Here is a 288358-nt window from a genome sequence, read left to right on the forward strand (position 1 = left end):
AGAAGACAGTTATGTCAGGAGCAGTATAATAACGCTATTTTGATGCAGTAAGACAATCTGTTGATGCATTTGCTAAGAGAGAGTGAGAGAGAGAACTTCCTCAGTGCCTCATCATCAACATCTCTCTCTCTCTCTCTCTCTCACACACACACACACACACACACACACACACACACACACACACTTATTCCCAGGCTGCTTCTCACCATGTCACTCTCCTCTGCTCCTCACTGCTCCAGCCTTTCCTCCTTCTACTCTCACCCCTGCTTTACTCCCTTTAAGTCCTTTCCACTCTGTTAATTTCCCACCCGCAGTCCTTCCCTCGCTCCCCCTCCGTCTCCACCAACCAGTGTTGTGGCAGCTGTCATGTCACCTCGTCTCACTAAACGAGTGACTCTCCATAATTACCAGGTGGACTAAGTCATAAATCTTACATGTGCTGACACCACAGCTGATGAGGAGCGACGTTTGTTCAAAGCGTGCAGCCTACAAATCAGTCAGTCGGCCTGCCATCCGAAGAAGCTGTCGATTCGGCCAGTGAGCCAGCCAGTCGTACTCGTTTTGATACAAATCATGGAAAATGGCGTTTTACCCTTTATCCAGTTAGCCAGGCACTCCACAAGTCAGACATTTGTCAACAAGCCGGCAATTCACACAGGAAATACGCAACACAATACATCCATTTTCACAGAAGATGGGCAGCATGCCATTCAGAAGAAGTGCCACAGCCATTTTCTTCATAAGTCAGTCAATGCCATTATAGTGCGGGAAGAAAATAATTAAAATCACAATGAAATGATGAGTCACTTTTTCCTCCATGCTGCTGGTTAATCCTCAATATCATAATTCATACCTACAGGGGGTGGACACAATAATAGCAGCAAGTTTTTGAGCTGATTAACTTATTTAATGAATAGAATATCTGCTGCTATTTTATGCAAAACCTGCAACTTCCCAATTAAAACAAGTGACGTGAGAGGCAATGGATCTTTCTTTCAAACTTTGCTTCCTTTATTCATTCTGAGGAAGCAGTGGCTTCATTTCGGGGTCTGTTACCACAGAGGATTAAACATTACGCATTTGTAAACAGTCCCTTTATATATTTCCTGCTGTAGCATCCTGTTTCAACCAGAAACTGATTAAATTATGAAAGCAAGACACCACTGAAATACTTTATCCACCAGTCGCACTGAATTATTTTTTTACTCAGACACTCAGCCATCCAGTAGTAGCCAGTCAGCCAGCAGGCCGGGCAAACATCATCCTGCCATCCAGTCGTCATCCCCGTTGCCTACCCATTAAATTGGGTCAGTATTAACAAGACCCATGTTGCTGCTGTGGAAGCTTCAGCCCCTGAAGCTGACTCCCTGTGACAGGACCTACGTTACATAAGGAAGAAGGGGAGACTGTGGAGCCAGCGAGGCATCTCTGATGGATTTGTTTGTTTTCAGAATGTCTGTGGTTTAAGATGCCTCTGCAGTTTAGGCTGTTCACCAGCACGTACAAGAGGGCACATGCAGACAAAACATGCACAGAGATGAATGCTGAATACTGTCTTTGTGTGAACATTAAATAGCTTCTTTGGAAATGGTGTGAGTAATAGCGTGTGTGGAAACAAGAGGCATGCAGTGAAGCGAAATAGTTTCAATGGGTGTTTTTTGAGATTAAATTTTGTGCATCCATGCTCCCCAAAGACTGAATCTTACCGACGTCAGTGGCTTGGCATTTGTGGTTTTGAGTGAAATGTTTCAGCAACTATGGATCAACCCGTTCTCACCAAGCTGCAACCTCTAGGGCTGAAAAATGAAGCCAAGGCACACGTTCCAAAAACTGCAGTCCCTCGAGTGGAGGCTGGCTCCAAAGGCGAGCCAATCCCCATAGACCCCCACACAAAAATGGCCAACTTTACAGCAGAAATAAACATGTTTATGAAATAGAAAACTCACACATTTAAATTATATTAAGGCTTAAATTTATGCATAATTAAGGGCACGTCCACGTTGATTAACAGCTAGCCGCTAGATTTCAGAAACCAGGCTTCATAAGGTCTGCCTCACCTCCACCCATGCTCCACCTCTTTGCTCAGGCCCCAAGTTTGGCAGAGTAAGACATTGCCAAGATATCAGAGTCTGAGGACTCTGTGAATTAAGGCTTCATTTTAACCAAACCACAGTTGGTGGTGATTGTTGGAATACATGGAAAGATGAGTTTTATTTTGTTTCTGTCAAGTTTGAGTGAAGTGTGTTTTACGATGATAAAATAGTTGTTTTTGTAAATGGAGTCTGGTGGTTTTGGCGAGAGCGGTGTAGCAGCTTTTTTCTGCTTAAAAGGATCGTACTCTTTAACAAAAAGGCCTTTCTCTGTAGGGATTCTTTACATAATGTTGTCACACACTAGCAATCTGAGCCTGCCAGTGGCAAAAACAAACACTTTAAGTGGATGTACTTTGACGGCACGCCAACACCGACGTGATAATCTGTCTGCTGCAGAGCTCTCACTTAGTACTGGTCCAACTTCAAAAACCATAGTCTCCATAAGTCACTTAGACACAAAAACATGACAAAATATTGACCATATACACATAATATTGGACCAGAATTTGTCCAATTTATCCAAATTTCTTCTAATAGAAACTCTGTAGTAATCTGTTTGACTGAAAATGGCAAATTACTTCCTTTAATGAATTTTGCTCATGCAATGAAGAAGATCACCTGAATGAGGCTGTTCTAAGCAGGCAGATCACAGGTAGGAAATGCTCATATTCCTCACAGTTAGAGAGAAGTTCAAGCTGCAAGGCAAGTTTATGTTATGTTAATTATAATGTTGATTTAGATAAATGGAGTTCTGTCACCTTAATAATTATTCATGTCACATGCTGAAGTGGTCCGGTAGGGAACCCACAGGTTTAAGGATATTTTTTTCTTGTTGCCTGTAGTGTTCCTTGAAATATGACCAGTGCATTTTGGCTGCAGCTGAAGTTCCTGGGATAGCGTGCTTCTGTGTGAGGCATAAATGTTTGAACACTGACAATAACTGTGATCATCCTTTTACGCTTATGCTGCTCTGGCTGCACAAGATGATGAATCAAACAAATAGAAAATCTTTTTGAGAACTATTGACACCCATGCATGTGCTGTAAGAGCATTGAGGCCAAACTGCCACCTCAGTATTCACCACCAGTAGAGGGATGTAAAATTCATGGCAGCCTGACACAAAAGTTGAGTTTTTAAGTCTCTTGAGTGTATGATACTCGACATCCACTGTATGTTAAAAATTAAAATCTACGAGAAATCCTTCAGAGGATAACCCTATATATGAGAAATCGTTAATGATGCATGGTCTCAGAGTCTAGAATTTTCTATATCTTATAGTCTGCATTGAGCGTCTCTCCAAATGGACGACATCTTGAAAAATAAGAGCACAGGATGTCAGATCTTGATGAAGTCTGAGCCTAACATCTGTCCTACTGTCATGTCCTGACTCTTAGAGATATTTTTGAACTGATCTTGTCAATCATTTGAAAAATGACCCACATGTTTTGCCCTTGGCCGTTACTGGACATGTTTTTGGGAGGTGTTTGATATTTGTTTCTGCACATGGTTCTGAGCTTGCCGCTGATGCAGCACCTGAAAAAATATCCCCATCACTATTACCTGTCAGCAGCACTTGTAATAGCCTCTGTCAGCCATCACAGAGGCACACAGTGAAGACCATCTAAGAACATACTATCACAGCATTCACTAAGAAATAGCGTCAGTCGTTTATCTCGACAACTTCAGAAATTGGAATATAAAGAAGCTGTCTGCTTTACAGAATTGAAGTTGTCACAGCATAGGCCCTATTGCTGCTGCTATTGTTTGGACAACAGAGACAGATTGTTAGAACAAGATGTGAGGTAAACATGGTGCGACAGTTTGGACGGAGAGTGAGAAAAGCAGAAATAAACACTGAGAGACAGAGAAGCTATGAAAAAGGTGGGGGAGATGCATTCAGATGGCGAGACGGAGATGTTCTCCCTTTGGTCTGGGAATTTAAAACGTGACTGGAAAGTGGCTGCAAAAGGCCGAGACCTGTGAGGGAAAATCAAACCCGTCCTAAATATAGCTCCTCTGATCTGCGATGATGATGCCTGTGCTGCTGTGGCAGAGCCTAAGGCCTCTCTGCCTCCGCGGACTCTCTCGCTGGTCCTGAGACCTCTTCCCAGACACACTCAGACTCAAGTGATTTTGCTGAAAAACGTGGACCGAAATCAAACACACACACACACACACACACACACACACACACACACACACACACACAAACACAGCTGCACATGTTTAGTACTGATTAAGTCACCAATTGCTGTTGAGGAAGCTTCACACATCTTTTCAGACTTCAGATATGATTCATTTTAATGTACGAATTGTGACTGAAACACAGTATATTATTTGGACATAATTATATAATATGTAGCTATAATATATAATTTGGATATATAAAAAAAAAACTTTTGCAGTAATGTTCATACAAAAGGAGAAAAACAAGCCAGAGTTCGCAAGTTTCATCTGCTGTCCTTGATCAAACATTAATAAGACACCTCACCAATGGAACAAAACAATTTACCTTATACAATTAATATAAAAAATGAAGCATGATAACAAATGCATATGACAGCATATTGCAGTACACATACACACACAAATATTGTCACTACACACGCACAGTATATTTTAATACAATGCACTTTTCAGCCAGAAGAAACGAAAAGAAGATTAGATAAATAAATATATAATTATAAGGAAGAGCATAGCAGAAACCAGATCAAGACAGACCACTAAACTACACAACTAAAAAACTAAAAAAAAAAACAAAAGACATAGCCATGAATTTGCCGTGCAGGTGAAGCCGTGTTTCATTTCATGTTCGCTGGAGGATTTGAGCAGCAGGAAGCAGGGTGGAAGGAACATCCGATAGTACTTCCCTCGTAGTTTAATTAATAAAGTATATAGAGGGAAATCACTTTGGGTGTCTTACAAAGGGATGCTGGCAGGCTGCTCCCCAACATGAATGAATATTCACAGTATGGATAGTAAACCTGACACCTCGCCAGGTAATTTCACAGATCAATGTGCTCAGGCTGAAGTCGTGTAAATCGATGAGACCACATGCTGCAGATTTTAATCAGACAGAAAAAACTCATGCTTGCCAATCTCTGCAACAAAGGAAACACTGGGGTCATAGTAGTGTGCACTAATTATACTGTAATACTTTATCTTCATTAGTAATTATGAACGTCTGTGTGCTACATGTCTTGTATTGATTGTAGCATCCTACAGCAGTTAAGTTCTCATTTTACAAGTAAAATCTACAACAACTATTTAAATATAGTGCGCTATGGTGACATATTGATGGTTTCATAACAAACCATCTTACCTGTATGGCCTCTATATCTGATGCAGGTGCATATTTCCACACAGGTGCTGTCACACCTTCAGCACTTCAGGTATAACTGACTCAATTTTACTTCTGGTCATTGAAGCTCAACTTTCAAACCTCCATCCTTTAAAAAAGGAAGCCCATAAGCCGCTAAGCCCATTGTTCACTCTCATAAACACACACACACACAAAGAGACACACACTTTCACATGTGGAAAACTTATTTTTTCTAATCCACAACCAAAGCCTCTGTACTCTCAGAGGGTTTGCTGGGGTTATAATCCTGTTCTGTTTTTGCCAATCTGCCGCAGAGGAGAAACACTGCTAAATCCTGCAAGGTCATCCAATAGTTGCACATATAGATAATTCACTGTCTTCAAACATATGTAATGTAAACTCATTGTTTCATTGGCAAAGCACTTCTTCATTTCAAGAACACGTGATTATCAGTCATTGCCTTTAAACACCTGTAAGCACTGGAGATCGTTACATGTCATGCGATCACTGTGCTGTAGAGCTAAAACATGTTTTCCCAGGAACAATGAGAAGTGATGAGGAGAATAATCATTAACAGCCGTGAGATCCTCTTTGCTCAGTGTGGACCACATGAGTGAGTTGGTTTTCTGCAGGGATTTAAATACATTTGCGTTACGGGTCGTTTAATCGTGTGTACGTTTATGAGGTAAAAGCCCTGATGATACTAATTCTGTGCAAATGAACTTCTCCAATCTTTCAAGTATAATTAGTAATTTCCCAGTGAATGACTTCTCTCTTTATTACTGTATGCGTGTAATGAGTATGCAGTGTATTTCAGTAATAAAATAAGGATCCCTCTTAATACAAATGACATAAACTTCTGTGAAGCGTTTTGGGGACAGGATGGAAGGTGACACAGACACCATTTAAATAACCACCTGTTGATGACTATTTATTGTAACCCACTAATGCTGATAAGCACTGTTCTATAGTTATTAGTACAGTATCAAGTCCAACATTAGTTGTCTTGGCGAGAAGACATTTCACAGAAGAGTAAGTGCAGCTATTCTCATGGCAAGTCCATATTATTTCCTCCAGATTCCTCCAGTTTTTGTTTTTTTAATCAGACTTTAACCACAGACTTAGGGTCAAACGCACATCAAAAAACTGAAACTCTGAAATATTCTACACACATACTGACTGATTTCCACACATAAATACAATGAATAACTTTTCTAGGAGGTCAAATGAGTCTGTGTCTCAAAGAGGTGAAAAAGAAAAATCTCTCAGTTGGACTGCCGTGCTGGAGACCCAGTGGGCTGTTTCCCTTGAATGGTTTTGATGTGTTTCGGTGGTTGACTGCCAGGGCGAAAGGTAACCGCTGTGGAACCGAACAAGCTCCTGCTCATGTGTGACAGGGGAGGCCGAGTGGAAACAAACAATGCATCCAGCGCAAACCTCTGATTTAAAATTGGACTTATTATATGTATTATTATTATTATTTCTATTCCAGCCATTTAAAAGGAAAAGCCAGCCTTTGTACAACAGATAGCAACTGTGTGCAAGAGGTCCAGAGATTACTGGCAGGCCTTCACAGTCAAGAGGAAAACTGGAGACAAAAGAAAGAGAAATAACTTTTTCATCTCAGGTGGGCTACATCTGCAAACACCTTTGTAACAGGTAGATACCACATTAACTGCTGTGTATTCACCACAACCACAGTCGCCACCACACTTTCACTTGCTGCGTACGCCCGGAGTGCGTGTTGTGCTCCCCCCGACTCCCTCCCTTCCACCAAATAAATGTCAACACACATCTCTGTCAGAAGCGAGGGAAAAAAAGCTAGATACAATGCATCCCCGCCCTGCGCTGCTATGGATAGCGGAGAGACAATGACGGCCCGTCACTTCGGGGGGGCAATCAGCCAATCCGATTCCAACCTGAGTGATCCTGTTATGGTGTGTGCATCTGCTTGTGTGCATGAGCAGCTGGGGCGTAACCCTGTGTGCACTGCGCGCTGACCTTGGAGTCTCCCTATGCCAGCACTCAGGATGTGACTCCACAAATAACTAACCAAACATTGATTACCGCTAGCACACAACGGCGCGCAGTGCAGAGCAGAAGAGGGACAGGGACAGAGATATTGGCTGCACAGTTAACAGTTATTCCCCGGCTCTCTCTGCCTCTCACTGACTGTCTTTCTATCTCTGGCCATGCGCGTTGTTGCACTTTCCATTACTCCCAGGCATGGCAAATACAATATTGGTTGGTCAGTCAGTCGTACACTATCCGGCTGTTTCAACAGCCCTGTCATAAGGTCTTTAAAAGCCACGCTCGGACCTGTGAATTCGAACAAAAGAAGTCAGGAGGTCCAGTGAGCTTCTTTTTTTTTTTTTCCTTTGCAGTTATCTGCCCTTCTCCAACCAGTAAAGATGGAGGGTAACAGCATCGAGTACATGCAGATACGGGTATGAACCCTCTGTGTTGAGCTAATCTCATTAGTGTCCGAGATCTGAACATAATGGCTCTTTGTCGCCATGTGAGGTCAGGTAAATAAATAGGGAGCAACCAACCAAACATTTAGTGCCTCCTCCTTAATTTGATTTATCCTTTCCTCTTCCCACTCCCAATCTGAAATCCTTATAGTCATATTTAAGCTCCTGCTGGCAGTCATTCCAAGGTCCCCTACAATGTTTACAGAGGCGTCCTCTCTAATTTTAGGAAGGCAGGCATGGCGGTAATGGAAAGTGACACTATCTAGCCAGCACTCTTCTTCGCTGGAGGGCATTTCAAAGCTGTGGCTGTAGCAGTAGCCACCCAGATGAAAGTCCTGCGACCAAAATGTCCGATTATTTCCACATGTGGACAAGACGCAGCATGATCACCAGCATACTTGAGTCTTCTTTTTGTTTTCACGGAGCAGTGGCACAACAGCAGCGGAGGGTATGGTGGCTGTGGGCGCTGTTAGCACTTCAGGGAGGAGGTCTGATGCCATGTTAGCACCACCAGTAGCAGTGTCACTACAGGTTCGGGAAGGACTCCGAGGTCACAGCTCTGCGGTCAGCGCGGTCTGCTGGGATTTCCACACATCGATCAGCGAGTGGGAAGACAAAGTAATGAGTTATGTAGAGGCATACATAACTCGATGAAACTAAACATACTCCCTTTGTGCTACATTATTGATTTAACTGTGATTTAATGTTCATGTTTATTTAGTTAAGAGGGATCTTCGCCTTTTCCACTCTCTGACTGTATATCCATTTGTCTGACTGAATTATTGTATGTCCGGTCAGACATGAGTGACACAGAGTGGGAATGGTGCTCCCTGTTATTTTTCAGTGGGATCCGTGTACCTGCAAAATGTCACTTCTGTGCCAGTAATCACCAACACATATTTAGAAAGTCCAGGATGCAGCATTTTTTTTATTGCATTACATGGTTAGCAATTGCTAGCAAATACGAGGTGCTGTGGGATATTTGGTTCTGAACTTTGTTCATAGACTTAATTTAATTAAAAAGTCAAAGAACTTAAGTAATCAGTTAGGTACAATTCACATACCCAGCAACACAGCACAACACAATATACCACACACACACAACATACAACAGTAAGTCAAGTTAGCAAAGCACATTACATGACTAAGCAACAAACATTAAAAAAAAGTTACGAAATTAAAATAAATCATTCATACAGAATCAAGTAAAAGGATGATGTTAAAATGTGTATAATATATTTGGGTGAATAAATATGTAAATAGATCTTGGAGTGAATTTACCTTTATAAAAATGCCTTCACCCTGACGAATCTCCATAAATTCGAAACAAACTGTATTTTGATGGGCTCATTCCTTTCAATGAAATCATTGTATAGGTGCAGCGGGGGTCCTGATACACAGGGCTGCAGCAAAGGAGGGGAAACAAGTCATCTGGAACATAATCTGGCAATGATGGCCAAGTGCATGTGCACAAGTCCAAAGTTCTTGTAGAATAGAAATGTAGAAATGCAGTTAAACAGACCATAATTGTTCTGCCAGACTGCAAAACACAACCATAAAGTTGAATAATGCTTTTTGGGGACCAGGTTATTTCTATTCAGGGTCATAGTGGGGGCTGCAGCCTACCAATGCCATGAACAAGTGCATCCACTGGAAACCCACTGAAACATAAAGAAAAAGCAGGTGATGTGTCCTCAGTTTGGCACAGGTTAATGGATTATGAAGAAAATTATGAAAATAAGTGCAAAACTCAATTGCTCTATCCAAAACAGGTTGAGGTCTGTTATGGTGTATTTTATATCTGAATGCTATGAATTAACCAATGAAAATCATGCAAACCTTAAGTCACCTTGCTGTGCAGCAACAGCTCTAACCTCTGAGTCACTGTACTGCCTTATGACAGTTCCCTCTGTTTTGTTGGACATTCATCTTTTCTTTATTTCCAGTAAGGGGACTGGGGTGGTGAGCCTGTGGGCAAGAAGACCTGGCCCCTGTCCAAGCATAGACAAACATATCAAAATTGATGATGTGATCATTCATTCCCCTGAATGGCTCAGGGCCAATAGCACAGCTCACTTTTAATAACATCTACATACATCTATTTAGTCTAAACAAATTTTCTCATTAGCTATTTTCTCATCATCCCATGAGACAAAACAACATCCCGTTCCCATGGAGGATATTAAAAGCAATCCAAGAGGGGTCAGAGAGAAAACTGATTCGATCCCTGAAAGCTGTGGAAAGACAGAAAAAAATTCAGAGGATGGGTTGAGGAAATCAACATGGAAAAGGTCCCAACAACCATGACGGAGGCAGATAGAAAGGCAAAGTGTTCATTTGTGAATTACTACCATTTTCAAAATTAGACACATTTTCACTATGAGATGTGTTATTAGGATGTAATTCTCAGCAGAGGCAGAATGGAGAGACAGATTGTCTGACCCTGCATGCTGAAAGGCCCTCGAGAAAGGACAGAAACAGACAAAAAAAAAAAAAAAAAGGTTTTAAGTTGTGTAACATTTTACCCCCATAGCGCTCATCTTGCCCTGTCCTTATGCTCAACTTAACCGCTACCCTCAGGTCAACTCCACCAAATGACCAACCTTTTTTCAAAGACAGACTTCTAAAATTTCCTTTTCAACCACAATGTTCCACTTAATTATTCCTGCAATGTATCCTGGTGACTGTTTCATGTCTGTTTCTTCTTGCTGCTGCAGCCAGAAGAAACAGAAGCTCTTGAGGGACGACGACAACCTGCGAGTGGACACAGGCGAAGGCCTCAGTCACCTGTTTTTCTGTGGCCTTGCTTGTCTACTTGCACTATAAAAAAAATAATCAGCAGTGACAAAAAAAAGTGTAAAAGTGACGAAACAAAGACTCGTAGCGAGCCAGCCTACATTCAAACATGACAACCTTCATGTATATCCTTCATGAATATTTGTGGTAACATAAGTGTTACCTAAGAGCACAAACAGTACAAAAATCCTCCTCATTTATTTGTTTGTTCTTGGTTTATTTAGCAGGGACATGCACAAATAAATAATGAATATACAATGCTGTATATGCACCAGAATTAACCAAGAAGCTTAATGTATGAAATGCTTTCAAATTTCTCCATGCAGTTTTTACCCTGGTTCACCTTCATGCTGACAGTCCTGAGGGGAAGAAACTGAGGCAATGAGGCTATACTGGCGTCTAGAGGACTGCTGATATAAAGCAGTAACACCACCCTGTGATGGTTCCTGCAGAAACAAACGAAATAGACACATCTGTAACCCTCCGGTTGCACAGATAATTGAGATGTCACTCCACAGCCACCATATGTCCGTGGGCAAGGCATGTGAAACGCCAGGAACTCCTGATAAGAGTACAAACAACCAGTTCCATATTCCACAGGAATAACAAAGCTTTGTTCCACTGTCCTGCAGTGCATTAACCACCTACACAAGATTCTACTTTTACTGTAATAACATCACTTAATATAAATGTAATAGGCCACCACGCCAACATAATAACAACACAACACATTTCTGCTGTAAATTAAGAATACTGAAATAGTCAGCAATGAAACAAGCTCACAATTCATCATATGGAGAAACCCCTTTAGCTCCACTGTGCTATTTTAAAACAAGCTCTCCTCGGGGACAAGAGGTGCGAATAAAAGGAGAACTGCACTACAGAAACTACTACAGATGATGAAAAGCCCAATCTGACCGGGGAAGACACCTTGCAGGCATTTATGATGTATGAAAGAAGACCGCAGGTCACGCCAACAAGCGCCACTCCTCTGATTTTCTCCAAAGATCCTGGAGGAGATGTAGCGGAGGCGGAGGGAGGGACAGTGACGTGAGAGGGGTGAAGAGTAGAAACGGTAGTAAGGAGAAAAGGTCAAAATGAATGAGAAAGTATGTGAAAACAAGGACGAACAATGAGAGGTAATGAGAATTTGTAGGCTCCTCGGTGCTTTCATGGAGGAAGGGGCGCGTGAAATTCACCCCACGGACGAAACAAAGCTCCTCTTGAAATGTTTATATAGACCTCTATCTACATAAAGTACAGCTGAGGCAAAGTGTGGATGAGGTGTTGCAACTTCAATGTCTCTTCAATGGTGATAACATCTTCTCATCTACTGTACATATAGATAGATAGATAGATAGATAGATAGATAGATAGATAGATAGATAGATAGGTTAAATAATCTGTATGAATTGGAATGTATTGATAGTATATTTTGATATTTGCATGTGCATGTGTACAACACACTGTAAATCAAATGCTCATTGTGCGGTGCTACATGTTCAGGTCCAGCAGACACAGCGATTAAACTCCACACGACTGTAAACTGAGTTTCTCACCTTTCTAACAGAAACTTTAAGTTTTGAAACAATTAAGCTTGAAAATTACTTGAAAAATACTTTCTGCATGTGAAGCGCTCTCAATATATTCTTCTAAATAATACAAAAGTATGCCACACCTAACTTGCATAATGCAAACTGCCACTTCTTCACCCCACATGCTTCCTCCAAACCAAAGAATTCCTACAGAACAGCCTCTGACCCAGGATGCAGTATACTGGATCTGTTAATAGGCAAACATGGGAGTAACACATCTGGACAAAACCAATACAAGACAAATCATTGCACTTTTTATATTATGACAACACTTCTTCGACATATAGTACTGAAGAGAAAAGAGAAACATGCAGAGGCAAGAATCATGTAACAACTTTAAGCTGATGTTGTCATGGAAATAGGTATTAATACACTGAAAAAGAAAGTTGGTGTGTTGCCATGGAGTCCTGATTCAAAAAACGTTGCAGCAGAAACTGTTAATCACCGATCTCCCCTCAAGAGGAAGATCATGCACCGTGTTATTCTTGCAGCCCAGACGAATCGTCATGGATCTCAGCTTTAATCCTGTCAGCAATGATGTAATGACAAGGATTTCACTCCGTGCATGCTTCGTCTAGTCGGCCTTACTCTATGATCCATAACTCTGTTCACGCTGCAGCTCATTATGACTAGCTCGTAGATCATTCCCATTTTGTGGCGTGTTTGTGTGACTTGTACTAAGAATCTATACAATCATTGGCTTATTTAGCTCTTGACAGGGAAGTGATGTGCAGCCACACGGTTCATTCCCCTCAGGTGAAATGTAACGCTCTTACAAAAGCAACTTACTTATCTCCTGTAGAAATAACATGGGCAGTTGTGTGTAGTGGCCCGTCACAAAAACATTCTTTTATAGGTGTTTCATGAGTTTTATGGTAGTCGAGAGCAAGACGCCAGTGCAACGTCTGCTTGAGCTCTGTATCCCAGACTGCCTCATTACCAGGTGTGAATAGGTAAGATGGTAAGATGGTCCACTTGATCCACATCTGCCAAATGCGCCAGCCCTCATATCCTGCAGATGTTTCGGATTCTTGAGTCGGGTATTGCTGAAGCGCTCTTGCTGCGAAACTGTATATATTGCGTGCCACTTCCTTCATGCATTACTCTAATTGGCTGTGTGTTTCAGTACCACCTGGAGTGACTGCTTGAACAAAAAGAAAGCCCTTGGACTCATTATCTAGATTAAGTGTATCTCAGCCGCACCCTAATGAACCTACGCAAGCACATTTATCTACCTGAGTTTTGTTTATATTCCGTTACGTCAGATGTTGCTTTTGCTGTCAGTGCATCACCATGAACAGACTTACACCAATTTAAAGTCACAGTGTGATGAAAAACGATTTCAAATGCTGCATTATACGGTGCAAAAAAATGCATTATTTTTCTCAACATCTCATGATTTTCACTTGCTTAAAAACTGGATCTCTTCAGTTATTTTCCTTTGTTGTACCACTGGACATTCCAACTACCAGTAGACTAATGAGTATATAATTAGGTATAGATTTTTGAACAATATTCTCTTAAAAAGTTCTCTTTTTCTTAAATAGTTTAATCCTCAATTGGGAAGGTTGAAGAGGCTTTGTGTGCAGAATTGATTCTGTCTCTCAAACTTTGTCTCTCTGTCAAACTTGACCTCCTTAAGCCTACGGAGGCTGATGGAGGGAGCAGCCTGTGTGAAATAAATCAAGGGTTACACACTGTGGCCCTGCTTGTACAATTACAAGAGTTACAACATCTGACCTTGCGAAGCCACTGATTCACAAGTCACTGACTTGGTGGATGCTAAGTGGGGTCATTGTCTCTCCTGCACGAGATTCAGATGATTTGCCACAGGCAACATGCATAGTTCATCAGTGCTCTAGTGTGAGCACTGAACAATATTGAAATCAAGGATCTTACATAATTAGAGCAGAGAGGAAAAGTCATTTTGAATAGTGGCTATTACAGCAGCTGCATTAAAGCGCAATATAATTTGCCCTGTATGGACCTTACGCCACATGCTTTTATCTTAATGTACTGGCTCTTTATAATATGTTTCTTTTTTCCTTAGTGACCATAGATCAACTTGAGTTGCCCATCTTGAGGAAAATAATGTTAATGATAGTTCTATTTTTCGGTTGTGGCTGCATAAATATGAGTAACGTTGAGCTCTCTCAGCCACTCTAGATATTCCTGATCAACTGGTTGGCTGTTCAATATGTGTCTCCATTCACATCAACACACAAATAAATGCTCTGGATTACACTAAATACCATGTAGTGCCCCAAATGTGGATCTCTCATCTTCATTTTTATTATTCTCTGCATAAAGGAAAGCACAAGAAGATTACAAAAAAAAAAACATATACTGACTTTGCCTCTCTGGCAAGTTTAATTTGATTCTGCATATATTTCAGAGAGGCTCTCTTCATCTTCTTGACTGGCCTGCGTGTGTGTGTGTGTGCATGTGAGAGTGTGTGTGTGTGTGTACATGTGAGAGTGTGTGTATGTGTGCGTCTGCCAATGTGTGCACAGTGTGTGTACATGTGTGTGTGTGTCTATGTGGAGCACAGCAAATTCAGCTCATTCATCATCCCTGTTACCTGTTCCGCTAATGAACCTAATCCTGGCTAGAGCTAAGGGACAAGAGATACGGTCAGAGGTTGCACCTCCAAGATCCAAAAAAAAAAAAAACCCCGTCAGAGGCCGCACATGTAGCAAACCGCAGTCTCACAGCAGATTACCGCTAATTGGCCGCAAACATCCTGCAGCAAATTCAGATCTCTCACGGTGTGTTTTCACCATGAATTTTGGAGTGTGTGCTTCGGCTAATAGACAGATTTTAATAGTCTTTCCCTTCTCGTACTTGACATTAAATTCTGAGACTGCATTCGGCAGTTTGAACAGGAGGTTAACACTGCGGTCCAGCGATAAGAGCAAACCTAGGTTGCCCTGTTCGCTCTCGCCCATCCTCTCACCTCTCCTCATCAAATTTATCCCCCCTTTCCAATCCCTCCCTTGCTCATCTGAAAGACACAGAATCACTACACTGAGTCCCACATTCCCAAATCACTTTAAGTCACGCTGATCTACCCCCCACTGTTAGCTTGTTTCAGTTTCTCAGCGTAACAGAATCAGTTGGATAAACACCCATGTGCTCCACACAGTTGAATTTTTGGGGGCCATTAAATGAACGAAATGAGTCCAGGAGAATCCACCACGAACACGTTCTGTTGCAACTCTTCAGCCACTTTCATTCTGAGATGCCTGACACTGCGTTCACTCGTACAGATGTGAAGCAGTCGGCAGACTCTGGTGAAGCTTCAATGTGTGTGTTGCACTGAGTGCGTAATTAACATGCTCTTCTATGACTGGACAGCTGTGTTCTGATGTACCTGCCGTACTGCACCAGAGGAGGCTGTTGTACAGTTTGTTTCCCTGCGGACAGCATACCTTTCTTTGCTGTCTTTTTTCAACACCGTGCACATTGCTGAACCTCATTTGGTACAGCAATGGTGCCCGAGCTGGCAGGAATAATTGGCATTGAAATTCTGTATCTACACTGGAAGCGATCCCGACTCCATCGGTGAAACGGAGTCGAAAGCAACTTTGTGATTTTGTTTTTGCAGCCGTTAAGTTAATTTAAACACAAGATACTTGTGCTCAAAAAGAGGATTCATTCTCAGTGAAGAACCTTGGAGCTCTAATCTGCCTCTATACCTGCCAAAGAGCAGTGATTCCTAACACGTCTCTGGGGGTCGTCAGGTGGAAACCTCCCTTCAACAGTGTTTCGCCTACTTAGTCCCACTACACCTCCAGGAGGTTAGGCGGTGAACTCCGGCGTCCCAGAGTCACCCCCCCTAGTTCAGTTAAAAACCAGCATGATTGGCCCTTGTTGCAGCCAATGTGAGTTAAAGGATATAAATGAAGGCTGGTTGCTGAAACCTAGTGGCTAGGTGTCATTCAAAATGGCCATGCCCATGAGCATGCGGAATTTGAATGAGGGAGTTCTGTACAATCCCCCCCCAGTACAGTTGTCACGAACAGGTCAATTAGCTATAGAGGCCAAAGCTGTTTTTTTGTACCAGGCTGTAAACATTTGTATTATAAAGTTTGGTGTTTTAATTTGCGGGTCTATGGGGACTGACTTACTTTTGGAGCCAGCCTCAAATAGGTCATTCAAGGAACTGCAGTTTTTGGCAATTCCGTGTTTCAGTCTGAGATGTTGCTGCTTGTCTTCAATGCAACACAAACACAGGAGCAGTGGAGGATATTAGTTGGCTTGTAGTCTTCCTCTTTGTCGATGATTTCTTGTAATCATCACTCACTTGGAGATGTTACCCAAAACTGGTCAGGTGCTTCAACTAGATGGGTCTTTTCAAATTCGTCGCAGATGCAGCTGAGATTCTGACTAGTTTTTTTTTCACACACGACAGGAACTTTTTGCATAAACATTTGAGATTTTTTTCCACTTAAATCTGGACTGATTTGTTCAGAAAACTCTCCAGATATTCATAGCTGTGTCTGAATTGTCAGTTGCACTAGTCATGTTGGCATATTTGTTGCTTCTGTTGGTTGGGGTTGGTTAGATTTAGGTATAAGAAGTACTAATTAATGATACACTGTATATACTGAGAAAATCCATTATGTTAACAATGTGCAACGTGCATGCAGGTTGACTTCAGTCGATGGAACTGTGCACATCCACCTAACCACTTCGTCCTCATCCTTCCCTTGACCTACTTCTTGCTTCTGAGCACCACCTCCCAACAAGGACCTCACCACTATAATGAGAGAGGTCATACACCAGGTGGTTGAAGGTGACACATGACAAATTGATTGCATGTACTTTTACCTAAAATAGGTTTGAATGGAATGGTAAAAAGCTTGTGGGATTCATTCCTCCGGGACTTGCTGGACCTCTCATGTTTCTCCCATCTGTTGTCTATGATACAGGCCAGTGCCATGCTGCAGCGCTCGCCAAATAGCCATCCAGTTTCCTGCATGTTAATTAGGTCTGTGTGACTGGGCAACAGCATGAGATTGGTGTGGAAATGTCTTGGATAGCTGCTGAAAATGAGTCACTATGTGGTTTTGCTCGGAAATATGAAGAATGACATTCAACTCATCATCAGCTAGTGGTTTTATGAAGGAGTATTTCTTGCATGGATGAATGAATTTTGCGTATTGAGTTAATTGCCTGCAAAGATTATTTTCTAGACAGAAACAGCATCATCATCAGTGTATAGCACAGACGTTAAAAGCTTAATAAACAGACATTTTCCAGAGTGTTTGGACACCACGCCTCGGAGAAATCCCCACTTCTTCAGTCTCTGCATGGTCTTCCAGTCAATATTATAAAGTAGTTCTTACCTAATAAATAATTCTGCCTTTGGAGTTTTGGTTTATATCAGGTTGAAGTCACCTTCACCTTCCGCATTCATCATTTTTAAGTTAAGGTCAGTGGTGTATATTTTTAGGGGTAGGTAGCTGCAAAAAAAACTTGATATCTAACTGGGATCCTGTCTGGAGAAAAGAGGCCCAAGCCAGGTGATGGATGGGGCAGTGGGGGCGTAGAGTAGACAGTGTTAGCAGAGAGGGCACAAACAGCGTCAATCTGTCAGAAAAAGTCGTTCATAAATACTTTTTGGCTCAATAAGGATCATTTAGCGTAATTTTCTCAGTCAAATGATGTACGAGAAACATGTGGAGAAAAACAATTTGATTTGCCATTTGAAAAGGGCAATTTGGCAGCCAGCACAGAAAGGGCAGGAACAGCTGGCCACACTGCCACCGTCCTGTGGACGCAACAGGAATGAGCCGGCTTCTCATACTTCCCCGAGCAGTGCAGTGCTATCGTTCCGACACACAGACCTCACTCTTTGAATCCTAACTAGAAAGCATAGCAAGTTAGTCAGCGATATGTAGATGGGACCGAACAAGAGGGCAAAGAGGAAAGAAAGGGAGATGAGAAAGTGATGAAGGGACTTAATGAACCTTTCTGTAAAAGATGGAATGTCTGCGCTTCAAATAGAAGCAGCAAGAGAATGACGAGAAGGTCATGTTTCCTAATGGGAAGACCTTTAACTATATGCAAATGGTTTATGCCTGAACAAAAAGGAGGAGGAAATCCTTTCTGTCTTCCCATTAGCAGATGTGGATTGTAACTGTAGCTCCGCTGGCTTTAGGATGTATTCAAAACCCTTATCAAATTAAACCAGGGCTCAAATTTGCAGTAAAGCACATTTGGCTTCCATATGCAGTTCCCCTTGATATTCCTCTCATTTTGGCACATTTGTAGTTCCTAATTTCCTTTGCAGATTTGCCGAAGCCCAGTCAAACTGGATGAGCAATATCTGTGAACAGCTATCATTCTAATAATTTTCAATGATCGTCAAAGGGAAGTCTGAATTCCACTCAAGGGCTTTAATATTCTGTTGTTGTTGTTGTTGTTGTTGTCAAAGCTTTTTTTTTTAACTGAACTGTGTTCTTCAGGGCCATTGTTCTGGCATATCATAAATATTTGCATCATTCCCCCTGCCTGTATAATAAATCCTCCTGCCCTGCTGCTGGAAAACCCTGTATGATGCTGCATCACCATGCTCCACAGAGGGGATTGCTTTAGACCAGCAATAAACTGTGCCCACTTCCTGCATTGCTCTGCACTAATGCCTTTGAACATGGTACAGCAGGAAAAGCACAGGTGTTAATAATAAAATCAATTATGGCTGAATTCCATTTAGCTGCTTCAGTTAATCGCAGGAGCCCTATCTCCTGGAAAATATGTTTATGTACAATTAATTAGCATCAGCAAATATGTTCTTTAGGAAACATAATGTCGGCCGAATTCTGATTTCTATTAACAGAATGAGGAAATGTTGTTTATTCATCACAAAAATGTTAATATTAAACATATGTTTACTGACAACATTTCACATCTGTATCCATCTTCTGCCAAAATAGGCAATCTTGCAAAGCACCCACAGTGGCCACAGCATCGTTCAAGTTTTTTATGGTTATTTTTAGGCAATGACAGCACTTATTATTATTAGGGGAAGATCTTGATCTATTTTAATACAGAAACAGTCAGCAGCAATCACAGGTTTGTTGCAGCTGTTGCATGTTTGATCTTAACTCAGTTAATTCCATGGGCGAGTGTTAAAGTAGTGTCTTTAAGAGATTCAAAGGAGCTTTTGTGCCCTGCTGGTTTGACTGCAAATGGTTTGAACAGGCACTGAAAAATGTCTCAGCTTGATTTGAAACATGTAACCCACTTTTGTTTTTAGCCAGTCAGTCTACCACTTGGGTCCAGATTGAAACATCTCAACAGCTATTTGATGGATTGCTAGGAGATTTTGCACTTTCATTGTTTCCATAGTACAAAGCCCACTAACTTCAGTGATCCCCTAGTTCCCTCCAGCGACTTCAACAGGTTGTCATTTGTGTTTCAGAGTGAAATACATCAACCGCTGTTGGGTGAATTGCTGTGCAATTTTGGTCTGTGTGAACTTCAGTGATCCCACCAATACTTCAGCTTATCTAAGTAACAGTCTGTTTTTTTTTACAATGAGCATTTCAGCTTCACAGAGCTATGGTCCTGCGGTATGGTGCATCTTTGTGTTTGTGTTGGGACCACAAAAAGTGAACAGTTTATTTACCTTGCAAAGTGGTTGGTAGAGCTGCTGTAGAAATATGAGAAAATAAATGATTTTCTACTGTAAACTTTTGTATGATATTGCAACCCATTATTTTACATGTATTTAAGCTTTTTTTTTCTTTCATATCAATGAATGATGTGGTTTGTGATGACACTGATGAAGGCCACAAACTGAAGCACATTGGTCTGACATTTAAGGTGTTCTTTATACTGCAAGTGTTGGAATTTTGATGTCTTCTGACATTGCAATCCACCCAACTCTAAAAGTCCTATAATGAAATGCTGAAGCAGCCACCACTAAGGTCTCTGTTGTCGGGAAAGAAATAAAAACACGGTTCTGTAAAATGTCATCTGTGTCACTAGAGGAGATGTACTGGTGCACCTCACCTCAGCCCAAGCAAGAGAGCAAGTGAGCAAGGTAGACCGAGGGGACTGGGAGAGAAAGGCTTCAGAAACACAGAGATAGAGCCGGTCTAAGAACATCTAAGCAGGGCTTAATTTCCCCGGGGGCCCTGCTGGGATCTTGTGGTCCCCAGTACACCAGTCTCGGCTGAAGAGAACTTAGTTTGACCAAATGAAACCAAATGGAAACCCGCGGTGACAAGCAGGCCAATTAAAGCTCAGCCGATTCCCACGGTCTCAGATGACCTCTGACAGGTCAGAGGGAGGGGAACCATGTTGGATGCTGCCACTGGGCCCCGCTATGTAGAACCATACAGAACTACATCCATGAGTTTGTTAAGAGGTGGGTTTGCTGTCCTAGGTATGATTCCAGTTTCAGAAATTCCTATTTTCATATAACACTGTCCCTCTTAGGCCATAGGCTGTTTTTAATTAAAACATTTTGTCAAGAGTCTGAAGCTGGGCGATGAGTATTTAGATGGACTTTTAAATCTCCAAGCTGTACTTCAGCTTATGAAATGCTATAATGCAAGGAGTCTTATCTGTATATAAGCTTCAGTGCTCTGGAACTGTGTGCAAAGGATCCACTTCACATTCAGGGTTCAACTCTATTCATAAAATCTATGAGAACATCCACACAAAGAGAGTCTCACAGTGCAGAGCAGCAATTAGTTTTCCTCAGCCTCTCAATAAACTGGATAGATGGCCGGAGAAGCATCACAGAGTATAAATTAGCTCCAAAATAGGGTTCCTGCTTATCTGTCTTCATTTTTTATGCCTGGTTGGCAGGATTAATGAAAGGGTTTTGAGCAGATGCTATTGTTGCCTTCGTTTAGAAAACAAAAACATCCGGATGAATCGCTGAGTAACAAAACTAATAAAGGTTCAGAAAAAGCAGCGATCACCACATGCGAGTCAAAGCAACATTTCTTTTCCTCAGAGAAATTCACTGAATTCAATCTTTACAACAGTACTCAGCTGTGCTAATGCGATCTTGATAAGCCATGTCTGAGTTTTCACCTTCAACAAAAGTAAAAGCTAAGAACAATTTAAGGGATCTAATCATTTCAGTCTTTTCTTAACAGACATCTACGGTACAGTTAAAGTAATATTACAAACCAGTGCACTTGTTTTATGTCAGTTTGTTTGTATGTCCATGTGACATCCAAATCATCTTCTGTAAATTTAAAAGCCTTCCTCATTTACAGATTCTTAAAAAGGAGCTGTTTAGATATTTGATTAGATTTGTGGCTTTGAAATGTTGACTGTTGGATTGGTACAGCCACGCAGACATGAGCATTTAACCAAAAGCAATGTTGTGGATTACTGCTAGCATGGCAGCAAATGCGGACACGGACACTCGGAGGGTATCCCAGAATGAGAGCTGGCTGGCGGGCTTGCCAAACCTGGCAGTGGGCAGGCTGATAGTCCTGCAGACAGGGAGAACAGGAGTGAAAGTTAGCGGCAGGCAGGCAAATAAACAATAAAGCTTGACACAGAAACACACTGTGAATAGCACAATGATCCAGCTGTTGGTGCAGGGTTTGTGTCGTAAGACGGTGATTGCTTGATGCGTCAATTGTGGACAGGTGTGCAGAAAGAGAGAACGAGAGGGCAACGGGGGAGCGGAACAAACATACAGACAGAGAAAACCAAAACACCCCAGGCACCCACAGAACATGGCTCGTGATAAAGATTATATTTATTAATTTCAAATTAAAATGTTTGTCATCTAAATCCCACTGTTTAACCTGTTACCTTCAATAAATGCAGGCCCATCAGATTAAGGACATTATACCTGTTTGCAGTCAAGAAGCTGCTCGGCAGTGAGACCTGCAAGACTGATGAATGACACATTCAGAGTGATATACAACCTCGAAAGCCAAAGCCAGTTGTCTGGCTGATCAGCATCAATCAGACGATTGGATTGTCGAACTTGGGAATGACATTGATTTATTTGTGCCTCATGTCTGATTAGAACTTGTCATCTGGAATCATTAAAGCTGTTAAAGCAGCTGTCATAATGAAAAGCACTGGCAGAGAGGTAAAAAAAAAAAAAAAAAAAATCAAGAAACACAAGCCTTGTGTTGCTTGTAGTGCAAATGCGGCGTTCAGCCGTCACGAGGGGGACATCGTTAGCAGATCCAAAGGGAAACCCATGAGTCACAACATGTTTGTCATCCAAGACATCCTCGATCACATTCCCGAGATTCTATCATCAACACGAATCAGGTTCAATCATGTTCAATATCTGCACTCAGGGAATATGACACACGGCTTCAGGAGACCACAGAGGCGATGCTCAGCAAGCAGCACACGCTTTTTCACATTTTCCGTTAAATGTTGCGCCAAAACAACTACGGATTGATATTAATAACTTGTCTAACATGTAGCTGAAAGTAATCTGTTACCGTGAGAGCGGCGTCATTCATTAATCTGATCCATCGTACCACCAGACTCTGGCCGACTTGTGCTGATTTTGGCTTCTTTCCAAATCACAGACGAATGACAAGCATCGAGCCTCTAAATTAAAATGAGTGGCAACATGAATTCAAATGGAAATCAATGAGCAATGCCAGTTCGCTTAAGCGGTTTTCCAAGGAGACTTAAATGACTGTTGACGTGCAAATTGACAGCTGATCAGAGGTACGTTTTTGTTTGTTTTCCGACAGTATGAGACCTCGATCCCTAATATGCTATTCATACAATGTGAAGGAGATAAAGCATCATCTGAGCTGCTGTTCACAACAAAAGTAGTAGCAATAGTAAATATTAAAATTAGTAACTGATCACAGCCTAGATTTATGTCAAAGGGCAAAAATGGGAGACACCCCACCAAGTCTTTGAATTTTTAAAAGGGTTCAACCATGTGACCTGAGCTTTTTAGTATCACATTTTAAAATCCTAGTTTCCATCAAATTAGCTTACGAGTCTGACACTCACCACAGTTTTGTTGTTCTCTAAATTTAACCACAAGAGAGACCGTGAGATTATCAGATTAACTGGGGCAAAATGACCTGCTTTACAACAAGCATTTTTTGCTTTAGAGAGATATTTATAGCTTAAAGGATGTGCACTGACCAACCAATGTTCTTGTGTCGTGTCTCTATTCAAATTCCCCCAGTATCTAAACCAGATGACTCAAATCAGTGTGCTCTTCCTGCCTAAACCTCACAGTCCACTGATGCACTATAATTTATTTAGCAGCTTGAATGTTACAATTATAAATATACACTGTACATACCAAGAATCAATGAAGCCCTGTGACAGTACTGTTCAAGCACTGAAATATATTTCGAGTGTAGTAAAAGGCCAACCAATTTCAACATGTATAAACCTGGAACATCATCTTTCAGTTAGAAATAGGTCACGGGAGCCTGCTGACATGACATGCTGCAGTTATGCTTTCTACTTCGGTCCACCTCAGGAGGACAATAACTAATATTTCAGCAGATATACGTAGGCTGATGGCTGAAACTGGCTATTCCAGGTCACGCGTGAGGAATGCGTGTTTAATTTGTTTTGGGTTGGTTAAGTGTTTCATTTTTTCTGAGGAGAAACACTCTTATTGCCAGATTCTATAGTGTCAGCACTGCAGATGAGTTCAACCCATTTCTCGTACTCATTATGAATTAATATATTGAAAATAAAATCATCATATTATTAATACATATCACAAACTATAAGATCTGGTTCATCTGACCCAATTTCTGCCAATATGTGAGTAAAAAAAAGGGTGATTTGGTTACTGATCATCTTCGCAGCATAAACATACAGTGAGTAGATTTCTATCGTTGAGCGTTGACCCCCTGTGGTGAGAGCTTGAAGATATTCATGAGCAGCACATTCATATTAAGTTGCCACAATGGCCAAGTAGGTTAAGCTCGGTATGCGTTTAACACATTGCCACATGAAAAATGCATGTATTGAAACACATTTGCATTAACCTCAGTGGAAAGCGTGTAAAATGTCATTTATTATGCATGTAGTTTATTTCTATCAGCCTCATAAAAGGATTCACCACGGACATGTGTGTTATTTTCAAGTGGCTCACCGGGATAAAAAAAAAAGGCTATTACTGATATTATATGTGAATGTTTCACAACAGCACTCCATACCATTACAGTTAGAGTAATGGGAAAGCCAGAGGGTGGTGAAAGGTTGTGGTAATTCTGTGTGCTTGTATGTGTGGATAGACAGAGAGCAGATAAGAGAGAGGAAATGAAGGGACTGTGTGGAAGGTGTAGGGGGGGAAGTTAAAAGCCTGAGGCGTCACACAGAGCGCACAGATGCTAGCTGACATTAGAAACAAACTTCTGATCCATCCTCTCTTCCTTGTTGAATGGGACTCACGTTGCTTATGGATTTGCATGCCAGTTCACAAGAGGGGCTAGATAAGAAAATGACTGACCTGAATAAAGGAATAATTAATTTAAAAAAAGGGATAATTGGAAATGCCATTATAAGCAGTTTTTCACAAAGCTGAAGATGAATGAGCAGGAAAAAAAAAAGTTTGTGTCTACCTCCACGCGCGCACACAAACACACACACACACACACACAGTCATGCTGACGACCCATGAGTATTTGTGCGATGACTTCCCAAATCAAAAACCGAGAGAGGCAGCAAGCCTGCAAGAGCTCATCTCTTCAACAAACTCTCAGAAGTGCAACATCACCGGCAGATTTCGATGAAGACTTTGTAGCTGCACAGTCAGATATTCAGAAAAAGCTACGTCCATTTCCAGCTTCCGTCAGAGTGTTCAAGCTGCATATGGAGGAAAATTTGTGTGATTTGTGTTACTTGAAACTAACTGATGCTCATAAAATTCTGAATATTTTCTCGTTAAATTTAAATTTTATTCATCCACCACATGATTAGAAACTCTTTCTGATGACAAACTATCAAGAATTCAGAAACAATGAAGGAACAGTAAAATGGATTTCATATGGGCTTATCTATGGCTGGTTCTTGTGTGCAGAGTGTGAAGTTTAACAAGTTGTATTATGCTATGGACGGGATATGATATAGTCTACTTTATCTTTGTTGGTTATTTTGTTTTAACCACACACTTTTTCAAACACGAGCTACTAGATCTACGTACGGCTTAGACTGCTAATATGCAACATATGTGTGTCAATAGACTTTCATCTTTTAGGTCATTTCCAAAGAAGACGTCCCATCGTGCAGATAATCAAGGTGCAATTTATGACAGAATACCGCTGGAACTGTAAAAATATGGCATCTCCATAACTTCCGAGCAGTCTTGTAGCTCAAGGTTGTAATAAAATCAAATTTAAGTTATTACAGCTATGCTTCTGTATGTAGTCCTAGAAAATAGAAATAAAGGAATACTATAGGCAGCAGCGTGTCTATATGATCCTCTCGCTATTAAAACACTTCACGATGCTACTTGTCACTTTAATCATGAAGGTGACACTATTCTATAGACTATATAGGCTACAATTTTGTATAGAATTGGTATTTATGAGTAAGTATAGGTATGTACAGTATATAGTTTAGAGAATATTATAGATCCAAGGTGAAACTGATCTGTCTACTACTTCAGCACCACGGACAGCACCATGGATTTATCAATACACAGCATCGTTAGGCTGCTGGTATTTCAGAGCCGTGGTCGCGGCCATAGATTCTAACCTGCACAAACCTCAGTCAGATAAAGGATCAATGAGTCAGGCGGAGTGGATTGACATATTCAGCTAAACAATGCCTCTGCCCCTGCACTCTCTCTGCTAATGGCCAGGTCCTTCAGCGGCACGCTGATTCACCCACGGTGCATGAAGAGAGAAATACCGCAGGTATAAGTATCAGCTTTATAACTTCCAAAATAAAAGGAGTTGGACACAAGTAAAACATGCCTTTGATTACCAACTGCTTTGTATGATATATAATCATGTGTCAGATCTCTTACAAGCATGCTTCTGTGATGGGTTTAAAAGAAATTTCGCTGATGAATTTATACTAAAATCACATATTTACTATCATAAAATCCTGTGATTGGTCTGTTTTGCTTTAACGCCACAAACAAACTGTCTCCTGTGAACGTAACTACTACTGAAGTACTTTTCGTCACTTACTGAACTTAAGTATCATTTTGAGGTCCTTATACTTTACTTGATTGTTTCCATTTAGCGATGCTTGATATTTTCTACATTTTGGAGGCAAATATTTTACTTTTTACTGTTGATAACTTTAGATACAAGTTATTAATACAAAATCTAATGATCTAATAAATTATGTATTCTTATGGATTAAGACACCCAGCAGTATATACAGTAATTGAAATGAGGTCCACCTTTACCAGCTGCAACATTAAAGTCATCAGAATGTATATATATTATATAATATAAAGTATGTACTTTTACTTTTGGTATTTCAAGGCACATGTACAGGTGTGGATTGAGGAAAACAACACGCACATTTCTACACACACACAGAGACTAAAAATACAGGAGGAGACAGAGCCAGAGAAGGCAGAATGGCGCACAAATCTACTGCAGCTGACTGAGAACTATCTTCACGACAATTTGTCGATATTTTAATGATAAAATCATGACAAGGATACTTAACATGCATAAGACGATTAACAACAAGGAGCCTGACACGGTAATTATGTGAAGTTATGTGCAAACATGATCTGCTGATTGGAGTGATTGACAGGGAATAAGCTTCACAGCCTCTCTCACCCAGTCACACAGCAAACGAGACTATTAACATAAACAGGGATAATGATGGATTTGGAAGTCGTAACTTGTTCAGTGCTTCGCAAATACCAAGAAAATCAGTTAGTTTGACTGCATGTAGCACTAATTTGTAAAGGACTGAATTAGGGGTATTTTACTCAGCAAAACACTTTGCAGGGACCAAACTACTATTGATACACAAAAATATCAGTTATCGACTTTAAATGATAAAACTTGTCCCTTGTGTCTTGCTCTGCTGACTACATATTTTCTCTGGGCTTGCTGTGACCTAAAATTATAAAACCTTTCCAACTTTGAAATACCAACCACCCCACCCGCCTTTAGGGGTCACTAACGCCAGTGTCAATAAAACTATCTGAGCTCTTTTAATAAAGCATGCAGCGCTGAAAGGAAATGTAACTCGGCTGAACCTTTACTGCTGGATAATCTCTCACAGCTCATGCGCTGTGGGGATAGAATCAAACACAGCAAGAGCACCGCTGGCATAGTTCAACCCCCTCCTCCGCCAGACTTTCCCAGTATCATCAATCAGGATTAATCACTTCCACTTAAACAAGGCTCTCCTTTATCCCCATGCTTGGTAGCTCTATAAAGCAGGGAGTAAAAGACATTACACTGATGTTGGTATACTTAGCGGTGCTTTTTTCACCCCCGTCTGGTTGATATCTGTAGGGCTTAGCCGCAAGTTTGATCTGTTATCAATAGGCTGGGATTGGCCAGGCTGGTGCAGGAAATCCATAAAGTGATAGGAAGTGCATTAGTGGTCTTAACAGGCATGAAACGGAGACAAAAATAACCAGTCAGATCTTATCTTTTAGTCATTCCTTCTTCAGTGAGGACAGCACGTGAATGAGTGTGGCTTTCTCATTAACAATCGAACCAACAAACAGTCAATAAGTTAATAAAATAACGACTCTGTGAACTCAATAACGACAGCACAATACACAAGTGGCTTGTAATAGATGCTAAGGGATGCATGTTTGGAGGCAATAGCTCATCACAAATTGCAGCAAACAACCGGCATCACACTTAAGTATCATAAACCATCTGCCTGAAGAACCTGTCCGAAATGCTCGGGTTTTCCTTTTCCTCAATTAGCAAGACGAAAATGACTTTTTCCCATCTGGACTGCACAGTTCAAACATTTGGGATGCAGGATTGCGTAATGGTATGTTCATGAGTCATAAAAGGTCCTAAAATTCCCACAGTCATTGAGAAGCTTCCATTCAGCAAATCTTTATCTCTTCAAGTCAGGATAAGACAAGGAAATTGAAGACCTGCAAACAAAGACAAATCATTATTACATAATATATTTAATGTGAACTTGTTTATTTGCCAAGCCACTTGACTTAGAGAGCAATCAGTGACTGAACCACCTTGCATATGAGGCGGAGAATTACAATGGATTGCTGAACGTACAGTGCGAACAATTTGTGTGGTAATAACGAGGCAAACTATGACTGTGGAGGGAATGTTTTTACTGGGAGAAAACCCTGAACTTTACATCTGCATAAATGGATAAATGGTACCTCGGTGACAAACCTTCCAGTCTTTCAGTTGGCTGCAAATCGCTGTGTTGTGATGGAAGCAGAACTTGGTTAAGCTCCACCACACAGTCTCATATATGATCAATTTAGACAATAAAATCGGGTTGAGGGAGAACAGCCTGGTGGAGCAGTTGGGTTAGAGGTTGATATTTCGACAGGAGAGACGGATAGTGAGGGCGCCGTGGGGCTACCCCCGAGAAGAGCCTGGCATGATGTCAATACAGCTCAGGTTTCATTAAATGCTATGTTTGTCATTAGCTCGGCCTACGTCTACTTCTTCTACCTGTTATTCCACTGTAAACTCTGTCACATCTGTCATCCTGACACATGTCTACCGGCATCTCGTTTCTTATTCTATCCTATGACCCTCTGGACATCTCTCTCTCAGCTTATATTGCTCTCAGAACATGAGATTTTACCGCCTTTTAACAGTGATACTTTAAGCGTCTAGGGTAGCAAGAAAAGTGTTTACAGCTGTTTAAAAGGGTGAGGCCATCCCAGCACATGTGATGCTGCAGGTGAGGAGACTTGCCAGCTGTGGCAGACTCACCACCGTTCATTGTATGAGGAACAGCCACGTAGAGCTGGCGGTAAGCGCTAGCCACCCATAAGCAGCTGCTGTCAGACTGTCCGTGTGCATGCTGACAGTCACTTGGAGAGCATTCATGGCCCGTTGTGGAAGCTTCTGTGCATTATCTGTGTTGTTGCGGCACAGAGAGGCTCTCTGAGCGCTGTTGTTTATCATGGGATCATCGTCGAGGGAAAGAATGCCGTGCAGTGGCGCTTCTACCGCCATCTGAAGCACAGGTCTGAAACACTGTGGAGGGTTCGCAAAAAGTAGCATAAACTCCTGTTTACAATGCTTCAGGAAAATGTTTCACTACAGTGTGGTCACGTGATTTAGTTTGTAGCTAAAAAAAATGCTCAACTGTGCGGCACCTCTTTAAATGGCCATCGTGTCCTGCCCTCTTCATTCCAACAGCTGAAAAACCAACTGATCACAGTGACGATCCTTTACGTCTTTTAGGTTGTGGCCAGGTGTGAAGCTGGTAACCTGAAATCAAAAATCATGACACTTTTGTAGACCATGAAGCACCTTCAGTAATGGACTTCTACATCTGCTGTGTTCTGAGGAGGACTTCAGGAAGTCTGTGGCTGTAAAACTGAATAATGCCTCTAATAGCCAGTTACAGTTCTCACAGATCTCTGGCACAGAACATGTGTCATAAATAAATTCATGATGGCATTGTTGTGAAGCCTTTTAAAGGTGTGAATCTGCTTTGCATCAGATTTTTTGAGGCAGTTTTATAGTCTTTGGAGGACAGGAGTGAAATCAGCTTCGGGAGTTAAGTTGTTGTAGGATAGAATAAATAAAAAAATAAAATATATAACGCAGGTCTCAGCATTTTAAGACATTTTGATGTAGAAATGCTACATATCATACCTTCAAGGAAACGCTGTATTTGTTTTCCATTGAGGCTTTTTAAATCTATCTCTCCATCCACCATCTGTCTTTTCACCTTGCTGTCATCCTGCCGCGCCACCTCTCCATCTTTTTTTCTTCTCTGTCCATGGTTGTTCTTGCTTTGCTTTGACTCTCTTATCTCCTCCCCATCTGCTCTGCTAGTTTCATGGATTAATATAAAGATTAAAAGTCTTCACATTATGAATCAAAGGAACATTGGTGAGATTGATGAATTAAGCTTGACTGAGTAAAGATCTGCTGCAAAGTACTTTAAACACATCAGCATCAGACTGTCTCTGCATCATAGTTTCAATCAAAGTCCAAAAGGTGTGTGTTATAGCCAATACCATGCCACAATAAGTTTTTATTGAGATTCAAGTAAAGCATAATAACCACACTGAGGACATCGCCTCATATACCTTTGTGTTGCTTGTGTGTGTGATTACTGAACCAAGAAATAGCTTGCCATTGAATATTTCTTTCACTGCGATGCTCAAGGTAATGGCTTTTTGTCATTCAATCAGTCTATTCGCTGCAAAACAGTCTTTGCCCGGGCACCTAACAATTGTCCCTGCATGGCCAAAAGAAGTGCTCCCAAAACTTGCGAGGTGATTCATCACGACTTCGGCTTTCGACTGTGAACTTTTGACTCAAACGCAGGTGTGCTGCATAAAGCAAAAGCAGGAGAGATTGCAGCATGAATGAGCGATGATGGCTTTGTGTGCACGCGTATGATGGAGGGAGAGCCGGTGTGCAACGGTCAAAAAGTCAACGCAGCATGCAACTGAGAATAAAAAGGCCCCTTAAATTCTTCTTTTGATCCCTCTTCTGTTGTTAATTCCCCCCTTCTTTTATGCGTCCTTTCAACCCTGTTTCTGTTCCTTTAATCAACGCCTCTCTCGGTCCACCTATGTGCTTGCTTTCTTTGTTCCTTCAATCCCTTAATATTCTTCCTTCCTCCTAATTGCCTCCCATTCCCCTCCCTCCGCAGCGGTCAGCCGCTGAGTGATTCACGTCTCCCCGATGACTCCGGCCACTCCTCGACCACGTCTGCATGTTGAATTAGTCTTTCAAGCTCACGTACGCACACACATAAACACACACACACACACACACGCAGCAAAACACAGAAGAGACCAAACAGAAAGGAGAGAGACAGATGACAAGATAGACAAACACGGCATTAGTCATTCACATATGTCCTTGTGGGCTTTCGTGCCCTTTTTAAGAGTCGAGTCTTGCTCTGATTAACATTCCAAACCCGCCCTTTTTTTTTTTTTCCTTTGTGGAAAATGGGCAATCTGCACTCATCAAGAATTATTTATTTCTTTATTGAAATAGTATGGGGCATGCACAGGAGAGAGAGTCCTGGCTGGATTTTTGGCCGGCACATCTTTCTCATCTGTCACACTTTCTGGCCAGTTCCCCATTTCTAAATTACAGCTCTTGGTGTTTTGTCTGATACACAGCATTCACCTCAGTTTTCACATATTTTATGTCTTATGTCTTGCACACTACTAGTTTACCTGCTGTAAAGACATCACCATGTCACCATGAGTGATGATTTTGCTAATCGCGTTCTGACCCTCACTTATCCATCTCCCACAGCTATTGTCCACAGAGTCAGCATTCACAGAGCACATACTGAATCCTCTGTCGCTTCTTAACGATTGCCATTCTTTAGGCGCGTGTTGGTTTCCAATGAGCCGTCTGCACTGTCAATATCAGTACAGCCGGCACTTGAGCCGGGACGAAAATCCCATGATAGGGTTGATGTATTGGCTCACATCACTGACCAAAGCTACAAATCAGCAAAGGCTTGGGCAGCTCCATTGTATCTTGGGATTGAAAGGTCCACTGCACAGATGAAGCCATAGTAAGCGGGTTGGCAAGGGGGAAAAAAAACAGTTTTAATCCCAAAATATTACAAATATTAAAGTGTTAACCTAACCCTAACCTTACCTTAACTATAGTTTGTTTGCCATAAACTTGATCTTTGCCATGTGTGGATACAGAGAACTGAGATTTTTCAAGACAATGGCATTGGGTGGAAAAAAACATTTTTATTGAACACAATGAAGGGTTTTGCAGAATTGTCCAATATCACCAAAGCCTGTGAAGATTTACATCAATATTCTTGTCTGGCAACAGAGTTATTCTTCCTCCCTGGATGTGTTGCAGCCTGGGCTCCTTGACGTGTTTGTTTATAATGATATATTGAGAAGGAAGGAATTAAACACAGTTTAAATCAAGTTTGAGCTAAACAACCACCTGGACAACATTATTGATTTACAAGACAAATTACGAGTTAGAGTGAATTCCAGCAGGCTGAGAGTGCATTTGGACGTCCTCATTCACCTGATGCACATTTCAGTGCAGTCCTGCTCTACCTGGCTTCACAAACAAAGCACAAAAATGGCTATCTGAGCTAAGTGGTCTCACAAAGCTTGGGAGCTGTTCAAGCTAATGTTTTAAAATGTTTGTACTGCAATGTGGCTAATAAAATGTGTCTGAATTGGATCTGTAAGTAAGTTAATCATTACCAAATTATTAAGTCGCACTTGGCACTAATTTCTGTTCATTAAGGCAGCTGTAACTATATCCACCCAGAGGTAATGAGGTAATAAAGCACCTGCTATGCAAATGCAGGGTAAGTATTTCACACAGGGGAAGAATGGTTTTAGGAAGCCACATTAGCGATGAAGACCCTGGAAGCTTGCAAATAGGCCAATCCCTCTGCAGAGGATATACTCGTACTCTGAGATAATAAATCATCAAGCAAAGAAAAGGCGCTCTGACAGTAGTGTGAAGAGCGCTCTTGTGTGTCCATTTAAGTACAAAAAAAAAAGTCCTCGGTGAAGTTGTTTTTTGTGTGGCCGGTGTCATGTAGAAACTCTGTCCTCTGGAGACCAGGCCTAAAAATAGTGCAAATGATACGTATAGGAGCCACAAGGCTGGTAGTGGTGGGAAAGGAGCATGAATTAAATATACGCCTATATGTAAATACAAACTGATTCTCAGAAAGAAAATTTGAGTTATTATTATTAATGCATAGCATGTCTGAACAGTCAAACTCTCCATTGTGGCTTGTGTTCATTAAGCTAAATTATCTTTCCTTGATATACCTTGAAATGGCGCTCCTCACATTTTAAATGTGTGTTTAGCAGCATTTTACCTTAACATCTGAGCCGCCGGACGTGCTGCTCCTTTCTCCGTCTATCTAAACTGTGGTAAAAAAAAAAGAGATCTCATTTAAGTCACGCGGGCCCTCTCAGTTTCGCTTTTGCTTTACGCTTGCTCGAGTTTTCCAGGAACCTTTCAAAGCACTGTTGTTTGCAAATGCTTCGGAGCACGAGAGCAAAGGTCAAGTGTGCGTTACAAAGAGCAAAGGCTCTTCAAGCGTCTTCTATTATTCATGTAAGTCATGTTCATCACCTTGTGAAGCAGAGTGCAGTGAGTGAGGAGCAAGGACCGCTCACTGTTAAGCTTTTTGCCTTTCACACTAGAGGTCTGCACAAGGTCAGCAGGTCACATTCTGTATATTGTAGATATAATATCTATCTAATATCGAGACTGTGAGCTTGTCAGGCTAATACTGATGGTGATATCTGCAGTATTTAACTTTGCAAGTATCATCTTGATCATATCATGTAAGGTGCACAATGTTTATATACTGGACTTTCTGCTGCTGCTATGAATCAAACCATCGTTACTTCTCAGTTTTTTTTTATCTTTAATTGCTCTAGTTTCTATTTTCACTTCTATTCTTGTTGTAGTTTATATGTTATATATAATCAGATTCTATCTGTTCTGTGCGTGTGCGGCTTCGACAACCACATTTGACCTCTGGGGATCAATAAAGCCTTATCTTCTTAATTAATCACTATTCAGTTTAAGTGAAAACAGGAAGAAACAGGATTGCTGGGAAGTGTGTTCTCCAGATGCTTCTAGATGTGAAGGTACAACCCTGATCATAACTCTTTCCTCTCTCGGACCACATTTGAAGAAACAGCTCTCATAGGACCAACCAGCTGTCAGCCACCACCTTCTGAGCCCATTAAGAAACCAACACAAGATACTTTCACCAACTTTAGCTCGATTTTAGAAAGTTACAGCTTAAACTTTGCACCCTTTTCTTTAATGAGACTCCCATGAAACACATAGACGGTGATTATTTAGAACACTTACAGTGAAAAATGAGTTGAGGAACAAATATAAAATGTTTTTTGATGTATGATAGAAGCACGGAGAAGCAGATTTCAAAAGAAGAAAAGCTGCAGTGGCTGTGGAATGGTGGAACACGAGGCTTGTTTTATTTCCTCTCTGCTGAGTGCTGCGCTCGAGGGTCTCTGTAAAGGAAGCTGACACAATAGATGCTGTGCGAGATTTACTCGCAATGAGAAAAGTATCCTGTCACAGCAATTAAGCTCTGCCAAGATGTTTAAATGACACGAACGTTTGTCACAACAGCAGAGCAAAAATGATGCAGTGAAGACAGCAAACCCTGCAAGTCCAGCGACTCTTCATGGATGGCAGCAACCAATTAAAACTGCAGAGTGCTTTATTTACAATTCATCGCTATCAGCACAGTGGCATTATGATGCATTATACCAAGCTACTACACATTAGCTTTATCTTAGTTTATTGCAATGCTGCTTAGTTTGACAAGTTGCGATTTCAGACTATTACAGTAAAGCAATTGGGCTTTGACAAAACGACTGCCTGCCTGGATGCATAAGCCCACTCAGCATATGCATCCATATGCATGGTGCCTCGGCAGATGTTTTCTTCTGAAAAGGGAAAACAGGTTCCTTACTTAAGTGGTGAATTAACCAGCCAATTAGTCGCGACTAACCATATATCAAATACAACTGTCCATCAGCAGGGAAGGACCGATCATCTGGAACTGCTGCAGTTTTCCCTGTTGGCCCGGTGACCCTCTAGGCCAGCAGCTAGTTAAGCAACATCGATATGATATTATCAACAAGTCTCAGTCATCAGATCAATATTACTTTTCCTCATCAGGCCGGCCAGTCGGCTTCTTCCTGATATGTGACTACAGGTCACATTCGTGCATTTCTCTTTTTCCTATGGAGGCCGAGTTATCTTGAGATAACACTCGTTTTCTTGTGGTAATTAATTTATCTTATTATCTCTAGAATTCAAAAGGCAGATCTATTGATAACACTAACTAAATAATAATCTAACTAAATAATCTAACTAAATAATTTATCGCGAGAAAACAACTTCAAGAGTCGACTATGACACACACACACACACACACACACACACACACACACACACACACACACACACAGACAGACACTGCTCTGTAGGTTTTTAACTCAGCTGCCATTTAATGTAGGAATGTTCTCCATAGATTTGATATGAGGATATTTATAGCTTATTATTGGTGGTGATTAGGCTTATATACGGAGGTCAAATTAAAGCAGATGTGCAACCAAAAGGATTCTCATTGGCGTAGTAGAACTGGAAAAGAAATTACCCACACTGGTGGATGTTTGAATGGTATAATAAATACTATAATATGATAAAAGAAGTACAGTCTGATGCAATGATGAAAAATGGGTAATCCTTCATCTGGCATCTTCATCTTCAATCAGTTGTCAAGGCGCCGTCTCCGCATGCTGGCACGGCACGCTGATTTCTGATGAACATGATGTGTGAAAAGAGGAAACAACCTCTTGTTTTCTTGTGATGGCGGGTCGATTATGTCATTATCTCGAGATTACAAAGCTTGTTTCTCCAGATAGCAAAATAATTAACTTGCCAGCTCGCGATAAGAGCGTTAGAAAATAATTTAAGCAAGGCTGTTCCCCGCTTCCGAATATTCTTAGCGTCATCTTCATACATCCCTGCCTTTTCTACTTCCAGCTGTGTTGACCTCACACCATGCTGCCTTAACAGCAGGTGCCTGCTGCAAATACCAGAATTACAATGAGAAAACACCTACGCTTTCGGAAACTGATTTAATCCAACATAGGTAATACACTGTGCGAGGTAAGCAAGCAATGGAGATAAATTCAACAGTAAGAAAGTGGGATTTGAAGTCCTTATTTACAAAAAGAGCAATTGTCTTTGGATTTACTGATGAAGACTACGACAGGGATATGCTGGAAAACTCACGGCAGGCGAAGTTGAGGATGTTGCTTAAGACCTTGCCAAAAGGCATCAACAACAACAACAACAAGCTGAGTGGAACATAAGGAAAAACTCCATCCATCTTTCCAGATGTCCATGTAATTTATATATATATATATAAATATTATATATATATACATATATATGGTGTTGAATTTCCATTGAAGGGGAATTTAGAAAAGAGATTTATAAAACATTTAAGACTATATAGCTGACACGGCACAGTTTATCCTGATTGTGCAGATGACATGGGGATTTTGTTTAAAGCGTGACAGAAGCATGAAAGCATGGGTATTATGTGTGCTGGAGAGTTTTAAATGAATATCGGTAGGTACCTGCTGTGCAAGCAGTGCATAATTTCACAGGAAATGTGTAAAAAAAAACACCTGGAGACTGCAGATATCACTGCTGCTGGCTACAGATGTTTATCTGAATAATAGCTTGTTTCGAATCTGCCATTTTACCTCCAGCTCTGTCCAAATTAATTCAGTGAATTAAACTTAAATTAACTTTCATAGGGCAATAGGATATATTCAGGTTAAAACAAAGGCTCAGATTAATTTCCAGTCTGCTAACATATCTACCACAGGCTTTAACACACATAGTGGTCATTAAAACAAAGTGCTGGTCTGAGTGATTCCTCACAAACCTGAATGGAACGTCTCAGTGGGATATTTCTGATGAATTATAGATGATAGATAATTAGTCAGAAAATAATTATAGACCTTAACCTCAGGGAGAAACAGTGTATGTATGTAATAAGATATATAAGATGCTGCCAAGGGGAAAGGCTGGTCAGTAGAGCAATTTATTTGAGGGAGTGAGTACTGCTATGAATTATTATTTAATTCCTTCTGACATCTTTGCTCAGTCTAAAGTAGGACACACCGGCTATGCCTCAGGAGGTTTGGGCATAAATCATTACATTACAAATGAATGGAAGCAAGGAGGAGACAGGTGCTTTCAGTGCAGCACAGAACATAGCGAACACAGCACTGGTCAGGGGCAGACAAATGGCAGCAGCTGCACCGAGCCCCACATGCACACACACTGACAAAAGTAGATAGATGGGTGCAGTGCAGACGATTCACAGGTTCGTTCAGATCTCTTGATGAAGGTAATGTTCGTGACAGCAGGCCATATGCCTAAACAAGGAGAGTTTTGGACTCAACATACGAAGCCACATTCATTAATTCAGAGCGAGGCAGACCTCATCTTTAATTCAATCAGCGCAGACTTCACCACACATGAATATGAGATCGTGAGAACCTGACAGAGCGCTCCGCGGGAGGACGTCTGAGTCTTCCCCCGGGCAAGGAGTCCTGAGCCCTCTGGCGGAGGGTGGAGAGCGGGTGGCGAAGTGGGATGACGAGCGAGAGAAGAGCCGAGCACAGGAAGCGATTAGACGTTGTGAACAGTCACAACATCATCACAGCAGCAGTTTTTCCAAGATTCAGGCACCAAAACTACTTGGTTAGCTTTAGAAGGTCATGGCTTAAGTAGGTATGTTACTGTCACTTGCATGATGTAACATAAGTATATTACCTAACTTGAAAACTTCTGGTTTCAGACGGGACATGAACGGCGCCCTCTTGGGTGAAAGTCCTCCATTTGTTTGACCCAACCTTCATCCAAATGTGGACTTTCCTGGTCTTTATACTACGTCGCCTGACTACCTCCTTTGCTCCCGTCATCATTACTATGACCACTAGAGGTCGCAGCCGAACAATAAACATAAATATGGGTCATAATAACCTATTGACCTACACGGTTGTTTTTCTGGTGAGGTCAAGCTCTGCTGATGGAAACATGTTGCTCTTGAGTTGATCAAATATTTTTGCATGTTTTTTGATGCTGTGCAGTTAGCATACAGTCAGTTTTTAGAGGGTTTTTTTTTTTTTTTTTGCTGAAAACTGCTGCCTACTGCAGCCAAAATCAACACAATGAGAATGCTGCAATTTGGGCCAGGAAACAAAAACAATGAGCTTGAAGATGGCGTAGAGCTCCATAGAGCTGAGAGGAACTTCGTGCCACTTCATGCACAGTTTTCTATGCTGTCATTCTTTTTGCAATGACTTTATGGTCCACTGGCAGGCTGCAACCTAAACTTGTCAGTCACTGGATGCATCAGTGCTCTAAAGCCTGTTTGCAAGTGAAATGTTACACAAACAACTTTGCTTGAGCACTGTTTACGAAAGTTTTATAGTTGTGCAGGGTTGATGTAGGCTACAGAGTGGGAAAATACACACACACTCGCTTTTACACACATTGCAAAAAGCTGAGACCAAATATCCTTTTTCAGTGACGAAGCAATAAATATTCCGCCAAAACAAAGGTTGGAAGGAAGTAGGAGTTAGAATGTGAGCTGATGTGACTTGAAAGACCATATTAGCATTGTCACAGTATGATAATGAGGAACAGAAAGGAACCTGGGCTCACTACGCACACCAGGTTTAGAGAGGGTGTACAGCCTAGACATGGCAGAGAAAGGCACCAGAGCGCATGAATAAAACATAGCCTCATAACAAGAGAGTAAAACTTTGCTCCTTAAAACCTGAGTTTACAGAAACAGAGTGTTTCCTTCTGCCCTCCGTTTTCCAAGACCTGGAAAGTTTAACATCTTTGTTTTGTCCTTGTCTTTTCATGGGATTCAGTAGATTTTACTGTGATGAACTTGTTTCTCTTCTTTAAGAAAATAAGATTTATTTATATCCTTTCAGCTTGTTACTTGTTTCGATCGCTGTAACTCTATGTGATAGTCAGTCAGTCTCCAAAATGCAACAGAAACTCACTCGCCCCAGTCTAGAATTTGTTTATTTGGTCATATGATACATTTTATTATTGTTTCAGTGTAGCTTAATGACATGAATAGACTTTTAATTTGAAAGAGTTCTATTTTTAGTTTAGATTATTAACCTTCTTTTCAAGAAATAGGCAACTTAATGTTTTACCACTTTATTGCTTGAGTGAAGCAGTCATACTGAGGTAATGAAAATTCCCGGCTTGATCCATTTCTTGATGAGATAAAGCATTCACACCAGGGGGAGTGTGAGTCACTCCACTGCTGGGGGAAATGGAGAGGAGAGGAGAGTTGGGGAGGAACGGTGAAGAGGATGGAGAGGGGAAGTCAAGGGTATGTTCGAGAGAGAAGGAGATGAGAGGGGAAGCTGTGTTAGTGTTTTAGGTTTTAAACATTAGCGGGAAGCCATCAAATGTAATTTAGCCTATAAATGTGATGCCACTGACACATTTTTCAAACTCTGAACAAGAATAGAGACAATTTTCTTCATCTTCATAGAGTTGAGTGGGTGTATAAGGAAGAACATGTGTGAGCTATTTTTTACAGACATACCTGTTAACTTTTCCTATTACCTTGACAGCGTAGGCGCGGCATAACAAGGTTCTAATTAGCTAATTTTACAGTTTAGCGAGTTTTACAAATAACCTGTTCAAATCTGAGGAAAACAAATGAGATCAAGCTGCATGACATGCCAGCTCTGTAGAACAAAACAACAGTCAGCTTCTTGAGACTTTGGATAAAGATGATAGAAGATAATGTGACCCAGGAAAAGAAGGAGGGGAAAAAACAGGACACGACGATGTTTGGAGGTGAAATGCATGCAGGTGTGACTCTCTGCAGAAACAATATGCAGGGGACAGATGGAGGGCTTCATGCAAGACACCCCTGAACTAATGGCTTCAAAACAGCCCTTCACAGCAGACTGTTAACAATGTCAGAGACAGTCATACCTGAATCAATAATGTTGAAGTGATTTGGGTAACCAATTGATTGTGGTTACTCAAAATAAGGTCAGAGTCATTCTCACATCCTTAGGACTTAATGGTATTTGAACGTCACAGCTTTTACAGCATTTTAATGGTGTCATCTAACTGTAGCAGGGCTGTATTTCTTCAATTTCTTTCCTTTTTTTTTTTTTTTTTTGTTCCCGCGAGGGAGCAGAGTCAAGCAGACGCTATAAAAGTGATCAAAAGCCCCAGCCCCTCAGTGCTGAGCGGTGGCATTTGAGTAATGTTGGAAGTAGCTGTCAAAAACGCCTCTGAGAATTTGTTGGCAGAGACAGAGGTGAAGACGCAGCTCAAGGACACGTTCCTTTAAATGGATGCTCCACTACATTGAATTAAATGAAAAGATGCAGTAAGGTGAATAAAATCAAATCCAGGTCCCACAGGCGACAGCTGGTAGACAAGGCTGTTACAAACATTGTGAATCTTTAGCATGACCGAGATCAACAGTTCCGAGGAGTCTTGGGTGTCTCTAAAGGAACGCAGAGGAAAAACGTATCTCCATCGGGGAACTGAAAAGTTAAAGTGCATGTGAGAGGATTTGAGATTAGTTCTGTGGATTATAATTACTCCACCAATGCAGACCTTAAAATTTTTTATATATTTTTTTGTCTTTTACATTGTTTAAGCGACAAGGAGCTTTCATTTTGTGTTGACTTTGGCGGCCCCTGTGGACAAAAGCGGTAGTGTTTCCCATAGTGAACAGTGCATCCCCATGAGCGCCGCCTCATGTCATAAAGTTCTTGATCTTGATCACAAGAAAAACGGACATATAGGTCGACTTCGCGTGTAGGTTATTAATACCGATATTTATTTTTATTATGAGACGGCGACATCTAGTGGCAGTTGTAATTATGACGTTTCCTAAACCAACCAAGTAGTTTTGGTAAACCTAAGCAAATTGTGACCATTTCATTTTCATGTTGTGAGGACGAAGGTCTGGTACGACGAAGGTCCACCTTTTGTCATACCGACCTGTTGCTAGTACCCTGCAACAGTCATGTATGCAGTTTTGGGAGTCGTTGGCAATTGACCTGTTTGTTAGGATGCCATTTATTTGTGGACATGTAAGATAAATAACTGTGATATGATGATGGGGAAACAACATAAACTTTATTTTAGTACCTTCATACACTTAAGTTACAAGTTTTCCTACAACTAGCACATTCGGTTCCTCAATAATAACAATTTTTTTTGAGAAAGTTATCAACATTCCCCAAATTACATGCGTGTCCAGGAGGAAGAGGGACAAATCAGGATCAGTTTTGAATCCTTTCAAATCCCACAATTCTCTCCATCTGTTTAATGAGCGACCAAGGTGACTCGTGTTTTCACCCACGCCCTCTCACTGTCGCTTTTAGTTTGTTTTTTTCATTCTTCACTCAATTCTTTCCTTTTTCTCTTTGCTGATCCTGCCTCAGTCTCAGCGATAACCACAAAATATAACGTCAAGAATGAAATTCCCTAAAGAAAACTGTCCTCCTGCTTCCTTTCAACAGACTAACGTACTACTGACTGTCAGAAACCAGTGGAGCCCAACAGATATCAGACATGAATGGTTTGGTATGTGTTTAGCAGCACCAGCTTGAAATATGCCCCATATCAAACTGCATTAAATCCAAATGGCCATAGATTGTACATGACCTGATAACCTTCACTGTTTAATTTGCACCACGTGCAGCAGCACGTGTACATCCAGCAAATAAGATATGTAATTTACAAAGTAGCTTCAGAGCGTTGAGGGGGAAAGGACAGATAGAAATGACTGCATTTAGCTGCTATCCTGCTGCTAATGCTCTGGGTGCTCTTCACTAACTGACCAAAGCAACAGCAGCTGGTAACATCAACTACCTCGAGTAAAGTAGCTTGAAATAATTAATTTGAGGCAAATAATTTTTCAGGTTCAGGAGAATGAGAGTAGGAATCATTAATTTGTGTAAACAACTTATCAAATTTTCAAACCTTGATACTTGCTGGACTTTGATTAGAGTTCACTGTACCCTACAGTTCAAAAGAAATGTAAATGATCTCAGTTTAGACTCGAGCCCTTTGGTCCGTCCCTAAAAAAAAAAGTCAGCAAGATATAGCAGGCTCTGGATTTTGGAAAGGATGCTTCCTGCTGCTTCTGTTAAGTTGGGAGTGAGCAAAGGAGCCGAATGAGTGCTGGTGTAGTTACATAAGCGCATTACAACGGTGTGCATGCATGCGCGCACACACACACACACACACACGCACATAGACACACACACACACCCATGAGAACAACACTTTGTTGCATTTTGCTGCCTGCAGTCTATCATTAACCTTGACTGTATTTCCACTGTGACCCCACTCTCTCTCAGGCTGGATGCGGATAGGTTAAATATCAATACGTAGGGCTGCTATGGGATGTGCCAGTATGTCAGAAATACCAGGATTTAAAGGACTCTTTTTTTAGTTGTTGTTTGTTTGTTTGTTGATCAATATGTTGTTTCCCACCATTTGTGAATAGCACAACATCATTGTTAGCTTTACTTCTAATGAACTTACCACTCTGCTGCAGCCTCTCACATTGGGAAACCAATCGTAAGCTCACGGGACAGTAAGGCATGCTTCTGCTGATTTCAATGATCACAAACCTTTTTTAAGGTTTAGGGTTTGGCTGAATGACTCTCTGTTGTTACATCTTCACCAGAAGTTGATCATGACACAATCTTTCAGCTTGCAATCTAAACAATTGTGCCACAGGTCTGTGTTTAAGCCCAGTGAGAAACTGCAGCAGGATAAATATGAAGTGGCACTTCACTGTGAAATCGCTCTTCCAAATTTACACTGTATTTCAATGAGCTATTCAAATCCTTGTATTGTCTGAGAAAATTTCAGCTGTGTAGCCTTTCTCCGTCCTTCCTTCAACTACTACTTCAGCAGCTGCGTTTAATGCCTCTTTTCGTGAATAGATCGGTGACTAACATTATTTTGTACATAACTGCTGCAAGTGGAAACAAGAACAAAACGAATGACTGAAAGAATTCAGGTTACTAAGCATGACGAATCTGAATCTGAATCAGTCGTGAAGCTTCTGAACACCAGGGCTGCGTTTGGAGGCTGGGAGAGAGCTTCACCTTGAAAGCCTGCAGGAATTACTGTCCGGCTCTTCTCGTTGGTTTGTGCAAACATATCGTATGTCTTGAACTGTCATTGCTCCTTAAACCACTATACATCACTGCCATTGAGACTGTGCTCCTGGTAAGGTGGGATTCCAAATGAAGAGCACTGGATGAACTGCAGTGCAGTACTATCCAAAAACCACCAATCTGGTCCAAGCATGTGTAAATATTGACATTTTCATCCATACAGAGATGGACAACTTTAATTTCTTTATATAGATTAGAATACTGACAGTGGCAGTTAAAATAGTTTGTTCTTTTCTAAGCTGCTACTGATTTATTTGAACATGTTCTAAAACTTTTGGTGTGTGTGTGTGTGTGTGTGTGTGTGTATGTGTGTGTGTGTGAAAGAGAGACAAAATCAAACAGATGTTAGTTAAAGCAGCACTGGCAGCTACAGAGCGCTCAGCCAATGGAACGCTGCAGTTTTACTTTTGTACTTTTTCTGCAGACCTGATCAGCCCACACTGCAGACTGCCAGAAATAAATTCCGCAGGTGAGACTAATCTTGAGCTACATTTTCCAATTTCGACATATTGACCCTAACTCATGTAGACCCAATACAAACGAAAAGCACAAATGTGTGAAATCAGATTAGGCACTGGACTAATCTGCTCACCTGTGAATCTTACCTCGCTGAATTCACCAGGGGCATGTAAAGCAGTTCTTTCAAGCATAACTCAACGATCAGACAGTCGGATGAGTGGTCGTGCTGATTTATATGTATTTTTGCCTTCAATTAAAAAAAAAAAAGAAAGATGAATCAAGTTCCCGCTGAGCTGAAAAGAGATTACTGATCATCAACCCAATCTCTACAAAGGCAAAATAGAAATGTGAGGATCAGGTAGCTGTGGGCTAAATCCAATACAGACATTTGAACGCACCGCAAGTACAAAGAGATTGATAATTAAAGAAAAATCAGCAAATTGCACATCTGAAAGGAACAAGCATTAGCTGTTGTTTGGGGATCACTTTTATATGAACATTCCTTTAATCGTGTGCAGCTTTAACTAACAACAAATGTGTTGTCATGTGATAAAAATGTCTATTTTTTCCTTTACCGTAGTGGATTTTAGCGCTTAAAATGTTCCTGTGTGTGCAGTTGAGTCTGTGTGCCCACGTTTAAGTTAACAAATGAGGCGAGCGAGAGAGCAGAGGAAGAGGACGTGTCAACTGTCAAGTGGCTGTCCGGTTATGTAAATGCGGGGCGAAGGCAGGAACACAGCGAGGACACCGCGCTCAGGGAGCTGGAAAAAAAAATATGCGTCACTGTTCAAAATCAATCTCCATCGATCCTCTGCAGCGACATGATCTTCCGATACCCACCCAGTGTCAAAGGCACAACACCACTCACCCACCATCCAAACACCCCTCGCCAATAACCGCAACTCAGTGAGCACAGATGAAAAAAAAAAGAAATACATACATGTTTATTTTACAAGAAGGGCACATTTTTTTGTACAAACTGTAAACTAAATACTGTAATTGTTCTGAGGGCTATAATCTTTGACATCACTTTCATGAATGAACACCAGAAACATGTAAATAAATAAATATATAAATAGTCAGTGACTGCTGCATCTTACTGTAAATTATAATCCCACACTGGAGAAAACATACAGCATGTAAGTTTCGCTACACACATTAAGGAGTTTTGAAGATAAAAAGCACTTGTGTTCATCACGACTACATTTTGAACATCATTGTACAATACTCTATCCCTGCACCCCCCAACCCTAATTACTGCTTTTTTTTTTTTTTTCATGAAGCTTTATCACTGAATCGATGTCGAGGTAGGGGCTCCGTCATCATCCTAGTCAGTTTAAGTAAGATGAAGCGTCAGCATTAAAATGCCTCCACATTCCCGGGGGCCTGGGAGTGCTGTTCGGCCCGACGTGTGCCGCGTCCCTCGGCCCGCCGTCGGAGGAAGAAGGGGGGATTCTGTCAGATTTGCTCAGGTTGTCATACGTCATGTAACTACACTGATTGAGAGTGCGTGTACTGTCACCACGGCTCCCCAAAGCAACTTGTAGGGCAGCCTGGAGGAGATGCGCCGGATCAAACAAAACATTTTGCTTCTGGGATTGTTGCCTGACATGGCCCTTCTCCATGTGTGCATGTGTGCATCTGGAAGGATGACTCACTGAGCTGACAAGGTGAGGGCTCGGGAGAGGGGGGGGGGGGGGTTTACATGGAGCCACAATACTGCAGAGATCGTTTCAACTCTCAGCTGGAGGTATGTTTCTATAAATGTGTACATACAGCATATACGAAAAACATCTGGTAAACCTGTAAATGCCAATGATGTCACAACAAATGGCAGATTCATCTCTATGTCAGTACGAGTACCCATAACCCCACCCGTCCCAAATTTTCAGCTTATAAAACTCTGGTTAAATCACAGCATAAGCTACAGTACAGCCACATTCAGCCAAAAAATTGAATTTTGGCAACAGCAATACTAAAAATATAATAATAATCATAATAACAAAACAGCCAGGTGGGGCTTTGATTCAGTGCCTTGACTCAAACTGCAGAAGGGGAACAGTAGGCCCTGTCTGTTTAATAATAAATTCAATGTGTGTTAACATCGGGAACACTCATCAAGTCGACAGAGGCAGCCAAGAGAAAACAGAAAGAGATAGAGAAAAAGGAGGGTAGAGGGTGGGGGTGGAGGAGGACGGAGGAGGGGGTGGAGCGTGGGCCAAACCTTCCCCAAGGCAGTTCCCTTCCATGTCCAATCCTGACAGATTACGTGCACTTCATGTTTTTATCGCATGTTTGAGCTGGCTTGTGTTTGGAAATAATTAGGGAGCAAATTAAGAGGAAATGATGAAGAGAGAAAAGGGCGGGAGGACGGATATGGTTAGATTTTTACAAGGGGGGAGGTCAAAGTGTATCGTGGCACTTCGAATAGAATCTCAGCACCTGGAAAATGTGATTGATTTATATTAAGAGAGGGCAAATCAGATTTCCAGTTCATGAATGTTCATTTTAAACTGATGGAGCAGCGACCAGCAGGAGCTGAGGACAGGCAGGCGGAGAGGACAGTGAGTTGCTTTTGTGTCACGAGCCAAGCCACATATTGAGCTAAAAGCTTTGCCCCCGCCCTCCCTTTGTCGCCATCTAGATAGCATTGGATTTTCCAGAGCAGGAAAATCAAATGCTTCGTTCAAGACCAATTGCTTTCTATTGGATCAGCTCTTCCTTTCCCTGATGTGCAACAGTTTCACGCCTTCATGGACACACACAGCACGCGGCGGTCGCTCAGATTACGATGTCGGGAAGCATGCTGTCGAGCATTCTCTCCCCAGCAACACTGAACACAAACACAAAACTCGCTGCGTAGGCTTCGACAAGAGAGCTAATTATGTCTGGCTCTGTAATTATGTGAGCCAGAAGAGAATATATACAATTTAACTTAAGTCAATCAATGTAAAATAAGAGTGAACTACATTTATCTTTGACATTATGAATTCTCTTTAAATTATTTTGAAATTACTTAGATAGAAATAATGAATAGGCCATTCTGGATTATTCTCCCACTCCCTAGGTACTACATAAAACTCAAACATAAAGCAAGACTATGTAGCGTTTTGCAAAGGAGACCTAACACAACTGTCCACTTACATATGAAAAGTTCAATTTATAACCAATAAAATACACCACTGATCAGTTCATTACATTCAGGAGTAATGCTGCAACCGCCTTACTTGGTCTGGTGTGAGCAGTGGCTTATGGTGGCTATGTTAGCTGATGTTAGCTCTAAAATGAACATTACAGAGTCTGTTAGTTCACTCGATGCCTCTACTACCTGCTGCTGCTGCTACACCATAGTGATGCAAATGTTAGTCTTACAAAGTTTTTAAACTCAAACACTATTGTAAACTCTTATCTTTTGTAAACTAATTGTGAAGCATCAATGCAATCAGTGCAAAGAGGGGGGTAAACATGGACATGGCAATTTGTAAAAGACTGTCTTGCCGCATCTTTATGTATTTATTTTTATGCTGCAGAGCAAAAACAAATCACTGGGGCAGGAGAGGCAATAAAAATATGTCCAATGTCTTGAAGGTAATCCTCTTGGTGGTGGTTTGTTTTGGACTCCACCCCTGCAAACACAGCGACTGTCACACCACATGCTCCACATCACCACTACAGCACAGCACGGCTCCCAGCAAGAGCAATTTACAAAATCAGATATCTGCAAGTTTGCAAAAGGTCACTAAGTGTCACTTGCATTACGGCTGAGTGAACTGCTGCTGCCGCTGCCGCCTCCTCTGTCCAAGTGCGGGAATTTCAGTTTACACATTTACATTCTTTTTTAATTACGGTCTGACGCTGTTTGCCAAAAATAGAAGCATTAGTGCCACTTTAAGCGGGCAGAGTAAGGACTTAAAATGGAGGGCTGCCAACAGAGACGTGAAGAGGAGGCAGACAGGAAGAGAAAAACATGAAAGGAAGGTACGGAGCAGGTGCAAGGGACTGTGCTGACTGGAGGAGAGAGGAGGGAAGAGGTTGACAACGCAGAAGGAATAGGGGCAGCGTGAGCAAGGAAGGGACTTTGCTGACTGAGGAAACAAGACAGGAAAATGGAAAAGAAAGGAAACCGCAGGGCCCTAGAGAGGGTTTGCTCCAGAGCAGCAGAGAGGGGAGACAAAGCTAATGAAAACAAGGAGTGAGGAGTAGAAATGGAGGAAACTTCAGGTAAGCCAGCGGATCGGTCCCCGGTGGGCACGACTGAGGCTGGATCATTACAGGATACTAGGGAAGGACGGTAGACCACAGGAGGGATTTTTTTCCTCTTCTTTTTCCCTCTCTCTCTCTCTCTCTCTCTCTCTCTCTCACACACACACACACACACATCAGTTAGACCTCTGAGCACATCAGGTTTTATAAGAATCTGGAGATACAGCAAGATATTTCCAAATATACTGTATGACAACTTGGATTCCAGTGTTCAACTCCATCTGCCTCCTGCCTGTTTAGTATGAATCATAATATTGTTACTTTGGTGTCTGGAGCAGTTTCAACTCATATAAATTACCACTGCAATACAGGTGTTTTTTGATTTTGCAATAAAATTAGCATCAGAAATGCACTGAAGAGAAACAACTGCAATAAACTAATCATATTGTACCAAAACCAATTCACCCACGTCGCTCTCTCTTCCATGAAACACATACAAAGCACCTACCTACAAGACATTTTGCTAATAGTTACTACATCGTCCTCCACTGTATATACTGTGTTTAAGTCCTTGCAGGATTGTGTCAGTACTGTACAGTATACAAATGCAGATGTACACATTTTTGGAAAGATTTTAAAAAAATGTATACATGTGCACATAGCTAGTGTTCTGCTTTAATATTCACATCATCAACATTTATCATCAAATGTGTCAATTTCATCAATAAATGCTGACAGTATTTTGCAGATAGTTAAATCCAGGATAAAGTGCCTTTACTTTAAAACATTCTGTAGGTTTTTCCATGTAGGTTTTTTGTTGACAGTCTTAAGGTCCTGTTCCCCTGCCAGGCATGTTCTTAAAGACGTCCGTCTGTTTTTGATGTCCTTCTGGGTAAGCTTTTCTTCCCTTTGTGCGCACATATGTGCCTCAGCGTACTCCCATCCGCCTTTGCCTCCTCTCAACACGACACGGCTTTGTGCTGTCCGTTCTGTGTTATGGGGTTGATCTTTTCCAGCGTGACCTCGGTATCGCTGTCTAAATTCCCAGAGATGGCTGGGGAGAGTTTCTCCAGGGCGTTGTTGACCATCCCCACCTCGATCTCCCCTCCACATCCGTCCTTCTTCTGTAACTCCTCCTCCTGGCACAGGATGCTGTGGGGGATCACGTAGCTGGCAGAATGGTTGCCCTCCTTTGGGATGTGACTCTTGGGCTGATACTGGCTGTTGGGGTTCGAGGTAGGGGCGCCCATGTTGTTGTTAATGCTGACGATCTCGATGGCGTTGCTCCCCGGGCAGAGCCGGTGGCAGCCCAGGAGGATGGAGAAGGCCTTGCGGAAATCGGCGTTGAAGGCATAGATGATGGGGTTGAGCGAGGAGTTTGCCCAGCCAAACCACACGAACACGTCGAAGGTGGTGGAGCTGATGCAGGGGAAATCCGCGGCACCGTCCGGCATGTTGGGCTCACAGAACGGAACCATGCAGTTCAGGATGAAGAAGGGCAACCAGCAGCACACAAACACTCCCATGATGACTGAGAGCGTCTTTAAGACTTTGGTTTCTCGTTTGAATGACATTTTGAATGAGCTCTCGCTCTCCATGTTCGAACTATTCCCCATGCTGCTGTGGCGGTTTTTGGCACTCTCTGCCGCCCGCTCCAGGGCAGATATCCTCCGTATCTGCTTCTGGGCGATGCGGTAGATCCGTGTGTAGGTGACGATCATAATAGCCACGGGTATGTAGAAGCTGATAAGGGAGGAGGAGATGGCGTAGGTCCTGTTAAGGCTGGAGTCGCAGTTGTCCGGGGGCAGGTCACCGGGGTATGTTCCGTTTAGCTCGGCGTAGCTGGTGGTCTGAGCTTTGTGCCAGTTAAGCTGGACTGGAATGAAGGAGATGAGCACGGACAGGGTCCACGCCACACTGATCATCAGGCATGCCACTTTAGGGGTCATCTTGCGTTCATAGCGGAATGGGCTCGAGATGGCCCAGTAGCGGTCAACACTAATCACACACAGGTTCAAGATGGAGGCGGTGGAGCACATGATGTCAAACGCTACCCACACGTTGCAGAAGGCGCCAAACGGCCAAAACCCCACAATCTCGGTCGCCGCCTTCCATGGCATTACCAGAATAGCCACCAGGAGGTCAGAGATGGCCAGCGAGATGACGAAGAAGTTGGTGACCTTCGACCTCAGGTGTCGGAACTTGGTGACGGCGGCGCACACGAGCGTGTTGCCTAGCAGCGTGGTGAAGATGAGGAGGGAGAGGAAGCATCCTGTCAGCACGCGTTTGGACGAGTCTCTCTCTGGGAGCAGCTGCTTGCCATCTCGAACCGTTGAGAAATTCTGATCCATTGTTTATAATACACTGCTAATAAAGCGAGAGAGGGGGTGGGTGAGGGGGGTGTCAGCAGTCACCCCATCACATCCCCAGCCTGCAGCAGCTGTGCCTCTCCGGGGGGGACTTTCAGACGGACGGAGCGGCTGGTGGAGAGGTCAACTGTCTCGGCACCAGCTCTCCCACCGATTGGGTCATCCATAGGCTCCTTGTCGCAACCACCATCCTTGCGCAAAGAGCTGCTATAAATATTTCAAAAAGACCTCTTCGGAAATTTGCCGCCCAATAATGCCTGGTTCAGAAACTCCTGCAGCAGCAGTACAGGCAGCAGACATTCTAGTTTGAAGAGGAGGAGGAGGAATATTCCAGCTGTTGTTTGCAATTATTTTTTCCAATCAGCACTGTGGTCATGAAAAAGCAGCGGTAAAAAACGTAATTAAACGTCCCCTTTTCTCCTCTCACTGCGCGCCTCTGCTGCCTGGCCAAAGTTTCACACAATATTGTTGCCGAGCCGTTGAGTAAACAGAGGCTGGGCCAATCATTAGGCTTATATACCACCTCATCAATAACTTCTATTGATGGTTTTCGCGCTGCGTTTATCTGATTTGTTTAGTGATCCTCGAGGCGTGTCCGTTTGATTATATTCTCGCGTGTATCGACGCTGAACCACCCCTGCTGCGAGGTGTTTTTCATTTCATTTAATCTTTTTTTGAAATTATTATTTCTTTGAATGCAGCTCCCCGTTAGTGCGTGACACAGCCTGCAGCCAACATTTCCACCTGAGTGGTGAGCCAAAAAAAAAGGAAAAGAAAAGAAAAAAAGGCAGAAAACTATATTCAGCAACAGTCCATTTTGATATCAGGGAGATGTATCTTAATTCACCACATGTAGGAAACATCAATATCGCAGCTGTTTTTTTATGATGACATGTCGCTGTAATCCAGATGAGAGGTCTTTTTTTCCGTTTGGTTTGGTTCGCGTGTCCATTCGTGTGGACGCAGCAAAAACGACCGCTCGGCTTTCAGAAAACATTCAAGAGTTATTTTGGCCACCCACCTAAATCATCTCTGGCAGTGCACTCGCTGGGTTGACGTCTTTGAAACAGAAGTGCAGATTATTTTCTCCTTTTCTTTTTTCTTTTTTGTTTGTTCCTTTTAGTCGGCGTGCGCTCCGCTCTGTGGATGTGGAGACAGCTCGGGACCCGCAGCAGCCTCTTGGGTTGCCTTGGAAATAATTCAATCCAAAATCAACTCGTGAAAGAATATTCAGTCCCCCAAAATCCACATCTGTCCGGCATACATCCAACTTGTATCTTGGTACGAAGAGAAGGAAAAGGCGCTCACCCTCTCTGCGCTCTCCTCCATGGGAAGCCGGTCACGCTCTCTTGTTGCGACGGTCCTCAGGTGTTTTATCGGTCCTTATGCTTTTCTTTTTAGGGTCAGCCTTTGCTGCGAAACATTCACTTACCCTGTGATGTGTCTGCGGTCTGACTGGCCGGCGGAGAGTGATGGGAATGACTCTGGTCTCTCCAAGACCATTTTCATGCGCGCTCCTCTCTCTCCGCTCAGCTGCTGCTGTGCGCCACGGTCTTTGCTACAACTGCTCCATCTATCCAGGGAGGCTGCGGAGGGTAAAGCCACCTAAATTCCCAGTGCACGGCACACCTTCTGTTTGCCAAAGAGTTTAGCCACATGATTTATGATGACAAAAACCTTTACGACCTGAATTTATGACGAAGTGTCGAACTGGTGGTTTATTATGGGAAATTCCTTACAGATAGGGAAGAACATTTGCTTTGTTTCTCAGATTATGCAATCAATCACATTTTGGTGACTTCCTTATTTGCAAATATCATAGGCTAAGTCATAAACTCACTGTTGATTTTTACAGTAATAATGATGATATTCCCTTTATCTGGATGCACTTCATTTTAAACATGACCTGCACTGACAACAACTCAAATGGCATCACTGCTGTAAAGTCAAAAAACAGAAAAAGATGATCTTAAAAAAATGAAGGTGCCTAGATGTCCTGGGATGAACTTGTAGCCAGCAGGCATGCACGCAGAGGCACAATGAGGCCATCTACTGGATGCAAAATTGTGGGAGATTATGTGAGAGCGGGAGCAGAGAGACTGAGCTGCAGCGCTGTTGCATTAACGTCACCTCAATAAACATGACTGAACAACTCTGAATTAGATTAGAGTCCCATGAGCCACGCTGCAGCAGCAAGACCCATGAAGTGAGGGAGATACTGAGGGTTGAGATGTGTGTGTGTGTGCATGTGTGTGCATTTGTGTGTGTGCGTTTATGTGCATATATTACTCATGTTGTCTGTTTACACAGTCACATTGCAGGGACTTACCTTCCTTATGGGGACAAAAAGCAAATCCCCGTAACGTAATTCACTAAATTTTAGGGTGAAGACTTGGATTAAGGTCAGGGTGAGGATTAGGGTTAGGGTCAGTCTCCAGGAAATGAATGTAAGTCAATGTAATGTCTGCATCACTGTGGGTGTGCATGTGTACGGGTGTGCGTGTGTGTGAATTACAAAAGCTAATGTTATCATGCCGCTAGCTGCCTGGCAGGCCTGGCCAGTTTGCATATTAACTATTTAGCGAGATGAAATCCTCAATGGACTCTGTCCCTTTGCGTGTGTGTGTGTCTGTGGCTTGTTCTGCATGTGTGTCTGACTTTGTATGTGTGCATCTATGACTGTGCATGTGTGTTTTTGTGGTAAATATGTGTGTTTGTAGATGTGTACACACATATCTGTGTGTGTATAAGAATGTGTGTGTATGTGTGTGTGTGTGTGTGTGTGTGTGTGTGTGTGAGTAATGCATGTAGACAAGCCAAGTGTAAGAGGCCTGGCAGACACAACGCCCACATTTCCCTGTAGCACAGAGCCAGGGTGTGCGTGCAGCCGACAAAGTTCAAACCAAGACCACGTCACACACACACAAATGCAGACACAGACTCGCTCACTCACTCACACACGCACACACAACCAGCCATGCAGGGTAATTTATGTCTGCTCCAAAAAGCAAACAAAATAGAATAGAATAGAACAAAATAGAATACAATAGAATAGAATATAGAGAAATGTCTTTTTGGGGTGACTTTTTGCCACGTATGTATATGGGTCAGATGCTTAATTTGTACTCCATCTTGCTGAACAAGACTTTATAGTTGTGTTAGTGTTCCACTGTCTTTCTGTGTGCTTTGCTATGAGGTAGTCTACATTTAAAAAAGACAAAAATAAAAACGAAAGCATACCCATTAGATGTTATACTTTCTAATTGAATGTGCTTTATTTCAAGATGTATTTGAAGTGAGAGGTAAGAATCTGACACGTCTGCCCTTTCAATTGAGCTTAGTGCAGTAAGTTTGCCAAGAAACCGGTCTCAACGTGTAACTGCACGGTGTGAGGGTGCAGCAGTTCACCTGCTGACCGGGAGTTAATCAGGTTACTCTTATTTGCCATTCTGTTGACCCTCAGTTATCCCTACAAGCAATGAATTGGAGGATAACCTGAAAACTCCCTGGAAAGGTTTCTGACCATGCCTGTTTGGTACATGCTGATCTCTTTGCGGGAGAAAGTGCCATCCTTTAATTCTTCAGGATTCAGCCTCAACCAGGTTCAATCTTAAAATATTACCACAAGCAAAGACTCTGCCGTTCAAGCCGATATGGAAATGGCAAAGATTTAAGGATGTTGGGGAGCCAAATCTGCAGGGGACAGCTCAAAGATTAATTTTTGGCACTCACCACAAGTTTCATAATACACTTGGATACCGAATAAAGTTCAGACAGCAATGATCTAAGAGCATATACATTTATATTAGTGTCACCATAAAGGATAACTGCTGCCAGAAGGGATGTTTGAAGCCAAGCTGCATCAATCAGCAGCACAAAGAATATATATGAAAATTTGTATTCATGCTCCAAAGAGAGTTCCTAAAATTTAAACAAAGCCGGTTTTGGATTAAAACTTATTTAAGGGACATTCCCAACCAAATGTTTGGGTGCCTTCATTTGAAATTCAAATCTGGTGCGGTAAATTTACAGCAGTTAATGCAGAAACCAATTAAAATTATGGCTTTTTAATGACATTTACCAGAGGCAGCATTCATTTCTCATTAGCTGGAGCCTAGTTATTTTCCTCTACAATAAGTGGGGCAATTACCTCAAAACAACAGTGTTTACTTCCTGTGATACAGATCTGGATAAAAAAATTCTAACTAAAGTCAGTGTGTGAAATGCTGTGGCCTTTAAATTCATTCAACCTTTTAATGCAAATATAATCTTAGAGTGGAATCAGGAATTACACAGTTGTTTGGAGTCAATGTTTACATCCAGTCCGCTGCATCAATGATATGGTTATTGAGTGTTGGTAGGGTAAAATAGCACCATCAGGATGGTTTGCATGTCTAACCAAAGTAAAATAACCAAAACTACAGTCAAAAGCTTTTTGGTATCGGTCAACAAAGTTAACAACGTTAGCTCCTCTTCTTAGACTTTATGTTTACTGTCTGCAGAGATTGCTTTTTAAAGGCATATCGGTTTGTCTGTGTAGAACAAGAAATCTCATTCACAGTAAACAGCGATGATAAATTATAAGGGGAAATTGATGAGATTTCTGTCCAGGTGATTGCTGCAAGATGACGCCGCTTTCTCAAGCCTGTCAACAGTATTCGATTGTTGTCTGTGAAAAACCACATGAAAATAGTATTAAAAAACAACAAGGGTCTGACATCGCTGTTAAAGGGCATGGAGCAGCATCTGTGTGCTTATCTGTGAGAGGTGAGAGAGAAAAACGGGCCAGGGATGAAGAGGAGACTAATCCGCACATACACACACACACACACACACACACACACACACACACACACACAAAGTCATGTCTCTGTCACTTTTGAGGACATTGCATAGACTTACATTCATTTCCTGGAGACTTAACCAACTACAGCCATAACCTCTATTTGACTAACTCTAACACTGACCTTAACCTGAGTCTTCACACTAACAATTAATGATTTACGTTATGAGGTCTTGTGTTTTGTCCCCATAAGGATGGCAAGTCCCCACAATGTGACTTTGTAAACAGATATATGTTCCCCGCAACGTGAGTAATACATGTCCAAACACACACACACACTCAATCTCGTCTCCTCCCTCTTCCAAATCCTCTCTCTCAGTGTGACATCCATCAGGTCCCAGGTCGCTCTAGTGTGGCCTCTCACTACCAGATACCCAGCATGAAGGAAATGTTGTGTGCTATATAATCGCATACACGTACACACACACACACACAGCTTTCACGACATTCAACAACATAACGTAACATAATTGCCCTCACTGTGGTAATCTGAGGCAGCGTAATCGAAACCTACGACCCGCGTGCACACATGCTCTTTGCAGTGTGTGACAGCTTTTTATGTGATCGAAATTTATTGTGGCTTCCAAAAGGACCCCGAACTGATCTCATTGAGGCCCTTAATTGGTGCTATGCTTCAATTCCCTCAGAGCTAAAGGGATATTTATTTACACTGTGCGGGATAATGGGAACAGACGTGAAAGTGACCAGGATGAACAGGCCTTTTTGGCACTAGCTGGAGCAATAAAATGGCCCAGTCAGGTCAGACCCTCAGGAATTTAAACGACTATTTATAAAATATACATTTAGAGACACACATTACTGGAGGGCTCATGGCAATGCAGCTTAAGAGTTTCACATCCTTTTAAAAATGTCTTTACTTTGGTGGAACCATCTATCGTTTGTTACCTTTGTAAAATGTGTTTAATCTCTGCAGGGCATGTATTGCAGGGCATTTCCATTTACGCACATACACACATAAGCGCTTATGGTTTTTGTTCCCTTTCTTCTTCTCTTCCTACCTCGTCTCTTCCTTTGTATCAGAGGATAAAAGACTCAGTGCAGTTGATGATATTTGGACCATCTGTCGACAGTTTGATTCGATAAAGTAGGTTTATAAAGAAGTGGGGGCACCAGTCACGCAAAAGGTTAATCTCTAAATATATTGCACGCACACATGCACGCACACACACAACTGTCTATCTATCTGCTTTCATAGCTACCTGTAAACACTGCCTCCCAAGACTGTATATTGCCTTTTAACAGAATTATAATTGCATATTTGTATTTATATATTTGAGTTATCCAACCAAATTTCAGATCAAATAACCTGTGGAGTTTATCCTGTCATATCCACAAATCAGAAGTCATCTCTTTTCACCTCTTTTCATGCAGCGGCAGGATTGACACATAACGTTTTCAGTGATGCAATGAGATTATTCACTGCGAGGGGATTTAGTGACAGTAAGTTTGCTTGTTTTATTTATGAAATTGCATGCAGCTTTTGTCAGTATAAACAGTGCCTGCTCAGCCTCTGATTGGCTCTGACTCTGTCTTTTTTTTTTTTCTAACCCTAACCACCCAACCCTAACCCATACCTGTAAACACTGGGATTTGAAAATATGGGAAATTTTCCAGTGCCCCACACGGGGAATCCTAAACTCACCAGGAGGCAACCATTTGCTTTAAAATATCAGATCAACAAGGATTGGCTGAACTAGTTCCTACATTAATTGAATACAATCAGATGGTCAGAATCAGATATCTGGTTGAAAGTGAAATGTTGTGATCATCCCTGCATTATATAAATGAAAACACAAAAGCACTTAGTCTAAAAATGTATCACTTGAAGGATTTGTACACATAATTTACACTTTTCACTTGAATTGTATTTTTAAGAGAGGATACTAGCAAGACAGACAATTGGTAGGAGAGGGTGTCTGAGGAAATAGATGGGAGAGAGTGTATAAATGCAGTCATTGGCAGAGCATGTTTCTGGGCCTCTTTGGTGCACTTATGCTTGACAGATTTGTCACTTTTCCCTCTGTGTGATACAGAAAATTGATACACAAAACATGACTTTGACCGACGTACGGGTAAGTTTTAGTGTTTTTAGCAGGTATTCCATCCCTTTCACGTTCATCCTTCTTTCTCTTCTTCTCGTTTTACTGACGGTGCTGTTTGAGTGAATGACTCCTTGTCAATAGATGTTGACATAATGTAAAAGGAAAAGCAGCAAACACACTGAATATGTAATTATGCCTCCCATCAGCATCACAGGGGTAAATTACAGGCGAATCAGCAGGAGGATTCACAGGTCTGCCTTCACCTAAACCAAGCAACGAACACTAGCCAATCAGAGGGACACTGGGCAGGGTTTTTTTTTTTCTGACTATTGGGGTTTCAGAATAATTGGATTTGACTGGAATATACTTTGATGCTAAAATGTGACAGTGTCTGAATTGTAGTTTCAAGCTTTGTATCTTTAATAAGAGTCTCCAGCCAGTTTGTCTCAGAGATGTCCTAAGGCATACCATATGCTGGTAGATTTTACCGAAGGATCAGACAACGAAGGAAAAGCTTTGCTGTCTTGATCTTGCTGGGGCTGCCTGGCAGGACATCACCACCTGTTTTGAATTTTTGTTCGAGAATTTCATGACCTTCTCCATTCCTTTTAATTGCCAACGGGAATTAATTAATTTTCTGTCTGCCACCTTTTATCCGCTGTTTCTCTGCTCTCGCATCCACACCATACAGTGGCATTGCCTCCCACCATGCACTTCATAAAGTATTGCAATCTTCTTATCATGAAGGCTTTCCATCTCAGCTTCAGTGCGCACAGCTTTGAATCCAAGCCAATGCAGCTTACAACACAAATGAACAGAATGAACACAAAAGTTTGACCTCGCTGAAATCCAAACTCGGGATGTTCAGCTTTAGGTGGTGTATGTCTTATTTGTTATAGCAGCATGCAGTGGTGTGAAACAAGGTATTACAGAGAAAAGGATGATGCATACTAACACCATATTCTAAACCTTCTTGACAAGCTTAATATGTGTCTTTCTAATAAGGTTCTTGCAGTATGGCCCCTTTCCTGTAGAAATGCACAGTCTGTGCCTCTCAGCGAGGGAGTCTGGGGAGAAGCAGCCACTGGGTATAATCAGCAATGAGCAATGGAAGGAGAAAAGGCAACATTGGGCAGTCAGTTCGTGGAAAAATGCTGAATTGGAAATGACACAGAATGAGAATAACTTCTACAAAGATGATTATCCCGGATGATAGTTTATCACGATCATAAAATGGAAGTGACTTGTGCCGTTAGGAGCTGGAAGTGTATCAGAGAGAGAATAATTGCTCCATTTGAGAGTTTGGGCTGGTAGCTGGATGCGCAAATCGGCTTTAGAAACAAGCCATGATCTGCTGCTGCAGGACCGCAGCACACATCCGCGAGCCGTCAAACACACACAGACATACACAGTTTGACAGATACAGATACAGAAACACCACAGAGGCACCAACATCGAGTGCATTCAACAAAATAAAAAAATAAATGGGACACAGGAAATAAGTTGTATAAGTTTGGCTGAGTTCAATCCAATAATATAGACTTCTTGCAATTCTAAAGCCAGACTGAATATTTCTAATACTTAGAATTCTATTGTTTAATAACATGAGATAAACTTATTTGAGAATTATCTCATCCAGTTTTTTTTTTGTTTGTTTGTTTTTTTGTATTAGCAGCTGTTGAGACCTGACAACATTTAAGCGAGCTGAGCATCATTCCTATGCATTCATCCATCACAGTCTCTCAATGACAGTATTGTTGTTGACTCGAGGGGAGCGAACCTGGCCGGGCTCTGAAGATCAAAACATCACTCAGAAAGACATCAATACGACTGTTTTCATCCACTGCGGTGAAAGCCAGACTTTCATCAATGCTGTTGTCACCCTGATACCGGCAATCACAGTATGTCCTGGAGTATCGTCTTTAATAAAGCTTCAGAGGAACTGTCAACACCTGTATGCTCAGTAAGATTGATGTGAAGAGCAAACAAATACGTTTGCAAAATCCTAGAAAAAATGGCAGCAATTTCAAATGCATGTGGGATGATGACACGTACAAAGAGTGACATCATACCCAGATGAATAGCACTAGACCTTAGCAGGTTTACTGCCCAGTCTAACCATTTCCACATATTTTTGTAATCACTTGAGTATGTGTACATATGTGCAGTGAAATGCCTGAAACATGACACAAATGTGTTTCCTCACCATGGAGTCATGAATACATGCAAGAGAAATGATGAGAACAGATGGTAATTTAATGCTGCAGAGGAGCATGAGGCATGTAAGGAAGCCGATGAACATATAATCTTCAATTCCACATTGTGAGTAGTGTGCTGCAGAAAATTATTTATTGCTTCTGTTCGTCTCAGATGTAAAATCCGGTTAAAAACCGTATGCTCATATACTCTGTATCTATGATTGGTGTTGATGTTGTGCAACTTACTGAAAATTAGAATTTAGTTATAGTTGCTAGTCACTTCTCTACCAATTACTACATATGAAAGTAATTTGTTATTTGGGAAAGTAAATTTAAATGTCCGCTCAATTTCTCTTATTAATGCAAACATAGCTATTTTCTTCAGTTTATATTAGAAACATTACAGCCACCATGGTGAAAAGCAAGCTCACATTGCCTGAATTATCTTTCACCACCATACAGTCAGGTGGTGTTGGATCACAAGCCAGAAAATCTGAACAGGACGTGTTTGTCTGCTCTCCTCTGCAGCTGTCCGCTGTTTTCATAAGGCAAAAGCAACGAGTTACAGTCCCATTTAAATGCATTTAAATGGGGTAATTGTAATTGTGTTATTTATTTTGAAAAAGTAACTAGTTACATAGCACCAAAAGTAATGGAATTACAGTAACAGGTTACTCCCAACACACCAGGCTGGAATCAGTTAATCAGTTGATCTCAGTCTTAAACTGATCGCTAAGTGATCCCTTGATGTTGATTGGTTGGCCTGGTGTGCTCCTCCTTGGTTGGAACAAAAACCTGTAGCCACATGGCCCTGTCATGTGTCAGATCTGTTAAGCGTTTTGTTCAAGAGCGTCATGTCATGTCATACACTTCCTGTTTTATTGTGAAATCTAACTCTCCTCTCGTTTCAGGCCCCTTGACTTCCCGGTGTGTTTCCCGCCTGTCTGATTGTCTACCCCGCCCTAATTGTCTCCACCTGTTCATTGTTACCTCGTGCATATATAGTCCGCGTCTCCCTTTGTCCTGTGCCAGATTGTCTTGTGCCATGTCTTTGTGCCAAGCTGTGATTTATCCAGCATTCCTTGATTCTTGTCTCCTTGTTGTGCATAGTCTGTTTTTGAAAGTAAGTTCTAGTTGATTAATAGTATTTTTCTAGCTTTGTTCTTGATTTTGTTTGATACTTTATTCTAGCCGATTGAGCCTTTTTGAGTTAAGATTATTCGACCAAATTATTCCTTAGCGTCTTTTGTTGATCTTTACTGCCATACATTGTATGAGCTGTTGTTATCCTGAGCGCCTTTTGTTAAATAAATTCCTCCTTTATATTGAAACCTTGCTGTGGTGTCTGTGGTGAGTCTGCATTTGAGTCCAGAAACCTCGTGCCTCCGGGCTTGTCAGGCCCTTTATGGTATCGGTTTGATATATGTGCCTTATGTGATGCACTACCATAGTTTGTTGCCTTCATTAAATTTGGCATGTTCAGTTTGTTTAAAGTTTTCTACACACTGAGCTAATCAGAAGAAAAGAAAAAAAATGTTTTTGCAATTATTATTTCCACACCTAAAGCAATGGGGTGTGTGCAACCATGTCTCCTGCGAATTAGTTGTATACTCGTGGCTTTTCTGATCCTGCAAAGGAATTAATAGTTAATGCATATACAAACATATCATTTCATACAATGAATGAAATCATAAGGAACAAACGGGAGCCAGACAGCAAATAGTCACATTCCTTGTCCATAATAATTGCTCACTTTCTAGCAGGCTGTTTTGGGTGAACTCACTTGGCGACTCTGCTGATTTCATGCACCAGCTCATGTTCCATCATACAAGTTCCATCAAAATGGGACATAGAGCTTCGCGGATGAGTTAAGGTGGAAGGAACAGACAATACGACAAAGGGATTCCAGCAAGGGGCCCTGAAGCATCTGCCTCAGTTGAAATTCAAAACAATATCCAGAAACCTCAGCAGTTTAAGCTCAGCTGTCATTCTGTTTCATGCTGCGGTAGAAATGCTGTTTTTCAAAAGTACAAAAACTGGAAGTGATTTACAGTAGGTTTCAAACAAGCCTCTGTGATCTACGGTATCGTTTGATCTGAGCGGGCATTTGTGATCATTTGACACATGCATGATTAATAGCAGTAGAACAATGTATTTAACAGACAAATGCATGCTTGATTCAAGGTTTATCCACAAGGCTGACAAGTTCTGATGAAGGCCGTAACCATTATCAAGTGGATATGACATTTACAGTCAGAGATTACTTTGCTCACATATATTTCAAGTCTTTGTGAGTCCATTTTGACAGTGCATTCAAACAAATGCAGGCCCACAGCTGCCTGAAAGCTAGGTAGATCTTTCATAAATATTAAATCCACGAGAAGCTCATGGTTTGTTAAGTGTTGGACAATTTGTAGTAAAAACTGTACAGATGCTGTAAAACTCGGTTGAAGTTTCCGAGGAGATTAATTTAAAGATCCCCTGTTGTGGTGGCGTGGTTGCTCACTGTTGTTGTGCAATTGATGCTGTAAATCTCCTGACACCACCACTACACCTCAGCAGAGGGAGGCTAATTACCAGGTCCAGCACACGGTCCCCCTCCCCCCCTCAGTGGCTCTGTGTGCTCGCGCCTGCTTCGTCCACTCTATCTCTGTCTGCAGTGGTCTTTCTCTCTATGCAGCACTTGGTGCCATAAAGGCTGAAAGAGCAGCGTGTTTGTTTGCCTGTGTATTACGTGTCTGTATCTGTTGTCCTCCTCTGTTTGTCTTATTCAACAAGTTATGCGTATATTATCATAATTATAGTGGTAAATTTTAAATTTGGCAGAACGATAATTCAGCCAGGTGCCTCCAAAATCCCTGCAACAGGCCTTTCTTATGGAGGACTCGGGCATAACTAATAACATTAATAATGGCTGCATTCCATTTAGCTGTGCCACTTGTCTCAGAGGACAGTTTGAAAAACAATGTAAATAATAAAATAAATGGTGGCTGACGTCCATTTAGCTGCTTCAGTTTCAGGGCCTGCTGGCTCATTGTCACACTGCCATGACATACTGGGACACTTGAGTAGAACTGAGACCTTGCTAATGTTACTAGCAACACTTGTGTTGTTGTGAAAAAGCAGCTCTTGTGCAGGGTGGACGCTCACTTCAATGAAACAGAGCTTCCCTTTCTGTCATTAGTTACACCTCTGCTACGCTTCATGCTCCTGGGTTTGGTGATAGTGTGCTGAGGCTGTCATTCAGTATCGTTTTCTTTCCCTGCAGACACTCCTGTCACCTCCACCTTTCCTGTTATTAGAGGAGGAGAGGAGGGAAGGTATGTGGTGGTTCTGCTCTCTCTGTTTCTGTCTCTGTCATGACTGTTTTCTTTCCCTCTCAGACCTAATGCATGTTTTTGTATTTTTAGATGCTGAAATTATCTTTTAGAATATCATTTGTTTGGTACCTTCATCACAGGTTCGTTCAAGATGCTTGATCAGCTTCGCCTCCATCATCTGAAGTGATGACGCCTCATGGATGAACGTCTTCAACTTGAATGTTACATTCAGTGCATTGAATTGAGCGAGGTATCCAGAAGCTTGTTTAGCCTACCATTTAACACCAAGCTGTCCAAATCAAATTTAGACAGGTTCTAAAGGTCAGCTCCGGCCTGCTGGGCCGTTCCTTCCTTGAGTCATCTTTGTGTTTATTCTAAATGTATTTGTCGTCATTGACTGTAAGTTTTCCAACTGAATATGTAATGTGCACCTGTTTCATTTACAGTATTCACAGACAAAAACAGCTTTTACATCATTTTGTTATTTGAAAAATAGCTATTGTAACATTTTTTTTGTCTGTTCCCCAGTAACTACATTACTGTCAGCATGAGCTCTGAGTTTAAAACAACAACAACAGTGAATCCAGACCCACTAAGCAAATCCACAGGAGGATGTAGCTTTACCAGCTAATAGGTGTGTGTAGTGATAAGACGGACATCAAATCTAGCTCTAATAATGATAACTAGTACTATTGTTCTGGCGGTTGTCATAATTCAGAGGTATTCTTGTTGCATGGAGCCCTGATACACTCATATGTATACAGCTACCCTGGACTGAGATACATGTTCATCATCACTTAGCTTTAGAGGTTCTGATAAACGTAAGTTTTTTACCTTTGGGCCAAACCAGGCAAACTTTACGCCCCTGCTTCCAGTCTTATGCTAAGCTAAGCTACAGCAAGTGTCACCTGGCTCAAGCTTTATATGCAGCAAACAGACGTGTGGTATGGAGCTTCTCCGCTAACTTTTGGCAAAAAAAAAAGTCAATAAGAAAAAAATAAAGAAATAAAATTTAATAAAACTGTCTCATGGCTTATGAAAGTTTCAAAGAAGTCTTGTTGAAGCTGTTAATTCAGGCCAAAATCAAAATGAGACTGCTGGCTTGTGTATCCAACACATAGCTCATGTTACGAAGTTGGAATAAAATCCGAGAGTTTATGCACACAAAGCAAACAAGAGCGACAGCAACACGACAGTAATAGCTTTGGCGTCACGGTCCATATTCAAAATGTACTGTGTGACCACGGAATGGTTTATAGACAAACCCTTTTCACACAGTGCCATAGTGGGATGAGCACAGCTGCAGCTAATAAGATAAATAATGGGCCCATGTGATTCAGGTGTGCCAATATGCAACAGTCAGTCGTATTGTCAAGCAAATATTGATAATTGGCTCTCCTAAATCAAGCATAAGCATTTTTAATTTTATTAGTTGCAGCTGCCCATTATACAGTTTGTGCGGATTTTTGATTACATTGTTATGTAGCACACAAACACAGAGTGGAAGAAAGACCGGCAATTGGACATACAGGGACACAAACAGAGAGGACACATCAGTGACCTCATTACCGCCATTCACAACCAGGACCTGTGGATTCATTATTTCCCTCCACCTCTTTACCCATTTCACTTGCTTATATCCCCCAAACCAAATCCTCCGTCTCTCCGCCGTCTCATAATTGCCTGGTTCAAAATCAATAGCATCCACTTGTCTTGGTGATTACAAAGTCACCAGGAGTGGAAGCACACCCAAGGGCATAGAAGCGATCATGCTGGCTTTTCTCTCTGATAAGCAGTTGCTTGGTAAGAAGTGTGTAATTGCTATTCGGAGCAAAACAAATGCTCCAACAAGAGCCCGTCCTTGTTGATTTATTATCTGGATCTTTGAAGTACACAGGTGGAATATGTTGGATATGATAAGTGGGTAGGAATTGACATGTATGACATCATTTGATGCAAATACAGTCTATCTCAGGCAGGGGTGTAGCACATAATTCTGGACCGTGTGCATTCTTAATGTCCCCCTCCCCTCACCTAAGGTTTTCATTCTAGTATCTTTGTGGGCCCTCCTCACATGAGGGCCTGTATACTCCCCATTTTTCCCCTAGTCCTAAGCCCCTGCACCAAAGTGTAGCCCGACCACGTCCAAGCCTGCAGCTTCAGAGAGGGTCAAGGTGTGATAACTGCTTAAATACAGAGATAACTGTGCATGCTTTTTGGATGATGCAAAGGTGGAAAGCTGCAGAAAAGTTATGGGGCGGGGGTTCGGATTTTAATAACATTACATTATAATCACATTAGCCGGCGACTTGCACTGTCTGCGTTGACGAAGGCATATTCAGCTAAGGGCAGTCTAGATGTATCCTGCCTTTATCTTACATAATTGCCATCAGTCATGTCCTTGGCTGCCTTTTTGACCCAAACTGAGTGAATAAATGTGTAGCCATGCATGAAGACAAAGAGCAGGGTCTCTGTTGAAGTTTTTAGGGGCAAAAAAAAAACAACAACAACTGCAATTTAATATTATGAGGCCCCATTAATGTAAAAGAGGTAATTTGATGAAGAGCAGCTTGTTCCTGTTCCGCTTTTATTTCTTATTGTCCTAAACTGAAACCCATCAAGTACTTTCTGGAGCTATCTGGAGCCTCCTCCAATGAAAGTCAAACTCATTTTGACAAATCCTGACTGTATGGGAGGTGCTGCACTAGATATGCACAAGCAGCAGGACTTTCAAATCAGAAAGAAGGGGGAAAAATGTTTGAGACATTCCACCTTGAAGCACAACACCACGCCTCATGAAAGCACTAGAATGTGCTGTAGATAACTTGCTGGGTGATGATTCATAACACAGATATATGTGAAGTTATTTGACATGCATTGCACCGGAGAGGTTCACTTGAAATGTTATAGTTCTTGTCTCTTTTTTTTTTTTTTTTTGAGTTCTTGTGTTGTGAAAATGACTTCCTTTCATTTCCCTATTTTCCTGCATTGTAATTTAGGAAATGCATGTACAAAGAAACAGCAGAGACAGCTGGGCTGATGGTAGAGGATAAGAGGATAAGTCACTGTTCATTGGAAGCAGGGGAGATGAGGGGAAAATGTTGCTTTTCAGAGCTCAGTCTGTCTCTATTTTCAGCTCAGAACCATCTTAAGGCCACTGGCCAAAACTGGCCCTCCTCACAGCACTCAGTGGGGTAGAAACTAAGTCCAGCAATTTGCTGAATAAGAAAAGACTGTTTTGAAAAACGGCTGCTTGCTGCTTGACAAAAAAAAAGCCCCTTTGAAGGATTATTGTTGGTTTCTTTGCTGTGAAATGTATAATTTGCCATGAAATGTATAATTTCAACCCATCACAGAGAGCACATAGAACCGATGAGCTTTTCTTCTTCTTTCATATCAGCTCTCTTTCTTTCAACATGTTTTCCAGCAAGTGGGCACCACAACGCTATTTGCCATCCAAACCATCCCTCTGGATTTAATGAAATATCGGTGCTGCAGTTTTTCTGAACGGGGTTTTATAAAATGTCAAAAAACAGACAGTTCAGTGAAAGGTAGGTCTGTCAGTTCTGCTTCTGTAACATCTCATTTATTTAGAAGAAAATACAGCTTTTTTTTAAACAACCAAGCTTCCTGCTGTTTCTACATGATTTTATATACATTGTTTACCCTCTAATTTCTTCCCCTTCCTTCTTTGTGCCGCCTCTCTTTTCCACAGTTTCTTTTCTTCTATCCTTACTTGCTCTCCTGCCATATTTTGATGGTAAGCAGGCGAGAGCCAGCTGGTTCCCCTTCGTCCGTGTGATTATCAAACAACGACAAGGAAACCAATTCCATTAGCCATTTAGACATGGAGGGTGACCGTGGGCATGCAGGATTAGGCTTTCACACTCAAACACATATACATAATAACATGCACATACACATATACCTCCATTGGTCCAACACAAGACACAAGGTCATGGCATTTTCATGTCAGGATGGGATGAAAATAGAAAGAGGGCCATGAGCTGGACAGACTGAGGCACAATGAGTCAGTCGGCTGATAACACAGACAGACTGAATCAGTGGGCTGAAAGCAGAAGACGGGTTGTGGGAGTGTGTGTGTGTGTGTTTGTGTGTTTTCTCTTCCAAGGGGGAGAGGAGAGGAAGTCAGAGAGATGATGTTCTCAGGTTTTTAGGGGGTTAGCTGCAGGTGGTGAACACCAGTCCTGCAGGTCCCCGTGGACGTCCGCAAACTGTTCTTCAACTCCAAACACAGGCTGAAAATAACTCATGTCCCTTTATTCCAATTAGATTTACTCTCTCCTTCTCCACCTGACACACAAATACACACACGGTTGCTCTGCTGTCTTTCAAGTTTTATGTTCCCACTCACACCATCTGTTTTTTTATTCAGCTTTGTTTAAATACTGGAATGTGGAAGAAGAGCTCAGGGAAAATATTTATTTAAAAGATGTTTTTTTTTCTTTGCAAATTTAAGGGTTTAAAGAAAATTGATTTTTCTTCTGTAACAAATTATTATTCATTATTATCATTATTATTAATTATTGTACAGTTTTAACATTTGGGCTTGCAGTCTATCTTAATTCATCATGGAAATTATGGAAATGTGTGTTAAACATATTCTGTTTACTGCTGAAGTAAACAGAAACCTGGCTTTTAATAATTGAGGCCATCAGCCTCACTACAACTGTCACAGCAATACTCTAACAAATAGAGGAGAGGAGAGAGGCAGTGGTGCGAACCTGAGGCTTGGATGTAATGGCTTTTCCACAGGGAAACACTGTCCTCTTGTGGTAAGTGTTTTGAGACCTTCAAGAACATAAAAGAAGAGGCCTCCTGGAATGATAATAGATGTTTAACTAGGAGTACAGTCCTGGACTACGGGAGCATATTCATTATGCATAAGTCACATTAAAAACAGACAAAGCTAGATATAATTCAAGCACAAGCAGTAACGATTTGTTATGTGGCTTAAAACAACACAAGCATCGTGACAGGGACTTAAATGTTTTAATGCAGTAAAGGAACAAGCAGCTTAGACAAGCAAAGTTTCAACTGTTGTGAAATGTTTAAAGGAAATGGCTGGTGCCATTATTTATTTTTCATTTTGCCAACGTGTCCCACAAAAAGACCAAAACCAACAATAAATGTACCTAAACTGATGTGGCTTGTTTTTCTGCGCTATAAACTTCAACTGTTGTCCAAAAACTGCTAAAAACACAAATAAATAAGCCAAACTAATGCACTAGCTGACATGTTCTTTCATGGTAAACATGGGCACATTTTAAAATATTCCCCAACAAAATCCATTAGATAGCTGTTCTAGGAAATTACTTTCAAAAAATAAAACTACATATTTAAAGATCTGCATCCTCATGAGAAACCAATGGGAAGTGCAAAAAGTGTGTGGAAGTTGTAGCCAAAAGTATTGAGAATGCATTGACTGATGCATTGTTAGTTTTGGTGTTTTTGTAGGATTTTTTGACAGTTACAGAAATGCAATATAATAACATTAACTTAATTCATCAAGATTTTAGGGATGCAAGATGATTGCATGGAGAGTTGTAATTTTGCAGCGTATCAATACATAATTCAATTCATAATTCTTCCACTGCAGCAGCTGAAAAGATATTAGAATTGAATGCCAGTCAGAACAGAAGTGGTGGCATATGTTCGGTTTTTTGGGGTTAGCATATGAGTATTACAAGGGGGTGAAGTAGCAAAAAATCCTTCACAAAACAGGTAACAAGAATAGTGAAAGGGAGTTAAGGTCATCATTTGATTAAAAAAGTAACTCACTGCTTGGAGTTGACGGATCCACCACAGAAGAAGATTGCTGTACGACGACCCGTGATCATAGAAATTAGTCAACAGAAGAGGCTCTTGCAATTGTATATTAGTAACTTATTTCTTTCATGTAGTTAAAATGCTTCCACTTAATAACAGGAGTCATTGTATAAGGGGACATTAATTTCGTGTGTGGACAGGCACTAATTTAGGGGAAAAAAAGAAGATAGCGAGTGGGAATTGCAGTTCTATACATTCGTATTCTATGTCCACGTACCGACTCCCGGAAGTCATGAGTCGCGGCGTTTCACGTCACATACCCGCAGCGCGAAAACTGTACTTCACGTCTGAGCTATAACAACACTGAGGTGAGTTGAATTCACAGCATAAAAACAGCTGGAGAAGATTGCAACTAACCAAAATCATTTTTGTTTCACTACACGGAGGAAAAGTCTGTTGGACAGCGAGTCGCTAACTGTAAAACACGGCAACGTACCATGTAGCCAAACTTGCGTAGTTAGCTAGCGTTAGCCTGCTGAGTTGACAGGTAACTTAGCCATGTGTAATGTTAGCTTCCCAGACATCATATACAGATTACGTTACACGTTCAACCCAATAACAACACGACATTTTAAGGTAGTAACGTTAGCTTGTAAACATTCCGGCCCTTTAAATATTAACTCGGCGTTTTTCGTCTTTAGCTTTACTTACATTGACGTTCGTAAAGTAACGTCGGTACCGTTTCTGTTTGTTATGACCAGGGTTTGTGTAATTTAAACTTGTATTAAACTTGCATTTTCTTCATGCCAAGAAATGAGTCAGGGTAAATATCCGGAATTTATCATCCCAACCTATTGAAACTGTGCACTTTAAAAAACAAGATCATATAGCATGTAAAAGTTGATGTGATGATAAAGACGTCAGCATATTTTTAATATACTGCCAGAGGTCCCAACCCTTTTCATGCTAGTACTGGGGTCACATTTCGGGAACCACTGCTACACCATAAGTAGTATTATGTGCTTTTTGCTTAGTCTATTATGTGAGTGTACCAAGTGATAATTCGGCAGTTCAAAGTGCTTTCAATAAAAGATTGAAAACAAAACAGAAGATTAGAATATCTTAAACAAGAAGAAGATCCAACAGTTGAATAAATATTACAGTGCACCTACAGGGCAGAACAAGATTTTAGTTGAAGTTGAATGCTCCCAAACTTATCGTAATAAAGTACAATCAGGAAAGTCTTAAGCCCTGATTTAAAAGAGGTGACAGGTGGAGCGGACTTTTTTTCCCAGATATGTGGTGCATTAAAAACTGAATCCTCCTTCTCCCTGTTTAGTTTTGACCCCAAGGACAGTAAACAGACCTCTCTCAGACCATCTGAGAGGTCTAGATGGTTCATCTTCACTATTTGTGAGCTAAGAGAGCTTATAGAGAAATGTGGATTACAGTTTGACACAAAATAGCCCCATCCTTCAAATGAAATTTAAACCAGTTTAGGGTTATCAAACAAAAAGCTCCACCTCCTTTTTCATGCCTCATAAATTGTGAGGGATTGACTCAGTAAGAACTGCTGCACTGTTGTCTTGGTCTAAACTAGGTTCAGTTAAAAATATGAAATCAAGATTGTGCTTGATACTTAAATTGTGAATTAAAACTGATCTCCCTGCTAAAGACCTTAGAGCTTAATTTAGGGTGTTGAAAGCATCCTTTGCAATTTACTTTTTTTTGTGCACACTGCGGCTGAAGAGATGTCAAATTTGATAAATCTGTAGATTTAGTTGTGAACATTTTGTTCACTTTGCTACTCTACAGGAATAGGAGCATTGAGTCCAGAGAAAGAGCCTGCTTCAGTCAAAAGTACATAACAAGGTGTGACTAACTGACTTTACTTCTCATTGCTGAGATAAACACGATCCATTGCCCACCTGCCTTGGCTTTGTCCAATGCTGTTTTGTAAAACACTGCTTTTCAAAACAATTTCGCATCAGTGTGATATTTTATCACTCAAAATTACAGTTTAACTGTTGGCTGAATTTATTAATATTGTGGAGCTCTTACATACATATGCTATTTTTCTTGTAGTTTTGCTCTTCATTGTGATCTAAAAAATATGCCAAATTGTTTGTAAATCAGTTGGTGTCTGCAAAGTGAACTATTCTTTGTAAGTACAGTTTTGTTCACTTTTTCAGCACAGTTTTTTTTTTTGATAGACTGTATAGTGTGATATGTTGCTCTGGCCAATTTTGCTGAAAGGCTTGTCAGTGTAAGTTTGTAGCTGCAAAGTGCAAACTGGCAGCAACAAAATGCTGCAGTCAGGAGATCAACTGATAGCCTGGTAACCACAATGTACCCGTTTGCCAGTGTAGCTGCAGCTGAAAGTCCCAATGCAAATTAGAAGTCAGTATTTATCCACTGCTGTGATCTCACAGTGAAATACTTACGACCTGTCCTGTTTTCATCACTACTGTTGATTTAAGTCATGTCTTCTCCCTTTCTCTCTCCCCCTTTCCCTTTCAGAAAGCCAAAATGTCAAAGATAGACAAGATGAGTATCCTAGGGGTGAGGAGCTTTGGGGTTGAGGATAAAGACAAACAAGTCATCTCTTTCTTCAATCCTCTGACTGTGCTGGTTGGACCCAATGGAGCAGGGAAAACGGTATGAGAACATGATTTGAAAAGAGCAAAGGTTGACTGTGAAGCGTGACCTGTAGAAAAGAAACAAGACAGTTGACAGTATGAGTTTGAGATGACACATATGCACTGGGATTAGGACAACTGGTCTGATTTGTTCTTTTTTATTTTCATTGCAAGTAACCACAATGAAAACTGCAACTCTTGTGTGTTAATTCTTATGGCCATTTTCTTTTTTGTTTTCAGACTATTATTGAGTGCCTTCGATATGCAACATCAGGAGAACTTCCTCCTGGATCTAAAGGAGGTGCTTTTGTGCATGATCCAAAGGTGAGCTTGCTCTCTTGTATCAGTGAGTGACAATAGCTAGCTGTAAAATGTTCGTGCAGGCAGCAGTGAGGGACGTTAAACACTGGTCAACGGCATATACAGTACTTCCCATTTAAATGGTTCTGGTGGAATTCTGCAAAGTCTCACTGCAAAGTTAATTTAAATTAATGCGCGTGTGCTTAAGTCTCATAATCTCTGTCCGTTCTTGTTTAACATCTCTGTGGAACTGATAAATTTACCAGAGCATTTCCTTCAAGTTCCTGTCAGATGAGGATAACTGAGGCTGTCTTTGTTAAAAAAAAATTCATGCTGTGTGAATTCCAGGATGCCCACGAGACAGACGTGCGAGCACAGATTCGACTCTTATTCACTGACGTCAACGGAGAGAAAGTGACTATCCATCGCTCCATGTCATGCACTCAGAAGGCAAAGAACTACACTTTCAAAAGCTTGGAGCAGGTCATTACCAGATATAAGTAAGCCACAGTCTCAAGTGTCTCGACTAATTTTTTGGTAAATAATAAAAAAAAAATAATAATAATTTTGAACTGACACTAATGTTACATGACTCCGTTCTTCACATGTGACCTTGATCATCATTCATCCAGAAATGGTGAGAAGGTGAGCTTGTCGTCAAAGTGTGGTGAACTGGATCGGGAGATGATTTCTTCACTGGGTGTGTCGAAGCCTGTGCTGAATCATGTCATCTTTTGTCACCAAGAAGAGTCTAACTGGCCACTTTGTGAGGGCAAAGCACTCAAAGAGAAGTTCGACTCCATATTCGCTGCAACCAAGTAAAGCCAACTCATTCTTATTCGTTTGTCAACACATTACCTCCAAATCCAAAGCAAAAATATTAACCGGCATAAGCCATTCAGATATTGCCATTAGGAGGGAAACTCAAGTCTCTTTGTGATTCTCCCAGATATATCAAAGCTCTGGAGACGATGCGTCAGCTGCGTCTCAAACAGAATCAAACAGTCAAAGAGTGTCAGGTGGAGCTGCGCTACCTGAAGCAGAACAAGGAGAAAGCCCAGCAGATTAGAGAGACGGTTGCCACCAAGGAGTCTCAGCTGATGGCCTCTAAGGACAGCGTCCAGCAGATAGAGAACCAGATTGATCCACTGGAGGTGATTTATGTTTGTATGTATGTTGATATGCATGAAATATTAGTTGGCACTGATTGCTGTCACATAGCACCCGATTTTGTTTTATATGTCCAGACCTCTTGTGAGATTACACATGAAATAGGTTTTGCACATTTGTTTCTGTGAAATTCTTGCAACAAATTATTTTGATATAAAGCAATATAGATACAGCAACATTTGAATGTCGAAAATAATGCCAGATCCCCATCACATGTTAATGATGTGACACAGAGAAAAGTTAATGTTTTCAGTTTTACAGCTGTAATCTGCAAATATATTGTTTTCATTGGACAAGCTTTTAGATTTTGACATTAGAAATTAATTTTAAAAATTTGCCTCAAAAATGTCAATCAAGTCACCAATTGATCAGTGTATCTACATTGTCATCTTGGAAGTTCTGTATGTCCTATTGTAGAAAAAGAGATGAAGGCCTTTAGCTACTAAACATACAGCAGGCCCTGGAGCCTTACTGTTTGTTTGCAGGCGTAGGCATGCTGAAGTATTACAGCAGTGCCCCTTATGCTATATATTTTATGATAATTTTCAGAATCGACTGACAGATATTGACATGAAACTGGGAAAAGTGATGAAGCTGGACAACGACATCAAGGCTCTAGAGAGCAGGAAGAAACAAATGGAGGAGGACAACAAGGAGCTGGAGGAAACAATGGAACAGGTAACATAAAAAATATGTAATATATACAAATGTAAAAAATGAGGAGTTATTTACTGTCATGATTGAAAAAAGGAAAATGAATTGGAGCACTTAAATAGCAATGACGAAGTTATTAAGGATGGTGGGAAACACACCAGAATCGATGCTCAATTTCCGCAGATATTGCCAAAATTAACATCAGCTAAAATGTTTCGGAAAACCTGATAAGAAGCTTATAGGACAATTAAGGCTGGATAAAAAAAAAAAAAGACGAGATAGCAAATGAAATGCATGAACAAAGATGATGAGGTTAAAAAGAGGAAAACACAGCAAAACTCTCTATTTGTCTGTCTGTCTGAGGGTTTATTTAGCTAAACACCTGCTTAATAAGACTCCAGCCTCCACTCGGTATGAGGTATCATTAACCAAATGGGAAAGTAATAGAAAGCCTGCAGATGGTGAATGAGTTTGTTGTACTTCTGTCATGACAAACCGGTTCATCACTGGCTTTTATTGATATGAATGTCTTTTGCAACTGTTGGATGTTTCTGCTCCTCTGCCTTGCAGTAGTCAGGAATCTGTTCCTTCCATCTGTTTGGTTCTTCTGAGTAATGTTTATGTCTGTGGCTGAAGAGTGTTTGTTTTTGTTTGAGTGAGTAAAAGTGTGAGGGCTCTTTTGTGTATGTGTTTGTTTGTGAGTGACAGGTGAATTGTCAGTATAATAACATGATGTTGACATTATGTGTTTGTCAGGAATATGTTATAATTACTTGCTGTCTGTGGTTGTGTGCTTCTCCCCTGGAGATCAAGCATGATCATATGAATTAGAATAGTGGGGGCAGAGGGACTTGCATCATGAAATATTTCCTGTTTTGTGCTGTTCAGCAATTAAACCCATTTATAGAATCTGTCAGTCTGGTTTACTGTAGTTGTACTCTCATGTAATACATAAATTATGTAATGTTCTTACTGAATGCAGGTATCGTTACACCTGAAGGTGTATATTCTGTGCCCTCATTTTTAAGAGATGTATTGGTGCAAATATTTTTATTAGGCCTCAGTGGAGTCAAACCTCTGACCCTGATGGTTTTCTAAGCTGTCCTCATTGAGCTTCAGAGCCACACTAAGCCACTGAACTGTGTACGTGGCAGGTGTTCCAGGGTTCAGATGAGCAGCTGCAGGAGATTTACCAGAACCACCAGAGGACGGTGAGGGAGAAGGAACGGAGGCTGATAGACTGCCAGAAGGAACTGGAGAAAGCTGGTTGGGAGTGTCAGAGACTCAACAGAGTCAAGGCTGATCTGCTGGTGGAACAAGGTACACAGGCACCCACACACACCTGCACATTGTACCAGTGTTAATAATTGACCCCAAAATAGCATTTTACTTTTTGAAGCACACCTTACACCTGTATGTATAATTGAATATAAACTATTCTTTATTCTTTTTCTCTTGTTTTTGTTGCAGTGTTTTTGATAGCATGCATCCTATGCACAGGCAGTATATTAGAATAAATCCTAGAGACAAGTCCTAGGAGGACTTGAGGTTCTGCAAACTTGGAAGCTGTTAAAAAAGCCAAAACAAAAGTTTGTTTGTGACACACGAAAGGGAGGACAGGCAAAGAGAAATATTTCCTTAAGACTAAGCTGCTGAAATCCCCCTCTCTTTTCCCAGGTCGTCTACAGCTGGAGGCTGACCGCCACACTCAAAACATCAAAAACCGAGACACTCAGGTGAGACAGATAAATTAACCTCGATGCACCTTTACTTCAGCACTGAACACACTCTTACTTGTTTGTCTGGAAGGGATACATCTACAGTTTAATGACATCTAGCTCATGTTCTCATGGAGATTGAATGTGCTGATGATAAGTCACTTTGGGCAAAAGTGTCTACCAAATTAATCTCATGTAATGTGAGGAGCAGGTGACCTCCATCACACACAGTTTACACTGTCAGTTTTACTAATATTGCTTCATTTTCTGTAATCTACAGAAACTATATGAAATCAAAATACTATTGCATATATAAAGGAAATAAAAATGTTTGTGGTTTGCTATATGTTATTGTTATATATAATTAAAATTGAAAAAATGCAGTCATAATTCAGCGTATTAACTGTACCTAAAGATAAACAGTTAACAATTTTTTACAAAAAAAAAAATATAATTTTGAAATTGGTTTGCTCTGAGTTCTCACATGCAGTATTGCTTCACAGGTTCGCTCTTTGTCAACCTATCTGGAGATGGAGGGTTACGACCGACCACCCTTTACTGCTCTGCAGCTTGAGAGCTTTCATCGCCATGTCACGCAGAGACTGGAGCAGGAAAAAGAGACAGTCAGTCAGGTTATGGTAAGAAAAGCTCATTTTGATTTCTGAAAATGAACATAACACTTCTCCTCCTCAAAGTATGTATAATATTATAAAATGCAGACATGTTGTAGCCTTTATCAGTGTCAGGACAGATTTGGTTTGATATTTGAGGGTCAGTTCGAATCAATTAAATTAAACAAAATCTTGATAATCAGAGCTTTAAAATGTACACATTTAGTACATTAGAATGTCAGAAACTGTTTGTCTATTCATATTGATAGTCGCTACATGAAGATTCGTATCATTCTCTCATTATGTTAATGGATAACAATGTTTGCATATTTGCCTCCAACTGTCATCTATTGAGACTTAATCAGGATCCAGTAACCCAGAGTTCCTGGACGTGTCTTTGTTGTCATTAATGGCCTTTTGTTCCCCTCTCTTCTTGTATATACAGTCGATATAGTATCTGTTATTACTTTGCAGCCCTGGTATTTAATGCTATTAACCAGCTGTGTTATGTTATTATGTGTGTGATTATAATTATGATTTTCAGTTGCAGTCAATCAAGTCACAAGTAACTGCGCCACTCTTGGTCGTAATTCCTGATTTCTCCTCTTATTACTCTGTCCTCAGGCGGACCTGCAGAAAAAGGAGCAGCAGAAGCAGCAGTCCATTGATGAAATGAGGGATAAGAAGACTGGCCTGGAGAGGACTGTGGAGTTAAAGAGAGACCTGCAGGGAAAGAAGCAGCAGGAACTGAGGAACGTCAGGGCAGAGCTGCAGAGGCTGGAGGGTTCGTCTACTCGACTGCAAGAACTGGAGAGCGAGCTGGCTAAAGTGGTGTGTATACATACACGAACAGCTATGATAGGGTTGTCTTTGGTGCTGTGAATTTCAACAGGTGTTAAGTATGTTTTGTGTATTTTTTACAGCAAGTTTTTCTCTTGCAGTATACTTATATAAACCACTGAGTCCTTTTTATCCTGAAGTACCCAGTGTTCTGATCACACTTCCTTGTCTGTTTTCGTCTTCAGGAGCGTGAGCTTCAGAGTGCAGTTCAGATCTCCAACGTGGAGGAGCTGAAGGCCGAGGTTATGGAGCTTCAACGAGAAAAGGCTGAACTTGACCGCACACAGAGGCAGCTCGACAAAGAGATGGAGATGCTCAACATACACACCACCGCACGCACACAGATGGACATGCTGAAAAGGGAAAAGGTATTGTGTAACCTAGATTCACTGGAAGGCAACTGGTGAACCCTCTCCCCCTCTCTGGCCTCAGACTTGAGCTTCTGTGTCTTTCGCTCCTAAAGTAAAACTGAGTAACCATTTCTGGTGGTAATTTAAACCTGTATGTTTATCTCATGTCTCTGCTTTTCCTCTTCCCCTCTTCATATTTCCCCTACTTTCTTACCTGCTCCTGTTGTCTGTCCTTTCTCTGTTGGCTCACCTCTCATCTTTCCTCTTTCGTTCCTCCAGACGGAAAAGGAGGAGCAGGTACGTAAGATCAAGTCTCGGCACAGTGAGGATCTGGTGTCATTACTGGGCCACTTTCCCAACAAGAGGGAGCTGGAGGACTGGATCTATGCCAAGTCTAAGGAAGTCAATGGTACCAGGGACAGACTTGCCCAATTCAAGTTAGTAAGATTTATTTACATTAAAGCTGATATATGATCACTTTTTGTGGCTCTGACAAGTATTATGGCATGATTTTCACAATTCTCAGTAAGGACCTGGCATCAAGTGAGCAGAATAAAAACCACATTGCTGCTGAGGTACGCAAGAAGGAGCAGCAGTTAGCCAACGACCAGGAGAAGTTCTTCAATGTGTGTGGCAGTCAGGATCTGGAGCAGGACCTGGGCAAACTGCAAGAAGATCTGGAGAAGGTCTCCAAACAAAGAGGTGAGGGCTCTGAAATAGATATTAGGAGGTGCTTCTTGGCACAGACACTAATAGTGGCGTCGGATGAGAGGTGAGATTACATTTGGAGTGAAATAAAATAAACGACAACAGACCAGCCAAGTAAGATGATGGGTTGAGTCCCAGACAAATCCAGAGTCTGCACATTTCTGCTGCCTTGATTTGAGAGGGTCCTTGTTACCCTCATATGCTCCTAACCTCATCATAAACTTTGTTTGTAAGATCCTCCAAAAGTGTGTAGCTCTCTCTGTGTCTTACGTTTATCACTGTTTTATTTGAGTGTCTAAATTTTAAGTGCTGATTCCTGTGTAGCTGAAAGGTCAAGTAGCAGTTGAAGTTAAGTTTGGGCAATCGTTTCTATTTTCATATTGTCCAATTGTGGCTACTTGAGATTGCTGATAGTAGATCTGATCCCCAGGGGACCTGCAGGAGTAGGAGGCGGTAGGGGGCATGAGGAGAATGGAGGTGTGGGTTGTCGGATCCATTAAGGATTTAGAATTCACTCATCACTTGTGCTGGTTTATAGGACTCACACAGACATGCATTCCACCAGAAACGCCAGATTCTAGAGGTTATTTTTGAAGATCTTAGTTCTGATAGTAAATTAGTTAAAGTCGCATATCATTCGCTCGTATACGACCGGATCGCCAGTCGGCACAAGCCTAGTTAAAGTTAAGTATGTGCTCATTTAAACCTCATAGTAAAATCGTAAATGTGTTCTCTCTTCCAGCCATGTTAGCTGGAGCCACAGCAGTGTATACCCAGTTCATCAGCCAGCTGACAGAGGAGAGAGAGCCCTGCTGCCCTGTGTGCCAGCGGACCTTCCCCTCAGACTCTGATCTGCAGGAAGTTATCAGTGACATGCAGTCCAAACTCCGCCTGGTGCCAGACAAGCTGAAAAACACAGAGCAGGACCTGAAGAGGAAGGAGAGGAAGAGAGATGACATGGTGGCTCTCAGACCTGTCAGGTATGGAAAAAGCTAGCTGTGGAAGGACAGGTTGTGTAATAGTGTCACAAGTGTACTGGTGTCGCCATTTGCTCTTTATGATTTCATTATCGATTCATATGTATATTCACATTTACTTGATTCATTGGTTAAGATGTAAAATGACACAAAAATACATCTTCATGACATCTTAAAATGTATGGATATTTTTTGTCTACAAGTTATTCAAAAGTGATAGAAAACTGAAAAAAGTAGCAAATCCACACACCTGAGAAGCTGGAACCAGTCACTGTTGGGCGTTTTTCTCAGTTAATTAAATGATTGCAGGTTTTTAACAGATTTTTAAATTAGCTCGTGCATCATCTATTAGTATGGTATGGTTCAAGTAAACAGTAACAGTAAACTAAAAAGAAAGTCACTGATGTATTCATCCCGTCACACTGAAAGTAGATTTTCAGTGTTCATTCAAGCAGTATGGCATGTAGAGAGAAAGGAGGATGAGTTCTCTCCAGCCCACTGAGGCTGTGAACCACAAGGTTGTTACACTAAATTGGATTCATGAAAATAAATAAATGATCATGACAAAAACATGAATGACAAGTAGAGAACACATATTTTTAAAACTAAAGCTGTGTTTGTAATCTTAATAAGTCTGATATTGCTGATTGGACAATCAGAGAAGAGAATATATTTTTATACATTTCCATAGTTTCTTTCATAATCTTCTTTCTGCCAGATAGAGTATCTGTGTATTTGGTGACTGGCCTTTACACCATTCAATTAACTTCGTCTTGTGTTCTGGATTAAATTTAAAAAAAAATGAACTTCTTCTCCTCCTTTTCCTCCATTTGTTTGTTAGAGCGTAGAGCACAGGTATTATGACTTGTAACCCACTAGATGGAGCTACATTCCATATGATTGAGATTTTGTCTATGGTTCCCTTTTCATGACCTGAGCAGAACCCCACAGAGTGTAGTGACCCAGCAGCCACTCCCTTCAGTTTTTTAATGAAGAACTTTTTATAGCCTTTTTATGACCTTACAAGAAGTGACATGATATTCAGAGCAGCTGAACCTATTGGAATTGCAGAGAAAATGTTATTTGGAAGTGACATATAGTATTCAAAGCATAAATACACATTTAATTGATAGACCAAAAGTGCCTGCAATTATATCATGTTTTCAGGATATGATGCACTCAAGTAAACACTTAACTTGTGGTTTGGGTGTATAGTAAGCTCAAGGTGAACATAGACTTTCATTTTTCACCAAAAAGACAAACAAACAAAAACAACCCTGTCACAAGTTCCACTTAGTTTTTCCAGAACTCTGCTTTGTGACTGTAATTAGCAAGTAAGCCTACCTAATAATACCTTTTCAATAAGATTATTTTTATCAAATCGTCAAATTTACCATTGTTGGCATAATACAAAATGAAGGGGGGACACTGTCAGAATACTCCTGACAGACTTCTTCAAATAGGAATTCATTCATTATCATCTATTATTACAGTCGAAACTTCTTCAAACAGACTTCTGCTTTTTTCAGTGTAGAAAATTTAATTGAAATGTTTTGCACGTTGAAGTGTCTCCGATTTTAGGTCAGTGATTAGGCTTTTGCTTTTTACTCTTATTTAAAGTGATTAACGTGCACACTCAGGCCTCAAATCCAGATAATTTTCAAATCATGTGGGTGTGTTGAAACCTGCGTCAGGGAGTCGAAAGGAGAATGTCGGATGACAGTATCTAAATAAATGAAACATGCACCTTTATTCTCTGCTTAAAGTGTATTTCTATTCTCTTTCATGCCTCCCAGACAGTCCGTTGTACAGCTTCAGGAAAAGGAGCTGCCTGAGTTGAGAAACCGCCTGCAGACTGTGAACAGGGAAATTGAGAGGCTTAAGGGCGATGTGGAGGAGCAGGAGACTCTGCTCGGTACCTTGATGTCAGAGGAGGAAACAGCCAAGGCCTGCCTGCAGGACATATCTCTCATGGACAGATACCTGGTACCATCCTCTTATCTCTCTCACTCTTTATGAGCGCCTCTGTCTCTTTCCATCCAGTACACTCTGACCAGTTCCTGGCTGTGCCTCTCCTCTCGCTTTCACTTTTTATTCATTCCACTCTAGTGCATCCCCTCTTCCTCCAGATAGATGTATACATAGGAGACTCTTTCTTGACATTTTCTCTATTTCCCTATATAAGTTGCAGATAACAGCAGCATCACACTAGAAAAAACTGAGTTGTGAAAAATCGTGGTGATTAAGAAACATCACTGAAAGACACATGCACCCCCTTCCCCTTTTGTCTTTCTTCTCCTTATTGTATTTTTTTTCTTTCCAGATGGACCTTAAAGAGGTGGAGAGAAAAATCACTCAGCATGCAGCCAAACTCCAGGGGATAGACCTGACCAGAACCATCCAGCAAGTCAGTCAGGAGAAACAAGAAACTCAGCACAAGCTAGACACCAGTAAGATGAAATCATACACCCACTTAGAGGGAAATTCCATTTTCTAACAGTCTGGGTATCTGGGTATTTGTCACCACTGGTATTTTACTCATCTTTACCTTAATTGCTGAGGGGATATGAGGCCATATGTACATACAGCTGAAAGATGCAATACAAAGGGTTAAACAAGTCCACTTTAACTCAACTATCATAACCTCTTAATTTGAAGTGAGAATTAATGTGAACACACACATTATTACATTATAATGCTCTCAACAGCATTTTCTCTTCTGAAGTTAGAGATAATCATAATCATCTTCTAAATTCACACCGACATATACAAACGCAAAAAAAAGACAAATATGTACAGCTAGACACATGCCTCAGCAAATATCAGGACAATTAAAACCAACTATTGTAAATTAAAAGTAATCCTTGTGATGAACTATTATTTGAACAGCTTTTCATGGGAAATGTATGTTTTACAAAGATGTACAGACATTACAGAAAAAGAAAAGATTATCTTCAAATTCTTATTGTTTTGATAATATTTTTTGTGGCTTCCCCCAGAAAATTGCTGATTCAAATCACCTGTAAGGCCAAGTTTGTGTTTTTTTTCCCCCTGTCATTGTCCACAAAACAACACATAATAAAAGCTTGCACTGGCATTTACAAAGAAAATCCAAGATAAAAGGTGCTCAGAGCTGTCAGTGGTCTTCATTTTATAGTTTTGGTGGAGCTGGTTTAGGTGTCATCATGTGAAGTGTGGAACTAAGTGATAAAACTAAACTGACAACTAACATCCTTGTTTTTGGTTTTGGCTCCAAAATTTTATGAATTACACTGAGTTCCCAGTTTATTAGGTCCACCTTGTTAAAACTTGTGTAGTCCGATGCAACAATCCTGCAATAAATTCTACCTTCAAGAGGGGTTTAATGTGCAGTTTTCATTGAAGAAGTGTTGATTCAACTGTTGGTCACCTTATTTATATCAATAAAGGCTGGCTAACAGAAACATTTCGGTGTATAATGCAATACATTTCAAAAGCACCATGAACTGCATCCTCCAAAATTATATAAAAGTTTCACCTATATTAGACTAGTTTTAGCTGGGTGTGCCCAATTTCGAGCAGTGACTTTTTTATGGACGTTTCAGATGAGGCAACCACGTGTTTCCATCGTTAAAGCCGCAATAAATCCTTTCCTGTCTGTAACTTTTTGTGCACTTGCAGCCTCCAGCAAGATGGAGCTGAAACGTAAGCTGATCCAGGACCAGCAGGATCAGATTCAGATGCTGAAAAGTTCTGTGAATGAGACGAGAGCAGAGAAACTCCAGCTGAGCAGTGATATGCAGAAACAGCAGCAGCTGGAGGAGCAGTGTGTCGAGTTCACCACTGAAATACAGGCTTTAACCAGGGATATCAGGGTATATTTCACTGTTTTTTTGTTCCTGTAAGCGCCTTCTTGTAGGATTCTGTTGGAGAATTGATGCAGCTCGCGCAAAAATATGCAGGATGCGAGACTTTTTGAAGTTTCCTTGAAGTTCAAGTTCACCCTCTAGATGTGTTTCTGAGCATTCAATGCACATTTTGCACATCTTAATTTACTATTATACTACAAATATTGCATGTTGTCCTTTTTCCACTTACTTTGTGTCCAACCAGGAAGCGAAGGAACAGCTGACTCCTTTGTCTGCTGCTCTGGAGAAGCTGCAACAGGAGAAGCAGGAGCTGATGGAACGCAAGAAGCAGAGGCAGGAAGAGGGGCAAGAGAAGGTGGACATATTTTTACTTTTGTCTCTCTTTCACTGTGCTCTTTCTCTGTACTGAAAACTGAGCACATATTCAGAGGTAAACAGTTTTTTCACCCACATGGGACTGTAAGCATGGACTAAAAGCAGCTTTACACTTCTTGTGGTATGTATGATTCATCTTAACCTGGCCACCACTCCAACTCTTCACTGACAGATTAATGACATCAAAGAGAAAGTGAAGACGATCACCACGTTGGAAAGAGAAATCACCAAATACGTCAATGATGGCAAAGATGAATACAAAGAGGTAACATGTTTGTCACTATCATACTTGATATATCTGTGTCTTGGATTCCTCTGCGCATCATTTTGTGATGGATATTACATATATATAATTATCATAAATAGTAAAACATATGCTGTATCCATTCACTCTGCTTTGCTTTTGTCTTTGAATAACTTTGTCATTAGTTTGGATGCAGTAGTGCTGGATTATTAAAAATTATTGAGCAATTTCTTGACTTTATCTGTTGTTGCAGCAAAAAGAGACTGAGCTTCAAGAAACCAACACTCAGCTCCATGAGGCCGAGAAGAATAAAGAGAAAATCAACAAGGAGATGGGAAACATCCGTCAGGACATAGACACTCAGAAGGTGCAGCCTCTGAGTATTTCTTGTCTTCATTTTTGCCTTTCTATCTCTTTTCTTGTACTTTTTAAAGAAAGCTGTAAATTGAATCCACCATTGTACTTGTCGGGACAAGTAAGGCAGTGATCTAATCAGTAATCTACTTTAACTATGGATGTTGCATCCATTTTGACAGTAGATCAATGAAACACGGTACCGTCTGTTCTCTAACTCTGGATTTCCGGCACGTCACATGCTTAATAGGCTGGAGAAGGGAAAGCTGTCTTAAAGGGTCAAAACTCAACCAACACACAAAACAATTTTATTGACAGACTGACAATTTGACTGTTTGACTTGCGGCCTTCAGTAGTGTTGACCCTGAACGCTCGTCTGCTGTTCTTTGTAGCCCAGGTTGTCATTGGCCATTTAGTCACATCACAGTGTACATGCAAGCTGTGCACTATGGAAACCTGTAGGGACATTGCCTCTCGTCGCAGCACGCTTTTGTAAGTGGTCAATATGTTTTAACTTGTTCATATTATAGGTCCAGGAGCGCTGGCTGCAGGACAACCTGACCTTGAGGAAGCGTGTTGAGGAGTTGAAGGAGGTTGTTGCTAAACGTGAAGTTCTTCTCAAAGACATGGGCAACATGCAAGTCTTGCAGCTACGCCAGTAAGAGCACTACATTGTTATCAATCACGTTTAAGATTAGTAAGTGATAAAAGGGAACCAAGCTGGACAGAAGCCTAATCTCTTTTACATCAGTGGTGTTACACTACAGTATGTAAAGTTAACTCATGGTCAGGCTGGTAGTAATATTAGAAGTTAGCCCGAATGTTTCGCTTCGTTGCTTTCTGTGCTTGTCCAGAGAACGGCGTGAAGCAGAACGCAAGTTGGAAGACTTGAAGAAGAACCGCAGTATTGCACTAGGTCGTCAAAAAGGCTTTGAGGAGGAGATACTGCATTACAGGTGAGATATGTAGAGCTACTGTTGTAGTACAATACAGAACTCAACTGAAATCTGATGAGATGGTCACTATTATACCAATGAAGCATCTAAGGCTGTCAGTGCACCTATAGTATTGAGAAAATAAGTGATTTCCTGATAAAATTGTCATCACTTTGTGACCTTTAGCAACAGGAACACAAGTCATTGTTTTACTGGTTTGTGTCCAGCCTTTGGGCACTTTAGTATTCATTACTCCAGATGAATCCTCCTTTACATTAATAATGTGATTTTTTTTTTCATGAATTGAACTTGCTCTTTGAATTGAATGCCTGCAGAAAAGAGCTGCGGGAAGATCAGTATGACAAAGCTGATGAGCGCTACAAAAACAAGATGATCACGATGAGGACCACAGAGCTGGTCATCAAAGACCTGGATCTCTACTACAAGGCCCTTGATCAGTAAGTGTTGCCCTAACATGTACACACACTCACTGCAGGTATTAACCTCAAAATATGTCTCAGGTTTTATTTTATAATGTGAATTATAATCATAATTAACAAACACAAATACATTAATGTAATTAATAAATTAATAAAGATAGATTTCAGCAGAATTGTGATACTACTTGTTATATTATATTCGTGCCACAATAATATCTTCTGGTTATTGTGAATTTTTTCCCAACATTTTAGAGGGTGGTTACTTCTATAGGGCAAATGTCAGAGACATTTTCTCAGCCCCATAAAGCATATATGTACAAATACAGTGACACAAACTGAAACAGATCTGCCTGAATGATTTCAGCATGAAACTGTGCAGGTAAAACATGGTATGGTACACGGTAATGGTATTTTTGCACTGTTGTGCTTTACAATATGAGCATTATTTGCAAAAATCAATGAAGCTGATGAGGTAAAACATGCAATGTATTGTCTTTTGTACTGTTTTCAGTTGGCTAATTATCACATTCTGTTTTATATATGTTTTGCACTACATTCAAATGTATTATGTTATTAATATTGTAGACAACATTGTTGCTAGATTACATAAAACAACTGCTGATGTAGTGTTTATTCGTTTGTATTAGATCAGTTGACAAGATCTGGTTTCAGCTTGAGCACATCCTCTGTTCGGCTGTCTAGTAGTTTTCTTGTTATGAGACATCCACCCGTGGTCTTCCTTATCCTGCCCTTTGAGGTGTTTAGGTCATGGTGAGAAGTATTTCATTTTGAGCAGTGATGTCAATTCTCTTGTAACTCCTCCAGGCAGTAACGTTGGAGGCTGAAAGGTTCCATAGTAAAGCATTTGATTGTTACCAATACAGGGTGCACTGTCACTTCACAGCAAGATTCTGGGTTTGAACCTGCCGACCTGCTGGGGCCTTTCTTTGAATGTTAATTAATTAATTAATGTTATTGCCTTAAAGCTCTGAATCTAGACCTCCAGTATTTGGGGCTGCGACACAGCTCATCCTGTCAGTGTGTGAAGCTTGTGTTACCTCAAACAGATGGAGTACAGATGTGTAAGCTTAATCCTAGCTTGTCTCAGTTAGACGTCATCATTTAGATATCAAAACATAGTGAGACATGAGTCACCAGCAGTCTGTCATTATTGCCATAACTGGCCAAGTATGCAGATGTGAATAAATAATAATAATAATAAATATAATGCCACTTTTAAACAATATTACTGTGTTGTCCACTGATGTCATAATTATCTTTGTGTCTTGTTTAATACTACGTAGACCACAAATTGTGGCCTGTAGCTTCATATATATAAAGTAGTTGCAACTGCCATCACAATAGAAATGGGATAATCAGATATTTTCCTCCAATCCTTGAGCCAAACTGCATTTCATGAGAAACAAAATCAAGATTTAGCCAACTCAGTGCAGCCTGCTGAGTTAGATTGTCCACTGTTGATTATTAGAATTAGAGAATTAGACTTTATTCACCAAGTACAAGTACAAGTAGCTTGTTTTGGTCCAGGTTGTTTCTTTACAGCGGAATAAAGAAATATGAAAACATAATAAGGATATGAAGAAGACTGAATACATTAAAATCAAATTTTAAAAAGGGATGTGGATAAATATGAACATGTCGATATACAAATATACAAAAAAAAACATACTGAATTTACAGAGGGACTTAAGTTGTGTTTAACCTGATAAATGTAGTGCAAAGTGCTGCTCTACAGATTTAGTGTGGTTTGGATTTGCACTCTGCACACTCAGATATTGATTTCTGTTTAGGCTGCTGTGAACTGAACACAAACCAATGCATAGTTTTCAATGTGCTTCAGGCATTTAAAATGTCTATTAATCAGACAGCAATCAAAGCGAACTAGTGACGACATTTGTGGTAAGGGGAATACATGTTGCTTTTCATTGTGTAGGTGGACAATGTTTATGCAGTAAGACACATTAGTAATCATGAATTCAAAACCTTCTCTTATCTTTTCTCATCACGCTGCGCTAGAAACCATTGTTGTAGTTGTGATGGGCGTGCAAAGTGTGTAGCTGTAGTTTAGTGTTGGACATTTAGTGTCTTAGTACAAATAACCCTCTCAGCAATGGTATTGCTTCTAATAATCAATTAACAGTTTTAGTAAATGTTCAAGCAAAAATGAACTTTAAATATGTACTGGTTCGAGCTAGTCCTATATGCTGCTGTTTTTTTTAATCATATGCCATTGTAAGTGAACATCTTCGGGTTTTGGTCTGTTCATCAGATAAGATGTCATATTTTAACATTACATCAGCTCAAGGACATATGTAAAACTTAATGAATGTCAATACATTTGATTTAACACAACATTGTACTATTTTTTATAAAACCGGTCTTCTGCATGACAGCCATCATATGTAGCTCGAACTCAGCGTGTGTGTGTGTGTGTGTGTGTGTGTGTGTGTGTGTGTGTGTGTGTGTGTGTGTGTGTGTGTGTGTGTGTGTGTGTGTGTGTGTGTGTGTGTGTGTGTGTGTGAGACACACAAAAACATAGCAGCATTTTTGTGTTCATTTGGCTTAGGTGCTGTGAAAAAACGCTAATAATGGTAGGATAAACCCTTATTTTTATTAATTGCACCCAAATTTTGGCAATTTCTGCAATGATCTGGGTTTTGCATTTAATGTTTTTCGTTTTTATTTTCAAATTCTATAATTCCATCTGTGTTTTCTTCATCACGGAAATCATAGACTTACAAGACTTATCACAAAAGAGCAGGTTTGTTTCCCAGAAACATAGCGCATTACTATCATTGGCATCACTGTAATGTGGCATCAGCTTTGCATGCAGATTTTGGCGATAAAAATGAGCAAGTAATTGGAAAATTATCAGCAGGGTAGCACGAAGCACGACAACGAACATCTTGAAATGTTGAAGAACAGTCCTGGCAGAGTTTTCGTTTAAAAACAAAATTGATTGCAAATAAGGAATCAATAGGCTACTGTTCTACAAGGTCATAAATCAGGCCTTTGCTAATTATGCTTTTTCAGTGGCGTTCTTTTTCAAAACCCAGTCCTTCAATTGAATCCATGGAGAAAATTGAAATCTAATCAAAATCAATATGTATAGTCCCGGTGACAAACCATTTTTTATTGTTCTTGGATACATGGATAAGCCTGACAGAGACACTAACTGCAGATGAAAAGCATAAATGAGCCTCAGTAAGGAAGTGTGACCTCATTGTCTCTGATATCATCAGAGAAGAGAGCAGAAGCATCATTTACCCATATGTGTGGGTTAGTGAGACATCAGTCTCTGCACTGTTATCAAGATTGAAAGCAGAGCTCAGCAGCCTTTCAGCAGACCATACATCCAGGTCACAGTTTCTGCCTGAATAGACAGAAAAGGTTTTCATGGTGAGATGTTTTGATTTTGGTTTGGAATATGAAACTTCCTCCGTTACTCACTTGGCTTAATACGTAAACCCTCAAGACTTTGCTGTGACAAGTGTCTATAATCTCTGTTTCACTGCCCTACATTTAATTTTTTTCAAGACTTATTCTGTGTGTGTGTCTTTTGTTTTCTTATTTGTTTCTGTATAGTGGACAGTGCACATTAATCTCCATTAACATCGATATAAGTGGTCTCGGATTAACTCAACAACTAAGACTACAAAACCTGCAATGTAACGTAGTAACGTCAATGTGTGAACTCTGCAGCAACAACACTCTGTCCGGCTGTTGCTGTGTCAACGATGTTAATCATAGGGAAATAAGCCACATCTAAACCATATTAATCAGGGGACAGGACTGCTGTGAATGATCTCCAGCTACACTGAATATTCACTGTCACTAACTAACGATAAATAGAAAATGTATTTCAAAATAGAAAGCGTTACACTTTATAGTGTCGTAACATTAGATGTGCACATTGTCTGAATTAATTAATATTCTGTAGGCCAGGTGGAAATGTGGCATGCTGGATGTGACCTGCCAGTTGATGATATGGGCTGGGTCCGGACTGACTCTCCGTTCGGTCCAGATGCGGTCTGAGATCAAGACTTTGAGAAGGCCTGAGAACATGAGTGTCACGTTTTACATGTAAGACTTCAGTTATTTGTCCTGCTGGGCTGCTGACAGCGATGTCAGCTGTCGAGTCAATGACAGTGGACGGCAGTAGGCTGGTCTGGTTTAAAAGTGGTTTCACAGACTTCACTGGCAGTCATCACCGGAGCGTCGGAGCAGCCAAGTGGCTGGAGTCGTGCTCTCTAGGGTAACTCTGCCTTCCATTTCTATCACCCTTCACAGCTTCCATCATAGTTAGGTTTGTGGTTTGTGGTCATTTCAAGGCCCGTTCTGTGAAGTTTACAGCCTGATGTTGCCAAGCTGTAGCTCCTGCACTGCTCTAAGGACAATGACGCAGCAAAAAAACAAAGGTTCATTGATTCGACTGACAAAGGTCATGGTCTTCTTGACTGATGACTGGAATCATGGACTTTCAGGGGGCAGCCTCATTTCAGTGCAAACAGTTTTGTTTCCTGCAACAAATGTACAGCTATCCATGTATTCCACATGATACTGAAACAGAATCCATCTTAAAACGTGATGCTCAAGTACATTTAGGGCGTTGAAAGTATCTTGTAGCAGGCTACAAGGTTATTGGGTCACAGATAGAGAGCAGTCACTGTGGGTGTGTGAACCAAACATCTGGTGTTTCAGTGTTCTGTACCATGTTAATATGGTCACACATGTACTAATGTGAGGTTTTCAGAACATGGAACTGGTTTTTGCAATAAACTAGTAATCAAAGTGATGTCTGATATGTAACCCGGGGAGCACATTGTCTTAGTAAAAGCTGTCTAAGTACAGATATCTAGCAAGGTGTCTCGGGAGCAGTATGTTTAAAAAATATGTTAAAATATGTATATATAGATACAGAGCTGGACACTGCCCAGTACAACCACAGTCTGATCTGCTGGTCACTGAGCAGAAACTTTGGAAGATGCCCACTTAATTTGACTGACTTGGGCTTCTGAAGCCTAATATTAACTTCTGATAAACTTTTGGAATATATGGCGCAGAGACTGTGTATTTCGTCCCCCAACTCTCACATTGGCATGTTGGGAAGAGACCTTTTAATAGCCATTATGAATAGGAGGAATGATTGAAAATGATATTTAATTCCAATTCGGTATTCTTAAACAATATAACATGAAAAGTCCAATAGAGGGGAATACTTTAATCAGAAATATACAGTATCTCAAATATGAAATCACTTTATTCTTCTGATCATGACAAAATAATTTTAGATTTTTGTTTCTTTGATACCATTGCAATAGGAAGTCGTAAACCATGACTTACCTCTGTCACATAAACAGTTCTGTAAATAAGACAGGTCAGATCGATGGATAAAGACTGTTCTGTTCCCTCTGTCTTTTTATTCTTTCTTCATGGCTTGTCAATTGATCCACCATATATGGGCTTCAGAAGAAGCGCTGTTGGGCATACTGTCATCACTTCATAGTGTGCAAACCACATCAGAGTTTCTCATCAGTTTGCTAGATTATAGACAAAGTGCTTCTTGGTATGCCGGAAAGCAGCATCAGGTTTGCTGCCTTTATATCTTTTATATCAACATATATCTTTGTCATGTATCAATGTTATATGGATTTAGCAAATCTAAGATTGTTGCTATAATTTTGTAACTGAAATATCAGAAATTATCTTATTGTTGGATGTCAGTCAAGCCATATGCAAGTAAGTAAGAGCACACCCGTGTAACCTACATAAGTCTTTATTATTGTTATCCATTCTTGTCAGTTTGAGTTCAAATAACCTCCATTAATGCATGCATGCTAGTGTGCACACTGTGGTGCAGTCTGGATATGCTCTACCATACGCTGTAGTCCAGTGCCAGGTCATGCATAAATGACCTGGCAGCATAAATACTGGTTATATTTGCACAGTTATATCCTGTTTTTTCATTGTAGTTTTCACTCTGTTGCAGCAGGACAGCACATTAAGTGACACAAGGTGTTGTTTTATACACCTTTACATCTATTTAAAGCAACAGTGCTCATTGTGAACTGCAGGAAAAGGAATGGCAGATACATATATATACATATACATACATATATATACATATACATACACACACACACACATATATATATATTTATATATATATATATACACACACACACATACATATATACATATGCATATATATATACATACATATACATATACACATATATGTATATATGTATATATGTGTATATATATGTATATGTGTATATGTATATATGTATATGTATGTATATGTATATATGTATGTATGTGTATGTCTATATGTATGTATATGTATATATGTATATGTGTCTATATATATATGTCTATATATATGTCTATATATGTATATATGTATGTATATATGTGTATATATGTATATATGTATGTATGTAAATGTATATATGTATATGTATATATCTATATATGTATATATATATGTATATATATACAGGCATGTGAAAAAATTAGGACACCTCATGAAATCCTGTGTATTTTAAAATATATTTGGACATATGGGTATTTAATGTCAATTTTAATTAAACTGAGGGATCCAAGTAATATAACTAAACAATAAAAAAATAAGAAAAGCCTGTTTAAAACTTTCTGTAAAATTTAATTAAAAAATAATGCAATTTCTGGTGAGGAATAAATTAGGACACCCCCCTATATTATCCCTCTTAAAATGTTGCAAATCCCAAACAGGTGCATCACGTCAGGTGCACATGATTAGTACATCGTTACCCAGCATTTGAATGGAGCCTTGCCCTATTTAAACCTCAAATTTAGTTTGGTGTGGCCCTGACAGTTGGTATGTTGAGGTGAGCGCCATGGTGAGGTCTAAAGAGCTTCCTGATGCCCTCAGAAAGAAGATTGTGGCCGCTTACGAGTCTGGTAAAGGATTTAAAAAGATTTCAAAAGAATTTAACATCAGCCATTCCACCATTCGCAAAATTATTTACAAGTGGAGGACATTTAAAACAACTGCCACCATGCCAAGATCTGGCTGTCCGAGCAAGTTTACCCCCAGAGCAGAACGCAAGATGCTCAAAGAGGTCCTGAAAAATCCTAAAGTGTCATCAAGGGAATTACAGCAGGTTCTGGCAACTGTCGATGTGAAAGTGCACGACTCTACCATCAGAAAGAGACTGCACAAGTGTGACTTGCATGGGAGGTGTGCAAGGAAGAAACCTTTGCTCTCTAAAAAAAACATCAAGGCCAGACTGAAGTTTGCCAGAGAGAACATAGACAAAGACCACGACTTCTGGAATAAGGTTCTTTGGACAGATGAGTCTAAAATTGAATTATTTGGACACCAGAACAGAAGACATGTTTGGCGTAAACCAAATACAGCCTTCCAAGAAAAGAACCTCATACCAACTGTAAAGCATGGAGGGGGCAGTGTCATGGTTTGGGGATGCTTTGCTGCAGCAGGACCTGGCCAACTCACCATCATAGAATCCACCATGAATTCTACTGTGTATCAGAGGGTGCTTGAAGAAAATGTGAAACCATCTGTCAAAAAATTAAAGCTGAAGCGTAACTGGATACTGCAACAAGACAATGACCCAAAGCATACCAGCAAATCCACCAAGGACTGGCTAAAAAGGAAGAAGTGGAGAGTCCTGGAATGGCCAAGTCAAAGCCCTGATCTTAATCCCATCGAAATGCTGTGGGGTGACTTGAAACGGGCTGTACATGCAAGACACCCCTCAAACATCTCACAGCTGAAAGAATTCTGCATTGAGGAGTGGGCCAAACTTTCTCCTGATCGATGTCAGAGACTGGTAAAAGGCTACAAAAAGCGTCTCGTTGAAGTCATATCAGCCAAAGGGAACAACACTAGCTACTAGGGGGTAGGGTGTCCTAGCTTTTTCCTCCATTGAAATACATACTTTATTTTTTTTTCTTTTTTTGGATTTGTCAAACAATGTTCATTTTTGTTGTTAAATTGCAATCAAATCACTTTCTTTTTGAAAAATACATAAAAACATGACTGGATATTGGTATGTGTACCATTTCTAAATAAAGAGCTGATTATTTAATGGGGTGTCCTAATTTTCTCACATGCCTGTATGTATATGTGTCTATATATATATGTCTATATATATATGTCTATATATGTATATATGTATATATATATATATGTATATATATATATATATATATATATATATATATATATGTATATTAGGAAGTACAGGCACAGTAAATGCGTGATAGCCAGGGCCCAGTGTGGTATGACTTATTAAACATTTTTATAATTTTATGCTATTGTATTACGATTTGATGTGTAATCTGACATTTATATCTCACAGTCATGAGTTTGCTTCGATCTTGAGCTTGTCACCTGTTTGTCACTCTGGTAAAGTGAAATGTCCAACGAGAACATGCTTAGTAGCCACCAGCTTCTGGGAAGGTAAACAACAATTCTAAAGGAATTGGGACTCTGTGTAAAACGTAAATAAAAACAGAATGCAATCATTTGCAATTGAACTGTACCTACAACATTTTTCCAAAGTGTTCCCGAGCCCATGCAGTTACCTGTTACCAATAAACCTGTTTACCTGTGAAATGTAGTGTTTCCGTGGAGCACAGGTATGAACATTATTTTTATTTGGTTTTATTTTGTAATGCTGTGAATTACAATCAGCATTTTTGTTGTCTGAACTAACCAACACAAATACATTAATATAATTAATCAATTAATTAAGACAGATTTCTCCAGAATTGTGATAATTGAGAATGCCAGCTGGAGACAGTCCCAGTTGATATATATTATATTAATGCCACAATAATATCTTCTGTGTATTGTGCTTTTTTTTATCACAAATATCAGAGGGTGGTTACTTCTAGAGGCAAATGTCCGAGACATTTTGTCAGCCTGATAAAGCATATATGTACGTATACAGTGACACAAACTGAAACAGATCTGAAGGCATGATTTCAGCATGAAACTGCAGGTATAACATAGTATGGTACAAGGTATGGTGTTTTTGCACAGTTGTGCTTTACAATATGAGCATTATCTTAAAACAAGAAATGCTAAGACCCCAACAATAAATACAGAATGCCGCCACTTGTGAACAAACAGTTTTACGAAGAGTTCAGTTTTACGAAAACCATTTTATGAACACTGCTCCATCACTGCTTGTGAATGGATGCTCCTTTCATCCCCAATCATGATGCTATCACTTGTTACCAATTAACCTTGTTTTCCTTTTTGTTTCCTTTAGAACCATCATGAAATTCCACAGCATGAAGATGGATGAGATCAACAAGATTATCAGAGATCTTTGGCGCAGCACATACAGGGGTCAAGGTACATCTCACTCATATGTGCATAGTTTTCCTCCTTCATTCCTGCCTCTCTCGGTCCGTCTTCACTCCCTCTTGCCCCCTCTCCAGATATTGAGTACGTGGAGATCAGGTCTGATGTGGACGAAAACTCATCTGCTGGAGTGAGGCGGAGGGTTTACAACTACAGAGTAGTGATGGTGAAAGGTGACACAGCTTTGGATATGAGAGGACGCTGTAGTGCTGGTCAAAAGGTACCAGAAAACTCTTTCTGAATTTGCATAAAATCACATACAACTCTTACATGTGTGTTATAAAAATATAATATTTTCCAATGAATCATTGCGCAAGCAATTGCAGTCTGAAATTTTTCTAAAATGTGCCTCTAGGTGTTGGCATCACTGATCATCCGTCTGGCTCTGGCCGAGACCTTCTGTCTGAACTGTGGGATCCTGACCCTGGATGAGCCCACCACCAACCTCGACCGAGACAACATCGAGTCACTGGCGCACGCCCTTGTAGAGTAAGTATATATACACTTACACACAGTGTTTTTACCTTTATACTTGTGAGGACCCTGACTGACATGATGCCATGTCATAAGCCCAACTCTTACCTGAAAACCTAAAACTAACTCCTTAAAACCAAGTCTTGAATCTCAAAGTCATAAACAGAGGCCAAGGCAAAAAGTGTCTTTCTGCTGGCTTTATGCACATCCATTCTCTCACACTGGAGTCTCTGTTAGTTGCAAGGTATAGACGAGAACCTGGGGTTCTCAAAGTTAGCACTAATTCTCCAGTGTAACGTTAATGTGTGAACTTGGCAGCAACAACACACAATACTCCCTGCAGCAAACTTCACTATGACAACAATGTCAATGATAGGGAAATAAACTACTACTCCATTCATCTGCGGGACAGGATTGCTGTGAATGATCTTCAGCTACACTGAGTATTCACCAACTCTAACAAATTATTTATTAAGACTACATTTATTTAGAAATATAAATGTTACACTTCACAATGTATTGTAGCCTATTCATAACACATGGTATGGCAGGGGTCCTCAGCTATATTTGTCCAAGGGTCAGGATTTTTCTGTGGGGGCCGGACTTAAAAAAAAAAAAAGCAATATTCAGCCATAATTATTATCCTTTACTTATTTAAATTTATTACAAAAGTTATGTTATTTTTTATGAAAATCCATACTGTTAACTAGATCCTTAACTAGAAAATGCTCTTGTATCTCCACTGAGGGGGCTGTCAGAACTCAATACAGATCCCACAGTTTAGCTATCAATGAATGAGTCCTGATCTCAACAGAAAAACTACTCGTCAGGATCCCGGAAAGCAAACAACAATACTCGGTTTAAGACTCATTACAATAAAACAGTTGGCCAACAAAATTAAACTTAAATGACGCCTCTTGCATGTAATAGACAATCTTTGTGATTCTTTGTGAGTTTGTGACTATCCATAGAGCGGCTGAACTATGAAATACATTGCTGGCTTGTTAGCAAACTGATCAACCATCACTCTCACGGACTGGACCATTTCCAATGATGAGTAACATTAGATGCGCACATATAAATCTAAATCTAAATTCAGCATTCTGCTGGCCGGATACTAATATGGTGGGCTGGATGTGACCCATGACTTTCTGTTCAGTCTGGATGCAGACAGAGGTCCGAACTCTGAGAAGGCCTGATTTAGACTATACTCCCAGAATTAGAGTTGGAGTGAACGTTTTACCAGTTGCCTTGCTCAGCAAACACTGTCTAATTCAACTTAATACAGTGTGAACTCTATGAATTTGATGTTCTCCTTTATCTCCTCTCGCTTGCTCTCCCCAGGATCATTAAGAGTCGCTCTCGCCAACGAAACTTCCAGCTGCTGATCATCACCCACGACGAGGACTTTGTGGAGCTGCTGGGGCGGTCCAGCTACATCGAGCACTTCTACCGCATCCGTAAGAACCAGGACCAGAACTCTGAGATCACAAAGTGCAGCATCACCTCCCTCTCATCCTATCTCCACTGAGCAGACAAATTAATCTTTAAACTCTTTTGGAAATGCACAGTCATCTTTGATGTTCCTGAAATTATTCTGGTTGGGCAAGGTCTATGTTCAGTCGATTTAATTTAAAAACAGTAATAATATTTCTGGGTTCTTGAAGTCTGACGAAAATCCACTTTGAAGACACTCCTTCTATTACCTGGTTGGAAAGTTAACTTTAGACTGGCAAATATCCATAATGCAATATATAACATTTTTGATCTGAAGCACAGCCTTATTTCATTTAATCAAAACACAAAGGACAATCTCTGTCTTGTCTTTTTCTCCATGCAGCTGGAAAGAAATTTCCAGCGACTGTTTGCAATCGACCTGTCTTGATAATCTTCCTTAAAATACCCTGACCTTAATGTGTGCTCTACACTGCATCACACCCTGCATTCCACCAAGAAAGTAGGTGAATGCCTACAAACATTCCATAAATTCAGTTCTTCCCAAATGTACCCTGTGATCTGTCTGTTGCTTCAAGGTTCTTTGGACAACATCACAAATCAAAAACATTTAAAGACAAACTGACACTGAAGTTATGACCCTTATCAATAGCATGAACGTTCCGTGTATCAAGTCTTTTCTTATCTAGTCATTTTGAGACTTGCCCCAGTGTTTGTAATCTTTACAAAGCGTCCATATGATGGCCAACAGTGTCACCAGAAGGATCTGTTCTGCTTGAAAAATCAGGCCAATATAGCAGTTTGCAGTTAAATTTCCACTTTTTGAGCTCATAATGTTCTGTGATTAAATTGCTCATGAAGGACACTGCCGGTTTCTCTTGTCACTGGGTTTGTTTTTTATTTTAATTTGCATGGCAACAACGCTATAGACTCATTTCAGAGAAACATAGCTCAATTTTATGCAGCCTAATCAACCACAGCCTAATCAGACACATCTCTCAAACATTGCAGAGTCACTTCTTTTTTTTTTTCTTTTTTTTTTATTGTAATGAGGGGAAAAACGTGGCGAAGGCGTGGGCAAAGCAAGTATAAATCTTGAGTTCACAGCCAACATTTCAGAACAAGCTGCCATCTGACAATTGAGTGATCAGTTCAGGCTTCTTGAAATAGCTTCCTCTCGAGGTCGACAGTCAAACAAGCTTGCATCATGAAGATGAGAATGCTTCTGCTGGTATCTGCTGTGGTACTGCTGGCCAGTCCAGCTGTTGCCAGTCCTGCACGTCACAAGCTTGACGAAAACCTGAAAAGAACATTTGAACTGGCTCAAAATTACAACCAATCTCTTGCTGAGGTAAGAGTTCATCACACAAGCGCATCAGTTTTGTTAACTTTTCTTTTTTGCAACAATCTTTGATGTCATAAAAACGCTGCCTGAGGTAATATATGATCACATTTTTTTTTTTGCTGCAGGATTTCTTTGTGGAGGATGTGTCTCATCTGGTTGAACGCAGTAGCAAGTGTGAGGTGAGATGAGTGTTATCTCTTTGTTGTTGCTTGTTGTTGTGCTAATGTAGTTGAATTCTCATATATTCTTGCTTGTGTTCTATACAGGACAAGTTCTTCTGCAAGGTGTATGATATCCTGCATAAACATGAACACTTCGGTAAAAGGAATGAGGAGAAGGAGCTTGTGAGGAACATGAAGATATTTATCGATGGCAGAAATGTAAGAATTGTCTGTGATATCGCATTTGCTAAATGAGTATTAGAAGGTGTAGAGTTCCAGACGCTCAGCGAGTATACACACACGAATACCTAATCTTTTGATCGACAAAGCAAATGCAGAGCAATGTAGAGAAGCTTTAATGAAAGGAAGTGCACTGAACCAACGTGATTTCTTTTCTTTCAGCCAAACTGTACTGAGTTACTAAAGGACATGATGCCGACAGCCGTCAAAAAACCAATACCCGACCTCGTGAGATACCTCACCCACTGTATCCAGAACAGGAACTTCAACTCCTGAAGACCCCCAGATCTGCGACCTCACTGTCAAACAACGACTTGAGTCCTTGAGTGTTTTGTTTATTTGTTTTTTTCCTTTTTTGTCATGTTATTGATTGTTTTTATTTAGGAGTGAGTACAAAGATTCATTTGTATTGAGTTATCTTAAAGATGTTTAGTATCTGCAGTCCCTCGGCATGATGCACAGCCAGCACAGTTAAATACTACAGACAACAACACAATGTAATATTCATTTAACAGATATTTAATTTTATTTACCCAGGTAGCTGTCGCAGCAGTCACGGTAGCGACTTAACACAGGATCTGGGCTCAAAGCCAGCATATTTATTTCATTGTATTTAACATAAGTTAATAAGTTATGGCTGTTTTATATATTTGAATGACATATTTATTGTAATCCTTTCATACAGCATTGGAATATTTGTGTGCAGAAAAAATAAATCTTATTACCCATCAGTGGAGCGTGTATGGAAATACTTTGTGCTTAAGGGCATGTTAATCAGAATTTAAAGAGAGACACTTATTCATTCATTATTTTTAGCTGTTGCATTGTTTTTTGATGATGCTGTAATTTTGTCAAGTTATCTTTTTTCATTCAGGCTCAGGCTTCACATGCGTTTGACCTCTTGCAGTGTAAAAATGTCTAAAAATGTGTTGAATCACATTTAAACTGCATATTATGAGTTCATCTGAAGTATAATTTTAACTCTACATCATCTATAGTCCCAATTTCCGTTCATTTTTTGTGTGTACTGAGAATTGGCTTTTTAAAAATATCTTTTCACTTTTTATTTCTTTAAATGGGTTGCATTTGTTGCATTGACCTCATTGTATACTCAGTACTTTCAAATTTAACTAGATTTATGTTCATTTCAGTATGGATTAAACCAGGATGTTATATTCATAAAGCTTTGTAAAATGCAAAAATAAGAACATAACCCTTTGAATTTGTAGAGGGCTGGTTGATAATCCAAGTCACTGATTGTTTCCTTTTCTATGGGACTAGTGGGGAGCCACACAATAAAATATCTTATTTCTGTTTTTACTGTTGTTTGCAGAGCAACTGACTAAGCAATAAGTACTTTTACCTCTTGGACATTGACACAAAATGAAAAGTTTACTGGACAGAAAATTGTGACCTGAAAGATGTTTCCTCACTCATCCAAGAGGCTTTAATTCTGCTGACTCCTGGTCTGTCCTCGGTTTTGTAAACTGTGTTTAAAATGGCTAATCGTCTTTTATAGCTCACCTTGCTACAACAATGAACAACTTCCATATAAATTTTAATGTCCTGACGTGACCACATTCCTTCCTTTTCCCTAAACACCTGGATTCTAACACTTAAAACACTCTTAAAAATAATCTGTTAAATTTTTTATCATGATACTCTAGTTGTACATCAGCGTCTTATCTCAATAGTAGGCCAACATTTTTTATTTATTAATTTTTTGTATTGACATATATAACCTTAAATAGTCTTATTTGTCACATTTTTCCTTAAGGGTTCATTCCCATTGTCTTGGAGGTCATAAGGCATTAATTCTTTGTTGCATATTAATTAACATTAATGCAATATTGGAGGTCAGATGGCTTGATAAGAAGCATTCTGCTCCCTCTATCTTTAGGATTTGTCTATACTAACCATATATGGCCCTCAGGAACAGCTCTGCTGGTTATACTGCTGTTGCTCTTCTGCTCTCAAACCACATGAAGGTTTTTCAGCACTACTTAACGATGATGTTTCCTGTTAGTTCATGTCTTTGTTGTGTATCAGTACAACACAGATATCGGCTGAAAAAATGCTGCCACTGTCATTGTTAGGTAGAATTTTTAGAAGGCAAATATGCTGGTAGTGTCTTATGGTTCAGAACTAGCAAGAAAATATGTACATCTTTAACTTAAATAAAAATTCATTAAGGTTCTGCAGTTGGTTGTCAAACCACCTGGTTTCAGGCAGGAGTCACTGTTTTCACCAAATTTCCCCAACTGGGGGTGAATAAAGTTGATCTTCAAAAAAAAATCTGATATGGGGTCTAACCTGTGGGCGGGTAGTGTTTGAGATTAAAACAACTGATTAGTGTATGGGGATTCAGGCAAAGTAAAGGCGGCCATGTGGGCACTTCAAGCCAACTGAGTGCACACAGGAAGCACAGAGAAGGAAAAGGGGTTTTGGAGGCCCCCTAGTGGGTTAATCTGTCTTTTAGTGGCATAAGAGGGAGTCTGTTCTCCTGTACAGCAAGAGATTGATGTTTCATGGTTATGTCCTGTTACTTGATTGCAGTTTTTTCACTTTGGTGACCAAAAGAAAAAGAAAAAGAGGTTTGAAAACCATATATGGAAGCAGACTTGTGCCTTTATCAAATTTCTTAACCATAATTGATAATTGTGACATTTTTAAACTTGAATTCCTCAGCTGTACATGAGGATCTTGTGTTACTTTTATTTTTCATATAATCGGCAATGGATCAGAAATTGTCAAACCAGGTCTTTGAAATGGTAGCTAATAACACTTTTAAAACATAGTTGATATTAGTATTTACGGACATTTTAATTTTTATTGTATCCTATAATGATATTGTCAGAACTGAACATCTTTCAATATTTTTCTTTACTTAGAATTTGAATAAAGTGGATTTCACATTTTAAATTATTACTGTGTGTTATCCTGAGTAAGTTACGTCTGTTTGCTTCATTTTATTTTGCCATGTTGTTTACAACGATGCAACAATTTGATTAATTCAGATTTGTCCCAGTTCAGTTTGTATCAAGAGCTTGTTAAAATTAGACTGTGATGATTCAACGTCTGATAAGTAAAGAGTTAAATCGTCCGCATATAATGCCATTTTTTAAATTTGTCTTGTGGTTTTAATTCCCTTTACCATCACAGGCTGGTTTAATTTTTAAAACTAAAGGTTCTATAAGATTTTACACTAGTGCAGATTCTGAACAGCCACATTTTTTGTCTTTCTTTAGATCAAATGACCTAGAAATAGAGCACGCTTATCCATTACCATTTTTTGGAGACACCATCTCTCTATTTGTAGATCCGTTTCAGTCACACAGTCAATGTGCACTAGACCTATGGTGCTTTGCATTGGTCATTGCATTTCTGTCATTAAAGATGCTTTAAAAAGCATCAATCCTTTATATTTTTTATTGTTTTGAGAATTTCTCTGTTGTCTGCTGTCTTCACTGTATATTAAAAACTTCATCATAAACATCGCTGCCTTAGGGGCAACAGTGGAAAGTTGAAAGGTGTTTAATGCCAAAAGATATATATTACTGTGGGTTGAAATTGCCAGTTTCTTTATAAACTCATGATGTTGTGTCATTGAAATACTAATGAAACACCCAGGCTTTAATTTCTGACAAACTCTGGTGACTGTCAGTAAGTGATTGCATGTTACAATGGTTTTGTTTCTAGTATAGCAGCTGCCCTATATTCTAAGTTCAAAGAAACATACCTCAGTTTTGCTGAACTTGCTCATCAACCACACAATAATCAGTCGCATCTCGCGCTACTGGCTGACGGCATTGTCTTTGTATTAAGTGGAAAAACGTTGCAAAGGCGTGGGCCCAGCAAGTATAAATCATGTGCTCTCAGCCAAGGTCTCAGAACAATCTGAGTGATCAATTCAGGGGCTTCTTGAAATAGCTCCATCTAGAAGTCTACAACTGACGATCATGACGATGAAGATGAATATGCTTCTGCTGGTATCTGCTGTGGCTCTTCTGGTCAATCCAGCTGTTGTCAGTCCTCGTCACATTAAGAAATCTGATGTTCAGCAAAACCTAAACAGGATATATGAACTGGCTGAACAATGCAGTGCGTCTCGCACTACGGTAAGAGCTCATCTGATATGCACTGTTTTCACACTTTGTAATCTACCATGTATTGATGCATTATCTTTTAAAAACATTTTATTATAAATTTACAGAAGAAGTACTAATTTAACTCATTATTCTAATATGTGCTGCAGGAACTCTTTGTTGAGGATGTATCGCATCTGGCTGAAGGCAAGAACAAATGTGGGGTAAGGAGAGTGTTACGTTTTGCACGAAATGCAACTATTGCAGTTATAAATTAGCACAAGCATTACATACGTGGGACGTACAGTCGTGTTAGGGGGCATAGGCAGAATTTTGGAAGTACTGTGGAAATGCATAAGTCCACATTTCCCCTGCACATGCCAAATTGGTCTAGCCCCGAACCCAAAGCTGTTTATATTTACTCAGAAAAACAAAAAATGGCCTTCAGTATGTTCTAATATGGTTTCAAGGCCTTCACTGCCAGTCATTCAGAAATTTAAGTAGTTTTTGGCCTGAAAGCAATCAAATTCTAAGATATTCAGTCAAAAATAATTCCCAGGAATATTACAGAGGACAGTGTCCTGTGTGTGAGTTTGTGTTAGTCTATACATTTTCTAATTGGCAAATAAGAAACAAACCAACCAGTAACATGATGATAACTTGATCAAAGCAGCCAACAGAAGCTGCAGAAAAATGCGATGGTCTTTTTACGCAGTTACATATATGTATGTCCACTTTACGTATTTTACTTATTGTTTTATAATTTGAAATTAAATCTAAAATCTTTTTGACTACTATATTACAGGGTCATAACAATGGTGTATACAATACCCTAATACAGAGTTGTGCACATGTATAACAGCATGTTCAAACCTTGTGAAGGAGAGTAGTAAGAGCAAAAAGCAACATTCTGCACATAAGGGAATATTTGATCTGATCTGTTTTGGAGATTTTAGGTTGTTCTTTTCCTGTAGCGTGTTTGCCTGGTTTATTTCTAAAGGCTAATACATCCTTGCTTATATTCCATACAGGATCAGTTCTTCTGCAAAGTACATGACATCCTGCGGAACCATGTCGACTTCTGTGATGTGAAGGACAAGGAGGTGCTTGTGAGAACCCTGCGGATGTATAACACTGGCAGAAATGTAAGAACTGGTTTCTTCTCACAAATGTGACTTAACGGATTAGAGTACCACACTCTTTGTTTGGACAGGCAAAACAAATGAAATGGCAATCCATTGACAGTGGAAGGACTTTTACGAAGGTCTGACTTGACTTCGTGTCTTTCAGGTACAGTGTGAAAATATACTGCAGGGGATGACAAGTACAGGAAACCAGATTGATTCATCCAGACTTTTGGAACATGTCAAGCGCTGTGTCCAGCAGAGGAACTTCAGCTGGACCAAAATATAGCAGCTGAATACCACCGAAATCCAGCAAATATTTGATACTTGCATTTCAACGTGGAAGTTGTGATCTGATCTGAATGCCATCAAATACACCTGCTCTTTTTTTACTTTTTTTTACTCTATTTAATATAAATTATTAAGCAATGGCTGTTGTGTTTACTTGAGTGACATATTTATTTTAATTATACCATACAGCATTGAAATACAAATGCAAGGTGTTTACAGAAAAATAAATCTTACTGTTCTTGAATGCGGCGTGTGTGGAAATGCTTTGCGGTGTCATTTTAATCACATTTTACAGAAATGCACCAGACTAAACATTTATATTTATGTCTTGACAAGTAATCTGTTCTCATTCAGGCTTTGAAATGTTTTTGAAAATGTGCCCTTTCACATCTGAAGATGTTGAATGCAGCTGAAATTCTACACGTAGAACATCTTTCCTTTTTAAACACACAAAAATCCTTCAACAGTCTCTATTTTTAATTCTAAATGATCAGATCAGAATACAAAAACACCAAATATACTTGAGATGTGAGCACTGGCTCTAACCCGCGTTATCAGCTGATCATTTACTTTTCAATTGGACCAGCGGGAAGCACACAATAAAAGTATTTTGTTATTTATGTGTGCAGAAATAGCATTGCAGAAACGTTTAGATGCGCAATTGATTGCTCAAATATTAATGATTCCGTAAATCATTCAGTCCCTGAAGAACTTCTGGAGAACCCTGTTCTCGTGGAGTGCACTCAACCAATCGGTGCACCCCAGAAATACATTTGTGTAGATGTTCTCTGCCTGGCTGTGGTGAGCTGCTTCCCTGACTGACTGAGGAGCTCTCTGAGAGAAACATTTTTCACCACTCTTTTCCCCCTTGCCTTGGACAATGTACCCGTCACTCAGTGACTTAATGCAATGTGAGAGCTGTGGGGAGGCTTGCGCTTGGTGGTGGTTGCGTCTCTGTGTGGCGCTCAGCTGTGTGTATGTGTGCTACTGAACCGTGGCTCCCTCATTACTAAATAAAGAGAGTCACTCTCCTTTTCAACAGAGCTTTTTATAGAACTGTTGGAATATTCCCAATACTTTGTGTAAGCTTCCCTCCAGTGCTTTTCTTGAAGGACTCCGAAGGACAAATAAACTCACAGATCAGTTGATGGGACGAGAAGATAAACCTCTGAATGCTCAGTGGGTCACTACCCTGCACACAGACCGTAGACTGATAAACAGCGTTACGGAAAAGTCGCAGTGCAATAATATGAAAATACACCATTACATGTAAATGTCCTGCATTCACAATCTCACTTAAGTGAAAGTACTATCAGCAAAATATTGTTAAAGTAAAACTACTCTGCTGCATATTGCCCTATGTCAGTGTTATATTATTATATATTATACAAATTTGATTATTGTAACATGTAAGCATTTTAATGTAGCAGGTTGACAGGAAGCTAATTTTAACAACTACATAAGGTGTTAGAAGCTGGCTGTTATGAAAAGGGCGGCCATTTTTGAACCAAAAGGTCAAGGTTCAAATCACTGTGAGAACAAGCGGCTGCTCTGCTGAGGTGCCCATGAGCGTTTTGGTAAAAACTCCATTCCTTTCTGCAATCATATGTAAATACATTCTACTATTTTAGCAGCATTATTATTATTTAGATATCAGATTCAGGTTGATACTATTCTGCAAAATGTTATAGGTGCTCTTGGAGAAATTATCAACTTGATCAGTTACAACCTCAAAAATGCAACAGTTATGCTTTGTAATGAATTAATTTAAAGGAATCTGCGTATCACACGGCCTTGTTAAAGGATTAAAATGATTGCTTTAAATTTGTTTGGATCTGTTATCATGGCTACCAGTCCAAGCCCCATGTGGGCAGGTTGGCAAGTATGCAGATGAGCTCGAATCACCCCGAGGCAACGTAACCTCGCCCGTTATTCAACCATATCACACCCGCTTTGTTCTTCTACCTGATCTGATGGGATCCAGCAGGTATCATGCTGTCAGTGCTGCAGAATACTTTTTTGCGTCTCACATCAAGACTTCAAATCTCCGCTCATCGACCGGCATCGTGTAAACATAAATCTCTATATGTGCGTAACAGGCCGAGCTGATCGGGATCGTTACTTGTATTGATAAATATCATTTTCTTATGTTCTTCGCCTTGATCTGTACAGCACAGACATACGCACCGAGCGCTGGCTGCCTCTGCTGCCTCTTTCTTGTGTTCCTGGTCGATTAGCCTCGGGGCTGTCTTCAGGGCCTGGGGCCAGTGGGAGCATGCGGGGGGGAGGGGCGGGTGGCTGCATCTGCCAGGGGACCTCCTTCAGGGGCCCCACTGCGGTCTGGCTCGGTTTTCATGTCTGTCTTCAAAAGCACAACCCCGTGGAGGGAGAGAGAGTGAAGGGAAGACAGTGGCGCTGCCATTGTTATTTTCCCTGCATGCCCTCAGTCAGTGTACGGGTGTGGGGTGACGGAGAGTGTCAACACCGAGCTGCTTTCCGCTTCCTTGTTTACATGTATTTCACCCTCGAGGTCAGAAATGCAGAATGTACACAGTACTATCAATAGATATGTATCTTTTTACTCTGGTCTACTGTACGGGATACTTTGTTAGCAGCAGGATCACTACTCATAAAGTGTTTATTATCCATCTCAGTCGAATATTATGAGAAATAGAAAATGCACTTTAGTTTTTGAGGCGATGCGTGTCTGCAGAATTTTAATAAGGAGCCATATTAGTCAAAAAAATACATGTGCTGGATGCTTCCGCAGCCAATACTGTTCTTTTAGTGTTCTGAAGAGGAATATGTAATCAGAAGAGTCTAAATGTTCTCCTTCTTGTTGTGTTTTGTATGTAAAGTTTAGTTTTGGGCTTTGTGGTGGAGCAGAGACATTTAAAGGCTCAGTGTCTCGGATGAAGTGGCATCATCTCTGAAGCCCGATCTCGGTTTGTCTATTCTGGGCTATTGTAGAAACATGGTGGTGCAACATGGCGGACTCTGTGGAAGAGGACCCCGCTCCGTCTGTAGATATGAAGAGCTCATTCTAAGGTAGCAAAAACACGACAGTTCTTTTTCCCAAATGATTACACACTGACACACTAATTCTGCCAATAAATCCCCCTAAAGCCGACACACTGGACCTTAAACAGTGGGTGGCAGCAATACACCACGGCTGCATCTACGTTTTTTGTAAAAGAAACACAAAGAAGAAGCAGCTCTCAGCATGTTTATTGTAAAGGAGGTGATTCCGTCACTTTATACATGATTGCTGCAAACTGTAAAGGCCACACTACAGTATCTGGTACTGAAAGCAGGCGGAGTGAAGAGCTAATTACCAAGGTGTGTAAATAGCCATGACTTTGGATTGGATGATGTCCCTCCTCTGCAGGAGGGCGTAGCCTCATAGCCTCACACCTCCTCCGCTCCTGGTTGTGGGTCCTCCGGGTGCGCCTGCTGTCACAGGAGTTTAGTGTCGGACGGTCGGGGCCGGCAGGGACGCACTCACCTTGACATGATCGAGTTGGAAATGAAAAGAACGAATTCCAGACAGTCAGGAAGACAGACGTGTCGACCGTTAGGGATTTAGCCTTTTCTGTGCCGTGATCCTCTCTTCTCTTTTTCTTTCCTCTCTCTTTCCACTCACGTCATTCTCTCTGGCCTCCTTCTTCCTTTCCTCCCTCCCTTCCATCCGTCTTCCTTCCTTCCTACCTCGTCTCATCCCTTAATTTTCTTCCTTCAGTCTTTCCTCTCCTTCCTCTTCTACTTCCTTCCCTCTGCACTTCGTGTCACTCAATTGGCTGTCCCTTTTTCTTTTTCTTTCATCCTCTCTCTCCGCCTCCTCTTCTTCAACAACTCATGCCTCTAACACTCCCATCCTTCTTTTTTTCCCCCTCCCCTCTCTTCTCTCCTTCTCCCCCCATTTCCTCCGTCTCACTACACGACAGCCACATTTTCTTGGAGAGGATTATTATGTTCGGCAGACTGTATGGTGATTATACGTTCATATACTCTAACCTGAGTTTGTGTGCAGGCCTGCGCCCGACCAGCTAAGTGCTTTGTAGAAAAAAAATCACGCCACAGTGAGTTATTTCTGGCTGGGTTAATCTTATTTCTCTGGGCACTTTGATAATGGAGAGGACTTGAATAATGAATGGGGTGTATAATACTGTTCTTCAGGCCCGGTGAATGAATTAAACAACTGTCTATAAGTGAGTTTCTGCGAGTGTCTCTCATATAGAGCCCTGCATCCTTGGTCTTCTCAATTCCATGCTCTTATTTTGTATTTTTGGAATTTGAACAAAAATATACACTTTGGCACTAAAGAAAGAACTTAAGTAAAGTGATGGAATAGCTATTAATGTATGCTGAAATACAGACCACGCGATTTATCAAGCTGTAGGGAGGCTCTCGCTCCTCTCTCCCCGTGCTCACACCCCTTCATGTGTGTGTGCGCGTCTCAATAGTCTCTGCATAATGCATGGAGTGTTAGTTAGCAGACAGCTTGACCTCACACACAGACTATGAGACTCTAAATGTTTCTCCATCGCAGAAGTTCACTGGTTCCCGGTGAAATATCAGATTAATGATGTTGTCTGAAGAGGAGGGCGCTGGTATTTCAGAATGTAGAAGTATGGTTGTTTTTTTAACTCATAAATCATTGATTTGGTTTATTTGATGACGTGTCAGTAAAGGCGACATAGTGGTTCAGAGCTCGGTGAGGAAAAGTCACAAGCTAGAATTAAAATTATTGCAAGGACTCCGCTTCAGAATGCAAGTTCATTTTAGTTGTGACACTATTTTTTTTGATTATTATTATTTTAATTCCATTATATGTTGATTATTTACTCTGGCTGTAAAATTATAAAAAAATAGTGACAAACGCCAATCACAGGCCCCTCAGACCAATGCAACGTCCTAAAACTGTCTGACCAACAGCACAGAGACCAATATAACACAGAGAAAAGCAGGACGCCCTCACATTTCAGATGCTGCAATCGAAAAATGATTAATCAATCTTTTTTCCCCCCTGCTATTGATTTTATTGATTTTCCGTCAGTGGCCTCATTAATTAATTGACTAATTGTTTCACCACTGTGGGACACTATCTGCCCATCTTTGCTTGTTGCACCACATCTATGTTGGTGGTGGAAGAACCTTTACTCAAGTAAAAGTAATGCCACTCTAATAAAAATATTCAGTCATTCATTCAAAACTGTACTTAAGTAAACAAAAGAATCTATGAAGTATTATCTTTATACTAATTATACAAGTAAGAGCAAAGACTTTGCAGGCAAAATGACCTCACGCCATGAGGTAACTGCACTAAATGTGAGCAGAATTTTCATGTTGCAGCTGACCGAGGTGGAGCTCGGCTATTTCATGTACTGTTTGGTAGTTTACTTTCCATTGTGCTGTATTTTATATGCTTATTGTAGATTTTTTTTAAAGATGTTATTCTGCAAAGTAAAATTTGCAGTAACCTCCTTAAACTTTACACGGTAGAGATATGAATTAAAATACCTCAGAATGGTTTAATACAGACACAATGTTGATTCATACACCAAAGTGTAGAGAACAGATAGAACAGGAGCTACAGATGGACAGCATCTTCTTCTAAACCTTTTTAAATGACATCCACCACCTGGCCTCAGGTTTCCAGAGAGTAACACAATCTCACTGCCTGTGTGTGTGTGTGTGTGTGTGTGTGTGTGTGTGTGTGTGAGAGAGAGAGAGAGAGAGAGAGACCGTGCTCGTGCTGCACGCAGTTGTTTGTGTGCAGGCTCCAGCAGTAGGTCGGTCCCGAGCCGGTGTGGCCTCTGATGATAATAGGAGGTGACTAATAGAGAGCGCAGAGGTAGCTGTCTCCCCTCGCTCCGGTCACATTTGTTGCTACTGGCGCTGGATGAATTATTGAGTTCGGGGTGTTTGGGGCGCCCACCGCCCCCCCTCCCCTCGCATTCCCTCACTCTGCTCCCAAGGATGACAACCACCGTGTGTGTGTGTGTGTGTGTGTGTGTGTGTGTGTGTGTGTGTTTTAAAGGGAGTTTGGGAGAGAGAGACTAAGTGTACATGTATGTGCATGCATACTTCAGCAATTAAACGGAGCCTCATTCTGTCAAAAATGGTCTTCCCTGCATGAAAACATCTCAAGCGAACACACGCACACACACACGCGCGCGCGCGCACACACACACACACACACACACAAAATCTTTTTTATGATGTTTGTTTCTTTCCCTCTCTTTTCAGCGTTCACTCTGTCTCAAACACCAGGCTCAACTTTTTTCAGCTCTGGTGATTCAAATGTTTTCACTCTAAATCAATTTGCATGAGGTTTGATTCGAGACGAGTTCTCATATCAATCACAATGCACAAACTGGCCCAACACGCCTCCATTATTGCATGAGAAAACGCAATATACCTTTCAGCTACTGCTGAATAATTGAAGTGCCCTCAGTCGCCACATGCCGCGAAGGCTCACAAGCCTTCAGCTCAACTTACCACATAGCGAGCGCGTTATGATATCAATCCGGGGTATTACAGAGATCAATAATTCACGCGGCCACGTCAGAAACACCTCATTCAGCACAAGCGTGAGGCGTTTACGGGCCCGGTCGTTATCGTTCTTAGACGGTCTGAGAAAATAAAGTGAAAAAGTGGCAAAGAGGCGCAACAATTAACATTTGCTTTTTTCATCTTCCCTTCCCCTCGCGGAAAAAAAGTCGTCTTTAACGCCATAAATTATAAACCGTTATTAATCACCTCTCAGCATCAAAGAGAATATTAATGAGAGCCACAAACGTTTCCGTGTAATTGCAAAGTATCGATCCCCTGGCTGCCAGCAGCCCGCCGACAGTCGCACTGGGAAAATCACACAACCGCGGGTCATGCTGGCTGCGGGAGGAAGCTTTTCATGTTTTTTCATTCATTTGTTGTAGTTTTTTAGAAGAAGAAATGTTTGGTTAATATTAGGAGAAGGTGGCCGCGGTGAATGGTACGCAAAAAAATCAGGAATTATGAGTAAAATTTGATTTGTGCAATACGAGGTTGGCCTCGAGTGGATTCACCAAAGTAGGCCAATACGCGAAAACATGTAAATGCAATGAGGAGTCACTCGTAGCCTAATTTCAACTCTAATAATAATAATAATAATAATAATAATAATAATAATAATAATAATAATAATAATAATAGCATAGTTGGCCTTTGTTAAATAGATAATAAAACGGACTTTAGTGAAATTGTGCCTCTGTCCGCTGAAATAAAAAAATTAAAATGCAATAAAAAATAAAACACATATATAACACAATAAAGGTGGAAAAATACTCACTTACTGAAACGAGAAAAAACAACTGACTTGAACTTCCCTCTTTCCTCGGTTCACCTGTTGTGCTCGTCAGTCCCTGGAGTCACCCGAGTTCCCAGTCAGACCTCTCCTCCCAGCTCCTCCACATTACTTGGTTTTATACCAATATATAATTAATATTGCATCGTCATTACTTAATAATCTCAGAGCCCATGCACGACATAACCCGGTGACATGGAGGCATTCATAATTAAAAAACGGCACTAATTATAGGAAGGAAGGGGCCATTATAGCAGCGCGCAGAGGAGGCACAATCTGCGCTCCGCGGTGTGAAAACCGCTGTGAAAATGGAGGCCCTTTTATTTCCTGTGGTGCTGATATCATGTACGACAATACATATTTAATCCCAGCAGAGCTTTGGGGATTTATAAATAAAACAGGCGGGCGAGTTCCCATAAAGAAAACAAAGATTTTATCGCCCATTGGATGGATAGGAAACCCAGTTTGTTCGACAGTCCCTAACTTTCAGAAGAGGGGGTGTTCACATTCTGTCTGTAAAGTCAAACACTCTCATTTATAGGCCTCGATTCAAATCAAACATCTGAATAAAGCACAAAAATAAATTTGCTTCTTCTCAGAATTTTTAGAAAATAACCAATAATTTATTAAGTTTAAACTTCACACATTTTTTTCCAAGTGAAATAAGAGTGAGGAAAAAAATAAATAAATACTTAAATTAGGTGATGTAGGCCTATACACTGTATGTACCTGGGCTATATAACAAATATATAGCTCATCTGTAATGCTCCAAAACACGTTCACATCAAAATACTAAAAATATAGCAGCAGCCACACGGATGTGCCTCATATATGACGGTGTCATTTCCATTTCTGAATAATTCAAGATAAACAGACTCGGTGTTTCATACCTTGTGAGAGAATTTCGGTCATTATTCACATTTGTGCGTAAATGACAATCACACAGTTCAGGGAGAGGGCGGATTCATTTGCAAAGAAATAGATAAAGAAAAATCAAGGTTTTAAAAAGGTGGGTGATTTTTTGAATCCCTCATCAGTGAACTGAGAATAGTCGAAATTCATAGATTAAAAATAAAAAAGAAGGAAAATATGTGAAACACAGTTAAGATATGACGGTGTTCTTCTGCACATGTGATGTGGAGGATAAACTCTGAAACATTCAAAAAAAAAAATTATCTTTTCACTAAATCATGATTTCTCTCCATCACTTTAACACCACTGACAATTAAACAGCATAAATGTCGCCTCCAAGCTCCATCTCATGGTTTAAATAAAATATATATTTTTTTTAAAAAAAGGTGAGTTAATATCCCTGAATGTGACAAACTGTCAGGGTGTTCGTACTCAGTGTGCGCAAGATAACATGATCAACAACATCAAAATCACCCTCCTCACAGATTAATAACACAATCTTCTTCTTTTTTAAGTCCCATACTGATAACAAAATCGATGAAAAAGAAAGTGCGACGACGAAGAGTGAGTGTCAGGAAATGAGAGATGGAAGTAAAAGTCTTTTTGGAGATAATCCCAAAATGAGACGTGAAGAGCTGTTGATAAATCCCGCTTAGTTGGGCTACTTAGGCTATTATTAATCACTCGATCAAAAATGTAGTAGGCTATTTTATTCATGATGTGTGAAACTCAGTGCACCGCAGAGTATTTCATTCGTTTCTGTTTTTGCCGCTGGTTGCAAAACCACACTCGAACCACGTTCTTTTTCAGGTCCAGTTTTTCGGCGATGGCCGCGATTTTTTCCGAGGAGGGCCGAGGCTGGATGGCAAAGTAAGCCTCCAAAGAGCGCTTCTCCGGCGCGGCGATGGAGGTGCGCTTTCTTTTCCTCTCGTTCCCGTTGAAAAGGTCCGGCTTGCTGCTTTTCTCCCGGTACGCAGCCTCCGCTTCCTCCAGCCAGGCCTGGAGAACCGGCTTGAGCGCGATCATGTTGTTGTGGGACAAGGTGAGGGACTCGAACCTGCAGATGGTGCTCTGGCTCAAGGACCCCACTCCGGGGATCTTGAGGTTGGCCAGCGCCGACCCGACGTCCGCCTGGGTCACCCCGAGTTTGATCCTCCTCTGCTTGAAGCGCTCGGCGAAGGCTTCCAGCTCCCTGGGATCCGACTCCACGTCGTTGACGCACGCCATGCCGCCGTGCACTGACAGAGAGTGAGGGTGGGCCATAGTGGCCATAGCCTGGTGCAGCTGCCCCATGGTCTGCAGGTGATGGTGCGGGTGCTGGTGGTGGTGCGCCGACGTGGTCATCCCGGGAGGCTCCGGAGCGCCCATCCCGGTCACGGCCAGGCTGGTGGAGAGGTGGTCCAGGAGGTCCCCGGCCTCCAGGGTCTGTCCGAGGTGGTGGTGGTGATGGTGGGAGGCGATGGTGGAGGGGACGTGGGAGATGGGCACGGTGGTGGAGGAAGAAGAGGAGGCTGAGGTGCAGGGGACACTGCTCATGGTATGGTAAGTCACGTCTGGTTTGAACGGGTGGCTCTTGCCGTGAGAGACAATGCTGTCAGCAGCCGCCAGAGCCTCTGCCCGTGCCAGCAGGCTCTCATCAAAGCCTCCGAATATATTGCCCTGCAGCTGCAAGCAAGAGTGCGCATACTGGAGTCAGTGGGGAATTCTGTCAGGCAGCTCTCAGGATCTAAAAAACATTTTCCAAAGGCAAGCAGCGCCGAGGAGAGGAGAGAACCCTCCTCAAAGCGCAGGTCATAAAAATTAATATGAAAGCAAGAGCATTGCTTGAATAGACATGTGGATGAGAGAGGAGGGTGGGAGGAGGAGTGGGGCTGGGTGGGGGAGCACAGACAGAGGGGAGAGAGGGAGATAGCGCATAGAACAAAGTCCTGTCAAATCAACTTTACAGACATTTCCAGTGTGATATTTTTTCCCCCTCCTCTCACCCAGTTATACTCCACAGCCATTCTCTGATCCCCCGACCTGAACGTACCTGCGGGGCGGGCAGACAGACTCTGCGCATGCCCTCCGAGCCTGAGTGCAGGCCGGGATACTTGGGCTCGTGCAGAGCCGCGTGCATGGAGAAATGCTGCTTGCCGTTCATGGTCATCATCCTCCTCCCTGCAAGCACCTCGCAAGCAGTGCGGCCCCTGACATGAACGCCGGGGAGCGGACGCAGCTACAGAGCTCCTCTGCTCTCCTCTCACCAGACTGAGCTGCTCACATCGGCAGCGCCTCCCGGCCGTCCTTCCCCACCCCCCCACCCACCTCTTCCTCCCCTGCTCATCCTCCTCCTCTTCTTTCAGCCTCCCTCCCTCCCACCTGCTCCTCTGCTCAACTTACAGGTTGCAAAATGTGGCTCTCTGTGCGCAAGCGTCAAAATAAATCCAACCGAAATCACTATAATATTCTCATAGATCGTTGTTTAGTGATGATCGTGGCGCCACGTGCTATTTAAAAAAAAAGCTTTACTGATATTCTCATAGTATTTTTGTACAAGTTTAACAATCAGTAAATGTTCTCTGTCTTTTTCAGATATTTTTTTATTCCAAGAAATCAATCTTTATTATCACATGAGTCGGTGGCGCCTATATGATCACTTGTGTTATAAAGAAGGAGGTCTGATTAGCGAGTTTAGACAAGCGCGCCAATGATTTCAGCACCATGGACAGCGCTGCACCGCTGGGTTGATTATAGTCAAAAGAGATGGATGGATGGATGGATGGATGGATGGATGGATGGATGGAGCAACTGATGAACAGTTTTGGTGCAGCATGCTTCAGCACAGCAGCATCCAAGGCCTGCAGGTTGCTGACCCGGGGGCCTTGGTCTCTCTCTGTGAACGACTCCAGACTTCTCATGTTGGTGGTTTAAAGCCGGGGGCTGGACGGGCCGAAAGAGGAGCCAGGCGGGCAGAGGCGCGCTGATGACGCAGCGTGTCCATTCGATCCCGCCGGCCACCTCTCTGGTTCCCCAGACTCTGAATAATTTAGCATGCGCGGTGGCAGGCATCCATTACCGCGTTGGCATGTCCTCATTCATTACACAGATTAAAACAGCCGATGTCTTTTTTTCTCACCGTGCAAAACCTGTTGCAGGCCGGGGAGCCAAACTTTAAGAGCTGCATGCAGGCCGGCTACCTGCACGAGAAGAGAAAACACGGATTTGTGTATTTTTTGCATTCATATTACCCAAAACAAAAGATACACATACCTGGTTTGATTCAGACCTTTATCACAGACCGAATGCTTGATTTACTAGACCGGGGTCTGAGGAGTGTGTGTGAGAAATATAGACACGCTGCGTCTATGGATCCCACTGGATTTATAAGAAGTCAGTCTGAATAAAGCCTGAGGTCCCTTTTCTCACCCTCACGTCGCCGTTCCCCTTTCATCTTAATAGCTGTTATATAGCTGGGGCCATTCATAATTCAGCGCTCATTGTTTACAGCTCTGTCGCCTCTGTGCTTTTCATATTCTGGAGATTGCGTCTGACATGTTCTATGGAGAGCGTCGTCGCGCTTGTGGCCAGATGTGACAGCGGCTCTTCTCTCTTCAAACCGCCCCATCTGGCCTGCGCACCCGCCGCCAGATGACCGGACTGCCGGCACGGCATTCATTCCTTTACGCGCCGCGATGAGTCATTTCAGAAAAAAAAAAAAAAAAAAGGTTTCTCAACTAATCACAGCCGAAAATATGAGCCAGTTTTCTCTCCAACATCACCAAAAAATGCCTAATTTGATTGCTTGATTACTTCTGCAAAAAGTGAAAATAACCCAAAGAGGCCTCTTTGTTCCATCCACAAAATCAATTCTCATGTTTTTCATAATTCAGATAATTTTGAAAAGGTTTTATCATTATTTTACTTTTCCTTAAGTGCTTATTTTTTGTCAAATTATCTCTATTAATCCACTTTTTTATTCATGCCCACATTAAATTTTAATGGAGCCCAATTCCCCCAGTACTTGTTCCTTCACCTTCCAGTCACCAGGTCGCCACGGGACCTGCCAGGAGCGGCGCGCCGCGCAGGCCCCATTTTGAGATCCCTTCCCCCGGGGAGAGCCCAGAGTCCTTGCATTAAACTAAACCGACTCTGAGTGTTTTCACTTGACTTCCTAAAGTAAGGAGCGTCCATGCATTATTCAGCGCTGTTTTAATATGTCGTAGTCGCTGGGTGCTGTAATTAAACTGAGCGTCAGAGGTCTTTTCCTGTGATGTGCTGGGATTTGTTTAGGGGGCATCGGCGTCAATGTGAGCGCCTGTGAGCGCAATGACGGGCTCAGCCTCTTCTTCACAAAGAAAGGTGTTGACTATCATATAGGCTCATATTTATGCCCACATAGAATTGGAATATGATTCTAAAACCTACATCCCAATAACAGCAATAACACAATAGTAATAGTGATTGGATTGATTGTGCTCCATGCTTATTATTTCATGACCACGTTTCTGATTGGCTGGCAGGAAATCAACAAAACATATCAAGGTAACACTGTTCAGGTCACCATTAGCTGCCATTCTAATTTATCTCGCCGTGGTCACAGGTGTGCGTCACAGGTGAACACACCTCCCTGTGGCCGAAACTGACACCAAGTGAACTTTTTAGAAATGACAATGTGGGCACAGCTTCTCATATTGTCTGTGGTAAGCGGCCGTGGTATAAGAGTAATAATACACTCAGAGGTGTCCCATTATATGAAAGCAATGAACGAGACAGCGGCTGTTATTCTTGTAGATGAGAACACCTTGTCTCAGACCTGGTGGCTTCTGTCTATAGTTGGTCATGTGTTATTATTTCATGTCAGCAAGCTGATTAACAGGTAATGTTTATCTGAAATCACTTGATTACACACTGAGACAGAAATCAACTTAGTATGAAACTTCTAAAAACATCTGGCTGCACCTGGGATAATTTAGAGTAGAGGGATGTTGCTATTTGTGCAATGTAGTATCTAAAGTTTGTACTCCACATAGAGTTGTCACTTTGACATTAGAGTATTTTCTGTTGACTGTAACCGATTCACTGTGAATCAATGCTGAGAATCGACAAAACCCAATGAGGTGAAAAGCCATTTTAGAAGTACCAAACCCCATTAAAATGTAGCAGATTTTAGATAACCTGTCATTTCTGCATTAATAAAGACAGAATCAGGGATGGAGGCTGAAGAATCACTTCTGAGAGCAGCAGCCTTTTCTTTTCCTTCTGCAACCAGCTAATTCTATTTTGAATGGATTATTGCACTTGAATACTTTGAGGAAGAGTAAAGGAGGCTTTCATTTATACTGATCAGTGGAATGGATCTTCCAACCAAAAGCCCATTAGTCTTCAAAAGTGCTGGTTCTGTATTTAGACCAGTGAAAAGATATAAATCTGCTCATATCTGAAAAATATCAGTTACTGAAGCACTTTGTTGTATTCTTTCCACCTTTAAGCATCAACTAACACATTTCTATCAGATAATATGCAAAATGAAGAAGACCACACAAGAGTTTAAGGTAATATTTTCTGGAATGCTTTTGCTTGCATTTTTTCCCCCCTCACCAATGTTGACTTCTTTTTTGGTCAATTTTCTTTCTTTAACTCAAAGCGTTCTTTTTTTTTTCTCTCCGACCTCCAATTCAAATCGTATTTTTTTTTTCTTTTCTTCTTCTTTTTTTATCGTGTTACAAGCTCCCCCATTCCTCCATCTTTATTGGCAAAAGCAAACATGCTAGTAAATTAGAAATCCATTTTTTACAAACAAAATACATGAAGAAAATACATCCACATCCTGCAAATATAAACAGTAATAAATCCAAAACTATTATCCAATAAACATTTTACATTTTTGTACACCATTGTGTGATAGTAGCATACAGAAGATAGTACAAAAAGTGGGTGAGAGACCTTCCCTGAATCCTCACTTACACAAGCAAGAACGCTGCCAGTATAGGTTTGTCTTTTTAAACCACCAGTGACCTCATACAGGAAACAATATCACATGAGCAATTCATATTAAAGTACTGAGTGCCAAAGGCAAAACCTTCAGCTTTCCATTGCACACCTGACTGACACAGTGATGCAAAGAAAACAAACAAACATGAACTCAAAAGGTTTTAGTGGGACATGAGGTCACTGGCAGGAGGCTTCTGAGTCATCAGCCAACAGTGAGATATGCGACCCAAACACTACTACTGACACTGCAGGTGGGAGGAAATCACGCAATGTGTTTCAAACAGCTCTGCACACTTTTAGATGTGGTGTCAGCGGACGTAGGGGAGCAAAGGAGTCAATTTCTATTAAAATGCTCTCCATTACTGACTTCACATGCAGGCAGAAATCTGAACGCATCTTGACGTGCTGATTTCCACCTCCATGTTTGTGTAAAGTAGTGAGATTGCTGCAGTTAACTAATAAATAAATGTCTCTCCTTTGTTTTGGTGCTTCCATAAGACTGGTTGTGTTACTGGATATGATCTGTTTAGTTGGTTTATGATAAGCATACAGCAAACAACACTTCATTAGGCTGCATGTAAACATATTTATCTGATTCAAAGAAGCATCAAAAGTAAAAAAAACTGTCAAAAATGTGTTTTCTTGCTTCAAGCACACTTCCATATGAACTTTAATGGATTCCTTCCCTCCCACCCTGAGGATTCCCAAATACAGTATATATAATGAAGGCAAAACACAAAATAAGATATTGTCATCGAGGTGCACATTGTGGTTTAGAGCACTGACAATACTTAAATGCAGGCAAAGCTGCACTAATGCACTAATAATGTGAGGTGCCTGACTCTCAATGCCTTTCAACAGAGTGTTTTCCACAGCTCAGAGCAGCTCTGAAAGTGTCTTTAAAAGAAATGCACTACCTATATGACAGATTTAGTGAAATAACAACGTGGACTGGTTTAACACAAATGCAAAATTCTTATGACTAAGCAGAGATGCTAAGCACTCTTGCTTGACCTTTTCTACCTGACACAACCCTGTCATTCATTTAAAATGACAGAAAAAGAAACTAAAAAAAAAAAAAAATACAACAGTAATTTCTCTTTCAAGCATTTACAAAATTTACAAAAGTAAATCACAAATCTTGTAAAAATTCAGCCATCTGCTGATTGTGTAAGGCAAAGAAATTATATATTAAAATCAACTGTTCAGGATTACATTCAAACACCTGTCTATGGATCTCACTTTTTTTTTTTTTTTTTTGAAATGGGTGATCCTTGTCCTGTCCTGACAACCAGGAGACAGAATTAAACAAGTGAAAAATGTTACACACTCTTAGAAAATGTAGAACACCCATGTGGGTGTTTATATTTACACAGAGTGGCACCGGACATTTAGAGAGCAACAAAATACAAGCGGGGAAATATTTGAATATTTACTACAAGACTGTATCTGACGTGCTGGGACACGGCAATTTGTAAACATAGTTTGGATTTTTCTATTGCACTGGTATCCTTCTGTACCTGCACTGGCTCTAATATGGTCATGGTACAGCAGCAGCACCTTTGGGCGCTGGGCAGGGGTCGCTCTGTTTATTTGGGAAAACAACATGCACAAATTAGCATGTATTCTTGCCAGGACAGAGAGCCACTGTCAAAAATATTTGGATCCTTTAATGTTTTAGGTGAATCCATACCAAAACAAACTGTGAGCAGAGTGAAACTGAAAACCACACCATACTGTGCCAATATAGGTACTGCACAGTGCATCTATGCAGTGGAAAAATAAATAAATATCTCTCTGGTAGCAACAGAGAACGTTCTACCGGTGAAGGAATGGCTGTCCCTGAACTGAGGACAAGAATTTTCAAAAACTGGTGAGAAAAGAGTTTAAATACAGTATGTATAAAAATACCTATTCACAGTAGACACAAATGTTGTGCATTACTGATATTTATCATCTGGTAAGCACACTGAAACTTACATAGGTTTTCCTATCTATAAGAACAACTTAACATTTAGCTTTCTCAGCAAAAGTGAGATGTTTTAAATAATTGTTTAGTCGAGGGATACAAAAAAAAAAATCATCGGCCCTCTAAACTTCTTCTCATGTACAAGAAAGTAAAGGCGTTTTTATTTCGATTAATTATAGTCTAAAATTACTTCGCTTGAAAATACTGGAAAGGAAAAAAATGTGAGTTCCTTTGATTTTATCTGCATGTGGGGAAAAATAACGACTGATTCTGCCGGAGAGCAGCTCGTGACAAATCACAATGCCTTCACCGCCTCCAAGATCGACTCTCGTACTCGTCGTCCTCATCGTCGTCCTCTTCCTCCTCCTCTTCCTCCTCCCCACCAGGCAAATAAGAGCTAGCTTCCTTCTGTTTAAATGAAAAAAAAACAACACAAATCTCCTGTAAAGCTTTGAACACTTAAACTGATGAGATCACGTGATGGTTCTTCACATTGCGCCACATGTTGCTTTACACAGGAAGGTGGATTTCAGTCAGATAGGAGCAGAACTGCTGTGTCAGTGCTTCATCACATGTGAGAGCATTTTCAAATTTCCATCTCTAGGTACAGCTTTCATGTGTGATAAACGGGATAATTATTAGCTGACGCAAAAAATTGAATCGTGCAACGAAAGGAAGATTTTGCTCCACCCATCCGATATGATGAGATATGATAAGATGTAGGGTAAGACACGTTGAGACGTATGTCTGTAGGTTGAATTTAAGTGGAAACTTCAGAATATTGTGAGAGTTTTTCCACATGAACCAATCTGCTTCATTGCGTCATTTATCACTGGGTTCTGCTGAATAACTTAAGTGAATTTAACACGAAAGATGGCGTCTGCTGCCACTTTACAACTTACCATTCAATTATTTGTTGAGCTGAAACGCTAAAATACTGTCAAACTCAAACATACCGATATATGGCCGTGGCCAACCGGACCTTACCCTGCCAACTCCTGAGTACAAAGTGCTTGCAATGTCCGATTGAGCACTCGTTGTCTGGAGGATTCACAGAGAGCGAGTGGGCATGTTGATGGAGTAGCAGAGTGTAGCTGCTTTGTACTACTTTTCTGCTCGCCTTTATATTGCTTTCCGTTCTTTGGTTGATATTACAGATACATCCATATACATGCAGTATTCACAGTAAGTGAAAACGAGTCTGACTATCTCCTGTTGTGTGCTGTGAAAGGGCAACTCCAGACATTTTCTCGAGTTCAGATGAGAAAGTGTGTGAATGTTTGTTGCAGTGTGACGTCCTGAGGTTGTTTGGATCATATTTGCATGTAAAACACACCCACCTTCCAACTGTTTCAAATACTTTGTCTCCCTCGTGTAAATGGGAGTAAACTGAAATAAAACATGACCTTCACAAAAGGATTATTTATAGAAGGGTTGTTGTATTGAATTGCATTAGATAGTACAGCTGTACATTATAAAGGGGGGACCTGTGTATTCCGAGGGCATCATGGGCTAGTGGAGGTTTCTGAAAGATATCTAATAAATGACGCCCCTCACACAACACAAAACAGGCCAATTATATCAAAAAGTATTGGACTGAAATGAGAAGGGGACTCTCTGCATTACAAAATATTTGCTTATCAAAGAATTAAAAATTATACAAAACATACTGAAGTGATGGGATCTGCCTTAAAGTTGTAAAAGTGACTTGCACACAAAGAAGACTGCAACCTCAAAAATGCGACTAAAACAGGAAAATACAGTATGAGGATTTCACCTGACAGTAATGCAGTTTTACTCAAAGGGCTGAGATGCTCTTAGTACTGAGAGGCGTGCCCTGATTCTCCGTTGGGAGCTGCAGTGAAAAATTTAGAGGCACTGGAGAGAAAAGTAAAATCTGTGAATATAACTAAAACTTCCAAAAGTTTGCCCACTCAGGATTTCAAGTTGGACTTCCTCTCCTGGTTACTGAGAGGCTATATGTTGCTAATGATAACGCGTGAAGCCATGTTGCACATGCAGTGCCAGTGTGACGTGTCATACCGTATTGTCATCATCTTTAGCCTCTTCCTCTTCTGGTTCCGTTGTAACAGAGGGCGTCTTGGGCTTGTACCAGGAAATCTGCAGCACACGACCTTTAAATTTAGCTCCCTGGTTAGCTGCCTGCAAAGCAAAGCAAAACCGGATAAATGCAAGTTCTTTGGACAGCTTTCACCAACTTTGTACCCGTAAAACCACAGAACAGGTCCGACTGATTTCCATTTGACTTACATTCTCTGCTTCGCTTCGTGTCTTAAAGGTCATGACGACACTGGTGGCATCTTGGTCACGGACATCCTCGATCTCACCAAATTTCTAAGATTAAAAAAAAAAAAAAAAAAAAAAAAAAATCAATATGAATGTCAATATAAATATTCGACAATCAAGTTCAAATTCAGTGCAGCTGCTCTTTAATATTTATTCTTCTTTAACTAAATGAAAAAAAGAATATTAGTCCTCACCACAAAGTGCGGCATTAGCTCTTCCTTCTCCTCCTGAGTGACTCCCAAAATAGCCAGGGCTCGGGGTCTGTGGTCGACCACCATGCGGTTCACGGGCCCGCTGCGAGCCATCATCTCCCGGCTTCGGCCCCTGCCGCGGCCCACAGGCATCAAACCGGGCTCCAGCGCCATCTTGCCTCGGCCCCGACCTCGACCTGTCGGAGGCCGTATCAGACCCAACCGAGTCGCCTAAAGGAGGACAGATCAGGACGTTTAACGTTATAAAGCGACTGACTGGGTGATTGCTGTTTTTTTCCCCCTCAATACACACAGACAAAAATCTACAGACGCCACCTGGCTGTTAAAAAAATCATCACGAACAGATGTGGAAAACAGATTGTGCCTTGATGCTGCGCTGTTGTGCTTTTCAGTGTGAAAACAAGCATGTCAGGAAACTGCAGTGTGTTCATGTATCGCGTCTAGGAAGAAAAAGAATTAGCATAACAAAATTATGAAATCTTAATTTATACAGTAACCAAAAGCACAGAGGTAAAATATTATTACACGCGTTCCTTATCCGCAGAGCTTAAGTAAAATTTCCTCCTCATCACTCTCTGTCCTTTACCATTAGCTGTCACTCCTCCATTTTTAAAGTGACATCTCCTCACTTTCAAACCACTCCACAACCTCACAACCACTCTCTCTGCCATTTGTCCCTCCCTCACTTCTCCCTCTAATTGTCATCCCGCGATTTTCTTACAAGGACCAGCGGCTCAAACTTTAATGAGACGTGGCTCCATCAGCGTAGTACCCGTGTCTGATTTGGCTTCGTTAGCGGCTGTTCCTCTGGGCTTGCTTAAGTGGCTGCAGTTTAATGTGCAGAAGGAGGGTTGGGTTTAGATGGATGGGTGGGGGGGATATGCATTTTTAACAACTAGCTAATTTAGGACCCACAGGGGTAGAGAGGAAAAAACATGCCAGGGAGGGTGTTGCTAACAAAAGCTATGTTCTTGTTAGGCTGATCTTGTGACACAGCCGACCTCGTCTGTGCGCTGTAAGTTTAGAGAGGAGAGGAGATGTGGGCCAAGTCTGAGCTGACTGATGGCTCTGGATGCAGCTTGGAACTTTTCTTTTCAAGGAAAATAAAATATTTCATTAAATTTTCTGATGAGCAGCTTCAGCAAACGGACTCACAGATTCATTACTTTTTCAGTTATCAACCCAATCGTGACAGAATCAATGAAAAGATCTGCTGGTTAACATCGACATGCTTTAAAATTTGGGTCAAACCATATTTACACACACCTAATTCTGGGCACATATCATAATGAGTGTGGAAAACAACACATCTGGGGATTTTCCACACTTTCAACTTAAATCAAAGAACAGTTGTGTGATAATTTATTGTCTTGCATGCTTCTTATAATTCTGTGCCCTTCATTTGCTTATTTGTAACTCACATACCAATCATATATTGATACCTGCACAACTTTCATGCATTTTCATTAAATTGGCAAGTTTAATGGGATATCCCTAAAAGCATGATTTTTAAAGACACTTCTGTTTTGCATCTCTTCTTGAAGTTTTAACACAAATCAGATTTAAATAACAACTTAAACTGAGGATTTTATTTTTATTATTTATTCCTCTCTGGAGATCGAAGTGTTGCTTTATTCGTTTATTTGTAGCCATTTACACAGGGCCTTTGCAGGAGTGGAGACCCTGAAAAAACAGCCAGTGTTGAATGATATATATGACTACTATCTTATCTGCTGACTTCCTACAAGGCATTTTTTGGTATCACATCTTCAAATTCAGCTTTGCAGAAAAACGCTCATGATGCAAAATACTGCCAATGTCTATATCTTTGTGTGTGTTGTGTATGTGTAGACCTGTTTGTGGCAGTACTAGCCTTCTTTTGAGATTACTGGTATGTGCTTATGTGCTGTGCGTGTGTGTGCGTATGCATGTGTATTACCTCCACCTGTAGCTGTCCCAGTTTTCTCTTGAGGTCTGTCGTATCCTCTCCAGAGCTCATCTTTTTGTGAAAGTCCAGCTCGGCGTCCAGCAATTCCTTCTGGGCCTGGTCACATATGTAAAAATGATTAAACATTCTGTTCACTAATGGCAGAAAAGTCTACAGTGGTAGGAAAGTCTGGATCAATTAATGAACAGAAAACATAAGGTGTAAATTGACTTTTAAAATCTACCCACAGTTTACACAGTAACAGTATCGATGGTGCAAATGGAAGGAAGCACTCAGTCATCACCTCACCTCGACAAATGGGCCCAAACTTACATCAGTCTTGGTCTTGGGCTGGTTGTGGTTGGGTTTGGCGCTGGGCACCTGGGAGGCAGAGTTAGGGTTCATTTCGTTCTGCAGCTGCGCAATCTTCTCCGTCAGCTCCTTCAGGGTCTTCATGATGTTGGCCCGCTCCTCAGGTTTCATCCCTCGGTTCTTCTCCAGGCGGTTTATCAAGGCCTGGATGAAGAAGGACAAACAGTGAGAGAAAAGATGAAAAGGACAGGAAAAGAAAGGGTAACAATGACGGAAGAGAAAGGGTGTTGAGGCCAGTCTTACCTTCTGACACTCAATCTGTGTCTTTAACATCTCTTGCTTCTTCTTCCTCATGTCCTGCTGAAGCTTTAATGCCTCCTAAATGAAAAAAAAAAAGAAAAGAAATTCACTGAGGTGGAAAAAACACTTTATGCTGTTGGTGGACATTTCATTTCTCAACAGCAGCCCCTGAGAGAAACAAATGACTAATCCCAGCTCTGCTATTCTCGTACCAGTCAAAATATGTATTAAAAAATTCAACAACATGCCTGTTTCTTCTTGAGGACTTCCTGTGCTTCTAGTGCTTTTCCTGTTTTCCCAAGGCTCTTTGAGGAGGACTTGAGGGCTGGTGAAGAGTAGGGACCCTTCTGGGTGTTTGTCAGTGCAGGCGCCACCTAAGAGAGAGCGACACATTTAGGTAATCAGAATGAGCTTGTAGACAGCTGCAATAGACACAAACAACAATGCTTTGTTAACTAACTAATTGTCCAAAAATTGGATGGACTGTTATGCAATGTTGTGCAGACATTCATGGTCCTCAGAGGATGAATCTTTAAGAGTTGGGTCTCTTCTGACGTTTCCTCTAGCACCACCATTAGGTTTGTTTTTTTTTTTTGTCTTGACAAGTATTAAATTGATTGCCTTGAATTCTGGTACACATATTCACACTCCCCGAGGCCGAATTGTAAGAAATTAATCAAGTTAAATTAATTCAAGTAAGTAATGACATCCCAGCACGCGTCAGCATTGTTACTGTAAACATGTTAGCATGCTAGCACAAAGCACCAGTGTGCTTGAGTGCAGCCTTGCAGAGCTGTGTAGTTTAGGCAACGTAAATAACTTTTCACAGAGATATGAACCTGACGTCGTTCTGCGGAAGATATTTGCATATAAGTGTGGTATTCCACACAAATTATTTACGTGAAAATGTAATTTTACCCAGGTCTGCCATCACTTGACACACTCACACACATGCATTGCGACTGAAACGTACAGTGACAGTGTCTGCGTTTGGGTTCAGGCTGTCTGCCTTGGTTGTGGCTGCGATCCCTGCCACTGCTGGCAGGCGATGCTTGGGTACAGTCTTGTTCAGCACGTAGGCGGCTGGATTATGCTGCTTGATCCCCTGCGGGGAAAAAAAGGGAGAGAAAGGTAAACCTGATGAAGAGTTTCAGAAACATGGTCAGACTAAGGGATGAGTATGAAAAGACGAAATACTTCTATTTGTGTCAGCTGTTTATACTGACCTTATGTACATTGCTGTGCTGTGGCCCCTGGCTGGGCACTGACCCAGCTGCCTGGCTCCCTGAGCTCTGCTCCTGCTGCTGGAGCCCTGTGGCATTGGTGCCGGGCTCGCGGTGCCAATAAACACGAATGAAGCGGTTGTTGAGGACCGCCTCTGTGCTGGATATGGCCCGTCTGGCCTCTTCATTCTTTGTGTACTGGATCAACGCCGCCTCCGGGTCTCCGCCAAACACAACCTGGAGAGCGTGCAGGTCAGGTATTTGTGTATGATGAAACAAACATCTTCTGCAGAGCTGAACTTCATGAACTCAGTGATGAACATTGAGCTATTCATTTTATTTTTCAAAATTCAACACATTTCATTTTATCCTATGTAGCACGACCACCATTCAATCAGGTAATACAGTATTTAACATACTCTACTCTAGCACATTGTATGACCTTCGAACAGGCTTAACTTCCTTTGTGATATCCTACTTGGCTTATAGTCCTGCTAGTCATTTTCCAGGTTGTTTTGAGCGTGCGAAGGCTTTCTGGAAAATCTCAGCCAAATCTTGCCATTTATCAAAATGATCCCTTCAACTCTGAAAACTCACGCCCTTTGTGGGTTTCCTTAGTGCACAGCAGCAAACCATGCATTTTACCTGGATGTTGACGATGGTTCCAAACTTGCTGAAGTGCTCGTTGAGCTTGGTGATGTTGTTGAGCTCACGTGGGATCTTGCGCACCTCCAGCTTGGTGTTCACATAGTGATACCTCTTGGGAAAACTGCTCTTATGTTGGTTGTTAAAGCTCGGCCTAAAAAGGAGATAAGGGTGCAATGTTAACCGTAAGTTTGCCACAGCATTTGCTTTAATGAGAAATTGATGGAAAAAGCAGACATGCTAGTCAACATATTGGACAGGATCACTAACAATGATAGGCAATGAAATGGAACCCAGATAGTTGAACTGGGGTTCCAGTTTCTGCCTTCATACTGAAGTTCCTACAAGCCATAACAGTTGACCACATGTCAACCTGCTTGACACCCAAGATGGATTACACGTAGAGCCTTTGCAATGGAAGCATCCTTGTCATGAGGATGTTCGTGTGCACCTGCTTCCCACAGCTGAGGCAAAAGATAGGCTCCTTAAGACTCACTTTGGCTTGAAACAAGGCTCGCTTAGCACCGGTTTGTTTGATCAAATTTCAACTGGCCAGCTAGTTTCGTCAAATGTCTTCAGAAAAGAAGAACCAGTTCAGTGAAGGTATAAAGTGTCTACGGTCACTCTGAGGTCTCCATGCCATTAGTTGCAGTAGTGCAAATTTCAAAGCTCCAAGCTCAATTTCAAATAAAATAATCATGCTTTGCTGTGAAATTATCAGTCCAGATGACCTCCAATTTCCTTTTTTTGCAGTACTTTATTGCCATGGTGAGGTGCCAAGTGAGGACACACCAATTTCTTGCACATAGCCTTGATGCAGAACAGATTACACACAGTCCAATTTTAGAAATTTTCTTAATAAGACTTTTCTCCCTTTCAAATTTTAAGATCTGCAACTTTTAATGGTGCATGTCTTTAAGTCCTTACTTGTCAATCCAAGGTTTTTTAGCTGTGGGTCCCTCGGCTGTACTGGGCCCCATGGTTCTCTTCCTGCTGTCCTGATCTGTGCTGAAACGGGAGACGTTACTTCCAGGAGTGCTGGCTGCAGTGGCAGGCTCTGTCTGGATCACTATGTTGGCAGCTGGAGGACAAAGACCCAGACAAAAACACAGAGAAACAATAACAAACACTTGTAGCTTTTGTATTTGGCTATATCCACCATATCATGCAGTACTTTAACTTTTAAGTTTGGATCCCACTCCCAATTAATTCAAAATGAGGGTTTACTGTAACAACTTCTAGTCTTCTTCTATTCAAACAAGCATTCACACTTTTCCAGTCAAATCACATCAATCCAATAGTGCCCAGTGCCCATGAATAGTTTGCAGAAGAGTGTGAGTACTACGAAGGCAAACACTTGCTACCTCTGGAGCCTTGTCCTTCATTGGAGGTGAGGCCGATGAGGTTGGATCGCTGGCTCTGCACTCGGGGAATGAACTGACGGTACGGGTTACGACCTGCAGCAGTCAGGCCTGGGGATTCTGGGTTATAGCCCTCTGGATCATAGTTATCTAATGTGTAAAAATGGAACACATACACACACATGCTTAGAAGGAATAAGAAACATGTTTAAAGGTAATAAAGATGTGAAAAAATGAACCTACATACAAAAAACTGTTAAAGAAGATTAGTGAAATTAAACAATGAAACCAAGCAATGCTACATAAATAAACTGAATAAGATAAAAGTAGCACATAGCATTTAGTGACTTATCTAGCACACAACAAACTGATATGTGATGAGTTTAAATGTGTCCAATAGACTGACAGCCGCCTGTGACATTGTATGTTAAATACAGCTCTGAGTAGTAATTAAAATAAATAGGTAATATTGAAATATTATATAATTGTATTACAATATTTAAAATTGTATCATGAGATTCTAAGCAAGATGAAACACCATAAGATGGTAATTCTTCTCCTGAGTCACAGTTTATTGTAACACAAAGGCAAAATCTAACAAAATGTGACTTTTCCTGACTATTGTGATTTTGTCTGTCTGAGTTTAACTGAGGTCAAAAACCTGAGTTTGCAATGAACTTAAATAGACCCACTGCATTTGAACTAAGCCTTAGCTTTTCTGTATAACTGCATAATTATTCATGAACTGAATTATGGGAAAAGCACTCAACACAATAAGATGTGGCAGAGTTGATGTTAATTGCTCATAGCAACTTTGTCTCTTAGGTCTCTTGCTCTATTAGGTTAATAAACAGTGCTACCTTCTGGTCAACAGCTGTTATTGCAGGCTGAAGAAACACTGCATACTCTTCAACATCACACACAAACCAACTTCAAATGACATAAAAGAAACACAGGGTACTAAAAAGTCAGTAAAAAAGCAACCCAACTCTCTCTTTGTCATCATTGTTCAACTTTAACTTAAGTCCCACCTACTCTAATTAATTAAAATACTTAAAGAACTCAGAGCAGGAACCATAGCAACATCTCCTACAAACACAGTCCCAATCTGAATAGGAAAAACATTGCTGCTTACATTCAGACTGGACATATTGGGGACGAAGAGATACAGATGAGGACGTGGAGGGAGGAGGTGGAGGAGGAGGAGGAGGAGGAAGAGTAGGCGGCATTCCCACACCAGGTGGTCCAATAGGAGGAGAAGACGTGATTGCAGACTGGTGGTTGGGAGTATCAATCCCACTGGTTGCTATCAGTGGGGGTCCTGAGGGAGACACAAGTGCAACCTAATGTCTCAAGTATGACAGTGAGAAACCTCATTTTCCATGAGGTGGCTTTAGTGACAGCGAAGGTAGCTGAAAATGTTAAATGCAATGCTTCAACTTAGAAATTGTGACTAAAGCTGTCATTGGTCACATAGTAGCTCACTTTCAAGTTTAAGATGTACAAAAGAAATCTGAAACTCTTCTCTTGAGTGCACGTGGAACGCATCCAAACTGATGTGACAAAAAACATAAACCAACGTCCCAACAGAGAAGCTCGTACAGCCCATCATCGAGAAATGCTGTATATTGATTTCCTAATAAAGTCTGGACAAAAAATATCTATTAACTAAACCATCAACTATCTAATAAACACACTCTAGTATTTATCTCCAAACAGTAAAACTTACACAAAACAGTCCCAACCAAGTGGTTAAACTATAAGCTGCTCTGTATTGTGGAATTGAAAAGCAGAATGGTATGAAAGACGCAGAGCTGCAAAGCTTGATTTCCAAGAAATAAACAAGGGCCACAAAAACAACAAGGTAGTGTAATTATACCTGTGTACCTAAAAAATGTCAATCAAATGCCTCTGAATCAGCTATAGACACAGCTATGGATAGGGTTTCTCGTAAAATTGAGGGCTACACTACAAGAAGAGATTTCGGATTTGTGAAATGTCATCTGTGCATACACATAGCTGTTATAACATACAATAACTTATAATCACAATGTACAAACCTCAGTGGTTTGTAGAAAACCAAAGTCACCTGTCGCTTTCATAATTGGAAAAAACATTTTTTACTGATCACGTCAAATGGCACAACATACGCAGTTTCTATCCACCAGTGTGGCGGTACAACTTACCAGTCATGGGGAAGACACCGGGTGGCGGTGGCTGGCCATAGGGTGGCATTGAAGGCATCCTTAGGGGAGGGGGTGGCTCAGTGATTGGGGGCATGGGCAGGCCGGCGGGGGGCATAACAGGTGGGGGCGGGAACGGAATCATGCTCGGCAGATTGACATCATCAACGATGAGAGGATCGTTGCCGTGGTCGAATGGACAAAGATCTCCACGGACGCAAAATCCCTTTTCTGTGGGAGAGAAAGAGACAGACGTCAAAATTTTGCCTTTTCGTATTCGTAAATGTAATGTAATTATTTTTGAGGTTTAGAACAGCATAAACAAACATTCTGCAAGCAGAAACCTGAGTATCTACTGTATTTGTAACCAACTGTAATCCTTCTGAGGGGTGTTTGGCCTCTGAAAGTCAGATTCATTCACAAAAGTATGAAGGAAAATTAGAGAAAATGAGACGAAATAAGCTAGATGAAAGACTGTCTTAGTTAAAAGCAGCTTAGACCCGCAGTGCATGTATTTACCGCACAGTCTCATCAAGGAACTGAGTCCCTAGTGGCTGTGTTTGAGCACTCTGACAGAGGCAGTGTGCTTCAGGGACAGCGGGTAATTTTAAACCTTCTTGTGTCTCTGAGGAAGGGAGGGAGTGCTAAACAGTGGTCATTAGTGATGAGACTAAACAAGGCAATCAATAGACCTCACGGGAAGCGAATGGTAGAGTTCACACAATCGCCAGAACAAACTTTACAATGACCACGTCACATACTGCACAAATAGGCTCGACATCAATAGGATTTGAGATGGAGGAATGATCGGTTCAGCAAAAAAAAAAAAAGTAAGGATCGCTAGAATTCAATGAAAGGAGGAAATTTATTCCTACCATCATAATCCCTGCATCGCTGTTTGAGTGAAGCGCCTTTGTTGCTGAATGGCTTGACAACACCATCTTGCCTCTGGGTGCCATAGTAGCCAGACCAGCTGTCTGTAGTGCTATCAGGCAGGTGAGCCGGCGTTGCTATGGGGACGCCTCCAGCTCCTGAGAGTCCAGCAGACGATGAGGAAGAGGAGGAGAAGGGGTGCGGAGGTGTGGGCAGGAGAGGCGGCGGGTGCTGCTGCTGGGAGCTGGATGTCGTGGAGGTGTTGTAGCAGTCCGTGTCCTTCCTTTCCAGCTCAAACTTTGACTTGAAGTCTGTTAAAGACGAGCAGAAACAGAGACATTTCAGCAAAACACAAACAAGTATTACAGCAGAGCGTTGGCAGAAATTGAACCCCTGTAAGTTTCAAGCTTTTTTTAAAAAGAAGCAGCTCCTTCTCTCTTTGTGCCAAACACTTGGAGATGTAGATTAACCTTGTGGGTAATAAGGCCAGTTCCAGCCTGTGTTGTTGACTCCCCACTGATACGACTGCAAAGCCGTCCACATCGTTCCTTATCGTTAACAACTCCCAGCAACATTGACCAACAATCCAACAGAAAATAACACAAACAGCTACATCCAGAACTCCGATCGGTGCCGTCTCAACAATCGCATGGACACCCAGGATGTCTCCTGCAGTGCGTCTGCTTCACTAATGCACAGTTCGACAGTGCTGATAGGCGCTTCAGGGTCTGGTCTGCACTCCTGGGTCTGGTCCCCTGAGTTGTTGTTACTGGCTGTGGGAGAACTTTCTCACCTCTGCCTCCTCTGTGCTCCCTGTCCCTGCTCTTTCCCCGGCTGCCGCTCCTGCTCCGGCTGCGGCTTCGGCTGCGGCTGTAGCTCCTCCCGCGGGGGCTGCCCCTGCGACGCTCGTGGCGCTCCCGCTCGCGGTGGGAGTCGCTGCCGCTTTTCCCATGCCGATCGAAGTCGCGGCGCTTGCGCTCATCACGCCTCCTGTCATCACGGCTCCTGTGTGGTTGATGAGTTAGAGGGAATATATATGAATTTCTATCTTTATGCCTAATTTAAAGAGTCCCACAGACATATTTGAGAGGCATTTTGGGAACTGCTGTGTGAAAAGAGTGATATTCAAATATTGAAGTATAAGCTGCAGTGTAACCAATTTCTCTTCAGTCTCATGTGAGTCTTCCCCAGAAGTACATGAAGGCCCTTGTTAGCAAGCATTAAACAGTTCTTTGGAATAGGAGACAAAGACAGATATTATGTCTCAGTATTTAATTGCCCTTCATCTCACCCCAACTAGACAACAGGATTTCTGTCTGCCACGACAGAAGTTCCGAGCTGAACTAAATCTTAAACCAGCTAAGGCAAATGAGGTCTTAATGGCTATATCAAACAGGGACACGGACCATATTTTCATCTATATCTATCAATATGCAAACTGAAATAAAATCAGTTCTAGTAGTGGGGCTTATATTGCTATATTGCTATAATAAATAGCAACACAATTTCTTTTGATCAACTAATCATGACAGCTCTAATCTGCACATACCTTGTGCTTGGTCATTAAACCAAGCTGAAACATATTGATGAAGCCGCAGCCATACCTGGATTCGTTGAAGTCAGAGCGGTTCCTCAGAGGACTTCTCCTCCGCCTGTTTTCTCTTTCTTCTTCTGGAGTTTCAGCCTTGAGAGAAAAAACATTACTTGAAGAGGATTTTGAAATACAAAGATTCTTCTCGGTCTGAAGAGACTGGTTTTGAGTCAAGATACCAACACCCAACACACAATGAGATATTTATCAAATTCTTTGATCCAAAGCCCCACACAGTAATTGAACTGCCATTTTTGTGTCATGCTCAACCAACAAATTTTCACACTGGCTCTTCTTACCTCCACAACATCAGATTTGACTGCAGGTGGTTTGACCTCCTCTTTAGGAGTTTCCTTAGCAGCAGGAATTCCCAGGTAGTTCTTTGTTGTCAGACATTCAAAAAGTTTATCGACAAATCCCATTGTCTCTGCAATGACAAAATTAATCTTGTCAACAGATTGAATCTTTTGAATGACTTGAATTATGCGCAGATTTGCCCATTCGCCCATTCGCCCCTGAAGAGCAAACTGCCCCTCAGGCATGAAATCTCCCGACATTCCTCCTGAATCACACAACATTAAATATTTCTCTGCTCCTGGCTATGCTAAATAAATCCAAATTGCAATAAACACCAAATGAATAACAAATACAGAAATATTAGAGATGAAAAATATAAAGGAGAAAATGTAATACACAAAAAATTGTAAGAACACTCAAGGTAATTCAAGAAATTTGATACAGTTATTAACCTGCAATCTCTAAGTAGATTATGCAAAATACTTTAGACGTACGAACTTCCTTTGTTGCCTTGCAGTGTGCTTCAGGAACCGTTTAAGTGCCTGTCTCTTCCTCAGATGCATTTATCTCATTACATCAATCCTGACTGGCTACTGTACAACTCAAAGTAAAGTGAAACATTTAAATCATTTTAATGATGCAAGGAAAGAGCTCAACTCAAGCTGAAAAAGTTGATGCTTCACGTAACACAGCCTCAGGACATTACAGGGGTCAAAGTACTGGATGAGTAAATGATCTAACACACCCTCTGGTGGCCAAACTGGGGATCCACAAGTGGCAGATGGTGATAATATACAGCTGATTGCATATTTGATTATATAACTTAAGATGGTCTTGAACGAATTTTAAAAGACACCATTGGTTTGTGGCCATATCACCACTTATAAATCTGATGCTGCATTAGCATTATGTCTGTTTGCAGAATGCTAACTACACATTGTGTCCGTCCAGTTAAATATGTCTACTTGTCAGCTGTTAGTTACCGGAGGAGAGAGCCAACATGCCTTGTCTATCAGACTAGTTTTTTATGCTTGTCCTATTTTTAAAAATCTGTTTTGCTTTGTTTATTATCAACATGTTTACATGAGGCTCATTTCTAACCTGATCATCGTGTCCTATTTGTCAACAATCAATTACTTACGGGCACTGGCTATAATTTCGAGAGGATTTGTTTCATAACCACAGTCTCTATTGTCTCTGGGATTATTGAGGGGAGTAACATAAATGCATTTCCCTTGTTATCAAAATGTTGGAACTATCTGCTGGGGGAAAATCTTCTGCACAAGTTTCTGGACCAGCAAGAGGTTGGGTCAGCATCAAAACAGCATGTTGTGTTCACACACAGCGGCACAGAAGCTTTGTGTGGCGCTCATACCTTTTTGTAGGAAGACATCAAGCTGATCTGCACAAAGTGCTTTCAGCTCTTTCTCTGGTTTGTCCTTCTTCACAAGAGCCACCACATAGTTGGCTAACGCAGAGGGGTCAGCATCACATCTGTAGGTTAAAATAAATAGATTTCAGAACTTCAGCTACCCAGTATCTTACTTTATTTATGTAAAAAGCAAAAAAGCTTTAGACAATTTACTTAATGACTGGAACAGCCAAGACATAACAGAGTGAGAAAACTGCAATTAAACCAACTGCAATATACTGTATGTCAGTGAAGTGTGCTCTCCAACTATGCATGCATGTAAAAAAAACAAGTCAAGCCTAAACATTTAGTATCATATATTTAATGTAATTTAAGATAATATAACATGTCAGCATTAAGTGAGAGCTCTGGCAATGCTTGCAGGGCAGAAGGTTACAAAAACTTAAAAAAAAAACAGCTTCAAAGTTTCAAACCAACATATTTTCCACCATATATTCTACTTTACAAAACCTTTACAAGCTAACAGATCACCCTGAAAGTCATCTCTGCCAGCATGTGGTGGGGGTTATTACCAGAACATAAAGACTCACAAAGCCCCGGGAACACACTCTTGACAACTTCAAGCTAATACTAACTAACTACATAACTACATGGCTAATACAGCGGATTAAGACTATTAACTCTTAAACCTACTTAATTTAACCTGAAAACCCAATGGGAGTCAGAGTGCCTGATAAATCAGACAAAACACTGACCACACAAACCTGCTGTGATCACACATTAGCAACTGAAAAGAGCAGCCACTGCAAACTAAGCTTCCCTTACGGATTTGTTGAAAAGGAGATTAATGTACCTGAAACGTAGCTAATTATACTTTTAAAAATGTTTTAAAATGGCAGTGAGATCTCTTTTGGAAAGAAAGCCGCTTCATCAAGTTCCAAGCAATGTCCTCCCTTTTTTAGAGAGTAGAAGTGCAGCACTCTGGCAGCACATTCAGCATGCATGCAGTAATATGTTTAGACAAACAGTGACTGTTACTGCATCTTCTGGAACAGCGTCTGTGTGTCCAACAGCATCTCTTCCTCTGCACATCAACTCCTCTGTAATCACGTTGTAATATATTCAAACCCACCCAAGTGTTTATGCATGTCCTTTGGCAACATCTGTATCATCTTGTAATTACAAAGTAATTTCACGAATTTTCATTTAAAAGTGATCAAGAGAGGGGATAAAGAATAAAAGAGTGCAACTATGGTAACTGAAAGAGTAAACTAGTCTTATTTCTCTTTAAATAAAAGGTATATAACTCAGTAACGTAACGCTGAACATAGCCAGAACAGACTCAACTCTTATTAACTATTTTTGTCACAAGTAGCAGCATACAAGTTAGGCTATCTGTTGCAACTTACTGGCTTGCTACAGAGCCGTGATGTGGTCACATTATCGCGGGCCAAGTGCGTGCCTAACTGCCCTAAAATAACAGTGCAACAAACGTACTATGCCGTGCACAATTGTAGTTTCTTTAGCGTTAACCAGTCACAGAAAAGTCATACTGTCTCTCTTTGCCAGGAAAAGCCAGCTAGCGGCAATGGTGGTCAGCTAACTCGTGCAAAAGCCATTAGATTCTAGCAAGCCCCCCCATTGATGCCTGGCTAACCCATTGGCTAGCTAGCTAACGCAGCTATGTAGCATGCAAGCTAAATGTCATTTCAATTCAATACTCACATTGGCTCCAGGAGTTTTGCCAGCCATGACTTCAAGGCTTCAACATTCTCTATGATCATCGTGAGAAAGACGATAATACGGTCTATAAAATGAAAGTGCGTTTTGATAACCCTACTTTCATCGTCTATAAATTTATAAGCTTTAAGGCCGTATGTCTCTCTTCACTGGCAGGTCGTACAAAGTGTTTTACGGCATAGCAACACAAGTTGAATTGTCGTAACACAGGCCTGACGCCGGACGCTATAACTACAACATATCTATGCTCAACCCCGATTCATTAAATTCATATGAGCGTCCATACAGCTTTGTATTAAATGTGTAAGATCAACTATATTAATACTACACGAATCAAGGTCCTAGCTCGTGAGATATCTAAGGATACGACGCCTGAAAAGTTTTACGGACTACATTTCCCAGCCCACCATTCGGATGATTGTGGGTGTCATCAGCCAAGCACCGGTGGCGTGGGTCCCCCTTGTCAAACTGGAAACTATTTGGACTGTTTCTTCTGTCTAAACAATAGAATAGTAAATAGCCCATAATTTGAGCCAAAATGACGGTAGGCCTCGTGATAAATTATCTGCCGTTTATGATTGTTAATGCAGGTTTAGAGGCAATGTGTACGTTATAGCTCATTAACTTACTGTAGCTTTTAGCTAAGTTAGCTAACGTAAGCTAGTTGTCGAGCCAGCTGCAGAAATAGACTTGAAAGAAATCTGACTCAGCTGGAACAGAGATTACATCTGTTTTCTTGTTAAACACGGGTTGAACAGTATTTGTTTCATTTTCTGTTCAAGTCCAGTATTTTCTGCTATATTGTATTCTCTGGTAGTTAACAGTTATTTTTTACGATATAATCTATATTCAGTTCCATTGCGGCTATCACTATACTGGCTTTCCTCTATTGAGATATCTGGCTCATTATTGCATTTCAGGAGCGGAAGGGAACAGCAAAGTTGGACTTCTTGAGAAAGATTGAGGTAGAGATCCAGGAGAAATGGGAGAAGGAGAAAGCCTTTGAGCAGGATGCACCGACAACAGTTGGGGAAAGCACAAAGTGAGTATTTGTTGTCATGAGGAAGGACCTATACTATGTTCTATACCCAAAGATTGTTACTTTCTGTCACACATGGCCTAGACATAGTTAAGTATGCAGATATGTAAGAGTGTCTGTGAGGCAAGCATTTCATATAATTTGCCATACTCGAGAATGTCAGCAGTTTCTGCAGGTGTACCTTCTTCATCTGATATGTTCCTGAGGCAACTATGAGCACCTGGTGTCCTTCATAGATACAGTAGTTGGTATGTAGTGTAGTTTTTTTCTGTTGTTGCCGTTGAGAGAGGATCAAACAAGCCACGCAAGTGTGGGTGAGGCTTGAAACTCAAAGCATGTGGTGCAATTAAGGGTGAGCCTATGACGTGAACACCAACGTTTGCTTTTTGCTCTGACAGAGGTACCAGACATGAAATCTTTTTGCTGTCAAACACATGTTTTGACTGACTGTTCTGTTTGCCTTCCCAGCAAAAACAAGTACTTTGTGACCTTCCCCTACCCTTACATGAATGGTCGATTGCACCTCGGCCACACGTTCAGCTTGTCAAAGTGTGAGGTAGGTTTGCATACAAAAGCAGGCAGATATGAACACTGAGATATTAGCTTCTTTATTTTGCACCTGTGACAGATATTTGAGATGCAAATATCCAACAATTGTGATCACTGGTCTCTGAGTTGCTGCTGTTCAACATTTTTTCCTGTAGTTTGGTGTTGGATACCAATCTCTGAAAGGAAAGAAATGCCTCTTCCCATTCGGACTGCACTGCACAGGAATGCCAATCAAAGTTAGTGTTGTTTCTTGTTTTTTTTCAGTCCATCACATAAGTGATGTGGGTAGTTACAATGATGTAGAGTGGTAGGAGGTAATTTTTATATGATAATTGTCGGTATTGCCTTGTGACAAATCTCAGTGTAGTTTTTGACGTATGATCTGACCTTACGTCCACACTTTTCATTCAACAAATGCAACATGCAAGTTGTCACAACCTTTGTTCTTGTCTTAACTTCCCTGCAGAATTAAAGAAAAATTAAGTGGTATTAATTTAGTTAGTGCTGCATTTTCACTGATATTATACTATCAACTAAATGTTTAGATGCAAATATTTGCTGACTTAATTCAGCCTTTTCATTCTTTCTGGTATTAATACATCCCTATTGTATCTACCAGGCCTGTGCAGACAAGCTGAAGAGAGAGATGGAGCTGTATGGAAACCCTCCACAGTTTCCAGACGAGGAGGAAGTGGAGAAGGAGAACCCAAAGACATCCGATGAAATCATCATCAAGGACAAAGCAAAGGGCAAGAAGGTCAGGATTTGAGGGTATTTTTGAAAAACAGGGAATTTAGTGAATTGTTTTGTCACTACCAACCAGAGGTTTTCATGTGGCTCAGTGTTCATAAGGGGTGTTTCAATTGACCTTATTTTCATCTCTTTTTTTATTCCTCTGTTAGAGTAAGGCAGTGGCCAAATCTGGAACATCCACTTTCCAGTGGGACATTATGAGGTCTTTGGGCCTGAATGACCAGGAGATTGCCAAGTTTGCCAGTGCTGAACACTGGTTGGAGTACTTTCCTCCTCTGGCTGTGAAAGACCTCAAACAGATGGGAGTCAAGGTAACAAATTTTATAACCCAGATTCCAAAAAAGTTGGGCTGTGCAAAACATAAATAAAACAGAATGTGATTTGCTAATCCTTTTTGACGAATACTTAATTAAAAACAGTACAAAGACAATATATTTAATGCTTTACCTTAATTGATTCTTGTAAATACAGTTGGGACAGGAGCAACCAAAGATTGGAAAAGTTGTGGAATGCTCCAAAAACACCTGTTTGGAACATTCCACAGGTAAACAGGTTCATTATTAGCAGGTGATAGTATCATGATTAGGTATGAAAGGAGCATCCTGGAAAGGCTCAGTCATTCACACGCAAGGATGGAGCGAGGTTCACCATTTTGTGAACACATGATTGTGATTTAAAGGATATTACTACATGGTCTCAGGAATACTGTTAAACCTTTAACAGTAAACTCAGCTTGTTTGCAAATGATTACAATCTGTTTTTATTTTACACAGCGTCCCAACTTTTCTTGGAATCATGTTGTATCTAAACATATGTGTTAAGAATTACACACTAAATAACCACAGTCATAAACCCACAATCATCTTTTTGTTTGACCAGAATGTATTGGCCGTGACAATAAAGAAACCAGGTTCTTCATTTCAGTCAGTTGTGCCTAAAACCTGGTGTCATGTCATCACTTCACAGGTGGACTGGAGGCGTTCCTTCATCACCACAGATGTGAACCCTTTTTATGACTCCTTCGTCAGGTGGCAGTTCATCACACTGAAGGAGAGAAAAAAGATCAAGTTTGGCAAAAGGTGAGATGGTTTAGAGTTTTCTATACAACTTGTTCTGTAGCGCTGACCTTGCAGTGATGTAAAAAAGTAAGAGAAGTAGGAAGTGCCTCATAGTATGATAATGTCTTACACTTTAATCTTTGTTGCTATCACGATCAGTTAAGCTGTCTTGCCTGAAACAATGTCTTGTACCAATGTCATGGGGGTAAAAGAAAAGTGAATATTTGAAATTATAACTCTGGTAGTTTCCTGATATTAAAGTTTGCCTTTTAGTTTCAGACAGTTTGATGTTGTGGTATGGCATTGGGTGGTCTTTCAGCAATATTATGACTGTCCCTAACTCTTCTGCAGATATACCATCTACTCCCCCAAAGATGGACAGCCGTGCATGGACCATGACAGACAGACAGGAGAGGTATACTGACCTGACTCACTGAGATAATGTATTAGTAGTAAAAATTGTCATATGAATACACACGGTCAATTGTAAGTCGTATAGCAAACCTTAAAAGGGACTGTGTTCTCACAATTTTGGCCCAATTTTGAGTCACAGGCTGCTTTTACAACTATTGATCTTTATTGAACTGTTACTATCTTTTTCTTCACCTGCAGGGAGTTGGACCTCAGGAGTACACTCTCATCAAGATGAAAATAGTTGAACCGTACACAGCAAAATTCAAGTCCAAAGTCTTTTATAGCAGGTAATAAATTGCAAACATTGTACTGCCAACAAATCTTTTTAGGAAGAATACTACACCTCAGGCAAGTTTTACACACACTTAAGTATTATTCTCATCTTGATAAAATCAGTGCCACTAACTCTTACTTTGAGAGAGAAGTAAAGTGCTAATGCTATCCACAGCGGCATGAAAGGCAAAAACATCTTCCTGGTGGCTGCCACTCTGAGACCAGAGACCATGTTCGGTCAAACCAACTGCTGGGTGAGGCCCGACATGAAGTATGTTGCCTTTGAGACCACCAGCGGAGACGTCTTCATCTGCACCAGTAGGTCTGCCAGGAACATGTCTTACCAGGGCTTCACCAAAGAGAATGGAGTGGTGCCAGTGATCATGGAAATACTCGGACAGGTACTAACTTTGTCTGTTTCTTCCTTCCAGCTGCAAAAAAATTGTAAATAATTTCTTCCAGTTGGCTTCAGACTAATGATATTATAACACAACTATCTAATACGGTTTACAAACAGTCAAGCAGCTTGCATCCTTTGGAGCAGTTGTTTCAAAAGTGTGAGTGTCTCCACCCAAAAGATCAGTTCATTTGGCCACATGTGAATACAGCAATCGCACTCGGATGTGGGACGAGACAAGCAGGCTGAGATCACCAAAAAAAATGGTCTTGCTTCGCTTCCAGTCAAATCCAGGAGCAGTTCTCATGTGGTGTGACAGCAAATGGACGAACCACCAGTGTTTGGTGATGGAACAATTTCAAAAGCTTAACTACACATACATCCATCTGCTGATTGGGAAATCCGTTCAGGAAACAATCTTAGAATTGATCTGTCTATATGTCTGCAAATCATTTGGTAGCATGGTAATATGTGTGCACATCACAGCAGGTATTTTCTCTGATTAACTGGTCAGAAGCTGTTAAAAACTGCTCTGCTTGTATCCTACTTCGTGTACCTTGTCAGTTCATTAAGTCCACAAAAATGTGTGTGACAGTGATCCCACTGTAAATAACCCTGGATCATTACTGTACGAGACGCCTCTTTTTTGTCCTGTCTCTACTTTTTAGTCATTGTTCGGGCGATTTGCAATCTAATAATACTAATTATGCTTGTTATTATTATATAATGACTATACTTATAAGTAGAATTGCTTATAGTTATTTCTTTGTGACATGTTTTTTTGTGAAATATACACATCAAAAGCATTAAGCATTAAAAGCTTTCCCACATGGGTCCTGATGATGCAGGAAGACAGTTGCCAAAACTGTTCAATCAACAAGTCAGCTGTCAGTCTGCTGTTCATTTGTAAACAGTCGGTGTAAACAGGAATGGACCAGATCTGAAACATTTATCATTTTAGCGCCTGAACAACAATGTGTGAATACATCCTAAGACATGCTGTAATATAATAATGTAATCAGTTATTGAAGGCTTTGAATTGAAGCAGCTAAATAATAGTGTAAAGACCATGGGCGGGACAAGGTGTCAATGCTATTGCACAAACAACCTGCAAAAGTGCTCTTGTTAAATAAATTACTCCTGTTCTACCTTCTCCTCTGCATGATTTTGTGTCATTCTAGGACATCCTTGGCTGTGCCCTGAGTGCTCCCCTGACCTCCTATAAGATCATCTATGCTCTGCCCATGCTCACCATCAAGGAGGACAAAGGTATGAGTTAAGAAGTTTGAAAGAATAGCAGAAAAAATTGTTGGAAGAGTCTGCATTGTTTGATTTTTTTCAAGGCAGAAATTTGTCACATCGTCATAGCTGTTGAAAGGCGTCTTTGCCAGTGTTGCTCGCAGCAGTCAGAGTACCCTTGAGTGGGGGCATCTTATTCCTTCTTTAATGTGTGTTAAGTGAAATTGTGAAATTCAGCTGACAGTTGGTGAATAGTTCAACATAAGATACTTGAAATGTGTGTATATCTGTCTGTGTTTCAAGTACCAATGATTTATTCCAGCTCATGTTGCTTCAGGTATTGCTTTCTACAGAATATCTGCACCTATCGTGATCCCTTATCCCTCCTTGTCTTTGATATCCTCAGGAGGAGCTTATGGAAAAATACTAGGGACTCTCAAAATAGCAGTCCAAGGTCACCTTATAATTTATAAAGTGCTGTACTGTGATGTCAAAGGATGGAAGTAATGGCTGTTTTTTTCCCCTGAGGGAGAACATTTATAAAAATATAAAATAGATCTAATTGCATTCGGTTCTATTGGACGTCAGTACTATCTTTTTTCTGGTCTGTGGTGCTCCAGGGGTGCAGTTTGTCTGTTTGTTTTCATGTGTCCTGTTGATGAATTTATGTAAATAGCGATAATTGGAATTTCTGAATGACTAAGTTGAAATGTCAGAATTTCAATAAGAGCGAAATCTCCCGTGGCCAGCGTGTCATCCTGTTTATAAGGGTTATGGAAAGAAATGAGTGAGGGTGAGTCTGGGACTACCTGTGACATTTATCAGTTGCCAGAAATGTGGTGGCAATTGACATTTAGTAGCTGTAAATGTGCAAAATGTAAATCACAGTATCACTGAGAAACAAACTACCTGATTTGCATAAATACATTTTGTGTGTTGGCCTTTTGCCTCGTCTGCGTTTTCCTCAGGCACGGGGGTCGTTACAAGTGTACCTTCTGATGCTCCTGATGACATCGCTGCTCTGAGAGACATCAAGAAAAAACAGGTGACCTCGAACTATGTTTCCACTATGCTGCCATTCAGGGAGCCTTTATACTTCAGATGATGTCTGCTGCAGAGAAACACAGAAAACAGAGCCCATATGATGCTTTTAATGCAATTTGGAAGTTAAGATTCTCATCATACTATTACAACCCTAGTTCAGGTGGATTAAACACTGGTTCTCAAGGAAGAAACTTGACCATTTAAAGACGCATCCATTGCTTAAGTGACACTACATTTCACATTTTATTGACGTTGCTCTAACTGCATACATTTCCAAAAGGCTCTACGGGAGAAGTATGGAATTGAAGACAAGATGGTGTTGCCTTTCGAGCCGGTAAGATGATCTGCACCGTTTGATTTCAGCCAGGTTGCAGCTAGCCCACCAATTCTAAATGCGACTTTACTGTGCATGCACATGTCAGGTCCCTATCATAGAGATACCAGGCTACGGGAACCTGTCTGCTCCTCTGGTGTGTGATGAGCTGAAGATCCAGAGCCAGAATGACAAGGAGAAGTTGGCTGAAGCCAAGGAGAAAGTGTACCTGAAGGGATTCTATGAAGGGGTGAGTCGACTTAATGGTTAATGAGTTAAAAAAAACAACTGCGTAGGTCAGCAAAATGTAAGCCCTCTGCAAACTCCCTGTGGATTTAACTTTAGGTTTGAAGCGTGTATGATTTATCTCCCAGACACAAGCCAAGTGATTCACACCTTAAGGCTGGACTAAATTATTCATTAACTGGTTAATGGATACGTTTCCAAGAGATGCACCAATTCCGATATCAGATATCAGTTTGATACAGACGCTATCAGATACCTTTTTTTTTTTAATAAATAGCAATTCAGTACAGTTATATTTATGTGTTTATTTGCTACATTTCAGCTTATTGGAAATTTAAATGTTACATGCAACAGTTTGCAGGGGGCCACACAGCAGCACATGAAGCAGAGCACAATTCATATATATACTCTGAGTACATATAGGTGTACTCTGAGTACATGATGGTTTGTGATTAGAGAATGCACTGCAGAGATGTGGCCCATTTATTTCTGACAGAACTGCCATAACAGTAAAAGAACTGCATCCGTATGATTGAAATGTTTCTTCCTGTGTCAGATCATGCTGGTTGATGGCTACAAAGGCCAGAAGGTCCAGGATGTCAAAAAACCCATCCAGAAGATGATGGTTGAGAGGGTAAAACATTTTTGGTTCTGATGCAAAAAAGTTTTTGAAGTAAACATTAAGTGCATTCAAGTATTATGTGGTGGAACAACTTTAAATTCTAACTTTATCCTGGATTGCGTTTGGTGTTTTTTTATGCCTGTGACTGTATCTACTAGTTCATAACACATCATGTGTGATACTTGTTCTGTATTCACCTGTAATGATGTTAACTCTGTACTGACCTATCACAGGGTGAAGCCATGATCTACATGGAGCCGGAAAAACAGGTCATGTCGCGTTCAGCTGATGAGTGCGTTGTGGCTCTGTGTGACCAGTGGTGAGTGCGACGTGAATCTTTATGCTATAAAACCTGAAGGGTGTTCCTTAGTAATAGGAAGTGGATCTGAAGCTGCGTGGTAGTGTTGTAGAAACTAGGGGAATAGAAGTGCATATATTAAGATTTCTTTCTTTAGGTAACTTTTTTTGTTAAATGGGTTCATTCTGGAAACAAAACTGGAAATTGATAATGACAAAATATAGCCGAGATGATCTGTATTTGCGAGCTGAGAATGTCTCATTTTGATTAGCTATAAGCTAATGTTATATGTGTCTTTCAGGTATTTGGACTATGGGGATGCAGAGTGGAAGCAGCAGGCCAACGAAGCCCTCAAGCCTTTGGAGACGTAAGACACTGACCTCTGACTTAGTGAATTCCCTTCCCTGTCTTATTTTGCTTTGTGCAGTCTTTGTGCTGATTCCTGTGACGGTCTAGACAATATAGTATGGAGTGTAGAAAACAGACTCTCTTTTTGAAGATTTTATCTGCTCTATTTCGCCCAACACTACACAGGTTTTGCGAGGAGACCAGGAAAAACTTTGAGGCAACTTTGGCCTGGCTGCAGGAGCATGCCTGCTCTCGTACCTACGGACTTGGTGAGCATTGAACTCTGCGTGCGTGTGCATGTGTGTGAGAGAGACTTTGTCAGGAGTGCAGTAACTGCTAATATGGGCGATATATACAGCTACATCTGCTATCACTTCTGCAGCTTTCAAAAGTAATATTGCTTCTTTTGTTAAGATTAAATGTGCCAGCCTGCTAAAGATGAACAGGAGCTGAAGATTTTTTTCTAACTAGTGTATGACTGATGTTTTTGGTCTATAGATGGAGACAGAGGACTGCTGATAAAGCACCTAGCAACAGTCTGCCTCTCTGTTCGTACAGGAATAGATGCAGACTGAAGGCCAGCTGGCATACAGTACAGGCCAGTGCGGTACAGTCCAGGCCTGTTGTAGACTCCTACTGTAGCACTCTCCCCACACATGTTCACAGTAAGAAGCACAAGGTTCTTACTGTAAATGTGCAGATTCCTTTTACTTCTATTTCACTTATTTTCACCATTTTATGATAAATGTGATCACAGAGATAATATTTGCAGACTTTTCTTTTACCGCAGAGAACCCTATCAGCCTTAGACCTAGTAACTAACATAGGTATATACTCTGTGTAAAACTACTAACACCTCTCAGAAATGTTTTAAATCAATTATGTGATAATGTTTTATTTTTCTTGAGTTAAATTCAAATGAATGGAAAAATACAGTGTGCAAGAGTAGGTGCATTTATTTTTTTATTTGATCATATCAACATTTCATAATGAATGTTGCTCAGAACTCATTTATGTAGCGTCTGCTCGAAAAAAATTAATGACTGTTAATTACTGCTCAAGCTTGCAGTAATTTCGTGTTTTTAACCATCGAAAGCTGGTAAAAGATCTCAATCGGCATTCACTGGAAACACAAAAACATGAGCTTAGCGCTTTAGAGGGTGATTGAGTACTTTGTCCTTCATAACCAACCCCCCCCACACACACACAAACACCCCACACTGTTTTGCCCTAGAAATTACCAAAATTGAAATTTGAGGAAAAGCAGCGAATTAGCGAGTGAAAAAGTTGCTGGTGTCTGTTACAGCAGCTGGTCAGCCACTTGTGATTTGGTTGAGTTAAGTTTCAAGTTTCAATTTTAAGTTTTACATCTCGGCTTGTTTTGCCAAGGATTACATAATAAAGCCCAGGACTTATTCCACTGTGTTAGCGTTTTTCTTGGCACCAGAATGTAACCAGCTTGACAAGATGGCAAACGCAACAAAAGATTGTGTCAGCACAGAGGAGACAACAATTGTCTGTCTTCATAATTTTCTGTCTCTTTCGCTTTCTCTCGAATGGCTGTGTGCGCGTACCTCTCTGTGTCTGGATTTGTGGTTGCGTGTGTGTCTGCGTATGTGTTCGCACGCCTCCTGGTTACCATAGGAACGCGGCTGCCTTGGGACGAGCAGTGGCTGATTGAGTCACTATCGGACTCCACCATCTACATGGCTTACTACACTGTGGCCCACCTCCTTCAGGGAGGTGTGCTCAACGGACAGGGAGCCTCACCACTGGGCATCAAGTACGGACGCAGTGCACATGCATGCACACAGCACACACCTGCACACTAGAACGAGGGTTAACTGATTCACTCTGCCTCCTTATTCGCTGCCTCTCCTTCTCTTTCTGCCTTCAACGGCCATAGACGTGGTTCACCTGAGGGAGGAAAGACTCCGAGTTAATGAATAAATTTAATCATTTCTTATGGCAGGTGTTGCTTTTCAGAGTTTTTTTTTTTTTTGTCGATTTGTTGCCTGTTATTCATCCATGAAATAAAATAATAAAATTGATAAACAAAACATCCACGCAATGACAAATGCTGCCTTTCACAAGTTTTTAAGAAATCAATTCAAAGCTCAATGTTGTTTTAAATAACACCAAATCTCTTCGTCAGCGCTAAGATGAAAGGGCAAAGAGGAGTGGAACACACCCTCACACACACATTTCATGCCTTCTTTTCACCTTGCTTTAATCCAGTACATCCCTCCTTCTAGCTTTGACCATTCTCGTCTCCTCTTTTTTTTTTTTCTTTTCTTTTCCACAGGCCGGAACAGATGACCAGAGAGGTGTGGGACTTCATCTTCTTTAAGACGTCTCCTTTCCCCAAGACAGACATCCCTAAAGAGCATCTACAGAGGCTGAGGAGGGAGTTTGAATACTGGTACCCCGTGGACGTCCGTGTGTCTGGCAAAGACCTGGTTCCTAACCACCTGTCTTACTACCTGTACAACCATGTGGCCATGTGGCCCAAAGACAAGTGAGTTTGTCCATGTGATTTGTTTGTTTGTTTGTTTTGTTTTTAAATTAGGGTCCACTTAGCTGTTATCTCCTACATGTTTGATGGACTGTTAAAAGAATAGTTTGACATGTTATTTGCTTATTCCCTTTCTCACCAAGAGTTAAAAAAATAGATTAAAAAAAAAAAAAAACTCTTTCATGCCTGTATGGTAAAAGTGGAGCTACCTGTGTCTGTCCAACAACAACAAGCTGTGGTCAAAGGTTGCTTTGACCTCACAAAACACGTTTTTGGCCACCACTCAAGAATTCATATGACGAATATCACGCTTCATAGGATCATTGGAACCTTCTCAAGCAAATAGTTAACAAATTTACCTAATTTAATCATTGCGTTCATTCTGTTTATTGCTGATTTCCTCTTAATTTTAACTCTGTATAACCAACCACATCCTCACGCTCAGCTACATCTGCTTCCACTAATATTGTGAACATCTTGGAGCTGCAAGCTTAAGCTTTGGGGCGATTAAGCTTCTTCTCAAGAGAAAGTGAACATGTTCAGGATTTTCCTTGGAGACATGTTGGCTCTGTGCTTGACACTGCTTTCTCATAAACAAAGGGGTAGATCCCCCGTTCATGGATTTGAGCAAAAGATGCCAAACATTCACTAGTTCAAGCTCATCTAATATGATGACCTGCTTTTTCTCTGATTTTCTTTTTCTCTGTTTTGCATTAATGCAAATTGAATGTCTTTGGGTTTTGGGCTGCTGGTAAGACAAAACAATCAATTTGAAGTAATGGGTAATGATGGCCGGTTTTTGAAAATATTTTGATATTCTGTGCATTAAACTGTTGCTTGAGAATTTGATCTGCAGACTAAGCCACATTGAAAATCAGCTGCTGCAGCCCTACAGACATGGATTTATGTTTTAGGCATTAGCCTCCTTGCTGCAGCATGCACCTCATTGATTAAACACTCAGTTCAAATCCCAGCTCTTCAAGAACATGTACAATGTTGAGTTACCCTTACATGATTTATAACTCCAGCTTCTCGAGCCTTAATCTTCAGTTGCCTACATAAACTTTCTAGTTTAATATTATTATTCATCCTCTTTCAGTAGAATCTCATCATGATGATCATATTTTATTATTGTTTTACAAATTAATGATTCCCAGCAAATAGTAATTAATACAAGGGTTTGAGGTTTTGTGTTGTGTAGAGTACTATCTAATGTAAAGCATAATATTGGAGCACCTTTCATTGCCTTAATCAATAATTTGATTAATTTATATGCAATTTTGTGTACTTTGGTTAAATGGCAATACATATCAACAGTGGAAAAATGCCTTTATTGATACCATGATCATGATTTTAACCCAGTAATATGCATTTGTTCTGTTGCTGTGGAAAGGTTATCAGATTTAATCGCTCATAAAAAGCATTAAATTTGGATCCAAAAAGCAAAGTTGGGTTACGTTGATTATAGTGGCAATGATGGTGAAGATGACACTAACGAGAACATCCTCTCTCATCCGCAGTGGGAAGTGGCCGCAAGCAGTGCGAGCCAACGGGCATCTGCTCCTCAACTCTGAAAAGGTTTGGGAAATATGAATTAATGCAACCCCAATTCCAAACAAGCTGGCTGTAAGCTGTGTAAAGCATAAGTAAGGCCAAATACATGTTCTCAGTTGAAAACAGCACAAAGACAATATATTTAATGTTTTACCTCATCAAGGTCATTGATTTTTGTAAATATCAGCTTATTCTGAATTTGATGCAGCAACGCGTTTCAGATAAGTTGGAACAGGAACAACTAAAAGCTGTGAAAGCTGTGGAATGCTCCAAAAACACCTGTTTGGAACATTCCACAGGTAAATTGGTCACAGGTGACGGTATCATGATTGATTGATTGAATGGCTCAGTCATTCACAAGCGAGGATGGGGTGAGGTTCACTACTTTTTGAAACACATGATTGTATAAAGGATGTTACTACACCGGCTTAGTTGGAATAGGGGTTGTTTTTATCGATTTGTTATTAAGGTTTTAATATCAGGGGAAAAGGTCTGGTCCTATCTGATGTAGTGTGGGATTGTTAACTGCTGACAGAATTAAAGCATTATTTTACTCTATTAGGATTGTTATGTTTTGCAGCAAACCTTTTTGTATTTAAAAACTGCTCCTCTTATGTGCCAGTAATTAACTAGTGTTTGATGTTGTTAAGAATTTTAATTACTGTGCTGCTGATTTGCACTGCAAACACAGTCTGTGACACGATGGTTTTATTCCACTCCGCTTTGTAAGGAACTTGTGTGGGCGGGCGTACTTGAAAGATTCTGGCTGCTAACATCTGTTTTCCTATTCACCAGATGTCCAAATCAACTGGAAACTTCCTCACTCTCACCCAAGCCATTGACAAGTTCTCAGCAGACGGTACACTCCGTTTCCTCTTGATTTATCACCCTCCTGTGCTCTGTTTCTTATCTTTTACTCCTCTCGTGTGATTTTCTTTCAATATCTCTGTCACGTTTCATTGAAACTCTGGAGAAAAACACATCGGGTGTAAATCTAGAACAGATTACAATGTTCTCTCATAGTGCACGGGCCATTACACTTGATAACACTATAAGCATCTTTTGTCCCTTGCTGAGGATAATTAGAAAACGCCCCATCTTCATAAGATAGCTGAGGTGTTGATATTGGGTGCTATGAGCTGAGCTATTGTGTATGTCAGATTCCTTATACTGCACCATAAGCAATGAGTTTCTGTAGAATAATTTGATGTATGCTTTACTCAAAGTGTAACCAATAATTCAGTGTATGTTCAACATGATCTCTCCACTGGAAGCAATAAATTAATATCCAGCAGCTTTAAGACATTATTGCCTTGAAAATGTTCCAATCAATCGTGCATTTGCATGATCATCATTCCAGAGACGTAGTACCTCCTACTGTCTCTCCACAGCACAACAAGATACAGAGGGAAGATGGTTTTTAAGATATAAAATGTATAGGAACATGAGAGGAAGAACAGGTTTGTTGTGAGAGCGATGCCTGATGTTTGGCATCCATTTTGATGATGATCCATTTTGGAGTATTGAGTCGTATGTTGTTCATCTTTGTATGTTTATCCGGTTATCAGCCTGTGTTTTCTAGCTATGGTTGTTTGATCTGGACGGGACCTTGATATCCCTCCTGCCTCAGTGTACCTCAGGATTAGTCGATCCTCCTTTTGTGTTTTTTTGTTTGTTATTTCTACCCCGCATTTTTGGGTTTGAATGACCTGAATAATAGATAGACGTGTCTGTTGTGTCTCGAGAAGCTGTCCTGGCGTGGAAGTAAAGAACTTCATGGCCTGACAGCGGATAGACGTATTAAGTTGACTTCCTGTCTGAGAGCTTGGAGTGATGTCTGCTGGGTATTTGAAGTTTTCTCAGACTGTGGAATTCTCCACAAAGCCTCTGAACCTCACCTGGTTGTTGAGAAGTATTTTGCAGAAGAGAAGTGCTGTGTTCAGTGTTAGCGTGTGTGCCATATGATTAAGGGGGCCGATATTGGATATTTAATTTAAGCAAATTACAAAGGCAGCGGTGAGAATGGAGGCATTGGCCATGCTTTGAAACATTCACTACAACTTCAGACATGTTATATTACATCTGTTCTGCTGCTTCCTGTTCTACCTCCTGTTAAGACTCCTCTTCATTTCCTCTCTCAGGCATGCGTCTGGCGCTAGCCGATGCCGGGGACACGGTGGAGGATGCCAACTTTGTGGAGACTATGGCTGACGCTGGCATCCTGCGCCTCTACACCTGGGTGGAGTGGGTGAAGGAGATGATTGCCAACCAGAACAACCTGAGGACAGGACCTGCAGACACATTCAATGATCGGGTCTTTGCCAGGTAGATGCAGGAGTTCATTAAGAAGGGGAAGACAGGTGGATTTATAGCTCACACCAGTTATTTAATTAAATTATCATAAAGGGCTAGTGATTATTTTCACTATGATTTAATTATTCTGCCGATTATCTCCACAATGAACTGTTTTAGGTTAAAATGTAAAAAAAAATATGAAAAGTCTTCAAATTGCTTCTTTTGTCCAGAACCCAAAGGCTCCTTATTTACATCATGCAGCAAATCCTTACATTTATGAAGCCGGAACCAGCACCTTTGACGTTTTTGCTTGAAAAATGACGGAAAGGATTAATCAATTTAACAATATAGCTGTCAATTTGTCTTTCAAACGACTAGCCGATTAATCATCCAATCATTGCAGCTCTGCTATCACATGAAGCAAGGCATATGCATGGGGTTTGAGATCATGGTCATCAAGCTAATCACTGAATTCAATTCCCCGCAGGAATGGACATGAGATGGTTAAATAATTTGAGCATGAAGCATTTGTTTTTCAATCCATTGTGCTTTATTTGCCTGAATAACAGTTTAAAGAAAACCAAAACTAGTGATGATAACATGTTATATCAAGGTACACATATCCATATCCTTTTTAACATGCATGTTAGCAGCATATTGACTCTTCAGTAGTCATCATAAAGCACTTTTTGTTGTCTTACTCTGGGATTTAGTTGGTTAGGATGATTAAGGGTTAGGTTATTAATATTATAATTCATGAACAATAACTTCCTTATTTACTATCAATTTGCAGTAATTAGGAGGTTATTGAAGGAAAACTGCTGAGTTAATGAACTCATAGTTGTAGAATAAAGTCATGCAGAATAAGAATAAGGCATTAATAAGTGCTTTGTAATGACTAATAAAGAGCCAAGATGCTACTAATGTGCAAGCTAGTAAGCACTTAGTTCATGGTGAATATGTATACCTTATTATGAAGTGTTCTCCAATTTATTCATTAGTGAAATCTGATATGGAAATACAGCAAATGGTCACATTGGTGAAACCGAAAACTACAAATTTTTAGACTTAACTTTGAAAAGTTACTGAATTGATAAAGAGATGAATCTCTTATTAAAATTGTGATTGATACATTTTTAATCAAGTAAATCATTTCAGCTCTGGTCTATATTGAGCAGGAAATAAAATGTCGAGTTTAACATGTTGTAAGGTGGAAAAAGGTGAATTTAGTCTGTTTCTCCTCAGGTTGCATTGAAGTGTGTTTTCATGAGCTTAGGTGAATTGATTTTTTTTCTTTTTTGTTGAAAAGTAAAAATAAGATATACTGTGGCCAGTTAGCACTCAGAGGCGAGACGTGAAACTAGGCAACTAAGAAGACACCGAAGGACTGGCCAACAGAAAATCCTGACATTTCTGACTCGGCTTCTCAGTGCTGAAAAGTGAATGGTAAACTGACTTTGCAGATTGATTGAAAGGATTTTGTGTCCTGTCTAGCGAGATGAATGCAGGCATCTTGAAAACAGAGCAGCACTATGACAGGATGATGTACAAGGAGGCTTTGAAGAGCGGCTTCTTTGAGTTCCAGGTAAATGAGATGTCTTTTTATTAAAAAAAAAAAAAAATCTCTACACACTCTCTTAATCATCATCATTATATCTTAAGGACGAGCGCGCTTTTCCCTAAGCATTTAATGAGTTGATATTATGGCTACTGCGGTGACAGATTAAACAGTAGATGGAGCATAGCATGACTGAGGATTCAAATCTCTGCCTGAGCATGTGGGGAATTCACTGGATTGAAGATAGATAGTTTAGGAATCACACAATAACCGATGATGATGACCTTTTAAACTGTTTTATGTATGTTGTGCAGGCAGCCAAAGATAAATATCGTGAGCTGGCTATCGAGGGTATGCACAGAGACCTCGTCTTCCAGTTCATAGAAAGGCAAACGCTGCTGCTGGCCCCCATCTGCCCACACCTTTGTGAATACACCTGGGGGCTGCTTGGCAAGGTAAGAAACTATGGATTTGGCATCATAAAGTGAGTTTCATGTTCTGAGTTGCCTGCATGCTCTGAGTGTGGGTTCAAATGTGACTCTCATCCTCTCGTCCCTTTTGTCTTTCATGCTCATCTGCCCTGTAAAACAGAAAGTATGAAAGACACATTTAAATTTCCTGTGTTCATTTATAGCCATGAACACACCTGGGAGCAACAAGCTAGGCGACATACTTCATGTAGGTCTGCAGAAGCACAGGTCCCACTGCTCATTTACCTGTGTGAAATGGCTCCTAACATGCACACACATCTCCCTCTGTTTGTGTACGTGTCCACCTGGAGCTTGTCCTCGCAACATGTCCTTTTTTTCTTCTCGCCGCTTTGAAAAGGAACGCACGCGCTGTTGCACGTTCCCAGCAGCACAGAGAGCCAGGAATATTTTAACACTCAAATTTATGAATATGAAAGAGTGCTGCTGCGCTGCAGATGGGTTTTCGGTTGTCGCTTAGCAACAACAAAAGCCCCATAACTCTAATCATGTGTTCAGCACCGCCAGCTAAAGAGCTAAGAGGCACTCAGTGGACACAGAGGTACACACATCATTCTGGGATTCTCACACATGCCCAGTTAATATGGTGTGTGCCTAGTTGTGTTAGGAAGGAGCTGTGACTGGTGGCTGTGTAGTTAATAGGATTCTGAAGCTCCGGTGGACATCCAACTTTTGTTATTTTTTTCATTTTCCACACAAAACACTTAATACCAAAATGCATTAACAACAGTCTTTTCCCGTCACTCATCTGCCATCCCTTGGATCTCTCTCTTCCTCTGATAGACCGGTTCTCTGAGGAAGGCATCCTGGCCTGTGGCGGGTCCAGTTGACGAGATTCTGATCCGGTCCTCTCAGTACCTGATGGAGACCGCACACGACCTCCGGCTGAGACTGAAGGCATACATGCAGCCCCCCAAAAACAAAGTAAGAAGTGCCTCTGCTTGTTGTGCCACATGCTTCACTGCCACTTTCCTTCCACTCTTATAATGGCTTTTTTGAGTAATTGTGAAAAACGAATATTGATTTCAGAATTGATTGCTTTCTTTTTAATAGTTTTTTATGAAATCCAACACTTGTCTCGAAGTGCATCAAGTGTGGTAATTAAATCGGAGGCAGCGTTGTGTCACAGTCTTTTCTCCCTCGGGTGTTGTTTAACAGTTTCATGATTGTTTGATGGGGAGCACAATGAGGCAGAAAATAATAAAAACAGCACAATAAGAAGCTTGAAAATAGCATTTTATCATATTTGGTTCCAGTATACAATCTTCTTATCGAATCTGAATTTCAAATCGCTAATTGAATCTGTTTAGGATTATAAATAACAACTAATTCAAACCAAGAACTTAAACTCACACTTTGTTAAATAACATATTCACAGTTCAGAGAAATGATAAACTGATTGTTTTGTACTTTGCTGCTTAAAAGACAGAAGGTGTATTTTTTTGACTCAGAGCTTTGCAAATCTGTCTACTTGTCTACGCCTGCTATGAACTGGATCAAATAAACAGGCTGTTTTAAACATGCACACAAAACTAGGAATCGTCTTTTTAATGGTCCACACCCAACAGTTGGACACAGCCTTTGTAGATTATTGGAGTTGTCTCCCTTTTTCTCCACCAATGCATCTTGTGCCGTATATTGACGGTCTAAGAATAGAGGGTGTCGTGTGCTGTGCAGAAGCCCCTCAAGGCAAATTTGTCATGTTGCGCTATATGAATAAAAATTGACTTTACTATCCCTTCAGATACACTGGAAGTCTGTGTTGTGTTCACAGCAGGAAGGTTGGCCCATTGTTGAACAGCTCGGTATTCCGATAAGTGGCTGTAGACAGCTGGAAGAAAAGCTAAACAAGTATTGACGAGATTTGAGACAGCCGACATCTCGGGCTTCCAGACCACTGTTATCGATTTGCTGAATATATTTTGTTGCCGTAAAGGCAAGATGGAGGGATGATGGAAAAAGAGGAGAAAAAGAAAATAATCATGTTCTCATACATGTATGTTAAGGAGGCAAATAAACTTTGTTTGCAAAAAGCATCCCTAGCTGGAGCCATGAGGGGATGTGTGACACATATGATTTTGTGAACATGCAAAAGTCTATATATTAAAATGAATCAATTAACAAATTAAAGTCAGAGTAATTATTAATTTTCACTAGTAGTATCATACGACCTGTGAACATAAAACTTCCTCCACAAACATAATGCAATGTCCACCTTCAGTTCAAGTAACAGGAATGATACCAAAATTGGAGTTATTCAATTTTTTTGTACTGGCATTGTAAAGTAAAGGCTGTATGACTTACCACAATACTACCTTTATGTTGGTAATAATGTTTTTTTCTCTCTACATAATATGTCTATTAATCACCTTCATGTAATTTTTGTAGTTTTTAAGTTAAGTAATAATATGCTTTCACATCAAGTCTCATTTGTGGAAACACACATACAGGCACACACACACACAGTATAGGACAAGAGTAAACTTGACAGCTGTCACATAAAATAAGTTCACAGATCCCCATCTTCATTGTAGAAAATCACACACACACACACACACACCAGCTTGCTTCTTGAATAATCCATACACACTGTGTTTTTACATTGAGGCCACCACCCACCCCTGAAATATGCTGTCACTGTACTGAATAGATGCAAAACCATCAAAGTCCATTGTACCTATGTGGATAAAGGAATCTCAAATGCTCCTTTTCTATGCTGTTTTTTCCTCCAACAGAAAGGTGACTCAAAACCCCCAGCCAAACCCTCTCACTGCACCATCTACGTTGCCAAGAGCTACCCGCCATGGCAGCACAGTGCCTTATCCCTGCTTGGCAAGCACTACAAGGTGAGAGACATTCATGCACAGCGCTAATCTTTCACCCCATTTACATCTGATATTAAAATGGGATCCGTATCCAGATACATTGGCGGATGATAAACTGATCTGATCTTGCCTTTGGGTTTACAACTGGTATTTTTAAAGCGTCCATCATTATCCTCACTGAGATCGGATCTCTGTCCTCCTGAGCAAAACCTGCACAGGAGTAATTTCAGGTGGCATCAAATTACCCCCAGACACTTTTAAAAAGTTTATTTAAAGAGTTTTGTGAGTTGTCGAGTTCGGGAAAACAACAGCAAATGTACTACATTGAGTTGACATTGTGTCATTTTGTGCAGGCGTGTTGTCGTATTGGTATGCAGGCTACTCTGTGATTAGATAAATTACAGTATATGCCGTGTTAATAGCAGATCAGCTGCACAGATGAGTGCAATGCACACTGTTATTTCTTACTCTGCACCCATAGTGCTTTGATTTTTCATGCAGTTCTGTTGAATAACGCATCTTTTGGCGCTTTCATGGCACACAACAGCAGTTATTATCAGTAATTAGAGGCGTGTTTCTTTCCGCCTTATCACTTGCTTTCTAAATTTAAACCTATATTTTATGATTGCTAAAAACAAATAAGGTTATATTGTGTACAGCAGCCAGTATGTTGCACAGATTGTGTTCACATCTGCCTAAGATCCGAACACAGTGCGAACCAGACTACTTCCAGGTGGGGTCAGGCAGATCTGATCACATTCTTATATTATGATGTAAGTTGCACTGTTTTCCAATAGCTATTCAGTTCACCTCTCTCCATCTCTGTTCCTGTTTGTCTGTTTGTCTCTCTCTTTTTTTTCTTCCTTCGATGTCTGTCCAGAGCAACAATGGGGTCCTTCCAGACAACAAAGTGATAGCGAGCGAGTTGGGAGCTCTGCCTGAACTGAAGAAGTACATGAAGAGAGTCATGCCTTTTGTAGCCATGATCAAGGTAAACCTGGAGGAAACAGAGGTGTCAGTGTCGTAGCGTTTGTGTGTCAGTGTAAAGGCACAACCTGCCCCCTCGCCACTCTTCTATCCCGGGCAATGTAATAATTGTTTAATTCCAGCATTGTACACGTTTCTTAAGTAACTAATCTACTCAACTTCTCCATAAGGCACTGCTATGCTTCAGATTGGTGTGAAGTCTGCCCTGGTGATTATGTTGAAAGCTTGGAGACTGCATCATCAGAAGCTTCTTTTTTTTTTTCCTTTATTCCTCTTTTTGTTGAACATTGACAAAACTGCAGCCAATGATAAAACAGATTGAACAACAGTGTTGCATTGAAATTCACAAGAGATTTCAGGAATGCTTTGTCTGCAGAGTTTATTGTGTTTATTGATTAAAAGAGTACAACACACACTTGTGACAGGCTGTCTCAGCTTGTTCCTGTGTTTGTTTGCTACGTGCATAAAAATTTGAAAATGTTCTGTTTTTCATCAACAACTGTAAGTCTTTGTACACAATTCCCATTCCCACCTTTCACATTGTGGCTGCTTTGCATTCAGATTATATTTAGTTGAGGTGTTCTTTTGATCTAATGCCAACATTTACTTTATAGATTAACGCATGGCAAGATGGTAAAAAAATAACATTAAAGTGTCACTGCAGTTATTGCTTTTTATTTCAAGCTGTATATACACTTAAGGTCAAGTTGCTAATAAATGATCGGAAGTGTGATTCTTATTAAAATTTTAGTTGTCATCTCTCCCAGCTGCCCACGGCTTTGTTCAGGTGTTGCTGTTTCACTGCAGGGATCAAACAGAATGAAACTAATAAATAGTCATGATGAGCTTTGTGTTCGTCCATGGCTTGTCTCTCAAACCGGTCTTTCAGCTTTCAAGTTGTCTTCTCTTTCCAGCTCTCCTTGTTTGTTTTGTTGTCTTTTTTTCCCCTTAATAATCTCATTGTGGCAACATGAGCATAACAATGAACTTTCGGCTTAGTGCTGAAAAACCTGATTTCTTCAGAAGGTGGATGCAATATTCCGTTTCGTCCTTTTCTTCTTCTGCTGCTGCTGGCTTGTTAGAAAATGTAGCTAAATTAAACTGTTCATTCCTCAGGAGATGTCACATTATTTATTCATTCTTGTATGCTTGATTCTGATTATTTGGGCTCTGCTTTGTGTTCTGTAGGAGAACCTGGAGAAGAATGGGCCCAGGGTCCTAGATCTGGAGCTGGAGTTTGATGAGCGGGCAGTTCTGATGGAGAACCTGGTCTACTTAACCAATTCTCTAGAGGTATGTTTTGTGACCCACACTAAAATCAGACATGACGTTTAAGGCTGACCCCCACTCAAACGTCTGTCGTGGCCGAAAACACACCCAAGGGGGTGTGTACATTTTTGTTAGCCCAGAATTGAGCAAAGTTGGAAATATAATACTTGATTTGTTGAGGTTGGACAGCAACCCCCAGTAGCAAAAAACATCCCCGCTCCAGCAGTATTTTATATCCCAGGATATGAACAGTAAACTGAGCAAGTTCACCTGATGAGGTTCTATTGGTCTTTAGATAAATGTCTAGCTGCAACATGCAGCTACAGCACTTTGGTTTCCTCCGCTTTAGAGCTTGAGCTTCATTACTTCTGCAAAAGTCAGTTGAGACAATCCTGATCTCAGTCAGTAAAAGCCTTTAATACTTTTGTCTGCACAGTAGCTTAGTGTAGTGAAAACGTAAAGCCAAAGTCCCTGAGATTCTCTGCTGAAACCAGCACAGATTTCACCACAGGAAGGAAAATTGTACATTATCAATGTCTGAATCCAATTCCCTTGTTTCTGATTGATCATAGCTAAAGATAAGCTGCCGCTCAAAAGACAAATTGATATACACATATGCTGTATCATGTAAGGCTGGAATAGGGTGAGATATTGTACAGATGAATGCTGAGTATATGCTTTGGTTTATGCTGCAGATGGTTTGAGAAATTTACAGAAGTAGTTTACAATCCTGTTATTTGCGATCTCAAACTTTATGACTGGGAATGTGTGGCAGAGAAGTGTAAAGCTAGATGTTGGGTCTCTGATCACTGCCAGAGCCTGGTTAACACCATCAGCATCTGCCAGCGTGCATACCAAACACACCTGTGTACACACTGTCTGGGGCTGGACCAGATTATCATTCTTTTTTACATCTCTCCTCTGTAGTTGGAACAAATAGACATCTTGTTTGCATCTGAGGCTGACGACAAAGTGAAGGAGGACTGTTGCCCAGGGAAACCGTTCAGTGTTTTCAGATCAGAGGTAAATGCTTTTGGTTGTGTGTCGTTGCTCTCAAAGCAGCCTGTGTGTGTGTTTGTGTGTATGTGTTAGAGCACCAATGTAAGCGTATTTTTCACCTATTTATCAGCTCGTTTGCATATTTGCAGTATGTTCGTGTTTGTGTGGGTTCATCTCTGTATGTGCTTGTTTAACTGTGTGCAACCCTCCTGCAGTAGTGTCCCTGATGAATAAAGTGTTTCTTGTACACTCAAATTGACAATTAAACTGTTTGTTTGTGCATTTGTGCTGTTCCTGTGTGTCTCCAGCCTGGAGTGTGTGTTTCCCTTGTCAACCCTCAGCCGTCCAACGGCCTTTTTTCTACAAAGGTTGACATCCGACAGGGGGACAGCAGAGACAGCGTCATCCGCAGGCTAGCCAAGGTCAACAGACTCATCAAAGGTTAGTAAGATAAATGGGTATGCAGCAGAGATTTATAAACTATGGGTAGGAACCCAAAATGAACTTGTTAATTTGCAAAAACATGAATGTTATAATTTAAAGAGGATGAAAATATTTACTCAGTTCACATGAAAATGTTTGAGTTTATAAGGGTGTGCACAGGTTATTAATTTTAAGGTGGAACAGGTTACATCTCGTTCTAGAGTCCATGTAGTATCCTTTATACAATCATGCGTTTACAAAGTGGTGAACCTCGCTTCATCCTCGCTTGTGAACGACTGAGCCTTTCCAGGATGCTCCTTTCATACCCAATCATGATGCTATCACCTGTTACCAATCAACCTGTTTACCTGTGGAATGATCCAAAGAGGGGTGTTATCAAATTCAGATAAACATTTACTTACAAAAAATCATCAGTGAAGTTGATGAGGTCAAACATTAAATATATTATAAGATAAGATAAAAACCTGGGTATTACAGCAGCATGTAATAGCAGTTGGAAAGCTTACACTTCTCAATCACTTCCCTGCTTACCTTTATTCCTCTCTGCACTCTTATTCTAATCTCTTACTCTGCATTTCCTCCATCCCTTTCTCTGTTCCCCTCTCTTTCCTCTGTCTGTCTGTCTCTCTCTCTTACCTCACCTCCGACCTTGCCACCTTCACCAGATTTGTCCAGAGTGAAGCTGATGAGGTACGAGGACCCCGTGCTGGGGCCTCGCCGCGTGCCCGTCCTGGGACACGAGGAGCAGGGCAAGTTGCCCATCTCCAGCAAATCTGTGTTCAACATCAATCTGGAGGAGAAGAGGGTCACCCTGGCCGACAACGGCCTCACCGTGGACATCGGGGACACCCTGGTTTATCTGGTTCAATAGAGTAACAATCACTATCTCTGTCTCATACACACACACACACACACAGGCACATGGGGGCTCATTCAGCAGTAAATCATTTGTGAAAGGTTCAAGCACACCCTGAAATGTTACAATAAAGTGGGTCATTTTGACTCAAAGCCATAAAACACTGACTCAAAACAAATGTATGATTTATAATGTATGTTTCTGTACTGCACCACTTCCTACTGCACATGGTATTAGATTTGACAGATGTACAGGTTCTCACTGTTTTGCACCTCTTCTCTGCTGAATGTGACCTAAATGGATATCTGAAACGAATGGGACCTGAAAAGTCTGCTTCCATCTTCCTTTAAATAAAAACACACACACACAGACTATCGAGTCTATGATACCTGAATTAGGTGCTTTTAATGGTGTGAAGAAAAAAAAAATACAATTTTGAAATTGTCCCAAACCTTCCCTTAAGGATTTGGTATTGGAGGATCACACCAGAATTCAAATTCTGTTCCGTCTTTTCATTGTCTGTTAAAGTTTAATCTCGTAATTTTTCTCCATCGGCCAATCTTATTCCTGTCTGATATGATTCACAATAAATAAGCAACTATCTGTATAATGAGGCTTTTAAATAGTTTTCTTCTGAAAGCAACAAACATCCACCACCGTGTCCTACTTTGTTGCTGGCCAACCACGTATTTTATGTTATTACATTGTGAGACTCTCCTGCATCTTCCTGAATGCCTGTTGTTTTCATATAGATGGTAATGTGTCTGCTGTGTTGTTTTATACATTGAGGGTGAGGTATATTGTTCCCTCATGTTTTGTCAGCCTGTCAGACAGCTTTCCTATTTTCTAGCCGTGGATGGTGCTTGTCTGACTTGTGCTTTTCCAGAGAAATAATAAAACCTATGAAATATTCAGCCCCCTTGTTTCTTGTTTCTTTGTTGTCTCTCTGTGTTGTTTTATTTCTTATGAGGACATAAATAAGACAACTGTTCCCCTCAAGAATAGGTGTCTTGACGTAGTGTGTCATGGTTTTTGCGAAGTTGTTGGATCTTTTTCCCTGTAGGGTAAATGTTGAGGATAATCTTGCAGCGTGAGCAGTCTTCTGATGACGACTATGTGCACGAAGTGTAGCTGTGACAGGATAGCCGTTAAAAATTTAGCAGTCAGACACCTACGGGCAATATTTAAAGGTTATTTGGAGTGGTGACATGCAAAGGATATAGCCAATAAACTCCTTCAGGCGAATGAGTAAATAAAATATTGGCATAAATAAACTTCCTTGTTTTCACTTGGGTCAAGATACTATGGAAGCCGAGAATGGCCGTGATTGCAATTATTTTTTTATAATGCTATGCTATCATCTCGATAATATTGTCTCAAGATAACAAGAAAACTTCTGGATTCACCCCGGCGGGCTTGACAGTGATCTTATAGGTGGAAATAAGATTGGATCAGATGAACCAGACACACAAAAGCAGCTTTTCCACAATAAAAGATACACATTTGCTTTCTAGCTAGCTTAAGTATCAGATGAGAAGATACCGCTCACATTTGTATGCTACATTTGAAGCTAAGTTATCACCACCTGGCTAACATAGCTTAGCACAAAGACTGGAATGGGTAAATAACTAGCCTGGCTGTGTCCAAAAGTAAGCAAATCTTCACACCAGTGCCAATTAACACCTCTGCTGTTTAATTACATAACTAAAGTTTCTAAACGAAAAACCGCCCTTTCTCGTGTGGTTATGTACTGTACTATTTCATGGTCAGACTGAGGACCAGGAACTTCCTGAAGCCTCTGCTGGTTGCCTGGCAACCGTTCCCGGTCAAGGAACAGCCCTAACGCGAGAAAGAGGCAGCAGAGCAAACATCGAGTTTGTCTTTAAACCTGAAGGTAAGCGCTGAAACTAAATTGTAAAAGTAACACGGTGCATGCTTGTTGCAGCTCAGCTTGCAAGTAGGTGAGTTCCTGAGGCCTCATGTTTCAACGTGGTTTGAGATTGGCACAAAAAACGTAAAATGTGGTCAAAAAGGTGATGATTCGTGACTAAATTTTAGGTTAGCTACAAATGTATCTACCAAATTGTAAGCTATATCTGGCTATTTATCCATATATGAATGTGTGTGTGTGTGTGTGTGTGGCTTGTGGGAGATTGATTCTACATCATCCATATTATCCAAATGACTGCCAACAATCAAATGTAAATCATTCTAAGAAAAGCACGGCTTTTCATTTCAAAGACCCCGGACATCTGTAATCCTCTCTGATGCTACTTTCTGCAATGCATACTAAGAATTAACACCACTGCTGTGCATTTGCATCATCCTGAAAATGAGCTAAACCAAGTGAAAAAGCGTCTGTGCGGCGTGTTTCTCCCAATTTCGTGTCGAGACCCGACGCGGATGTGTGTGCGAACTGTCGGCCTCCAAACCCATGATGGTTTTACTACGTGTCTCTTCACCACGTAAAGCTCCCCTCACGTCTCAGTCTCTGTTACCCACTCACTCACACACACACACACACACACACTATCAGTCTAAATTTAAAGGTCAGTGTCAGAGCACAGGAAATGCATGAATGCAGATGATCCTCTCTAACCATCAACCACGGGTGTTTCTTTGGTTCTCGAATGCATCTTTCACTTCCCAGCTCTTCGCTGTATGAGTCTGTGATTCTGTGTAAAGTGTAAACCTGTGCCTTTTTTTAAACGCAACTGTTTAATAGAGACAGCGAATGTCTTTGAATGTCAGACAAACTACTTATTTCATCACAGCTGTGCACTTGTTTTAGAAGTCCTCTGTATCTCTGTTATACTCTACAAGTCATCATGTAAACAAATAGAAAGATTTCAGGCTGTTCTGACCTGCAGGTGAGTTTTATTAAGAGTAGGTTATGCATGGATTCACATCTGATTATTTTATGCCAGACACCCTGATGCGTATCTGCTCTTTCTGCATTTGCTGTATTAGTGGGGAGGGGGGGGGCACAGTAAAGTCTCAGGCGGAAGACAACTACAAGACTTATCTCTGTCACACAGCTTCTGGCCGAGCCGTCCGACTGCTGGTTTATCTGCTCCGACACACACCCTCTCACTAGGGAAGTGTCACTCCACCCCCCTCCCCCTCCAACTCCTCATTCCTGCTGACTCCGTGCTCGCCCGCTCCGCTTTCGCCTCCTCGCCTCACCCCTCTCTGGATGCCAGTAGCTTCTAGTCATGGAGCAGACGACAGTCACACACCAGTAAGTGTTTTTTTTTTTTTTTGTCCCTAACAGTGAACAGTGTTGTCACCACTGATCACATTGGAATTACAGAAAACTGCTCACTTATCTTATTTTGCTTTTTTATCCTGCTGTGTTTCCTCCTCATCTTTTCCATGATAAAAGAAATTAAACAGGAGCATTTCTTAAATCTATCTAATCTAGCTCCTGCTTTTGCACTCCCTCCTATTTTAAATGTATTTTTGCAATTTGCTGTTATTAGTGTTGCTGAAGGCCTAAAACTGTTGAATGCAAGCAGTAATAAAGGCTGCATTGTATACGGTAGCATAATATTAATAAGATACTAGTGTATGTGTGGTATCGTGCTGCTAAAATTTCATAGAGAAGGCCAGCTGAGTACAAAACATGCTGCTCTAGGAAAATTAAATTAGCTGAATGAATGAAGTTAATTAAATTCCTGCTAACAGGAAAGCAAAACAGACTAATTTGCCAATTGGAGACTATTTTTTGTTATTTTAAGCAGTTGAGGACAAGTGGCACATCATAGGCTTGACAAGCCATGGTGAATTTATCAACCACCGAAGATATATAAAGACAGATTCATTAAAAATCTAATTTCAGACCAAGACTGTCAGTCACCAAGGCTTCAGAATCGATGACTCAAGAGGAGGAAGCGGGGGGCTTCACCGCAGGAAGTGAAGATGACTGGAGGTCAAACAATGTCCCTGCAGTGACAGACCTCATAGTCACACAGCCTGGCCTCGGCATCACCACGACAACCGTCACCACCATCACGCAGACGGGAGGAGACTGGAGCACTGGCCTGTTTGACGTCTGCGGAGACAAGACTACATGTAACATGAAAGCACAGCACAATCACATCATTGTGACTCTTTTGCTCTTTTTGACTTCATGTTTCTTCTACCCTGTGCCCGTGCTCGCAGGCATCCTTGGGGCTCTGGTGCCGTGCTGTTTGGACCTGAGCTTGGCTCACCAGTTTGGCGAGTGTGTGTGCATACCTCTGCTCCCAGGATCCACGTTTGCCATGCGAGTCGGGATAAGGGAGAGGTACAAGATACGGGTGAGTGTGTGTATTTGCATGCAAAAAACATACCAGTCAATAGGAAGTGAGGATTTGTGCTGCTTGTTAGCGTGTCCTTGAACACACCAGCAGGTAGACTTTACAAAATGGTAATGTGCTTTTAAATGCAGAAAATAAAACCAACAACATGTTCAGTGTCGTGATTTCACAAGCAAGCTTGGAAACACAACGGCTGCCAGGAATGTAGATACTCAGTTCAAAAACATCGTCCAGTTTGTTTTAAATGCACTCATAGGTTCACTTTAAGTTGTGCCAGTGAATTTCTGCATTCATGTTTTTAAGTCTTTTCATGTACATGTGCTTCACAGACATGTTTCTGCTGCATTGTTATGTCTGCATGCTTCCTCTGTACATGCCTGCATGTATGCGTGTGCCTATCTGCATGCTTATCCACAGGGCAGTGTGTGTGAGGACTGGACCACCGTGTGCTGCTGTTATCCACTGGCCGTATGTCAGATGATAAGAGAGATGAAGCGAAGGCTAAAGACACAGACGTATCATGTGTCCACTGCCCTCGAATGCTCCTGAAGAAACTCTAGACAGTAAATGAGGCCTGCCCTCTTGCAATGCGACACAGACGTGGGTCATCTTAGATATCCGGCATGAACAGCACAAAGAACCAACACTATGAATTTATTTTTAAATGCCCCAGAGGATGCCTTGACCAATAAAGCAAGCTTGTCCTACAACATTCAAAGAAGATTGAAATGATGACCCCTTTAAAGACCTGTAAGTTATGAACAGGTGTGTAGGGATTCAAACTGCCTTGGAGGTTGTTTGATTCTAACTGAAGCCTACTTTTAAACTGCCGTTGGACCTCTGTGCAGAGAGAATATTATGAATAAACTTGGTAACGATACTCTGCTTCTCCTGCAGAGGCAAGAACTCATCAACAACATTTTGAGTCGGGTGAAAAGCGAGCGGCGGGATGCGTGCTGCTTTGGTTTCAGTAGCTGTCACTGGCAGCAAACAGCACTGAACTTCTGGTGCAACTCTCAGACACCAGCAATATTAACAAACAAGCCAACTTTCTTAAATTATGAATATTTCAAACCAAAAAGGGCAGTTCTCCAACTCCTGCCACTGTCACATAAGCAGCTTTTTTTTGGCCATTTTAATAAGGATACAACCATAATTGAACTCATTGACCTCACTTTAATACATACATACAATACATATATATACATATATACATAATAGACAAGATATTGATCCCTGAAGCTTGACAACATTATTGACAGATTTTTGTTAAAGGTCAGTTCACCAAATATCTCAGTCGCCACTAGTGATTTCTCAACATGCACTTGTTTTGGTTTTATTTGAAATATCAGCATTAGAAACATGGAGATACATGGAATATTGTTCATGCTGCTCAAACAAAAAACAATGAACATTTTGATTTTAAAAGCATGTCTCTCCAGAAAACAATGCTCCTAGTGCTCTGGATATTCAGCGCAGCTCGCCGCAACAGTTCACAGGGACAATTTCTTCCATAGAGAGTGGTAGAAATGAAGTGAAAAAAGTGATTTGGGTGAACCGACCCTTTAATTTTGTCTGGCATGCCAAAGGTCACCAGACACATTATAGTGTTCAGTCCCTCTCCGACAGGAAGGGAAAATGAAGTGAGGAAGCATAAGGCTTTCTAGACCTTGAGGCACAAAGTGTGCGATGGGGCCATAACTCAACATTAGAGACAATATCTATAATTTAGATGAATCAGGTTTAAAAGCGCGTCCAAGTGTGGGCAAGAAATGCGCAGAAAAGCTTTGTTTAATTTGATCTGAGCATTTATTTGGCTGCATGATTGAGAGCTGTTTTATTTATTTCAGGAAGTGAGATGTAGCAAGTGTACAAGTCCGCTCAGTATGCAGAACCACTCGCCTGATTACCCGGCAAAGCGGCCAGAGCGTAGCTCCGATCACAGTCAACAGCTCAAGTACAGTCTGATGATAATAAAGCCTATTTCCATATTTCTGATACTCTTTTATCCTTTTATTTCTTGATTCACCTCAGGCACTCAATCATATTATTAAACCAGTCCTGATTGCTGTGGTTCCCTGATCCCGAAATGCCAACCAGCGAGAACGGATGTGGAAAATGTTATTCACACACAAAGCAGATGGGTCCTCAAAGGGCAAATATGTAATTTGTTAACTCTTACGGATGTGGTCCCCCACCTGCAGACTGCTTCAAATTAAATGGGAAAAGAGAGAAAATGGGTTTGGTGAGGAAGAGAGATGTGAATAATAAAACTGAATTGTATTTTACACACAGTACGCTGCACATTTCAAGGAGTTAATCTGCTGAGTGAAAATAACATTTTTTTTAAATCATTGCAATTCTTCATAAGTGTACATATCTCTCTTATGTGATTATTTTGTTGTTGGTTTTGAGTGTGATGGAAGCCCTCATCCATAACGAACAGTGTTACTCGTTTAAAGACTGGTGAAGTATCAGAGCGACAGAATAAGGCCTCTTCTGCAAAGGTGTCCACATTATTCAGCGAGGACAAATTATTTTAGATTATAGTGCTTGCCGTGCAATCAAACACAGTGGTGTGCACACAAGCCCTCATAGCTTTGAGAGAGAATACCAATTTCCTTTGCATTATGGGGGATTTCACCGACAAGTTCACTCCCCACTGTGGATATTGTGAAATCATGCGCCATATAGACGACGAAGAACAGCTCCCTTCTTATTGCTGTGTGCCTTTGCACCTCAGAGGAACATCAGCAAACAGACAAACGTTTTCCAATTCGCAAATTCCCAGCTGGAAAACATATTTAAAACAACATGCACTGTGTAATATAGCACAATGGCACAGAATCTAACCATGCTAATCAGGAAAACTACCCAGTATTAGCTACAGTGCTGTCGCTCCCATCTGTGCAAGCAGTGACGTTAAAACAATACTTGTTGTTTCTAAGATTTATTGTTTGTTTATGTGCTTTATTTTCAGTCTTCACTTTTGCATTGAAGTAAAAAATTGCATTACATACAACTACATTTACTCCAGTACTCTACTTAAGTACAAATTTCAGGTACTTTACTTGAGTCTTTTCGTACTTTTGACTTCAGTACATTTATCTGACAACTTTAGTTACTATTTGCTTAACAAAATTGAGATTTCTGCATTTTCTGAATTGAGCACTTTTAATACTTTGAGGTGATTTTCCTGATAATACTTGCACACTTTAACTCAAGTAACTTTTTCAGTGCAGGGCTTTTACTTGTAACAGAGTATTTGTAGAGTGTGGTATTAGTACTTTTACTGAAGTAAAAGGTCTGAATACTTGCTCCTCCACTGGTGATATCTGACTTTTGTGTGCATCAGTCTGTAGTGTTCCCTGAGCAGCCCTGGATGGATAATGCTTCCTGCAGCTCTACTCTTGTCTGCCTACTGGGGGTTTTTAGTGAGCAGGATCTGCCTTCAGCAGAGCTGCCTTCAGGCACTCCGGTAACATCTTTCCCTTCAATGACCAAATGTTATTGCTTCAGCATCAGCTGCTCTAAATTGGGTGGGTAAAATGGAAATCTATTTGCTTTGCAAACCAAATACACCCTCAAAATGTCCTACATACTCAGGCTGTATATCTATATTTTACAGGCTTTTTTTTAAAAACATACAGTACCTACATGAAGCTGCAGTTCTTGATTGCTCCTTTTGTAGTAGTGGCTGTCACCACAAGGGACACTGAGAATAACTGTTCTCCAACAGATTTCTGAAGCCCCAGTGTCAGTAAGCACCATGTTTCTAGTTTTAGGGGGTCAGTTCATGCAAATTTAGTCAAATTATCTCACATATATGATTTACTGCTGTTTCTTTTTTTTTTTTTTTTTTTTAATTCACTTTACTGATCCCAAACTGGGAAATTATTCTCTGCATTTCACCCATCCCGTAAACACACACATGCACATGCAACATGCAGTGAACACACAGGAGCAGTGGGCTGCCGCATCAGGCACCCGGATGGAAAAAGCTAAAAAAACTCAAATGAATACTGCAATCTTTTCATGTGCATACAGTTTAAACAGCATACACATTTACTCTTAGTACATTTACTATATTACACACACACACTCGCGCGCACACACACAAACACACACACACAGCCTGGCCTTACGTCATCTCGACCACATACACTTCCTTGCCTGAACCATTAGGGGGCAGTGTTGCCCCAGATCTGCCCCCCCACCCCCTCCTCCTCCTGCTGTCTGTTGTCTATTCCCACAGCTGCTCAGTGGAGTGAAATCAGTCTTAAGTGCTGATCTGGGGTCAGAGTTGGGATTTCCACAGCAGCAGTAGTAGAGGTCAGGATCTGGAACAGTGAAGCCCATCCTTAGTCAGCAGTCGGACGGGGACTATAAAACGTCTCTGCTGATGTTCTTTCCTGCTGCTTCAGCGTGAACACGACTATCCCCGCAGATGCATCAGGTGTACAGCACAGGCTGTTATCGACAACAGCCCCTGGGGGAGGTGTGTGTGGGTGGGTGTGGAAATGTGTGTGATATATGCAGATGTATCTAGAAAAGCTCCTCTGACTGTGCTTGTTGTCAACTGCTACTGGTACGGAAAAAAACATAGAAAGATAAAACACATAAGACAGCACTGGGGAAAAATAGATCATACCCCCCCTCCCAAGTTGCACATGTGACCAAATGACAACGAGCTAAAGGTGGAGCGTTTGCACTTTCCCAAACTACACGCTGACATTTGTGAAATGTGTTTTTATGCATTTCACATCTCCCTTCCCTCCCTCCTGATACGTCCGTCTCTGCCTCCTGCATGTGTTTCCTCTCAATTGTCTTTCTCCTTCTTGCATTTCCTGCATCCCCCCACTCCCTTCAATAATCTCCTCTGCTCTCGTCCCCTTCACCTTCCCTTCGCTGCCCTCTGTTGTTTATTTCTTCTTCTTCTTCTTCCTCTCTCCCTGAATGACGCTGCTGTGTGTTTGTGAAAAAAAGATAGGAAGGAGAGAGAGAGGTACGGAGAGACCTGCTAAGCTGGAGCAGCCGTCCCCCTGGTGATACTTCTATCCAGGACAACAAGCACCACCTGGGGTTTACATAACACGCACACACACAGACACACACACACGCGCGCTTCCTCACACTCTCTCTTCATATCACTTTCTCTCTGATACTCTTTTGTTTCATCCTTGCCCTTCCTGTGTCTCCCTCTGTTTTTCATTCTGTCTTTCTCTCACCCACATCATCGTCAGTGACGTGTGGGGGGTGGGGGGGCATTCGGCTGCTGGTTAGCCTGCAGCTATAGAAGCTTTGCCAGTTTGTACAGCAGTCTGTGTGCTCCACTGCTGAGTGGAGTTGTCTTGTTTGTGTGTGTGTGTGTGTGTGTGTGTGTGTGTTTGATGGAAGCTTGGAATTTGCTGGCACCGCTCCACTCCTCAGACTAAGCAGGCCGTTTTATAGATTTTTTTTTTTCTTTCCTGAAGACAGACAGGAGGAGAATTTCATTGTAGGAATGATTTGACTTGAAAAAACACTGTCGTACGCAGAGATTATAATAAAGGAGATCGGCCCGCTTTCATAGTCTTTGTTCCCGAGCAGGACTGCATTCCTGTCTGCTGAAGAATTTATCCTTAAATTCCTTGGATGACAAGAAACGATATAAGCTGTGTGTCTTCCGAGGTCATTGAACAGCGGCAGTTGCCAGAACTAGAAAACACAGCAGATGCCTTTTTTCCCCTGCAGCATTAATCAAAATAAACAAATATGGGCTATATTCACAATTTGGTCATGGATCATACTAAATTATGTGGTTGTATTTTAGAAAAATGAATTATTTGAAAACATTAAACCAGTTGATTAATTCAGCAACACCAATACATTAGTATTGGTCTCATATGTTACATTTGGAAGCCCTATCCAGAGTTGATGAATGGCTTTGTTCATCACAACTTCATGTTAAAACATTTAATATATAACTGAGCAGAAACACCAAGTGGAAAAAGAATTTAACTTCAAAGTTAAATTTCAATTAGAGGTACGTGTCAACTTCAAAGGAGGTCTGATGTGACCACATTTACGAGCTGAGCTGAAGCAATATGAGGCAAGAAAGAGAGGTCAAAACAGGTCAAATGGTTTATGGGGCTTCTTGCAGGAAAAAAAAAAGATGTTAACTGTGCAAGGAGTGCATCCTCACAAACCACAGAACCGGTGCCCCCGTCAGGAAAAAGAGAGGAGGAGGAGGAACAGGACGTGCAAGCTGTAAATAATCCACAATGATAAAAAAGATGACCATCGGGATACTTTCTTAATAATCTGCACACGATTTCTCACTTCTCTGTAACTGGTGCTCAAGAAAAAAAACACAAAACACTGGCATTTTTCAGGTTGTTCAAATTGTTGAATGTCATGAATGTCACTCGTTCTTGTTTGAACACCCCAAAGAAAGTAGATACTAAATCAGAAGTTTTCTTATTTTATTCTTGCCCTCCTGCACAGATTCTGTTAACACTCACAGTTGTTCCAGGATGCTGATTTATACATTTCTTGCTCTTGTAATTTTCCACCATTTCCCCACTTTTTTGAGCTCCTGTGGAGTTCCAACACAGAAACCCAAATGCTCACGCCACCCCAGGATTTTGAATCTTCCTCCTCCCAAACGCATATTTCAATGTGTGCATGGATTATGCGATGGGAAGGAATGCCTAAAAAGCCTCGTTCTGCTGCAGCTGTGTGATCACATTTTTGATTTCTCCCTGCAGACTTGAAGGACACATATCGCATGATGTCAGCACTGGTCCTAAACGTCCAGCAGGAAACCTGAGGGGACAAACACTCCCTTTGAAGGTGTCCTGATGGCTTCTTTCTTGTGACAACTTCAAAGTGAATGTTTAGGTCATTCCTTCGGTTTGCCAGAAGGACTTTTGCCCATTTCACTGTGCAATGAGAAATCAGCCACTTCACACAGAGGTTTTGCTTATAGGATTCCCCTTGACCCCGAGGGCCTCTGCTCTGTGCCTGGTAGGCCCGCTTAGAAATCCATCCACGGATGTGAGGCGTGCAAATCTGAACCCACGAGCACTGAAAAGCAGTAATATGGCCTGATGAGCCATCTCTTCCCCACTTGACACATTTACATCTTCAGCACACTCTGCCAGCTGTGATGCATCTGATTGTTCTGCATAATGGCTGAAGAACTTCTAAATCTTTTGAGAGACAGGTGGATGTACGCATAATCTTAATAACACCCCCCCCCCACACACACACACATACCGCTTATGCACATCAGTGATGTCGGGTGTCCTTCATACCTCCCCAATCGTCAGATGTAAACATAATTTCTATTTAAAATCTGTGAACTGGATTTCTTCCTCCTTCATTCCTCAAAGACCAAGACTTTTTCGCCCTATGATGTCGATCCAATATCCCACAAACACATGAGGATTGAAGGAAAGTTCGGGCACAACATGACATATTTTTAGTTATTTTATTTTATTATTTTGTAAGTAATTTCCTCTCATGTATGTGATCTTTTTTAAAGGAATAGTTTGGCATTTTGCAGGGACACTTATGGGGAGCTATATGTCACTATTTCTTGGCTCAGTTTGCTACTCATTAATACCACTGTTAAGGTAAGCTGGCAACAAATAACATCAAAACAGTCTTCAAATAGCTTTAATAGAAACCTTTCTTGTCCATCAGGATGAAGTTAATGTAAATGAATGCTGCCCTATTCACTAAAGATTATAAGCATTTTTGGGTTTATTATAATATTTGTTTCCATATTTGATGTATTTTTCAGATTTGCAAAGTGAATCCAGATGACCCATCCCTCCCCCAAAAGAAGAAAATAAATATTCAATATGACTCAAAAACTATTTTGTTGCACTACATAACACAGCACGGAGTGGTAGAAACTGTCATTGCAAACCAGATCTGACGTTTGTCCCAGAGGATTTACTGCTCATTATCTACTCTATTTACTGCTGGCTGATGTGACATAGGAGGGTAGATGGCATGCAGCTCTGACAGAATGATGCTTCACTTTAAGCTCTGGGGCTTCTATCCCGGTAATATCTCCGTGCAGTCAGTGGGTAACAGTAGAAGACTGCTCTCTGGAAAAGGTCAAGTGTGCTGCATTGGGTAAATAAAGGTGAAAAACAAACTATGGAAAGCGGTTTATTATTAGACAAGCAAGTCATCATAGTGCCTTTCGCAGTGACATGATCCTACAGTGTATTTATAGGATTTCATGGGAATTCAGGCTGATTTATTTGTTGAAAAGTAACCAAAAATTCCTGAAATCCTTGTGCATGTGAGTGATTGCCCTGTTAAAAGCAGTAATAATCTATATTATGAATTATTTTTATTCATGCTTGTCAATCTCATACTCCAATGTTCCTTTGGTTTTGCATGGGGAACAAATATGCTAATATTTAATACACATGATCTGAAAGTTACATCATGATGTGGTCTTATTTTTTCTGTCTTGGACTTTTCTGATACTTAAATGCCTTGCATGAAACATAAAGATGTGCCATGTGCTGCTATGCTGTCGCCCTTCATCATCCTTTGGGCCGAGGAAACTCCTACAGGCCATCTTCAATCTGTCAGTTCTGTCACATTAGTTTTCCTGTAACTCTTCCATACAGTGCGCCTTTCCATAAACACACAGCCAAAGATCATGTGATGCAAGCCTGCATACTGTATGAATGTGTGTGTAGGCTGCCTCATGGCTGACATGACTTGAAGGGTTGTTCCAGGCTGGCATTCGTTGCATAATGCTTTTATCTCTACGACACACACGCTTCCACAGCCCTACCATTGATGTAGGTGTTCTTTCATCTGGCACCTCCGAAGTGTGTGTGTGTATGTGTGTGTTTGTGTGTGCCTGTGTGTGCTTGTGTATGATTACTACATGTCAAAAGGCTGCGTTGCCTCAGTAAGTGTGGAAAAAATGTGTAGGTGTGCATTGTGAAGGCAGCTGCGATGGTGCAGAGAGGAAGAGAGGGGGAGCGTAAGAACGAATGATGCTCCTTCCCATGCTCTCCCATGCTAGACTTGTGTGGCGGCTTCAGATGTGGTCCAGAGACATTTTCTCATCCCGACTACAAACACATCAGCTGCAGAACACTGATGATTAAACTATAAAAGCCTGTGACTCATGCATGTCTGCAGCTGCTGATGTGATAATTCTATCAGAGTGATAAAGAATCTGCACTACAAAAGCCTGTAACACACATGTTACTTCAACTGGTTTCACACATAAACACACTGCAAATATTAGTGAATTGCATTGGTCATGTATAGATTGAAGAGAAAATGATTCCACTCTCATCCTTGTAGCAGCAATTAGCCTAGCTTAGCATAAAGACCGGAAGCAGCTCACTCGGCTAAAAATGACACTTTTTGGTTTTAATTTTGTAACTATCCTCTCACACGTACTCTGGGAAGTCACTGCTTCCAACAAAGAAACAGCTAGTGTGCAGCCTTTATGATAAGCTATGCTAATTGACTCCTAGATCTAGCGCTCTACTTAAACCAACCTTAACCTTAACCTTTAACGTGTAAGAATTGATCACCTGTCTTGTCGCTCCAAACAAACAGGGGGCAGCATATCCCCAGAGTAACTTCTGCTTACGATACTCTTTGCTGTATAGCTTCTTGCTGCTGCTAGCTAGTAAGTTCAGTTAGCTCACTTAGCTCAGTTAGCCGTGCAGCATGAGACCTGACTGCAGTCTGCCCCGATAGAGAGCTCGGAACAGGGCTCAGCAGCCTCAGAGACCGAAGAAGGCCAGTTTGACGACGAGGAAAATGGTGCCGAGGTTATTTACAGCAGCTTCAGGACTCTGACTCCAGGGACGATGAAGATACGTCAGGCCAGGACAGGAGCACCGTGAACCAGGAGATCAATGGGAGGAAGGCCGGGCACCACCAGCGTGGAAAACTCGGACGGCTTTGGTGAGTTTTATTTTGATTCCGTGAAGCTTGAATGAAATGTGTTATTTAAATGTGTAAAAACAACAATCCACAGTCAAGCTATTCCTTGAAGTATGCGCTACAAAAAAAACTCCACCCGAAATCATTTTGAATTTTACCGAGCACCAAGATCTGAGTTTCTAGAAAGTCCCTGAAGCAAAGGAACTGGGCTGACAACAAGCATTTTAGAGCAAGTTTTACAGCATTTTTCCTATTGTATTTCCTATTCTAGGAAAAGAAGATGCTTTTTTTAATGATATCTTTATAATACAACAACTTTCTAATGGAATTTTCAAATCATAAGTAGCAGCCAGATTAGATGAATGTAACTTTTCCAATCAGTACCCATGTGTTTGTGAAAGAAATGTAATTATCATTATTATTATTATTATTATTATTATTATTATTATTATTATTTGATTGAATTTGCAGGTCTCAGATTTTTTGAAATCAGCTTCTGGTGACCATCAGCAGAGCTGCTTCTTAACGGATTTCTACACCTCCTGCTTGTGACTCACGCTTGTCTGTGTATTTGCGGCAGCATTGTTAGTAGGCAATTTTAATTTGGCTGAGGAGCATCCTCCAAGTAATGTTGAAATGTCAAAGTCTCTCTGCAGTATCCAACTCCAAACTTTAGGTTTCTTCGGCAGTGTTGTAACCTTGTGGCTGCATGCATGAATATTACAATATCGAGCTGTTTGTTTTAACAGTAGCTTCAACATAGTGGAACGTGTACAAAGATGCTTTTTCCAGAGAAAGACGACAACTTGCTAAATGACACATAGCCCCACAGGGAGGTTAGCTTGTAGCCTTGAGAGTGTTCATAAGTGATGAAACAATGTAAGGGACAGATTGAAATGCCCTCGCAGGGAGAACAACCTGTGCATTAGACAGAATGTGGTTAAAACGCTATGATTTTCTCCGTTTTGTTTACCTTCTGTGTGTAAAGTCAGTGTTCAAGCATTGCTTTATATTCGCTGATGTGGATTTTTCCAATCAAATATTCATACAGCGTGATGAAACCAGATTCACTGCTTCTTCAAGGATTTTCTAAGAATTACCATGAGATCGAGCTGCAGGCTTCCTGTTCTCTGTTTTTCAGAATAAGGTCCTTGTTGGTTGATTTGAATTTCCTCTGGGACTACAACTGGAACATTAGTCAATCGACATCCATGTCCAAAACATCAAAAAAATTAATTAGCAACAAATATAGTGCATATGCATGCTTATGCACACACAGAGAGATGTGGATAGACACATACACACACACACGCATACACACACACACACACACAGAGTGATAGAGAGAGAGCGAAGAAAAGAAACGTGCATGGTGCCAAATGCACTAGATTTCAATAGAATAAACAATAGAATAAAACATCAAAACAAGTAGCTGTGTGGAGCTCATTAAGACACACCGTCACACAGAAACACCTCACACACACACACGCACACACACGCACACACACACACACACACACACACACACAATGACAGATGGACCATGGCTTAATTCAAAGACTTTCAACAACAAACAAACTAAATGTCAGAAGCCCCTCTTTGGTGACAGGTGTGTATGTGTCGGTGTGTGTGTATGTGTGTGTGTTTGTCTCTGTGTGTGTAAATGTGCCTCACTGTTGTCTTTCCAGGTCTTTTCTGAGAAAATAAAGTAAATAAATTAAATTCCGCATACATTTTCCAAACCCCTGAAGTATCCTGACTCTCTGCACATCATTAACCTACTTTATTTTAAAAATGTCCTTCAATATTATTCCTCTGCTATAATATTTGAATCGACTGGGAATTTTAACCTAATTCTACAGAATCATCTACAGATTTTTTTTATATCGATAACACGTTTTGCCCAGTCGGTCTACTGTGTGCCCTTTCTCAAAACTCTTAACAGTCGATACAGCACTTTTCATGGCTTTGACACAAAATGCATTCAATGACCACACACACTCTGAAGTCATGAACTGTCCTCTCACTCATACTCAACCACCAAATTTACATTACAGTTAATTTTGCATATGTTTGCATACTATTGTAAATTTAATAAACATATTGCAAAATTACCACAATTTACAACATTATGCTACAATTACGGTACATAAAAAAAGAAAAATATACATAAAAAGACCAACCACAGCTGATTCCCATTTTAGCTGAGCATCTATTCAGGTGATTATGGTTTTCAGTTTCATGCCATCTATATAAAAGTGTTTGGATTTAGTTTTTGAGAGATGGCTGGCAGAAGAGGAAAACTGGCCAGGAGATGGAGAGGAGTATGTATGGAGCCTGAGGCCAGGCGAACACCCCACATATCCATCTTTGGGGATAAGACGTGTTTCAACTTGGCCAAAACACCCTGGTGAGGAGAAAATGTGACTGGAAACAGAACAACAGAGAACGTCCCAGACCAGTGTGCCAACATCACAATGTGCGCAGCAATATCTTCTGGTGGTCTGCTGTTACGTGAACCGCTAATTAGGCTGTGCAACACTGAGCGTCTCATTTCATTCCTTGTTGACCTCTATGAAAGACTTACAGCCAATCTTGTCCCTTTTTCCTTCCACCTTACTCTCCATTCTTCAACCCCATAAAGGAATGCTTGTCCTCATGGAGGTGGGGAGTTCATGACTACCAGCCACATGATCATGGTCCTTTTTGGATGCAATGAATGCTGAATGTCCACAGAGGATTACCAGGGATGATTCAGGCATGCAAAAAGATTCTTTCTCAGGTGGTTTGCAAGAGAGGACATGAGGTGCAATGTGGATGAGAAGACAGGGTTGGCTAGCACTGTTGTATTTATTATTTCTTCTATAACTGCAGAGTGAATCTGTATGGCTTTGTGTTGCATTACTGGTATCACTTCAGTTTCACTTTGGCAGAAAATGGCAAACAAGGTCATCGTGTCATGAGTGACCAAGTGTTTTGTCAGTGTCAGAAAAATGCTAGTGTTCTGGTACAAGAGTTAAATTTGATATGTGTGAAGTGTTTAGGTTGCATTACTGCTTTTTTAATGTGAGATTAACTGTTGTGTTGTGTGCGTGTGTGTCTGGACTGGGCGGCTCCCTGCGATCATGGCTCACCTACACCTGCTCCTGTTCCAATCAGCCACCACAGCTGGAGCCAATCCATAATCACCAGCCACAGGATAAAAACCTGGATCTCCTCACCGGTCTTTGCCAGACTGTTGCACTCACCAGCCTGGAAACACAGCTTGTCCAGAAAGCTCTCTCTGTGCTTTGTTTTATGCTCAAGTTTGTTTGCCTTGCTGTTTCTGACTTGCCAAGTCTGCTCTCCTTGTGTCTCAAAATCATCTCTTCATGTTTCACCGTGCTGTGTCTGCACAGCTCCAGTCCACCACCACAAAACCTGCTGACTCACCTCACCTGCCTACCCATTCCTGTCTGGATCTGCACGGAACATCTCAGAGTGATCATAATTCTTTTTGTGACAATAATCCTTTTATTATTCAAATCGTCAGTGTCTGTGTTCTGCATTTGGGAGTCCAGCTGTTTCCTCAGCCCTTAACATCATGTTGGTAAAGAGAACTGAACAGTTTTGAAAAAGTGAAGCCAAGAGAAATGTGGGTTACCAATTCTAAAAAAAAAAAAAACTAGAACAGGATATATCACACTAAGGAGCTGTTTGAGAATCTGTAATTGAATTGCATTATACCTGCCCAGTAGCTCAAGAGAAAACATTTACACTGTTTATCTGTGCGGGGTTGAGTTTTCTTCTTGCCACCTACATATACTCATAAGCTTGAAAATGATAAATTGTGCATGTGGTGAGAGAGTTTTACAGAGGGAGAGCGAAAAGATGAAAGCTGGTTTCCATCATTCAGCATGATAGCAGGATGCTAGCCCTCACCAGTAAATGGATTACCTTATCACAGACCTCTAGATGAGTGTGTGCATGCTTGTCACAGTTGTCACTTAGAGATATGACCAGAGAATTTTCCTTACAGGTTGGTGGGCTACTATAAGCTGCTTTTGCTCACCTGTCCACAACTCTAAAACCTCTCTCTCCCTTAAGCAACCCACATGCTGCAAAATGTTCCAAAATTATCTACTGTGTTCTTTAAAGGTATGATGGGTGAGAACTGTCCACTGCTTTAACAGGTAGGGGGCAGCATCACCAGAGCAAAGGGAAAATGGACTGTATTTATATAGCGCTTTTCTAGTCTGACAACGACTCAAAGCGCTTTTAGAACAAGTCTGCATTTACCCTTTCACACATATTCATAGAATAGTGAGGCCACATGCTCATTTCAAGCTTTTAGCCACTCACACACAAATGGCACAGCACTGGGGGCAATTGGGGTTCAGTTTTCTGTCCAACAATACTTTGACATGTAGACTGCCGAGGCCAGGGATTGAATCCCTGACATCGCTACAAACCACTAACTGCTGCTCACTATTTTTTTGGTAAAGCTATCTCTAGCTGTAGCTGCTTGCGGTCATTAGCTAGTTAGCTCAGTTAGGACCCAACACCTGATTGATGGATTACCCTAACCCAAACCTCTCCCCAACCAATGGCACTCTAGGACCACATTTTTGCATGTCCTTTACAAATCGGCCAGAGGTATGGATCAGGCACTGACAATAAGAAATTAAGGGTTTCTGTCGACTGAAAAACTAGAGTCCTTTAATTCGAACTGGATCAGGGAAGTGTTTGTACTAGCAATGTAATGCAATACTTTAATAATAATAATAATAATAATAATAATTTTAATACGGCAAATGGGGGCAGAGCAAAATGTGGCTTTGTACTAAAATGTGACCAATTATGCTTATCAAATAAAGAGAATTGAAGGCCTGCCTCTAATAATAGCGGGCTTCAAATAAAGGCCTGGCCAGCAGTCTGTGAGGTTGTATTTACACAGTAATTCTTTGAGTTAATCCTACCGTAACATCAGCATGGTGCCAAATTCATAATGACAAAGCTAACTTACTGATGTTATGCTTGCAGATGTTAGTAATCATCTAAGATTGTTGAGTTAATATGCCACTATTTGATAATTAGCACTAAACTTAACATACAGCTAAGGCTGGTGGGAATGTCACTGGTTTTTCAGGTATTTAGTCATAAACTAAAGCAAAGACAAACTGAAATTCTGATTGGGTGAAAAGTTAAGGGATCACCAAGGTATTTACAATTAATCCTGAGGACGGCATGAATGTCTGCACCAAATTTCACCATCAAATTTTTGTTAAGACTTCACTCAAAACAACAAATGCGAACCTCATGGGGGCAACAGAAGAAAATCCAAAAGATCACCACCAATGGTCTTTGAGATATTACAGCCTGGGCCAAAGTGGACTAATTGCCATCTCCAGAACAATGCTGCCAGAGTGCCTAAAAACCTAATAAAGATACTAACATGGCATTAATTTCCTGCGAGTATAGTTCTATTTGTGTCAGCATTCAAGCCCTTTAATAAAGCTCATTTGAGTCTTCCAGCATCCTGGGACTATGACCTGCATTATCTCCCTTGGCAAAGACATTTAAAAGAGATGTGAGGGATGCTGATGAACAACACATCCTATCTGACTATTTGTGAAGACGGCTGATTTTACTGTGTATGCTCTACCCCAATGCAATGTGGCTTGCTGTGGTTGTGTTTAGGACAAACACCAACAACAAACATTCAATTCCAGCAAGTTTGGACTTTCTCTGCATGATGGAAATGATCTGACTTGTCCTGATTTTATCAATCTCAAAACATTTAAACAAATACTAGAGATGATGCGCAACTGCTGAGGCCCTGATCTCCCTGTGTGAGACGCCTAATCAAAACATAGTCTCCAGAGTGTGAACAAGTATAGGAGTCTATAAATAAACCAGAACCAAACTGCCTGTCTGTCTTCAAACACAGCTCAGGCTGAGATCACACAAGCGTGTCCAATCTAGAGTGCCTAGGCGATGCAAACATCTTTTGAGGATGACATGTCAGTCATACGAACAGGAAAACAATGCGGAGCGATGAGGCATGGAGGAGGCCGACTGGTTGAGGTGTCATTCAGTTCACAGAGGACACACACGTATATACAAGACACAAATGCGCGTATGTGGAAATGTGTATTTTACACACACACACACACAAGTAGTATACATGCCCAATTGCAGAGAAATGGACTAAGATCTAAATAACTGTACCCAACTCATACATGTATGCTATGGGGATGCCACTGGAAGAACTCTAAATCTGAAAGAAATGGAGAAGAGAGTGTGGGGAGAGACACAGGGCTGGGTGAAGAGACACACAGAAGAAAGTATATTCAGACTGACGAGCAAAGCCAGCAAAGGAGCAAACACTCTTGGAGAGCGAGATTGACTGCGAGAGATTGTTGCCACATTGAGAGAGCTGGAGTGAGGTACACAGTGGCAACAGGGATTCAATTACAGAGTATTGTTGTGACTCCCACTCTCTGGGACACCAGCAAGCATCGGTCTGTCAGTGGCAGCAAGACGGGAGCGGTAGGCCTGTGCGTGTGTGTGTGTGTGTGTGTGTTGTCCGTTGTGCAAGTGTATGGTTGCAGTACAGCGTATTGTACGCGTGTGTTCCTTCTCAGCCTGGACTAAAAGCTCTCATGGTAACATTGCCTGTGGTCGAGGTGAGTCTGGCCCCAGGCAAGCCCTGCAGAAAACCAGAAAATAAATGACAGGCTCCATCTCCCAGCCAAACCTACATCAGTCATCCTTTCATTAGTGCAGCAGAGAGCTGTACAAGGATAGAGAGAGACAAAGCAAAGGGGAGAAAAGCGACAGGGGAGACCAAAAGCACAGACGGGAAGAAAGAGCGTGATAAAAATAGCAAGACATCGTCAGAGACAAAGACGACAAACAAATATTCATGCAAAAGAGAGATGAGAAGGGGGAAGGAAAATGAAGCCACCAATGTGCTCTACTTCCCCTTCTTCTCCGAGTTTCATTGACAATCTGAACGGGAGGAAAAAGTTGACGTTTCAAAGTTGACACCTGGTGGAACAATGTGCGAAAAGGAACGAGCAGGCAAGGATGTGAATGAAAAAAGACAAGGAGAGAGGCCCAGACTGGTAGAGAAACAGAGACTCAGTGTGAAATCAAATGCCGGCAAAACAAATGACATCCAAAGTGTCGGGAGCTCCTCAGATCTTACACACGACAGACAGGAAGATGAGAAAAAAACGATCTCAGTGTGTTTAAAGCATTGATTTGTTCACATTGTTGAGCTCACTTCCTTTGCCTCCCAGTGAGGATAACAGCAAATGGACCTTGTGGTGAGAATTCATTTGTTACCGTCTCCTGTTTCTTGCCTTTCACAGCGCCTTAAAAAGTTTCCTCCTTCTCACAACGTGTTCCTCATGACAGCTGGGGGGTTATGCCTAAATAACTAACTTTGACTAACTGACTAACTTTGAACAAAATACTGAGACTCGTGCAGTTTGCAGCCAAAAATCAGATCATGGTTGCCTAATGTGCTTCCAGTGGAAGTGATGGAGCACAAAATCCACAGTCCTTATTCTGTGTAAAAATGTGTGCAAAAATGTTATTGATTCCTATTGTTGTTTCAAGATGGACTTGAAAATTTTGAAGCATAAAAAGCTTTGAAGCTAAAATCCCCACAGTTGACCCCAGAGGTACATATAAACACACACATCGGTATGTCTGGCCTTGCAAGACTTCACTGCCTGCTGCACCGTCCATGACAAACGTAGCTGAATGGAAAGAATGTGGCACCAAAGGGTTTGCGGTCTATTTTCCACTGGAAACAACCATGCCAGAAATATGGATTTTTGCCCTGGTACTGCAAGGCATTTTAGACTAATGCTTCCATGCAATGCCCTGCGCTGTAATTTATTGCAAAGAAATCACCTTTTCCCCTCACTATGCCATGGTAATAGCAAGCTGAGAGAGATATCCACAGAAGGTGGGTGAAGGAAAAGAAATGGAGGTGCAGAAAGGTCAAGGAATTAGACAACGTCAGGAGAAAGGGATGCTAAAAAGAAGGCAGAAAGGAACATAAAAAAAGGATGGAAGTTAAGAAAAAAAATGTCTTGCCACTATTTAACATCAAGTGTTTACATTAACAGAGCAAACCTTCTAGTGAAGTCAATGAACTTTCAAGCGGCAGCAGCAGAATTACAAAGTAATGCTTTTGTGGCAGTTTACACTATTTTGTGAGAGTGGAAAAGTAGCGTTCACACCAGGACAGGTAAATGTTTAAAAATACATGGGAAGCTGCAAGTTAATGATGCCGACGTTGATATTAATGGCACAGCAAGGTCATTCAAATGAGTACTAACACCTGCGCAGGAAAAAAAAAAGATCAATAACTTCAAATAGTGGCTTTCAAAACAGCTGTCCTTGAGCTTCCTTATCTGCTCTCTTTCTGCCTGAACATGATCACATCCCTGCAGCAGTTTAACCCTGATTAGCCCTTTCAAAGGAAATCCAAGCAGTTCTAGCAGCCCTGGCTAAAATTAGGCAGGCGTGTATAAAGGGCAAGATGGCAGTGTCTCCGTTTATGCTTTCTGGGGTGTGTGATGCATATAAAGCATGAGTGTGAATGCACTTCTGTGGTCCATTTTTTTTTCCTTCGGCTTATATATTGTGCAGTCTTTTTTCTGTTATCTTTTATCTTATCTACCATCCAGGATGGACACAATGTGAGTATAAACAGAGGTTATCCCAAAAACAGTCTTGAAGAGTCTGGAAGAGTGATTTTTAGTGGCTCCACTGTCACCTAACAGCAAGAAGGCGTTTGAACATCCTCCCTGTCTGCATGACTTTCCTCCGTGTTCCTCCCGCAGTCAAAAGACATGCAGCTTAATTGGCGGCTCGTAGGTGTGAGTGAGCATTTGTCGTTATGTGTGATGAAGTGGCGACCACTCCGGGTGTAACCCACCTCTCGAGCTCGGACTGGCTCCAGGTCACCGCAACCCTCCATAGGACAAGCACTTATAGATAATGCAATTTCTGGAAGCCAGTTTTCTTTCATCCAGCCCATTATGTTGATCCCGCTGGGCTTCACTGTGATGCATCCATTACTACATAGTGATTCACTTAGCTGAAATTCAGATCTTACACCCTGCATTGTCACTCATGTGGGGTCTTTTCTGTTTGTAATAGGACAGGACAGTTTGTACAACAGTAGAAAAGTAGAGCAAAATATATAAAAGGCATGGTGGCATGGCAAAGTGAGGGCACTATTCATTTTTAGCAGCCAAGGTCAGGAATATGACAAATATTGGTGCAGAAACCTGTTTGTGGATAATGGCATAATCCATCACATTGAGTCCCTCTCTCTGATGTACAGGACCATATCTTGGTAATAGTTTGGATGAAATAAGCATCCAGACGCCGTCAGAAAAACTCTTCATAACACACTAAGTCAGTTTTCTCACAGAAGATTGAGACACACAGAAAATACATTAAGTCTACATGATGAGTAATTTCACAAGAGATAAGGGAAGTAGAAATAGATTACAGTGTAAACATTTTTTTTAACCTAGCTTTTGAATAATTTTAGATACCGTGACACTGTTATTAGAAGCTCTACTCTACAAACACAAATGTCACAAAGTAACTTTTGCATTTTGGAATATAAAACAGCAAACTTAACAAACCCCAGCACGGCATGATGGGAAATGTGGGCCATTGCTGTAGCTGTCAGCAAAATTCCTGTCAAAAGCAATCGTAAGGTAAGCAAACATTACCACAGAGACCAGGTTATGCTGTGGTTATAGGTGCAATAATGCTGTGATTACAGCAGTAATATAACATCAATATACTGTATATGACCACATATAATGCTTGTCGTGCTTCTGTGGTTATTTGTTGTGAAAGTAACTGAAAAGTAGTGTAATCAATTTTGCATTACTACACAGACAGTCATATTTTAAAGTAACGTATTACTTTCTATTGAAAATAACTAGTAATATGAATATATTATATTTTGGAGGTTACTTGCCCAACACTGATTAGGGAATAGCAGAAAAAATGTCCAGTTGCTGCCTCATTGTAACTACAGGTGGGATTCTGACTGGTATCACAGTTGATCTATTCAATGAATAGAACAGAGGCATTATTTTCTATGTTCCACTGTGTGTCAAACCTTTCACTCGTGTTCACACAGTTCACACACGACTAGCAGCTAACTGGTCTCAACGCTGCTGTCTGACAAATCTGCAAGGGCAGAGCTCTTCATTTGCAAGGGTTTGCAAAGGTTGACTGCAGTACATTTGAAACTTGATGCAGTCGTCTGCCTGTGTGAGAATAATCAAATGGAAGTGTATGAATTTGTTGACACCACCACTGGATAAATGTACTTTGTAAAACAGAAGAAGAAAAAGAAAAAGGAGTGCTCTGCTGTTCCTTATTTCTCCAGGCCTATTAGAAATGCCCTCGCTGCAACACTAGTACCAGGGAAACCCTGTTATCTACAGCAGTTTCTGCACCTGTGAAGTTTTGCAGGTGTGTGTGTGTGTGTGTGTCTCAGATCAATGAGTGGTCCTGTCAAGTGACCATCAAGCGAATGCATACGGATCCTGCACCATTCCAGTAAAAATGACCCTGAAAAGCCAATCCAAGGCATACCCTAAGTATATTGAAAGCTGTTCCTGAACCATTTGAATTACATGCATGGTTTTGGTCTCTTTTAAAAGGAAGTTTTATCCCCAGCAGTCAGGATCACTGTACGTGCCACTGGCATTGAGTCATAGAAGTCTGAACATACTGAAATAGAACAGGTGTTTTTTTTTTCACCTGAATATTTTTTTGCAAATAGATGCTTGCAGATCACTATATTTGGGATTTATTAGCTGGAAAACACAATGGAACCACAGCATGAAGCCTTAACCTGGTCCAAGTTCATAAAAAAAATAAAAAACCTTAGAAATGTTCACGTTTTGTGTGTTGGTGTATCAAGGCGTTCTCAAAAACAAAAAGCTATTTTTAATGTATTTACCATGTGACATCACCTGTTGCGAACACAATTTAAAATCTGTTTAAAAATTTGTGTTATTGTTTAATGATCATCTAGAAAACTGTAATTCTTGTTACGGTCATTCTTTGGTAAATAGCGAATAATCAGGATGTGGGCCTTTACTACAACTTAATCTGTGGCTGCAAGAGGAATCAAAACATTTCATTTTCTGTGTCCTGGTGGTTCAGCAGACCCTCCCAGTCCTCTCCAGTTTCCTTTTGCTGTCTTTGAATCTGCCAGGCTGTTCTTAGGTTAGACTTGTTACATTCACGTGGAGATTTCTGATGTGGGATCTGACATGTGTAATTGCGACTTGACAGTGACATCATCGCTCCTATTACAGACTGCACGTGGAGCAGATAACCTGCAGCCTTCAGCTGGCTGTAAAGACAGTCCTCAGGGTAAATGAAAGGCTGTCAGTAGTAGACTGCTAGTTGCTGTGGATGACAGGTGCACAGAAGAGTCACTCATTACTCTTTATTATGTCTTTCTGGCATTAATGCCGGAATCTGAATGAAAGTGTGTTTTTCTTGTGTGATCAGTTTGTTGAGGAGCGTTGAATGAAAGCGGAATAGACAAGCAAAACATGAGTAAAGGTTTCCAGTACGTGGATGTCCCTTCAGCGAGCAAAGCGACAAAATTATGACAGGACACAGGTGCGCCGAGCAGATTCCATAATTCGTGCTTGTCCTCGGCAACAAGATAGCTGTGCAGCGCTGGCACACCCTCTGCACGCCTCTCCCTCCTCTTGTCTGCACAAGTAGAGCCTATTATGTTCAATTTTTTGTGTATCGGAGAGGTGTGAATTCAACCCTATTGTCCTTTTCTTTTGGTGTCTGTGGTTTTTATTGGATTGCATTATATTCAGATTACAAATACAACAATATCTGTATATATATTTATCTTAAATATTCTTTTTCTGCATACCTTCAGCTCCAAAAATCTTTCAAATGTCAAAATGTTAAGCTCAAATTATGCTTGGATTCATTAAGTAAATGTGAGGAATTTTCAGATTCTTCTCAAACTCACTCCACTTTGAAGTTCTGCTACTTTAGAGTACTTTCAGCAACATACTTAAACTTTAAACAGGTCACGTTGAACTATTAAACTTGTGCTCACCCCCCTTCTTTTCAGCCAGTACATTTTCAGTTCTCAGCAATGAGGGCAATGTTTTGAGCATTAAAAGTGTTTTTCACCTGTCTGATAATAACGCATTTATCTTTCAGCATTTTAAGTCACTTCATTTCAGCTTACAGCTTTGATAGTACGACAGTTTCACCACCAGCTTTTCCAGCAGTGTATTTCAACACTTAGCGTCTTTGAGCGATGTGCTTAAGCTTCCGACTCTTCCAATTTTGCCATCTGCTTCCGGTTTTTGTTCAGCAATGCAGCACTTCAGCTATCAGCATTCACACACATTTTCCTCAGGAAATTAATTTTCTACTTTGTTACATTAATGATCTCTTTTTGTGCACTGTATACTCACTTATGTGAAAATGAATATTTATTTTTTTTAATACTGATTTGATGAATTGCAGCATATTATGTGGAATTTGGCTCTATGTGATTCACCATATGTTTAGCAAATGGTTGCGAAACATCAAATCTAATCATTCCAAATATATACTCGCTCCTAAATAGATTGTTGCTGCCAATGGCCAGTGTACACAGACTCTGACTCCATCGCAGCTGCTGCACTTCAACACACACGGTTGCCCATGTGGGCTCACTGGTTTCAGAGTCAGCAGCCACGATCAGAGCCCATGCTGGTGCCACACTGCTAAGACAGCTATATTATATAAAAGGCCTCACTTGTCCCGTGTTGGAAGTTTACCCAAACTGCTTATGCGCATCTATCTAACCACCACACCTGGCTGTGGCTCCCTCCTTCTCCTGTTTTTGCTCACAAACTACAACCAAATTGCCAGTGTGCTCCTGCCTCAGCGACCAAATTTTCATTTTTATACATAAATTGTAATGTCGGTCCTCGCTGTTTCTTTCTCTGCTCCATGACTGTGCTTTGTCAGATATGTGGTCGTATTCACTTCATCATTTCAAACAAATTTCCATCCAAAAAATTTCCATAAACTGACTGAAGTTGACATCCACGGTGGCTGTACAAGGAAGGCCTACAAGCCTTTGTATCAATATTATCTTAATACAGCAAATGAAAAGGGGATCCTACTGTTTGAATCGCAGGCTTTTGACAAATAGTGATAAAAAGGCAGAATAATGAGCAGGAAACTGTGATACCCATATGCATCCTTTGAACTTTTCCACAATTTTTGAATGTATACCTCTGCCTGTACACTAATTGTGAGTCGAAAACCATTTAAAAATCAATGAATACTGCAGGTGACTTTCATCCAATGATGACATAACGTTCCCGAACAGAAAACAGCACTTCAGTGGAATTCTTATGACTAATTCCACATCAGTTGGATCAATGCATTTGGTTCTCTGTCGGGTAAATCAGAAGTGGTTCAATTACAACCTTCTCCTCTACTTAAAACCAATAACTACCTTGTCTGCAGTAGTTGTACATTTCAGTCAAAAATTGCACATAAGTGTAATGAGCCAATAAGTGAAGCAAGACGGTACTGTTTATCATACTGAAAATCAGTGTTTCCATATAAGAATGACTTCTGCTGCTGTCTTTAGCCATTTAGACGAAGAAAAAAGTCACACAAAAACTGCTGGCCTGTAACTGAAACAATATCCTCTGATTAAGAAACTAATGCAAGTCATATAACCTGGTTAAAGTGATATTTGACAACTGGAAAAATCAGAATATTGCCTCGGTGTGATTAGAGTTCATGTCAAACCTTGTAGATTATACTTTTTTAATGCAAACAGAGCTGATTTCCCCTTTAAACAAGGACAAATATTTCTCTCTTGGCTCATCCTACATCTCTTTCGACCTCATCATTTAACCATCACAACCTTAATTTCTCTCCCACTCCACCGCACCTCCCGATGTGTTCTGTCACTGTGGGTTTGTGTCACTCCATCAGTGCTCAGTAATCATGCAGACAGCCATGTGTAATTAAACAACTTGTGTAGGAGAGGGATTTGTGCGCAACTCAACCTGGCCCACGAAGCCCGTGGTTTGCAAGGGATCGCCACATAAACTGGATGTCAAAGCTGGAAGAAGGCAGCACGGCTGTGTGTTGCGGAGAGTACAAAAAGAGACGGAACAGACCCGAGTAAGGAAGGGAGGAGAAAGAGGAGACCTGGGGGATGTGACAGTGTGACGGGCAAATCGGGTTTGGAGGGAGGAGAATTGGGGACTGAAGAGAGGAGGTGAGCGGAAATGGAGGTCAGGATGGGGGAGGAGGCATGGAGAGGAAAAGAGTTACGAGACTGCATCATCCGTCATGGCGTTACATGAGTGTGTCCAGGTCTGTTCTGTCAGAATTTATCAGTGGACTGGAAAGACGATAAAGGAAAGCTCTTTGCTGGAGTGTGCGCTATATATTTAAGGAGAGTGTCAAGAAGTCAAAGGAGCAGCTCCAGCTTACATCCTTAGCAACCCGGGCTCTGACAAACGGCTAAATTCACATTTTAAGAAGGTTAATATGATATTTAATCCCCAAAATAATGAGATGATGCTTACTTGCTTTTTTATTAATAGAGCCTAAAATCCATATTCAGTCCTGCTTATATTTACACATTTGACTGAGTTAATACCTTATTATGATTATTCTTATGAAATTCCAAGCAGTATGATCTTTAGTTCATGTTTTTAATAAATTTCTGTATGACAGCCAAACACAACAGGTGCAGCAGCAACATTACATGTTACAGGGGTTAGCCTCAATATCCGACAAAGACAATGCAGCTATTAGAGCATAACGCACCACAGCAGAGCTAAAGTTCATGACCACACAGCACATACTTACATGTGTAACACGCTAACACATAACAAAGCAGCCCAAGCTTGTGCAGCAATGGGTCAGGGTTGTTTAACCTTGAGATGATTAGAGGCTTATATTTTTCCTCATGGTATTTGTTCTGATAAAATCACTGTCTACTTGATTATAATTGTTAACTCGCATTATGAATTCTGATGTTTTGAGCCAAAACAGCCACCAAAGCTGCATGCCCTCATGGCGTGTCTCACTCTTCTGTCTTCGTCTTGTATTTCCTGCCAATGAGGCTGGATGGAAAATCATCATCATCTCTGCACTGATGACACAAAACAGGGCCATCGCTCCCATTCACGAGCTCCATAGCTGATGTCATGAAGCGCATTTCTCTCAGCACCTTCACCTGTGTTTCAATATTTGCACATTTTTTGGAATTTTAAATCTGTCTCCTTTGTGTGTTAAAGCCTTGTTTTTATTTCTTTGTTTATTCATTGTAAAACTGTTTATACTCCGGTAATGTCGTAGTAGACCTTACATGTCCGTTGTTGAAATGCAGTCGAGAGCTTCATTGTTTTATTTTTAGATTGCCAATGTGCCTTCAGCAGGCGAGCGGTGGCTTTTTAATTGTTCTTGCACCAATTTCTTTTTCGGAGCGCCAGTGCTTGCTTCGCTTTGGCTGTTGTCTCATTGTTGTAGGTCTTTCTGAATTATTTTATTCAGGGCCTCTTTTGTGCGTGTGCATTTGTGCGTGTGTGGTGATATCTCTTGTTTTGGGCTTATGTACAGGATTTAGGAGGAGATGGACAGGCTAAGTAGACAGAATGTGCAAGCAGACAACAGAGCCAACCAAGAGATGGTAAGCTGCTTTTTGTTTGGCTGGAAAAAAAAAAAAAAAAAAAGAGCACAGCCGCACACACACACAGACACACACACACACCGAAAGACTTAGTTAGACAAGGAGTATAAAAAATAGCAAACTGCTTGCCTGACTGCCTTGTCGCTCTTCTAACCAGTCAAGCATCGTGGTTCAGAGGCTTACCAGCTCCAGTTTCTCTCTCTCTGTTGCTTCTCCTACGATGTGTCAAGGATTGAGAAATGTGTCTCAAACATACAGTTTTAATCACATACAGGTCACGAAACGATTAATACAATAAGTAGCAGATAATAAATATGATATGGCGTTGCATCCGGCTCTTGTCAATTATTTTGTGTATCATGTGCCATTTTTGTGTTGTTCTGTTGAAGATCCTTCTGATGAAGGTGAAGTAAGGTTCCCTGAGGAGGCTAAAACTGAAATAACCTGCAGCGATAACATTCGCTAGCCTCTGCCATAATAAATATGAGGTGATGCTTGTTATTTTGTCATTTCTCTGGCATAATCCCATTGTGCATGCTCATGTTATTATAAATGTACAGTGATATCCCTCTAAAGGTCATCAGTGGATTTTTTTTGGATCCTGTAACAGCCAATGGGATGTAAACACAGTGGAGGAAAAGGAGGACGAGTATTCAGACTATGCTTATGTCTCAGACTACTTATAATTTAATATCTTGGGGTGAACTTGCTTTAAATGCTGCAAATTTAATTAGAAATATTGCGTCCAGATGCACAAATTCTCAATTTGTATACTTTGAATAAGAAAAATGTATTACCCACACACACACTCACTCTGTCTTCGTCTTTTATTCATCGCTTATGCTTTCCTGAAAATAAAGAAATAAACAGGCACAGGCAGTGTGTAGTGCTCTTGTGGCGGCGAACAAACAGAGAGAAAAGTGATCTCTGAACAGGGGGCCTTCAGAGACAGCACTATGAGTTCTCCCTGAGATGAATAATGGAAATCTATGACAGGTTGAAGCACTGCATTAGACTGAATACATGGGCACAGAGGCCCAGCCACAGGCTGTCATCCACACCATTATTAGACCAATTATAATGCTGGATGGGAAGGGGGAAAGGAGGAAAAAGAGATTGAGAAAGACAGCGAGAGTGCAAAACAATCGTGACACCTCAGGGAATTTATTTGCAGAAATTGCATAATCACAAAGTACGTTTCTAGAACTTTGTAGACTTGTTATGGTATGTAATGTATGAGCAGGATCTGCAAAAGGTATTAAGAGTTAATTCATTTCTGACATTTGATTTTCTATTCATTGTGTAACACTTCCTCTTACACGGATCTCTCCATCTCGGTCTCTATCTACTTATAAAGTTAGTCTTTTGAGCAGAATGTCCTCTTTTTGTGTCCTCGAACAGTGTCTTCTTGCTGAGCTCCGGTAGAGAGGCAGCAACAAAAGGAGTGAGTATTGTGCTGAAAACATACAATGTGGATGTGAAGCATAAAGCCTCCTATCAAAGTTCAAATGTGAAGCTCCTGTTGAGTTTATTACACAAGTTAAATCAAATAGTAGAGCATATATGTGTATTTGTATGGCGCGACAAGTCTGATCTGAGTGCCATTTTAAGTTCTCACAGCAGGATAGTCAGAGTCACTGGAGGTGGAGGTTGAGGGGGAGGTGGAGAATACCGTGTGCTTGGTCTTTTCTAAATTTAAAACTACTCTGCAATTAAGGAGAGATAACTGGAAAGCATCAAAGGCAGACTGAGGACGAGTCAGGGCCCAGGCTACTATAAAACAGTATCATCAGCAAAAAAATTTCTCATTGAAGTGTTGATTAGGAAGAATTATGTTATCTCTGTATAATATAAACAGTAAAGGACAAAGGGTGCATCCCCGTGGCAACTCATTCCTGATAGGTTCACAAAATAGTTTTCAATCCAGGGAAGAGCCGTGTCATCAACGACTGAACCTGCAGCTGTTTTTGTGCTGTGACCTGACTGCTGTGGCTCTGGCATGTTTAGTGACTTAATAAAGGCACGTAGTTGTAAGCTGACCAATGATTCTTTGATTATTTAAAATTTTTTGCTCAGTTTTAAAGGTCGAGGGTTTAGTGAAAAAAACAAACTAAAAGCAGATACAATATCTGTTCTGGTATTCAATGCATTTGGTGCGTTTTCTTTGTAAACCCTTTGCGGGCTGCCGTTGTTTTTATATTGGGTTACGGAGTGTCTGTTTAATTGATGTCACTCCAGAGTAAACTCCCTCTTCTTGAGTGACGTCTGCCACGGCTGCTTCTCTCTCTGCGCTGCAGCCAGCTCTTTGCGATGAGGGCCTCTTCCAAAGCCCAGAAAACCATTAGATGGAGGTCTGAGGCAGCCAAGTGCTGCCTCAATTTCCTTTGCTCCTTTAGTTATTTTTGGAGAGAAAAGTGTTTGGTCTGGCACAGATTAAATCAAACATTCTAGTTTCTGACTGTGACTGCATCTCTCTCATCCATAACCTATCCAGTCTTGACCTTTCCTCCCCTATAGGGGACACACATCTGGTTGCTGTAAGGATCGTTATTGTTAGTTAGCTCGTAGTTACTTGCCAGAAAGTTATCAGCCCGCTGGGATTTTCCCTGATCCGCTATTGGATTCTTGCACATGGCTGATCTAGAGTTATTTTCTTTTAATGGTGGGTACACTTTTCAGCCAAGTAATCAGTTGGCCAGAGACACATTTGAGACATGCTGTTAATTTCCATGATGCTTCCTTTTTTTTTTTTTTTTGCTTCATAGGCGAAGAGATAAAACACAGTCAAGAGATAAATCTCAGGTGTTACTGGTATTTTTTTTTATCATGTTGTCACCCTGTACAATTGATTGACCAATCAGCTGCTCCCATGATGTCCTGTGACAAATCACTGGTCATCACCTGGTCTTTAAAAGCTCCTGATTATTCTTATGCTCATCATTCTTCCACCTTTTTGGTAACAGCGAAGCACTTTGCAGCCCTGATTAAAAGTGCTGTATAAATACCTGCTGCATGCTTGTCAGTGACTGTAGTGATTTGTCCATCCTTATCTTGCTCTGCCATCATACTGGGATTGGTTGTTGCTGTTTCTATTTAACATCTCCGCTGTCTGTGGGGGTCAATTCTGAATAATTCTGTTGGTTTTATTGTGCTCTTTGATACACAAAGAGTGCATCCTCAAGCGCATCATCAGCATCATTTGTTGTTTCAACAAGTAGTGCAATTTCCATTGATTTTATTTAGTTTAACTATAAAAGCAAAGGAATAGATTCAATAAGACTGTAGCGCACACAGTCTTGCAAGGGATGGCCTCTGCACTGTTCCTTTACTCAAACACCTTTTTGAATATTTAAAGAGGTTTTTGATTAAATCCATGGCCTGATTAAATTTGAACGTCAATTCAGAGATACTTCACTGCACACTGCTTTTAGAAATTACCCAGCCAATCACAGTCCAAGCCACTGACCTACAGGAATAGAGTGACACTTCAATACCCAGGTTCAACAATGATGATTCATGCATTTCTCTGTGACATCCTTTATTATGCTAATGAGACACGTTTGCCCAGCTCAAGTTTGCCTGCTTCGTTTTGACATGAAAACTGAACAGCGGTATGAAAAGAAAGATAAAAATAATTTCTGCCAATTGTGTAAAAATAGATATCTATCAGGTGGATGGAACAACTCCCTTCTTTCTGTTGGGAAATTGAGAGTTTTCATCTGACTACATGCAGATGGACTTTGCTCAGCAGTCATGGAGATGGCTCAGTCGTCACCACGTGCGGTCCTTTCTGTGGGGTGCAGCAGCAGAGATCTTAAAGCGGTTTGTGATATCCACTGATTCTCTGTGACTCCAGGACTCTGGCTGGATGTTCTGACAGCTCAGCCTGTAATGGAGTCCCAGTCGCATGCTTTTGGTGGGGAAGGGGTGGGATTCTCATTATCCATTCTTTGTACCCCTTGGTGCTAAGTGCACTTCTTTCTCTCTGTCCTCCTCTTCACTAGTAAGAGCTGCTCTGTGTGAGCAGGTCCTCACCACCAGGCTTTTTAATGTAGTAATTTGGTGGTTAGAGTTACATTTAGGATACTGGTCTATGCGAGTGGGTTTTATGCACACTGTCAACTTTATCCTCCTGTCAAGCTTTCGGATTTTACCATTTTCTCTCATCCTGTTCACTTGTGAAGTTGATATGAGGATTGATGATGTAGTTTGGTGAAGCAGTTGGTACTGGAGCAGTGTAGTTTGGTGGCAGTGTTGTCCACGTCCACCATTTTGCTTTTAAAAATGTTTTGTAGTGGCATGAGTGAGGGATGGCAATGTCATTCTGTCCACTGAAACATCTCAACTATTTGTTGGATTTCTGTGAAATCTTGGACAGACATTCATGGTTTCTAAAGGACGAAGTCTCTCTAGTGCCAACAGCAGGCTGACATTTTTGCCTTTTTTGTGAAATATATTGACAACTATTAAAATTATGAAATTTGATGCAGATATTCATGGTGCACATAGGATTTATTCTAATGACAAAATAGATCCTCAGACATCAGCTCCACCATAAGGTTCACATTTGTTCTGAGTGAAATATTCTCATAACTATTGGATGGATTACCATTAAATTGGGTACAGACATTCATGTTCCCCTGAGAATGAATTGTACTCACTTTGGTGATCCGCTGAGCTTTCATCCATCACCAGATCAAAATTTTCGTTTCTCTAGTGCATTGTGTTTAATGATGATTATCATGCTTCTGTGCTAAACTGAGATTTTCAACATGGTAAACATGAAACCTAAGACACCGGCATGTTGACACTGTCACTGTCAGCGCAACATTTTAGCATCCTAACGTTAGCACGTTCCGGATGTGACACGACTGTCGGAGCTGGTCACGGCCATTCTAGACAATGTTTGTGATCCCACCAGAAGCGCCTCAGTGAATTATAGAAGCAAAAGCAGCTCTCCACTCTGCTCCACTGACAGCAGGCCACCTGGTGCAGACTCCTGAACGTACAATCCTAATTCCAAAAATGTTTGGACGCCGATAAATATAACAGAATGTGACAATTTGCTCATCCTTTTTTGACGTATACTCCTTTGCAAACCGTACAAAGACAACACATTTAATGTTTTACATCATCAGCTTTTTGATTTTTCTAAATATCTGCTTTTTCTGAATTTAATGTCAGCGACACAAGACTGGTAAAGTTGTGGAATGGTCCAAAAACACCTGTTTGGAACATTTCACAGGTAAACAGGTTCAGTGGTAACAGGTGATAGTATCATGATTGGGTCTGAAAGGGGTATCCTAGAAAAAATCAGTCGTTCACAAGCAAGGATTAACTCATTTCACAAACCATTTGAAGATTTCCAAACTGGCCTTCCAACGCAATCACACTTTGTACAAAATATATGAGAGTATCTTTTGGTTCCTTACAGTTCCCTGCCCTGAGGCCCCTGCTGCTGGACCATAATCTCCTTTTGGCTGGGATTGCAGATGGTGAAGACACTCATACATCATTTTTTTGAGAGGGACTTTTTCTGCAGATGATGCTAGAGAGTGGGTGGGGAGGTCACTGGTGGAGACCTCTGTCGCATCCCAGCCACATGTTTCTGCATGAGCTTCAGGATTCATGGGAGTCATCACTACCACCTTACAGCTAATTAAAATGAGACAGAAAATCAGTCCCAGTGAAATATTAAATATTAACTCGACTGTGACTTGCAACATCTATCATTTGATAGACACTGTAATTAAGATAATAAAGTTTAAATGCATTAGCAGTTCTATTTAAAACACTGCTGTAGAACTGAATCTTTTAAATGGCAGTCTAATGTAATTCAGTGTTCAAGAGTTCTGGTTTATCATTATTTAAGTCCTTTTGAACTTGGCCAACTCATGCAGTATCAGTATATATATGACTAATGCACTGCATCAGTATTTATCTACTGTATTTATAATTTACCTGATCTAATCTTATGCAGGTAATAATGTGAGACTTCCAAGTCAAACCACTTTAAAGTTGTTGTCAGGTCTTGTCATAGTCATCATTTTGTGGTGTGTTTCGGTTGTGGGTAGTTTTTGAGCTATAAATGTTGGCCCCTGTTAGTAACCAAGGCTACTGTGAATTCTCTAGCTTTCCTTTGTGTACGACATGATGCATGGTCTCAACTTTATTATTAGCTTTTCAGACAGTGAACATCTCAGACAGATGTACTTACTGCAAATGCGTTCTCTGCTGTGAACTCTTCAGAGACACGCAGAGCTTTCATCTGTGTACCCGGTAGTGTTGCAGATCTTTTTAAATTGTCACAAAGAAATGCCTCGTTTAGGATTGAAATGCGTCTTTAGTAATGTCTCAGGCTGTCGTCTCAGTGAAAACAACAGTGTCAGCCTTTTTAGCAAGTGCCCCAAAATGATGTCCAAGTGACAAAGCCCTCATGTGACAGTGGTGCTTATGATGAGAGGAAAGGAGGAAGTAAGGTGATGCTATTATTGAGCCACAAAGTCTGTGTAGGGATGATGGATGGGTCAACTAAACTTTGGACTTGAGGCCAATGTTTGTTTCTTTTTCATGTTTCTTTTTTCACGACCATGTATCATAGTAACCAGGACAACGGAGATTTCCTATTCATAATGAAGTAATCGTTTTAAGACAAATTACGATGTCTGCTATCACATTAATACAAACGTCCATTACCAGCTTATAAAGCTGGGTCTTTCATGTTCCAGTCAGTGTAACAGAGGTGATCAAACTAGAGAAAGCCACTTGTATATTAGATGAACCGCTACCGTAAACCGCCATCCGAGGTGCCGATCTTTTCTCATTTTTCATCTGCTACATTCGAAGTGGGTGTGAGATTTGTGTCTTGAGACGTGATTTAGGACAAATATGGTCTTTCACATTCATCTGTAGCTGCATCACTCCAACCTTATCTGTCCTTGGTTGCCTTTCATAATCCCGTCCAACTGTAATTCCAGACTTTCACTTTCTCCCTCCTTCCATCTCTTGTCTAATGTATATAGTGTGTTTTTCTGTGTTTATTTTATACATTTTACTATATTTGGTGTATCCTTGTATATTCTTATACTGTGTATTCTATGGATATTCTACAGATACAGTATATATCTTATATCTGCACAATATGATGTTTTAAGCTATTAAGCCTGGATAACCTCTGTCCTCTTAAGGACACTATGGAGATACCTGAGAATAGTTTGGGAGAAACAAAGTATTCCAAGAGCATGGCGCAGGGCAGGAGGTGTCTTCATCCCTAAGGAGAAGGAGTCATCGGACCTTAGCCAGTTTCGGATGATTTCTCTCCTAAATGTTGAGGGAAAGATTTTCTTTAGTATCGTAGCACAGAGGCTGGCTAAATACTTAGAAAGGAATGGTATGATAGATACGACAGTGCAAAAAGCAGGGATACCAGGATTTGCGGGATGCTTAGAGCATACTAGCATGATTTGGCATCAGATTCAGACAGCTAAGAGGGAGAAAAGAGACTTGAATGTCGTATTCTTAGATCTGGCTAATGCGTTTGGCTCAGTGCCACATAACCTTATTTGGAGTTCCTTTGACTACTTTAAAGTGCCGGAGATAGTTGTTAACTTGGTGAAAGCATATTTCCAAGACATCAGACTGTGTGCAAGTATCGCAGAGCTCACAACAGGCTGGCAAAGATTGGAGGTTGGTATTATGGCAGGATGTACAGTGTCCCCGCTAGCTTTCACAATGGCTATGGAGGTAATTATTAGGGCTTCCAAGTGGGTCGTAGGTGGAGAGAGACGGCAGAATGGAATGCGTCTTCCACCAATTAGGGCTTATATGGATGATATGACACTGCTAACTTCAACAGTGCCATGTACAAGGAGGTTGTTAGATAAAGTCAATCAGAATCTCAAGTGGGCTAGTATGAAGATTAAGCCTAGTAAGTCAAGGAGTATTTCAATATACAGAGGGAAAGTAAGTGATAGAAAGTTTGCTATAGATGGTGAGGAAATCCCAACAATTAGGGAGAAATCAGTTAAGAGTCTAGGACGGTGGTACAATGTGGACCTGAATGATGTTGAACAGGTTGTGCAATTTAGAAAGGATGTTGCAGAAGGGCTGGAGAGAATAGATAAATCAGGGCTCCCAGGAAAACTGAGGTTGTGGTGCTTGCAGTTTGGCTTGTATCCTAGGTTAATGTGGCCAATGTCAGTATATGAAGTCCCATTATCTGTAGCAGAGAGAATGGAAAGGCTAATTAGCTCTTATATTAGAAAATGGTTGGGTGCTCCCAGGTGCTTAAGCAATGTAGCTTTGTATGGGAAAGGAATGCTTCAGCTGCCAGTATCCAGTCTAACAGAGGAGTTTAAATGCACTAAGGTTAGGACAGAACTTTTATTATCTGGGAGTAAGGACATGTTAGTTAGCAATGTGGTTCCGAATCCTTCTGGGGGGAGGAAATGGAACCCAAGGGCAGCAGTGCAGGAGGCAGAGGCAGCTCTTAGGCATGCAGAAATAGTAGGAAATGTTCAATTTGGCCGGGGAGGCTTGGGGCTTGGCCCAGGCAAACCAGTGTGGAATAAAGCAGGTCTAAAGGAGAAAAGAAAGCTTGTAGTGGAACAGGTGCGTAGGCAGGAGGAGTTGTTAAGAGGGGCAAAAGCAGTTGGTCAAGCCAAACAGGGACAATGGTTGAATTGGGAAGGTGTTGAGAAGAGGAAACTTAGTTGGAGGGACCTGTGGAATATGGAGGAAGGCCGTATTAAATTTCTGATAGGGGCGACATACGATGTGTTGCCAACCCCGCAGAACCTAAGTCTCTGGGTACAGGGCGATCAATCGTGCCCACTCTGTTCAGGTACAGCAAGTTTAAAGCACATTTTGTCAGGTTGTAGAATTAGCTTATCACAAGGCCGGTATACATGGCGGCATAATCAGGTGCTGAGAAGCTTAGCCGCAGGCATTGAGGAGAGAAGGAAGCAGGTGAATTCTGGAAGTTCTAGAAAGGAGAGGTTAGATGTGCAGTTTGTTCGAGAGGGGGAGAAAAATAGAGCTGCTTAGTCAGGGAGAAAGCAGGGAGGTGGCTGCCTGGTAGGGGCTGATGATTGGCAAATGCAGGTCGACTTGGGAGGACAGCTAGTTGTGCCCCAGGAAATAGTTTATAGTAATCTGAGGCCAGACATTGTCTTATGGTCCATGAGTAAAAAGACTGTGTATTTTATTGAGTTAACAGTCCCTTGGGAAAATTCAGTGGAGGCAGCTTATGAAAGGAAGAAGACTAAGTATGCAGATTTAAAGACAGAATCTGAGCAGAGGGGATGGAAGACCAGGGTCTGTCCGGTTGAAGTGGGGTGTAGAGGTTTTGTTGCAGGGTCAGCTGTTTCACTGTTGAGGGAGCTGGGAGTGCATGGGCAAAATTTAAGAAAGACAGTGAGGGAGATGTCAGATGAGGCTGCTAGGTCTAGTCAGTGGATATGGATCAGGAGAAATAATAGTAGTTGGGGGGTGAAATAGGGACAGTGGGGGGGCAGGCAGAGGACATGCATGCCTAACCCGGCAAGAGAAGAGGTTAAAGTCTGAACAAGACACCTCTCCTCTGCTCTGCTTTCCCCGCCCCATCTTCTCGCTCTGCCAATAGGAAGAGAACCAGGAAGTTTAGATAAGGTGGGGGTGTGGCCAGCTAGAGTCTCTCTTTGGGACCATGCGGCCTGTTCAGGTGAGTTTGCGTGGTAAGACACAGAGTTGGCTTGTTTTTTGATCTTTTTGGTTGTTCTCCTGTTTTGTCTGCTTCTTGAAGGAAATGTTAGGGTTTGTTTTCCTGCTCTGTTTGCTTTTTGAAGGAAATGGTAGGGTTTGCTGCTTCTTGAAGGAAATGTTAGAAGAGGCTGTTAAATCTAGTCTGTGGTTTAGGCCTCCACCTTCAGCACCTTCTAAATTTTCCACCCCCTACGCGAACAAGGGTCTGTATCCAATCCCTACTTTCATCTTTTGACTCTACCTCTTTATTTTCTATCCCCTACCCGAACCAGGGTTTGTATTCCCACCCCGCTTTTTCTTGGTGCAGTTGGTGAGAGGCAGGGGTAGATGATGGTAGTGTGGCAATCGGCAGTTACATGTGGCATCTAGGCCTGTGGTAGCATTGTAGCAGCTAACAATAGCTAAAGCGGTGAGAGTATGATAGTATCTTAGCAGTTAGTATTGGTAGCTAGCAATTAACATTAACAGTATAGGTGAATCTAGCGTTATTGTCTTCTTCTGTTCCTCTTAGCAGGTAGCGGTTAGCACATAACATTAGCTAAATGGTAGCATCGGAACTGTATTGTCTTCTTCTGTTCTTCCTAGCGGTTAGCAGTAGCATTAGCAATAGTTAAATGGTAGCATCGGTACTGGCCACTACCTGGAGCATCTCTGGGTCAGTTGAACGTGGCGGTGCTGTTTGGATTGTGTAGGAGCAGTGTGAACTGGCACTAGGGGGGGTGACTCTGGGACGCCGGAGTTCACTGCCTAACCTCCTGGAGGTGTAGTGGGACTAAGTAGGCGAAACACTGTTGAAGGGAGGTTTCCATGTTAGGAATCACTGCTCTTTGGCTGGTATAGAGGCAGATTAGAGCTCCAAGGTTCTTCACTGAGAATGAATCCTCTTTTTGAGCACAAGTATCTTGTGTTTAAATTAACTAGCTACTGGAACACTATTCATCTGTCTGTCTGTCTGTCTGTTTGTCCCCTCATATCCCATAAAAGAAAAAGAACAATCTGAGTTTGGTGTTGTAGCTCAGTAGCTGCTTCCTTTCAAAATCTCAAAACTCTTGCCTCTTTTTTGTGGTTAGCACCAGGCGATCATTACCGTCCCGCTGATGTCCGCTGACCTGAAGTGACAGTTCATCCTGAAAAACTCCGAGTCATTCCACCTTTCTCCGAGAATTTCGGTTTCCGTGCGCCTTCAGGTGAATGACCGCTGCGGAGAAATTTAAGCCAGTGTTTCTGACTGATCTCTGTTCTGTTGTTGCCTGAAAATAGGCACTGCTGATATGAGAGTCGGTCAATACTCTTCCCCTCGGGAGGGTGTCAGAAATTGCACAGACAAAATAGTAGGTGTCTTTTAAAAGTGAGAGTTTCACCTTCGTTCTTTTCTTGCCTTTTTGTGCTTCGCTTACACAGGGCAGACATTCAGAGCGAAAGGAAGCGACAGAGAGACGAGGGAGAGCACAACAGAGACTATATTACAGAAATGGGTGGCAAGGATGTCTGCTGCCCCCAGGCCCTCACAGTGAGACCTGCCAAGTCTGACACACACATCTCCGTAGGGTACTGTTCCACACTTGGGGGTAAATAATCAAACTTAACACACACATGCTGCTATAAACACAAAGCAACTGCTATAATGAACATCCTTGGATGCCAGGTTAAGGTAGGGTGTGTTGTGGTAGCTGTGGAGGGTTTGAGGCATAAACAAGAGAGAGAGTAGATTTAAAGAGGAGCAGAGGTACAGCGCTGCTATTTCTCCATTAACCAGAGTGGCCGAGTGTCGTTCTGGTGCGCTCCGGCACCACTACACCTGTGGAGAGGAGTAGCCTGCACTCAACATGCTCGTACCTGGCTTGCGAATACAGCATAAGGACAGAGTTTAGATTATAACTCACACATCCACAACAGTTAGCATGTAGATGTTACATCAGGCCATCTGGGGAATAAACTTCCATTTGGGTTTAAATTTGCGGCTCAATGAGGCTTGTCTCGCGCACTCGGGTCCAAATGGATTATCACCGGCACAGTGCAAGCAAAACTATTATTTCTCAGTTTCGATCTGTGCCATCAGAGCACTGAAAATGGATTAGATGAGGATCTATAGCTGAGGCAGTGAACATGTACTGTACCTGAGCAATGCAGCTCATATTGCATATTGCATTAAGGGAGGATAATGGGGATAATAGAATGTACATGAGCTGTTAATGTGGAGACACAGAGAGACAGATTTACAGTGGCAATCATTTAATCCGAAAGCAGCGAGAATCCTGACACATTAAATGATTCCTTCACAGCGATGCACCCAAAACAATTTCTCGCTTGAGTGAACGTACTTGGTTGTTCTGCAATCTGATTAAGCCGACTCTCGGCCAGGGAGGAGACGGGAGAGGGTCTCTGTCTTCTCGCAGTCTCTCTCTCTCTCGCTCTCTCTCTTCAACCATCCGTTAACTTTCAGCTTAATAACAGTCATCTGTAAGGATAATTGTGAGATTGATCTCGACATGCATGGGGTTAACGGCATCCATTTGTTAGATTAGTGTTTGTTCTATAAAATGGCCTCCTGAAGATTCGAGTTGCTGCTGCTTTCAGCGGCTGGACAGCAGTACGCATGAGGACACCTTGGAAAATTCTGGAAATGGAAAAATGTAAATGCTGTGTGTAAGCATTCATGACATGGACACTGGGTACTCACAGATGCACACACTGAGATAGGATAAGATAAGATAAGATAAAACTTAAAAAACAGGGAAATGTGGGCATAACAGCAGCATGTAATAGCAGTGGGAAGAAAAATAGCAACAGAGATAGAGAAATTCAAAAAAATGAAATACAAAATAAAAAAGTAGACTATATATGTACATATTATACAAGCAAAATGAAATGTTTGACTATATAAAAGAAAAAATATATAGAAAAAATATAAAAAATACGTATTGCCCCAATAACTGTGGAAAAAACAATGTATGCTGCCTTCAGATTAAAAATAATAATAAATAGTGTTAATACTATAACTGACTGACAGACACACATACTCAGGTCCGACGCATGACGCCAGGATGTGACCTCATATCGACTGAAGTGACTTCAGCAGCTCTGGCACTCATGAATGTGATTCAAATCTTAAATGAGTCTGAACTGGCGATAAAATGATGCTTAAAATGACGCTGATGCATGAATAATGCCCTATTCGCCTTGATACGAGTATTTTAAGACAAAACCAGAGATAACAAATATGACAATCATCTTCCCATTCAACCCAGTAATTGATCAGGTGGTGTAGCCTGTTAGACATGCTGTAGGGTTTTGTTTTCACATAAGATATATTGACGTGCCATAAGAGGAAAAACACAGGGGTTGATTATAAAATGAATGATGGCTGAGTTACATTTAGCTGCCTCAGTTTCAGGGTGCTGGCATTGTGCATGTTGACTCACTATTATACTGTCATGGCTTATTCTGGGATGCTTGAATAATGATATTAGTAACACCTGTGTGTTTCCTGCTGAGGCAAGCCAAAACGTCTGCTGTGAAAACCCTGTTGCATGTCTAACAGGCTACTCTGACTGCTTAATTATTGGGGTCTGGACTCAGCTCATATAGACAGAAGGACCAACATTGCTTTTAATATGCTATATATGGACATGTGCAGATTCTTTAAGTCCATACTTAAATATTTAATATTGCTGCACAACGCCATGAGTCTTTACACTGCGTCTAATGTGTGGTAACCCTCCCTGTTTGTCACAGTAAATAGTACGTAATTGCAAGTAAAATACAAAATAAAGATGTAATTTCCCAACTAATTAAAGTCATTACACTAGACAGGAAAACACTTAGCACATGGTGATTTAGTTCAAACACTTGTTGTGTGACTCATCAGTTCAAGTAATTACACTGTAGGATTAGGATGGCAAAGCAGTTTAATTGTATACTTCTCAAGATTTCCGTAAATTAAAATAATTTTCTGTGAATTAAATTGACTTTATTTTTGTAATTAAACAATTATAATCATTACATTCTTTCCAACTTAGCTGTTTTTTTATTCATTTTTTGAAGATTGTTTTTATTATTCTCACCTAGTGCTTCAGTTGTAAGAGGAAATGATGCAAATATCGGTCTTATCAGTCCCAGAAGGCCAGATCCACAAGACAGCTCAAGTTCCAGATTTTTTTTTTTTATGGTTCATTTTACCGCCTGGACTGAAGTAACTCTCTCATGTGTGGTCTGTGTCATCTGAAGGACGAGAATTTGTGATACGAGTCTGCTTGATTTGTCTTTGGATCTTCTTGGCTTCTAGACGAGGTCCCTCAGCGTTGACAGGTGGAGAAAACTTTTCAGTCGCTCTTGGATGTGCGAGAATCTCATTTGGAAAAAAAAAAAAAAAAGAAAATTCACATACCTGAGATACTGTGACAGGTGCTTTTTAGATTAGACTTTCAAAGAGATTGACTTAGACTCCACTGAGTCATGAAGTAAGACTGAAGTTTCAGAGCTCAACTAAAAACTACACTTACATCCAGTGCACACAGGAATACACATTCAGCCACACACACGTATAAACAATACAAAGACGGATACAAAAAGCAAGGTGTTATTTCAATGACAGCTTAGTAATCATATATATATATTTTGAGAAAGGTAAAGGTTTTCAGTATGACAGCAACAGACATCAAATGTCATGTTTACTTTTCAACACTGACGCACTCGGCTCCAGTCCAATGACAGGCAGTCCTACAACTATCAAACAACTCCCACACACACACACACACACACACACACAGCCTCACTCTCTCTTTCTCTTCCTAACACACACAAACACAGAGTGCTCCACACAGGCTCCAACTGCCTTCTATTCTGGTGATCATAATTATTTGATGACGGAGCTTCTGGTTTCTCAACCACGCTTTTGTACACACGATCTCGCTGTGAATAATTTAGCACGGGGAGCCAGAAAGGTGGTCCCTTAAAACGGCAGGTGCAGTCCAACTCAGGAGGCAGGACACGCGGAGAGAGCTTCATCTCTATCTTTATCTAGTCATCCACCCACTCCTGACACACACAGCTCTTCGTTCGGGGCTCTCATCCACCCTGTGCTTCCATCAAGCTTTACATCAATCCATTGTTTCATCCATCCGTCCGTGCCTTCCCTCATCACATCAGGCAACACGGGGTCCAGCTGATGTCACTTTGTCCCATGTAAGGAGCTTCTTGGATGGACTGACGCTCTCTCTGTGTCCCCACCTCAATCAGCCACCATGGAGGAACTCCAGAGAAAACTGAATCAGCGCTATGAAGGCACCAAGCCCAGAAAGGTGAGTTATTAACAGCACCACTGTCTTTCACATTCATGGGTTTTTTAAGTGCTTTCATAACAGTACTCTGTTCACTAAAAGACATATTGAGGTCATTGCTGAGCTTTCTTTTAAGATTTTTAATGCTTCAGTATCAGTGGCATATTGCTTCACGTTGTAACACATAGCTAGCTGAAGCTGCTGTGCTTCATAGTTCTACGCTTCAAACTACATCTGATGCCGTCAAGCCGCAAACTACGAGAGGGAATGAAATGTTAGCTTGTGTGCTGAAGTGCTGCAAATGTTTGTGTGCACCCCTCTTGTCTGATCAAACAGCACTCCTTTTATTACTCGTGCAAATTAGTCACCACGACATGCCGCGGCACCTTTTTAAGAATGTGGAGTAAAAACATGTCACCTTAAACTCGAAACCACAGGTGAGGTTCAAGCTGGCGTCATCCTACAGCGGCCGGGTGCTGAAGCACGTGTATGAGGACGGTCAGGAGCTGGACAGCCCAGAGGAGAAATACCCTCACAGCTTCGTTCATCGCAAGATCCCTCCCAGCCACCTGGAGGTGGAGCAGCTCTGTGGCTTCGAGGATACTCATGGGGACCAGCAGGGTGGGTTTTCATTATTGTGTAACATAGCATACCACTGTGTCTTAATGTGCACAACTGCACTGTGGTGGCTATGCAGTATTTAAATGTGACCTTAGAGCGAGATGTGTATGTTATATTTGTATGTGGTACTCCAGCCTGTAACATTGTGTGGTTTCCATGAACTTATTTGGGCATGTTTTTGCTTTCATAATGACATTATGGTTGTGTATGATTGAGACTTTGCTGCACAGTGTATTCGTATATGTGTGCAAATGAACACCGCCAGAAAATTGTCTCAAATACTAAATGTTACAGCATTCTTCGTGTTGGACATGATGGGGAACATCTCACGGCTATAATTACAGACTCACCTTTCAGCAACATGCACCAGGAGCAGTCAATCAGCTGTGACCTTGGAACATCACCAATTTCAAAGAAATGATCAAATGTGCTTATTTGCTTTGTTGCAAGGAGGGTTAGTTTCGAAGATTGATACCACAATCATATCTGTACAGTAAAAGTGAGGCTACCATCAGCAGCTGCTTAGCTGAGATTAGCACAAGGCCTGGAAGCAGTTAGCCAGGCTCTGGCTAAAGTCAACAAAACAAAACAAACAAAACCCATATATTAGCACATCTAAAGCTCACTAAATAACCCAGGAGTGAAAATTGCACTCAGCTGTTGGACAGGAAATTACGTGTCAAAACGTTTCTCGACTGCAACCAGTAAAATCTTGGAGTCTCCACTGCAAGTTTTTATTATACTGCTTATATGTATTTTTGTGTTTCTTGTAGGACTTTATTCGGAAATATGTATGTTGTTAAGACTGAGGACTTGGTAAGGCTAGGATGCTATGCAGCTAACCTGCGTGGTCACAGTGAGTTAGGTAGAGACTAGTAAGTTATGATTAGCCATTAGCTGTGTTTCCGTCCAATTGTCAATCTGGCAATCTGAAATGTGGCAAAAGTGAAAATGCAAATTAGGTTTCCATCAACTGCTTTGGAACAAATAGGCTACACCAAGAATATATTCGTCAGAAGGTGGCGGTATAGGCAACGTTATGCATGGCTGCAATAAACAGAGTAGAAGACAAAGTACACGAACCAGAAACAAAACCAGCTGTTTACCAAGCGCCAGTATACCACAAAGAAGAAGCAGAAGGAGCAGAATCTTGGTCCTATGAGAGACAATTTATTTGGTCTCCTCATTGGTTGAAAAGTACCTGTTGCTACTTCCTGCTGTGGTTTTGTGCATCCTGGTAATAACCCAGAAGACGCCGTCTTCTTCTGCCTTGAGATTTATTGATGGTTGGCAAACAACTGGTTTTGTTTCTTGTCCATATGCCTTAACCACCTCAAGCGATCATAAAATCTTCATTGTTGCCACTTCTATCAACCTTTTCTAATGCAAACCTTCAAAATGTGCATTAAAAACCACAGCTACTGAAGTCTACCATGACTTCCAAAAACTAAAGTCTACCCCGACTCTATATTTTATTCTGTACCCAGGTGTCTATCCTCCAACAGGGCTCATTGCCCAGAGAATAAACGTGTACAGAGGAATGGGAAGCTACAAGCCTGCTGCAGGCCAGACTGAGGAAGCAGAGGGAGAGGCCACAGTAAGTGATGCTGCTCGCTGGCTTTGATTTAGCTTAATTCTGATATTAATCAAGATCAACTTTGATTAGATTTTGGACTTGCGGTGTCAGTTTTGTTTGTCTGAATGACAAGTGCTACAACCGGTCTTAATTGTCTTAATTCACACTCGAGTGCAGCTTAAATTAACTGGAATCAAAAATAATAAGATTTTGCTGAATCTTAATGAAAATGTCCATCATGGTATCAGTTTTATACGATCTTGAAGTTGAGGTTGGTAATGAAACTAAAACATTCCATCTCAATCTTTATGTTTCTGAGTGAAAGGGTCAGGGTCATGGCCGCTGCTGTGCTTCCTGTGTGAGAAGAAATTGCTCTTTTGAAACGGGCAAATAAGTAGATATTTTCTCAATGTGTGTGTGTGTGTGTATTACTCACATTGTGAGGACAAAAATCTGTTTACACAGTCACATTGTGGGAGCTCATTTTGCTTTAAATTTAATGATTTACATTCCCAGAATGTAAATAGTTGAATTTAAGGGTTAAGGTTAGGATAAGGGTCAGGGTTAGGAAAGTAGTGGCTATGGTTAAGATTAGAGTAAGTCTGCAGGGAATAAATGTAAGTCTTTACATTATCCACGAAATGGAATGGAAACACGTGCGTATATGTGGCCATGTATTACTCACATTGTGGGGACATAAACCTGTTTACACAGTCACATTGTGGGGACTTCCTTATGGGGGACAAAAGGTGAGTCCCCACAATGCAAATCATTAAATCTATTAAATTTTAGGGTGTAGACTTGAGTTAAGGTTAGGGTAAGTCTCCAAGAAATGAATGGAAGTCTATGTAATGTCCCCAAAAAATGATGGAACTGTGTGTGTGTGTGTTGTGCACATGAACCATATTGGATTTGTGCATTTTATCCTTCCTGTACTACTGTAAATTAACAGAAACATTGTCAGTTCAACATATGTACTCATTTCTGGATGCCTGAAACTATTCTCTGCAATCTCAAAAAACACACACAAAAAAAGTCAGTTAACTCCTTAAAACTGCGGTTTTGTGCAGCTGACACCCTTTGAATGGTAAGCTACTAATTTTGGAGCACGATCACTATGCAGCACCTCTTTGGATGCACTTACATAAAGGGAATTATAATAAGAAAGTATCACAGCTCCTTGGAAGGATTGGTATTGCTTTTTCAAACCCCACAGAGCATAGCTAGTCTACATATGCTGAAAAGCAAACACACAAACACAATTACCAGCCAACGCAAACTAATTTAATAATTAATTCATACATCTTTAGAACAGAACAAGAAATAAAGACTTAAAATAGAAAACAGGAAGAGTCGTGGGGTAATTAAAGCATCAACTGCATGCAGCTCGGTGGAAATTGTACAACAATTGAAGTGGAACAATAACAGCAACAAAATTGTGCATCTGACAGGAAAAAGCCACTGTTACTGAGCTGCTGTGGCAGCGGCTTCATTAGTGCAGCAGGCTGAGAGGGAGGTCAGCTACACCGCCTGCTGGCTTAGTGTCAGTTTCATTCTTTTATCCTCTAAACAAAGGCATGCTTGGCCCTGGTGACCAAGGCCAGTATTTATCACTTTTATCAGCTGAAAACAGCAATCTGGATTTAGTTTATCTTTTTAGTGCATTATTGAAAGGATGGCACGGTGGTCCAAGAGGAGCACCCTTATTGTACAAGGTCTAATGAGTTCCTCCCAGTATGACTCCAGCGCTTTCGCTCTCTGCTTTATAATAAAAGAGATTCACTGAAAAAAAAAGCTCTTTATCTGATTTTCGTTTCTGAATGAATCAAAATGCAACTTATCAGATCATTTTAAAGGACCAGTGTGTGGGATTTAGTGGCATGTAGTGGTGATGTTGCAAATCCTTCCGAGCATGTGAGAGAACATACGGTGGCTGCTGAAACTGCTAAAAGAGCCAGTGTTTGGTTTGTCAGCTCTGGGCTACAGTAGAGACATGGTGGTGCAACACGGCTGACTTTATGGAAGCGCCCCCGCTTCCTCTGTAGATATAAAGAGCTGAGTTTAACGACAACACATGGAAATGTAATTATGAATATTACATCCCATTTCTGCCAACTGCAAACCTTGCAGTGCAGGCCTGTGTACATAAATATTTCAAGGTAGACATTAACTACAATTCCCAAGGTACAGTTCGTCAAGAAAACATCACAGAACTTAAAATGCTGTTAGGCGTGATGCTAACGACAGTTGGAAATTTAAATCGACTCGCTTTTAAATTCTGGCTCAAATTCGGATAAATTCAGCATCGATGGTGGTACGATTTGTTAACCACTGCAAAAGTGAAACTACCTGAATTTTCTACCGCTACAATTCGCGCCTCTGACTGGCTTCTTCTTCATGGCAACTGTGGCCGAGGCTCATGAGTATTGTAGTATTATGAGCTGTCCACCGTGCCAAAATGACTGACATCATTGCATAACCTAAAAACACTCTAGCAGCGAATCCCACTTCACAACTCTATAGTCATCACATTCAGCAGAAAAATGCCCACCTTATACTAATAACAAAAAAGATTGTTACCAGTGATATACGATTAAACTCTGCGCCATCTTGGTTGTTTCATGGAGAACCAAACGGAGATTAGTTCAAAACATCAGTGGATCATATATTTTTGCTGGTATAAAATATCAAGGGTTTCTCTAATAATAATAATGATCATCATCATCATCATCATCCATCAGATGGAAATATTGTTGAATTACTGTAGTTTCCAATTCTTCCATCACCAGCTACAAAGCATGTTGTGTTCTGCACAAGGAGTGTGACTCTTCAGCTGCACTCAACTAGAAAACCTCTTCTCACCCACACGTGAAGCCCACAGCTAAATGTGGGCACATTCTCTGAGAGCTGCAGAAAAGAAATCTGGGAAATGAAGGAAATATCTAACATAAGATGAGGCTCATTAAAATGTTTAGCGTTGGGACGCACCAGATGTTGTTTATATTAGCTGATGTCTTGACTTCTTCTGTGGCTTTCAGTCCTCAGTGTTGGACTTCGGCAAAATAATCATCTACACCAGCAATCTGCGCATCATCAGAGCACCGCTGAGGAAACCCGAAGCACTGCGGCACCACGCGGTGCCTCCTGTGGACTTGGAGGGCCACCCAAAGGCCAGGGAGAGGGGGAGCAGGAGGAGGGCTAAAGCTCTTGGTACACAAGATGGGGAGGAGAGGGACGAGAAACAGATCAGCGACGCAGAGACCAAGGTAATGATCCTTGGCCAAATTATTCTCAGTGGCGTGATACAGTTTTTATCACCTTGCCTCTGTTTCTTGGTATTCCCACTCTCTCCACACCGTGTCCTTCCTTCCTACCTCCTCCTCCTCCCGCCTCTCTCTCCCTCTGCATATGTCTTCAGCCATCCTTTCTTCACTTTGTCTTTGCTTTCAAGAGAATAGCTGCAGGATCGGCTGTGCAGCCATATTGTTGTAATTTGTAACTGTTCACTGAGGGGTATTTATTCTCACCCCACAATCTCCTCTGTTTCCTTGTAACTGCCACCTTTTTCGTGCCCCCTCTCTTTTCTTTTCCCGTTGCCCCCTCCCGCTGTAACAACTACCATTGTCCTAGTGTTATCTGTCAACTGTGAGCAGATACTGATGAGTCCACACTTTTGCTCTGCCCTTGCAGCATTTGCCTGCCACTTGCCAGCCTGCAAGGATACCCACCTCGCTATTATCCCCTCCCTCTCACCTCCTCGGCTGATTACTGTTCTCTTCCTCTCACTCCCTCCATTCTTTTCTCACCTCTCTCGTTATTTTCTCATTTTCTCTGCCGCTAGAAAAAAAAAGTTCATTCTCAGCTTTATTTTTTCATTATTTGGCAATCTCACTCCTCTTTGTTACTTTCTTTTCTTTATCATCTTTGCCTCTGTTGTCCAAACTCCAAGGGAGTTAATTTTTCACTGTCTTAATTTGTAACATGGGAGTAGAGTTGTACTTTCTATGCGCACACATTAGCCACATTTCACTATCGCAACGACAGCTGATCATCACAATATAGTGGGTGAACTTATCTCTAACTCTGCGTGCAGCTTAAACTAATGCGATGCACTAAGTCAAAGCTTTAACCTCCATTAACAGAAAACGCTTGTGTGCAGATTTGCCTCGTGAATCTCAGCCAGTCTGACTCTTGTGGCTGCTGGAAAACACAACTTCACAGCAGCTGCAGCGATGCAACCAGCCAATCATGGGCCATACCGAAACACAACTGCGTTCTCTGAAAGCTAGTGAGGGCAGAGCACTTTCTGTTTGTGGTGCAGTTCCAGTCCATCTTCACCAGAAACAGGCGGCATAGATCGGATCATCTGGCAAGTTATGACACATATTTGCTCTTATTGTCGGGCTTTGATGTCAAGTAGCCATATTTATGAAGGAGCACAGGAGGAAGTCAGGTGATGTAATATAAAAGAGGAGTTGTTAAATAGGATTTGAAACACTTTATTTGTGCCACGATTTTTAGATCTATGGCACATTTTCTTCTGCAGCCCTCTAGCATGCACTGCTAGCCGTCTGTCCACTCTGCTTAAGGAAATCCTAACGGGTCAGAGGTGAATGGCATCTGGTTTGTGGCACTTCAATCAGCAACAATTTACTGGTTACTCGGAAAAGTTTTCACTATTTTCTACCGAACATCCAGTGGTTTGTAGAGATTTAACTGGAAGCTCCTTGCACGTCTTCCATTACTATCCACCCCTTTTCTCGTCGAAAATCTACAGGCAGCCGCTCGTTATTGTAAATTTTGCCGTAATGACCAGCTGGCTGTAAAAATGACCGGCTGGCTGTACATTAGCACAGCTACTCACCAAAGGCATTTCATTATAATTAATACTGGAAAAATCGGCTATGTCGTTAAGGCTGTTTAGTGTTTGCCAGCAGGCAGCCCAGTTAAAGTAGATGGCTGTGTTAATGTTCACTGTTAATGAACTGGCTAAAGTTGCTGCAAGTTAATCAGTTTTGAAACAGCTGCAGAGTAAAAAATAGTAATGTTGAAACACAATATTATAGATTATTGATGCATTTCACTGTATGTCATTTAAATATATAATTGTAATTGCAATTGTTAAGACATGGCGGGCAAAGTTTTCCCCTTGCTTTCCAAACTTCCTTTTTCATTCTTTCTTACAACCCTTTTTCACCCTTTGCTTGACCCTACAGTTCCTCTCTTTCACCTCCTCCTCGGCCTCCTCCTCTCTCCTTTAATGTGTTTCTTCTGTCTGCAGGAGGCCGACAGCTGCCAGCATTGTGGCGGTTCGGGCTGCGCTCCCTGCTCTCTGTGTCACGGTAGCAAGCTGTCCATGCTGGCGAACCGCTTCAATGAGTCCATCAGTGATCTGCGTTGCCAAGCCTGCTACCCCCATGGTCTGGAGAAGTGCCAGTCCTGCTCCAGCAAATAGCACTGTTTGGCTGACACCCATGTCTGGCAGAGATAGAGTGAGCGAGTGAATGAGAGTGTGTAGCTGTGTGTGCGCGAGTGTATGCCCGACGTACTATCGGCTTGTCAGAATTGTCTCAGCCGCAATATTGCTCTAATCCAAAATGTTCTTGGTGGGTTGTTTCGGAGCACTACTAGGAAACATAAGCCATCATTGGAAAGGGGAATTGTGACTGTGCAGCGGGCACAAAATCATAAAATACAATTACTGTGTGCAGTGAACATGGCTTGCGATAACACAAACACATAATCACTTTTTTGTTGTCACATTATTTTGCATCTGTGCGCCTCTTCCTGATAAAGCCGGGTTCCACGACAGAGTTATCATTTTAATTAAAATGATGCAAACATTTAGCATTTTATTTCATTTACTGGGAAGGCTGCCCCATTCCTATCTCCACTCTCTATTCACCAGATAGAATGAAGTCTTTTATATCCCAGCGTGATGTACTGTACGAGGGTAATTGATGCTTTCATTGTTTTTTTGTTTTTTTTTTCTAAACAGAGGGGGAGATCAGGAGTTTAAGATGAGAAAGAGAAAACAGGAGAGGATGAGAGCAAGTTTAACAACACAAACTGAATTTGAGCCATGATTAAAATGCACTCCACCCAACAATGGCAAGCTGACCACAGCCGCTGTTGTTAATAAGGAAAGAAGTTACAAACTTTTTAATGCTACATCTCAAGTCAAAGATTTGGAAGACGGTTGAGGGTGGAGCATCACTTCAGGACTTTAACAGTTAGAGGAAAGGAAAACGGGTAAATTAATGATGAAAGAAGGTCTGCTCAGGAGGTTAAAAGATGGCGATTGTGAAGACGTTTGTTTAATTCATAATTTCACTCTCAGGTTATCGCCGTCCGACTTGTTTCAAAGCTTTATCCACAGAGTTTTGGTATATGACTGAAATAAAACGCCCAGTTAATTTTCAGTGCCTCGCCTTTTATTGCGTCCAACAGCTGCTGTTTGAAAATACAGCTTCGCTTTGCATTGGGTTATTAACACAGGATTATCATTTAACATCAGCAACACACCGAAGTCTCCTCAACGACTGATTCCATACAATTAAACGTAGCAAATCCAGTTTATTAAAACAGCGTAACTCCTAGACAGCCATCTAATGTTTTCCCGCAGAGCGCATAAGTCAAGGATTCATCCTCCCGCTTCGTCACCGAGCCTCAGATCTGTCACAGGTGTCACCGCCACATCAAACATGTTTGAGTTTTACGGCTGGAGTCTGGATTAATCTAAATGTATCCTGCAGTCAGGAGCCGCATCATAATTCAAAAGGCAGCGTCTGCGACTGCAGTGTGTGAAAGTCATTCCTTAAATGTTTGATGTGTTTTCACAGTGGGTTAGTAGTGCTTGTTTGTGTGTTCCCGGCTTGAAAACTGAATGAGACATAACAATAAGGACAAATGCAACGCGCTGCATAATTCCTAGTCATTCCATCTCAGTCATTGAACCTCAAATCAGCTGTAATCAACCACAATGCTTTTTCCTTTTCAGGATGATTTAGCAGAAAAGGAAAGACAAAATTAAAAAATGACGCCTCAGTAGCAAATGGCTGTCATCGTAACAGCTTTCACACTGGTATTACCGCTCAGTGATCACCTTCATGCAATTATGCATTTTGTGTATGGCGACATCCGCATTTGGATAAACACATTACAAGCAATGTTAACCACACAGATGTCATGCTTTGTTACATCCTGTGCGTTTAACAGATGCACGTATGTGGAGTTAGTGATACGAGCTGAACTGAGCCATAGGGTAGTTTTCAGTGGCTGCTGAAATGGCATTTTTTCACCACTATCCTTATGCTGCAAGGCAGGGATGATCAATCAAAATCAGTGTTAGCAGCGGAGAGCGCTGACCACATCCTCCAAGGTGTCGGTGGCCCGAAGTCACGCCAGAACAAGCACCCCGGACCATTACAGCCCACTATCCCTGCCCCTGTACCTATCTTTGTGCTGGCATTTCCATTATTTCTGCCTTATTATTTTAGATGGCCTCACACTCAGGTAAAGAGCAGACTATTAGCCCACTGGCCAAAAGCCCCATCAGCAATCAAATACCTGCTATTTCTGGGATGAGAAGAGGAACCTGAATCTCCAGTCTCTCTCTTTTTCAGTCTACTTTCTCTCTCTAAAAAAAAAAAAAAAAAAAAAATCTACCACCCATACTGGAGTTTAACACTGAGCTTTTTAACTTGGTCATTTCAGCTCCCATTCTCACTCGGTATTCCACAAGGGAGCCAAAGTGATGGAAAATCACAGAACTGTTTTTGGCCTTGTCTGTTCCGCTGGAAAAAAAGTGATAACAGAGTAGGTGCTACACTAAATACTGTGTAGAAAGGGGAATTCAGACAAATATAGACAGATAACCGGTGGGCCATGAAGATCACTTTGTAAATGTAGAGGGTAGCCGTGTGCACATTCCCTCCTTTATTTGGGCCAGGAGCAGGAAAGTAAACCTCCCTTTATTAATAGGTTAAATGTTTCAACATGACCAAATGTGAGGTAGAGTCAACCAAACACAAACAGTTATCACCAAAAAATGATACAAAGAAAATACTTAAAACACATAAAACATATCTTGAAAGAGAAATATAGCAGAAAATGACGTCAATGTGCAAATTGAATGGTGGAGAGAAGAAAAATCCCCCCTCTCATGAGTGTACAAAATCAAATTCGGACAATATTTCAACAAATAAAAACATTTAAAATGCACTTAATAACAGATGATTTCGTGCTCATACCCCTCTATTAGCAACACAGAGCTCATAATCTGTACAATTCTACTGTTCTTCAAAGCAATACAACAGCGCTCTTGCAGGCATTAATTCAGTGACTTGTCTTTTGTTTTCTGGGTGGACACACACTCCCACCGTTTCTACTATTGTTGTGATATACTGCGGAACATTACATAAAACGGCCATTTATTTGAGATTTCCATGATCAAATAACGCCCTGTTTAATCACAGCAGCTGGTAAACAATGGCTTATGAATATAGAGGGAAACAGTTTCCCTGGTGGCAGGATCATCACTTATGATGCTTTATAGATATATCTGTGATCTCTTATAGCCCATTTGTAATATATGACACAGGAAGCAGACTGGGAGCAGACTGCGCACATTAATCATAAACTCTCGTGCGAGAATATTTCGCATGTCGTAGGGAAGGGAAGGGAGCCCCATTTCATCTGCAAACGCTTTAACTTTCTTTTTTTGGTTACTAACGATCATTCTGTCCACCTGTCTGTGTCTGTCATTATAATGGATGAATCTCTCGTGTGTAAACCACCAGCAGCTCACCTTATTGGCCTTATAACTTTCCACTCATATGCAGTTTGCTGCTAATTCTGGTCTACAGACCTTTTGCTCTTCACCAGATTGCCATGCTCCGGTGGTAACAGTCTTCATTTATTTACTTAAGTGAATAACAGGGGTGACTGTGGTTTTAATACCATTTCTTCACATCTGGACAGTCTGTCCCTGACCTACTGAGTGAGTGATGAAGTCATATTATTGGTTGGTCAGGTGTTTCCCCATTGGTTGTTGCTTTGTCAGAATGAATGGGCGCGAGCTATCCTCAGTTATGTCCTCAGGAGCACGCTGATCATGCACAGTCCAAAGTTTCATCGACTCCTGTTACTTATAAGAAACAGGTGGCTTGTGTAAAGTTTAGGTTACTGAACCGCATTATAAAGGATTGCAAAAAAATTCACACAAGAAACCTAATTTCAAGCACTTCTGGACCATCTTGCAAGCGTTGGTAAACAAGTAGCCTTTGGAAAGCACTCGGAAGCACTGCGGCCTGGATGAATGAGGATCTTCACAGGCGTAATTTCACGTGATGAATTCATCTATGGGCACGTGGTGATTGTGTGTGATAATGTACTCCACATACTGTTGGAAAATATGGCGGTTCTCCTGTGAAATGATATGCACCACACATAGAAACACCAACCACACTCACACGTCTAAGAGAAAGCACTTCCACAATGATGAAGAGGACACATACAGTAAGTTATTGTTGTTCTCTTCCTCTGTGGTGTTGGGTTTTCTACCTTCTGGTATAATTGCACTTGATGCATTATGGATGCTATAAGGTCACACCTTGTATTACTAAAAGAGACTATCAAATATCACTGTCTTTGTATAACATTGACACTTTGACATCATATGTAATGTAAGCAGTGCCTAACACCTACCTGGTCACTCACTCTGGATGAGAGTGTCAGCTTAAAACTGAATTTATAAAGCAATCCCATAAAAGTTTGTGTCATGTGAAATGAGCCTCCCTTGTCACAGTGTGCTGCCATCAAGAGGAGTCCGTATGGAAACACCCAGAACTAAGAGCATTCTTACTCTGTGGTGTCTCAGAGATACTAAAACTGTGACGAATCTTTCAAATTACATCCCCGGATTCCACCTCCAAGTTTGCAGAAACTTCTAATGAATCTATCCATTCCCTGTCTGCACACCTGCTCATGCTGAGAGAAGGAGTGAGAGAGATTCAGGAAGTTAGAGAACAAATTAAAGTCTCCCCATCGCGTTTCAACCACACTCAAAGATAGCTTCTTTCACACAATCTAATTCCTACTCTGGAGGGTTGACTGACAAATTCTTCATTTGCATGACGGAAGAGGAGAAAATTCTATGCTACCGCGAGACACAGGAAATGTAATAACGTTGCGATTTATGGAGATGATTCATAAACAATTGGTTTACCGCTGTCATGTCTGGAACTGCAGATGATTGGTCTCGTAGGAGTGTGAGCTGTGCATGCTATAAAGCTGCAGAGTAGTGCACACTTGACTGGCAGAACATACAGAGTGGAGGAACATTAAAAGGTGTAACAGAATTTAGTTTAAAACATTCAATGAACTAAAGTCATCACCAGAACAGTTTTGATGTCTACTGAAGTTAGCATGCTAATCAGCAAGCCCCAACCCATCCTGTCCCACTTTGTACCTCAAGGGGTCCCTCCTCTCCCGCTTCACACCTACACCTGATGAGTCTTTGTTGTCCCCGGAGTCAGAGTCCCGGTTGGAGCCGCTGTAAATCACCTCTGTGCTGCATTCCCTGTTGTCAGACTGGCCTCCGTCAGTCTTGGAGGCTGTCTTTGGGCCGTGTTCAATAGGAGGCTGCTGAGCCCGGTTCTGTTGCCCGCTCGCCTGTCTCTGGTCCTGGTGCCCATTCAGGCGCCACTCCTTCACAGTGCTCCTGCGCTACAGGTGTGAACAACTCAAACATTCCTCAGTCCTGGTGGTTTGAGCTCACAGTCCAGGCACAGTGAGTTAACAGGACAGCTAAGTGCATGGCTGAGTGAGTTAACCAGCTAATGGCAGCTACAGTGAGCAGCAGTTAGCAGTTGATCTGATGATGATGCCGATCTCCTATTTGTTTTGAGTATGAATTTGACAGGTCATATGTTCACTGACAGGGAAGTGTCCATCATTTGAAATAGCTAAAATATTTTGTGAACTAAGGACTTAATTTAATCAACACCTTTAGTGTAGTGTGGTATGTCCTGTTTCTCTGGGAGTAGCTTGCAGGACCGAAGGTGGAAGTATTGTTAGAGATAGATGTGAGACATAGAGAGGAGGTTGGGGTGGATGGTTGAGCGTAGAAAGCATTCTAATTTTGACTTTTCACATCAGTCAGTGTTGGTTTCTCTCAACCACGACTGCCATCTTTTCCTAATCTTAACCAATCGTTTTTGAAGGCAGTAACAAACAATCTATTTGGTTTGAAGGTCTTGTTGTCCAGCTTTGCTTGTCCCCAAGTGGTTGGATGTTGTAGTATGACGCTGGTAGACACTTCCTGGGAATGCTGAGATAAAAGGACTGACAGCAGCATAAAGACCAGTTCTCACCAGGAGCATCTCATTTGTCTGAAAACAAAAACGTATGCAGTCACAAAATTTTGAGAGATTTCAGTACCTAAAAAAAAAGTGGCGCTCCAACTGTCCATGCCGCCATATCCGTTTGGAAATATGTAAGAAAAAGAGTGTTATCCAACATGCTATGGTGACAGTAATTTAGGAAATCTGCATATTTTCTCTACTGAGATGTTCTAAAGTAAATTTTCATTACCACCACATTGTGCATTCTGCTGCTGTTGTTATGCAATTCACCACTAAAAGCTTTTTTTTTTCTTTTTTAAATGGAAAGATCCATAAACGCTATCAACCCGAATACACGAAGCAGATCCTCAAGGCCGCTGCTCGGAACATCAACATATTCTTGTATTAGCATTCGCACACGTAACTACTAATTTCACAGCCGTTATTTGATTAATGAATTCTGGAGACCGCGTGTTTTATGGTGCAGGTGCAAAGAAGGGGAGAAGAGCAACTAAAACATGCAGAGTGTTTCAATTTAAAAGGCCAGACAGCGAAATGTCTCTCCCCTAAGCAAACACAGACCAATATAATCACAGCCTCAGATGGAACTTTATTCACTGCTGCAGCGCGAAGCAAATGCAAAAATTTCATCACACGCTGAATGTTTATCAGTCGAAACGTGCGCCTAAGCAAAATCGATCTCTAAAGAAAAACGCCTCCCAAGTGGTCGGTGGAAATACAAGGCAAAGTTTGTCCACCAGGAAACGGAATTAGTTTCCGTTCGCACTATGTAAACAATGTAATGAGTTAAAATAGTGCAGCTGCATTGAGATGCATAGTGCTCCATTAGTTTCTCTCTATTCCCTTCTGTTTACAAACCGCCCAGTGTAAAGGCCACTGCCTCAAACTCACTCACAAATGTCAGACTTTTAGCGCCGCCATAATTGAAAAGGCTAAAAATCTAATTTGCCAATTATCATTCAGAAGTCCCCAGAGACGTGAGCACCTGTGCTGACACTTTCAAAGTTTACCCCTGCCTTAAAGAAAGGAAATGCGGCATGTCTTTTTTATTCTGTGAAAGACGTATCAGAGGGAAGAGGACTATTTATATAATGAATGGTTATAGACTTCTATTTGGCGAAATAGGCTCTGTGCCTGAAGGTGCTCCCCGGTGAATGTAAGCGGCAGTGTACGATTCACCGGGGAGAATGACAATAATATGCACATGGCGATACAAAACAGAACCCAAAAGACACATAACACTGAGACATAGGATGAACCAAATGCACAAGGTGAAAGATCGATTGTGTGTAAACGTGGTAATCAGTCATCCCGGTCAGCGTGCAGCAGGCAGCAGCAAAGCATTACCAGCAGGGTGGTATTATGTGGGAGTGTGGGTGCTGGTCATATTATAAAGATGGGCTCCTTGTCTTCAATGAATGTGGCTCGCGTGTGTGCGATTGCCGTTTTTCAGATGGAGGTGTGCGTGACTGCGGCGCTCTTTCAGAGTCACTGCGAGGCCTCATTGGTAATCACCTCAGCACCTCCCTCGCTGAGCCGATTTTATGTTTGTTTTATCAACTCTCTGCTGATTATATGAGCTCCTACCACCATCTGTCTCACACAATGTAAATGTGATGGCTGTAATTCCTTATCTGATCTGACTGATAACATATTTTTCTGCATTGTCACTCACCTCTGTGATGCTGTATTTCTGCCTATTTTGGCCGCATGCTGTTAAGCTGCCTGTTACCTGCTTCTGTTACTATTCTTATTCTCTTCCTGCGGTGCCTGCGATGTGTCTTCATTTACAGCACACCCTTGTACCCTCAAGATAAATTTCATAATAATGGATAACAATTTATTCTTAATTCGCTGTTTGATTAAATCTAATGAAATGAAAAGAATGCAAACTGTTGCAGCCTTGCTTCTCCAAACCCAAAGGTAGCGCCTCAGTGCCGCCGTTGCTGTATAGGGTGAGCGTGCTCTCTCTTGCTCAGCCTTCACTCAGCATGCACTTTGTGTTCTTCTGAATATATTTGCAATTATTTTGGCTATAAATGTGTAACACGGCAGAAATGGAATCCATTGGCTCACTACTGTGAAGAAAGATACAATCAATGCCTCCTTCCTGGGCGGAGGAGACACCACTCAAGAGGTTTTAATGCATAACATAGAGGCTGCTGCAGCTCAGACTGGAACATTTTATCGTTGTAGATATGGTAATGCATCCATCACAACCATGAATATCCCTCTTCACATTACGAATTTAAACTGTTGTGAATCAAATCAATAGCATGGGATATGGATATCAAATAGGGGCCCACTTACATTTATTTATATACTTGTTATCATAATGCACTGTATGTTCTCAAATGTAAAAGCTTTATAAATGGATATGCATCCATCTTCAACAGCTGGCAACTTAGGAATCTCACTTGAATAATATTTCATATTAATATAAATGTCTCATTTTCTTTCACTCTTAATGTCTCGTTTTCTTTCATGCTGATTCAAATTCCTGACAGATTTCTGTGGGTGGTAATAGCTGTTTGGACCCCCATGCTGCATGAAGACTGTGAGCCCTTGACCTCCAACAAACAGACACAATAGGCTGAAAAACCTGTTCCCTCCTCCGTTAATCAAGCTTCTTCATGGAAGCGGCGGGCCCAGAGGGTCGGTGTAAATAATGGCTCAGTTTTACAAGAAATTATATGTGGCAAGCGTGATATTAAAGACAGTGGTAATCTATCCTATCCTTTCCTATTGTACAGAAATCTGATGACACTGAACGACTCGAGTCCACATGCGACAGATGAGCCCAGATGACGTGGACCAAACAAAGAACTGTGTCCTTGAGGGCACGTTACGAGTTCAGTCTCCTTGTGAACTAGTTCAGCTCCTCGTAAGCTCAATAGCATGAAGTGTTTCCTCCTCCAACCTGAAACCAAACAACCACAAGTCAATGTGAGCACAGATGTATGACAGTATTTTCAAGATCAACTGATTATTAGACAAACCGTGTGGTTTTACATTTCGTTTGTCCCTTTCCAATGAAAAATGAAAATGGTCAAATTCTACCCACAAAACAGCCCCCTAAAGGTAGCCACGTGAGTCAACCAGGCTATCATTTGCCACCGGCTGCCTGTGCCACAAAATAATCACCATAATCCCACCACACCAGCCTCGGAAGCCCCAGCCAAGCTGCCGGGAAGGTGCTCATCTTTGAAGAGCTGGAGTCCAATCAGCAAAGGAGATGGGGGTGAGGCATCAATTTACACCCTGTTGGGCTGCTCTCCAACCTATCTTGGATTGAGACCGACTGATGGAAACAGAGAGAGGGAGAGATGCTGTGGTGGTCGAGGCAGCTGCAGCAGTAGATTACATTATGAGAGAAAGGCTGATTGGTACAAAAGGGTGGTTAGTTTGGATGACAATGGCCGCTATAAGCGTAGACATGTGGAGCTGTGTGTGGTGTGAATGAGCGTGTGGGTCTGTGTTATTCAGTGTTTTTACAATAGCTCATAAAGATGGTTTTATAACCTTTTTAACATATGTCACCCAGATGTGTTTAAGTTGACAGAGCAGGGAAAAGCCACAATTTATTGATTGATTTATATATATATGCCTACAGTATGTATATAGCTGGAATTTCCTGTTTTACAATACAATATTTTGTGCACTCCTTTTTATTAGCCGCCTGTAATGTTGTGATTGACTATCGTCCCCATTAAAGCAGGTAGCAATGTTGACAAGCCAGTGATGTTATCCAACAGTCTCAGCAGCTGTTGGCAGACAAATCTTTAACCCCACCTGCAGTCTGTTTGCGACGGTCTGACGTGGTGTGTCTGTGAACAATTAGCCTGAGATGGAAAGCTCTCGACGAGGGTTGCTCTGCCAGAGCGCAGACAAACAGATGAAGCAAACGGGCTAGGTTTCACTTCAACTCCATACGTCTTTCACTTGAGGAAAACTAATCTCTGTGTGCCTGCCAGTTCTTTTTGATCCCTTGGCCCGCTTCTTTCTCTGCCGGCTCCTTTAGTGGCACCTCTACTGATTTATTTGCTGCTAATTTGTTGGCTTGTTACAAGCAGATGGAGGCGGCGAGTCCTCCGTTTGTTCCCAGTTGCCTTCTGGTTCTGCCTCGTATCCAGTAATAACGAAAGAGGGAGATAACTGACAGGAAGTGATGCATTAAAGGCTGGTGGAGACCAACTGTGGAAGTTAATTTTCCAATTGCACCTCTTGTGATATTACTTGTTGTATTCACCACGGACTGTAGTCTCTGAAAACAGTTATGCTGTTTGTCTTTGATGACAGTGGGAGGCACTAGATTACTGACCTTTCATTTCTTAAAACACACTCTTTTAGTGGATGCCAGATTTCTCTCCCTGCATATGCTCTGTTTGTGTTCTTAGTGTGGCCACTCTTGCTCCGCTCTCCATTTTTTTTCTCTCCTGTCAATTGGCCCAATTGAGCTGAAGTGAAGCAAATTTTCAAGCCTTTCTAGCTTGCCAACTTTATAGCCTGCAGACTGCTTTAGAGGACATCCTTGATAGAATAAAGTGAATTCTAAAGCAGAAGTGACAGTGACTTGTTTACACTGAAGAACCACTAGTTATCCCTCAGACTGCTGACTTCATTATCTGTCTAACAACTCCTTTGGGGGGTAATGGAATAGGGTGTGAATCATGGCGTGTGTGTGAGAGAGAGACAGCTCTTCTGTATTCAGGAGGACCAAAAGTCCCTCCACAGACAGAAAGATGGGAAAAATCCTCCAGAGCGAGGACACAAAGTTTGATTCCACCAACTTTTTTGTGTGACTGCTCCTGTGAGTCTGTTCCTTCAGCATCTGTATAAGTTTAGCTTGTATAGGCTTTCAACTAATTCCGATGGATGCATGTAGCCTTCCTGCCAGAAAGCCTTTCTAACGTGGTTAATGTTGTAAAACAGTTGCTGTTTGCAAACCTACTTGGATAGGTTTAGGAAAAGAAAATCATGTGCTTGTTTGACCCATCCATCCACCCTACCTTTCTCCATTTGTGGACCTTTACAGATGAGTTTGTTTAATATCTGGTGCATATCACACTGATGCTAAAGGGTACCTGTGAAACGCCAAGGGGCATGACAAAGCAGAGGTATTTGACAGCCTGGAATATAAAGCTGAAAACTTGAGTAAGTAATAATTAGGTGAAAGAGGGACTTCCACCATAATGCCATTATGTGAACAATCACAGCATGGTTTTTCAGAAGTCGGCTGAAATAAAGACAAACACAAAAAAACTATATTCTTATGCAATTTTACACTTGGTCGAGGTCAAAGTTTCTCTATCAATGAAAATGATATGCAATGAAATGAAAAACTGACTTAGGGAATAAATCATGATGTGCATGAAGCAGGAGACAAAAAATAGCACGAGGCGAAAACATTAGGCTTCTGTCATCTAATGACTAAACCGATCACAAGATGAGACGCATCATGATTCAGCTCTGCAGGCGACGCTGACTGACTGATCGATCAGATTGTAAGCTAGCTCTGGGATGATTGCACACAGTGCTTGGAAAAAAAAAATGTGCTCGATTGTTCATACTGTCAAGCAAATGACTTTGAAAATTGACGCAAAGCATAATGTTATCATAATATAATCAAACTCTTGGGTATGTAGGCTTAATATTGATATATACTACTGCATGAAAAATGGTACAAACAGGCCTCGTTGATGTACGTGCAATTAAAAAAAGAGATTGTTGGTTTATGGTAAATATGTGTGTTGATACAGGACGCAACATCAAATATAAAAATAATGCACTCTCTGCTTAATCGTATGCACATCCTAACTACAAGCAGTCCTGGTCAACGTTGGTTTAAGGTTCATCTGGAGTTTCAAGTGTGAAAGTGTGCATTATGAGAATTATGCGTAGCTCAGGGCTCAGTGTACGATACGATTGGGAAAATTAAGTTGCCAAGTTAGGAATCAGTTTCATATACTTCAAAGAGCAGAGACAGGGAGGGACATAGAGACGGGGAAAGACAGACGGAGAGAGTGAGATCTGGCAGGGGTGCAGTGTTTTCAGTGCTTGGGAGGTTAGAAATGGACTTCTCGTCGGGAGATCTGGAGACGCTTTGGGTGCTGGGCTGACTCTGATTTCTCCTTTTTTTATGCAAGTTAACTCCAGAAAACTTGCAAGGTGAGCTGAAGTGACAGCAGGAGAGGCTTGAGAGAGTGGAGGAGTTACTGGTGAGAACAGGACTGGTGTGGGATTCAACTAGAGAGCCAGCTGGTGATAAAGTCCCCTTTATTTAAACATTTTATCCTGAATGGGCATGTTCAGCTAGCTGGCCGAGTGTGGACGCTTTTCCTGCCTTAAATCAGGTGCCAAGTAAGTGAGTGGTATTTTTTGACATACAGATATCATGAGACCTACAGTATTTTCTGGGATAAAAAAGTGTGAAATAAAGAGCATATCAGTGCCCTTGAGCTACAGCTTAACACATAAAACAAGGGAGGGAAAGTGGAGGCACAGTGGAAAATTGCCTTCCACTGACCAGATCTAGGACCATCTTTTGCCAGCGGGCAGATCTGAGGACAACCAGAGGGGGAACAGCCACGGTAGACATTCACAAACTCAGAAAGAACCTAGAAAAGAGATTCCGCAAAGAAAATAAATCTTATTTTCTCCTGGTCTGAGCTCTGGTTAATCTTCCTCTGCCAAGCACGCTAAGGATGGCCCCTTTAAGCACCTAAAAGGTAGGAGAGAAAACAGAGAGCCTGGGGAAGAGCGCAGTAAGCAAAGCGCGCGGTCCAATTCGCTTCTCGAAGTGGCTATTTGCTGATAACGGCTAAGTTGCCAGGCTTTAAGAGCAGACAACTTTGTGGGTAGCAGAGCTGACATTGCAGACGTCTGTGGCGCTCCTGACAGGGCTGTGGTCTCTATGCCACGGTGTTTGCCAGCAGACCTGGATAACTGTGTGAATCATTTGCAGCAGGGCTTGTAATCAGGGAATTGGGCTCAGGTGTGCCTGATTCCATGTGCCGATTGGATAGTACCCTCACCTCAATCGCACCAATTGGCCTAGGAGCAGCTTGCGGCACTGGACTTGGTGCAGCTCCATCCGGGCTTGCTTGGGGCAGGTCCTAGGGGTCAGACCGATGCTCCACTTATTACAATTTCACACTGTCGGAAAACCGGTGTGGTTTAAGTCCTGCAGTCGAGGAAGACACTGTTCTTTGGTGTGCACATGAATCTCTGCAGTGAAATCAAGCTGTGGTTCTGTGCTTCTTTCTCTGAAATGTGCCTTTTGTGTGCATTTAAGATTTAAGCAGGCGTCTTTGAAAGTGTTGATAAAAGGAGCATCGTCCATTAGGGGGCTGCAGCACAGCTCTTCAACATCGGGATTTGCATTTTACAACCAATCTCTTTTCCAGAGATACCTTTAATTGCAAGGATAGATAGAAGAATATGTTTAACATGTGACAGGCTTAAATTATGGGTGTCGTAGTTCAAAGGGCTGGCTGGGAGGCCGTCTGAGGGCAGTTTCTGACTGGCAAGTCAACACAAGATGAATAACTGGAGGGATTTATTTTCTGTGCGAGTGTGGGTTAGTTCTGCGTGTTTGTTAGATGTGTGTTTGCGTGTGCAAATTTTCCCATTTCAAGTGAAGTAATCTATATTCCATCAGCGGTGAGGGCCCTTAGGTCCCTGTTATCACACTGTTATGGGCCCTGAGCAACAGGACAACACCAATATATAATATCACTGCTGTGCCCTGTTTCCTGTCTTCACTTTATGGCTAGATATGAAATTTATATATCACAGTGGGTTATATCTTTTCCCATTTAATGGCCTCATAAGAACAGAGGATTCCCATCGAATGCTTTTGTCATTCGTGGGGCCGTTTTGTCTTTGCAGAAATTTCTTCTCATTTAAACAAGACAGGCACAAATTGATTTGCCTTTAACCCCCGTATGATGAATAAAGATTGGAACTGTTCCCTCCGACAGAAACCATCAATTGTGCCGCAGACCTTTTCTGTGGCGAAGCCAAAGCACTACGGCACAAATGACTCACAGGCCGGGACAGTAAGAGGAAGCTGGAAATTGCCTGATGTTAGAGAACCACACGTCATTGACAGCTCTGATAAAGTTTGTGCTATGAATGACATAAGCACCACAACAAGAATGTATTTTCCAGAGCTGGCGAGTAAATTTCATTCTCAAAGCCTTTTTCTTATTTGGGACCAAATCAAATTGGAAATGTAGCTCAATAAATAAAACAGTCCTTTTTGATTTCATTGTATTTACCTGTTTCTCTGCATTCTCCGTTCCATATCCTTCTTTCATTTACAGCCTTATTTTCTGCAATGAACGTGTTAGCCAGGGTCTGCAGAGATGCAAGAGACTATAATCTGCCAGCACGCCTTGGTTGAACAGATTCCCATTTCCTGTCTCTTCCCTTTAATGCAGGCCTCCGCATGAAGCGAGTGACAGTGCAGAGGATCGGGACACCACAGTATCTCGGAACACAGGTGATTAACGAGTATTTGTGGAGCCGTGCTGAGAATATAGTGAGGGTGTGTTCGTGTGTGACTGTTTGCTGCGAATGTGTGTATAGCTGGGATGTGTGCACCACACGCAGCATCGCACATGCTTAAGTGCTGATGCAGTTTTCTGTTACAGTCAGCTGTGTTTTCATCCACAGGTCTTAATTAATGAAACCTTTGTAGTGTGAGTAGATGGAATAGCACTCAGGTGAAGGAGGGGATGAAGGCAATAGCACCTACTTGCTCTTGAGGTACTGTGCTGCCCTGAAACACCATTGGGTTTACTCATTTTCTGTATATTTTCATGATATAATAAAGAATGAATTTGTTTTTATCAAGGCAGAACTGCAAACAAAAATGATCTCTCAGACCAACCTACGTGGGTTGGAAATGATGATTATGGTCATTATTAAACTGAAGTTTGCAATAACCCTGTCACAATGTGATGGGAGTTACCAGTGGAAAAAAAACAAAGGCGTGACCCCGAACTGGCCTCCCACTTGCAGACACAGTCTTAAGCAGGTCTATCGAGAGGCCACATGGATCTAAAAAGGTCAACAGTCCGGTGGCAGGTCTGGACAGCCAGAAGCAGCTCCCTGTTGCTGCTCGCATTAAAGGCCCTGCACACCTGTGCTCTGTCCACACAGGTGATTTCACTCATTTGCATGACCGCATGTGAATGTGTGTTTGATCTGTTATGTTGCACCTGAGCAGAAGTCTAACTAGCCAGAATAAGCGAAAACACCTGTGAGTCCAAGTCGCTAATGCTCTTCTATCCGCCCGCCTACCTGAGCATCCTCATTCAGGTTTACGAGCGTTCATCCAAGCTCTTCTCCGGCATGGTCCCTTAATGGTGGAATGAGCTACCTAGCTCAGTTCAGTCAGCAGAATCCCTTGATGTCTTCAAAATTCGCTTTAAGACCTCCTCTTCCAACAGCACCCTCTCACTTAAAAGGCTCTTCCTCTCATCCTCCATCTAAAAGAGAATGCAAACACTTATAAGTTACTTCATGCAATCGTATTTACTTTTACATGATCAATATGTATACGCTTACTTATTCTGACACAGGAACTATATTTAAATTTCTGCCCAAAAAGGCAGTTGAGTGTGCACATTTCGAATGACATTTGGAGTTTTCAGCAATAAAAAATGAACTCCTTGCCCATCCTCCTGAGCGCATGCAACATCTGAGTACATTTATAGTTAACACACTGACAGTACATGGAGTCTTGCCATGGTGAAACTGCTAGAAAAGGAGGATGTCAAATGAAAATAAAATATTGCTCCAAGAGCGTATATAGTCCACTGCGTGCTGCTGCTTACGTCTGTAAAAAAGAAGTACGCCTATAAGTTTGGGGAGAAAGTTCAGGGCACCTTGGTTTTTCAAATCAATTCCTCAACTTTATATTTGAAAGAATGTGTATTATGGCAGCTCTCTGGAGTCTCATAGTTGGATCTGTGGTCAGTGGACTCCTCTCTCTCTTATTCTGTTAAGTTTCCCGGAGATAAAGCCACAATCGATCAGCTACCCATCCTGCCCATCCCCCCCAACCCTCCGTCTTTTGACCTACACCACTCAAGTATGCTGGGGACTACACTCAGCTGCTGTCTGTCTTTGTCTCTCTCTCTCTCGCTCCCAGCCTCCCTCCATCTCTCTCTCTCTCTCTTTTCTCCCCACAAACTCTTTAATGCATCATTTATTTGTTCCATTACACACTAGACAGCAAAGCAGAGCTCCTGGTTGTTGTAAGAGCAGGCGTCGGAGATCAGCTCAGAGCAGAACGTGCTGTTCTCTAATGCTCGCAAACTCGCATCGAGCACAGCCGATTACACGATTAGGTGAAAGATTTACTCAATAACAAGGAATGTTCTGATTGCAGACGTCGCTGGATGAATAACTTTACCTGCTGGAGTCGTGCAGTGAGCTTGAGGTGGAATGCAAAGCGATGTCAAATAAACTGATGCTTACATACTGTGAGGCGGGAATTGTTGAGTAAATAATGTTATAAATAGTCAGGGCGTGTTTAGACCTGCTCTATATGAAAATTGCTCTGAGATAAGTGATTTTATATATATTAAACTGACCCGGATTGATTGATTGGTGCTTGTGAGACCCATTCGGGCTGACTGATGCATGCATTCGTGTTTGATAAACACGAATGCATGCACACGTCTACATTCGTGAGCATGTGTTAGTGTCTTTTTGTTCACGTGGGAGGCTGCGGCCACATGGTGGTGTGAGCCTTGACGCTGCAGGAGGCAACAAGAGGAAACCGAAGGGGGGGACCTTACCAAGATTGTAGGCACTCTTTGAAAAAAATTATTAATTCAAGTGGGTTTTGCAACCGGCAGCGTTTTGTCTGATGGGGGTCTCTGGTCAATACAATGTATCTCTGGGTGCCTAGAGTACAAAAAGAAACCCCATTCAGCACTATCTGAGGAGAGAGCATTTTTCTCAAGATGATGAAACAGTTATTTCTCCTTTTTTTTTTTTAATCTCAGTGCAAGCGAGTTCTTATGTACAGTTTCACAAAATAAAAGCTAAAGTTAACTGTGAACTTTTTGCTGTACCACACACCAGAATATTTTGTTCTGAACTGCATACTAGCGTCTTTCACAGATTGTGGTTTGGGCTTGGTCATGGTTAAAAGACACAAACAATGACTGTTGGTAGGAAACAGGAAACCGCTGTCCAATAACGTCAGGCTCCAAGCAGACAGGAGTCATAATTTCTACAGCCATTGAACGGCTTCATCGCTTGAGCATGAACACATGTCAACGTGGACTCGCTTTCCTCCTTTACTCTTTGTGTCGGGAAGAGATTTCAAAACAGAGGACAAATATTTGCATAAAACTTTGTGAAAGATTGGACCACAAAGGCATCGAGCATGGCCCCTCACTACAAGACATATCAATTCTGAATTGATTAGCGAAAGCCTGTGATATATGTCGGTTAAAGGGGAAGGAGAACTAATTGTTAAAGCGATCTATATTCAGTATTTGCATTGATACTGATTGGGAATTAATTTCTTGCAGTGGCTGACCTCCCTTTTCGTTTGGTTGTTCAGTGTGTGCGTTACATTCCCTGCTGTTGTGGTACAAGCTGTGAATGTGCCCTCATATTGGAGGATTATGAGTGTTATGGGCGGAATTGATTAACTCTCTGGGGATGATGGTCCTTCATGTTTACCTAATTTTTTGCCACTTCAGCTGAAAGACTGCAAAATTAGTTTTTCTGAAGATCTGACAGAGAGCTTTAATTTCTTAACACCACTACAAAAAAATAATAATGCTCTGGTTTGTAGTTATCTTACTGTACAGTATTTCAATTACTATAATGAAAGGCTAGGAAGCAGAATGTTGATATTCCAGATGATACATTCGCCGTAGCTGCTCTTCACGTAATAGCACTAAATTATTGGAGGCACTTTTCTCTGAAGATTAATCATCATTTACAGTCGGGGCAATCTCAAAAGTGGGCTGGGCTGGGCTGGGGACTTCAGAATGTTCTTTTCTGGCTTTCTCCCTTGCTCCCCTTCATAATTCAGAGTCAGCAGCGCTTTCTATTTCCTGTCAAATGCCTGCGCCACTGAGTTTCACTGGGCTGAAGAGCTGGATAGGATTCCTGATTCAGGCAAATCCCACTTGTACGGACACACATATGCACACACACACACACACACACACACTGCACAAATGCACTTAACCACGCAAAACCTTAGAAGGCAGTCAAAGATTTGCGGATGCACACATCCGACACAGCAGAGGAGAGAGCGCTTGCAAACACAGTCCAGATGCAGAATCGTCTCTTTTTCAGTGTTCATACAAATTCATTTCTCTCCCCTGAAAAACAACGTGAACACAATCAACAACAGACCCAACACCGTCTTTTACACTTAAGTCGTTTGTCGATGTTTGTGCGCAATTTGACATCACGCCCTTGAATTCCTGTGCTTTCCCCAAACAAACACCCCTTCAATTCCACGCAGGATTTTATGGCCAGATTTTAATATGTGTGTTCACGCTTTGGAAGCAGAGGGAGAAAGGAAGCAGTTAAGAGCTCAGCTCCTCAGCCCCTCTAATAGGCTGATCCTTCTTGTAATAAGCCCCGCCATTGTTTACCCAATTAGGTAGAGCACTCAGTGATTGAAGGTGTCTCCCTGTAATATCAAAGGCTCCATTATGTAAGAGGGGATGGGTTCGATTTAATTGATAATATGATTCATAGTAAGACAGGTGTTAAATTATTTAGCTTCCTCGACTTGGTGAGTTTTAACTTTTAACTTTTAATTGTGTTATATATCATTCAGACCTGGCTGAGTTGGAACACTTTCGACTGCACCTACTTCTTTGGAAACAAAAGGAAATCTGTCGGAATCAATTATTAACAATCTTAAGAGTGTTTAATATTGTATAATGATGATGCTGACCATCAACAAGACTATATTGGTGTGATGGCAGCAGGTTTTGAAGGCTGCTTTGTACCCCGGTATGAATGTGTTTGGATAATGCCAGTCAGCTGGTCGCCAAGCAGCTGATGAACGATCCCTGAGGGTGGAACATGAATGAAGCAGCTGAGGTGAGTCAGCTAATGCAAGCATCCATTCTCCACCCAAACTGAACCCACAAAAAATTTAAGTTGACGGTTAATTGTCACACAAAAAATTGCGATTAATGATTTTCTGTCTTTTTCTGTTCATTTGATGCCACTATGAAGACAGTTTATTCAGCTCAATCAGCTGATGGAAACGCACCTAAGTTTCCATTTGCTGCAACATTTCAAACATTAGGCAGGTTTCAATGCATAGTGCAAATCTTAACCAGATTTTCAGAAGATGTTATGACGTTATGCAAATATGAGAAATCAAGCACCTCTGCCACCCCCCTGCCAGCGTGATTGGTTTCTACCTCCAGTCCAGACATGCTGTTCATTGGTTCCTTCAGACGTAGAGCTGGCCTATCACCATCCAGGGCACTCAATGAAAGGAGCCTACCACCACTAACCTTTGTCTAGACACATGATAATTTGTCTATCTTCACTTTTTTAAAAATAAGCAAGTTAGGTCTTTTGTTTGTGCTTGTGTTTTCACAGGGATGGATTAGCCAGGGCTAGTTTTATTATACTGATTTCTATTTGTTTTGGCACAACCACTTTGACCCATCTTCCCCTACATTTTGAGAACCTTTGTGTTATGTTTCGCACGTAGCGTGATGAGCTAAGAATAAGTCACTTTCATTGTCACTTCTGCTTTTGCTCTTTTAAATTCTTTGTCGTGTTATGGCGTCTGGGTGGCTTTTATCCAGCTTCTTTGCAGGTGAATGAACGATCAAAACGATTATTCAAAAACGATCACGATCAGCTCAAATTGCATTCAGGATGTTATGTAATAATTATGTCAGGCTCATCTGTAATCAGTCGATCTGACTTGAATATGACTAAACCCCTTGACATGGTGATGCTGAAATTTAATGGTGATTGCTGGTCCTTCTTTGTAATACTTACAAGCGACCAAACACACACACTGTAACAATAATCTGAAATTAGTCAAACTAATGGCAAAAAGGCGATATACTTCAAACAAAATCATACTTAGCAAAACAATCCCACAACATGGCCCATTTAGCATTTGATCTTCACAGTGTTCCTCAGTCGATGAAGTTTGCCCAGTTGTCGAAGAATTGTACATGTTCAGATTTCCATTTTTCACTTCAAGGACTTCTTGCAAGTGCACTCACAACAAGCCCAGGTGTGTTTGCAGGTTTAGGAGCAGAAAAGGTCACAAGCAAAGGAAAGTAAACACTAAAACTAGTGTATATTTATAGAAAATAAAAAAAAATAAAAAAAAACTTGTGTTTGAGGTCAGTGCACAGCAAGCAGCCACAGCCTGCGCAGTTTGACGATAACTGAGGTTAAATGTGGCCTCTGTTTTGGTCACAAACTGATTTTGCTTTTTTGCTTTTCCCGCATGTTAATCCAGACGATGCTACTGATTAAACCTTAATACCATTCAAAACAGAAATACCCACACAAGTGCTATTTAAAACTCAACATCTCACTGCATAAATGTTGATTATTCAAGGTCAAACTGTGCGTGTGATGAGTCGCTCCACTTTCATGCCACACGGTATCCAAGAAGAAGCCTCTAAAGTTCTCATCAGCTTTCATTGGTGCATAATGAACAAGTGGAAAAGAAGCTCTGAGCTGATCTGAAATTAGACAACGGTTCGGCCTGGTGAAACGGCAAATCTGTTAGATGAGAAGTGAGGAGCAGAGCAGTGCTCCAAGTCAAAGCCATCAAAGTCTAACTTTCATCTGGAACATTACTGCAGTTTGAGCGATGGCCAGTCGGGCTCACACCAGTATGGATGAGCGGAAGGAGCCGAGGAAAGTGAGGGAAGAGAAAAAGACCTAAAATATGCAGCAGAAGGATGTGATGCAGTGGAGGAGCGGGGGGCACATTAGCTCATGAGACGCAGGATGAACAGAATTTCATGCTCTTTTCCTGCAAATGTCACAGCATTAGAGCTATGTATTTCCCTAAATGTCTTAAAATAATATCAAGATTGCCAGAAAAAGATCATATTCTCTTACATAATTTGAACATATCCATTCTTACATGAAAAAGACTGCAGACTTTGCCTCAAATAGGTCACACTGCCCCCTTCATGCCCTATCCTGTTTTATCAAATTTCAAATATTCATTGTCTGTATAATTCAAAAGAGAAAAAGAGAAGACTTTAACCACATTTTATTATTCTAGTTGTAGCAAAAAGGATTAAGACGAGTTGAATTGGCTGTTAGTTTAAAAGGTGTGCAGCTCTGATAATTATTACATCTGGCTGCTGATGGTGCTTTGTCCTGCGCGTTTGCTGTGTGTGCATGTGGTTTCAGTGCGGGATATGCTGGCACGTGCCAGTAAATGATTAGCCTCGATGTAGACGGTTCATTAAAGAACACCTAATGTGAAAGTCTCAGTGGCCCATTCCTCAGTGAGCGGTAATTTGGAGGAGATGAGTCTACCATTCTCCATGTCAACAGGAAGCTAATTGTTGTTTGTTTGCTTACTTGTTTTTTTTCTCCCCTCCAGCAGGGTATTGGCGACGATAGTGAGATTGGGGGGGGGGGCAAAAAAGGATACACAAGCAGCGAGACAGGGAGAGAGCGAGAGGGCAAGCAAGATTGCGAGATAGTTATTATTGCCTACACTAATGAGAAATTAATTACACCACAGCTGGCTGCACAGACTGTATTACTGGAGGATGAACGTAGGGGGCAGCATGCAGCATCAGTAAGGCTTGGAGGCGTTTGGGGATTTGGGGCAGACAAGATGGACCAAATTCAGTGAGCATGGCAAGGAATCAACAGCTAATGGCAAAATAGATTGCAGTTTGTGATATTATAAAGCCTTTTAGACGGCAGCGTGAAATCAAACACAAGCCGCAGGAAACAGGGATATGTAAAGCAGACAGACCTGAATTGAGGCAACCTCAATATTACAACAGGATTTTTTTTGTGTGTGTGTTGGCAAGCTCCTTAAGTCTAACACTGCCTCTTCATCCTTACAGCCGGGCTAAAGCGCAGTAATGCATATAGATGTGCATGGTTGACATTTAGCATGTGTGTACAGTCTGGGATTGCAAATATGTCTGCATAGCTAATACAAACCAATATGCCAATACTTCTGCAGACTGAGGCGTCACTACCCAACAGATTCAGCTGTGAGCTTGACATTTCAGGGTTCCTTTCTCTTCCATGTCCTTTTGAATCTGATTTGAAATGAATGTAATAAAGACAGTGAAGGCTTATTCTTATTATTAATTCAAGCAGTTGTATGTAGTTTTCATGTATAGATTTTATAGATGATGGCGATACAGGTATGAATTGTGTTGGTTTTGTATGATATCACGCAGTTACCTGCACTCCTTCTCACGGTATCAACAAAACTAAACTCATTTGAAAGACTTTTTCTGCCCTTGTCTAAGTGCAGTGTGAGCTGGCAGCAGTGTAGCTCTCCAGCCTTAAAAGCCATCCCCGCCGCCCTCATTTGGGGTCGGACCCGGCAGCGCACATATGCGATTCCCTTAAGCAAGACGCTGCACGCTCACTGTAAGCTACCGTAGATAAGAGCATCAGACGGCTGACTAAAACGCATCTGCATGTTTCCGTTTGCAGAGATTCGTCTGCGTGTGCAATTGTGTGCGTGCTGAGGGTCAGTCAGTTATGAAGGGCCCCGGTAGACTTGATATTCAATTACATGATGGAGTATTTGTGAGGCGAGACCGATGGCGCTGTAAAACCGCTGCATGCTCTGAAGGTACGCGCCATGGTTAATTTAGCTTTCATAATGAGATGGCTGAGAGGAGGAGGAGACTGTGGGTGCAGTGCAATATAGAGGATACAGCAGTGTGATGTTGCAGATGTGACTTAAACACGTGGGCAATGCAGTAAGACAGGGGAAGCATGCTAAATATAATAATAGAATTAGAATGTTTGAGGAAGCAAGAATGTAATTGAAACAAATGCGAAACAAGAGACAAAAACTATTCAGAGGAGAGAGGAGGAGAAGAGAGGTGAGCGTGAGGTCAGTTTTGATAGATGAGAAGAAAAGGCTGCCTATGCCCTTCTATTGGAGGAGGGAGGAACACATCAGTCCCTGTGGACTATTTGTATAAACATGCATGCACACACACACACACACACACACACACACACACACACACCCACACACACACACACACACACACACACACAACCTCTGAAGTGGCACTACTGATTCCAATAAACCATTGCTACTCACTCCAGTAATTAGGTGTACAGTATGTGGTCATTGGTTTCTGAAGCAGAGGAGCAGGAGGGAAGCTCGTAACATCATGTCTTTACATCTTTTTGCCCATTCCTTTGTTTTAAAAAATGATTTTGCTAATGTTCTATTAGCACAAATGGACCAAGTTTTTGTTAGAGTTTCTGCCCTCTAAGTGTCCTTAGCTATCAACCTAACAGGAAGTTCAATATTGTTGGAAAACTGATATATTGAAGCAATATTTAATGCAGTATTCCCAGCAAAACTGAGATATATTACCATCAGTCTGTACTTTACCTTGCAGCTATGGGTGGACTAAATGCTCATCATACTGGAACTGGCCAGAAACAGGGAGGGTAGGCCAGTAAACTTTCTGCAGGAGCTGCAAACCCTCCTTTGAATGTCAGAGAAGATTTGGAGAGCAGCCACATTTTCTGTGCCAAAATGAGGACTGTCCTTTCTGTGAGAGACAGAGCAACAAAGTCTTCTTGTTCCCGATGGCGCTCATCAATCTGAATATAACAGTGACTTGTTTCATATGGGTAATTCTTCCCTGCTGTGACACTTTGTACACCGCTGCTGGCCTCGGGGCAGCGGCTGGCTTCCTTATCTGCATAACAACAATGGCCCAATTACCTGAGTATCTGAATCGCACACACACACAAACACACACACTCTAAACGATGGTGCGTGCATGCACTCAGATGTGTTGTGAGCTCACACACATAAATGCACACACATTCCAGTACTTACACACAGATGCACACATTTCTAGGCCTCGACCTTTTATATTATTGCAGCTTGTGTAGTTTTACAGTCCTTTTATTTTCCAGAGACATTTGACTACAAAGCTTTATGTATTTTTGCTTTTAACCCGAAACAACCACGTTTTGAACCAAGGAGTTTTTGTGCAGAAAAACAGCCGAAGAAATCCTTTTGTAATGGTTGTAATGGTGCACTCAGTTGTCAGTTTATTATGTACAGACAGGGTGTTTCTTTTTATTAGTCCATTGTCACTGATTTAAGGCAAGACACAACAGTAAATAGGGTAAAAATGTCACTGAAACTTCTCCAGTTGATTATGGCAGGATCAGACTACACGAACCCAGCCTGATTTTGAGCCGATTTTGTGGCTGATGAATTACCAGCGTCATGGCCGATTATGAACGACGATCGGGCCCCTATACCCATGTAGTTGACCTGTTGTGCAGCATCTGGGAGGCCCCACGACACCAAGACGAAGAGTCTAGCATGTCAAAATGTCAAAAACGACAATAACCGAACATCATAACCTTCATGAAGGGACGATTTATTGCAGGACTGTTGCATTATACTGCGTTAGTCTTAGCTCGGTGTACCTAGGCTAATTAACCGGTAACTGAGTGTGTGTTACTTTTAGCTTTGGAAGGCAATGGCAAATGATATATTATATTATTTGATTTGGAGGAATTGGTAATGACACCATGGCTAACATAAGGGAATAAATTAACTTGGTTTATGCAAAACCTCTACCATTTGTCTACCATGAAAGAGCAAAATGTTGGGTGTTTTTGTGTATGTGCCTCTTTTTTCAAATTCTCCAGTGGGAAATAGAACTGGAGGTTATGCAGTTGGACAACTAATAAGTGCTGCTGTTCCCATTTGGTTGTCTTCAGAGAATAAATGTTTTTTGTGATCAAAGAGAGATTTGGGTAACGCATATTAATCTCCCAAAACAACACGATGCAGATATCACACAGAGTCTCTCTCTCTCTCTCTCTTGCAGGTCTTGCGTCAGGCTACAGTATGAAAGCTGTTGGATTGACAGAATGTTGGCTGGCCCCTCAGACACGGTTATCTCATGGCTGACTGAGCCAGGTGTGTGTAATCAATGAGTCTAATTAGGAGGTTGTTTACCAAACTGGTGATACGCTCTGGCCTTTTCACATTGTTTTTCTGGGGCAGGGCAGACCCATATGGGGATACAGACTGCATAATCTCACCTCCGAAGAGAAGCACGCAGCCGCGGCATCACACATTCAGCGGCTGTTGATCTCTTTGAAAAGTGTAACCATGGTTCTCCGTAAAAGGGAGACACAAATCTGAAACTCTGAGGTTTCATGTGGCTGAGTCTGTAGAGAGGAGAGCCTGAATAATCTGTCCTGAGGTAATGAGTATGGTCACAAACTTCATACACACACTCACACAGCACATTTTCCAAAAATGATCTCATTTTGAAAAATGCACTCATCCCGAACAACACACACTCCACCTGGCACTCACTTTGGAGTGCATGCACGCTCACACAAACTGACAGCAAGGAGGGCAACCCTGGAAATAGTGTTGACCGGTGGGTTAAAAGAATGAATCGCATTAAAACCTTTCTAAAATTCCTTAGCGTGTCCGAGGCTATTTAAAGAGCTGATTTAAGAGAATGGCTTGTGTGTGTATTCACTGTGAAAAACCAATATATAACACCCATGAAGAACTATTATTAACTGTCACATTTGTGCTGTCCTGGTGGATAGCGGTGTCGCCTCACATCAAGAGGGTCCTGGGCTCAATCATGACCCAGCTCTCTGGGGCTCGCGTGGGCTTGCTCCACTTTATTCATGCATCGCGCGTTCAAAATCACACCTCGGGGTCCAAGTTTAGCGCGCCAGTGTAATTATACATCGATGTCAGCGGCTTCAGTGTTCAGGTTTAAAATATGGCTGCGGTTGCAAGGTTCAGTGAAGGAAAGCGGTGATTGGCAGTGAGGAAGGCGGCACAGGCAAAAGCGGGAGAGACAGAGGGAGAAATCAATGAGAGAGAATCAGAACAGATTCTGACTGCAACCACTTACCGTGGATTTATTTAACGAGGGAGAGAGAGAAAAAAGAAGGGTGAAGGAGAGGAACGCCGATTCCCCTGGGTCTGAACAAAAGCCTACAATCGTTTTCATCATGGTGGAAGCTGGACGTAGCACAAAGTCGGAGGAGCGGTGAGGACTCTGTGTGCGAACGTGTGCACCTTGTGTGTTTATGTGTGTGTCCAGAGAAGAATGTTATGGTTGGCCAGGCAGACATTGTGTGGGCTGACACGGCGGGCAGTCAGGGCGCCAGAGCTGGAGAACACATTTAGTCTCAGAAGGCTGCTTCTGTCTCAACCTGCTGCTCAACCACTCTGAAGATGCTGGCCTTTGATTCTTTCTCTCTCTTCCTCTTTCTTCCTTTCCTTCTATGCCTATTGATCACACTCTCCAACGCTCCTTCCTCTGTCTTTTCTGGCCTTCTCTTGTATCTCTCACTCTACCTCATCCTTTACCTCTATGCCTCTGGTACTATATCGTTCTATAAAAAGCCAGAAAACAATCGTTCTGCCAACTGTGGCAATATGGTACCAACAAAAACAAACCTATGGTATTGAACTTGTAAGGCAACATCTGTATGCCACTCGGATATCCCTTATCAGCTCAACATAGCACTCAAAAGGCCAAAGAATTACAATTAAGTGACAAGTATATCCACAGACCTTCCTTTTTCTGTCATGTTCTGTGATTAACAACACAGCCAGGCTTCTAACAAGCTTAGGGTAGAGCCGGTATGATGAAAGCAACAGTGACTTTCTCTGAGTCGGCGGTGCCTTTGTCAGCACATGCAGCGCGGAACACTTGCCAGAACCGTGAAAAATCTCGTGGATATGTCATGCTCACACTGCGTTTTACCCCAAAAGCTGTTTTGAATCACGGCGAGTAAATTCATTCAAGCAAGTTTATTGTTTCGGGTATCGTAGATTAGATTTAGATTTATTTGTCCTTTGCAAGGAAAATTGTTTCCACCTTCCGTACAGCCTCAAGAACACAACAATACATCAAACTCTATAGATGCATGCAAGGATCCAACAACATCAAACTTTACATGCGCAATCACACAAACTCAAGGCACATTACAATTTGGATCTTCTATTCAGCTCTGTTATGGCAGAAGACTTCACTTTTCACCAACATATTAAGCCAAGGGTAAGGGTGAGAAGCTGCCTTCCCCATATAGTCTCATATAGCATTTGACAAGAACTTCACGCCAAACTCCATTCAAAAATTGTGATGTATAATAGCTGCTAGTGTATCTGCAAAGATAAAAAGTAAACCTCCCAGAAACAAGAATAACTTGGTATAGAACTACATAATCCATGGAGCAGCAGTTTATTGTAATAAAATTTTAACTTGATTTTTAAATGTAACGGTCAGTTAACATTAAAGTATGTGGCTCATTGAGCTACTGTATTGTGTATTGTATCATAACACCCACAGCACTATGAATTTTGGGTGAAACCTAAAGTAAAATCACCCAAAGTGGAGTGTCTGTAAGTGTGCGTGAGTCTTGGACCGTTATCCAAGATTTTCTTTTCTTCTAGTTATAATTTTCATTTATTTATATTTTCATAGCATCTAATGATATGCTTCTGAAATTCTCTGCCCTTAACATTCAGGGCAATAAAGCGCATACAGTGTAATCTGACAGAGAGAGACACAGAGACCATTTGAATGTTGAGCACCATATTTGCAGCTGAGCAAACAGAATGAGAAGTAATTGAAGAATCACTTAATTAGTATTAGTAGCAGAAGAAGTGGTCACACAGAGGGGGGAGAGAGATCTGCCAGTATGTTTTTGGGCTCCAGCTGAGTGTCTGTCTGTGTGTCTAATTAAAACTGCTGAATCACATTCAGGGACTTCAGTTTAATTCTAAATGCAAGAAATGCTGCCATGGCCCAAAAGGCGTCAACACCTAGACTGTTGCAGACGTATTTGCACAGCCCATATTCTCACTGTCGCAGCATACGGCATGTGTCCGCTGCAGGAGTTTAGATTTGTGTCACACAGCGAGGAAATGGCATACATGATGGACAACACATTGAAGGGTCTTTCAAACTTTGCCATTGCAGTATGTAGCCACGCAGATGTATAATCAGTAAATTTAGGCATGCATTTGCATCTTAGTATATATGACAGTTTGTGAAATTAAAGTAGGTTAATGTGCATTTTAATGCATGTGCCACCCACGTGATTCTCTGTGAACATATTGTAGTTTTTCATGTGGTAACTGTAGTGTGTCTTGCTGATGGGGGTTGGGGGGGGGACTCTGGAACTTACTGGTCCATTTCCATGCTCTTTGGCTGTGGGAAGCAAATGCTAATGAGCAGCACGGCGCCCGCAAGTGCTCCTCCTCTCTCTGCAAATATGATGCGATGTTGTTTTCTGCCAGAAGAGTGGATAATAGAATTTCTCCTCCTCCCTGATCTCTTTCTGTTTCTCGGTCACACTCTTTTTTTTTTTCTCTCTCTCTCTCTGTCTCTCTCTCCTCCTCCTGCTTCCTGTTCCTCTACCCTTTCCCTCCCTCTAACCTTTATTTTTGTTTGTGTGCATACTGTTTTGAGGATGTTTATTAGCTATCAAGTCAAATTCATACATATTTCCTGCTTCATAACAGGCCCGGAGGACAATTCATTTGAGAATATAAATATATGACGATATGAAAATGCGAGATGTGGCAGAGAGAGAGTAGGGACTGTCACAGGAAGATGTTGAATTCCTTTGTTTGCTGCATTGAAAGAAAATTAGCCAGTCATTTCCATCATGATTGATAGTCTGTTACACATTGGACATGGAACTTTATATATATATATATGTATATATATATATATATATATATATATATATATATATATATATATATATATATATATATACCAGCAAGTGCTTTATTGTAGCTTTCCAACATATGGAGCTAGTTTTATTCCCCTTAATGCAGACTAAAAGTATTAATATGCCATAGCTGGTGGTTTAAAGCCTTTTAGCTGTTATCTATTGCATGCATATATATTCATGAATGAGAAATCTGTTTTTTGTTGGGCAACAACAGTATAAATCATTGGCTATTGACTGCAGACACGCTCCCAGTATGCAATGACATATCACACACAGATGAAGTCTCTAATGCAAGAGTGGAAGCAATCATTCTGCCAATCAATTAAAGTAACGCTGCACCATCAATATGTGAAGAATAAATTAAAGAACTTGGAAATCTGCTCTGCAGGATCTAAGTGAGGGGAAAAGTGGAAAAGCCATCATGTAATTAGTCCATTTGAAGAGAATGATAATGAATGGGATTGTCATGTAGGCAGCTCATTTGAGTCCAATAATGGATCATGTAATTAGAATAGGGGTAGAAACACTGTCTTTTCTCTCCACTGTAATTAATCTTTTGGTTCAACAGACTATCCAGAAAGACCTTAACCCTTGTGGACCGAAACTCAGATCTTACTTGTCAGACACATACAAAGAGGCCTGTGGAAACAGATTTATAGTAATAGACGTAATGGATTACACAGAAAGCCACTGATCAGAATAAATAATTCAGCCTGTAATTCATAAAATGAGTAATGTAGAGTCCAAAATACATTTCTGAAAGTTCAAGCTGCCTCGTGTTTGTTTAAGTCCTTTTCTCACTCGACTAGAAATTAATTGAGGAACTTTCCTGATTTAGAAATTCAGCCCAACAGCTTTACTTCCACATCTACGTCAAGTCTATGTTTATGGAGACTTCCAAACCCAAAGGTTATATGATTGAATCATAACATAATATTGTACTTACTACTCGGATATTAGAAATTAGCCTGCTAAAAAATAAAATGCTCTTTACCAAAATGCTGCCATGCTAAAATGTATCTGCTCCATCTCCGTGCTTTGTTGACCTCTTGCAGATGAACTCTCAGTTCAGCTCTCATCTCCACAATACTCTGATTAAAACGTGCAAAAACCAAGGTAGCCTTGAAAAAAGCCGAATTACAGATAGAAATCAATGCACTTTGGGCTAATTTCACATGGTGCTGAATGTTGTAGGTCAGTTGCAGAGGAATTTTTGCAGCACAGATTGCAAATGAGAGACTACAATGGGATTAAGAACACAACCTCTACAGTTATTACAAATCACATAAGGTCCACAGGTAATATCTTTCGAGTACGAATAGGCATTCAAATAGAAAATTAGCCACCAAGCACCATTAGAGAATACAGACACAGATGGGAACTCAACAGTTACGAGTGCACCAGTTCATGTTAATCTTTAATCAGTATTTCACAGTCTATGTTTAAACCTGCTCACGCTTACCAACAAGATGCAGAAGAGACAGATGATGACAAGGGAATTTGCATCATTTGACCACAGTCATGCAGAAACAGTTTTAGGACACTGCACTGAAGAGGCAGACAAGTGTAGAGCATCATGCATAACATTAGATCTCAAGTCAATAGGGCAAGACTGCAGAGCTGCAACAGCACTCATACTGCTGCAGAAGGCTACAGGTGCTGAATGGAGAATGGTAAACAAGAGGGAGGGCACAGGAGAAGCCTGGCAGATGACTGCAGAGTGCAGGATGGACACTGAAAGATTAAGTTAGGATACCAGAATGCTGAAGAAACTGACATGTGGCACCAGATTACACAGCCTGGGAGTCAGCATAATTTGTAGGAAAATCTTGACTTTGGGCTGCAAAAATACGTGGTTAGGGCCATCAGAGCAATTTAGCGAAGAGCGGCTACAGAGGATGTCTTAATGCTCCGGAGCAATGAAAAGCATCTGGAGAGTAATCAGGGAGATGCGGAGCATCTGAGGCAACTCCATGGAGATTGAAGTATTATTATGAGATGCAGGCGGCCTGGCCACGGCACAATTGAGATCATATCATATTAGATGAAAGTCCTCCACACTGACAATTCATTAGTTTTTTTTCTCACCGTGCAACTTCTTAACTCAGAAAAAGAATTGTTTGTTCTTGCTGGTTCTCTCAATATGTACTGTACATCATCTGGATGAGCTGTCTATGTTGGAACACTGTCTAGCCTGAGGCAGAGCTTGCCGGCATCTGACAAAGTCAAAACAGATGCTGAAGCAGCAGATGATGAACATATTCAAATCTGCCGATAAAAAAAACAACAGTGCCAATGTTCAGTTTTATTGAGTGGATCTCATGCACCGCACATTCAGCTTTACTGTTTGTGTTGCTGCTTTCTGCACTTAATGCTATTGCTACAACCTTCTTATGTGGCCCCAGGTCTCGCTCTGGTAGCCAGAGCGCACTGCAACGGAGCACCCTAAACGTCAGCGAGACACAATTTCAGGAGAGCAATGATTAAAACATTACAATATCCATGATATAAGATGAACATGCATGTCTGTGTATGCATCTCCATACACTGCAGTGGGTTGTGCAACACATGGTTGATAGGGGAAACAAGAATATGGGACAGGTGGCCTGTCTAATGTCTGAAGCTTGAAAAATGGGTCGAACTTAAGAGATTTGTGTTCACAGTATATCACACCCTTCCACAGAAAACCCTGATCCTCCATATACACAACGGCAACACACACACACACACATTCTCACATGCCCACACAGACACGCACATACTGTCGCACATGCACGCACATACACTGACACTGACACTGCAGCATCAGCTAGCACAGATGTAGATGGTAAGCGAGGGAAAAGCGCTTGTCTTTTCGCTGCTATAATGACAGCGCGAGCGGTGAAAACAAATGGTTGGACTGAGCTTTGCATACATATAGAGATCATTTACATATCTAACATGTATATTTATACAGTGAAATGGAAAGAGAGAAAGAGCGACTCCCAAACACATCACGTCTTCTCCCTGTTTTTGATGCATTCCTTGTTTTTCATCCCGCTGCTCACAAAGGCATTTCCCTAGCTGCTATTATAGATGCATCTTTCTTTCTTTGTTTCAGAGCTGCACTCACATGATTTAAGAATTACAGCGGCGATGCTTCAGAATAAGAAACCAAACAGAGCTGTTATCTGTAGAAGGAGAGAGGCATCCATCACACTGAGGCCAGAATAAAGGGCAGCAATGGGAGTAATTATCTGTGATAAAAGACAATGATGTGTGACTTCACAGGCGAAAACACTGTGAGCTCAATGGCTTCTTCATCAGCTGCGCTAAAGCTTAAATAAGTAGCGAGCAATGTGAGGGAAAGTTTCATGAGAAGGTTCGGAAAGCAAAGATGACTTTGCTTCACATGGTTTTATTAGCTATCTTTGAAAAAGTGCTTCAAAGATCTTAATAATCATAATTCCAATGTCTTTTCACAGTAGTGCAGAAGTTCCCCTGGTTAGGATGTTAAAACCTGAAGTTTATTTGAAGTCAACTTTAATACTGCATCTCTACTGACGTGTGAAGTCTGGTTTCACTGCACAAAAAAGTGCAGGGAGAGTCAAATATCTTTTACATATACGTACACCTCTGCAATTTTCACACCTTTCAGCCAGAAAATACTTTGTGGTCATACAGTCGTGAAAGAAGTGGGACATCCAATGAAATTTTCATTTTTTTTTAAAGAAGGTATCAATGTTTGATCTTCTTTCAAACAACATCTACGGATAGCGGTGACGTAATTGAACTGAAAACAATGAAATTTTAATTATCTCATCATTTATTGAACAAACAACAAACAAAGATGCCAATTTCTATTTAGACTACTGTCTACTGTCTACTACTGACATTGACTGGGAGAAAGTTTTCTCCACACCTCCTTGCAGAAATCTTTCAGCTGTGTGATGTTTGAGTGGTTTCTCGCATGCACAGCCCGTTTCAAATCACCTCGCAGCATCTCAATGGGATTAAGAGCCGGGCTTTTTCCAGAACTCTCCATTCCTTCCTTTTGAGCCATTTCTTGGTGGATTTACTGGAAAGTTTTGGGTCATTGCCACGTTGCAAGGTTCCAGATCCGCTTCAGCTTCAGTTTTCAGACAGATGGTCTCACATTTTCCTCAAGTGCCCTCTGATACAATAAAGAATTCAGTGTGGATTTTGTGATGTGAGCTCGCCAGGCCCTGCTGCAGCAAAGGAGCCCCAAACCATGACATTTCCACCCTCATGCTTCACAGTTGGGATGAGGTTCTTGTGCTCAACTGCTGTCTTTAGTTTAGCCAAACTTACCGTCTGTTATTGTGCCCAGATAATTCAGCTTTGGATTCATCTGTCCACAGCACATTGTTCCAGAAGTCCTGGTCTCTGGTCTCTGTCTATGTGTTCTCTGGCGAGCTTTAGTCGGGCCCTGCTGTTTGTTTGGTTTTTATCAGCATGGGTTTCCTCCCTGCACACCTCCCAAGTCAAGTCAAACTTGTGCAGTCTCTCTGTGATGGTAGAAATAAAGTAATAAAGTAAAAGTTTTCAATTTTAGAGAAGTTATATTTATACATACATCTTTAAGTAAACAATAAGCCGAGATGCACTACATTGTTTAATCAAGATTTTGCTACGTTTTTATTTTTTTCCCACATTTTTCGTTAGCAATATTGCACACTGATACAGTCACAGTTGGTGTTTATGACGATCTCGTCATCATCTTGTCTTAGTCATGGAAAAAAATGGCGTTTGCGAACATATTTTATCCTGTCCATTAGGGAAACTAGCACTACTGTTGCAGTATAATGTCTCTGTTAAAAATACTCTTAACTTCCTCATTCAGAAATGCATTGAATGAAGAGAGCGAGACATCAAAGAAACGCTCTTTCCATGCAACTGAAAATGCTGAAAACACAAGTTACTACACTGCATTTTACTTCCCGACCACCATGTTGCTGCAGTGTCTCTTTTTTAACCTCCAAGTTTAACCATGTGCAGCAAAACTACTTAAACAGCTGCAGCGGGGGTTTCTAAGGAGCAGGTAAATTGGTTTGGACTATATGGCCTTGTTATTCTTTGACGTGCAGCTGTGCTTTTTCCGATCAGATCAATCAAGCATGTTGCAAAGAGAGCAGGCATGAAATCTGGCTGAGGAAGAAGGACGGAGGAGAGAGACAGATGGGTGAACGCTGATATGCAAGCAAAGTGAAGGCAACAGAGGGAAAAAGGAATGGACGAGTGTGTGTGTGTGTGCGTGCATTGCTCATGTTATGAGGACATAAATCTGTTTACACAGTCACATCATGACTGGGGACGAATCACAAGCCCCCATAACGTAATTGCTCAATTGTACGGTGAACACTTGGGTCCCAAGTAAGGAACATGAATTGAATGACCTTTGTGTCTTATGGTCCTCCCAGAAAAGAGTATTGAATTCCTGTCTTCAAGGTTTTCCTTTCCAGAGGTTCAGGAAATGCGGTTTAACCTGACAGAGTTTAGTTCTAAAATTTGAGCACGTCAGGTTACCATGCACTGCACAACCCCAGGAAACACAGTTTAGTCCATAAAACATAAATTCATGTGTCCCATTTACCACTTTACACCAGCAAATGCTGTATAAACTCATCATAAATAGGTCTTTATAGCCAGTTGGCTGTGGGAATTTTACCAGCATGCCCTTTTGGTGAGTACCATGAGAGAGAGGTTATACTGAAGTGTAGAGACTGGGGCATGATTGATGGAGATCAAGACATCTAGACTCTTCTACAGCTATGCTTTGCCCTGTAGACAACTGGTTGCCTGTGTCAAGTTCTCATTGGAGGGTTTCAGATCTGGGTTAGATCTGATAACCTTGAGTGAAACCTGATTTTATCATGGCTTGCAGCCTTGAACATGATCCCTTAATCCATCTTTTTTTTTTATACCCTTTCCCCTTTTTTGTCTTTTACTTAGCTACATATGCATTAACATTTTGGTGAACAGTTGCAAACGTATGTTTAAAAGATAAAGTATACGACAGATTAAATCCTGTGAATCTGGCTGGGCTCACAGTTGGAAAGGAGGGTCAAGATAGACTGAAGGCATTCTGTTTTATGAATCTTTGGAAGCAGGTAGAAATGCTTTGATCTGGGGTCATTATCTCTATTTAAGCAGGTCACTAGTTTTTTAGTGAGAATTATCTTTTCCTGCTGCGTATTCAGAATCTCAGATATTAGGTCCACCGTTTCTGGGAATATTGATTCTTCCAATGATGCACAGTATGTTGTATCCTGAAACTGGCGAGAGAGCGGAGATGGTCGATCCTGCCCATTATTACGGTGGGACTTCCTTTGTCAGCTGGTTTTATAATGATGTTCCTGGGTTAGTCCCAGAGGAGACTGCACTGGGACGTCTTTGTGGACTCCTTTGTGGTAGTGGGGGTAGTAGGGGTATCACGGGGCTATGGCCGAGGCCGAAGGTTATCTCAAAATCGGTTGTTATACTGGAGTTATCTGATGATGTCATGATCTGGTTCTCCAGGGTCTGTGGCTTTGTGCTGGATTGCCTCTGATCAGGATCGGAGAAGTCCAAGGCAACTCAGTGCGTTTGTGTTGGTTTCTGGTCTACTGTCATGTAGGATCTCTCCTTCTGTTCCATCTCTCTTTGGTAGTCAGCCAGTGGCCAGTCTCAGAGGATTAAGGAGGACCTTGTCCTGGCTTGTCGTGATTGGAGTTCTGTTTTTCAGCTTTCTGAAATTGTGGGGCTTTTATTAGATCCAAGTTCTATTTTTTTTTCTTTTTTAGGTCTTGTTTGATTCATCCAGTTTGTTTTTTCTCGATCATCATGAACTAGGAGACATATTTTAGAGTAAGCATCCTCCTTTAGGGATAGGGTTAGGGTCTCCAGGAAAAGATTATAAGTCAGCGTCATGTCCACTGAAATGATGGAAACACGACTCTGTGCGTATGTGGGTGGGTGGCTGTGGGTGTGTGTCCATGTGTGTGTGTGTGACACAAGTATCCCATGCAATTAGGTCATTCTGAATAATTGGCTGCCGGGAGCTCTCATTAAAACCATCCCAAGTTTGAGGCCTTTGATCAGCCTACGGACCAAACGTAAATAGTTCAGCGAACACAGAGACACATCGTTTCTACTTTGGGGTCCTGAGCTGCTTCATCACTGACTAAACGTTTGGCTTTTTGGTCAAGTTTCAGTCCAGGTTTTCATAAAGGAGGAGATCAGAGCTGTACTGTCCCACTGTCATCATCTTTATTACCACACCTGTATGTCCTTTTTCTAAACTAAGGAGTTCAGAGAGAATTTTAGAGTCACATTTTGACATTTAGCTCATTAAAAGTAACCTCTTTAGCAGCTTTCAAACTGATTGAGAGCTACTCCCACACTAGCCTACCAGTGTGCATTGTGTGTCAAACCAACTGACTACAGTGGGTTTGGAAAGTATATGTGTCTGCTATAGCTCTTTCTTATACCCAACAGAACAGGCTTTACATGATGATACAGTGACGGCTACTTTTGTTTGATTATGGGAATAAATTAACATACATGCTGCAAAAATAGTCATAAAGTATTTAATTGGTGGTTATATAAGAAACAGTATTAGGATTGAAAAAAATCTCCTCTGTTGCCAGCCGCAAGTGAAACATGCTGACTCATGCACAGTTAGCACAGGGCAACTCAAGCACAAATGCAACCAGTCTGCTCCACCTGTGGGCTCTCAGTGGTTCTGTCTGCTTCTCCGTGTAGAAGTTCACTGGCCAAAGTCAGCGGCTCATGCAAGTAACCCACACTTTGACTCTGACAACATGTCATAAACCCCAAGGTAATCCACTGGCTCTCAAAAATACAGTTGTCAACCGCAATAGCAGATGGCTTTAGCGATGCCCTCCGGCAGAGAGAAGAAAACAAAGCTGAACTCTTCTCCACCCATTGACATCAGAAACCTTAAGTGGCAGTATATTGTGAACCACTACAAAAACACTGACATAGGTTTGGTAATAATTCATTTAAAACAGAAAAGCTTGCATGAAAACACCCTGCAGCATTTTTCTCAAGTGGTCAGATTTGACTGTTTGAAACCACTAATTAACTTCAGGATGGAGATTAATGTCAAAACTGAATGCGTGATTGCGAGTCCGAATTCATATTTGCATGGCTTCTCAAAGGCAGAGCACAAGAATAATGGTTACCCAGTTAGCTTGCAGCCTTCATGTAGCTTCACTGTTGATAAACATCACCATGAGAGAGATTTGCATCCCTAATTGATTTAATATGCTCAGAAATTAGTCTCGTTTACTTGGCAGAAAATACACTCTCATCACCAATACTGCCTGTTACTGTATCTTGACATATCTCTCACTTAGCGGAGGCGTACAGAGTTGGTAGGAGGATTTTGTTATTATATTAATAGACAAAGGCTGCTCGGAAGCTTAATTAATGGAGGGGGAACATTTGCTGTGTTTTCTTCTCAACCGAACTCACACTAAAATGAGGTGTGTGACTGACCCACTTTCTTACTACCTCGACCCTCTCTGTCGATAAATCATTGCCTTGTCTTCAAGTCACTTAAAATTCTTAAAGTTGAATTTGCCAAAAGATTAAAATTAATCTCTTCCTGGATGACAAAAGTGGTTCCAAAAAGCGCAATTTAACTGCACAATATGATCACAAAAAGGTCATGGATGCACATATGCTGCACGCGTACATGCACACAACCTGCAGCAAATCCTGTAATTTTCTTAATTAACATATTTTTGGCGGTTGCACCTCGTGTAATTTCTCACTTCCCGTCTTCTCTCACACTGGGCTGTTGGGTTTGTCATCAAAACACCGGCAGTATCCTAATTTTCAAAGAAGCTCACAGCTATTAGTTCCCTGCAAGTTCTCCCTGGGGAATCAATTCTTTGAAGACTGAACTACTAAATGAAAGCTGCACCGCATCTTCCACTCCTCTCGTCTGCTCTCTCACTATCGCTCCTTTCTTTCTGCCCCTCCTCAGTGATATATTTGTATGTGTGTGTGTGCATACATTTAATGTTTTAGTTATTTTCTCACTATTTTTTTTTTCATTGATTTAATTCAATTCAATACTTATTAAAACCACTCAACACTTGTTGTTCCCTCTGTAACTCCCCTTGGTCCTGAATATGCAGTGAAAGGCATATGTAATCAAACATGCACAAACAAATACACATATACACAGCGCTGCAGACAATTAAAAAGACACTGATGAAAATAGGATCATATTTAATGTTTTTTTTTTCTTTTTAAATAATGAAAGCTAAGATCAGATACAATATTCCTTTGATATATTCACATTTCTTTAATAATAATTTTATTACTGAACATTGCTTTTCTCATCTCCGACTGTAACACACACACCAAACTTTTCTATCGACTCCTCCCTCCAAACAAAATCAATGCACGTTGATCAGAGAAGATATGCAGAAAGTCCAATTCCAATGCCCATGTGGAAAGCGAGCAATAAAGAGTCTAAATCTTCTGGCTTCTAATTACTTAAGGCTGAAGCAATTAACTGAGAATAACGAGAACATGGTTAGGGCCAACACCAAAGCAATATCGTCTGTCCAGCTAATGCAGAACACCATGATTTCTAATGTGTTATACAGATGGTAAAAGGCTGCCTTGCTAACACCTGCTGTGCATCAAGCATGAGCACATTTAGCAGCCAGTGTCACACCTCCTCTGTAAGAAAACTGTAAGGCTATCAAGGCTTAGGGAAATGCAAATGTTTGAATATTTTCAGCCCACAATTCCAGTCACACTGTAGATTGTTTGGAAGCCAGAAATACAAAAGAAGCTCCTTTATTTGCAGTGTGCATATTCATATACACTAAAGGTTATTGCTACATATCTGCAAAAAATAATATCAAAAATAGTGGGTCAAACGCTCGGGTGGAGTTTTCAGGCTGTGTATATTAAAAGAATATTGTCTCTGGCAGGTATTTTTTCGCCCTACCCCTCTCATATTCTATTTGAAGAGCATCAGCTTTTGCCATCAAACATTAGACTGATAGTCCCGCAGGCTCCACTGAATTGACTGCGCAACTCTTTTGTTCCTCAGTCTGTCAGACTGTTAAATCAGAGTTTGGTTTCTAAGTAGGCCTCAGTGCCCCTGTGTGGACAGAGCACTGAATGTTAAAGAGAGTGATCAAGTTTTTAACCCCGTGAACATGCCCACATGGTATTTTTTATATGCTAAGACATATTATGAGTGAAATAAGCAGTCCAAGCCAGTGGACCAATGACAGTTTAACAAACATGGATTCAGACAGCCAGGGTTTCATATGTAAAAAACCTAAGGAACCAATCTCTGACTCTGTTCTAAGCTTTCCAGTTCTGAGTGAAACCCAGCTTAACTGGAATATTGCAACCACCATGACTGATGTTCCCGGCTGTGTTTGCCACAGGAGGGATAGGTCATCTGGTAGAGACTCTTTTATGTCAGAGACGCTTTTAAATGTAATTAAATGAAACTGGACTATGATTGATCTGATAGCAAACAGACCCGAACGAGTTATGAGAATGCATAGCTTCTTCAAACAGCGTCTAGCAGCGTTTATGAATGAACATAAATCAGGGACGTAGTCATTCCCAAAAACAAAATGCCACAATTTAAAAAACCAATTAAATAATATTGACTGGAATGGCATTTTTTCAAACCAATGATCCAGACAACTGTTGTAACACTTTGGTAGGAAAACAAACAGAACTGATTGAGAATTATACACCAAGTTTTAAGTGCAAGGTTGGCTAAATAATGATATTCACCAGTTAATGAAAAAGAGAGATCGTGCACTAAAGAAATCATCCACCGAAATGAATCAATCTGAGAAATATGGTTGTTAGGGAAGTGCACAAGGCAAAACCTGTATGCTTTACAGCAGGAAATAGGAAATCTCTCTTGAAACACCTAAAGAGTCTGACTAAACTTAAGCCCAGTCAACAAAAATCAATAACAGGGCTGGAAGTACATGGAGCGATTAGCACTGACAGTACAGAAACGGCAAATTCATTTATTAATTGCTTCCAGGAAAATCACCACAAGTTATTATGAGAGATCCATCGCAATCACTCGATAATAAGGAGGTTTACCAAGAGAAAGACCATCAATACATTCAATAATTCAAAGGCAAGGGATGTGTTTGTGTTGGATGCTGAGCTTCTCAAAACACACAGCTCCACTCTGATCAAATCTATATTGTGCATGATAAACCTCTCCATCAGAGCTGTAGAATTAGTAAAGGCAGATCTGAACTGCTTTATGATGCATACCCCTTCAGGCAGCTCAACTGTTTCTGCATGCCCTGATTTTCTCACACTGATCCTGTTGTGTTACTGTGTTGGGCCAGGACTCACAGTCAGCTACACCCGTTAAGTCAATACCGTACAGTACAGTACAAGTGTCTCCGCTATGACAGCTTCATCAAATGTTCTTTTCTCAAATTGATTTTTAAATGTGTGAACAGTCTCATCGAACCTGTTCTTTGCCCAGGTGTCGCAAAAACAAACAGCTATAGAATCACTGCTACAGGATCAACAGAAGGCAACTGTGGGATGGCACAGAGCAAAACAGCTTTTGGTCAGTCATCTTTTTCAGCAGAAGAATGCATTTTTGGGACATGCAACCAACAGAAATAAAAACACAAACTGACGCGAAAACGTTTCTTGAACAGTTGAAACACACGGACTGATGGATGTACACATGCATGTGGCCACGTGCATACATAGAAGAAAAGATACACGAAGACAACTGTATCTAGATCTCATAAAGACTACGTGCATGCATGCACTGTGACACACACACTAACCATGCACATACACTGGCATGAATTAGTGAACATACACACATGCACACATACATATATGGAATGTGATGGAAATATTTTTGGATGCTCATGTCACACGTATGAGATTGTCACATCATATACTCAGTTTAACTAATGGACTCATGGCAATGGTAATATGCTATAGTCTTTTTCAGTAGAAAAGCTTAACTAAGGACAGGGTTTGCAGTATACATCTGTACCATGTTGTTGTAAACTTTTACAATGTTTTTTGCATTGTCCCTGACAAATAAACCCATAAATAAATAAAAAAAATCAGAGCCAAACTGTAGCCTGCAGTATCCTTTTTCCAGAGCACCATTTGGCCACAGAACTTAATTGGATGGAATGTTGTTCCATGGCTGTATCCTGGGGACACAGCGAGTACAAGCCAACATGTTGGTAAGTTTATTTTTCTTCTGTTTTACCCATCGAGGGTGTCTAAAACAAAGCTGCAGCATGCTAGATAATGTTAGCCAACGTTGGCCTGCCCAGTTACTTGATGATTCATGTCAAATGCTGACAGGACATTTTTACGTGGCTTGGGAAAGTTGACGAAGAAAGACACAGCAAACGTCACTCAAGACAGTTTCTGTGTTTGATGAGCAGAGTCGAAGCTACAGGCGAGCGGCAGAGGGGTTAGATCCATGCATGCTATGTGAAAGCAAAGGTGTAGAGCTACTGCACATCTAACCAAACTGAAGGAAAAAAATATATAAATTTGTAATTTTGATGAAGAGAGATGAGTTTTAGGGGTTTAATCAGTGTCTGCAAAGGAACCCCACTGGGTGCATTTCAGAAGTAAAGCATTTTGCCCGCCTTAATTTGTTAACTTGCTCAGATTTTGCCTTGACATTTGTGCTTCTATTACGGGTATGTAGTCTTCGTAGCTAAATGGTTTCCTTTTTTGTCTGTTTTAATAGCGTTTATTGTTGATGCATGATCCGGATTCTGCACAGGGTGTTTTATTTTGAAAAACTACCGCCCTCAAAACAGCAGCGTTACTTAGTAGTTGCTTATTACTTTACAATTGTCTGACAATTAAAGACCTTAAAGAAAGTGGTCGTTATTCTTATTCACAGACACTTATGAACTAATCATTGTTATATTTTATTGCATTATATTTTATTCATATAGTAGCTCCCAGCCTGTTCTGTCATAACTCATTATTATTTAGTCCTCAAATCAGTTCTTTTAGGAACTAATCACTAATCAGGTTGATCCTCACTCGTGGCTTAGCAACTACTCATATTTTTGTGTACTGTGTTGTGTTACCATAATGTGAATGAAAAAGCACACATCAAGAAGCAGATGTCTTCAAAGTTTGGCTTCTTTGTGAGCCCTTAGTGCTGAGTTCCTGTGTGGCCCTGAAGGCTGCTGTTCATGTTCAGGGCCACAGAATCTCTCCAGCGGTAAAACAGCCTCATTATACTTTTCTCTGCCTCTAAAACTTGACTCATCTTCACTGTTCAGATGAAAGGTGGCCATCTGTTGTTCTGTCTCCTGTGACCCCTCTTCTGTCTCTCTAGGGAACACAGCACTTTCAAAAACAAACCTGAACACGACAATTATGGGTCTGGAATGACACTACCCAGCTATCAAGTCCCCTTTGCGTTGGGAGCTTCTCTGTGGCAGCTTTTGAGTCTTCAAGCTGGCCATCAGCAACAAAAATTAAAGCGAAAGTTAAAGGACTGAACCCAAAACCCTTTACACTTAACACAGGTGCTGCACTCACTGTGCCGCTGAGCCCTGCTGGCATCTTATGTCACTTCAAACAGCAGCACAGACACCCAACAATTTGAGATGCTGTGGAGTGTTTCTCTCTGAGGGCTCACTAAAATTATCAGCTTCTAAACTTCACACGACGGAGAGTGATCTCCGGTGTCAAAGTCCTGCACTGTGTTAACCATGGAAGCATTCACTGACCACCAAACTTCTTCAAGGCAGAAAATTAGTGAAATCAGATGGTGTAACATTTGGATTCAATTCGACCTGAGGTAATTATGGAGCCCGAGAGTGCCAAGTCAACAGAGAGAGAGAGAGCGTTCCTCCGCTGTCATCTTTGGGGAAAGGGAACAGAAGCATGACAAAGCGTCGTCACACTGAGATGAGCTATGTGCTCAAGATCGTGCCATTAATTAAGCAGCACAGGTGTTTTTCCCACCTGTTTTTTTATTCTTTATTTTTTTTGGAGGGGGTTGTGGTGGAATATGACCATATACTACAACATCTAGGTCATTAACTAAGAGTTTTCCCTCAATAACCTCCTTATTACTGTCTATTGAAGTGGTCTTAAATGAATTACGATCTTAATAACCTAGCTCTGCCAGAATAAGCCAATAATAAGTGCCTTATAATTACTAATAAAGGTTGTCAAACATTGAGTTTCTGTTGCATGAGAAACAGATTTGATTGTAAGAAATGTGCAAAATTAAATTAGAATTACATTCTGGTTTCTTAAATAGCTCCACATCCAGCCTACATAGCAACACTGTGCTCATATCTTGGAATATATGGATGTCAAACTGATGATTTCAGTGTTACTTAAATATGAGGCAACCATATTTGTATTCTGCGCGGACACTTGTTTATTATTTACTGTCAAGTTAGACACATCAGAGCCTTGGCAGGAAAATTCGCACTCTGAATTACACGTCAGCTGTCAAATTTGTGCTTTATACGACCAAAATTGCTTAAACTTAGCCGACCCAACAGTAATATCCCCACAGACGCTTGAGACTTTGTAACAACATCCAGCCTCTAACAAGAAACAGAAGGATCAATCTGTTTATTGTCATGCACGCAATATAAATAAAGTATTCTGCACTCGTGGCTCCCCTTTTGGGAATACATCCAACAGGAATCAATAGTTCCCTCTGAGAAGCCCTGTACTTATATGCAACAGTTTGTCTCGGAGTCTACGGAGAGAGCCTTTCTACGCTGACACACATCCCACTTCTCTGGCACAAAGATCGACGAGGTTCCTCCCACGGTGGCTCTCAAATCACACTCGTAAAGGCCGAGGTTAATAAGGTGTGGGTGCACCTCAACGACTGGCTGGACTGCTGCTGCTCTCCATTTACCAACGTTTGTCCCTTTTTTCCACCCAAAAACATTCACATTCAAATAGAGCAAATGAAAGACGGACAGGGACGTTGTAGTAGAGCCTTTTATTTGGTGGCCCCTCCTTTTGATGCTGCATGCCCGCCATCATCTTGTTTTCCCTCATCCTTTTTCTCAAGTCCTTGCGTAGTCCTCTTTCTCTGTAAGTTATCCATTACCAAAGCAGCCCCACCTCACTCTGTTTATCCCCCCACAGCCTCACACTCCGTCCTACGCGCTGGTGTGTATGTGTCAGCTGTCTTGTGTATTCAGCTCTTTCACAAGAATATTTGTAGTGCTGTTGCCATGGTGGCTTGGCTTGTTTAATTAATTTGTTAAATTTGTCACAAACAGATTTAGGAGATTTTTAATTAGACATTTTCTCAAAAACCTTTGCAATAAACGTTCCTACTTCTGAACTGTTCTTGGTTTTTTCTTAGTTGCATTAATTGTTAAGGTCAATTAGAAAAGGGCATATTAAATTTGTGGATAATTTGAGGTAAGCCATGTGGCGTCTTAGACTGGAGAGCAGCTTTTGTGCAAATCCTGGCACAGCTCGTACTTTTTTCGCCCGTGAGAATAACTCGGCTGAGGCAGTCAAGTGTTCTTTTGCAGATAATCGGTCTTTTCAGCTTCAAGCTCTCTCCAATAACCAAAGAGTTTTGTGACCACAGCAGTGCCTGAACTACTGTGCCTCTTTCACCTGCTGATGAACCAGTTTGGTTGCCTTAGACACAGCTGCCTGGTCTAGTCAGAGGAATTCATCTTTTTTAAATCAGACTTGGGGAGTGATGTGCTGAAAGGGTCAAGAATGGTCAACGTATAAGCACTCAGCTGTGGCTTCCTCATATGTAGGTATACATTTATTTATTTTTTACCTGCTGAAATGCAATTCTCAAGTGGAGAAAACTAGGACACTGACAGACAATCCACTGAATCATAAACTGAATTTAGTTAGAAATTTGTCTTAGTACAGCTGCTCTCTGTCACTTTCAACATTTCATCCTCTACAGAAGAACAAACAGGGTGCAATCAAGAAAAGGTGTGTTTTAAAGAATGCAAGTAGTCAAATTCAGTATTTTTTAAAATGCTTATTTAATTGCAATCTTCGAAGAAACACATTCTTAATTCATGATTAAGTGCCAGTTATCCCTCCATCCAACCATCAATCTGCCCATCCTTTTTTAATGTGAGTCCAGAGTGACGGCAGCAAACTATGCAAAGTAACCCAGTCGCATCCTTCAAATGTCATCCAGATTGGTATGTACCATACTCCTCCAGCAGGTCTTCCCCCGGTCTCCTCCCAGCTGTATGTGCCCAGAATGCCTCCACAGGGAGGAGTTCGGGAGGCATCCTGATCAGATGCCTCTGAAACTCTGAGTTGCTCACCCTGCCAAGCCCAGACACTCTGCCAAGGAAGCATTTTGACTGCGTGCATTTGCAATTCTTTCTTCCCCTAAAGTGTATTTATTATATTTATAAATGAGGGTTAGACTGTAAGGACTTTGTGGTGAACTGAGGGGTTTATCTTCAGGCTCAGCTCCCTCTTCGCCACCATATTACGTACAATAACTGTGGAAGTTGTCCCAATTTGCCCGCTGACAGGCAACGTGGAAGAACCAACAACTTCTCCCAACAAGAACAGGCAATTTCACTGGTTTCAATGTCGCCTTGCAATTTGAAGTTCTGACCATCAACTTGACCAGGTAACACCCATCTGCAAACTATATCTGTGCATCAATCAACTGACAAAAATACCAACAAATGTGGACACAGCTATTACCTCTGCAATACAGAGATCATAAAGTATGAGATGCATCTCCACGCAGAGCAGGGCAGTCAGGATCGGGAGATCCTCAAAGTCTGACTGCCTTCATGATATCAGACTGGGGCAAAGCCTTCACTTCCTCTGTCATCTGATGGTTTTGACAGCTGAATACCTTTCTCCATGGCCTCTGCAAAATCCTTGCACACACAGGTTTTTGCTACCTGTCTGCTCTGTCAAGACTTCCCGAACTCCTTACTTTCAACCTGATGGCTTCCTCTACAGGTTTCTCCATGAAAGGCGCTGACAACCTTCTGGGCACAGCTCGGAGCAGCTGTTTTACTAAAAGGGGAAAAGTGTTATGTGCTCCAGTTATATGCTTATTTTTCATTGTAGGATACATAAGTTCTCCTAATTGGGTGATTAAGTGTTATGGTCTGATTTTCCTGTGCTCATATCTTGTGCCTCTCTCACACTCTCTCTCTCTCTCTCCACCTGTCACAGGCAGAGCACAAAGAGGCGGGGCGATCTCCTCGACAGCAGGCTTCCCCAAACGCACCTGCTTGATTTACTCCAATCAGCCTGACTACTTAAGGCACCTCCTGATACACTCCTGTGCCGGATGATTACTCCAGTTACCCTATGCGTGCTTACTGACGACTCGATCTCCCGCCTCTAGTGATTCTGGTATCTCTTGTGCATCACAGATTTTGTTTTTGAGCTTTTGTGATACGCCAGCGTGAGATATTCCTCTTGAGCTAATCTTCTCGTTTCCCCCCCCTAGTTATCAGGCGATTTTGTGTTACGTTGTTACTTTTCCCGTTGTGGCTAAGTCATTGATTTGTTTTTTCCCCTAAGCTGCAGTGTTTTTCCACCGCAAGGTGGTTTTCTGTTTTCCCCTGTTGTTGAATAAACAACCGTCTCCGAACTACTGCTGTTGGGTCCGGACTCTCCTTTACACTAGCCTAACATTAAGCTCTGCATAGCTGCATGGTATATATTCAGTATGATTTCTTGGCACTCTCTATCAATAACATCTTGGCAATGAGTTTGTAATCAGCAGTCATGTTTATTTTACTGGTTTTACAACCTTCCGTATTGAAATATTCTCTCATCAAACAAAACTGGAATTATGGTGGAAGTAGACCAAAGTTACTGCAAGTGAAAATTAGGAGGCTAAACTCTAAAGTAAGCACAACATAATCAGCCATCTGACTCTGTCCTCAAGCCAGCAGGTGTTCCTCTCAAACAGGATCAATTTAAACCCTCCACCAGTGTGACCCTTATCAGATTGGGTCTGCAGGGTGGATATCTCCCTCTTAGCAGTCCTTAATGCAGACTGATACCTGAATGACCATTACTAAGACATCAATCTCTATTCAACTGCCTCCTGGGGAGTATAGCTTGGTAATAACTTGGGGAAATGACCGCTTTTGCCAGCTTATGGTAATTCACTATGTATGCAAGCTGTCAAATACATGGGCTGAAGGCTTTGATCAAAGCTTATGAAGGGTTTGATGAGGTTTAGTAAAGATAAAGGGAGGAGACGGGTATGACAATCGGTGAAAAAGGGAGATTTAGGGGGCTAATGGAGAAGGGGAGAAAGAGGAGGCGAGTTTGTCGAGTCACACGTTCCAGAGACACGTGAAAACTGTGTAAAAGGCTGCTGTGTCTTTAGCTGAGGGATGCTTTACTTTGTAGATTTTTTTTAGATTTTACCCAGCTGTTTTCCTACAAATTAAAGGCCAATGTCTGAAATACAGCACAAACACTTTGTGGTGTTCAGTTAGACTTTCTTGTTGCACACACACACACACACACACAGAGAGAGAGAGAGAGAGACAAGAACACACAGACCCTCTCTGTTTTTTGTGCTATTTTTTTCAGACTCAGCTTTGTGACACTATGAAAACACACTTTGATCTTATACACCATGTTGTGACCAGGGGGCCACGATTGCTGGAACTGTTCTCTAATCATAGTTCCCTATGTGCGCTAACACACAAAAAAGGAAGTTATAGATGAGGAAAGAATATGATCAGCAATTTTAAATACACTAGACTTACATAATTAGTAGTTTGCAAAGACCGTGGATCCCCAGGGGTTCTTAGAGCGTGGATAAAAGAAGTGAGTTTGAAAGGATGGTCTTCTTGGTATCACTCCACCCACAATAGAAAGTGTTAAATGACAAAACTTGTATTTTTTTCCTGTTTAAGTCTACTTACTGCAAGTCATACATACTTTATATTAGTGGATGCAGCCAAATGCAAATCTACAAAACAACAAACAAACAAAACCATATGCTACTCACTGTGATTTATTATAAGGAAACCAAATTTCAAGTCTTGACAAGTTGATTTTCAAACTGTACTGAAATGAATGAAAACAGTGCCTATCTGAAATACATGGATGTACAGAATGTCTCGCAAATTACTCATCAGTACAAGACAAGTTTACATATGAACAAAAATGTGGAAAAAGGACCTAAAACTGAAGTATCTAAATGGAATTTTATTTATTTATTATATATCGATACAGAAGCAGTTTTGTATGTTTGAGGCTTAAATTGTGCTTCAGTTTTTATTTATTTTTTTATTTGCCTGGTGAAATTTGTTCACATTGTCAGTGCTTAAACCCTGACTAACACATCAATGTATGAGCTGGTTTGGCCACTTCTATAATACATCATCATTTAGCACAATTGGAAATATGTTGCCCTGTACTACCCTCTAAAGAACTGCTGTTCTTGCTGTGAGGAGACAATAATGTTGGCATCTGCTCCAAGTTTTCTACCGCACCAGTGAAAAATGTATAAATATAATCTCTCTGCAGGAAATACAGCACAAATAGCAGTCTGTGAAAACGAAGCTGTCTGATCGCCATCATGACTCACTCTCTCTTTTTTTAGCTACCCCATAGAACAGTCCATTCTCAGTAATGAAACGAGACAGACCCTCCCACTGTTGCTCGTATCACAAACTGAATGAAACTCTATAAGTGAAGCCTGTTTACATAAACATAAACATACATAAATACAACAGAATGTGATAATTTACTAATCCTTTATAACATATACTCCATGCAAACAGTCCGAAGGCAAAATACTTAATGTTTTACCTCATCAGCTTCTCTGATTTTTGTAAATATCTGCTTATGTTGCTGCCATCAAATTCAGCATGTTTCAAACAAGTTGGGACAGAAGCAAAAAAGAAAGACTGGGAAAGTTGTGGAACGCTCCAAAAACACCTGTTTGGATAATTCCACAGGTAAACAGGTTCATTGGTAACAGGTGACAGTATCATGAAAGGAGCATCCTTGAAAGGCTCAGTCGTTCACAAGCGAGTTTGGGGCGAGGTTCACCACCATTTACTTAAGCTTTACACAGTGTCCCAACATTTTTGGAATTTGGGTTGTATCATAAAGTATAATCCGGCAGCCAACTGTTTCTTTGCTGCACCGTGGTAAAGATTTTATTTGCCCCCTCTATCTATATCTTGAACTTTTACATAATTACTTTTCTTCTCTCTAAATATGGGATGTGAAAAATCCCCAAATTTCCTCTGAAAAACTCCCACAAGGAAAACTGCAAACAACTTATTCCATACTTTATCATGTTCACAATGTTGCCAAAAAAAAAAAAAAAATTAAGAAGACACTGTAGTGATCAATGCCACAGGATGCAGCTGACAGGAAAGAAGAAATGAACCAGCTGCCTCAGTGTGAACCTGTGGCTGTCTGTAAACAGCTCACTCTCTTTTTATGTTTCTAGATGGAACAGATGCTGTTTTACAAGCTCACTGTTTATCTTCAAACACTTAAACCAGGCTTTTGCCTGTCCGTTTTTGAGGGAAATGAATTATTGATGCACCTAGAATACCTTCTCGGGCAGCCTGCATTTAAATGTGAAAGATTTCCGTATTTCTCAGATTGTATACAGCTGGGATATCGCACATACAGTATTTGCCAACTTCTGGAGAGGCAATAGAGTGTGAGAGTACCTTATCTCTCTGCTGACATTAAGTCAACACTCAGGTATTACACTTGCACGGAGCAATACTCAACCACTGTGCATGGCTGCAATAAGACAGAGGAATGAGGGGAAATGAGACAGAGAAACAAAATGAAACCAAATTGCCTTCTGTGTGATTAACTTTGGCATTTGGACATGAGCACATCGTCCTTAAAGAGGGCACTAGATGAAAATGTACACAGAGAGGAGCCAGAAAATAAAGTAGAGAAAAATCTGGCTGTGGAAAGGGATCAACACGGGAGATATAAACTAAAGTGAGAAGGTCATGACATGCACTCCAGTGGTCAAGCTAATGGCCAAAAAGAGCTGCAAGACAAACGCACCTTCAGCCAAAAGGTCAGATAAACAGCACCTGGGCATCATACATCTCCAAATGGCAATTAGAAGTGAGAGCAGGAGAAGTCTGCCCCCCCACAACAACAATGGCACAAAAGCATTAACACTAAAAGTAAACTCTGTGACACGTTATATTAAGGTACATATATTAGCATGCATAGTGGTAGCATATTTGCTCTTTATTTGTCATTATAAAGCAATGATAAATGCCTTATTCTAGGGGTTATGGTTATTAAGAGTTAGGGTTAGGTTATTAAGATCATAATTCATGTACAACAACTTCCTTACCTCCCACCAATAAGCGATACTTGCGAGGCCATTAGGGGAAAACTCTTGGTTAATGGCTTTGTAGTTGCAGAATATAGTTAAGCAGAACAAGGCATTATTAAGTGCTCTAGAAGTCAATATGCTACTGGTTTGCATGCTAATAAGTACCTACTTAATGGTTAATATGTGTACCTTGATATAAAGTATAGCTGTAGACTCTTTTAGATGTTGCTTTTTTCTTCCTTTGGCATTTTGATTGGAAGAGGAACCCGTTACGGTGCTGAGGCCTGGATCTATCACATTATGAACTCTATAATATCAGTGCGATGTCAGCGCCCAGAGGAGAATGAATCGGACACTATTAAATATTATATTTGTTCTGCTAGTTCATGTAATCTCAGGATAAAATGTAATAACGAATAATTCAATCTCCATTTATTCTGTCCATGAAATTTCATTCTCCAGTAGTATTGAATGAACGCGCTGTCACATCCCTATAAGAAAATTAAAGACTATGTAAGGCATTGAGTTATTATGGTACCCACTGTGTCCTTATCAAGGTGGCACTAATTCTAAAATGGAGTAATCTTGTGTAAAAAGAATTCATGAACTTCGCAGTCCTAACATGACTTACAATGACAAATGAGCAATTATTTCTGCTTATGGGGGAGCTTTGAGAGAAAAGAAAACAGCTGTAGTTCTGTGTGTGAGCTGTAAGAGCTGAAATCAGGCTCCTGGAGGCTCAGCTGTAACATGAATGAGCTATAGTCTATACTATTTTCATTTCAGATCATAAGGGGCAACAGTGGCATGTCTGTGAAAAGTAAAATTTAACTGTTATAAATGATGCATTTCTTAAATTCATATAGTATTACGTAGCACCAAAAATGTCCATTATCATATGCTATCGCCAATGAATTGTAATTACCCTTTGTACCCATTGAACCTCTATGTGCAGGTTTATTCTACTGTTTTGCTCAATATGATGAGTGATTGACTATACAGATACATTTTTAGCCCTATTAGCAGCATGGCTAAAGAGCTGGCAATGCTGGTCTGTTGACTGCTCATCAGTCTGTCAATCAGGCCAAACTGAAATCCCAGCAAATGTGGAATGGATTGTTTTTCAGCTTTGTACAGATATTCATGGCATTCATGGAGGATGAACCAGCAGTTTACAGTTTTCACTTATCCTGTTAAATATCTTGACATGTTTTGATTGGCACAAAATATTATGTGACATTCATGGTTCCCAGATGATGAATCGTCATGACTTTGGTCCTCCCCAGACATTTCCTCTAGTGCCACCATGAGGCTGGCATGTGGTTTTGAGTGAAATGTCTCAACAGCTATTGCATGGATTGACATAAAACTTTGAGTAAGTTTATTACTAAATACCTTCAAAACAAATGACATTGTTGATGATGGCATGTTTGGTTCTAATTAGCACATGTTAGCATGCTAACATGCTACACTAAGATGGCGAACACATCAGCACATCGCTGTGAACGTGTTGCGCAAAGCAGCGCTGTGCCTATGGGCAGCCTAGCGAGCCGCTGGCATGGATGTAGACTTAATTTGGTTTCCAGACTGCTGCAAGTTATTTTGTCACATTTTTATTGTCTGCTTGCTTTGTCTTTGCTGAGGCTGAAGCGATTGGGCTTTGCTTCCACTGATGAATGCTAACAGTGCTCCTGGACTGATGGAAACTGCTTTACAGTGCAGACCACAATAGAATGCAGCTCACACATAGCACAAGGCTGACGCTCTGCATTTTGAGCATGTTCTTAGTGTACAGTATGGACCTTTAACCCTGATGGGAATACAAACAGGCCTGCAGACAGACACAGACCTCTACCTGTGGCAGTAGAGGTCTGAACCAAAAACAGAATGGCTAATGCTCTTTCTCCCTCAAGTGCATCAGTCATGAGGCCCTTGAGCAGGGCACTAATGAGGAAAATCAGGAAGGTTTCTAATGCCCTATTCATCTCTCCGGTGGCGTCTCTTGTTGTGGACTCACGTCATAAGCAGCTGAGATTTCTTGCTTTCAAGCAAAACTTACCAGCCTGATCTCTGCGTTTTGGAGCAATAGATTCCCTACCCGCTCCGACTTGAAGCCCTTCTTCTTTAACTTTAACTTTTTAAACACAAATGCATCCAGCTAAACTGCAAAACTACTCACACAACAACCACTCAAACAACACCTACTGTGCACTGTGACGGCACTGTGAGTGCTGGCTTTGTTCTACACAAGGCGAAACAAACCTGGACATTTTTAGTATTCTGTTCATCTGTGCCTCTCTCTCAAGGGTGTGAGTATTGACTTTGGCAGATCACTTTCTCTGGAAGAGAAATTATACGTTTATTTGAAGAGATACAAATACACAGTGAATACAAACCTTTTTCTTCCTCAACAGAATGTGATATGGTAATTGATATTGCAGAGCAGTGATGGGAGTATTCAAAGCCTTTACTTAAAGGCACAATATGCAGGAATTGGCCACCTGTCGAGGGCTCCAAACAAAAAAAGGGACTGCATAGCATTTCACCAGAATAACCGCTAACTACTGCTCACTATGCTCATTGCTGTAGCGATCTTTGTGGCTACTAGCTGCTGATTGCGAGTTAGCAAGTTAGCAATGCAGCTAGTGGCTCTATGCGGACTGGAGTCCAGCAGAGAACTTGGAGCACTGGAGGATTTTTGGTTTAATACCACGGGCACCAGAACTGGGCTCAGCAGCCTCCCAGTGAACACGGCCGGATCAGGACTGAACACAGCCTCTGAGACCAAAGGAGGCCACGTTGATGAAAACAGCGGCTCTGATCAGGACCCCAGGACCGATGAATACACGGCCAGGCCAGGACAGCGGGTCGGACATCGCCGGTGTGAAAAAGCAATCTCAGTCCTAACAGGAGCATTTAATCCTTCAGTTTTTTTTTCTTCAGAAACATTCACATTCAGTATTACCTGGAGATACATGGTTTTCACGGGGCAGGAAGAGTATGAAAAATTGTATTCTGTAAAGTAACAAAGTATTAGAGTAAAAAGTACAATATTTCCCTCTGAGATCTAACGGAGTAGAAGTATAAAGTTACATAAAATGTACTTAGTTACATTCCATCACTGTCGCAGAGTACTATAGGGATTGAGAGACAGCGAGTGCAGAGAGGGAAGACGAGGCAGAGTGAGAGAACGGGTGAGTGAGAATGGCCCAAAAAATAAAATTATCGAATAATTCATGTTGGAAGCTTATTAAGATTCAGACTGATCAAATTGGGATCCTTAGGGTTTGAAGTTTCCAAAATATTGCAAGAAGAAAGGATGAGAAAATAGATGTGATCAGTATCTACACAAGAGACAAAATGCTTATTCATGCTGGGATGGCCACATATCTCCTCGGCAATCCGGCGTGACTTTGAAGAATCTTTGCACACAGTTTTTTTTTTTTTTTTCAGGCCAAACTGAGAGGACATTATAATCCAGGTCACACCGCCATTACACTTTCGCTCTGTTTCCAAAGTGTTCTCTAGCTCTGAGTCACAGCTAACCTGCCTAATCAAAAGAGACATGAAAGTGTTGCCCCCTTTTGAACCAGAGTCATTAGCAGCAGCAACCTCAGGGACTCGGTGCCATTCCAAACAGAGCCCTGCCTAATCACAAGGATAACAGCTAGATTTAACCATAATGCACGCAAGTCTGACAGATAGACAGACAAGATTTGAAAAAGGCAGAATTGTAAAGAAACACCCGAGAGACCTGAGAACCAAACCAGCTGTCACGATCATGCAGATTTGATATCGCCAGCATTTTTTCCAGATTCTTCCACACCTAAGTTTGTTGTTCCAATCACTCACCTCCCATCTGGACCAACCACAAACGAAAACCCTTCAACCTTTCTTTAACTCAAATACTTGTTACCTGTTTTTAACCTGAACTAATTCTCACATGTCACTCATCCTCTACACCTCATCCACTGGGCGCTCACATCAGTTTCACACTTGCACAAGCATGTGAGGCTACAAAAGGATTTATGTCATCTCCACCTTCAGGCTCTTTGCTCTGCCCTTGTTTACCCTGTTAGAGATTATTAAATTATGCCTCGTGTACTCTTCAATCTGATCCATCTCCATGCCTTTTTTGTTTTCTCTTGGTCTAGAACCACCAACAGAAACTGCAACGTTAGCAGAAAATTCAACAATAAAAGACAACCCAGCACCAGCTACACTGAGTAGAAAGAGATCACGCAATGAAAAATCTGTAGGATGTAATTCAGGCTTTTATCAGTCACACTGGAAAGAGTTTTTGTGTCAACAAGTCCTCCTGATTGACTGGAAAATACGTTGTTTTTGGATCTGACGCGCCTTTCGGCAGTGAGATGTGGTTGTCAGTGCCTACAAAATTATTTACAAATTACAAATTACTATTTTGGGTGGGGAAAGATTGGCTGTGGCTTAAAAAAACCAATGGAGTCCTCTCCTCCTCCCTTTTATGTCTTTTTGGCTTCATGTCTTTATAGTCTAGAGAGAGAGACAAGGAGCATGGGGACAGACAGCAGTATGACATGCAACAAAGGTCACCTGATTCAGAGTTGAAAATGCGCCTTAATCCTTCATCTGAAAAACATCACACTGCTTCCTTCTTGGCTCCCAATAGGAAAGTGTCATTATTCCCCCAGTTACTAACACCTGCATAATGGCAAGATTTGTCATTGTAATCTGTCAGTGCCTCCCAAGACGAACCATGTGGCCCTTCAAAAAATTTGACTTTGGGAAAGATCTGGATTAGTTTTGGCAACTAATGTACATAGTTCAAGAAGTGATTTCCTTCACGGTTGAAAGACAACAACAGGAGAGGTCACCTATGAGAGCCTTAATGGTAAATCATCATCATGATGGTGTTCCTGCCTTTCATTTGTGCAGAACTTTCATTTCACTCCAGAATAAATCAGTACAGACAGTTGGTTTAGTGTGACTTCTGTCCAATTAGTTACAAGGGGTTTGCATAATTTGCTATTATTCCTCTTGCCGTCCCCTGTTATTGGTCTTTCAGATAGAAATCATTTTCTGACACTGTGATGACACACCATTTTCAGCAGGTCAGATGAGCTCCTGTAATTATGTAAATCACCATGGTTTCGCGGATTGAGAGTTCAAGCTGGTCAGGAGGTTGGAGAGAGGGATCATGGGTACTGCTGCAGTTCAAGGTACTGTCAATGTCGGATTTTCTGAGAATGCACGTCAGCGCGTGTGTGACTGAATGTGAAAATTAGATCCTCATTTATGTTCCTGTAAGCGATGCAGTCGTGCCAAGTACTGTGCAACATAAACTTGCGCAGTAATTGTCAAAATAATGAAGATCATTCATTACAGAATGTGACACCTATGTTTCACAGTTTATACAACACCCATTTTCACTCTTACAACACAGAGGTTTTTATTTCTGCATCAGTATCTTCAAGGACAGTTTTGGTTAGGAGACACTGCTGAGAAGTTCAGGGGGCAGCAGTCAGGTCTCGTACAGATGCAGCCAAATTCTTCTCGCTGAAAAGAGAGCAAGATGATTTTTTTCCAAGAAACTTACCTTGGAGATCGAATAATAGGGTAGAGATATGCTGCAAACCTAGAGCAAGAACTACTATTTCTGCAGAGGTGGACAAGTAGACATAAAGCTGCTGTTTGTATCTGTTTATTTCATATTTGAATATGAAGTCGGTAGAACTTACACTGAAAGTTGTTGGAAAATGTTTAAACTACATCATTTTCTGTGCTAAAATGTTTTCTAATGAAACAGTTTTCAGGCTGTTTTGCATGCACTTTTATGACGGTCCCTAAATTAAATCAGTCATTTTCTGCTGTTAAGGCTGAAGGTGTCATGTTTCAGTGGTGGATCATGAGGTGAAAATAACACCTGTGGAACATCAGTTATTATTTTCTTGACCTGCACTGCAAAACAAATCTGGTGGAAAGCTTTAGAGAGGGAAACTCAAACTCAAACTTTTTTTTAGCCGAAAGCCTCTTTGTTTACAGACTGATATTTACTTTGGCTATTAGCAGCTCACCTGGATTTCTTTTGATACCAAAGTTTTGAGGACCTGAGATGCTGTTTGTATCCCTTCAGACTGCGTCACCTGCTCGTATCCAAACAATGAATTCATATTGCAACCCTTCGTTACACACAGAGAGCGCAGATTCACGATGGAAATGACCTTGAGAAGAAAGAACTCAGAGACCCCACCTTCCTGAACGTCTTATTAAAAAGATAAGAAGTATGTGACAATGTAAAAATGTACGAGACCTCATTACATGTAGATGTTATCGTTGTCTCTTTTGCAGGCTTGCACAATCTCTTCTTTAATTTTGCATTGCATGAAGGGTTCTGTTGTGGCGTCTGCAATAAAGGGCGTTGTCAGCGACCTTGACATCTCTGGTCCGGCTCTCAAGCTGAAGCTGAAAAGACGGCTGAAACCTCCCTCTGTTTGTTTCCCAGGTCTGAATGTAAGCATATGGCCTCAGCTAACTGACATGTGGACGCTCTCTCTCTGTCTGTGTTTTCTTCAGGCTGTATTGCCACTTTTTAGGAGCCTCCATCATCCCACAGCATCAGAAAGGAAGTGAATATAATGAAGATGAGATTCCTGTGAGGACATTCTGAAAATCGCGTCCCTTTTCTTCTGACATCAGTTGTTATGATGAAGAAATTTCAAAGGTCGCTCTGGACCAGCATTAATGGATTATCTGAATGTGATTAAAAGAAGTGAATTTAAGCATAACAAGTTTAAGCCAACCTTATTAATGATGTCGGATACAAACACCACAGTGGTTTGGGTCTTGCTCACCTTTGGATTAGCCTGTTATAATGCTGAAGTTTCCCTGATGGAAAGTCCCTCTCTAATTGTCATAGAAGATGTGGGATCTATATTTAACATAGTGTAACATCTCAATGTGTAGACAGCTGTCTTGACAAGTACTCATGTGTGTTTAAAGTAACTGTTATGTTTCCTTTTGCAGTTCTCATAGTGATTCAGGGTTAATTTTGGATGAAAATGGAACTTTTGGCCAAGGTTATACATTGACATCCTTTTATTTCACGGCCGTGATTTAATGACATTGTAAATTAACGAAAATTGGTGAGGTCCTCATGCACAGACGAGCAACGACAGTACGACTAAATAGTTGGGTCTGTTTGGGCAGACAACAAAAAAGTTAGAGCACAGTCACCATCTCAGGATATTGATTGTTTTCATTTTGAACTGGTCATTTATCTGCAAGTGCAAGCACAAATTCTCACTGCCTCCATGCATCTTTCTCATTGGATGATTTTTTTTCCTGCTTCTCTGGTGCCGGCACAAATGCCAGCTTCCATTTGTGACAAATGTCAGCAAGCTAAATCTGTAAAACTGATGGAAGATAGGCGGAAAAAACACTACTAATTTGAAAAGGCACGGAAGGCCACACCATCCCACAATGTCTGCCAGGGTAGAAATCAATTAAGTGTGTTTACTTTTCCCTTTTAGGACTGAATTTAGCCTTGCTAGATTTAGCTAAATTTAGCCAAGCTTACAGTTAACATCTACTCCTTCTAAAATATAATTTATGATGATTTCTTATGATTCATAAACACTGACTCATTCCGCAATCATTTAGCATAATTTGGTATTAACTTTGGCTCCATGTAATGAGAATAATTGTGATGTTTCCCAGATAATGCTCCTCTGCCCTTAACAACGCAGTTTTCAGACTCATATAACTGCTTATTTATGAAAGCAGACTACCACCGCATGAAAAATGAGAGCAAATTCAGCAGAAGACCACAGTTACATGTAAAAAGTGTGTTTTGCCAGGTATTATTACATTATAATATAGCAGGCTATGACCTTACCTATGATTCATTATGTGTGGTGAGAGAGGGACCCTTTTGTGCAACCAAACATGCAGAGGCCATGGATTGTTGTGCTGTAGATGCAGAAAATAAATACAACCCGTGAAGGACATAGGACATTATATTGCACCTTTTCGACCAAACTTTAGGCTTTACGGCAAGTCAGTAACACATTCTCAGCCTCAATGATTAAACACATTTGTGCAAGACGGCATGCAGTAACACATTCTGTATGGTGCAAAGAAAATAGAAGCTTGTTGTGGACAGTACAAACTAACATCGTACGCCACAACTGCAGCAAACTATACGCCATTCGTATAACTTCACAAATAAAAAGTTTCATTCAAAAATGCAAAATCTGAATGTACAATGGCTCATTTCAATTTCAGTCACTATGAAGTCCAGGAGACTTTTTAAAGTATCTAATTATGAAGCAAAGTCTTTTGTCCACGGCACACACATGCGCATTCTATATTTGCACTACAATCACAAATGCACACCACTGTAGCATTGACCCAGATGAAATCTTCGAGATGTATTTTGCTCTTTATTATAGGTTATGGATCAATGACCAATCCAGCCGCGTTCAAAATGACAGAAAATTGCTGGTTTCTCCTCCTTGCAGCGCAGCTGAGCCGTGTTGTTCTCATCTGAATCCTGGAAAGAGAAAATAACAAACCAGTCTCTCTTTTTCCTTCTTGCATGCATGTTGTTCTGCAGATTTCTATAGCCGGGACATTTTCTGTATCATACTCTCCTTCACTATACCAAGGAAGCTATAATTATTTCTCCATACATGCACATCAGTTTCCTCCCTCCTATCAGCCTGCCGTCATACAGAGAAAGTATAGTGGGATCTTAGAACTGGCTTTGATTATTTCAAGTATTTCATGTTTGAGGTGGTTTTGTGCAAAAGAGAAAAGAAAGGATATGGAAAAGAAGGAAAGAGAGGTGGGAAAGAGGAAGAAGAGAAAATGACATGATGAAGGGAATGAATGGAGGAATTTGGCCGAGAGAAGAATGAAAAGACGTTAGAGGAAAGGAAAGAGAACGGAGGGAAGAGGGAAGATACAGATGGTATAAGAAAAACAGCAGGAAACAGAGATGGGGTGTAAGATGTAGGGATGGAGAACAAGTGACAGGAAGAAAGGAGTGATGATGGATGGAGGGAGTGAGATAGAGAGGGTGGGAGGTGTCCAATTGAATGTTAGTATGGATTTCTCTGTGTTAACAGAATACCTTGTCATGTCTTGCCTGTCTCAGGGCTAAAATCTATCAGATCTATAATCCATCATCAGCTGCAGAAATGGCGATCAATAGTGCTGCAGCTGGTGGCTGTGGCCTCATTAAAACAGTTTGTGGGGTAAATCAAGTGATTCTGAGTGACCGAAAACTCCACGGTGATTTGAATGAGTCTCTTTTTGTGCTACACGGTTGAATGTTTGCACCCGCAAACGCTTTCATCTAGATGACACGAAAATCCAAAGCTGCTTTTCCAGTGTTTAACATCGTGGAATGAGTCACCACGTCAAAGCAGTCAGGAGCAGAGTGAGAAGTTCACTGCAAATAAAGCAAAACAGAGCTCCTGTTTGATTATTTTCAATTCAAGTGAGTCCACACAGTTTCCTTGTCTTTTATGTCATTTTCTTTCATACCTTCGTAGGAACTATATGCATGTTAGAATGCAAATATTATGAACGGAGCAACTGTAAAGCCCTCTGTATCTCTTTTAGACTTAAAGTGCTATTTCAGGTAACTCAAAGTTATATTAGAAGGTGAACCTGAAAAAATGTGCAGTGTTCCCTGTGCAGGTGTGTCAGAGGGGATTGTCGCTCACTGCTCATTCAACACCTTATTGAATCAGCCCAACGGTCCCCACAGGCTGCCGTCCACTGAAAAAGTTACAAAAATAACCAGAAAGTTGAATCAACACCTCACTGACATGATGTCAACGAAAACTGAACAATATTAGTTTTTTAGGAGTTATTGCCGGGCTGTTGTATTACATCCGAGGGTCCCTAGGAATTACATTAAAATTGGATGATTCCACACCTCATGATTTATGTCCAGTGCTAGCAGAGGAGGAGGAAGTGGTGGGCCGTTCGTGTAGGAGGGGGTGTGAAGATCCGGGGGCTGGATGGGCGTGTACCATGTCCAGCCAGAAATTACTGCTTTTTTATAAAACATGCCCACAATCTTTCTCCAACCTCACCCATAGTTTAATCATAATATGTCTCCTACCATGCCCTAGATGCCCTGAAGGTATTAAAAAGAGCAAGAAAAAACGTCACTGAATGTAATGCAGATGTTCGTGTCTGTCGATAAGGAAGAACTTGAAAAAAACAAGCTGTCAGACCACCATACAGTAGAAGTAGCGCACACTCTTGGGTTTCAATGAGTTACATAATAAATCATGCATTTACATTTCATTTAAGCGGCGTAATGAATGCCAATCATGTGCATTAACATTCTGTTTGATCAGAGAATGTCATCAGTTCCAAAACGGCTGAGATTTCTTATTCCAAACCCCACCTGGGCTCCTCTGAGAGCCAAGGTGTGAGAGGCAGAGGTGTCTGTGTCCAGAGAGGTATAACTAGCCTTGCAAGCTTCTAAAAGCAGCTAATTAGAGCTAAGATGAATGCCCAGTGGGGAATGAGCCAAGGTTAGGCCCCATCTGGCACTGTTTCACACAGATAACAACTGCAATAGGCCTTCAGTCTCAACTAAAGATAGCTATGACCTATGCATATGTCCCTAAGATCAAGCCTTTTTTCAATCACACGCTACAAAATTGCATTATTTGGTGATGTATTGATTGCATGTGCAAATGCTATGCAGTGGGCTTTGTTACAAGGTCTCTTAAGGTCAGCATGGGTCTTAGGGTAATTGGTTTGCCTCCCGTAGATATGCTCAGAGGAACGCAGCAACATACATTAAAGCAGTTCCAAGAATGAGTTTGTGAAAGAAAGGTTGAATGATGTTTTTGTTTTTTTAATATGTAAATCCTACCTGCTCCTTATCTAAGACCTGATAAAGAGACACAGAGTAACCATATGCATAGACGACTGTATAATTGTAGACAGAGGGTTTTTACACAATGCATTCAAATACTCTGTCCCTCGTGTTTAACAAAAAGCCCCCACTTTGAGCCTTACAAAGATTTGAAAGAAGTCACCTTTTATCTGAAAATTACAGCGATGCTCTATAAATTCTTGTCAGGCCAGGAGGAGTAAAACAAGCCAGGCTGGCCATTTGACTGGCAGCTGGAATAAAGGAGCCCACGGAATCGCAGAGACAGCATCCAGGTGACCGTGACAATTACACAATCTGTAAAACAAGAACAGCGGAGGTTTTTATGGTGGGTGTCTGGACAGGGAGGCTGAAAACACATTTGTGTTTCTGCCAGCAGAGACTTGAGTTCTCACACAGCCAGATGGCTGGTGCTGGTGCTGTCTTGATTTGTCTATCCGGGGCAGCTAAAATAGATAATTACACACCTTGGTGCCAGAAACTGGCTGCTACACATCAGTTGAAGTGGGTGAGTGTGACTGCCTCACGTTGGTACAAAACTAAATGAGATTTCTAGCTTAATGTGGTTAGCAACACTTAGCAAGTAAACATTTTATGTGTTGCATATTGCCAAATATCTCTGACTGTAACTGCATTTATTATAATCAACATGAAATAAGTCAGCGTATTCATGAACGTTAAAGGACCTTAAAACACACCAAAAATAAATAAAAACATTTGGCCATCTTAAATGTTTACCCCTAGCAACATACAGTTGGTGCAACATTTAGTTCCTTCTTGCAAATTCTTGCAAACACTTGAGGTGACTAATATTTCAAGGTTAAAATCCACAATGCCTCGACAACCAAACATGCAAACTCTCTTTTGTTATTTCTCAATATGCAAACCTCCCTACAATACCTTCAATAGAAATGTAGGGGAAAACATTTACAATGCATTGCCTCAGGCTGAAGAAAAAAAGGATTGAGCTGTCAGAGAGCACATTACACCACTGCAGGAATAATCTTCAAATGAAAAACGTGTCTATTAGAGGAAAACACTGCACTACACCACAACTGCAGCGCTGTTTATGCCGAGGCACAGCAAAGCGAAATCAGGCTGCGGGTCAGATGGGTGTTTCTCCACGTCTCCCTCGGTGGGAAACAATAGAGCCTAATAAATGGCCGTCTAGCCGCGCGCACCATCTTCGTTATGACTCCATGCATCCCGGCCTCTTTTTGAGAGTGGAGCCCGTCGAGCCAAAATGAGCTGCAGGTCAGGAGGTGTGTGGTGTACTTTCCCCGTGGGTGACAGCGCTGAGCTTAATAAATGACTTGCTAACCAGTGGTGGGATCTTATGAAAAGAAGCAGGGTGAGGAAAAAGCCCAGGAGTTCTCCACACTGACGTGCAAAGGTCAGCAGGTCTGTGGCTAACTTTCCTACTGTGGGTAGCTAATAGATAAGCAGCTGCTGAGAAAATAAGGAGAAATAGCACAAAGGACAGACTATTATAGGCCTGCTGTGTTTTGGCTGGTGCACCAGATGCTAAGCATGGGGGTAGTGAATTGAAACAGATACTATATAAATATATATACTGTATCATTTAAAATTAATCAAGAGCGAGGAAAGTGTTGCTTTTAAATCTCTTCCCAACTTGCAGAAAATCCATAAAAAAACCCAACCAACTTCAGTCTTTTTTTTTTTTTAGCTCTACAACAGTAGCATAGGGAGCGCCACACCAAGAGAAGCCATAAAAGAAAATGCATCAGTCTTCAGCTCAACAGCACAAGAGGTGAAAGTTTAGTTTCCGATCGGCTGCTCCGTCTCGGTTGCAAGTGCATCTCGGAGGTGAAGTCGCCAGAAGGGGACAAAAGCCTTCCAGATAGCCCTCATCCAGACATCTGTGTTGCCATGTGTGGCTTGTAATTCCTGCCTCAGAGGAAATAACGCAGCCACATTGTAAGACCTTCACGTTAAAACGCTTCTTACATCTCAATGGGCTTAGATCTATGAGTGCAGATGTGCTTTGTACCCATTTCAGATGTGGGAAAAACACTGTGAACGTGCAAATAATTAAAGCCAGAGTCAATGAATGTAAGGACGATGTATCATATTGAGTGTGGCACTGCTGAAGATGTGAGCACAGCTATAAGTTGCAGTGCTTATTAGATAATGTAAAACATGTTGGTGACATTTCATTTTATAGTGCTCTGTCAGTCATCACTGCTTTACACCAGGGCACTACGTACGTCTGTAAGTTAATGCAAACAACGGGACACTTTTTTATATTTTACCTGATTAATTAAAATCATTTAAAAAAGTAAATCAAGCCGACTTCCATATTGCACAAATCTACTAATATTCTAGACGCATGTACTTACTGATTAAAACGATCCCAACAACCCAAAGTTGACTAACTAGCTTTCTTCAGAGCTTTCAACTGCATCACATAGTCCTCAATATTATATACTTCTAGAAAATGAATCAACAACCGTGTTGATAATTGTTTAATCCCTTAAATCACTTGTCAAGCAGTGATGGTGAACGATACTGATGTCAAATGTGAAGACTGGCTGTATTTTTTTCTCCTTAAAATCATTATAAAATTGATATCTTTGGGTTTTGGACTGTTGGTCGGACATTGTTCTATCACTGTTATCGGACATTCCATAGAATAAATGATTATTCTCTAAAATAATCAATAAATAATGGTAATAATCATCAGCCGCAGCCCTGAATTACAGCATATAATACATCAATTTCTTGATATCTATCAGGGTGATATATGAATCCTCTATTTTGTAAGATCATTTCACTTTTTTTTCCTTTTTATTTATTCATTTTTTTTATACATGTACAAAAATAGATGAGTGTTTTGTATTTTGTATATATTGGCTCTTGATAGATGGTTATCCAGTTGCTCTCATTACAGCTGACAGGTGTCCATAGGCTGCTATCATTTGATGTCATCTCCCTCAAGGTAAAATTTGTTTTGTGCAAGAATGAAGTGCAAACCACGCTACAGACCTGCTCCCCTTTTGCCAAACGGTGACATTTCTAATTCATGTACCTCGCTGCAGTCTCCCTGAGGACATCTCACTTTCTCTCTTTTATTGATATTTATGGTGTGATGCCGTCTGGGTGCGGGGACTGTGACAGCTCACTCTCCAAAGCAGCACTTGGATTGTTTGCTGCTGTGCGCAAAGCAATAATGTATTTGTCACCCACTGCCAAATGCCATACACTCCACCGTTCATCTTTTTGTGTTCCATTTTCTGTACAACAAAGCAAAAATATGTCCTACTTTCCCGTGGCAGGTAAGGGAATATATGGGGATCTGAAACCAGAAATCTTTGGTAAAACTGCAAGCCATTATTACAGAAACAATCGGCTCTTGGTTTTCATTCATGAATGTCCAAGCTGTGCATTTAAAATGGTCTGCAATGATGTCGCAAAAAAGTGAGACAAATCAAACAAATGTCACATCAGAGGCGAGACGAATATTGAAGCTTCAATATTACATGAGCTGAAAACAGTGTACTTCCTGCCCACAAGTGCATACAGTGTTATTTATGTTTAGATTTCACCACGAAAAATCCAATTTTCAGGATAATTCTGGTTTATTGCAACTTCTTATTTTTATAGTTCTGGCTCTCATTCCCATTGTTAATACTGTGGTAATGGTGTTGATTTAATTAGCGAGATTTAGGGAACAAGGCAAGAAACACATGCAGTCAGACAATCAGACAGTTTTTAATCCCAACCTCAGGTTATTTGGAAGAGAAAACCAAGGCAGACAGTGAAAATGTTATCCGTTGTAAACCATGGTCGTATGGAGAGGGATGGATAACATGTTGTGAGATGGCACGTAGGCATGTACTCATGTTCATGCTGTCCATACTGCAAATATTCATATCTACCCCTTATTCTGTATACATATGTACATTACTCTACACTTTGCTGCTTCCTTAACTTTCTGGTCAGATGGATAAACTGCATTTCACCTAAAATACAATGACAAAGTTATTCAGGCACATGAATGGCACAAGTGCACACAGTTTTCCCTTTGCTTTTACCTAGAAATATATCGATGTAGCTGTTGGCAAAATGACCCAAGGTGAAATAACAGAAAATGTTCCTTCAAGAAGGTAGAAATGGTTTTCTATACTGAAATTATATAGGCCTTTGCCTAACTTCAAGCAGGTTTAGACCGAATACGAGCGGTGAGAGGGCTCCTGCATTCATCGCACACAATCACTTTAAGTGCATGTGCACACTGCCTTTCACAGCCTTTGCCGCAATTCAGCTGGTTGGAAGCTCTATCTGAAATAAATCTATGAAATCTTGGATAGATTAAGTAGAAGGCTATTTATAGAGGGCTGTGTGAGACGGGGCTATTCTCTACGTGGCATGGTGCATTAGTCTCTAACAATAGTTGAAAGGAGTAGATTTGCTGGAGCAGAAAGATTGGAACTTCCTCTATGATGGCTTGAAATGGAGTCAGAGCCGTGACAATGATGTCACAGCAGCGGCCCCGGCACTCAGTTGGAGATCATAGGGCTGGGCCTTGTTAGAATATTTCTCCCGTAAAAATGACGCCCTGTCAACAGAAATGCCTGTCCCATCCGTTCCTGTCTCTTTAGGGTACAGACCTAATCAGTGAATACATTAAATGTGATTGGCTGCATTTTGTGCAGATGCATCTAACCTCTAGTACATCTCATTCCTGTAATGACTGAGCCAATTTAATTGGATGGATGAAAGCAAGAGCTCTGCCACAGTTTCCTAATAGCTGGAGTTATTACGTCTGATTTGTCACCCAGTGGCAGCAAGAAAGCATCACACGTTGGAGGAGCCTGGGGTTCCTTTGCTAAAATAAAAAGCTCCTTTTTTTTTGTTTCCTGCCAGCTTCCTCGGTGTAATCACCGAAAGGAGTGAATGGAATTCGTGAATCTTAAGGCTGAACTGTGGCTGTCCAGTTTTATCTGTTTTCAAGTATCATTTAAAATGTCATTGTTAATGTCATTTTTAACATCAAAAGAACTGAGGTTCAGTCTTCAGAAATGGCCAAAAGACAGAAAACGTAGTGCTGGTAAAGGTAAAACATAAACAACGCAAACTATTTCAATTTTCAAACGACTCTCAATGCGCCAAATCCAAGTTTTTCCTTTTTCATTTCCAGGTGTTCTGAGTCTGGATGGCCCTGCAATTTTACGGGGCATTTTACAAGTCAGATTATTGCACGGAAAATGCGTCTTTGCTGTTGTGCTATTTCTTTGTTGCCTGGTAATACCGTCTTGGTGCTGAAAGGATTTGACTGCCATCTCCAAGTAATCCTGCCGCAGCACTCTCTCCTTGATCTCCTGTCCATATCAGAAAACAGAACAGGGTCAACGTTTGCAGATATTTCTTTGTGTTTGTTTTAATAGGGCTGCAGCGACAGCATACTTCCTCCAGCTAAAATACATACAAGCTCATTATTTTTCTTTCTATTATTTATTTTATATAGTTCTAATTATCTATTTATTACTTTCTCTATTTATCTCTACCTATCTCCGTCCTTGTGTTGCAACACCTAAGTTTCCCCCATGGGGATCAATAAAGGCTTATCTTATTTTGTTATGTAGACCTGGAGCGGTGCAAGACTTTCTATTGTATTTACTGGGTTAATATTGACTTTCACTGAAATAAAAATCAGCACTGAACCAAAAGCAATTCCCGTCTCTGTTCAGTTATTGCTTCTGAGAAGACGCAAACGATCCACTCACAACTTGTGTTGACGGGATTCAGTGGCAGTTGGATGGGTGGATGGATGGCCCATGGCTGCCATTGAGGACACGGGGGTAATGTCCTTTGTATTTGCTGTATTTTTCATTATTTTTGTCATTTGGAGTTCAGTTTACACTTTAAAATTACAGTTACACATAAAAGGGTTTTTAAAGACGAATAGCACATATATGCACAATACGGACAGATGATTGAGAACCACTGAAGTTGCCTCATGCCAAGAGAAATTCATGATGCCATTCACCCTTAAATGCATGGACATACTCAGGATTTCGTGCACCTTGTAGTAAAGCATAAAGTGTTGGCTAGCTGACATCGTAATACATTAACAAAGAGCAGTCAGCTAAATGAGTAGCTGACATGCAACAAGCTGGTGTTCACAAACAGAAAGACCATTTTGTATTTTTACATTGATTAGCTGCTATATTATGTGTGATGAATGGTGCAGGAGTGCACAGGTATAGCTCTGGGATCCTAGATGGTAAAAAAAAAAAAAAGTTACTTCATGTGTATTCACCATGAAAGGGCAAAAGCAGAAATCAGAGTATAGCTATTTCAAGATCAATATCAGGCTTCCATCTTATCCCTCAAATCATAAAAAAGAAACTTGCTCTCATGCTGTGAATACAATTTGTAGGGATTTGAGCTGACATTAATTCTGGATTTCATACCACTGTATTACAGGATAGGGAACCAACTTGACTAATGAGCTCTACGCACGAAGAAGTAACTCATTTGTCTGCTTGCACCTGTCTGCCCTGAGCTGCTGACCCTGGTTTGATGCTTGGGGAGTTGAGCGTCTCTTAATCTCAACAGCACTCACCTTGCCAGCCTAACAAAGGTCCCTCATGCTCTCCGCGGAGCCACACTCAGATTTCAGGCTTCATGCGCGATAATAACTGGACTGCCATGTTGGCAGGCTCCGGTGTGCTCCACCATTAAAACCACTAGTGGCCTCCCTGGCAGCGGTTAACAGGTATCCACATAAAGAACAAGCTGTTTCCAGATATCTCTGGTCAGACTCTCTCTACTGCTTCTTTGTTGCGATAACATGTTGGCTTTTAGGCTTCACACTTTGTAATCACTGGCCAGACTTAAATTTGATGCTGCTGCCCAGGAAGGGGAAAATAGTCCTTTTTTTTTTTTTTTTTTTCATTTTCTCCAACTGGGAGCTGTACAGTGTGACTGTGCAAGCCCACTAATGGATCAGGCAATGCAAATAATGAATCAGGCAATTACATTTATAAAGCACAGATGCATATTTGGCCTGCTAGCAATGTGTATACCTACAGTGAGATTGGGAATGTTGTTTGATCAGCCTGCTGGTCAGTCCAGCAACCCTGGTGCAGAACCAGTTGCCTTGACAACTGCTGACCAGGGTGGCATGGGATCTGGCCCCCAGACATTTATCTCAAGTCCCTCAGAGAATGATTTCTAATGGCTTGATGATCATCTGACCTTCTATCTTGTGCTGCTACCTGGTTGGACTGGAACTATTGTGCGAGGAATATCAAAATTGAATGTGCAGTTTGTTGTGAAAGTAAGTAAAGAAGCAATGAGCCTCTAGGGCTGCTCTTTTTTTGCTTGCTTTAACATTTGCTACTTCTGATTTGTCAAAAAATATCCTGTTTTCGTGCCCATCTCATCTACTTTTTCACCAGCCTTTGTTTTCTATATCGCTCCTCTGAAATGTATTGTTCTAGCCGTCAGTAGCCAGTGCTGTAACTTCAAACCAGGAGTGCATCCGGTTCACTCTCTCTATCCAGTGTTTATGTGCGTGGTCCTGTTGCTTTTCACCTTGCATTCAGAGCCCCTCACTGTGGATGTGGAAAGAACTGCCTTACGGTTTAGAGTTAACAAGCTTTTCCTAAATCCTCCAAAATCTAAATCCCTGCTGTCTGAGCTTTCTCAGAAACTTTGATGGAAACTCTTTAACCATCAACTGTGGGGTCAATACATATGAGATGCTACTTTGCAATTTTTAGGTGTGACAATGACTGAGGTCATTCAAAAACTTGCAGCTGGTTCGGGCATCCTATGTTGAGGACGTTCTCACAGCTTCTCTTTTTCTTACTGACTTTACAGTGGAGTAGTCTGGCCTCATGCACTGCTGCAAAGCAACAAAACAGGGCTGGACCAGATTCAGCAAGAGATCAACTGATAAGACTTTACAGATAAACTAGAACAAAACAGCTGGTACTGACACTCTTTTGCACAGAGGTAAAAGAACTGTATTGATTACTGCGTTTAAATCTGTGCATTACTCATTCTTTTTAGATGGGCCCCCAGTGGTCACTCAAGGGCAGTTGCTAAATCTGGTAACAGGTGCAATCAACATCAGCTAGAAATCATTTCAGCCAAATATTCTGGGTTTAAGAGAAGCCACTGTCTACACAGGCAAATCCATCTGCAGGCTTTCAAATGCAAAAACAAATCTGGAAATTTGACTTTACACTGACTGGTATGTGATATGTTTTTAATGATGTTGCGTGTGTGTGTTTATACAGATGAATACCTGAAGAGCAGCACCGAGAAGGTAATTTTGCTGAATGAATGTGCAATTAAAGGAAACATGCATCACAGACTGAAGATAGAATTTAAAAAATGTGGAGCATCGACATTACAGATTTACATGATTTATTAGGCAAGACAAGACCAAACTTATCTGTGTGATACTGTATTTGTTTTGCAGCCTTGCCATGCATAGCACAATTAATTACAGTGCTTGTATTAATGAGCATCCTCTATTAATCCGACAGAGTGTTACATAAATAGTCACAGCTTCGTAGCGTAGCTAACAGGGCCTCATCACAATGTGTAAAACTAACACTAAATTTATCATACAATAATGCACAGAGTTTGCACAGCCATTGCTGGCTTAGGAGATTTAAAAGGTGATTTTGCACCAAGTCAGTGAAGCATGTTAGCTTTTATTCCCACAGGGCACTTTAATTAACACATTAAATATTACAACATGGTGCAATATTAATGTCTCTCACATGGTGCTACCCCCCACCTCTCATTTTGTATGCATAATGCTGACAGTATTTGTGTGTGCATGTGTGTGAGTTTGTATATAATCTGCTTTTGAGGAATTCTTTTATTGTTCAAAGTATTGGGGTGTTGGAAACATCTCTATTCCGGTTACCAGCCAATCGCCGCAAACATTGCAGAAAAGGTGACTGATTTTTCTTTGGTTTTGGCACTTGTGAAATTTGGCGTTCTGTGTTGGGACGGAATAATAGACGCTTCTGGAGAACATTCTGTGGAATAACAATACAGTCCAATATCCAAGGCCTTCAAACAGCGCTAATGACACGTTTTCCTGATTGAGTCATCGTGAGCTGATTGGCTTTGTTGATCCGCCATCAGCTGCAAAGATGCACAAGCTGTTGACAGCAGATGCAGCCAAATATTATAAGTCAACATTTCTAAAAATACACCAAGTCAGCAGTGAGATAAATATAGACTATAGTTTGGAGCATGACTGGAGAAATGACTGTGTGCTCTCACCGTGGCTAAGTTTTGTACCTTTGCCCTGCCTCTCTATAGTTTAAACTCATTAGATCCCAAAAAACTGTAAAGTCTAAAGTGTAGCTTCTTAACTTTCAAGAAAGAATTTAAACAATAATAGCATTAAAAAAAATGCAATATTATACAGCTGACAAAGCTTTATGAAATCCTTCATTTACTCAGCAACAGGACACGGCCTACCACACTAGCAGTACGGACTGATTTGGCCAAAATGTGCCATGCAGCAGGCAAACAAAAGCAAAGTTTGCAGTACGTCAAAAATACCTGGACCTCGTACTGACTCAGCAAAAATCTCCAGTATGCATCGGACCAGTTGAATGCTCACAACAACAAGGCCAACAATGGGATGGTTTTTAAAATCTCTATACACTTTTTCATCATGAAATTCACTTCTGAGAACTTTTGGGCAAGAAATGAGATTTTCAATATTGGCAGTTTTATGAGAATTGACGATTAATTGAAAAAGTTCTTGGGTCCATAAGCGCCTGCAGGGTTAGCTAGATGGCCAGCCGGCCACTAACAGACCCAGCTTAATGCTGGGGATGCTGCACAGAAGTGGTGGTTTGTCATTGGCCGTATTATTGTTTACTTCGCTTTCCACACCTGGAAACTGTCTAAGCTTGGCCTAGCATACTGCAAAATAAACCAATTTAACAGTTTCATACTGCATACTACTATGAAATCAGTTTACAGTATGGAGTACACACTGCATACTACATTCATTGGTAGTGTATAGTAGGTGGTTTTGAATACAGCCTTAGAGTATTCACTGTATGCAACCATTTGAAAGCTGACACTAAAATAATTCACATCAGGGATCAAAGAGTAGAGTTTGTCTCTGCTCTTGATTTTCTAAATCAAATTTAATTTTAGTCAAAATTAACTTGTGAGCCCGAGTATCTGATTGATTTCGTCTAATTCAATTCGAGATCAATACGAAGTGAAGAGAGACACATCCAGCACCCAGAGAAAACCTCCATCTTTCTCCCCCACACTCAACACGCTGAAGACAACAAATGAATCCTTCATTTGCACAACACCAACACTTCAGATGCGTTCACCACATCTCGCCCTATAATTTGCAGTCAGTCCTAACAACAGCAGGCTAATGGACTGGGGTTGTGACTCCTCCAACTGGCAATGATGTTCCCTTCATTTGCGACAACACGCTGCACGAACAGGCGCTCAAGTGCTAAATGATCCTGATGGCTTGAAAGCCAGTGATGAGGAATGTTAGTCGTATTGGCAATTCACAGGCAAAACGTTTAAATCAACGCAGATAATCGGCCACATTAGAAAGTTCAATACCTGCGTTAACCTCATCACTACATTAATGTGTTACATTACAGCTTTTAGAGATTAACAAGAAAACGTTTTTAAAAGTTGCCAATTATCCTATGTCTGTCTCATACATTATGCACTCTGTGCCATTTAAATAATTACAGACTTTTTGCAGTGTTTATTTATAATGATTTAATGAATTGCTTAATTTAAATGATGCATTAAAAACTCAAAGGAAAAAAACGTCCTTTCAGAAACCATTTTGTCGTCTGTTTTTAAACGACAAATTATTATAACTAACTCAAATGGAATATCAGAATACATTTTAAAAGGCTTTTAAGTGCACCTTTTTCCATCACATTTATTTAATGTGTGTGCCTGTCCTTTATTCATGTCTCTTTTTAATGTTTTTCAATTCCTTTAAAAATGTTTCTATCCTTATAATTTGCATTTGTGTTTTTTTATGCTGTTTTTCTTTCTTTTTATTAACATCTTATTGCATTATGTAAAGTAGACTTGCCTTACCCACTATTTTCAGTCTTCCGATTTATTTGTGTCCTTTAACATTTACAGTTTCAAACTTAAATGTATAGACAGCTCTGTGTAATTTGAAGATGTGTCAGAAACGTGTCAAACAAAATGAAATCTCAGACCTACAGAATAGCAACAGGAGCTCTATTCTGCAAACTGTCATGTGTTCTTATCTATTCTATTCTGTTCACTTCTGTTTCCTCTTTGTGCTCCCGTATGTTCCTCTGAGATATGTCCTTATAGGACACAAGTGCTAGTAAGAGAGGAGAGGAAAGCAGCAGATAAAAGAACACTCAATTCAGTAATGCCCTGTGAAATCTCCATTGTCCTCAGCTTTAAATGTACATAAAACAACTTTGTTTATCGTATGTCTCAAATCAATAACAGTGTCACCAACGTTGAGGCAATGTGGAAAACCAGAGATAATGAAACATACAATAATTAACCTAAATCTCCCAGGAGACATAAGGCTTATTAAAGGTTCCCTATGGAGTTTTCTTCTAGCAAACAATGTATTATTTACATTCAGAGGGCCTAACCCAAATGCATTGCATGGATCATTAAGGCCTAATAAAGATATTGAATGCATGTCCTTTCTCATAAAACATTTGCAATGTCGGTTTATTAAATATTTGGGAACCTGCTTTGTTTACATCCATGTTCGTCTCTGTTGCCTTCCGCTGGTGCAGTGCTACCACCACCGACTAGGCGCGGTGAGAAACCGCCGGATGTCGTGCTATGCATTTGCATTTGCACAGCGGGAATGTGTGTACGCCATCGCCAGCCTGTTTGTGCATGTATGTGTCATTTTGTGCATGTGAATAAAGCAAGAGAATGAAAATAAAATTCCTTTTTGCAGTCACATTTAATGGCAAAGGGGTTTTTAAATGAATTTTTAATAGTCCTTTATCATTAAAAGTAAGGAAATTGGTCTTGGGGGAAAGATCGGAGCTGTTCCTTTGTTCCCTCGGCCTCTGCAGCAGCGTGCTGGTGTCGGTGCGTGGAGCCAGCTGGCTGAGCCTCGGCAGGGCCGCGGAGAGACAACAGCCTGTGCTGAGAGTGCTTGTTTGCAAGCTATGGGAAATGGGTGTTTTGGTAGCTTTGGGTAAGGACCACACCAGGGTTTAAAATGACCAAAGTGACATTTTTGAGCTGTGGTAATGTACTGTGTGCTAACTAGCTAATTAGTTATCTAGCCTGCAAGTTCACCCTTGCTCTGCAGGGTGTTTGGGGAATAACTGGGAAAGCCAAGGAGCAACACAAGACCCATCTTTGCATCTGAGATAAGGAGACCCGTATTAGCATGAAGGCAAACGTTGGCTGCTGTTCAAAAGTCTGTGTGTATGAAGAGACACTTAAAAAATACAGGCTGACTGAGGAAAATGTCATGTTTTCTGATGGCCAACACTGAAAAGATGGACAAACGGCTCAGTAGCTCCCAAGTCTCTTCCTGTGATATCACTGCCTTTGTTAGCCCCTCGCTGACATGTCTGCTGCAGTATATTAACAGGCTTTCTATATCTATTGTGTGACTTTCATTGCACAGCGGGACCTCAAGTGATGTTTGGCTTGGTTCAGCTCACAGAGAAAAAGAGATAACGCATTAAATGTCCTTTTACTAATCTTGTCAACGCAATGGTGGCTCCGGGACACAGCTGAAGCTGGATCAGCCTATTGTGCACACGGGCTTGTACCATTGTTTGCTCCACAATGCCTGGCAGTGTGCATCATTCAGCCGTGTTGCGGAGGAAATCATCCCGGCTAGTGGCAACAATGGCGATACACACGGATGATCTGATTGCAGTGCAGGAGCGCTCGCTTTCATCTGTAATGCTGGAAAACAGATCATGTAGCTGGAGCCCTTATCTTCTAGATGGATGCTGACAGCCAACACGGCTCCCTGCACTTCCTCCTGTTTTTTTGTTTTTTTTTTCCTCGTAGCTCTTTATCTCTTATTTCCTCTTCTCTTGCGTTGCATTTTTCCCCCTTACCTTCCACCCTGACTCCACCCGCGTCTACACCTCTTTATGCTCCTCCTCTGCCTGCAAAGTGCCTTTTCCCATCCATGATTTCTGTGACTTATCTTCCCTATGCCTTGTAATCGCTCCTTCCATCTACCCTGCCCACTAGCCATCTATCTTTTCCACCCTCTAACCTTTCCCTCCCTCCATCCATTGCCTCCGCCTCATTTCCCTCCCTTTTCTCACCTTCCATCCTAATTCAGTATCTCTCCCTCTTTCAACACTCTTCATCACCTCTCCCTTACACTTCCATCCACACCCCTCACCCACCCCCTCCCTCTTTTATCGGTCTCTTCATCGCTCGCTCAGGCCAGCGCTGAGAGCCACATGTAGCCCCCATCGCCTGATCTTGAGAAGATAGCTGATCCCACTGATGCTATTTTAAGCCTGTCATGCATACTCGCCCTCCTCTTCCCTTCCATGGAGAGCTGGCAGCTACAAAGAGGGACATGAAACATGCATTCTTCCCTCACAACCAGACTTTCTCTTCCTGATTGGGACTTTGAAATCAGTATAATTAACTGTATTGTCAGGGGACGAGCCGGTCGGACAGAAATAGCAGATTTCTCTCCATATGCTGTTGCTAAAAAGATGATTTAGCTGTCTTGAAGTTTTGTTGGATGACTCGGAGTAGGTAGAAGACAAGTATTTTATGTTCAATGTGGATTTATTTATTTTTTAAACACTGTGTGTCTGTGTCAGTCACTGACAGGTAACATGTCATCATGGTTCCTGCTCCATTTCCATCGATTACGTCTGATTGGTCTCTGGCTCGGTCCCAGTGGCCAAACTGAGAACTGAACCCTCTTAGACTTTAATAGACATCATCTGCATGATCGGTGGAAGGGCCTAAACTGGAAAAGGATGCCCCATGAGGACTGGGACAGATGGGCTTTATAGTTATCTGGAGCAGAGGCCTGTCCCTGGCCAGGAAAGTGCATGAGTCATGAGTATTTCGCAGTGTTTGGTCTGTTTCTGAATTTAATAGTTCCCTTTTTGTCACAGTACTCCCACCTTCTTATATTTCATGTATCTCGTTCTTGCCAGCTGTTTCAGTATGTATACATATTATGATTTCTGACTCCCCCATTATGCAAACGCAAAGAGGGCTAATGTGTCTTAGCAGAATACTGAACTGAGGTACATCAATGTGGTCCCAGAATTCCTTAAACCTCCGTAGACTTGCCAGCAGTGGGACTTGGCCTCAGTGTCCCTATATCCATATTACATGCAGTGCTAATGCTATTCAGTTCCACCGGGGTCTGAGTATGTAGTGTATTCGCTTTGGGAAATTATTTATTTAAGATCATTCAGAGATTTCAGT

The 288358-nt window shown here is 41.2% G+C and overlaps 7 protein-coding genes across 13 annotated transcripts; 4 read left to right on the forward strand and 3 right to left on the reverse strand.

The window, feature by feature from the left end:
• Nucleotides 1-48745: 48745 nt before the first annotated feature.
• On the reverse strand, nt 48746-50206 carry drd1b (dopamine receptor D1b). The gene has a single exon (XM_041952650.1). It carries the CDS (start codon nt 50204-50206, stop codon nt 48815-48817), a length of 1392 nt encoding a protein of 463 aa, XP_041808584.1. The 3' UTR covers nt 48746-48814.
• An 18549-nt stretch (nt 50207-68755) lies between these two features.
• rad50 (RAD50 homolog, double strand break repair protein) lies at nt 68756-96920 on the forward strand. The gene is made up of 28 exons (XM_041952011.1): nt 68756-68806; nt 70959-71096; nt 71318-71401; nt 71726-71877; nt 72010-72195; nt 72327-72531; nt 73097-73225; nt 74356-74521; nt 74879-74937; nt 75423-75557; nt 76155-76361; nt 76556-76738; nt 77000-77157; nt 77247-77422; nt 78171-78408; nt 80202-80391; nt 80729-80855; nt 82066-82259; nt 82498-82608; nt 82801-82893; nt 83126-83239; nt 83757-83884; nt 84081-84182; nt 84497-84619; nt 93910-93995; nt 94082-94224; nt 94360-94493; nt 95823-96920. Exons 2-28 carry the CDS (start codon nt 70968-70970, stop codon nt 96007-96009), a joined length of 3939 nt encoding a protein of 1312 aa, XP_041807945.1. The 5' UTR covers nt 68756-68806; nt 70959-70967; the 3' UTR covers nt 96010-96920.
• Nucleotides 96921-112165: 15245 nt separating this feature from the next.
• pou4f3 (POU class 4 homeobox 3) lies at nt 112166-113588 on the reverse strand. Its single transcript, XM_041952887.1, has 2 exons — nt 113469-113588; nt 112166-113101 (listed from the first exon to the last, which is right to left on the reverse strand). The coding sequence occupies exons 1-2, from the start codon at nt 113586-113588 to the stop codon at nt 112166-112168; spliced, it is 1056 nt and encodes a 351-aa protein (XP_041808821.1).
• A 5004-nt stretch (nt 113589-118592) lies between these two features.
• rbm27 (RNA binding motif protein 27) lies at nt 118593-135866 on the reverse strand. 2 transcript variants are annotated; one of them, XM_041951956.1, is made up of 21 exons: nt 135707-135866; nt 133985-134103; nt 132612-132739; nt 132326-132405; nt 131515-131726; nt 130724-131032; nt 129852-130079; nt 128801-128986; nt 127669-127815; nt 127232-127385; nt 126305-126458; nt 125663-125896; nt 125410-125541; nt 124685-124810; nt 124440-124514; nt 124158-124340; nt 123837-123941; nt 121880-122107; nt 121650-121733; nt 121422-121541; nt 118593-119786 (listed from the first exon to the last, which is right to left on the reverse strand). In XM_041951956.1, exons 1-21 carry the CDS (start codon nt 135763-135765, stop codon nt 119685-119687), a joined length of 3165 nt encoding a protein of 1054 aa, XP_041807890.1. In that variant the 5' UTR covers nt 135766-135866; the 3' UTR covers nt 118593-119684. The 2 variants fall into 2 exon arrangements, with proteins under 2 accessions (XP_041807890.1, XP_041807889.1); XM_041951955.1 differs by having other exon boundaries at nt 124134-124340.
• Nucleotides 135867-136149: 283 nt separating this feature from the next.
• Nucleotides 136150-161010, forward strand: LOC121617071 (leucine--tRNA ligase, cytoplasmic-like). Its single transcript, XM_041952083.1, has 32 exons — nt 136150-136265; nt 136642-136763; nt 137229-137316; nt 137465-137545; nt 137929-138066; nt 138212-138373; nt 139029-139141; nt 139472-139535; nt 139733-139821; nt 139983-140208; nt 141386-141473; nt 142412-142488; nt 142768-142821; nt 142910-143050; nt 143603-143680; nt 143902-143987; nt 144268-144333; nt 144501-144583; nt 145959-146097; nt 146620-146832; nt 148350-148407; nt 149179-149242; nt 150525-150708; nt 152173-152263; nt 152551-152691; nt 153508-153648; nt 155460-155570; nt 156430-156540; nt 157725-157829; nt 158733-158828; nt 159113-159245; nt 159914-161010. Exons 1-32 carry the CDS (start codon nt 136260-136262, stop codon nt 160117-160119), a joined length of 3555 nt encoding a protein of 1184 aa, XP_041808017.1. The 5' UTR covers nt 136150-136259; the 3' UTR covers nt 160120-161010.
• A 2203-nt stretch (nt 161011-163213) lies between these two features.
• On the forward strand, nt 163214-174273 carry plac8l1 (PLAC8 like 1). 6 transcript variants are annotated; one of them, XR_006007396.1, is made up of 5 exons: nt 163214-163345; nt 163946-164178; nt 164269-164405; nt 164823-166362; nt 172195-172781. XR_006007396.1 is itself a non-coding variant. In XM_041952408.1 (4 exons), exons 1-4 carry the CDS (start codon nt 163320-163322, stop codon nt 174243-174245), a joined length of 498 nt encoding a protein of 165 aa, XP_041808342.1. In that variant the 5' UTR covers nt 163214-163319; the 3' UTR covers nt 174246-174273. The 6 variants fall into 6 exon arrangements, 3 of the variants coding, with proteins under 3 accessions (XP_041808342.1, XP_041808340.1, XP_041808341.1); XR_006007398.1 differs by lacking the exon at nt 172195-172781 and adding an exon at nt 166440-167675 and having other exon boundaries at nt 164823-165155; XR_006007397.1 differs by lacking the exon at nt 172195-172781 and having other exon boundaries at nt 164823-165155; nt 166256-166396.
• Nucleotides 174274-205019: 30746 nt separating this feature from the next.
• LOC121617773 (glutaredoxin domain-containing cysteine-rich protein 2) lies at nt 205020-212749 on the forward strand. The gene is made up of 5 exons (XM_041953004.1): nt 205020-205118; nt 205535-205718; nt 207206-207315; nt 210333-210560; nt 212576-212749. The coding sequence occupies exons 1-5, from the start codon at nt 205062-205064 to the stop codon at nt 212747-212749; spliced, it is 753 nt and encodes a 250-aa protein (XP_041808938.1). The 5' UTR covers nt 205020-205061.
• Nucleotides 212750-288358: the final 75609 nt, after the last annotated feature.

This window comes from Chelmon rostratus, chromosome 14 (genome assembly GCF_017976325.1).
Source record: "Chelmon rostratus isolate fCheRos1 chromosome 14, fCheRos1.pri, whole genome shotgun sequence".
NCBI classification, from domain to species: Eukaryota; Metazoa; Chordata; class Actinopteri; order Chaetodontiformes; family Chaetodontidae; genus Chelmon; species Chelmon rostratus.

Bases quoted from the DNA above. Each gene is read 5' to 3' on its own strand.
- drd1b (XM_041952650.1), bottom strand. From the start codon at position 50,206: ATGGATCAGAATTTCTCAACGGTTCGAGATGGCAAGCAGCTGCTCCCA.
- rad50 (XM_041952011.1), top strand. From the start codon at position 70,968: ATGTCAAAGATAGACAAGATGAGTATCCTAGGGGTGAGGAGCTTTGGG. The intron at 80,392-80,728 runs GTACCATCCTCT...TTTTCTTTCCAG, and splicing joins CTCTCATGGACAGATACCTG to ATGGACCTTAAAGAGGTGGA. The intron at 80,856-82,065 runs GTAAGATGAAAT...GTGCACTTGCAG, and splicing joins TCAGCACAAGCTAGACACCA to CCTCCAGCAAGATGGAGCTG.
- pou4f3 (XM_041952887.1), bottom strand. From the start codon at position 113,588: ATGATGACCATGAACGGCAAGCAGCATTTCTCCATGCACGCGGCTCTG. The intron at 113,102-113,468 runs GTACGTTCAGGT...TCTTGCTTGCAG, and splicing joins TCTGTCTGCCCGCCCCGCAG to CTGCAGGGCAATATATTCGG.
- rbm27 (XM_041951955.1), bottom strand. From the start codon at position 135,765: ATGATCATAGAGAATGTTGAAGCCTTGAAGTCATGGCTGGCAAAACTC. The intron at 131,033-131,514 runs GTGAGAAAGTTC...CGTCTTTAACAG, and splicing joins GGAGCACAGAGGAGGCAGAG to ACTTCAAGTCAAAGTTTGAG. The intron at 121,734-121,879 runs GTGAGGACTAAT...TTTTAATCTTAG, and splicing joins AGCTAATGCCGCACTTTGTG to AAATTTGGTGAGATCGAGGA.
- LOC121617071 (XM_041952083.1), top strand. The intron at 139,142-139,471 runs GTGAGATGGTTT...ACTCTTCTGCAG, and splicing joins AAGATCAAGTTTGGCAAAAG to ATATACCATCTACTCCCCCA. The intron at 156,541-157,724 runs GTAAACCTGGAG...TGTGTTCTGTAG, and splicing joins CTTTTGTAGCCATGATCAAG to GAGAACCTGGAGAAGAATGG.
- plac8l1 (XM_041952406.1), top strand. From the start codon at position 163,320: ATGGAGCAGACGACAGTCACACACCA. The intron at 164,179-164,268 runs GTAACATGAAAG...CCGTGCTCGCAG, and splicing joins CTGCGGAGACAAGACTACAT to GCATCCTTGGGGCTCTGGTG. The intron at 164,406-172,194 runs GTGAGTGTGTGT...TGTATTTTTCAG, and splicing joins GGGAGAGGTACAAGATACGG to ATTTGCAAAGTGAATCCAGA.
- LOC121617773 (XM_041953004.1), top strand. From the start codon at position 205,062: ATGGAGGAACTCCAGAGAAAACTGAATCAGCGCTATGAAGGCACCAAG. The intron at 207,316-210,332 runs GTAAGTGATGCT...TGTGGCTTTCAG, and splicing joins AAGCAGAGGGAGAGGCCACA to TCCTCAGTGTTGGACTTCGG. The intron at 210,561-212,575 runs GTAATGATCCTT...TTCTGTCTGCAG, and splicing joins TCAGCGACGCAGAGACCAAG to GAGGCCGACAGCTGCCAGCA.